The sequence below is a fragment of the Pogoniulus pusillus genome, chromosome 39 (assembly GCF_015220805.1).
Source record: "Pogoniulus pusillus isolate bPogPus1 chromosome 39, bPogPus1.pri, whole genome shotgun sequence".
Lineage (NCBI taxonomy): Eukaryota > Metazoa > Chordata > Aves > Piciformes > Lybiidae > Pogoniulus > Pogoniulus pusillus.
In genome coordinates, this window is record NC_087302.1 from 5,211,462 (window position 1) to 5,486,585 (window position 275,124).

The 275,124-nt window shown below is 53.9% G+C and overlaps 2 protein-coding genes across 7 annotated transcripts; one reads left to right on the forward strand and one right to left on the reverse strand.

The window, feature by feature from the left end:
- Nucleotides 1–3,579: 3,579 nt before the first annotated feature.
- PLXNA2 (plexin A2) lies at nucleotides 3,580–241,768 on the reverse strand. 6 transcript variants are annotated; one of them, XM_064173717.1, is made up of 32 exons: nucleotides 241,731–241,768; nucleotides 198,779–200,033; nucleotides 197,515–197,697; nucleotides 133,179–133,313; nucleotides 90,798–90,898; nucleotides 81,139–81,262; nucleotides 79,582–79,735; nucleotides 78,251–78,347; nucleotides 76,665–76,779; nucleotides 66,858–67,058; nucleotides 62,977–63,073; nucleotides 61,577–61,770; nucleotides 52,631–52,782; nucleotides 47,620–47,737; nucleotides 44,200–44,336; nucleotides 40,066–40,233; nucleotides 38,628–38,721; nucleotides 36,961–37,200; nucleotides 36,641–36,784; nucleotides 34,804–35,038; nucleotides 32,525–32,667; nucleotides 28,708–28,976; nucleotides 22,826–22,892; nucleotides 22,024–22,170; nucleotides 21,296–21,455; nucleotides 19,829–19,932; nucleotides 12,079–12,178; nucleotides 8,651–8,841; nucleotides 7,653–7,822; nucleotides 6,100–6,312; nucleotides 5,304–5,454; nucleotides 3,580–4,603 (listed from the first exon to the last, which is right to left on the reverse strand). In XM_064173717.1, the coding sequence occupies exons 2-32, from the start codon at nucleotides 199,964–199,966 to the stop codon at nucleotides 4,508–4,510; spliced, it is 5,688 nt and encodes a 1,895-aa protein (XP_064029787.1). In that variant the 5' UTR covers nucleotides 199,967–200,033; nucleotides 241,731–241,768; the 3' UTR covers nucleotides 3,580–4,507. The 6 variants fall into 6 exon arrangements, with proteins under 6 accessions (XP_064029787.1, XP_064029786.1, XP_064029788.1 ...); XM_064173716.1 differs by lacking the exon at nucleotides 241,731–241,768 and adding an exon at nucleotides 227,393–227,484; XM_064173718.1 differs by lacking the exons at nucleotides 3,580–4,603; nucleotides 5,304–5,454; nucleotides 6,100–6,312; ... (16 more) ...; nucleotides 52,631–52,782; nucleotides 241,731–241,768 and adding exons at nucleotides 55,228–55,552; nucleotides 227,393–227,484.
- On the forward strand, nucleotides 225,547–231,432 carry LOC135191351 (skin secretory protein xP2-like). The gene is made up of 5 exons (XM_064173573.1): nucleotides 225,547–226,370; nucleotides 226,571–226,747; nucleotides 226,849–227,888; nucleotides 227,998–228,168; nucleotides 231,290–231,432. The coding sequence occupies exons 3-5, from the start codon at nucleotides 227,330–227,332 to the stop codon at nucleotides 231,430–231,432; spliced, it is 873 nt and encodes a 290-aa protein (XP_064029643.1). The 5' UTR covers nucleotides 225,547–226,370; nucleotides 226,571–226,747; nucleotides 226,849–227,329.
- Nucleotides 241,769–275,124: the final 33,356 nt, after the last annotated feature.

A 275,124-nucleotide genomic window follows, 5' to 3' on the forward strand; every position in this document is an offset into this window, starting at 1 on the left:
GAAATCAGACCCAGTTTGGAGACTGTGCCTACCTGAGGAGGGAAGCACTTCAGCCCTTTCCACACAGAGATGGATGACCCACCCCGAGGTCCTCGGAGTCAGCAGCATGCAGGAAAGCAACCCCAGAGCTTTAAGCCCTCTTGCTTTTGTCCTCCACAAGCCCACCTGAATTGCTTCCTACATTAGAACCTTTGCAGTGAAGTCCAGTTAAAGGTAGGAGAGAAAAGTTAGGTGAGGACAGGCTGCTGGGATTTTAAGACAGTGTGTTGAAGGCACTGCTGTGATGAAGGTCTCTGTTGCACTCCCCATCCCCACCGTGTCACAGCACCAAGTCCCTGCAGGAAGGCACAGCTGTCCTGCATGGCCACATCCAGCCTCCTTCAGGCAGGAACCTCCTCAGTGTGCTTCTTTCTGACTCCCGTGCTGAGCATCCAAGCAGCTCCAGGATGGTCCATGCTGGCTCTCACACTTTGGCCCTGCTGATCAATCCAGCCTCCCTTTAAAGCTAAATCCATGCTTTATGGCAGAGCGTGGAGACCACTTTGGATGTCCACATCCTTTGGGCTTCGGCAGGCTGCAGGGTTGTGGTGCTCCACGGCAGGGTTGGTGCAGAGACAAACTCACTCAGGCTCTCCTGGATGAGGTTTTAGTAAAGGCTTTCAAAGTGGAGAAGCGTTTGATTAGCACCTTGCTCCCCCTTGGAGTGGGTGCTTTGATAGCTGATGAGCAGAAGATGAAATGGAATTATTGAAGCAGTGACACCAGGCAGAGAGATTCCAGAGGATGACGTCTCCCACTTTGATGTCGAAATACCTGAAACGAAGTGAACTGGAGAATCAAAACACCACCCTTGGCCTTGCAGGAGGGAGAGAGAGAGGGAGGGAGGGGGGGCAACGAGAAGGATGTGAAATTGTTTCATCTAAGGCAAAGTCACTGCCCCCCTCCTGACCAAACCTCCAGTCCGGTTTGCTGCGAGTGCAAAGAAAATGCCGCTTGGAGATCCGAGGCTTCCTCTTCCCAAAGCAGCGACTGCAAAGTGGGATGCAAAGGGGGCAGTAGATTGCTGTGCTTTGCCCTCAGGGGATGTGCTGCTTCATTCCCTATAATTGCCTCTAAAGATCCATAATTCATGGCGACCACCACGAGCAGCCACTTGGCAGGTTATTTATTGCCCACCCCTCCCAGCCAGCACCCTGCCGCTCCCTGTGCTGTCCTCCCAGTGCCTTCCAGGTGATGGAAGAAGGAACATCTCTGCTGCTTCCCTCCTGAGTCAGGTCAAGAGTAAGAGCTGACTGCTTTGCAGAGTGCTCCTGCTGCCGTCCTTGTCCTCCTCTGCTCAGCTTCCTTCTCTGGCAGACAAAAGAGCCCCTCCTTGTCCCTGCGGCAGCATCCCTCATCCCTGCCAGAGAGAGCAGGGGATGCTTGGGGACCTCCACCTCTGCTGAGAAAATACTGGGGAAGGGGAAGTAACAAACTCTTTGCTTTTGGGGTGCTCCTGGTCAGAAGGCAGACAGCAAGAGGAGGAAAAGGAAGCTTCAAATCAGCTACAAAAAAGCCTCTTAGATATAGAGGAAAAAGGACCACGAGGGCCTGATGTGGGCTGTAAGGCCAGCACACATTCCTCGGCACCCAGGAGATGAAGAGCCAGGGCTTTGCTTTGGGCAGGGCTCAGTGCTGAGACCCCTGCAGAGAATGATCTTCAGAAGGGTTTGGAAAGCATTTGGGGAGAACTTTCTTTGGGTTTCAGAGTACCATAAGGATTTGGTGAAGGATCTGAAGAGGAACAGGCAAAACAACAACCACAACTGGAACCTTGGTCTGGGAATCCCTCAGATAAGCTGCAAGCTGGACCACCATGAAAAGCAGTGCCAGGAACCAGGAAAAAACAAGAGCAGGAGGATTTCCAAGCCTGATACCCTGCAACCCCCTGCAACCCTGGCAGCAAAGAGCAGGGCGAGCTGGAGGCTCCTGCAATGATGGCTCCATCCCCATGCCCATGGTGCTGGGCTCTGGGCTGCCAGGTTTTCATAGGACAACCTGGGCTTTTGCACATGTTCTGTCCTCGAAACGAGATTCCCTCTGCAGCAGAAGGCTCCTTGGGAAGGGAACTCTCCTGATAACAGAGTCTCTGCCAGCTCTCTCCTCCTCGTCTCAGCAGATCCAAGCCCTGCAGTTTACAAAGCTGAGGCTGCTGCAAGTGTCAAGAATGTATTGCACTGGGTTGATCATCAGGATTTTCATCCAGAGTATTAACAGGGTCCAGAGAAGCTCACAAGAGTGGATCACCAAACGGGTGTGGGCTTGGCATGGCTTTTTCTGAGCGGTAATCACACCAAGAAGATTCCTGAGTATTGCTCTACGTGCTTCTCCCCTCCCCTGTTGCTGGCTCCCATTAGGACTTCATCTCCAGACCAGAAGCCAGCAGCTCTCCCAGAGCACAGGGAGTCCACGACGACCCTCCTTGGACTCATCCAGGCAGGAATGGGGCAGGAGGGGGACAGATGTGAAAATGGATTTTCCTTTGACACGCACCAGCTGCAAATTAAGGTCCCAATCCAGCACAGCATTGCCTGGGCAGGGCTGAGCAGATGCCAGGAGCTATTCTGCTGCCACCACCAAGCTGCTGCAGTCAGTACTTGGCATTTCCATCAGATCTCCTCGCCCTGTCCTCCCCACTGCACGAATAGCAATATTTATTACAGAGAGAAATATTTACAGTGTTCCTTCCCCTCCTGGCACTCTACAAAGGGACACACATAAGCTTTAGTGTCTTTGAAAGGAATTAACACTCACAAACATTTGCCTGGCACTGGCCAGGGGGACACATGGCATGGGGGGCCAGTGAGGAACTGGAGATACCAACGAGACGCCAAGACAGAGACAAGACAGCAGTGGGGGCTGGCCCAAGGGGGCTGGTTAAGGTCTCCCCTTGCCTAGAGCAATGATTTCTTATCCCTTCCCACAGAATCCCAGCATGGTAGGGGTTGGAAGGGACCTCTGGAGATCATCCAGTCCAAACCCCCTGTGCTAAAGCAGGGGCACCCAAAGCAGCTTGCCCAGGATCACAGCATCCAGGTGGGGGTTGGAATCTCTGCAGAGAAGGAGACTCCACAACCTCTCTGGGCAGCCTGCTTCAGCACCCTGACAGCAAAGAAGTTTTTCCTTAAGTTCCCAATGGAAATCCAAGTCCTGTGCCTGACCCTGGGCCACAGTGTGGATGCTGGCAGAGACACTCAGAGGGAGCCTGTGCTGGTTGACTCTGCAAGTCCATCAGCAAAGCAACCAAGAGCTCACCTGGCCGCGGTGAGCCTGTTCAAGTATCGCTCACTGTAAACATCGGGGGGCGGGGGGGGGTTGGGTTTTACTGCAAGAAATCAGGGGTGGCTGCCAGAAACCACCACCAAAATGCAACCAAGGAGGCTACAGCCCATCTCTGCCCAACTGGGAGAGGGCAGTTGGCTGCTTCTGCTGCCGAAACAGCAATATACCCAGGCTGGGCATGGCCACGGCACCACGCAGGGAGCTGCCCGCTCATGGTGGCGGTGTCCAGCAAAGAGGAACAAGGTGGAGAAGAGGAAAGCAAATCAAATCTTCCCTTGTTTGACAGGCAATGGGATTCCAAAACTAATATATATATAGAGAGATGTATAAATACAGAGATAAAGCTGGATCTCAAGAGATGTATAAGTACAGAGATAAAGCTGGGTCTCAAGACAGGCTGGTTGAGCTGTTGGGTTTGACGTTCAGGTCAAGTTCCTTCTGGTGCCCCTAAGTTACTGAGCCACTGCAGTGTTTTCTGGCTAAGCTGGGATTGGAGCAGTGTGGAAAGCTGTGGTGCAAACTTGTGCTCCTGGGTTGCTTTATTTTGTTCTTTCCTTTCCTGTAAGAGTCCCAGAAAGAAGCAGATTTTGCTGTTCCAGACATTCCAGTTGGGGTCATGAGTCAGTTTGCAGCCATGGCCTAGGAAGCCTCTGGAGGACAGGACTCAGAGGTGGACTTTGTTGCCAGGCTTATCTCTGTGGCCTCTGTGGGTTTTGCTTTTATTGATTTTTCTTTCTTTTTCTGTTAATTTCTTTTCCTTTTTCTTTTTTCTTTCTTTTTTCTTTTTTTTTTTTCCTTTTTTTCTTTCTTCCTTTTTCTTATTAAAAAAAAACCCTTTAAATAAAGTTTTCTTTTCTAATATACATCAAATGATTTTTCATGCAAAGCAGCAGTCATGGAGACATCCAGACCTTTCCAGCGTCCTTCTTTCTGTCTATGCTCATCAGAAAGGATCCATCTTGATTGGGCTTTGCTCGAGATGCTTCACTGTCTTCTCTTCCTGCCTTTCCAAACCAGATCCTCTGTGATTTTGAACACAGTCAGTCCTTGGGGCAGTCTCTGCTCCCTCCAGAAGAGCCTTGGGGTGTATGTGTGTTCAGCACCGTTCTTGCTCCGTCTCCCTCTTCATTCCCGAGCGTCCCTGCGTTCTCCTGCCCTTTGTCACCATGAGCACTGTGACCTTTCTTCAGCTCTCAATAGACATGGCCCCAATGAGTTGTTCTACTTTGTATGCCAGACGCTGCCTGCGTGCCTGCTCGTCCTGCTCCAAAGCCCCAATGAGCTGGGAGAAGCCAAAAGGGAGAGAGAGAAAGGAAAACAAAAGAGAGGCAGAAGTCAGTGAGTGGGCAGCGAGATGTGAGCAGCTCGAAATGGGTGAAGCTCAAATGGCAAAGCCAAGGGATGAGAGCTGCACAGAATCACAGAATCATTGAGGTTGGAAAAGACTTCTAAGGTCCAGCCCAACCATCAAGCCAACACCACCATGGACATTAAACCCTGTCCTCAGGTGCAGTGCCCACAGGTTGGTTTTGAGCAGCTCCAGGGATGGTGGCCCTGGGCAGCTTGTTCCAATCCCTGACCACTCTTACAGTCAATAACTAACCCTTTCAGGCCTGCAAATCTCCAGCCCCTTGTTTTCTCCACTGGTTCAAGGAGACCAACAGACAGGGACCCAATTTCAGGAAAGAAATGTTTCCTGATATCCAACCTAACCCTCCCCTGGTGCAACTTGAGGCCACTACCTAATCTTCTCAGGCCTGCAAATCTCCAGCTCCTTGTTTTCTCCACTGGTTCAAGGAGACCAACAGACAGGGACCCAATTTCGGGGTCATTTCTCCTGATGCCCAACCTAAGCCAACTCTGGTGCAACTTGAGGCTGTTCCCTCTTGCCCAAGCACTTGTTCCTTGGGAGAAGAGACCAATCCTGTGCCACACATGCTGTGGGTGGCCTCACCTCTGCCCCCACCCTGGGGGCAACCCACCTCTTCGCTGTACTTGCTGACGTAGGAGTAGATCTCGTTGAGAGCGCTCAGCATGTTGAACTCGACGGAGTGCAGCCGCGACTGCTCGGCGAGGTAGGCATTCATGTCCTGGTCACTGATGGCAGGGAGCTTGGCAATGTCTGCATAATACCTGTAGGAAGGAAAGGCCAAGGAGGAGGGGAGTCAGGAGAAACACAGAAGCTCACCTCTGAGAAGTGAAGGTGTCCAGAGCAGGGCCAAGAGGATGCTCAGAGGGCTGCAGCAGCTCTGCTGTGAGCACAGACTGTAAGAGTTGGGGCTGTGCAGGCTGGAGAAGAGGAGGCTCCCAGGGGACCTTCTTGTGGCCTTCCAGCATCTGAAGGGGGCTACAAAAAAGCTGGGGAGGGACTTTTGAAGCTGTCAGGCAGTGCAGGACTGGGGGGAATGGAGCAAAGCTGGGGGTGGGGAGAGTGAGACTGGAGGTGAGGAGGAAGTTATTGAGCCTGAGAGTGGTGAGAGCCTGGAATGGGTTGCCCAGGGAGGTGGTTAAGGTCGAGGTGTTTAAGGCCAGGCTGGTTGAGGCTGTGGAGAAGAATCACTGTCCTGGTGGTGCTGATCACACTATTCCTGATCCAGGCCAGCTTTCCAGCCATTCTGCCCCAAGCCTGGAGCATTGCAATAAAACAAGAGCAGAGATGCTTGGCAAGGCTGAGTTGTGCCAGCAGCTCACTGCTAGAGCCACCCTGCTGCATCATTGGCCTCTGAGAACAATCCTGTCAAGGAGGACTGAAAAGCCCAGGCCATGCATGCTGCTCACCTCTCCACCCAGCTCTTGTAGCTGGGGATGTCCTTGGCATATAGCAGCTTGTTGGAGGGGGAATCCTTGCCCAGGCGGTGCTCTGAGGTGGAGCAGGAGTCCATGAAGGTCTGAGCCACCACGGAGAGGCAGGCATCTGTGATGCTGCCCTTGTGGATGTCAAACACAAACTGGGGGTTTTTGATCACGTTCACCCAGAAGCGAAGAGGGAGGCTGCAGGGATATGAAGAACAACAGAGAACGTTAAGAGAGAGCCAGGGAAGGGACATTTGCTGCTCTTTGTGTTCCCAAAGAGAAAGGGAATGGTGGGAAGCAGCAAGAACCCAACCAGGAGCAGCTCCATCAAACACCAATTAGCCCAGTCCTACTCAGCTGGCTAGGCTTGGGCTGAACACTGCTGCCCTGAACACCCCAGGAGCTGCTCTGGGATCTGATCCTGCATGGGAAGGTGGAGGAGGCAGGAGCCAGGTGGGCAGCAGGCACCAAGGGAAGGCTGGCTGTGCCAGGGCAGAGCCCAGCAGTGCCTGGTGCCAGCAGCTGAGCAGCTTGTTGAGGAGCCCATTAAGCCCAGTCAGGGCTGAGCCTGGGCTGGTGGTGCTGTGCCAATCACTCCCTGCCCAGCTATTCCACAGCCCAGCAGCTGCGAGCAGGGCAGCAGCTAGCAGAGGCTTTGTCCCTGAATCCTGAGCCCTCTGCAATCAAAGGGGAATGATTATTCCTTTCTTCTTGCCTGTACAGCAGGATCAAAAACCCAGCTGCTGCTTTCCATTACCTTTCAAGTCCAGGCTCTCTGCATCTCCCCAGCTTGCTGCACTCAAGGCTCCAGCCTTAACTCTTGCTGCACTGCAGCCGAGCAGCTCAGCCTCCAGCTCTCTCTTCCTATTCCTTGTTCGTTTAGACCTGCTCCACTGGCATGAACCTGCCCACCAAAACTTGAGAACAAGTCTTATGAGGAGCAGCTGAGGGAACTGGGGGTGCTTAGTCCAGAGGAAAGGAGGCTGAGGAGAGACCTCTCTACAACTCCCTGAAATAAGCTTGGACCCAGGTGGGGCTTGGCCTCTTTGCAGGGTCTTGGGGAACAGGAGAGGTGCCTGAGGAGTTGGTTAGGCACTGGAATAGTTTCCCAGGCAGGTCCCGTCCCTGCAGACATTCAAGGCCAGGCTTGATGAGGCTCTGAGCAACCTGATCTAGCTGGGGACAACCCTGCTCAGTGCAGGGGAGCTGGACTGGATGACCTCTGGAAGCGCCCTCCAGCCCAGCGCGCTCTGTGACTCTCCAGCTCTGTGACTTTATGGTTCTACAACTCTGCCATTTCACGAGCCCACGACTCTGTGACAGCAGGATCCAGGGTCAAACCTCACTGCCACATCTGCAGAGAGCACTGGAGCAGCAGCAGTGCTGCCTGAAAACCATCCAGCACAGCCTCACGCTTCAGACCTGTGGGACTCGGATGCTCCCAGCCTCGGCGAAGCTCACGCCCGCCTCCGCTTTAACTGGGGACAGGGATAATTGCTCACTGCTCAGGGCTGCTCTTGCTTCCCTCCTCCTCTTACCAATTGCTCTTCCAGGTGTGCCTCACATCTGTGTCGTGGATGCCATGCTTATCTGCCTGCTCATCCAGGAAATCAAACATGTACTTGATGGCGAGCGGCAGCGCGCTGCCGCGGTGCACGGTGCTGAACAGCGTCTCGAACAAGTCGTCCACGAACTTCTGCAGCGTGCCCTGATGGCAGCAGCAAGAGAGAAGGGTGAAGGGAAGGATGGGCACACGCTTGGTTAAGCAGCCATGCCAGCAGGGGATGCCAGATGGTGCTGCCAGCCCTGCAAAGTGCCATCCTGCGCCCCAAGGAAATAGGTTGGGGCTTTAGGAGAGTCGCTGGAGGAAGCCCAGGGGAATGCTCCCCAGCCTGCAGCTCCTCATGGCTGTACTTTGCTCTTCAGTTCTAACCTGAAACTGTTTATTTTGCTTTCAGAAGCAGATCTGTGTTGTCTACACAGAGAAAAAGGGTGGTAAAATCTCTCTGGCCAAGGCAAAAAGAAGGCTCCAGGGAGACCTTATAGAGTAGCCTTCCAGTTCCTGGAAGGAGCCTACAAGCTGGCTGGGAAGGGACTTCTACAAGAGGTGGTAGTGATATGACAAGGGGCAATGGTTTGAAGCTCAAGGAGGGGAGATTTGGATGGGGTATTAGGAAGAAATTCTTAAGTGTGAGGGTGCTGGAGCCTTGGAGCAGGCTGCCCAGAGAGGCTGTGAAGTGTCCTCTGGAGAGCTTCCAAACCCACCTGGCCATTGTGATCCTGGGCAAGCTGCTTTGGATGCTCCTGCTGGAGCAGAGGGGTTGGACTGGATGACCTCCAGAGGTCCCTTCCAACCCTCACCATGCTGGAATTCTGGGATTTCAGCAACCACCTTACAGTGGGAGTAAATCTGGCCCATTCCTGTTGCTGCTCCAGGAACCATCCAATCCCTGGGACTCAGAAAAGGCCAACAAGGAACAATCCCATCAGGAGCTGACCATGCGTGCCAAGAGGGACCTTGGACATGAAGAGTTACCTTTGTAGCCAGTAGCCTGGTCAGGTAGATCTCAGACACCATCTTGCTGCCTCGGTCTCCTTCCTTCTGGTCTCCATGGTCATGGTTTTTAACCAAGTGCCAGACCTTGACACCACTCTCCAGGTCAGGGGTGATCATGGGGGCCCGGGAGCGCAGGCTGTCAGGGCTGCCGGTGTAGCGGAAGGTGGAGTCTGGAGGGTGGGAGGAGAAGTTGGTCACACTCGAAGCAAAGCCCTTTTCCATCGCCCTGCCCCTCCTCAGTGATGCCACTCTGCTCCCTAATGCTGATTTGTATGGGGTACTGAGATGCCAAAGCAGCAGACAGCACCAGAAGCTGGTGTTTCCCAGAGCTGCCTGCTGGCCTTCCCTCAGCAGAGTCCCTCAGGCTCCAAACTTTGTGTTTTCACACTCAGACATGGCACTTTTCTGCTCCATTCTCATCCTTTCCTTCTGTGAACTCAACAGTCCAGGTTCAGACCTCAGCATTCCAGGTTCAGACAAGACTTCTCCACTGGTTACAGCTCAAACACATGAACCCTGCCCACCAGATCCTGCAGCACCAGTGTCCTGACACCAATGTTGTCATCCAGTCATAGAATGCTTTGGTCAGAAAGGATCTTAAAGATCATCCAGTTCCAACCCTTCTGCCATGCCCAGGGACACCTCCCACCAGCCCAGGCTGCTCCAAGGCCTCATCCAGCCTGGCCTCCAACACCTCCAGGGTGGAGGCATCCACAGTCCCCCTGGGCAACCTGTGCCAGTGTCTCACCACCAAGAATTTCTTTCTAATCTCCAGCCTCAATCTCCCCTTTTGCAGCTCAAAGCTACTCCCCCTCATCTTGTTACTCCAAGCCCTTGTCAAAAATCCCTCCCCAGCTCTCCTGTAGCCCCTTTCAGGTACTGGAAGGCTGCTCTGAGGTCTCCCTTTAGCCTTGTCTTCTCCAGGCTGAACAGCTCCAACTCAGCCTGTCCTCTCCAGTCCTCTGATCACCTTCATGGTCTCCTCTGGACTCTCCTTGGGACACCTTCCACTAGCCCAGGTTGCTCAAGGCCTCATCCAGCCTGGCCTTGAACATCACCAGGGTATGGTCATCCACAACCTCCCTGGGTAACCTATTCCAGCATCTCCCCACCCTCACTGTAAAGAATTTCTTTCTCATCTCCAGTCTAAATCTCCCTTCCTCAAGCTCATTTCATGGATAACAAGGAGCTGCCCAACACAAGCAGCACAAAGGGCAGAAGAAACTGCTCCTCTGCTTCTTGGGGCTCTCATTAGAGCATCAAGAACTCAAGCTGAGCACTGGTAGTGGAGCCTGAGGTTGCATCCTGGCTGTGCTGCCCACGGGCTGAAGGGTCCAGCCTCTGCCCTCCTCCCCAGCAGGTTGATAGGGGAGCTCCAAGGGAAGCAGACAAAGGGTTGTTTTCCCTTTAATTGCTTGGAAACCATGGAGGGATGTGAGCTACATTCCACTTGCCAAAGGATGTGTCTCCCTGGATCCCATCCCTGCTGTCTCCCAGCTAAGACACGAGGCTGAACGAAACAACTGTGCACTGCTGGCTTGGGTTTCTTCCCCCTCTCACTGAATTCCTTTGTTCTCTGGGAACCTTGTGCATGTCCTCGAGCTGAGCCTCCTCATTCACAGCTCACCCTCCTCATCCAGAGCATGGGGATCAATCATAAATCAGCAGAGGGAAGGAGGCAAGTCATTACCAAAGTAGCTAGATTTTCATCCCTGATTAAGGCTTAGATAAATGAGTGCTCCAACTGATATAATTAAGGAGACAGACAAGGGGACAGCTCAGGAAGCATCCAGTGAGTCTATTTTTAAACATAGCTCTGTGCTGATTTATAACAGGGGAAGTAAATAAGTATCTCATTTAAATTCTGCCAGCACAATTAGAAGTATTAATCTCCAACATGAGCAATGATAGTTCACACTGGTAGCTTGCAGAAGCTTTTCCATCCAGTTCTAGAGCCCCCATAACAAGAAGGACATGGATCTGTTGGAGAGGGTCCATAGGAGGCCATGAAGATGATCAGAGGGCTGGAGAACCTCCATTATGAGGATAGGTTGAGTTGAGGCTGCTCAGCCTGGAGAATAGAAGGCTCCAGGGAGACCTTAGAGCAGTCTTCCATAGAATCAAGCAGGTTGGAAAAGAGCTCCAAGCTCAGCCAGCCCAAACCTAGCACCCAGCCCTGCCCAACCAACCAGACCATGGCACTAAGTGCCCCAGCCAGGCTTGGCTTCAACACCTCCAGCCACAGAGACTCCACCACCTCCCTGGGCAGCCCATTCCAGTGCCAATCACTCTCTCTGACAACAACTTCCTCCAAACATCCAGCCTAGACCTGCCCTGGCACAGCTTGAGGCTGTGTCCCCTTCTTCTGCTGCTGCTTGCCTGGCAGCAGAGCCCAACCCCACCTGGCTACCTGAATAAGGCTACAGGAGAGCTGGGGAGGGACTTTGGACAAGGGTTTGGAGCATCAAGATGAGGGGGAATAGCTTTGAGTTGCAAGAGGGAAGATTGAGACTGGAGATCAGAAAGAAATACTTGACAGTGAGGGTGGGGAGACAGTGGCACAGGTTGCCCAGGGAGGCTGTGGATGACAGAAGCACAGAATGTGGTCTTTGATCATCCACAACCTCTCTGGAGATGTTCAAGGCCAGGTTGGATGAGGCCCTGGAGCAGCCTGGGCTAGTGGGAAGTGTTCCTATCCATGGAAGAGGGTTGGAACTGGATGATCTTGAAGGCCCCTTCCAATTCAAACCATTCCATGATCCTATGAGCAAGCCTGTGAAAATGTGACTCTTGGAAAAGCCCAAGGGAAGACTTCTGGTGCAGAGGGGATGGGTGAATGCTGCTGTCATCCACAGCCTCCCTGGGCAACCTGTGCCAGTGTCTCCCCACACTCACTGGAAAGAATTTCTCCCTACTCTCCAGTCCCAATCTCCCTTTTTCTAGCTCAAAGCCACTGCCTCTTGTCCTGTCACTCCCAGTCCTTGCCTCCCCAGCTTTTCTGTAGCCCTATTCAGGTACTGGAAAGCAGCCCTAAGAGCTTGGCATTTCCTTTCCTCTCCTCTCACCTTCTTTGGAAAAGCCTTTGATAAAAAGAAACCCAGCATTAGCCAAGAAGATTTTTCTGCTTGGCACATGAAGGTAGATCCATTCTGGATGACCTGGTGTGGTGCACTGGGGAAGCTTCTGCTTCCCCCCTCCATTCCCTTCAGTTCTTGCCCTCCTGCAACAAGGGCAGCTTCAACACCAGCCCCAGCAGATAACTCTCCTCCAAAGCTGCAAGGCACACAACATGCTGGTGTCACACCTGGCTCTGGGCTAGCTGGACAACTGCAGTGGGCTAGGAGGACTTGTGGTGGTTCCTGCCCTCTGTGAGCCACTGTGTCCCACCACTGAACTCTGCTTCTTACCATATCTGCTAATAGATGTCCGGGATATGCTGGCAGAGGCAGGAATGTTGTAGGAGGAGGTCTGCTTGGGAACGAGAGCCACAACTGAGCGGTCTGAGACCTGCAGAGGCAAAGGAAGGGAGGAGGAGGGGAGAGAGAGGAGGAGAATAGAAGAGAGAGAGAGAGAGAGAGAGAGAGAGAGAGAAGGAGGAGAAGAAGAGAGAGAGGAGAAGAAGAGAGAGAGGAGAAGAAGAAGAGAGAGAGGAGAAGAAGAAGAGAGAGAGGAGAAGAAGAAGAGAGAGAGGAGAAGAAGAGAGAGAAGGAGGAGAAGAAAGAGAAGGAGGAGAAGAAAGAGAAGGAGGAGAAGGAGGGAGAGAGAAGGAGGAGGAGAATGAAGAAAAGGGAAGGAGAACAAGGAGAAGAGAGAGAAAGGAGAAGAAGAGGGAGAGAGGAGAAGAATGAGGGAGAAGGAGAAAGAGGAGAGAGAGATGAAGGAGAGAGAGCAAGAAGGAAGACGAGGAGAGAGAGGAAGAGAAGAAGGAGAGGAGGAGAAGAAGGAAAGAGAGAGGAGAAGAAGAGAGAGAGAAAGAGAAGAAGAAAGAAGGAGGAGAAATAGAAGAAGAGAGAAAGAGAGGAGGAAGAGAGAAGGAAGAGAAAGAGGGAGAGAGAGAAGGAGGAGGAGAATGAAGGAATGAGAAGGAGAAGGAGGAGAGAGGAAGAAGTTGGAGAAGAAGGAGGGAGAGAGAAGGAGGAGGAGGAGAGAGAGAAGGAGGAGAGAGAGCAAGAAGGAGGAGGAGATGAGAGAGGAGAAGAGAAATCAGTGAGATCCACCCATCTGCAGTGCAATCACCAAAATGCTCATGCAGCAAAGGCTGGAAACAGAAGTCCCCTGACTTGGGCAGAAGCACATCCCAGACCTCTTGCGGCCATGGGAACGATCCCTCTGGTGGCCCTGGCCTGGCTGAGCTGTGTGCTGGGGCAGCAGCAGCAGCTCTCCAGCACAGGAGTAAAGGAAAGGAGCAATAAATCAAGAGGCCCAAGGAAGATGGTTTTTGGTGGGTCTGATTTAAGACAGCATTTGGCCCAATAAAAATGAGGCTCTCCAGGGTTGTTGTGATCCAATTAAAGGCACAATGCAGAGGGAATGAAACAGCTCTAACAAGGTTCTGGGCCATAAACCATTCTCCCATTAAATCACTTTTAGCAATTTGATTTGAATTTTCTTTCCCTCCTCTTTTTTTTTTTAAGGAACTTTACAAGTTTGATTTACAGCTGAGCAAGCCACAAAGTCATCTTTCAGAGGATTAAATTGTCCAGCCTTCCACTGCACCAGGCAGGAGAGTGAAGTGCTGGGAAGTCCAACTATAAATGAGCATTAGCACTAACAAGAGTTGGTTACAGCAGGTTTTAGTAGCCAGGCTTAATTTTATCCTCCCTATAAATCTGGTGCTGGCTGCAAGTTTTTAAACAACTTCTTTCCCTTAATTAAGGAGCTGCAGGTTACCAAGGGATGGGAGTGAGTGGTTTTTAATCTTGACCTTGTGGTGCAGAGAGTGGAGTCACCACATAGAAACAAGCAGGTTGGAAGAGAGCTCCAAGCTCAGCCAGTCCAACCTAGCACCCAGCCCTGCCCAACCAACCACACCATGGCACTAAGTGCCCCAGCCAGGCTTGGCTGCAACACCTCCAGGCACAGCCACTCCACCACCTCCCTGGGCAGCCCATTCCAATGCCAATCACTCTCTCTGCCAGGAACTTCCTCCTCACATCCAGCCTGAACCTGCCCTGGCACAGCTTGAGGCTGTGTCCCCTTGTTCTGTTGCTGGGTGCCTGGCAGAAGAGCCCAACCCCACCTGGCTACAGCCTCCCTGCAGGGAGCTGCAGGCAGCAATGAGCTCTGCCCTGAGCCTCCTCTGCTGCAGGCTGCACCCCCCCAGCTCCCTCAGCCTCTCCTCACAGGGCTGTGCTCCAGGCCCCTCACCAGCTTTGTCACCCTTCTCTGGACACTTCCAGCACCTCAACATCTCTCTTGAATGGAGGGGCCCAAACATCTCACAGGGGTCCAAGCCGACCTGTCCTGTAGAGGAGCTGCATGGAAGAAATGCCTCTTTCCGATGGACAAATGGATTTTGGGGGACAACCCTTCATTATCCTGGGGTGTGCTAAAAGGAATGTGGCTAGGAGCTTGAGAGATGTTCTTCTTCCCCTCTATTCTGCCCTGGTGAGGCTGCAGCTGAAGTACTGTGTCCAGTTCTGGGCCCACAGCTCAACAGGGACATAGAACTGCTGGAGAGAGTCCAGCACAGAGCCACAAATATGATGAAGAGAATGGAACAGCTCTGTTAGGAGTAGAGCCTGAGGGAGCTGGGGCTGGGAGCTTGGAGAGGAGGAGACTGGGAAGTGACCTCAGCAATGGTTATGAATATGTGCAGATGAGTGGCAGAGGCTGGAGCCAGGCTCTGCTGGGGGATGCCAATGCCAGCACAAGAGGCAGTGGTGGAAGTTCAGGCATAAGAAGTTCCAGGGAAACATGAGGTGGATTTTCTTCCCTGTGAGGGTGACAGAAGCATGGAACAGGCTGTCCAGGGTGGTTGTGGAGTTTCTCTCTCTGGAGATATTCAAAACCTGCCTGGATGCATTCCTGTGTGATCTGCTCTGGGTGATCCTGCTCTGGCAGGGGGTTGGACTGGCTGAGCTTTGGAGGTTCCTTCCCCACCCTGACATTCTGTGGCTCTGATTATTCACCTGGAGACCTGTGAGGGACTCAGCCCCATCTCTGGAGGCATTCAAAATCAGTGTAGACATGGCACTTGGGGCTGTGGTTTAGTGGGGATTGGTGGTGTAAGAAAAGTCTGGCTGGGGCACTTAGTGCCATGGTCTGGTTGATTGGCCAGGGCTGGGTGCTAGGTTGGACTGGATGACCTTGGAGGTCTCTTCCAATCTGGTTGATTCTATGCTGATTGGATGATCTTTGAGGGCTTTTCCAATTGCAATGAGTCTGTGATAGAGATGGGGAAGCTCCAGGACAGCAGCTGGGTTTTGCTCCCACAGCATCTCCTCAAGCTCTCAGCAGAATCATAGACTCATAGCATTGCTTGACTTGGCAGAGCCTCCCACTGAGTCCAACCATCCACCCTACACCACCATGGCCTCTAAACCATGGCCCCAAGTGCCATGGCCACAGGTTTCTTGAACACCTGCAGGGATGGGGACTCCACCACCTCCTTGGACAGCCTGTGCCAATGCCTGAGCACCCTGAAGGGTGTTTGTACAACATCTGCTGCTGGCAGGTGACCTGCATGCAGTGATCTTAGCTGCCTTCAAGGCTCTGGATTGAAGTCAGATGAAAGGTCTGATGCCAGTGGCAGTTATTATTGGTAGTGATAGTGGTGATAACAGTCACTTGTGTTTCACAGCATCAAAGTGAGACCTCTCTAAGCAAAACACTTCAACCACCTCTGTCATTTCCTCTTCTGCTCCTGCCTCATTTCATCCAATTTATTAAGAAGCCATCAGTGGTGATATTATTTTCTCAGCCTGTTATTAGCTGCTTCAGTTCCACTAGGGAGAAACCCAAGCAGCCCAGGGTGCTCCTGTGTAGGCAGCACATTCCTATCCAGGGTCCATTTCCACCAGGGTTGTGGTTAACTGGGAGAGAGGCATTAAAAATTCCACTCTCACTCTCCACATTTTGGGTGGAATGGCTTTTGCCAGCTAAAAAGTCCAGTGTGCAAGTTAGCATCAGATGGAGCACAGGATGCTTCCCCAGCTCTGCTGCTGCCACACTCCAGTAAATCTCCAGAGACACCCAAGAAGCTGCAGCTTGTTGCAGCTTTGGAAATGCTCTGGGGTGATCTGTGAGCTGGGAACAGGCTGCACAAAACAAAACAAGGGGAATAAAACCTGGAGTGGGGAGAGAAGCAGGAAAGGAGGCCAGAAAATAACCTTGTGTTTGAGTGGGGTGGTGAGGATGTGGCCAGAATGAAGTGAGGAAGCAGTGGGGATGCAGAGAGGATGCTGCAAGGCTGCAGTGAGGATGTATCAAGGATGCACTGAGGATCTAGGGAGGATGCAGTGAGGATGCTGTGAGAAAGAAGCAAGGATGTAGTGAGGATGTAATGAAGATACAGCAAGGATGTAGTGAGGATGAACTGAGGATGCAGTGAAGATGTATCAAGGATGCAATGAGGATGCTGTGAGGATGCACCAAGGATGCAGTGAGAAAGAGGCAAGGATGCAGTGAGGATGCATCAAGGATGCAATGAGGATGCTGTGAGGATGCAGCAAGGAGGCAGTGAGGATGCATCGAGGATGCTGTGAGGATGGAGCAATGATGCAGTGAGAAAGAGGCAAGGATGGAGTGAGGATGCTGCAAAGTTGCAGTGAGGATGCTATGAGGAAGCAGAGAGGATACAGTGAGGATATAACAAGGATTCTGGCTCCTCATCCACACCACCCTCAGCTCCTAAGTCTCATTTTGCAGTCAAATCTTCCCTCTTTGTTTCTAATGCTTCATGTTAAAGAGCTTTCCTGTCTCTCAGCCTTTCCAGCCCCAGAGTGGCTGACAGGTATTCATGCTCTGCTGCCTTGGAGTTAACCCTGCAGGAGCCACTTGCAAATCATTTGCTATTAAAGCCAGGGTCTCATTTTGCCTGAGTAAAGCCACCCAGGGTGAGACTCTCCCACAGAGTTCAATGGGCACCAAACCAAAAGGACACTGCACAAATGTGCCACAGTTCCTTACAACAGAGTTTCAAAGCTCCAGAGGGTGTGACAAAGGATGACAGCTACTTAACCTGCACATCTATTTTTGTCAATGAAGAAATCAGCAGCAGGCACAGAATCCTGTGAAGTGGTTCCAAAATGTTATGGAAAGATGAATATTATCTTTTGAAATCCCATCCTGGCTTTGGCATTTGAAGGTTTCCCACCCAGAGCACAGCTGAGGTAGGCATGTGTTGTGATTTTGCAGAAGAGAAGGCTCCAGGGTGACCTTAGAGAAGACTTCCAGTACCTGAAGGGGGCTACAGGGGAGCTGGAGAGGGACTTTTGACAAGGGTTTGGAGTGACAGGATGAGGGGAAATGGCTTTGAGCTGGAAGAAAGGAGGTTGGGACTGGAGATGAGGAAGAAATCCTTTTTAGAGCTCACTGGAGCTCTGGGGAGACACTGGAACAGGTTGCCCAGGGAGGTGGTGGAGGCCCCATCCCTGGAGACATTCATAGTCAGGCTTGATAGGGCTCTGAGCGACCTGATCTGGTTGGGGATGTCCCTGCTGCCTGCAGGGGGGCTGGCCAAAATCACAGAAGCATAGTTTGGGTTGAAAAGGACCTTAAAGATCATCAACCCAGACAGAACAAGGGGTAATGGGTTTAAACTGGAGGAGAGAAGATTGAAAGCAGATGTTAGGAAAGGCTTCTTTGCAGTGAGGGTGGTGAGACACTGGCACAGGTTGCCATAGGCAGGGACAACTCCCACTAGAACAGGTCACTCAAGGCCTCATCCAACCTGGCATTGAACACCTCCAGGGAGGTTGTGGAGCACAGAATCAGGGAGGCTGTGGAGCACAGAAGCACCCAATGTGATCAAAGATCATTGGGGAGGGACTTTTGAGGGAGTGGCAGGAGTGGGGGGAATGGAGCAAAGCTGGAGGTGGGGAGAGTGAGGCTGGAGGTGAGGAGGAAGTTGTTGAGCAGGAGAGTGGTGAGAGGCTGGAATGGGCTGCCCAGGGAGGTGGTTGAGGCCCCATGGCTGGAGGTGTTTGAGGCCAGGCTGGCTGAGGCTGTGTGCAGCCTGCTCTAGGGTAGGGTGTCCCTGGGCATGGCAGGGGGGTTGGAACTGGCTGCTCCTTGTGGTCCCTTCCAACCCTGACTGATGATTCTATGATCCTACGATCTCAGCAGCAGTGGCATTCACCTGCCCAGCTCTGCTGACACTCCATGCTAATCTGTGTTTAAATCCTTCAGGCTGCTTGGAAAAGTTGCCCCTGGAGGTGCTCTTTTCTTTTCCCCCCATGCACTTTGCATATTTCTGCCATCCTCTCTGCCTGGCTCCCTGGTGATGTGGCTGCTGTCAGTATTGGCTCACGTTCAGCTCACCCAGCTTGAGTCAGGCTGATGGACTCAAGATGCTGGATAAACAGGGAAGGATGCCAGATGAAATACTAAAGCCTTCTGTGCAGGTAGTGATGGACAGGAGGAGGTTACAGGGCCCAATTAATGCAGTTATCCTCTGCTGCAGGCAGGCTTTGAGGAAAAGCCTTTGATTCTCTTTCCCCAAGCCTTCCTCAGCTCTGTCTTTACCACCCTTCCCATCTTCCACACACTGTGAGAAGCACAGGATTGTTAAGGCTGCAAAAGCCCTCTTAGAGCACCAAGTCCAACCATCAGGCAGACACCATCCAGTCCAACTCCCAGGTTATCAGCAACAGAAGAAGGGAACACAGCCTCAAGCTGTGCCAGGGCAGGTTGAGGCTGGATGTGAGGAGGAAGTTGTTGGCAGAGAGAGTGATTGGCACTGGAATGGGCTGCCCAGGGAGGTGGTGGAGTGGCTGTGGCTGGAGGTGTTGCAGCCAAGCCTGGCTGGGGCACTTAGTGCCATGGTCTGGTTGGTTGGGCAGGGCTGGATGCTAGGTTGGGCTGGCTGAGCTTGGAGCTCTCTTCCAACCTGCTTGAGTCTATGATAACCACCAGACCATGTCCCAAGTGCCTCATCTACTTGTTTCTTTGAACACCTCCAGGGATGGGGACTCCACCACCCCTCTGGGCATCCTGTTCCAATCCCTGACCATTCTTCCAGTCAAGATTTCCTAATCTCCAGCCTAAACCTTCCCTGGTGCAACAGCGAGGGTGGTGAGATACTGGCACAGGTTGCCCAGGGAGGTTGTGGAGCACAGAAGCACAGATCTTTGATCACATTGGGTGCTTCTGTGCTCCACAACTTCCCCTGGAGATGTTCAGGGCCAGGTTGGATGAGTCCTTGAGCAACCTCTTCTAGTGGGAGGTGTCCCTGCCTATGGCAAGAGGTTGGAACTGGATAAGCTTTGAGGTCCCTTCCAACCTAAACCATTCCATAATTCTATGACTCCTTTCACTTGTTCCTTGGGAGAAGAGACCAAGCTCCATCTGGCTCCAGCCTCCTTTCAGAGAGCTGTAGAGAGTGAGAAGGTCTCCCCTCAGCCTCTTTTTCTCCAGGCTGAACAACCCACAGCAGTTCCCCAACCATCCCATGGGACAGCATTTGAAGTTTCTGCTCCATTTCCCTTCTTCATACCTTGCTCAAGAGTCAACACATACATGAGTATGACAAACCAGATGCTGCTACAGCCTGAGCTTTGCATCAGATCATCCAACCATGTGCTGTTTGCAAAGCCATGGAGGCAGGCACAGACTCCTCTCCCTTCCCTGCTGCACTCCAGGTTGGCTCAGACTCCCCATATGAAGACCCAAAGCCCCATGTGCCATCCCTGCCCTGGCCCTCCATCTCCAGCAGCAGCAGCTCAGCCCTCACCACCTCTCACTCCATCTCAGGAGCAGGTCTGGTGGGTTTAATTTAGCCAATTTACAACTCTGCTGCTATCTTTGAGAGCCCTTTCAAGGCTGCTTTGCCATCTAAACCTGTAAGCACCTCAGAGCCTTCTGCTTTATCGCACTGAAGCGACCTCCCTGCCTGGCTTGGACAACCAGACAGATACTTAAGCATTCACCTCCTGCCTTGCTGTCCTCCCCTGCTGGCAGCTCTCTGGGAACTGTCTGCTGGAGCTGCTCTCCTACCTGATAATGCATCAAGGTGTTCAAACGCTTCCAATCTCCTTCAATCTTGGTGGTGATGTCTTCATCCTGCAGGACCACGCGAGCGATCCGGCCCTGCCGCCACTCTGCAGGGGAAGCAGAGAACCAGGCAGAGGAGAGGGTCAGGGAGGGAAAAGGCACCAGTAGCTCCTACCCACTTCTGCACCAAGTATCTACTGCACAGATCACAGAGTCATAGAATGGGTTAGGTTGGAAGGGAGCTCAAAGCTCAGCCAGTTCCAAGCTGCTCAAAGCTCAGCCAGTTCCAACCCCGCTGTGCCATAGGCAGGGACACCTCCCACTAGAACAGGTTGCTCAAGGCCTCATCCAACCTGCAGATCAGCCTGCAGCAAAGCCTGCAGCACATCTCCCAGGGAGAGGACCCCAGAGCAAGCTGAATTCCCAGCAGAATAAAGGAAGCTTCAGGATTTGGGGGTCTTAGTGGATGGGAGGTTGAGCATGAGCCAGCAATGAGCTCAGCAGTGTGCAATGTGGCCAGCAGGGCCAATGCCATCCTGGGGTGGATTAGAAGGGCTGTGGTTAGTAGGTTGAAAGAGGTTCTCCTGCCCCTCTACTCTGCCCTGCTGAGGCCACATCTGGAGTACTGTGTCCAGTTCTGGGCCCCCCAGTTCAAGAGAGACATAGAACTGCTTGAGAGAGTCCAGCACAGAGCCACAGAGATGCTGAAGGGAATGGAACAGCTCTGTTAGGAGGAGAGCCTGAGGGAGCTGGGGCTGGGAGCTTGGAGAGGAGACTGAGAGGTGACCTCAGCAATGGTTATCAATGTGTGCAGGTGAGTGGCAGGGGCTGCAGCCAGGCTGTGCTGGGGGATGCCAATGCCAGCACAAGGGGCAGTGGTGGAAGCTGAGGCAGAGGATGTTCCAGGGAAACATCAGGAGGAATTTTTTCCCTGTGAGGATGACAGAGCCTGGCACAGGCTGCCCAGGGGGGTTGTGGAGCCTCTCTCTCTGTAGATATTCAAATACCATCTGGATGTGTTCCTGTGTGATCTGCTCCAGGACATCCTGCTCTGGCAGGGGTTTGGACTGGCTGAGCTTTGGAGGTCTCTTCCAGCCCCTGACATTCTGTGAGTCTGTGAATGATTTCAGGAATCAGTGAGGCTCCATCCCTGGAGACATTCAAGATCAGACTTGATGTGCCTCTGGGCAGCCTGCTCTAGTTGGAGGTGTCCCTGCTGACTGCAGGGGGATTGGACAAGGTGTTGAGAGTCCCTTCCAATCTGAAGCTACCTGTGAATTTGCTCTATGATCAGTGGACAATTAGCTGACCCCACAGAGCTCCAGTGCTGCCCAGCAGGAGCAGTGTCCACACCTCCCAGGGGCAAACACACCTTCAGTGGTGTGCAGCCTGAGATCCACTCTTCAAGCCCTGCAAAACCCACCAAGAATCACAGATCCTCCCCCTTCCAGGAGGCAGGGAAGCTCCTACCCAAGTCCATGTCAACAGCTCTTGGTCTTTGGGAGTAAGGGACGTTTTTGTATACTGCATCCAGGATCTTCTCCTTGACTTGGGTGATGGTGTCACAGTTCAGCACCTTCACAGGGATCTCTGGGCTGTTCTCGTTGTCTGGGTTCACACAGTTTAGGATCTGGAAGGGAAGGAACAATTCATCATGGTGTAAAGGGCTTCTGATCAGCATCCAGGAGCACTGTACCCACATGTGTCACAGCAACCCCTTCTGATCAGCCTCCCTCCCTGCAACCCCTTCTGATAAGCCTCCCTCCTGCAACCCCTTCTGATAAGCCTCCCTCCCTGCAACCCCTTCTGATAAGCCTCCCTCCCTGCAGCCCCTTCTGATAAGCCTCCCTCCCTGCAACCCCTTCTGATAAGCCTCCCTCCCTGCAACCCCTTCTGATAAACCTCCCTCCCTGCAACCCTCATCACATCACTGCTCTTGCATCTACTGTGCCTTTGTCAGGTCAGGAGTCCTGGATGTCCACTTTCATGTGGTAGAGGGAGGAGCTAAACCCTAAAAAGTTGAGCTCAGGTTATTTGTGCCTGCAAATCTGGAACCCACCTGACTCGGGCATGGTTCTGCCAGCTTGAGGTTTTACTGCACCAGCAACACTGCTTCAGGGTAGTGCTCAGCTCAGCTCATGGCCAGCTGGGGAGGGACAGAAGGGGCTTCAGTGGCAGCTTCTGCCAGGATCACTCACCAGAGTCTTGTACTCAATCTGCTGCCTGATGAGCTTGTCCTCACTGAGGGAGTACCGAGCCTCTCCCGTGATGGCATCGATCGGACCCTTCTCCATCTGCTGCTTGATGGCACAGTAGAGCATGAAGAGAGGCTCTCCAGCACACTCCTGCACAACGAGACAGACAGCCAGACTGACACACAGGTGGAGGTGCATCTCCTCCAGGGCCACTGGCCTGCACACAAGCAATCATTCTGCACATGGTTCACTCTGCCAGGGGCACAGCCCCATGGACTCCCTCTTTACAGCAGCCAGGCTCAGCCCCAAGCAGCTCCTGGAGAGGACAGCCAAGGCCCAGAGCTCCCTGGCTCCATGGGTTTGTTGTCTTTGGCTTGGTAACTCTCTCCTGCATCCATATGGCTCCAAGAAACCAGGAATTTGAGATCTTGATCCCATGAAACAAATTCCGTGGGGCTTCCAAAACCACAAATGCAAATGTGGGAGCTCAGGAAGTGAGAATTACTCCTAAGTACTGGAGAGGAGCAGCAGCAGCTCCAGGACAGGAGGCTTACACCTCTGGAGATCTGAGGGTTGAAGGAGGCTAAGCAGGAGGCTGTAACAGCTTGACTCGACCTATTAAGCAGCAGCCCCAGGTGGAGGCATCTCCAAGTAGATTCCAACCCCCACCCCTGCTTTGTTACTACATCTTCTGACTTGGAGATCGACTGAAGAGTTTCAAGCCCAGGTTCACCCCGGGGGGATGCCTGGTGGGTGAGAGAGCAAAGTGTCAGCAGGGGCTCAGCTCCATCCCATCCCTCCTTACCTTGAGGAACTTGTGGAGGAGGAAGGCAAACCAATTCGTCAGCATCTTCTCAGCCACTGACTCGGTCCTAGGGAAGCCAGCAGGACATGGGGGGTCACAGACAGACCCAAACCACACATCAGAGCTCTCAAATCTCTCCCTGGGTGGCACTACCCAGCTGAACTCCGGCACAGTTCTGAATCAAGCTGTGGCCTTGGAGCTAGCAGCAGGACGTGGCCAGTGCTGTGTCCTCCCCTCCCCAGCACCAGCCGAGAGCTGAGAGCAGCTTCCCCAGCTGACAGCCCTGATGGGGCTGGTGACAGGGAGCTGGTGACAGGGAGCTGGTGACACTCAGCTCCTCGCACGTGGTGCAGATTACAGCCCGGCAGGGTAAATGACTGGGATTTGCAGCAGCCCCTGGCAATCAGGGACAGCAGAGTGACAATGGCAGAGAAATTGCAGCTTTCTCCCCAGCCCCACCCAGAGTCCTCTCCCCACACTGTGCCCGAGATTATCTCTGATTTAAACACAAAGGCTCCTAATGAGAGTTTACAATGCAGGCTCCGGAGGAACAGGAGATTGTCCTTAAAGCACCACGATCCCTTTTTCCTGGGAAGGGGACAGGATGGTGGTGCTGGGGGCAGGGTGTCACAAGCTCACACTTGAGCCCTAACCACCTGGGAGTGGCAGGCAGGGCAAAGATGCTCTGCCAGCTGCAAGCATAGAAGCATAGAACGGTTTCAGTTGGAGAAGACCTCTGAGATCATCCAGTCCAAGCATGACCCTGAGCAGCCTGGCTCTGCACTGGCAGCCTGGCTCTGCACTGGCAGCCCTCCCCTGCTGCCACATGAGATACCAGCACCTGCTCCAAATTTCACCAAGGGAAGCAGGATGGATCCAGCACTCTACCCTCTGCAGCACACTTCCCTTTGGGACCATGTCCTGCTCTGCTTTCATCATAAGCTTGGAGCAGCCCCAATGGGTCTGGACATAGAAACACAAAATGGTTTAGAACCATAGAATGGTTGAGGTTGGAAGGGAGCTCAAAGCTCAGCCAGTTCCAACCCCCCTGTGCCATAGGCAGGGACATCTCCCACGAGAACAAGGTGCTCAAGGATACATCCAACCTGGTCCTCAACACCTCCAGGGAGGGTGGAGTGGCTGTGGCTGGAGGTGTTGAAGCCAAGCCTGGCTGGGGCACTTAGTGCCATGGTCTGGTTGGTTGGGCAGGGCTGGGTGCTAGGTTGGGCTGGCTGAGCTTGGAGGTCACAGGATCACACAGGCTCACAGGATATTAGGGGTTGGAAGGGACCCAAGGAGATCATCCAGTCCAACCCCCCTGCCAGAGCAGGACAATATCTAACACATCACAGAGGAACACATCCAGACAGGCCTTGAAAGTCTCCAGAGAAGGAGACTCCACAACCTCTCTGGGCAGCCTGTGCCAGTGCTCTGGGACCCTTCCAGTAAAGAAGTTCCTCCTTGTGTTGAGGCAGAACCTCTTTTGCTGCACCTTACACCCACCTTCCAATGTGCTTGATTCTATCATTCTATGACTCCACCACCTCCCTGGGCAGCCTGTTCCAACCCCTGACCACACTTGCAGTGAAGAAATTTTTCCCAGGCTCCAACCTAAACCTCTCCTGGCACAGATCCTGCAGACTGAGTCCAAAGAGGAGCCTCAGATCTCAGCAAACACAACCTGACAGCAGTCAGTAAAGAGACCTGGGGCGGGTGGGTGGGTAGGGGTGTGTGTGTGTGTTGGGGGGGGGTCACATTATCCATCATCTCTTCAGATTGCAACATCTGCCAGGAATCTGTGGAAATGTCTGCAGATCCCTAAGGAATTTCAGCCTGAATTGATTAACTGCCTAAAAATTCCTCCTTACAAACTGACACAGGCATTGTGCCCTGCTCTGAAACATTTCAGTCACCCAATTAAGGAGGAGAAGCAGCAGCAGCAGCACCCTGCCTGCCTGCTGGCCAGGGAGAGGCAGTGAATCAAACCAGAGAAGAGGTGAGCAGCTCAGCAAATGATCCCTTCAGGACTTCAGGGTGAATATTAATTGAATCAACAGCTTTGTTAATAGAATATTCAATGAAGAGCTGGCAGACCTCACCCCCAGCCCCCAGCGGGGAAGTGATGCTGTGTCCTGTCCCTGTTGGCTGCTTGCTTGCAGCCTGGCACTGGAAATGAAGTGAAACATAGAGTGACAGAGAAGTTGGGGCAAGTTGTGTGGGGAGAAGGGATCAGATACTCCTGGGCCTGGCTGTTTCCTTTCTTTAACAGCATCACAAGTTCAGCTGAATGGAACAGCAAAACCAAACAGCTCAGAGCATTGCTGTCAGCTCCCATTTCCCCTCGCCTTAGGGTCACAGAACTGTTCTGGTTGGAAAAGAACTCCAAGAGCATCCAGTCCAACATCAACCCAACACCACCAGGGCCACTAAACCACCTCCCCAAGTGCCATGGCCACAGGTTTCTTGAACTTCTGCAGGAATGGGAACTCCACCACCTCCCTGGGCAGCCTGTGCCAATCCCTGACCACTCTTACAGCAAAGAAATTCTTCATCTCCAACTTAAACCTCAGGTCACTTCCTCTTGCTCTGTCACCTGATACTAGGAAGAAAGGACCAATCCCACCTCAGTTTTTTTCATAGAATCAAGCAGGCTGGAAGAGAGCTCCAAGCTCAGCCAGCCCAACCTAGCACCCAGCCCTGCCCAACCAACCAGACCATGGCACTAAGTGCCCCAGCCAGGCTTGGCTTCAACACCTCCAGCCACAGCCACTCCACCACCTCCCTGGGCAGCCCATTCCAGTGCCAATCACTCTCTCTGACAACAACTTCCTCCTAACATCCAGCCTAGACCTGCCCTGGCACAGCTTGAGACTGTATCCCCTCATTCTGGTGCTGGCTGCCTGGCAGCAGAGCCCAACCCCACCTGGCTACAGCCTCCCTGCAGGCAGCTGCAGGCAGCAATGAGCTCTGCCCTGAGCCTCCTCTGCTGCAGGCTGCACCCCCCCAGCTCCCTCAGCCTCTCCTCACAGGGCTGTGCTCCAGGCCCCTCCCCACCTTGCTGCCCTTCTCTGGACATGTTCCATCAATATCTCCCCTGAATTGGGTGACCCAGAACTGGACACAGCACTCAAGGTTGCTCAAGGACTTGGAGGAACCCTCCCCACACCACATAACAAGGGCAAAGCCTGATGCAGAGATGACTTTGCAAGAGAGCCTAATGCCAGCAGCCAGCACTTTGGCTGCTCCTCTGACTTTGTGAGGCAGCAGGAATAAACTAGAGCTAAACAAAGAGCTGAGAGACCCCCATATAAATAAATATGGGCTTTATTAATTTTCCTCTGCTCTGCCTAGGTCTCTGAGCTGCTGTGTGCTGTGCTCTGTGCCAGGAACCAGAGCACTTAGTTGATTTAATGTCAACTTTCTTGCTGTCTCCCGTGAGGGATAGGCATGGGAAGACAGAGAAGGGAGGGAAAATGAGGAAGAAAGAGAGAAAGAACTGAGTGTCAATTATCAACCACTGCCACCAGAGAGCTCACAGACGTGCAAGAGAAAAAGAGCATCTCACTTTGGGGCTGATCATTCCTTAGCAAGTCAGAGCAAAACGTCCCAGCCTGGGCTGCTTTGTGCCCTCCCCGAAACCACTCAGGAGCCTGTGGGGCACAGGGTTGGGACAGGCTCCAGTTGGAGGTTTAGTAGGGCTTGAGGTGATATGGGGTGATGGTTTTAAGTGAAGAGAAAGGAGATTTAGGCTGAATCTAAGGAAGAACTTGTTTCCAGTGAGGGTGGTGAGACACTAGCATAGGTTACCCAGAAAGGTGGGGGATGCTCCATCCCTGGAGGCAATGCACACAAGCCACAGAATCATGGAACGGTTTGGGTTGGAATGGACCTTAAAGATCATCCAGTTCCACCCCTCCTGTCACGGGTAAGGGGCACCTCTCACTAGCCCAGGTTGCTCAAGACTTCATCTCACCTGCTCTTGAACAGCTCCAGGGAGGAAGGAAGCATCCACAACCTCCCTGAGCAACCTGTGCCACTGTCTCACCACTCTCACTATAAGGAACTTCTTCCCAATCTCCAGTCTAAATCTCCTCCAGCTTCAATCCATTCCCTCTCATCCTGGCACTCTCAGCCCCTGTAAAAAGTCCCTCTCCAGCTTTCTTTTAGCCTCCTTCAGTTACTGGAAGGCTGCTCTAAGGCCTCCTTCTCTCCTCCAGGCTGAAGAGTCCCAGCTCTCCCAACCTGTCCCCACAAGAGAGGAGCTTCAGCCCTCTGATCCTCTTTGTGGCCTTCTCTGGAAATGCTCCAGCAGCTCCATGTCCCTTTGGGTCCTGGCTGTGCTAGCACCAGATAGGTTGTGTCCAGCTGGCATCTCACTGGAGCAGGTGGATGAAGGCATGGGAAGAGTTTCACAGCTCTAGGAAAAATTCCTGGATTCCTCCAGCCATAATGAATATCCTTGACAGGAAATTGCTTTAAGTCTGGCTGTGTTTGTGGAGGCAATAACTCAGCTCAGCAAAGGAAGCTGTCTTCATTCCCCTGGTGGTTTGATGAGTGGCTGGGAAGGAGTCTTCTGCCACAGCCATCAATAATGCCTTTGCATGGTGCTCCAAAAAATACCTGGCTGGTGGGCAGAGCTGGGCCCCCTCCTCCTCACAGCACCCACCAAAGAGGTGGAGCCCTGGGCAGCACCCACAAAGTGGAGGTTGGTTGTCCTGTGCTGGAAGGATGTAGAGGATGGGATGCCAGCAGAAGGGGTCCAAGGCCTTTCCCTGGCAGCCTTTCCCTGCTGGCTCCAAGAGCATCTGATGGCATTGCCCATCTAAGAGGTACTTCACTAAGTCCTGAATGCTCTGCTCATCATGGTAACACCACAGCTCCTGGGACACAAAGACCCCAACTACTGTACAGACATGCAAGAAATGAGCCTCCTGCCCCTAACAGCCTGAATTCCACTAAGCTGAGTGGAAGAGCTGCACCTCTGCTCCTCCAGACCTTGCTGTATCCAGGCTGGTGCCTCCTCCTCCCTGTCTGGATGCACAGGGCACTGCTGGGTACCAGCAGTTGGTGGAGAGATGCAATTTTTGTGCCTTTCACCTCCCTGCCATGATGCTGCCCTGAGACAGCTCTGCTCAGGACCAGCAGCAGGAGCTGAACCCCTCTGCTGAACCTCTTGGGCATCTCTGTGCAGAAAGAGAAGCAGGAGCTGGGTCAGGGAGGAGGCAGCAGGCTGGCAGAGGTGACAGTGCTGGCATCATCACCTGCTGAGGGGAAGGCTGCTGGGGCAAGGCAGATTTTGAGTGAGAGAGACAGGCAGCAGAAGTAACAGCTCTCCTGGATCCAATTTAAGACCCTGTTCAGCCACCTGTGAAATCACAGAGTAGACTCAACCTGGTGTCCTGAAGACAGGCAAGGAAATGGATGTGCCATCCAAAATGCCCCAGGGAGAGCAAGCAGAGTCTTCCTTCCAACACCCCCAGCAAGCAGAGTCTTCCTTCCAACACCCCCAGCAAGCAGAGTCTTCCTTCCAGCACCCCCAGCAAGCAGAGTCTTCCTTCCAGCACCCCCAGCAAGCAGAGTCTTCCTTCCAGCACCCCCAGCAAGCAGAGTCTTCCTTCCAGCACCCCCAGCAAGCAGAGTCTTCCTTCCAGCACCCCCAGCAAGCAGAGTTTTCCTTCCAACACCCCCAGCAAGCAGAGTTTTCCTTCCAACACCCCCAGCAAGCAGAGTTTTCCTTTCAGCACCCCCAGCAAGCAGAGTTTTCCTTCCAACACCCCCATCCTGGTCCTACAGAGACCCCCAGGTGCCCCCAGCACCGCGGCCAAGCCAAGGCGTCGGGGACCGAACCGCCCCTGCCTGTCAGCCCTGGCCCCCTGCTTTACCTGCGCAGCAGCAGTTTGGGGTGGTTCTTGTTTTCCAGGTTCTTCTCGATGAGGTCTGAGAGGAGCTGCTTCAGCACATCAGTGGCATACTCCAGCTTGCCCTGCAGCCCTGTCATGATCAGCGAGGCCACGTTGCCGCGGTCGCGCATGGAGAAGCTGCGCTGCAGCTCCAGCGTTCGGATGAAGGTCAGCAGGAAGACTTTGTTGTTGAGCAGCTGAGCAAAGAGCTTCAAGGCCTTCTCCACACTCTGCTGCCCGTTCCCTTGGACCTGTTGGTGGGGAAGAGCAGGTCCATCAAGCCAGGCAAGAGTGTGAGACTGGAGCAGGGTGGGTTTGGCATGAACATTAAGGAAGATGCTTAGTGTGAGCGTGAGGAGGTGCTGGAATAGGTTGTGCAGAGAAGTTGTGGGCATTGAATCAGAGAATGGGTTAGGTTGGAAGGGGACCTCAAAGCTCAGCCAGTTCCAATCCCTGTGCCATAGGCAGGGACACCTCCCACTAGAACAAGTTGCTCAAGGCCTCATCTAAGCTGGACTTGAACACCTCCAGGGAGGTTGTGGAGCACAGAAGCACCCAACGTGATCTTTGATCACGTTGGGTGCTTCTGTGCTCCACAATCTCCCTGGGCAACCTGTGCCAGTCTCTCACCACCCTCAACCTGTGCCAGAGTCTCACCATCCTCAACCTATGCCAGAGTCTCACCATCCTCAACCTATGCCAGTGTCTCACCACCCTCAACCTGTGCCAGTCTCTCACCACCTTCACTGCAAACATCTTCTTCCTAACATCCACTTTCAGTCTCCCCTCTGCCAGTTCAAACCCATTCCTCCTCCTCCTCCTGTCATTACAAGACCTTCTCAATAGTCCCTCTCCAGCCCAGCACCTCAACATCTCTCTTGAATTGAGGAGCCCAGAACTGGACACAGCACTCCAGGGGTGACCTGAGCAGTGCTGAGCACAGGGGCAGAACAACCTCCCTTATCCTGCTGGCCACACTGCTCCTAAGCCAAGCCAGGATGCCCACTAGCTCTGCTGCCCACCTGGGCACACTGCTGCCTCCTCTTCAGCTCCTCTCTCCCAGCACCCCCCAGGTCCTCCCTCAGCTCTTCAGCCCTGAATCACTGCTCCGAGCTGCACTCTCTGCACGCCATAAAGCTGCTGATTTCAGCTTAACAGCCTTGCAAACAACACAGAAGTTTGCTTGTTCTGCACAAAAAAAGAGAAAAGAGTGACACTCTTGTAAGTAAATTAAACACTAATTTAGCCTATTGCTTTATTGTGGGTCAAGAGAAAAATGAATTGAGGCTTTTCAACCCAGTTGCAGCTCGAAGTAATTCATTCCAAAGCAAAAATGATGAACGACATCCAGCAACTCCTCACCAAACATCTTGGAGACTTATGTATTGGTTTTACCCACGTTATGTAATTAAGCAACTGTGTAATTGGCAACACATTTGTCACTTCTGCAGCTCTGCTGGGCTTTCTTTTTCCAGGAGCAAACCAAATAATGATACTAATAATACTAAAGTGTGCCTATTCGCTTGTAGGAGCAGCTTCTTTGGGGGTTGAAATGGCAAAGCATGGAATGGGTTGGATGGGAAAGGACTTTCAAGATCATCCAGTTGCAATCAGGGACATTTCCAGTATGCTAGTTTGAGGCTAGCTGGAATATTTTTGGTGAGAAATTAGATTCTAGGCTGTGAAAAGGAAGCAGTGATGTCTGCTTCACTCATAGGCTTGCTGAGATCCAGTTGTAAAGCCTCTATAGAATCATAGAATCAAGCAGGTTGTAAGAGAGCTCCAAGATCATCCAGCCCAACCTAGCACCCAGCCCTAGCCAGTCAACCAGACCATGGCACTAAGTGCCTCATCCAGGCTTTTCTTGAGGACCTCCAGGCACGGTGCCTCCACCACCTCCCTGGGCAGCCCATTCCAGTGCCAATCACTCTCTCTGCCAGGAACTTCCTCCTAACATCCAGCCTAGACCTGCCCTGGCACAGCTTCAGGCTGTGTCCCCTTCTTCTGGTGCTGGGTGCCTGGCAGCAGAGCCCAACCCCACCTGGCTACAGCCTCCCTGCAGGCAGCTGCAGGCAGCAATGAGCTCTGCCCTGAGCCTCCTCTGCTGCAGGCTGCACCCCCCCAGCTCCCTCAGCCTCTCCTCACAGGGCTGTGCTCCAGGCCCCTCCCCAGCCTTGCTGCCCTTCTCCAAACACCTTCCAGCACCTCAGCATCTCTCCTGAATTCAGGAGCCCAGCACTGGACACAGCACTCAAGCTGTGGCCTGAGCAGAGCTAAGTATCATAGAATCATAGAAGCAACCAGGTTGGAAGAGACCTCCAAGACCACCCAGTCCAACCTATCACCCAGCCCTGTCCAATCAATTAGGCCTGGGCACAAAGAAGCACTGCCCTGGTCCTGCTTTCAGCTTTTACTGGAGCAATGCCAGGCTCCAAGAAGGAGCATTGAGTCTGGTACCTCTGAGCATCCCAGATGGAGGAACAGCAGCCCCACATTTGTTTCTTGGCACTCTCACAGGTCAGCAGGACCCATCTGCAGGGGCATCTGAAGGACTCTTGCACACTATCACTTCTTCTGTCTCCTCAGGCAAAAATGTTATCCATACATTTACACCTACTGGTGGGAAAAGCAGGGAGATGGAAACGTTTGCTCCCTGCCAGGGGCAGAGTGGCCATGCCTGGGCACGGTGCTCGCCCTCCTGTGGACATGCCATGGAACAGCAGCAGCAGGAGGATGCTCCAAGGCAGGATTCTCCCAAGCTTACAACCTTCCCCTCTGCACCATAAAGTGGTTAAGGAGAACTTTAAAAGGACGCTGAGAACTTCTCAGGTGTGATTTGCTGCTGGCTTAGAGCAACAGGAAAACTCACAGAACTCTAGCAAGAGCTGGTGTGGATCTAAGCTGCTTCAGGGTTTCACTCTGGCTCCCCTGAGGGCTCAGGGAAACTTGGAAGGGTTGGATCACATCCTGTGGTGGGAAGGCTGGGAGAGCTGGGTTTGTTCAGCCTTGAGAAGAGAAGGCTTAAGGGAGACCTTATCACCATGGACCAGGACATAAAGGGTGGCTCCCAGAGAATGAAGACTCCCTTTTCACAAGGAGTCCCATGGGAAATACAAGAGGTGTTGGGGACAAGTTCACAGATCACAGGATATTAGGGGTAGGAAGGGACCCAAGGAGATCATTGAGTCCAACCCCCTCTGCCAGAGCAGGGCCACACAGGAACACATCCAGACAGGCCTGGAAAGGCTCCAGAGAAGGAGACTCCACAACCTCTCTGGGCAGCCTGTGCCAGGGCTCTGGGAGCCTTCCAGGCAAGAAGTTGCCTCTTGTGTTGAGCTGCAACCTCCTGTGCTGCAGCTTCCATCCATTGCTGCTTGTCCTATCCCAAGGAGCACTGAGCAGAGCCTGTCCCCCCTCCTGACCCCCAGCCCTCAGAGAGTTACAGACATTGACTAAATCCCCTCTCAGTCTTCTCCAGACTAAACAGCCCCAGGTCCCTCTGCCTCTCCTCATCAGACAGTGTTCCAGTCCCCTCATCATCCTTGTAGCTCTCCACTGGACCCTCTCCAGTGGAGATTCCTGCTGGAATCCAGAAGAAAATTTGTCTCCCTGAGAACAGTCAGAGATTGGAATCATCTCCCTGGGGAAGCAGTGGAGTCCCCTACACTGGATGTGTTTAAGGCTCAGCTTGTCAGGGTGCTGAGCCAGCTCATTTCAACTCCACCATCACCTAGAAAGCTTGGCTGAGATGGTCCTTGGGGTCTCTCCCAAGCTGGCATTCTGGGATTCTGTTGCTTACCTCCAGCTCCCTCAGCACAGGGTGGTCCTCGATGCCAGGGAACAGCACTCTCATGGCATACGTCCGATAGTCCAGGTAGGGGATCCCGGAGCGATCCAGGTCGCTGGTCAGCTCGTTGATGTCTGTCTGCAGCTCTGCAAAAGCTGGTCAGGGAGAACACAAGGAGAGAGCATGAAGCACCTGATGGCATCAACTTACTCCAGGGGAGGCTTAGGCTGGCCATTAGGAAGAACATCTACACCAGAAACAGTCAACAAAGACTGGAACATGTGCCCAGGGCAGTGGTTGAAGGGGTTTAAAAGCCACCTAGATGAGGTATTGAAGGATGTGGTGCAGCAGTGGCCCTGCCAGAGTTAGATAATGGTTGGACTTGATGATCTTAGTGTGCTTTTCCAAGCACAGTGTGAGATTCTGTGTGAGAGAGAAAGGTGAGCTCTGGGAGCTGAGGCTTCCGAGAGGGCAGGCTGCCTGCTCTCCTCGGGGCAACCAAAAATGGGCCAGCTCAGGAAAGTGATTCAGAGGAGACCTCGCTGTGTAACTCAGACAGACAACCCCCCCCAGCCTTGGAGACTGTGTCAGCAGCTGAGAGCAGGAGAGCACAGGCTGCACAGAGCAGATGCTGAGAACAAAAGCTGCCATGAATTTGTATGCAGCTCACAGCGGTGTGCACACACCTACGGCACCTCTAAAGGCTGCAGATCAAAATGAGGATCTATTTTCATAACTTGGTGCCTCCCATATTTTCCTTTCTTCTCCTCCTCCTCTATCTGCAGTCACCAAAAGAATCCAGCTTGGTGCGGATCAAACCCAAGCAGGAGCTGCCTGCTGCAGGGGTCAGCAAGGAATTTATTCCTCCTCTTGTAGCAACACCAGAGGGTTACCCAGCTCTGCCTGTGCTCCTCTGTGCATCCTCCCAGGTGTGGAAAGGTCTCTGCATCCCACCTGGCTGTGTCTATGTTAAAGCTGTGGTGTCCCCTGGTTAGATCCCACTTTTTCCTCCATGCTTTCAGTGCCACCCTCTTAAAACCAGCTGAAGAGATGCAGTGCAACTCTCCCTCTACACACAGTCACACCGTGAAACGTGCAGCTGTTTGTTTTACTTTGAGCTCCTAAGGCTCCCTTCCAGCTGGAAGGACAAAGAAACAACAGCAGCATCCTCACAGAATCACAGTCACAGCAGGGTAGGGGTAGGAAGGGATCTCTGGAGATCATCCAGTCCTGTCCCCTTGCTAAAGCAGGGTGCCCAGGATCACAATCAGCAGGTGGGGTTGGAATCTCTTCAGAGAGGGAGGCTCCACAAGCCCTCTGGGCAAGAGCCTGCTGCAGGGCTCCACATCCTCACACCAAAGTTTTTCCAAAGGCTTGAGGAGCTTCTTCTTACCCTTTAGACCAACTGTGATTGCTCTGGGCTCACATCTTATGGACTGGAGTGAGGACTGGACCAGCTTTCCAGCTCTACTACCTTCTGTTTGGCTTACACACTGCTTTCTCAGCGTCCAAACCTTCTCCACTCTCTACTCTGTGCCTGTGTTGAAACCCTTCACACTAAAAGGCCACAAGACAAGAGCACATACTGTGCTGGGCACCCTGTGCCTCCTGTTGTCCTCACACTGTGATCCTGCCGTGTCACTTAAGTGGGATCAAGCTCTAATCCTGTTCTCTGCACATCAGGCAGCAGAGCTGTGTCTGCCACCGACACACTGTCATGCTCACCCCACTGGGGAGGGACAGGCTGCAGCTGTGGTGTTGCCTTGTGGGGACACCTCGTGGGCAATGAATCTGGGGAAGGGCCTGGAGAATAAATCTTATGAGGAGCAACTGAGGCAGCTGGGGATGGGTAGTGTGAGGAAGAGGAGGTTGAGGGCAGAGCTCGTTGCTGTCTACAGCTAACTGAAGGAACACTGTGGAGGGGCTGCTGCTGGGCTCTGCTCACAGGGAATTGGAGACAGACCAAGGGGGAATGGCCTCAAGCTGAGGCTGGAGAGGTTTAGATTAGACATCAGGAAGAAGTTTTTCATGGAGGGAGTGGTCAGGGGACTGGAATGAGCTGCCCAGGGAGGTGGTGGAGTCACCCACTCTGGCTGTGTTTCAGGGTGGTTTGGATGTGGTGCTTGGGGATGTGGTTGAAGGTGAATGCTGTAGAGCAGGGTTCTAGGTTGGCCGTGGTGCTCCTGAGGGGCTTTGCCAGGCTGCATGCTGCTGTGACTCTGTGCTGGGTGCCTGGAGTGGCTCTGGTGGGGAAAGCACCCAGAGAGAACCCAGAGCTGGGCACTACTGACCTTCCTTGCACTCCAAGGCCACCCTAGATTCCAGGTTGTCCATCTGCATCTGCAGCCTCTTGAGGGTCAGGTCGTTCTCTCGGGACTTGCGCTTGTAGGCGATGAGGACGATGATGACGATGATGAGCAGCAGGCTGCCCCCGGCCGCGATGCTGACGATGGCTGGCAGGGTCAGGAGGCTGTCTGAGATGATGCTCACTGAGCCAGGGGAATAGATGATGCCACCCACACGTACCTACACAGGAGGAAACCAACAACTTCAGGTAAGGCTGTCAGCAAGTCCCCAAGCCATGTCCTTCACACCCCATGGGCTGTACAGAATCCCCTGCCTGGAGAAGAGGAGGCCAAGGGGAGACCTCATTGCTCTCTACAACCCCTTGAAAGGAGGATGGAGTGAGGTGGGGATTGGGTTCTTCTCCCTGGAGGTGTTTAAGGACAGGCTGGATGAAGCCTTGAGCAACCTGCTCTAGTGGGAGGTGTCCCTGCCTATGGCAGGGGATTGCAGCTGGATGATCCTTGAGGTCCCTTCCAACCTAGGCCATTCTATGATTCTATTCTATTCTAAGTGACAGAATGAGAGGAAATGACCTGAAATTGTACCAGGGGAGGTTTAGGTTGGACATTTGCAGGAGAGAATTTTCTTCTAGAGTGGAACAGGCTGCCCAGGGAGGTGGTGGAGTTCAAAAGAGATGTGACCACATGGCACTTCAGGACATGGTTTAGTGGCCAGAGTGGCATTAGGTTGATGGGTGGACTGGATGATCTCAGAGGGCTTTTCCAACCAAACCAGTTCTGTGATTCTATGGTTCTAAAGCAGCACTGAACTGTCTCACAGCCAAGACTACAGCAGCTCAGATCACCTTCAAACAGAAAGTGCAGCTTCAGCTCATGATGGATGTGCCAGCCCTTCGCTATCTGGGCTTTGTTCTTATTATCTGATGGCTCCATTTGACTTTCATTTTCTAAGCTTTCAACTCCCTTTTGTAAGCCATGGACATTAGCAACCCAAGTGATCATTTCACTGACAAGAAACCAGAGCAGCTGGAGGGACAGAACAGAGCTGAGAAGAGAAAGCCCCACATGAAAGCCATGGAGCAAACACACTGGAGGTTAGTGCCAGGACAAGCTTCTCTTGGATGTGCCCTGGCCACAGATGCAGGCAGCTCTCTCAGCCAGGTTGTGCCTCTGTCAAGCCACACTGTGATCAACTGAATGGGTTTTGGATGCTGAACTTGAAGGGAAAGAAATCACAATTACAATCTCAGCTGGGCTCTACTCAAGCACTTCATCAGCTGGGTGCTTGGTGGATCAGAGGAAGCAGCAATGGCCAAAACCAAAGCAGAGCAAGACACCAACTGTTCTCCTGGATGAAGCTGTGATTCAGCTAGCCCAGCATTCAGATGTCTCTGGCTGCTTCTGCTTTGGGAAAAGGCAAAAGCTTTCCATGCACTGAGCAGCTCAGGTATGGTTCAAGGACTCAGAAAACCCCTGTGGGGAGGAGAACACAGCCCACTGAACACAGCCTCACCTACTGAAGGAGGAGCAAGCAGCACCAGAGAAACACTGGCACCTGGTGCTGAAGGCACTGCCAGAAAGAGTTGCTCTTTCTTGAAGCCTCTGATAGCAGGTGGTGAGTCTCAGAGAGGGCAGAAGCTTCACCACACCAATCCACAGCAACGCTTTAAGCTTCTAACGAAGCAACCCTGAGGATCCACAATCTACTGGCCCTTGGGTAAGAAATCTCACTCAACACTTGAGTGACTCAGGGAGTTGGAAGAGGAGAAAGGGTGAGAAGGAGGAAAGGAAAGGATGCTTGCAGGAGGGTTTGGTCCCTCACCATGACTTTGTGCTGTCCAGAGAGATTTGGTGGCTCACACAGCAGCTGGGTCTCAGAGACGGTGACGGCACAGGGAGTTTCTCCGATCAACATGGTGTAGTTGAGCTTTGCTCCTCCAGCAGCAGGTGGACACAGGTTCCTGCCCTAGGGACAAGGGGAGAGAAGACTGTACAAAGATGCAGCACATTTCCCCAAGTTCCATCTCATCCCCAGCATGTTGCAATCAACGGAACTCAGCCTATCAGACCTCCACAGCAGGCATCAAACTCCTCTTACTGAAATGAATTTGTCTGCTTCCCACCAGGTAAGGGGCTCCTTACCTTCAGGATGATAGGTGACCCAGGCTTCTGCTCCAGCACCCCAGTTGGGCTCAAGAGTTCAAACGTTGGGTTGGGGTAGTAGATGAACTTGGTGTCATTGTAGACCAGGAGGGACTGCACATTGTTGAAGATAAACCCAAACTCATCTGGCCGCTCAACGGCGTCCAGCCCAGGTCGGTACTCGGTGGTGAGGGGGGGAGCCAGGCAGGCAAGTGCTGTCGAGTTCACCACCTTGCAGACCTGTGGAGAAGGTGATGATTTGGAACAGAGCAAGGCAAAACTCATCCTGACCTGGACCATGATGTTCTGATTGCTAAAATGCTCCCTGAGAAGTCCAGGGGTTGAAGCTTTGTTGGCAACATTCAACCCAGGCACCGCAGCCATGCTCTGAGGAGGGTTTTGTTTCCTCTCCTGCACTGGTGCAGAGAGGAAAGAGTGAGCTTCAAAATGAGCAGTTTTAAAGGGGCTGGGCAACCAGCAACAGAAGAAGGGGACACAGTCTCAGGTTTTGCCAGGGGAGGTCTAGGCTGGATGTTAGGAGGAAGTTGTTGGCAGAGAGAGTGATTGGCACTGGAATGGGCTGCCCAGGGAGGTGGTGGAGTGGCTGTGGCTGGAGGTGTTGCAGCCAATCCTGGCTGGGGCACTGAGTGCCATGGTCTGGTTGGTTGGGCAAGGCTGGGTGCTAGGTTGGGCTGGCTGATCTTAGAGGTCTCTTCCAACCTGGTTGATTCTGTAATTCAATGATTCTGTAATGCTATGATTCTTGGACAAAGCTACCTTTGAAACATACCCATAGTGAGTACCTGAGCCCTGTTAGCAAACTGCAGATTAGAGACAACTCCCAAATGCCAGCGAGGGAGAGGGATGATCTTCTGACCCTGGTGGGCTGGAGGTAACACGAAGGTCATCTCCTGCTGGGCTGAGGATAGCCACAACTCCTCCAGCCGTGGAAGCAGGGAGCTGGTTGATGTATGAGCCTCTCTCATTATAAAGAGGCAAGAACCCGACCATTTGGCCTCCCCCTCCCTAAGTGGAAGATTTAATTTCACTCAGTTTTGTGCCTTCAGAACTATTTTTTGAAGCTCTGTAACTGCCAACAGCTAGCTACAAAATTTGGTGCCTTCTTAAAAAGAGCTCAGAGTGAAGAAAAGGTCTTCAGAAGGGAAGGGAGAAAGGGAATAGGAAATGACTGCTAAGTGGTTTGCCCTTTCCATGATAATACAGATCCAGCCAGAGAGGTGGCTGCATAGAAACAACATAATTCAGTTTTCCTTGGACCAGGCACTTTCTGTGGCTCCTGGAGGGACAATTCTTATTTGGCATGTACCAGAACATGGCTAAGTTCCCCTTCAGCTCAGGTTTCATTTCAGGTTCTTACTCTTGGACTGGAAAAACACAGAAAGGGGAAGGAGATGGCATTCCAGATTAACTGGAAACTCAGCTACCAGTTCCTTGCTTTGAGAACATCAGGGTGATAGGAAGGAGGAATTGCTCCCTGAAAGGGGGCTGGAGCCAGGCTGGGGTTGGTCTCTCCTCGCTAGGACAAGAGGAAATGGCTTGAAATTGCATCTGGGGAAGGTTAGGTTGGACCTTAGGAACAACTTCCTTCCTGCAAGAGTGGCCAAGCATTGGAGCAGGCTGCCCAGGGAGGGGTGGCAACTACTTACATTGACAAACTCCTTGCCGTTGTACTTGACTCGGATCCTTGGCTCCTGGATCACGTCCAGGTTGGAGCCGGTGACGGTCAGAGGCGTGTGCCCGCTGCGGACAACCAGGAGACAGCTGATTAATGCCCCTGGCAGGAGAGGCTGCTCCCCAAAAGATGCTTTCTGCAGACACTCCAGCACAGATTTCCTGCTCCCTGAGTTGCAGGGGAGCAGTGGCTCGAGTGAGCTGAAGCCTTCTCCTCTCAGCTGCATCCCCTCCCCACCCACCCACCAGCTCTGCAAGGCACTGGGCTGAGAAAGGAGACCAAAGAAGTCAACGGAGCTGAGACTAAAGATGCAAGACAATAAATTAGTCACAGTGTTTAGTGACTTACACAGCAAGGTTCTTGATGAAGGGTAGTGCAGTGAGGGAACTGACGTTCAGCTGGGCTGCAGATGTCACAGAATGGCTTAGGTTGGAAGGGACCTCAAAGCTCAGCCACTTCCAACCTCCTGCCCATAGGCAGGGACACCTCCCACTATGGGCCTTGCCCCATAGAGCAGGGGAGGGATGAGGAGTATCAAGTACCAACAGGAGCAGGGAGGACACAGTACCTCCCTTCTACAGCTGGTGCCCCCATGCAAAGTCTTTCACCTGTGGCTGCTTCTTTAAGTGGAGCAGCAGAGCCCAGACTCTCCAGCACCTCCACTGCAGAGCCCAACTGTTGCCTTCACACCAGCCCATCAAACCCATCCCACCCAAACCCAGACACGATCTGGAAGCTGAACTCAAAGCAAACATCCCCCAGAGCCTGCTGTTACAGGACATGGTCCTTCCTTCAAGTACCACCAGCATCCAGATGCTAGAGAGGAGACTGGAGTCATCCCCATGTTAAGCTGCAGTGAGTTCTTGTTCGCATTTGGGTGAGCTGGGGAAGGCCCAGCAGAGGGCCAGGAGCAGTGCCTGAGAAGAAGAGGCTGAGGCACCTGGGGCTGCTTAGTCTGGAGAAGAGAAGACTGAGAGGGGATTTGATCAATGTTTATAACTGTCTGAGGGCTGGGGGTCAGGGGTGGGGGGCAGGCTCTGCTCACTGCTCCCTGGGATAGGACAAGCAGCAGTGGATGGAAGCTGCAGCACAGGAGGTTCCAGCTCAACACAAGGGGGAACTTCTTGCCTGGAAGGCTCCCAGAGCCCTGGCACAGGCTGCCCAGAGAGGTTGTGGAGTCTCCTTGTGTGGAGCCTTTGCAGGCCTGTCTGGATGTGTTCCTGTGTGCCCTGAGCTAGACTGGATGGTGCTGTTGTGGCAGGGGGGTTAGACTGGATGGTCAATTTGGGTCCCTTCCAAGCCCTGACAGCCTGTGAGCTTGTGAGCTACTGAAGAGATGGTAGCAAATATGCAGGCAGAGCAGCCCTGGAGCAGGTGAGCTGCCTTCTCTCCTGCTTCCAGAGCCTTTGTACCTGGCAATGCTCCACTCGGGTTCGATGTGCTGCACCTTGGGGTCCTCGATGTACTCAAACTGCAGGGTCCTCTCCAGCTGAGCGCGGTCGACGCTGACGGAGACGTGGACAGCTCCCAGGCCGTGGGCTGATGGAGCTGTCATGCAGATGATCTCGTTCATGGATCTCCTGGGCAGGACACAAGCCAGGGAAGAGTTAAGGGTGGTCACAGCAGTGAGGTCTCCCCTCAGTCTCCTCCTCTTCAGGCTAAACGCCCCCAGTTCCCTCAGCTGCTCCTCCCCAGTCCTATTCTCCAGACCCTTCCCCAGCTTTGTTGCCCTTCTCTGGAACAGCTCCAGCCTCTCCATGTCCTTCTTGTAGTGAGAGGCCCAAAACTGAACTCAGTACTCAAGGTGTGGCCCCAACAGTGTCCAGTCCAGGGGGACAATCCCTGGTCCTGCTGGTCACACTATTGCTGACCCTTGCCATGATGCTGGTGACCTTTTTGGCCCCCCAGGGAACATGCTGGGCACAGAGGTGTCCTGGTGCTGCTCACTGAAATGCTGAGCTGCCCTTCAGCCTCAGACCCTGACTCCTGCAACACAGACAAGCTCCTGAGGTGGCCAGGAGGGCTCCACTGGCACAGGGGGTGACTCTGCCTGCCCCCCAGGAGCAAAGTGCAGGCTGCCTGAGGTTCCTCTTTGTGCCAGCTGCTGCCTCCCACACCCCTCCATGACCCTGCTGCCTTCTGCTGGGCGTTGGCAAGCAGATGGCTGCTTCCTCAATGGGCTGCTCAGGCTGACTCCAGAGCCAAGCTCTTCCCCTCCCCACTGCACACCCAGGCCCTTGTGAGCAGCACAAAGGAGCCCACGCAGGCCCTGCTGAGGAACGGTGATGCCACCAGCACTGCTGCCTCCTGGCTTTGTCTGCCCACAGAGCAGGGTGACCTCAGCCCTGGAGCTGGCTGCCCAGGCACAACAGACCATCTGCTGCTACCAGAGCCCTGCAGAAGGTTAAGGCACAGGGTGCTGAGATGATGTCAAAGCACAAAGGCACTGGTGGATGAGTGGAGAAGAGGATGAGAACTGAGTGGTGCTGCTCCTGCTGCTGGGACAGAGCTCTGAGGGCCAACCCAGCTCTACAGTGAGCCTGGAGGATGCTCCTGTGAGAAGTGTCAGGCTGAGGGACTCCTGCAGAGAGTCAAGGAACTACTGGAGAGAGTCCAGTGGAGGCTGCAAAGATGCTGAGGGGCCTGGAATATCTCTGTGAGGAGGAAAGGCTGAGAGCCCTGAGGCTGTTGAGCCTGGAGCAGTCCCAGAGGGAATCTGATCAATGCTCAGCAACAGCTAAATGTGGGGGTTGGTTAAGAAGATGGAACTAGACTCTTGTCAGTGGTGCCCAGTGACAGGACAAGGGGCAATGGGATCATTGGACAATTCATTTCAGAGAGCTGTAGAGAGCCAGAAGGTCTCCCCTCAGCCTCCTTTCCCCCAGGCTGGACAATGCCAGCTCCCTCAGCTGCTCCTCACCAGCCCTGCTCTCCAGAAACTTCACCAGCTTTGTTGCCCTTCTCTGGACATGCTCCAGCACTAAAATGTCCTTCTGGGAGTGAAGACCCCAAAACTGAACCCAGTATTTGAGATGCAGCCTCACCAGTGCCCCGTACAGGATTATCATGGAATCAGAGAATGTCAGGGGCTGGAAGGGACCTCCAAAGCTCAGCTGGTCCAGCCCCCCTGCCAGAGCAGATCACACAGGAACACATCCAGGCAAGTTTTGAATATCTCCAGAGAGGGAGACTCCACACCCTCCCTGGGCAGCCTGTGCCAGGCTCTGGCACCCTCACAGGGAAAGAATTCTTGCTCAGGTTCACATGGAACCTCCTGTGCCTCCTATCCTATGATCCCTGGGATCCTGCTGGCCCTACTATTGCTGATCCAAGCCAGGCTGCTGCTGGCCTTGCTGGCCACCTGAGCACATGATGGCTCATGCTCAGCCAGCTGCCAACCAGCACCCCCAGGCCCTTTTCCACCAGGCCCCTTGCAGCTGCTCTGCCCCAAGCCTGAAGCAGTGCATGGGGTTGCTGTGTCCCAAGCGCAGAAGCCATCAAGGCATCCTTGTGCACCAGGCACATTTCCCCACCCTTTTTGTTCAATCTTGATGTGCTCCTGTGGATGCTTTTGCAGCTGAAGAGCTGCCTGCTGCCTTCTCTGCTGCCCACTTTGCTGGCTGCCCTGCCTGCTGCCTGCCCACCAGCCTCCACCACGCCTGCTTCGCTGTGGTGCGCGGCGCAGAGTGACGCACGGCTGCTGGCAGAGTGGCTCCCAGCTCCCTCTGAGCAGTTAATTAGCTTTCTGTGCTGTGATGATGTCGTCATGGTGAATCTACCCACTCCTCCAGATCACAGAGGGGAGAATGGGGGAAGCTGTAATTAGAGGGAATCTCATTAAAAGCTGCTTCATCTCATCAGGCTCCCCCACAGCCGCCAGTACAATCGGAGTCCGTTGCCTCACAACAGTCCAAGGCAAACAAAGTGCACAGCGTGACCCCACGGGAAGCATGGGGCTGCTCCAGCACCACTGCCTGCTTTGTTTGAGCTTCTGCCTGCCTGCTGGGATTAGAACACACAGAGAATTCCAGACTCTTCCACATTTTGCAGGTCAGTGTCTGCAGGTTGCCTGGATACACAGCGGACAGGACCTTACGTCCAGGCTCGGGGGGCAATCAGCAAGGTGCAAAGGCCAACAGCATTCTGGGGTGCAGGAAGAAGAGTGTGGTCAGCAGCTGGAGGGAGGTTCTTTCCTCTTTCTACTCTGCCCTGATGAGGCCACATCTGGGTTATCTGGGCCAGTTTTGGGCTCCCCAGTTCAAGAGAGACAGGGAACTGCTGGAGAGAGCCCAGCAAAGGCTGTGAGGATGCTGAGGGGCCCGGAGCAGCTCTGTGAGGAGGAAAGGCTGAGAGCCCTGAGGGTGTTGAGCCTGGGGAAGAGCAGCCTGAGAGGGGATGTGATCAATGCTTAGCAAGAGCTGAAGGGCATGGGGCAAGAGGATGGGGCTGAGCTCTGCTCAGTGGTGCTGCACCATTCCAGGATGGATGCAGAACAAGCACTGCTAACATCCCAACATGCTCCCACATCTGAACGCCCACAGCTCCTGTATCAGAAAACCTCTCAAGCTATCTAGATGAGAAATTCACCTCCAGGGATCTTTACCCTCCCAGAAAGTTCCTCCTGGGAATCCTGAGCAAGGATCTGACAGGCAGAATCCCTTTGCATATCACACAGCTTTGCTCAGGTCCCCACGCAGGCTGTGCCCACGCCTCTGCCAGCTGCTTCAGGGCATCTGGGCACGCCGGGTACAAGGCACAGGCATGTGCATGATGCACACAGATGTACACCACATGCATCTTTTTTGAACTAAGCCCCAAGAAAACCCACAAGCCCCTGCAAATGTCAACTGCCTGTTGACTCTGCTGGGTACAAAGCAAATTTGCTGTGGCAATCCCAGGGGACATCGACGGCTGCGCAAGTTCTGTGCACAAGGCAGAGCCTCGCTTTGCTCTGCCAGGCAGGAGCCCACCCCTTGAATCAGACCATCTCGAGGAGGCTGAGGTCCCTGCAAGCAGTGGCTGAAGTTAAGGCAAGGCAAGCTGCTGATCTGCACAAGGAGAAACACTTTGTTCAGATCAGCTGGGCTGGGGGCAGCTACTGAGGGCTGCTGTAAATGTTTTAGCACCACAGTGGCACTTTCACAGCATCCCAGGATGCTGGAGCTTGGAAGGGACTTCTGGAGATCATCCAGTCCATCGCCCTTGCTAAAGCAAGGGCACTCCTAGCAGCTTGCCCAGCATCACAATGGCCAGGGGAGTTTGGAAGCTCTGCAGAGAAGGAGACACCACAAGCCCTCTGGGCAGCTTGCTCCAGGGCTCCAGCACCCTCACACCAAAAAGTTTCTCCTCCTGTTCAGATGGAGCCTCCTGGGTTCCAGTTTGTGCCTGTTGCCCTTTGTCACACTAAGAGAGAAAATGGCTTCATGTGACAGGAGAGGGAACAGGAGCCTTCAGGGCTTCCCAGGTGAAGTTTTGCTGTGGCTGCAGGTTCAGCTCCAGCAGGTACAGGAGATGCCTGGCAGGAGCTGGCCCCACTGCCCCCTTACCCATAGAATTCACAGGTCTGGTTTCCCAGGAGCACAGACACTCTGCTGCCAGATCCCAGGTAGTGCCCAGAGATGGTCACCATTGTCCCTCCTGACTCAGGACCACGGCTGGGATTCAGGAAGCTCACTGATGGAGTCTGGGGAGAGAAAAGGAGAAACTCATCACTCCAAGGGGTACATCCCAGCAGCTGCAGCCTACCATGACGAGCACTGTGGGGGCAGAGCACATTTCCTGGTGCTGATGGGGAGACATCCTGGGCAAGCAAACTTAGAACCACAGCATCATTAAGGTTGGAAAAGCTCTCTAAGACCACTGAGTCCAACCAGCAACCCAACACCACCACATCCACTAAACCATGTCCCCAGGTGCCATGGCCACAGGTTTCTTGAACCCTTCCAAGGAAGGGGACACCACTGAGCAGCTCCCTGAGCAGCCTGTTCCAATCCCTGCAGCAAAGAAATTGTTCCTAATATCCAACCTAAACCTCCCCTGGTATAACTTGAGGCCATTTCCTCTTGTTCCTTGGAAGGAGAGCCCAACCCTCACCTCACTCCAACCTCCTTTCAGGGAGCTGTAGAGAGCTACTCAACATTTGGGTGTGTGATGTTGCCTGGTGTTTCTACAACATTAGCACATCAGCTGTGGAGACAGTCCCCAGCATTCCACTGCTGCTATTACTGCAGCAATGCCTTCAGCCTGCCTTGCTCCACACTGCCTATTTATTCCCCCTTAATAGCACTTGCAGAAAGCAGGTCCCTTTCTATTTGTTTTCAATCAGTGGTTATTACCAAAGTGTTCTGCTCACGCTTGCACATTACCCTCTCGGTGACTCTCATCTGCAAAGCCCTGGCAGCCTCCCAGCTCCACTCCCCAGGGACCAACCTGCTTGGCAGCTCTGTGTGTTTGCCCTGGTTTTCTCTCTCCACAGTGCAACATGTGTTTCCTGGGTGTCACAGCATTGGCTGCAGCAGCAGCATGGAATTCATGGAGTTGTTTTGGTTGGAAAAGACCTTCAAGAACATAGAATCACCTCACTGCTGTCTACAACCCCAGGCAGTGCTACAGGCTGGGGACAGAGTGGCTGAGAGCGGCTGAGAGCAGCCAGGCACATAAGGAGCTGGGGGTGCTGGCAGAGAGGAGCTGAAGAGGAGGCAGCAGTGCCCAGGTGGGCAGCAGAGCCAATGGCATCCTGGGCTGGCTCAGGAGCAGTGTGGGCAGCAGGACAAGGGAGGTTATTCTGCCCCTGTGCTCAGCACTACTCAGGGCACCCCTGGAGTGCTGTGTCCAGTTCTGGGCTCCTCAATTGAAGAGAGATGCTGAGGTGCTGGAAGGTGTTTGGAGGGCAGCAAGGCTGGGGAGGGACCTGGAGCACAGCCCTGTGAGGAGAGGCTGAGGGAGCTGGGGGTGTGCAGCCTGCAGCAGAGGAGGCTCAGGGCAGAGCTCATTGCTGCCTGCAACTCCCTGCAGGGAGGCTGTAGCCAGGTGGGGATGGTGCCAGGCACCCAGCAACAGAAGAAGGGGACAGAGGCCCAAGCTGTGCCAGGGCAGGTCTAGGCTGGATGTTGTTAGGAAGTTGTTGTCAGAGAGAGTGATTGGCATTGGAATGGGCTGCCCAGGGAGGTGGTGGAGTGGCTGTGCCTGGAGGTGTTGAAGCCAAGCCTGGCTGGGGCACTTAGTGCCATGGTCTGGTTGCTTGGCCAAGGCTGGGTGCTAGGTTGGGCTGGCTGAGCTTGGAGCTCTCTTCCAACCTGCTTGATTCTGTGATTCTATGATACAGCCACCTGAAAGGATGCTGTGGGGAGGTTGTTGCTGGTCTCTTCTCAGAGGCAGTGACAGAACAAGAGGCAATGGCATCAGCCTGTGGCTGGGTAGGTTTAGACTGGATATTAGGAAAACTTTTCTTCCAGCAAGAGTGGTCAGGTGCTGGAATGAGCTGCCCACAGAGGTGTTTAGAAGTCATTTGGATGTGGTGCTTGGGGATATGGTTTAGGATGAACATTGTAGAGTTGGACTTGGTGATTCTGAGGGGCTTTGCCAACTGGAATGTTTCTGTGATTCCCTGGTCTGGGTTGGAAGAGACCTCCAAAGGCCATCTAGTCCAACCCTCTCTGCTGTAAGCCGAGGCATCCTCAGCTAAATCAGGTTTCCCAGAGCCCTGCTGAGCCTCAGCTTGAGTATCTCCAAGATCATCATGTCCAACCCTCTTGTAAACAAGTAAAGGACAGGAGAACCTTAAGACCAACAAAGGCTGGGGTGAGGCCAGCATCTAATAAGGACCTGAGCACTGAGTAAGAATTTTCTATCTTCATCTCTTGATCTGGTGATAATTGTGACAGATTTAGGGATCTAAAGCAGCTCCAAGGTTCCACCTCCCCAGATAAAACAGGTCTAATTAAGGTGACAGCATCGCTCCGGTGCGGTGTCAGGCACCAGATGAGCTCACTAAGGCATGAACCCTCTCAGGGTCACAGACAGCTCTGCTGGAAGGTACCAATCAATTTTACTACTGACTTGAACAGCATAGCCCAGCTGTAATGGCATTGGTGGTGCTGCTAAGGAGAAAAATAGAGGCCAGCCAACAAAAGGAAATGATGTGCTGGAAGTTTGAGGTGCCTGAGAAAAAGCAGCGACATAATCAGGGTGAGCGGCGGAGAGCAGAAGCAACAATGCAAGGGATGATAACGCTCCCCAGGCTGCTGCAAGCTGCCACTGCAGGGTTCAGCTCCACAATTACCTTCTGCTGGCTCCTGGTTGTCATCTAACACAAAGCAAAGAGATCCTAACAGCCTTCCAGTACCTGCAGGGTACTGCCGTGGGCAGCGACACCTCCCACTAGCCCAGGTTGCTCAAAGCCCTGTGCAGCCTGGCCTGGAACACCTCCAGGGAGGGAGCATCCACAACTTCCCTGTGTCTCACCACCCTCACTGTGAAGAATTCCTTCCATTAACTAGTCTCAATCTCCCCTCTTCCACCTCAAAGCTGTTCTCCTCATTGTGTCACTCCCAGCCCTTGTCAAAAGTCTGTCCCCAGCTCCCCTGTAGCCCTCTTCGGGTATTGGAAAGCTGCTTTAAGGTCTCTTTGGAGCCTTCTTTTCTCCAGGCTAAACAGCCCAAACTTTCAGCCTATGCCCACAGGGGAGGTTCTCCAGCCCCCTGATCAACTTCCTGACCTCTCCTGGACCTGCTCTAGCAGGTCCCTGTCCTTGTGCTGGGAGCACCAGAACTGCTGCAGCACTCCAGCAGGGTTAGTGTTAGGTTACAGCTGGACTCAATGTCCTTATCAGGCAATTCCACAACTCTCTGCAGCAAAGTTATCAGTTTGGGAATCACCTTCTGGTGATGACCCCTTCCCACTTGACACAGGCACTAGCAGAGCACGGCTGTTCCACCTCCCCAGCTCCCACCTCTCAGGGTACTCACCACAAACATGTACTGCTGCGTGGACTTGGCCGTGAACTCAGGCTTGCACTCTCCGATGCACAGGAGCACTGGGCCGGAGCTGATCCCTGGAAGTGCCTGCCCCATTTCACAGACAATCCTGGGAGCAGAAATGACTGCAGTGAGGCTTTGGCAGGAGGTGCCAGCAGTGCCTGCTGCAGCTCCTTTCTTTTTCCTCCTCTCTTTTCTCCCCTTTCTTTTTCACTCTTCCCCTCCCCCCCCCCTTTTGCTTTGATATCTGCCTCTTTAGAGGAAGTTAATTACTGAGTCTATTTTTACCTCCTGTAGTAATTTAAAGGGGGTAAAAAAAAATTAGGAAAAATCAAAACTAGACATAATTATTACATGCTGTAAACTCCAGAGCAGAGCAGAGCACTAATGGCAATATATTAGCCAGTAGCAAAGTGAGAGCAAAGTCCTTAGAGTAACAGATGAGTTCATTAAGGGAAGAGCTCACGCTGCAGTCTTCCAGTTAATCAAAGCAGGGGAAAGCTGCTGTGAAGGATTCACTCAGCCCCATCACCAAACCAGCAGTGGTCTGGTGCAGGCTCCAAAGGAGGTCATAGCTTATGCTGTAGTCAAGGCAGGAACTCCTCTAGGAAACCCAAAAGGGAAAGTGACCCAGTGACATCCATGCATGAGCTTGGATCCCCCACCATGGGAGCAACATGTGAGTACTGGGTGGCTTTTCCAAGCCTCATTTATCAAGGAGCCAAGAAGTGTGTGGGTACAAGGAGCCAAGAAGTGTGTGGGTACAAGGAGCCAAGAAGTGTGTGGGTACAAGGAGCCTCCTGCCTACCTTTCCCATCGCACTGCAATCTGACTGTGACTTAACCCCCTTACCCCATCAATGTGACACCTGAGTGGACCTCCTGTGAGCTCAACCCCCACAGCAGCATGGCTGCATGGCAGGGATCTCCCCTGGAGCTGGGCCACCTCTCAAGGTGGCTCCTCAAAGCAGAGAGACCTTTTACCCCTGGCAGGGGTTTGGGGAGGGACCTGTGTCACAGGTAAGAATCACAGATTGCATCGTGTTGGAAGGGAACCTCAAAGGTCACTTTGTCCAACCCCCCTGCACCCAGCAGGGACACCTCCAACTAGAGCAAGTTGTTCAGGGCCACATCAAGTTTGCCCTTGAATGCCTGCAGGGATGGGACCTTCACCACTTCTCTGGGCAACCTCTTCCCAGGCTTTTACCACCCTCATCATGAAGCACTTCATCCTAAACGAGCTCAGATTTAGAGCATTAGGAGGAAGTTCTTGAGGGTGCTGCAGCCCTGGAGCAGGTTGCCCAGGGGGCTTGTGGAGTTTCCTTCTCTGGAGACTTTCAGAACTCACCTGGATGTGCTTCTGGTTGATCCTGCTTTGGCAGGGTGGGGTTGGACTCAATGATCTCCAGAGGTCCCTTCCAACCCCTACCATTCTATGATCTATGGGGAGAACACCAAACACCCAACTGCCTCCCCAGTAAAGCAGCAGCTGCCATTCAGTACCAGGCCATGGAATGGGGGCACAAGAGCCCTGGTCCACCTGATCCCAATTCCTGCTAAAAGCCAAATTCCCAGCAGGTGCCTTGTTAGAAAATGATGCATTCTGCAGAGCTGTAGGGTGCTGATTGCTGGGCTAAGTGGTCCTTTCACCAACATTAACCTAATTGCTGGCTGATAGATTGCATGGCTGGAGCATATGGTGAGTCATTACAGCCTTGGAATTCAGTCTGCCCACAGAACCCTGAAGAGGGTCCTTTTATCTGGATTCATCTTGGAAAGGCAGCTCTCCTGCTAACTCTTGCTGTTATCTGCCCAGGGTAAATGTTTTAATGATGTTAACAAACTTTGAAAGCTTGAGAGCTGTAATTAGAGTCGTGATTAGAAAATCAGGGCTTCATGCCATCAAAGGAGGATCAGTTTATAATCTTCTGTCCTTTATTTGAAAGAGAAGGAGAAAACAAAATGCTGCTCAGCAGCAGAACAGCCCAAACCTCCAGCAGGGAAAGAACTATGGGAGACAAAGATGCTCTGCATGCCTGCAGCACCCTTCACCAGTGATCTTAGGCTACCCTGATCCTCACACCCTGCCTTGGGAGGGGGAGGTGAAGCCCAGTTTGGTCTTACAGATTCACAGAATGCTTTGGGTTGGAAGGGATCCTAAAGATCCTCCAGTCCCAACCCCCCTGCCATGGGCAGAGACACCTCCCACTAGCCCAGGCTGCTCAAGGCAGTGTCAAGATGGGAAAACAAAGCCATGGAGTGAGCAAAAACCCAACCAGCACCAGTATGTGCTAGAGACAGCTCCTTCCACTGTGCTGGAGGTCAGACTGGGATCCACCAAACACATCTCACCACCAGAGGACAACTGTGTTTAGCTGCTTCTGAGGCTGGGGCTGATCTATGCTGCTGGGATCACTCATAGAATCAGAGTCATAGAATCAGTCAGGGTTGGAAGGGACCACAAGGAGCAGCCAGTTCCAATCCCCCTGCCATGCCCAGGGACACCCTACCCTAGAGCAGGCTGCACACAGCCTCAGCCAGCCTGGCCTCAAACACCTCCAGCCATGGGGCCTCAACCACCTCCCTGGGCAACCCATTCCAGCCTCTCACCACTCTTATGCTGAAGAGATTCTTAACATCCAGCCTCACTCTCTCCACCTCCAGCTTTGCTCCATCCCCCCCCACTCCTGGCACTCTGTCAAAGCCTCAAAAGTCCCTCCCCAGATTTTTTGTAGCCCCTTTCAGATCCTGGAAGGCCACAAGAAGGTCACCTGGGAGCCTCCTCTGCTCAAGCCTGCACAGCCCCAACTCTCTCAGTCTATGCTCACAGCAGAGCTGCTGCAGCCTCTCAGCATCCTCCTGGCCCTGCTCTGGACACTCTCCAGCATCTCCACAGCCCTCTTGTCCCAGGGGCTCCAGCACTGAATGCAGTACTCCAGGTGGGGTCTCAGCAGAGTGGAGCAGAGAATCCCCTCCCTGGCTCTGCTGGCCACACTTCTGCTGCTGCAGCCCAGGCTCTGCTTGGCTTTCTGGGCTGCAAGTGCACACTGCTGGCTCCTGCTGAGCTTCTCCTCCAGCAGCACCCCCAAGCCTCTCTTCTCCAGCCACTCACTGCCCAGCCTGGATTAGTGCTTGGCATTGCTTCGACCAAGGCTCCAACCAGGGAGCACTGATCAGATCCCCTTTCAGGCTGCTCTTCTCTAGGTTAAACAGCCCAAGGCCTCTCAGCCTTTCCTGCTCACAGAGATGCTCCAGGCCCCTCAGCATCTTTGTACCCTCTGCTGAACTCTCTCCAGTAGCCTCCTGTCTCTCTTGAACTGGAGAGCCTCAAACTGGACACAACCCTCCAGAGCAGAGTAGAAAGGCAGCAGAACTCCCCCTCCTCCACCTGTTGGCCACACTCTTCATCACACACCCCCCAGGAACCCACTGACCTTCTTGGCCACGAGCCCCCACGGCTGCTCCTCTCCATCGTCGCTGCACAACCCCCCCAGCGGCGCAACCCTTCGCCCCTAAGCCAGCGGCAGGAGCTGCTGTCACTCTGGGAGGTTGATTCAGCATCCTCTGTTGGATGCCTACTTTCTAATTTTTGGTTGACACTTCCCTTAGTGAAATAAATGAAGGGACTCCAGTGGCTCCCCCTCGGCTTAAAGCTGCTGTCACCGCCTCGCCTGCCTAACAAATGGCTGCGCACCGCCGGCGGCACCGCCTGAATCTCCAAGTGTGATGAGGAGCAGAGGGGGCAGAGAAGCTCAGCAGCAACCAGCGAGGTGCTCATCAGAAAAGTTGCTTACCAAAGCAGGAACCAAAAAAAACAAACCAAAACCACCAACCAACCAAACCAAACCCAAACCCCAGATGAAACGCAGCAGCCCAGCACAAAGCGCTCAAGGGAGAGCTCAAAGTGCTGCTTGAGCCTGCTGGAGAGCACCCAAACATCTCACCCCCTTCTGCTGCAGGGGTGGAGGGCTTCTGGTTTGGGCAGCAGAGAGATGTAGAATGGTTTGGGTTGGAAGGGACTTTAAAGATCACAGGATCTCAGGGGTTGGAAGGGACCCAAGGAGATCATCCAGTCCAACTTCCCTGCCACAGTAGGGCCACACAATGCAGCTCAGGGCACATAGGACCACATCCAGACAGGCCTGGAAGAGCTCCACAGAAGGAGACTCCACAACCTCTCTGGGCAGCCTGTGCCAGGGCTCTGAGAGCCTTCCAGGCAAGAAGTTCCCCCTTGTGTTGAGCTGCAACCTCCTGTGCTGCAGCTTCCATCCATTGCTGCTTGTTCCATCCCAGGGAGCAGTGAGCAGAGCCTGTCCCCCCCTCCTGACCCCCAGCCCTCAGAGAGTTATAGACGTTGATTAAATCCCCTCTCAGTCTTCTCTTCTCCAGACTAAGCAGCCCCAGGTCCCTCAGCCTCTCCTCCTCAGGCAGTGCTCCAGTCCCCTCATCATCCTTGTGGCCCTCCACTGGACTCTCTCCAGCAGATCATCCAGTTCCAACCCTCTGCCATGGGCAAGGACACCTCCCACCAGCCCAGGTTGCTCAATGCCTCATCCAACTTGGCCTTGAGCACCTCCAGGGAGGGGGCATCCACAACCTGTTCTGGAGCCTCACCACATCATGAATTTCATCCATTAATCAGTCTCAGTCTCTCCACTTCCAGCTCAAAGCCATTGCCCCTCATCCTATCACTCCATACCTCTCTAAAAAGTCCCTTCCCCAGCTCTCCTGTAGCCCCCTTCAGATACTGGCAGAGCTGCTCTAAGGTCTCCCTGGAGCCTTCTCTTCTCCAAGCTCAGCAGCCAGGAGAACAAAAGCCCCCTGGGAGCACATCCACCTCCAGACTCCCTTCCCGCAGGGCTGCAAAGGGCGGTGAGGCGATGCCTGGAGGAGTCACTGGCCTCCTGCCTGTCTGCTGGAGGTCAGGGAAGAGGCTGTGTGAAGGTTGGCCAGCCCTGGGGACCTGTGGTGGGGCTGTGGGGGAGGTGCAGGAGGCCACTCACTGTTCAGCGACGACGTAGTGCTCGGGCAGGGGCATGCACTGCACCCCAGCAACCTGCACCCCCTGCGCGATCTCGGCGAAGTCCAGGCCCAGGTTGACACCACGGATGGTCACCCTCGTCCCTCCTTCTGGGGGGCCTGACACTGTCAGGATCTAGAGGGAAACAAAACACAGGACAGTTGAGTTGCTGGCCCCACCACGCTCCTGCTTCTCCAACTCCTGCTCCCATGCGGCTTGGAAACAGCTTTGTGCTTTGCAGGCTGCTCAAGGAGGCTGAGAGCTGCCAACCTCCAGCTGCTCCTGCTGCCAGAGCCAGGACACTGCCACCTTCTCGTGGCTCCTCTGGGTGTCTTGGGAAAGCCCAAGGGTGCTGAAATCCATCTGTGCTGTGCTCCAAGTGAGGACATCAAGGTCCTTGAGCTGGCCAAGAGGAGATGTCATCCCCCAGCAAGGCTTGCAGAAGGGCAAGAGTGACTATTTTAGAATCATAGAAGCAGTCAGGGTTGGAAAAGACCACAAGGAGCAGCCAGTTCCAACCCCCCTGCCATGCCCAGGGACACCCTACCCTAGAGCAGGCTGCACACAGCCTCAGCCAGCCTGGCCTCAAACACCTCCAGCCATGGGGCCTCAACCACCTCCCTGGGCAACCCATTCCAGCCTCTCACCACTCTTGTGACCACTCTTGTGCTGAAGAGATTCTCACATCCAGCCTCACTCTCCCCACTTCCAGCTTTGCTCCATTCCCCCCACTACTGCCACTCTTTGACAACCTCAAAAGTCCCTCCCCAGATTTTACGTAGCCCATTTCAGATCCAGGCAGGCCACAAGAAGGTCACCTGGGAGCCTCCTCTGCTCCAGCCTGCACAGCCCCAACTCTTTCAGTCTGTGCTCACAGCAGAGCTGCTGCAGCCTCTGAGCATCCTCCTGGCCCTGCTCTGGACACTCTCCAGCATCTCCACAGCCCTCTTGTCCCAGGGGCTCCAGAGCTGGATGCAGCACTCCAGGTGGGGTCTCAGCAGAGCAGAGGGGGAGAATCCCCTCCCTGGCCCTGCTGGCCACACTGCTGCTGCTGCAGCCCAGGCTCTGCTTGGCTTCCTGGGCTGCAGTGCACACTGCTGGCTCCTGCTGAGCTTCTCCTCCAGCAGCACCCCCAAGTCCCTCTCCTCAGGGCTGCTGTCAGCCACTCACTGCCCAGCCTGGATTAGTGCTTGGCATTGCCTCGACCCAGCTGCAGGACCTTGCCCTTGGCCTTGTTGAATCTCCTGAGGTTGGCTTGTGCCCACCTCTGCAGCCTGCCCAGCTCCCTGTGGCTGGATCCCTGCCCTCCTGCTTGTCTGCTGCAGCACACAGCTTGGTGTGGTCAGCAAACCTGCTGAGGCTGCACTCAATCCTTCTGTCCATGGCACCCACAAAGATGCTGAACAAGACTGATCCCAGGTCTGATGCCTGAGGGACTCCACTTGTCACTGCCTCCACTTGGCCATGGAGCCACTGACAGCCACTCTTTGGGTGTGGCCATCAAACCACTTCTTTATCCATCCAGTGGTGCACTTATCAAACCAGCTTGGAGACCAGGATGTGGTGCAGGACAGTGCCAAGGGCTTTGTATTTGGTATCTCCAGAAGATTCTAAGCCACCTTCTAGAAGTGTCCTGCTCCTTTGGAGAGCCTGAACTTCTGCTTGGCTCTTCTGAGGGGAAATGTCACATTTTATTAGGAAGTTGGCACCTCAAATGACTTAAAAATGTGAAAGGTTGAGGTGTGGGCTTTAAAGCTGCCTGTTTATAGCCTGCCTCAGCCATAATCATCTCTGCTCCTTCAGCCTTTCATTACAGACAATATCCTCTTCAATTGGGAGTATAAATTACAGCCATGCAGAGGCACCAGACCTGGACCCAAGACTCATGCAAGAGCTGCTCTGACTCTGCCACTGGGCTGTTGCAGCTCTTGGGTGAGTTACTGATCTCCTCTCTGTACTAGAGCTGCTGTTAATAAATAAACACAATCCCTACAGGAGCAATTTCATTAATTGAATGGAAGAAAGCTTGGTTGGGTCTGTTGGTCCCACCCCTGTCTTTGGCAAGAGGCTTGAGCTCTTCAAAGCCTTCTGCCCTTAGCATTTCTGGCTGGCTGGCTCCTTTCCTTTCACCTTCTCAAGAACTTGCTGTCCCTTTAACCTGAAGGGGGTTAGGAAGGTGGCAAAACACCAATCCAACCATCAGAAGGTGACACCAGCCCCACCACCAGGACGTGACATCAGTCCCACCACCAGAAGGTGACACCAGCCCCACCACCAGAAGGTGACATCAGTCCCACCACCAGGTGACACCAGCCCCACCACCAGAAGGTGACACCAGCCCCACCACCAGGTGACACCAGCCCCACCACCAGAAGGTGACACCAGCCCCACCACCAGAAGGTGACACCAGCCCCACCACCACCAGAAGGTGACACCAGCCCCACCACCACCAGGTGACACCAGCCCCACCACCACCAGGTGACACCAGCCCCACCACCACCAGGTGACACCAGCCCCGCCACCAGGACGTGACATCAGTCCCACCACCAGAAGGTGACACCAGCCCTCAAAGATCACATTGGGTGCTTCTGTGCTCCACAACCTCCCTGGAGGTGTTCAGGACCAGGGTGGATGAGTCCTTAAGCAACCTGTTCTAGTGGGAGGCATCCCTGCCTATGGCAGTGGGGTTGGAACTGGCTGATCTTTGAGTTCCCTTCCAACCTAACCCATTCTATGACTCTAGGAACTCCTCCAGCTCTGCACTGGTTTCCACTGGGAGCTGGGCATCACCTGGACTCAGCCATTCCCACACTTGACAGTTACAAGTGTCCTTTGCAGTTCCAGAGGATGTTAGGATGCGTTTGCTGGAGCACTTAACACCGCCAGGCTCAGCCTCCTCTCGTCGCTGCTCAACAGAGGAAAAAAAAAAGTCACAGTTTGCCATTCTCTGACCTCACCACAAGCAGTGGGGAGCCCCAACTGGCCCTGACCAAACAAAGCAAGGCTCATTTTGTATTTTGAAAATGTCCTGACCTGGAAAATCCCCAATATGGAGCTTTACTCGACCTAGATTTTAGTGGCCGCTAATTGAACAGTTTTGAAGTAACTGTGCCATGAAGCAGCCCCAGGGTTGGAACAGATGCAGTCAATTAATTACAGCTGGAGAGACTCAGTCAAAATCCCAGAAAGGAGAGAAGAACTTAAAGGTCCTGGTGCATGAAGGGCTGGTGACCCCTCTGTGTGGCATCCCTGGTCACCTCCTTGTGTCGTAGATGCAGCCAAGGCAACTCCAGCAAAGCCAGCCTGGGGCAGTGGTGGCCAGCCTGGTCTGTCTGCTTTCAATCCCAGTCTGGTGGTGCTGGAGAGCTGCTCAGGCTGCAGGGCTGGCTGCAGTGACAGCCCACATGGCTGCTCTGACAGCCCACATGGCTGCTCTGACACAGGCAGCATGAGGAAGAAATGTTCCCTGGCTTCAATGGACATACTGCAGTAGAGAGGCTGCTCAGCTGCTTCTGCTCTGAGGAGGCTCTTCTGGGCAGGTTATCATAGAATCAAGCAGGTTGGGAGAGAGCTCCAAGCTCAGCCAGCCCAACCTAGCACCCAGCCCTGCCCAACCAACCAGCCCATGGCACTGAGTGCCCCAGCCAGGCTTGGCTGCAACACCTCCAGCCACAGCCACTCCACCACCTCCCTGGGCAGCCCATTCCAGTGCCAATCACTCTCTCTGCCAACAACTTCCTCCTAACATCCAGCCTGAACTTCCCTTGGCACAGCTTGAGACTGTGTCCCCTTCTTCTGTTGCTGCTTGCCTGGCAGCAGAGCCCAACCTCCATCTATACTACATACTGCAGCAGAGAGGCTGTTCAGCTTCTTCTGCTCTAAGAATGCTCTTTCTGGTCAGGTTCTTTTGGTTGTTGCAGTTTGGAACTTGACATTTTGGATCTTGACTTGGTGGATGTTGTCTTTATTTGGAGGCTGGAGTGAGGTGGGGGTCAGTCTCTTCTCTCTAGTTATCAGGTGACAGAATGAGAGGAAATGGCCTGAAATTGTGCCAGGGGAGGGTTAGGTTGGAGATTAGGAACAATTTCCTGGCTGCAAGAGTGGTGAGGGATTGGAACAGGCTGCCCAGGGAGTCTCACCTCCCACTAGAACAGAACAGGTCACTCGTGGCTTCAGCCAACCTGGCCTTGAACACCTCCAGGAAGGTTGTGGAGCACAGAAGCACCCAATGTGATCAAAGATCAAAGGTTTTGCTGGCCTTCCTTCCTCTTTCTTTCTTCCTTCCTCTTTCTTCCTTCCTTCCTTCCTTTCTCTTTTCCTTCCTTCCTTTTTACCTTCCTTTCTCTCTTTCTTTCTTTCTTCCTTCCTTCCTTCCTCTCTTTCTTCCTTCCTTCCTCTCTTTCTTCCTTCCTTTCTTCCTTCCTTTTTACCCTCCTTCCTCTCTTACTTTCTTTCTCTTTCTTTCTTTTTAACTTCCCTTCTTCCTTTTTTCCTTCCTCCCTTCCTCCCTTTCTTTTGTTCTTCCTTTCTTTTTTCCTTTCCTCCCTCCTTCCATCCTTTTTACCTTCCTTCCTCTCTTCCTTCCTTCCTTCCTCCCTTCCTTCCTCTCTTCCTTCCTTCCTTCCTCCCTTCCTTCCTTATTGTCCTTCCTTTCTTTCTTCCTTTTTTCCTTCCTTCCTTCTTAACTTCCTTCCTTCCTTTTTACCTACCTTCCTTCCTCTTCCCTCCTTCCTTCTCCCTTTCTCTCTTTCTTTTTCTTTCTTGCTCTAAGCTGGCTGCATCCCAGCTGATGAGCCCAGCAGGGAAGCAGCACATAAGCATTGTCATCCCTGCATGATCCTTCCTTGTCTCTGCCTTAGCTGATAGCACATTCAGAACCTAATTGTTATCTCAGCAGAGCAACTCCATTATTCAGCCTGACACTGCACCACCACCACCAACCCCCCCCTCCTCCAGCCCCCTTCAGCTGTTTGTTGCACTGATGTTATATTAATGAGGGCTGCAAATAAATGAACAGGAGATCAGAGTGCTGCTTGTTCAGGAGAGGAATGATTCTTACTTATTTATTGCTAGGACCACAGAGCATGGGGAAGTTTTATGCTGTTAAAGGGACACTGTCAGTGAGAGCTGGGGGCTCCCAGCCACAAGAAATAGCTCCTGCTGCTCATTTGTTGTTGTGACTGTGTGGTCAGGCATTGGAGTGGCTGAGGGAGATGGGGTTGTTTAGTCTGGAGAAGGCTGAGAGGAGAACTTCTCACTCTCTACAGCTCCCTGAAAGGAAGTTGGAGCCAAGCATTGCTCTCTTCTCCCTAGTGTCAGGTTATGGGACAAGAGGAAATGGCTTCAGATTGTGCCAGGGGAGGGTTTGGTTGAAGATTGGGAATGATTGGGGTGATGAAGCTGGTGAGGGGCCTGGAACACAGCCCTGTGAGGAGAGGCTGAGGGAGCTGGGGGGGGTGCAGCCTGCAGCAGAGGAGGCTCAGGGCAGAGCTCATTGCTGCCTGCAGCTGCCTGCAGGGAGGCTGTAGCCAGGTGGGGTTGGGCTCTGCTGCCAGGCAGCCAGGGACAGAAGAAGGGGACACAGCCTCAAGCTGTGCCAGGGCAGGTCTAGGCTGGATGTGAGGAGGAAGTTGTTGTCAGAGAGAGTGATTGGCATTGGAATGGGCTGCCCAGGGAGGTGGTGGAGTCTCCATCCCTCGAGGTGGCCAAGAAATAGGTGGCCATGGCAGCTGGAGACATGGTTTAGTGGCCATGGTGGTGCTGGGTTAATAGTTGGGCTCAAGGGCTTTAGAAGGCTTCTCTAACCATAACAATTCTGTGATTCTACTCAGACACTATCTCTGAGAACCTTCTGGATACAGAGGGTTTTCCTAATCATAGGATCATAGAATCAAGCAGGTTGGAAGAGACCTCCAAGTTCATCCAGTTCAACCTATCCCCCAGCCCTATCAAGTCAACCAGACCATGGCACTAAGTGCCTCATCCTGCCCAACCAACCAGACCATGGCACTAAGTGCCCCAGCCAGGCTTGGCTTCAGCACCTCCAACCACAGCCACTCCACCACCTCCCTGGGCAGCCCATTCCAATGCCAATCACTCTCTCTGACAACAACTTCCTCCTCACATCCAGCCTAGACCTGCCCTGGCACAGCTTGAGACTGTGTCCCCTTCTTCTGTTGCTGGCTGCCTGGCAGCAGAGCCCAACCCCACCTGGCTACAGCCTCCCTGCAGGCAGCTGCAGACAGCAATGCCCAATCTAAACCTCCCCTGGCCTAACTTGATGCCATTTCCTCTTGCCTTACCTGTTGTGGCTTGTGAGAACAAACCCACACCCACCTCTCTCCAACCTCTTCCCAGGGAGTTGTTGGGCAGAGCCAGCTGAGGCCATGGGCTGACACACCCCACTGAAACCTGGATTTTCTACTGCTGACCTTCCCTGTGCAATAACCCAACCTGCCAGCAGCAGCATGGACACCTCCCACTTGATTCTGTCATAGAACCACAGAATGGTTTGGGTTGGATGGGATCTTAAAAGTCATGGAGATGTAAACCACTGCCAAGGGCATGGACACCTCCCACCAGCTCAGGTGGCTCAAGGCCTCATTCAGCCTTGCCTTGGCCCCCTCCAGGTTGGGGGCATCCAGGACCTCCTTGGGCAGCCTGTTCCAATGTCTCACCACCCTCACTGCCAAGAACTTCTGCCTAATCTCTCTCCTATCATCTCCACATCCACCCAGAGTGCTCTCCTGAGACTCCAAACATCCCCTGGCAAGGCAGCCTACGCCTCCTGCTTTGAAGGCTGAGACACAGACCTGAATATGGAGACAAGAGATCTGTAAGAGCAAAGCTCTGCTCTTTTCTCCTTGGCCAGAGCCCAGGAGGGTTGCTTTCAAGCTGGACAGTGATAAAACACTCATTGGCAGCACTGAGCCTGCAGCCAGCCGGGAGAGCCAGCCTGGAAGTGTGCAGATGTGAGTCACTTGGTGGCTGGAGCAGAGGGGTTTTTTTCCCCCCTTTCTCTGCTTAGCTCAAGGAGGGATAAATGAATAAATCCAGGAGGGTTTTTTCCCCCCACATTACAGCTGTCTGAATGGTTTGGGGTGGAGAAAAATCTCAGGCAGAGGCTGTTTTGCTTCTTGCATCTTGTAGCATAAACTTGTACAAGCAGAAGAGCCCTCAGATAAGAGAAAGTTGGGCTCTGATTGCTGGCAGGAGAAGGTGAATAGCCAGGGAAGCCCTTAAGGCTCATTTTATCTCTCTGTAAAGATAACTATGGCTTGCCAAACACACACACAAGAACCCAGACAGGGGAGGGAGAGGCTCTCGACATTGCTTAAGGCTTTCACATCTCTGCACTGTCAGCACCACCACCTCTGCTCCTCAGCAGCCTCCACACTGCAGTTTACAAGATGCTGGACAAGAGAATTATTTGCTTCTCCAAAGTGTAATGTGGCTGGCAAGAAGGTCTAAGAAAGAAACATCAAAGGCTCAGCCAGGAGGGATGGACTTTCCTCTGCAATGTCCTCCTCCAGCCAGTCCCAGCCCTGACACAGCATCTACAGTTTCCTTCCTTCCTCCATAAACCAGAGGCTGATGCCTCCCAGGGAGAGCTCTGAGCATGAGGCACTTTACTTAGGCAAGTCAGAGTCAGGAGGAAACTTCTCCATGGTCCTGGGGTCCTTATTCCTGCTCTGTCATGAGCATCAGAGCAACAGGCTGCTTCAATCCAACACATTGTCACGCCCATGCCCTCCACCTGCTGCAGCACAGACACATGCTCAGGGCAAAGGAGGCTTTGGCTTGGTTTCTGGGGGGGAGTTAATTAAGTGAGAAACCCAAATCTTCTTTCATTCCCTCCTGATAAGAGTGTCACTCCTAATAGCAGCGTTAACAGACCGAGTGCAGTTCCACTGCTGGAAAAAAAGTGCTCCTGGGAGACATTCTGCATCCCTCAGTGGTCTGAACAGAAACACCAGAAGCATCAGCTAGAGACTAATTAGCTCCCTGGCTTAATTAGCATTCTTGCAACAGTCCATAGCGGTCACCCCAGCGCTGGTGAGAGACCAAGTGGGCTGCACAGCCTGGCCAGCTGCCACGAGAGCCACACACAGAAGGCAGTGCAGGGGATGGAGCCCCTGCTCCTCAGCTGGGTGGGCAATGGGGAGGGGGTTCAGGAGGAGGAGGCAGACACAAACCCACGCTGGAAGGAGGGAAGAGGAAACAGGGAGTAAAGGAAGAGGATGGGAAGGAGCAGGGAGGAAGGGGGAAGGAAGGGAGGAGGAAGGGGAGAGGAGAGAGAGAGGGAGGAAGGAAGGAGGGAAGGAGGAGGGGAAGAAGGAGGGAGGAGGAAGGGAGAAGAGAAGAAAAGAAGAGGAAGGAGGGAGAGAAATTAAGGGAAGAGGAGCGAGGGGAGAGGAGCGAGGGGAGAGGAAGAAAGGAAGATGAAGGAGGGAGGGAAGAGGGAGGGAAGAGGGAGGGAAGAGGGAGGGAAGAGGGAGGGAAGAGGGAGGGAAGAGGGAGGGAAGAGGGAGGGAAGAGGGAGGGAAGAGGGAGGGAAGAGGGAGGGAAGAGGGAGGGAAGAGGGAGGGAAGAGGGAGGGAAGAGGGAGGGAAGAGGGAGGGAAGAGGGAGGACAGAGGGAGGGAAGAGGGAGGACAGAGGGAGGACAGAGGGAGGACAGAGGGAGGACAGAGGGAGGACAGAGGGAGGACAGAGGGAGGACAGAGGGAGGACAGAGGGAGGACAGAGGGAGGACAGAGGGAGGACAGAGGAGGAAGAAGGGAGAGAAGAGGAAGGAGAGAGGGAAGAGGAAGAAAGGACGATGAAGGAGGGAGAGAAAAGAGAGGAAGGCAAGAGGAAGGAAGAAAGAGGAAGGAGCGAGGGAGGGAAGGAAGAGGAAGGAGGAGAGGAGGAGGAGGAGGAGCTCTCACCTCAGTGATGCGAGGGTTGGAGCATTTGACGTTCCTGCTGGACCAGTCGAGCCAGGGCTGCTGCGCGCCGGAGCCGCAGTGCGGCCGCAGCGTGCACTTGGCCTCGCCGCTGCACCACCCGCACTCGAACTTGGGGTCGGCTTTGAGGCAGAGCCCGCAGCTCTCTCGCTGGGCTGCGCACTTGTAGAGGTGAACTGAGGGCACAAAGGGTGGCCGCTGAGGAGGTGCTCGGCAGAGGAGATACCCACCCAGGGCTACAGCTGCTGCTGGACTTAGAGAAAGCAGCACAGGAAGCAGAGTCACGGAATGGTGAGGCTGGAAGGGAGCTCTGGAGATCATCCAGTCCAACTCCCCTGCTAGAGCAGGACACCCACAGCAGCTTGCCCAGGATCACAATGCCCGGGGGGGATTGGGATCTCTGCAGAGAAGGAGGCTCCACAACCTCTCTGGGCAGTAGGCTCCAGGCCCCTCAAAGCAAGGAAGTTTCTCCTTAAGTTGAAGCGAAACCTCCTGGGTTCCAGTTTGTGCTCACTGCTCTTTGTCCTAACAGTAAGCACCACTGAAAAGAGCCCAGCCCCATCCTCATGACCTCCACCCTTTGGATAATGATCAGCATTGATCAGATTCTCTCTCAGGCTGCTCTGCTCCAAGCTAAACAGCCCCAGGTGCCTTGGCCTTTGCTCCTCAGAGATGCTCCAATCCCCTCAGCATCCTCTTTGCCTTCCACCAAGGACATGGACCTGTTAGAGTGGAGCCAGAGATGGCCACAACAACGTTCTGAGGGCTGGAATCTCTCTACTGTGAGGCCAGGCTGAGTCAGGGAAGGCTCCAGGGAGACCTGGTGGCCTTTCAGTATTAAAAGGGGCTAAGAAAAAGCTGGGGACAGACATTTAACAGGTCCTGTCAGGACAGGACAAAGGCTGATGGCTTGAAACTAAAAGAGGGAGCTTCAGCCTGGAGAGAAGGGAGAAAGTTTTGATGCTGAGGGTCGTGGGAGCCTGGCCCAGGTTGCCCAGAGAGGTGGGAACTGTTCCAGGGCAGGGTGGTTTGGGCTCTGAGCAACCTGCTCTAATTGTAGATGTCCCTGCTGACTGCAGGGGGGTTGGCCTGGGTGCTTTAAAGGTTCCTTCTCACCCAACCCAGCCTGTGACTCTGTGATTCTGTGTTGAGTTTTGGCTTGACAAGACCCAGAGTGGCCTTGCAGATGTGGATCCCGAAGCCAAGGCTGCGCCGGCGGAGCAGAGCGAGTTGCCCTTGTCCAAAGTGAGCTCCACTGGGACCACATCTCTGCCTGCAGCCTCGGGGACAGCAGCTACCACCACTCCTGCCCCAGCAGCCACTTGCAGTCCCCATCATCACCCTCCTCCCCATGACTTAAAGCCAACTCAGGCAGACTTTACCTTTCAGATCTTCTGGGTTGTCAATAACAAAGTTCCCATTCCAAACCACGGCAAAGTCCACGGCCAGGTTGCTGATGTCCATCCCATCATAGAGATACTGCAGGAGGAGATGGAGAATGAAATGCTTGGGAGGATCTATCAGAGACACTGCCAGGACAAGCAGCTGTGGTTGTTCTCTGCTGATGTCTGAACCACCACACTTCTGCACTTCATCTCCAGGGTCCTGCTTTGACTGCCTCCTCCTCCTCCTCTTTGGGAAGAGATAATTAAATCAGATCCAGTCCTTGTGAGAGGGAACAGATTAATTATTCTGCTCACAGTGGTTGCTGTTGTCACTCAGTCCCCAGCTTACCAATACAGCCCCCTCCAGTTAATCAGGCTGGCAGGACTGCTGCCCTCAGGCTATCTCCTCACACAGTCTTGACTGGAAGCTTCCAGATCCCAGGGCACAGCTTTGCCTGGTGGAACTGGGAAGAGCTGAGATAAAAAGACATCACAGAATCATGGAACTCTTTTGGTTGGAAAAGACCTGAAAAATCATCAAGTCCAAGCATCAAATGGCTGCAAAAAGATCCTTGCCCACAGAAAGCAAACTGTATCCTAGGCTAAATCAAGGCCAGCAGGGCAAGAGAGAGGATTCTTCCCCTCTACTCTGCTCTGGTGAGATCTCCACCTCAAATACTGTGTTCAGGTTTGGTGTCTCCAGCATAAGAAGGACACAGAGCTGCTGGAGCTCAGAGGAGGCCACAAAGATGGTCCAAGGGCTGGAGCACTGCTATGAGGACAGGCTGAGGCAGCTAGGGGTGTTCAGCCTGGAGAAGAGAAGACTCCAGGGAGATCTCAGAGCTGCTTTCCTGGCAGAGCTGAAGAGATCCTGGAGGAAGGCTGCAGAGGGACTTGTCCTGAGGGTGTCCAGAGACAGGAGAAGGGGGAATGGTTTGAAGCTGAGGGGGAGCAGGGTTAGAGTAGAGCTAAGGAAGAAGATCTTCAGTACAGGGGTGCTGAGGTTCTGGAATAGGCTGCCCAGGGAGGCTGTGGATGTCTCTCCCTGGGGGTGTTCAAGCCCACTTTGGGTGAGGTCTTGATCAACCAAGTCTAATTGAGAGGTGTCCCTGGGCATGGCAGCGAGGTTGGAGTAGATGACCTCTGAGGACCCTTCCAACCTAAGCCATTCTGTGATTGCACTGGTGGGAATTATCCACCTTACCATGGTGGTGGTCTTAGGTTGATGGCTGCAGTTGATGATTTTTAGAGGCCTTTTCCATAAAAGAAACAATTCCATGATTCTGTGACCTTGGAGGCTGTGCCTGAGTGACTCTGGATGCTTTAGGTGAGTTTTCCAGTGTGTTCTGAAACTCCCACTATTGCAATCAGCACCAATGAGGCTTCATTTGGATGCTAAGTCAACCAAAAAGACTTAACAAAGGTGAGGGAACATTGCCACCTTCTTTGGGCTGTGGGAATGATGATTAAACCAAAGCAATCTGCTTGGAGTTGTCCCCATGCAAGAGTTGTGGAGGTTTCACTTAGTGTTTGGCTGCCCCAGTTCACCTCACCTGGGTTTTACTGGGATGCTGGGAAATGAGATCACATAAGGATCTGTCCTTCTGTCCTCTACTTAGCACTTTCCTATTAGCCTACCAAGAAGAAAAGTGCTTCTCTAATGTCTGCAAATTACTTTGGAGAGGAAAAGGACCGTGGTGTGAATCCATTTACCCTCCTACCCAGCTGCAAGGTCCAAAGTTGGGCAGTGACATCTAAATATCCAGGGAAAATGTTAAAAAATTCACACCTTCATTAACTATTGAAGCCCATCTGCACTGAATATTCAACCAGACCTTCTGCTGCTGCCTGAAACAAGCTGCTCGGGGCTTGTTTTGCCTCTGGACCTCTCTGAATGCACAGCAAGGAAGGGAAGGGCCATGCTGTCCCCCTGCCCATCTTCTAGCTAAAGCACCTCACCTGAGACCCAAGCTCCATGGGCTGTGGCTAGGAGGGTGCCCTGCATTTGCCACCCCCAGGAACCTGTCACAGTGACTTTTGTCAAGTCATTGGGTCAAGGTGAATTGTGTGAGGCTTAACAAAGCCAAGTATTAGGAGCAGTGTGGGCAGCAGGACAAGGGAGGTTCTTCTGCCCCTGTGGTCAGCACTGCTCAGGCCACTCCTTGAGTGCTGTGCCCAGTTCTGGGCTCCTCAGATCCAGAGAGCTGCTGAGGTGCTAGAAGGTGTTTGGAGAAGGGCAGCAAGGCTGGGGAGGGGCCTGGAGCACAGCCCTGTGAGGAGAGGCTGAGGGAGCTGGGGGGGTGCAGCCTGCAGCAGAGGAGGCTCAGGGCAGAGCTCATTGCTGTCTACAACTGCCTGCAGGGAGGCTGTAGCCAGGTGGGGTTGGGCTCTGCTGCCAGGCAGCCAGCAACAGAAGATGGGGACACAGCCTGAAGCTGTGCCAGGGCAGTTTGAGGCTGGATGTGAGGAGGAAGTTGTTGTCAGAGAGAGTGATTGGCATTGGAATGGGCTGCCCAGGGAGGTGGTGGAGTGGCTGTGCCTGGAGCTGTTCAAGAAAAGCCTGGATGGGGCACTTAGTGCCATGGTCTGGTTGAATGGATGGGGCTGGGTGCTAGGTTGGACTGGATGATCTTGGAGGTCTCTTCCAATCTTGTTGATTCTATGTTCAAGTGCTGGCTCCTGCACTTGGGTCACAAGAACCTTATGAACTTGGGGTGGAGTGGCTGGAAAGCTGCTGGGCAGCAAAGGACCTGGGGGTGTTGACTGACAGCAACTGAAGATGAGCCAGCAGTGAGCCCAAGTGGCCACCAGAATCCTGGCCTGGATTAGCAATGGTGTGGCCAGCAGGAGTAGGCAAGTGATTGTGCCTCTCAGCACTGGAGAGGCCACAACTTGAGCCCTGGGGTCAGTTTTGGGCCCCTCACTACAAAAAGGACATTGAGGGGCTGGGATGGGTCCAGAGAAGGGCAATGAAGCTGAGGAAGGGTCTGGAGAACAGGGCTGGGAAGGAGCAACTGAGGGACCTGGGGTTTTTTAGCCTGGAGAAAAGGAAGCTGAGGGGAGACCCCCCTGGAAGGAGGCTGAAGTGAGGTGGGGGTTGGGCTCTTCTCCCTGGTATCAGGTGATAGAATGAGATGAAATGGCCTGGAATTGTGCCAGGGGAGGGTTAGGTTGGAGATGAGGAAAAATTTCTTTCCTGCAGGAGTGGTCAAGGATTGGAACTGGCTGCCCAGGGAGGTGATTGAGTCCTTATCCCTTGAACTGTTCCAGAAAGGTGTGGCTGTGGCACTGGGGGACATGGTTTAATGGCCACGGTGGTGCTGGGCCAGTGTTTGGACTGGATAACCTTAGAGAGCTTTTGCAACTGTGATGATTCTGTGATTCTAAACCCCTGCCAGCTCCTTTGGCATGGCCTAGCCCATCCTGCAGAGGACAACCACCCTGCCCTGCCTGCTTCTCCAGCAGCACCATCCAGACCATTTCCCTCTCTCTGCTGTGCTCTCTCCCCTGGCAGTTTTCCTTCCCTGCACCACCACTGCTGCATTCAGCCAGCTACCATGACCTGGAACTCGACAGCTCCCTGATAAGGACTCTATGATTCTCCTTATCTCCCCTTCTGAATTAACCTGCCTTAACACCTTCCTCCATCCCCTCCTCCTCCTCCCCTTCCCCTCCCCAACCCCCCCCAGTCAGACAGGCAAGATAAAGGAGCCTCTCCTCTAAGGAAACACCTCATCATTCCCACCTGCAATCCAGGAGAGGTTAAGCTCCAGGGTGTTTCACCCTCCCCATGGCTGAGCCCAGCCCCACAGCAGCTATTGGCAGCTGAGACCCACTTCAGGCCCCTTTCTTTGCCCCCTTGGGCTGGCAGTGCTCACCGAGCTGTTCTGGCACTGGACGCTGGAGCTGTTGAAGCGCAGGGCGGGCACACGGTGCACGACGCCCTGGATGCTGAGGACACACTCGTAGCCACGCTGGCCAGACTGGGGCTGGGGCAGGTTCCTGGCCTTCAGAGTGATGGGTTTCACCTCTCCCACTGGGATCAGGATCTCCTCTGTTGGGGAGAGCTGGGGACAGTCCTGGAGGAGAGGAAATAGAAGAGAGGAGAGGTCACAGCGGTGCTGGTGCAGCCGTAGGTGCGGCCAGGACTCAGGCTGCTGCCTGCACTCATCTGGTCCAGGGCCAGGCACTTCTCAGCCCACCCAGGAGCTGCAGAGGAGTGCACAAATAGAAACCCCTGCAAAGGATTAAACCTCTTGGGGGCTGTCTGAACCTGACCCCAGGTCCTCCTCACTCTTCCCTGAGGATGGTCCAAATCTGACCCCAGGTCCTCCTCACTCCTCCCTGAGGATGGTCCAAATCTGACCCCAGGTCCTCCTCACTCCTCCCTGAGGATGGTCCAAATCTGACCCCAGGTCCTCCTCACTCCTCTCTGAGGACAGTCTGAACCTGACCCCAGGTCCTCCTCACTCCTCTCTGAGGACAGTCTGAACCTGACCCCAGGTCCCCCTAACTCCTCCCTAATGAAACACCTCACAATTCCCACCTGGAATCCAGGAGAGGTTAAGCTCCAGGGTGTTTCATTTTGATGTTTGATCACCAAAGATCACATTGGGTGATTCTGTGCTCCACAACCTCCCTGGGCAACCTGTGCCAGTCTCTCACCACTCTCACTGCAAACAACTTCTTCCTAACATCTACTTTCAATCTCCCCTCTGCCAGTCTAATCCCATTCCTTCTCCTCCTGGCATCACAAGACCTTGTCAATAGTCCCTCCCCAGCCCTCCTGGAGCCCACTTCAGGCAATGCAAGGCCACTCCAAGGTCCTCTCCAAGCCTTCTCTTCTCCAGGCTGCACAGCCCCAACTCTCTCAGCCTGGCCCCACAGCAGAGCTGCTGCAGCCCTCTCAGCATCTTGGTGGCCTCCTCTGGACTGGCTCCAACACTTCCAAGTCCTGTTTGTGTTGGGGGCTCCAGAACTGCACCCAGAACTCCAAGTGGGGTGTGAGGAGAGCAGAGCCAAGGGGCAGAATCCCCTCCCTTGCCCTGCTGCTCACACACTGCTCTTGCTGCATCTCAGGGCATATCTAAGGAGAAAATGCCCATCCCTCACTGATGCCCACACAGCCTGCCCAGCCACACTCCCCCCTCTAGCTCACAGCCAGAGCCAGGGGCTGTTGTTCCTCCAGTGGCTCAGGCATGCTGCAGATGAGCAGCAGCTGCTCCCTCAGCCTGGAGAAGGCAGCAGCTTAAACTGCTGCCTCATAAACCTTTTTAGTGGCACTTTTCCTTATATATTTTTTATTTTATTCCTAACAGGGACTTTCACAGATTAACAGCCAGGACTGAGCTGAAGCTCCACCAGCCAGAAAGCAACGGTGCTGGGAAGGGAAGAAAAGCTCTTTGCTGCAGTGGAGCAGGCTGGAAGGCAATGCCACCAGGAAGCTCAGCTCCAAGGTTCCCCCAGACCCTGGAATCAGCCCCAGCTTTACCCTACCACCACCAAGATCAGCTCTAATGTTCTTCCAGAGCCTGGTATCAGAGGTGGAATCACAGAATTGCAATGGTTTTGAGTTGGAAGGGACCTTAAAGACAATCTAGTTCCAACTCTCCCACCATGGGCAGAGACACCTCCCATTAGATCCAACCCCCACTGCAGCCTTTACCTCACCACCATGGGCAGAGACACCTCCCACTAAACCTAACCCCTCTTCTGCTAGATCCAACCCCCACTGCAGCCTTTACCTCACCACCATGGGCAGAGACACCTCCCACTAAACCTAACCCCTCTTCTTCTAGATCCAACCCCCACTGCAGCCTTTACCCCACCACCATGGGCAGAGACACCTCCCACTAAACCTAACCCCTCTTCTGCTAGACCCAACCCCTATTGCAGCCTTTACCTGACCACCATGGGCAGAGACACCTCCCACTAGCTCCAACCCCTCTTCTGCTAGATCCAATCCCCACTGCAGCCTTTACCCCACCACCATGGGCAGAGACACCTCCCACTAGCTCCAACCCCTCTTCTGCTAGATCCAATCCCCACTGCAGCCTTTACCCCACCACCATGGGCAGAGACACCTCCCACTAAACCTAACCCCTCTTCTGCTAGACCCAACCCCTATTGCAGCCTTTACCTGACCACCATGGGCAGAGACACCTCCCACTAGCTCCAACCCCTCTTCTGCTAGACCCAACCCCTACTGCAGCCTTTACTCCACCACCATCAAGCTCAGTTCCCAGGCTCCTCCAGACCCTGGTATCATGGATCCAACCCTCAGCACAGCTTTCACCTCATCACCAGCAAGCTCCTGAGACTGAGAACATTTCCCACCTTGAGCTGACTTTGCACACCAGTTCCTTCCTCCTCCTTATGCAGCACAGACTGCAGCACCTTCAACCCAACCCCTGGATGCATTTAAGGTTTCCCATTCAACTGCAAAGTCAGACTGAGGACCCATGGGAGGCCAAATGTCTCTGCTCCTGAGAGATCCCTAGCTCCAAGGCAAGTCCACCTTGAATGAGCTGCCCAGGGAGGTCATCAACCCTGGCTGTGTTTCAGGGTGGTTTGGATGTGGTGCTTAGGGCTATGGTTTAAGGTGAATGTTGTAGAGTAGGGCTCTAGGTTGGCTTTGGTGATCCTGAGAGGCTTTTCCAGCCTGCATCTTGCTGTGATTTGGGAGGAAAGGCATCCTGGAATCAGAGAATCACAGAGTTGTTTTGCTTGGACAAGCCCTCTGAGATCATTGACCTAACAGCACCATGGCCACTAAACCATGCCCCCAAGTGCCACATCCACATGTTTCATGAATCAGGGGTGATTTGCTTGGGCTGGAAATAATCATCTTGGTGGAAAAGAGCATCTGAGACCATGGGGTTCATCCATCAACCCAACACCACCATGGCTACTAAACCATGTCCCCAAGTGCCATGGCCACAGGTTTCTTGCACATCTCCAGGGATGGGGACTCCACCACCTCTCTGGGCAGCCTGTTCCAATCCTTGACGGCTCTTACAGTACAGAACTTTGCCCTAATCTCCAACCTAACCCCTCCCTGGCACAATTTCAGGCCATTTCCTCTTCTATTGCCCAACAGTAGGGAGGAGAGCCCAACCCTCACCTGGCTCCAACCCCCACCTGGCTCCAACCCCCACCTGGCTCCAACCTCCTCTCAGGGAGCTGTAGAGAGCAATGAGGTCTCCCTCAGCCTCCTGTTCTCCAGACTAAACACCCCCAACTCCCTCAGCTGCTCCTCCCCAGCCCTGTTCTCCAGACCCTTCTCTGGCTCGCTCCAGCCCCCTCCATGTCCTTCTTGGAGCGAGGAGCCCAAAACTGTGCCACAGAAATCTTCTATCACATTCTGATTGCAAGCAATATAAAAACCAACCCCAAACCCTCCAACCACATCACCAGTGGGAGAACCTCAGTGCAGAGTCCTGAGAGAAGAATGACTGTGTTATGGTCCATTATCCTTCCTGGCCACTGCCAGCCGTGAGATGACTGCTAAAGGAAGACTTCACCCTTTAGAGACACGAAGGAGGATGCACATTTCCCAAACCTGCTCTCTGGTGCTGAAAATGCTGCTAGCAACAATTGTTCTGCCATCATTACAGATGAGCAGGACAGCAGAGATAATTCCTCCCCCCTCCCCCTTTCCCCCCATACCCTTCTCCTTTTGTTTCAGTGGAAGAAAAATGTCACATTTGGCTTCTGGTGGAAACAAAAATCAGTACTAAAGGGATGCAGGCTGGGAGGGCTGCTCAGGGAAAACACCACGGAAGGCAGGCAGCCCCTGGGTGCTGGCTGACAGCTCCAGTGATCACACTAATAAGAGGCTATTCGTTTTGGGATGGAGAGATAGAGAGGGAGATGCCAGAGCAGAGAGAGAGAGAGAGCCCAGGATGCCCCCCGGGGAGCCACACTGCTGCTGCTGCTGCTGCATGTCTCAGCTGAACGAGGGAAGCTGCAGGGGCTTGGGAGGGCTCAGGGCTGGCTCAGGGACTGCACATCTTGCTGGAGGCTTCTCCTCCCTGTCTCTGCTGTTCCCCATCCAGGCTGCTTGCTCAGCCTTCAGCTCTTCTTTTCTACATGCTGCAAGAGGTGCAGCAGCGATGCAAAGCGCCACAGCTCTGCACACACACACCCAGACCTCCCATGGAGTGGGTGAGAGTGGGGTTGGGTCTCAGGTGGGTGCTGCTGTGGCAGAATTTTAGTCATAGAATCCCAGCGTGGTAGGAGGTTGGAAGGGACCTCTGGAGATCATCCAGTCCCACCCCTCTGTTAAAGCAGGGACGCTCAGAGCAGAGTGCCCAAGATGATGCTCAGAGGGCTGGAGCAGCTCTGCTCTGAGGACAGGCTGAGAGAGTTGGGGCTGTGCAGCCTGGAGATGAGAAGGCTTGGAGGAGACCTTGGAGTGGCCTTCCAGGATCTGAAGGGGGCTATGGGAGGGCTGGGGAGGGACTACTGACTATTGAGAAGGTCTTGTAATGACAGGATAAGGAAGAATAGGTCTGAAGTGGCAGAGGAGAGATTGAAAGTGGATATTAGGAAGAAGTTGTTTGCAGTGAGGGTGGTGAGACGGTGGCAAAGGTTACCCAGGGAGGTTGTGGAGCACAGAATCACCCAATTGGGCTCTGCTGCCAGGCACCCAGCAACAGAACAAGGGGACCTGCCAGGGCAGGTCTAGGCTGGATGTTAGGAGGAAGTTGTTGGCAGAGAGAGTGATTGGCACTGGAATGGGCTGCCCAGGGAGGTGGTGGAGTGGCTGTGGCTGGAGGTGTTGAAGCCAAGCCTGGCTGGGGCACTTAGTGCCACGGTCTGGTTGGTTGGGCAGGGCTGGGTGCTAGGTTGTACTGGCTGAGCTTGGAGCTCTCTTCCAACCTGCTTGATTCTATGATTCTGTGAAAGGTTTGTAGGGCTCAGGTCTGGTCCTCGATTCTGCCCTTCCCCACTCAACTGCCAGGACGAGCTGAGCCATCCAGGAAAGAGAGACAAAAGGCAGACTGCAGCCCCTGGAATATTACATTTTCTTCCCTAATCAGTTTACTTTGTTTTTTAATTCATGAGAAGCAAATCCTGCAGTCAGTTAGAAAGGCCATTATTGCCTCCTCTCACTAAACAAACACAGGCTGAATCCTCTCATTATCCTCCTTGACTTCCCTCCACCAGAATCAACACAACCCAGAAGAAGGATGCGCCGGAGAAAGACAAGGCTGGGAGGCATGAGCAGCACAGCCTCTCTGGGAACGTTCTGCACATGAAGTATCATCACACACCATTTACAAAGACAATTTTCTGCTTCTCCAACACTTTTTTAGCCTCAAAGACTCCAAGGTCTATAAATACCTTAAAGACCCACGACACGCAGCTGTCTCTCGGAGCAGAGCACCCATGGTTATTATTTGTGTGCAGCAGAGCAGTTTTAGTAGGTCAAAGCCTTCTTGCTCTTATTTGGAGAAGGGGAAAAAAAAAAAGCAACTGCCTAGAAATGGCAGGAGGCTCTTTTGGATGATGTGGATTCAGCCCAAAAGGGAAAGAAAACATAATGGGGTTGTACTTTTCATCTGAGTAAGAAACCAGAACCACGACCCCCAAACAGCAAACCCCAAAGTGCAGCGAATGTTAACTCGCCACAGGTGTTTGAACCTGATAAACAGAAACCAGTCTGGCAGAGGAAGGTGAACCCCCCCAGCTCACAGCTGTGTTCCCAATGACATCAATTAAGGTCCCCATCACTCATGGAGGCACATAATGCTTCATTGCTTGCTGCTGGAAAGGAGAACAGACCTAGCTCCTTGGAAACAGAAAAGCAAAGCAGCCCAAGCGCCACTTTTTGCCCTGGTAAATCCCTTCCCAAAGCCTTTTGGCCTCTGCTCTGTGCTCTGTGTGTGCTGTAACCAGGCTCTTCTCCATCCCTCTACCAACTGCTGGGCTACCTGCAGCCATGCAAACCATGGAAGCCTGCAGAGTCCATTTCTCACCCATTAATCACACAGTCCTAGAAGTGGCGAGGTTGGAAGAGTCCTTGGAGATCACAGAATGGTGTAGGTTGGAAGGGACCTCAAGGATCATCCAGTTCCAAACACCTGCCATAGGCAGGGACACCTCTCACTAGAACAGGTTGCTCAAGGCCTCATCCAACCTGACCTTGAACACCTCCAGGTGTTTAAGCTCCCTTTGATACTCCTCAGAGTCATCTTGTCTTGAGAAAAGAAAAGAGCTCAAAGCCTCAGCTCCTTGACAAGGTGATGGGGGACAGCAAGACCTTCTTCATGAGTGTTGCTCCTTGTTGTCTTCTGGCTGTGCTGACCAAGCTAAATGCTGCCCTTTTGTCCTGCTTCCCATGAAAACACAACCAAGAATCATAGAATGGCTTAGGTTGGAAGGAACCTCAGAGAGCATCTCCTCCAACCTCCCAGCCATGGCCAGGGACACCTCTCAACTAGACTTGGCTGCTCAAAGCCTCATCCAACCTGTCCTTGGACACCCCCAGGAAGGAAGCATCCACAGCCTCCCTGGCCAGCCTGTTCCAGAGTGTCAGCAACCTTGTACTGGAGAACTCCTTCCTAAGCTCCAGTCTAACCCTGCTCTGCCTCAGCTTCAAACCTTGGGGTTTGCTGTCCCCCATCACCTTGTCAAGGGGCTGAAGCTTTGAGCTCTTTTCCCTTCTCAAGACAAGATGACTCTGAGGAGCATCAAAGGGAGCTTGTTACACACCGAATCCCACTGGGACACAAGTTCTGATGGGCCAGGACTAAAAGGGAATATTCAAGATACTTCCTCTTAAATTAAATATAAAGGCACCAGAACAGTTCCAACCCACATGAACATGAGTGCAAATCTGCTGTGAGAAGAGGCACAGAGGGCTGAAAGTAGGGCAGCAGACACCAGTGCTGCTCCTTCCCTGCTGGAGGTTCTGCCATGGGTAGCATTGCTCCAGCTCCACACCCAGCTGATGCTCTGCTAGCAAGGCAGAGATGCTGCTGAGCATCCAGGCCATGTGCTAGCCCAAGTGAAAGGTCCATAGTGAAGGTTCAGAGATTGCACCAGGCTGGAAGAGACTCTCAAAACTCATCTTGTTCAACTCCTCTATGCAGTCAGCTGTTTAGTTTAAGGAAGAGGAGGCTGAGGGGAGGCCTCATTGCTGTCTACAGCTACCTGAAGGGACAGTGTGGAGAGGCTGCTGCTGGGCTCTGCTCACAGGGAACTGGAGACAGACCGAGGGGGGAATGGCCTCAAGCTGAGGCTGGGGAAGGTTAGATTGGACATTAGGAGGAAGTTTTTCCTGGAGAGAGTGGTCAGGCACTGGAGTGAGCTGCCCAGGGAGGTGGTGGAGTCCCCCAGCCTGGCTGTGTTTCAGGGTGGTTTGGATGTGGTGCTTGGGGCTATGGTTTAAGGTGAATGCTGTGGAGTAGGATTCTAGGTTGGCCTTGGTGCTCCTGAAGGGCTTTGCCAGCCTGGATGCTGCTGTGATTCTGTGACACCTCCAACTAGATCAGGCTGCCCAGGGCCACATCAAGTCTGATGATGAATGTCTCCAAGGATGAGGCCTCAACCACCTGTTCCTGTGTTTCACCACACTCATTGTGAAGCACATCCTGCTGATGTCTATCCTCTCTACCCTGCTCCAGTTTGAAACCACTGCCCCTCATCCTGCCACTGCAAGCCCTTCCAAACAGTCCCTCCCCATTTCTTTTGGCAGGCACCCTCCAGGCAGGCTGCTCTAAGGTCTCCCTGAAGCCTTCTCCTCTCCAGTCTGAGCAGGCCTGATTCTTTCATCCCTTTGATAATCTTTGTGGCTCTCCTCTGCACTCATTCCAACAGGTCCATGCCTCATGTTGGGGGCTCCAGAGCTGGACACAGCACTGCAGGTGAGGTCTCACCAGAGCAAAGCAGCAGAACTGCCTCTCTTGCCCTGCTGGCCACACTTCTATTGCAGGCTGATACCACTTTACATCTCCTGGCAAGAAACAGCCTCTACAAGACGAAGATGACAGAAGAAGCTCTTTGGAGACAGAGCAGTGCTGTGATCCCAGCAGGGACTGGCAGGGAAACCAACTCCTCCACTTGCTCCCTCCATGTGATCTCAGGCAGGCAAGTCCTGTGAGCCCCCAGGAGGGAGAAGGAGATAATGGGATTGTCCTACTTTGCCAGAGACTTGTCAAACATGTCTGAGATCATGGGGTTGAAGACCTGCAAACCTGAGAACTACGACTGTGAAGCCTGGGAAGACAACAATGCTTTGAGTGTGGAGGAGAAATCCCCCACATCACTGGAGAGAAGGGAAAGCAAAGGGTTTTGCTTCCTCTTCTGATGTTAAAAGGAAGCTTCTTCACTTTGAAAGCTTCTGGGTTGTCCCCAGGGTGGATGCTTCTCCTTGGGCATCCCTTTGCAGCTCTTTGAGGCTGCTGTGAGCCTCATGTCTTGTCTTGCAGGAGGCAGCATCTGCTCAGAAGACCTGGCAGAGGCATTAATGGGCCATGCCTCCTTCCAACTGCTAAAAGCATCTTTGGACTTGAGCCCCACACCTTTTATTAACTGCTAAGAGAGATGGCTCCTGGTCCACAGCACTGGAAGCTGGATTACAGCTCTTTTCCAAAGTCTAGGGCTGTTCAAATCCATTAGTTCCCTTCTTAGTCAGTTTCCAAGCAGGTTCCTGCCATGGACTTCAGACCTGCCAACACAACCCACCCAGTGAGTCCCACCAAGAGTTCAGCATCTGACTTGTTGCTTGCCATCTGGCAAGATCCCACCATGCCTTGTATGGAAAGCAGAGCTGCTGAAGTGTGCTGCACTTGGAGGAGTCCTTCAGCCTCCTGAAGGAAAGTTCCCCAGCAGTCACAGCTATCTCTGAACCTGAGCACAGCCACAGAGCAGAGGTGGCACCAGCTTTGGTGCTCAAGCCAAGACACAGCACTTCAGTGAGGCTGACTCTGCCTGTGCTCCTTCCAAGGTCCATCTGTGCCTCTGGGGCCAATCAAGACAGAATCACAGAGTGTCAGGGGCTGGAAGGGACCTCCAAAGCTCAGCCAGTCCAGCTGCCCTGACAGAGCAGGATCTTCTGTAGCACATCACAGAGGAACACATCCAGGAGGGGTTTGATTATCTCCAGAGAGGGAGACTCCACAATCCCCCTGGGCAGCCTGTGCCAGGCTCTGTCACCCTCACAGGGAAAAAAATCCTCCTCATGTTTAAACAAAACCTGCTGTGCCTCAGCTTCCACCATTGCCCTTGTCCTGTCATCAGGCATCCCCCAGCAGAGCCTGGCTCCAGCTTCCTTGCTCTCACCCTGCACATCTTTATAACCATTGCTGAGGTCACCTCTCAGTCTCCTCCAAGCCCCCAGCCCCAGCTCCCTCAGGCTCTCCTCCTAACAGAGATGCTCCATTCCCTTCATCACTTTTGTGGCTCTGCACTGGACTCTCTCAAGCAATTCTATGTCCCCTGTGACCTGGAGAGCCCAGAACTGGACACAGTACTCCAGATGTGGCCTCACAAGGGCAGAGTAGAGGGGGCAGGAGAACCTCTCTTGACCTACTAACCACAGCCCTTCTAACCCACCCCAGAGCGGCACTGCCCCTCCTGGTAATGACCTCCCAGCACCTGGCAAGTCAAACAACTCCACACAACATCAGTTACCAGAGAGAAGCAAAGAAGAAAGAGTTGAAAGCCTGGTGTGGTACCTCAGAGATGTTGATTCTTCCTTCCTGGAAGGAGCAGGTGGTGGGGTCATGGGTGCAGAGGTTCCGGTACTTGCACCAGTGGCAGCGGAAAGCACTGTTCACACAGGACAGGCACCTGGGGGAGGAGAAGGAGCAGTTCTGCTGGAGGGGATCACTTTAGGAGGTTTATACAGCCATAGACAGGCCTAGCCAGAAGGCCAGGCTCAGAGGCCTTCATCTCCAAAGAGAAAACAGAGTCCCTGTGCTGCCATCCATCCTGGAAATTCAACCGCAGGAGAAGGCAGAGGAGCAGTGAAGGGGCCACAAGTGCCCATGGCCAGAGAGAGAGAGGCTGTGCAGCCTGACTGAGGGACAGGGGCTCTAGGGCTGTCTGGATGTACAGGCAGAGAAGCAGCACACCAGGAGGCAGGGATCATTGGGATAAGGGACACAGGCCACCATGAGAGGCAGCATGGGGGCACCAAAGGACTTCCAGGGCTCCTTTCACCCTGGCACCTCTGCTCCGTGCTCTGGTCCAACACAAAACTGAAGAGAGCTGAAATCATGCCTGAAAAAGCTGCAGCCAGCCCAGGCCACCAGCACACAAAACTCTCCTCCAAGTGCCACAGAGAAGGTGTCATGGCCTGAGCCTTCACATCCAGGGCAGAACGACTGGGAGTGACACTGAGCTGGCACTGATGACTCCCACCAGCCAGCTCCAGCAGCAAACCACACTCCTGGAGCAAAGCTGGCAGCTGACCTCTGCCACAGGAGATGCTGCCCAGCCCCACGGGTCAGGTCTCCTGCTCACCATCCAACTTCTGGCAGGTCCTGCCCACATTTCATTCTGGGGCTTGGCAGTTTGCTTTGTTTCCAGAGAGAATCCTCTAAATGCTTCAGGTCTGTAAATGTGTTTTTGAGGCCAGCCAGCTGCAGGCTGCCTTCCAGCAGCAGATGTGCCCATGCTGGGTACCTTTCCATGATGTTCAGCAGCACCAAGCCCCACAGCCCTCCATGGAGCGGCCCCTGCCACACACCTGGGCTGCTCTAGTGGGCTTTCAGGGCTGCTCTGCCCCAACCTCTGCTGCCAGCACTGCTGCTCACTCCAGCTAAAATACAACCTCTGTGCCCACAGCTGGAGATGGCCAGGTCAGATCCTGCCACCATCTCCTCCATCGTGCAGCCTCAGAGCAGCCCTGCCACCATCTCCTCTAGCCCACCAGGAAGCATCCTAGCGGCAGCCAGCACCCTGCTCTCCCGGGCGGTGCAGCATCCAAGGGCTCTGCCTTCCCCACCTCCCTGGACCTTCTGCTCTGCCTCCAGCAGCTGCCTGGTAAGATTCCTGCCAGTTCACAGTTGCGGGATCAGGCAGCTTGGGGGCACCAGCAGGTTAAGGATTTTCCAGGCTCACTTATCTCAGAAGGCAGGAAAAAGCTACTCAAGAGGCAGAGAAGTTCAGAGCAGGCAGGGACTGGTAGGTTCCCCTTCCACCACACCTGTTTGCTGGCTGACCCAAGCATCCCACAGCTGGTCCTGGAGCCCAGCACCCCCTTTTCTCTTCCCAGTTGGTGCTTGGCTCTGCCTGGGGACAGGAAACTAAGACTCACAGCTGGTGGGCACTGCAGTTGTAGAACTTGAACTCGGTGCTGACGAACGTCCTCCCTGTCTCCCGCGACTTCAGCTGCAGCACCACTCCGAACCAGTCTGGGGATGCAAACCAGAGCCTGTCAGTCCCAGCACCAGGAGCCAAGGAAGCCACAGCAGACCTGGAGGCACTCAGTCCCCACCTGCCAAGGTGCTGAGCCAGCTGCTTCAGAGGTAGAAGAGAGAAGTCAGGTTGCTTTCATCTCCTCCCTCCCCCAGTCATTGGGACCCATGCCCCGGTGAGTCTGCAGAGGTTCTCCAGGCTGGGAGCTGAGCACCCTCATGGGTGGATCCTGCCCTCCAGCACCCTAGGGTGTCTTCAGCATTGCCTCCAAACCAAATCAGGTTTAATGGCTAAAGGCATTGGAGACCCAGGGTCTAAACAATGCCCTGGGTAGCAGCTGAAATGATCTTGGAATCTCCTCCTGTTCCCCAGAGGATTCTGTCTCCAGTACAAAACCACTAATTGAGTCTGCTCTGAGAAGCAGCCCAAGACCAGATTAGAAGAGAGTGCTGGAAAGAGAGAATTAGTGAAGCACTTTAGAAACCTCAGCACTGGGTTAATTGAGAGCAGATTGTTCCTCTGGAGCTGCTGTTGGGGAGGAAGCCTACAAGAGCCCTGCTACCACGGTGGCTCCTGGCTCCCAGTGATCACCAAGTCTCAGGCTCCACAAAATGCCTTAGAAATACAAAGATATCAGCAGGGATGCAGAGTTGACACCTGGAAGGATGCCAAGGAGAAAATGAGTTTTAAAGCAAGCCCCAGTTTGGTTATAGGAAGAGAAAACATGACAGTGGAGATGTTAATGAAGAGACAACCCAAAGATCAGGAGCAGAAAATAGAAACTGCATCCACCTCCTCGTGGGTGCTGAGCCAGGCTGAGAGAAGGGCTCCTGCTTTTCAGACCCACCTGGCATGGCCAGGCTCCAAGTTCCTGCCTTAGGGCTCATGAACCACACTGGGGGGGGGACAGACAGGCTCATGAGCCACCCTGCTAGGGACAGACAGCTCCTGTCCTCTCTTGGGGAGTTGTCTGGCAGCACAAGGAGGGGGGAAGGATGGGACAAGCATGTGGTGCTGCCTGCCCCCCTGCTCCCAGCCTGTCTTCCCCTTGTGTGGGATGCATCTCTTCAGGATGAAGCATATTTAGCTGCCTGGGTTTAATTCAGGAGCATGAATTTCTCCAGCAGCACCCCCAAAGGCTCTGCTCCAGCTACCAGCTGCTTCTAAACCTACACCAACACTTTCTGGTGGCATAAATGTTGTATTGCTGTCCAGAAGTAAGTCACTTACCCTGATCCAGAGGTATGGCAGGAACATCTTTGGCTGCTGGTGAAACACAAACAACCCTGCTGCCTGAAACCTGCCCTTCCACCTCTGTCAGGTTCCCAAAGAGGCAGGTGACCCCTGCTGCCAGGTCTGGAGCATAACTCACCAGCAGGCTGAGCTGTGGCCAGGGAGAAAAGGAGAGACAAAACACAGTCAGAAACCTGTTGGCAGGCAGTGCTGCCAGCATTCCCTTCCTGTTCCCAGTACCTGCTCTTCTCCCATCCCATCCTGACCCCCTTCAGCTATCCATCCACCCATAGATAGCCTTTTTGTGGGAAGCAGAGGAGGATTAAGAGAATCAAGGATGCAGGTTCTCTACTGACACAAAACCACCTTGGCTCAGCCTTTGGATACTGCAGTTCTTTTGTCCCCCCCTGGCTGCCCTGCAGAAACATGACCACCCTCAGTGCCTTCTCAGGAGCTGGTGAGAGCAGTAGCAGCATCTTGTCTCTCCTGGATGACAGCAGCAGTGACTGCTCCAGCAACCCCCTGCACACAGAGCAGCTCCAATGAGCCCTTAGCTCTGTGAGCACCTCCTGCAGAGAATCACAGAATTGTTTTGCTTGGAAGAGACCTTTAAGGTCACCAAGCCCAACCCTTAGCCCAGCACTGCCAGGTCACCACTGAACCATGGTCCTCAGCACCACATCTACAGAGTGTTTAAACCCCTCCAGAGAAGGGAGCTCCATCAAGCCCATTTTAAGGTCACCAAGTCCAATCCTTTGCCCAGCACTGCCAGGTCACCACTGAACCATGGCCCTCAGCACCACATCTACAGAGTGTTTAAACCCCTCCAGAGAAGGGAGCTCCATCAAGCCCATTTTAAGGTCACCAAGCCCAACCCTTAGCCCAGCACTGCCAGGTCACCACTGAACCATGGTCCCCAGCACCACATCTACAGAACTCCAGCACCACCCTGGGCAGCCTGGTCCAGGGCTCAGAGGTAGCCCAGCCTTGGGCATGTTTAGCCACGAGTCCCCCTTAACCCCATCATGAATGGGGACTGTTGCCACGGCAGACTGGTGTCTGAAGGGCTGAGTGGCCTCCTGACAGCCCCACACCGTTGTGAGCCTGAGTGCCAGGGGTGGGCTGGAGGCAGGTGGCCCTGGTGGGGAGCGGGAAGAGGCTGCAGCAGGGGCAGCTGCTGCGGGGTGCTGCAGGGCTCAGAGAGCAACAGCTGGGATGCTTCAGAGAGCCAGGCCTGAGCACAGCTCACAGATGAGGGTTTTTGGGAAACAAAGCCTTTCCTTTCAACAACTAATGAAACCAGACCAAGAGAAATGTGAGCTGAGGCCCAAGGGGAAGGGGAATGTGTTTCTGCCATCCCCACCCCCTTCCTCCCCAGCTCGGATGACCCTCTCCTCCCCGCTCCCTCTGCGAGCCTGACTTCATGAGAAAACAGTTGTGCTGGTGGGCAGGGAGAAAGGCTGGAGCATGGACTGCCCACGGGGGACCTGGGAAGTGCTGGCAGTGCCTCCCAGCTGCAGGTCCACCCCCTCCTCGCCGGCCGGCAGCACTTACCGGGAGGCTGTGCTGGGAGACGGAGATGCTGCTGGGCTGCACGGTGATGCTCATGCACTGGCTGATGCTGCCTGCGAAGCGGTGAGGCTCCTCTGCTCGCTCACAGCTGTCCCTCGGGGAGCACCTGGCACACACAACCACACGTCAGAGCCTGGCGAGCAGCCAGGGGAAGGTGCCCAAGGGCATGAGGCGCTGCAGCTGACCGGGAGCCAGCTGAAGAGAAGGGCAGAGTTAGCAGCAGGGCCCGGGGGTGATGCTCTGCACCAGGGCACAGCTGCTGTTACAGAATCCCAGACTTGTTTGGGCTGGAAATGATCACCGTGGTGGAAAAGAGCATCTAAGATCATGGGGTCCAACCATCAACCCAACACCACCATGGCCACAAAACCATGTTGTTCCCAAAGGCCATGGCCACAGGTTGCTTGCACATCTCCAGGGATGGGGACTCCACCACCTCCCTGGGCAGCCTGTGCCAATGCCTGAGCACTCTTGCAGGGAAGAAACTTATCCTAATCTCCAACCTAACCCTCCTCTGGTACAATTGCATAGAATCATATCATAGAATCATAGAATCAAGCAGGGTGGAAGAGAGCTCCAAGCTCAGCCAGCCCAACCTAGCACCCAGCCCTGCCCAACCAACCAGACCATGGCACTAAGTGCCCCAGCCAGGCTTGGCTTCAACACCTCCAGCCACAGCCACTCCACCACCTCCCTGGGCAGCCCATTCCAATGCCAATCACTCTCTCTGGCAACAACTTCCTCCTAACATCCAGCCTAGCCCTGCCCTGGCACAGCTTCAGACTGTGTCCCCTTGTTCTGTCCCTGGCTGCCTGGCAGCAGAGCCCAACCCCACCTGGCTACAGCCTCCCTGCAGGCAGCTGCAGACAGCAATGAGCTCTGCCCTGAGCCTCCTCTTCTGCAGGCTGCACCCCCCCCAGCTCCCTCAGCCTCTCCTCATCGGCATTTCCTCCTGTTCTATGAACCTGATACTAGGGAAGAGAGCCCAACCCCCACCTCACTGCAACCCCCTTCCAGGGAGTTGTAGGGAGCCAGAAGATCTCCCTTCAGCCTCCTCTTCTCCAGACTAAACAACCTCAGCTCCCTCAGCTGCTCCTCATAAGAGAAAAAAGAAGTTAGGACCAAAGGGCACTGAAACATTCAAACAAGCCAGGATTATCTCAGGAGCCATTCCCAGTCCTGCCTGCACTGAGACACAACCTGGAGCTGCCACACAGCCTGGCAGTGGGGACAGTGGGTGCTGTGCCAGGCACTCTGCCACTGCTCAGCCCAGGCTCTGCAAGCCACAAGTCCACCACCTGCACAGAAACTGACCCTCAAAGCACGAACAGGCAGTAACAAGATGATGTCCCCATGATGTCCCCATTCTGACTAACACAAAGCCACACAATTCATCAACCCTCTCCTCCTGAGGAGCATGCCAGGGCCAGGAATGGAACTTTCCTCCCTGGCTGCACTTTGGCTGGCTGTCACACCTAGGGGTCCCCATTCTCACCACCAGGAATACATCCTCTGGTGGAGAAGAAGCTCAGTCTGAGCTGTCAGTGTGCTCTGGCAGCCCAGAGAGCAACCAGAGCCTGGGCTGCAGCCAGAGCAGTGTGGGCAGCAGGGTGAGGGAAGTGATCCTGCCCCTCTGCTCCCCACTGCTGAGACCACACCTGGAGTACTGCATCCAGCTCTGGAGCCCCTGGGACAAGAGGGATGTGGAGGTGCTGGAAGGTGTCCAGAGAAGGGCCACAAGGATGAGCAGAAGGCTGGAGCAGCTCTGCTGTGAGGAGAGACTGAGGGAGTTGGGGCTGTGCAGGCTGGAGAGGAGAAAGCTCCCAGGTGACCTTATTGTGGCCTTGCAGTACCTTAAGGGGGCTACAAGAAAGCTGGGGAGGGACTTCTGAGGCTGTCAGGGAGTGATAGGACTGGGGGGAAATGGAACAAAGCTGGGAATGGGGAGATTCAGACTGGATATTACAAAGAAGCTCTTCACTATGAGGGTGGTGAGAGGCTGGAATGGGTTGCCCAGGGAGGTGGTGGAAGCCTCATCCCTGGAGGTGTTTAAGGCCAGGCTGGATGAGGCTGTGGCCAGCCTGATCTAGTGTGAGGTGTCCCTGGGCATGGCAGGGGGGCTGGAACTGGCTGATCCTTGTGATTCCTTCCAACCCTGACTGACTCTAGGATTCTATGACTGTTCCTACCACACCATGGCTCATTCTGGCTCATTAGCCCTGTTCATCTACTGCAGATGTCACTGGAGTGGAGTCAAATCAAGCTGCTCCCAGCAGGTAGAGGAGGACCCAAGCAGGAAAGCAAGGAAGTGTTTCCAAGCAGCTACTGGAGATCACAGCCCTGGCATTCCACAGGGATTTTCTGTTTCATGTCATTTGGGGAAAAATCCCTTTCTTCCACCCCCCCCTTCCCCTGGGGCACAGATGACATCTTGGCCTTTTGCTGTTAATGGCTTTAATAAGCTATCAGCAAACTTTATCACTCTTCACTCACTGGCCCTGAATTCAAACGGTGACACAAAGGTCAGAGGCTGGAGCTGCTGTCACCAGCCCTACATGCCACCAGCAAGTTCCTTTCTGACAGCTCCTTGAGCCTAGAATTAACAAGGTGCTGCTGCCCAACTGCTTGTTTGCCCAGGTCCCTGCGGAGCAGCTCGGGGTGGTCACACACACAGCATGGAGTCACAAATGCTTTGGCTTGGGAGGGGCTGCAAAGATCACTTAGCTCCAACCTCCCTGCCAGGAGCAGGGACATGCATGCACAGATTGCATCCTGTTGTAAAGGACCCTCAAAGGGCATCTCGTGCAACCCCAGGGATGCTTCCAACCAGATCAGGCTGCTTAGGGAAACCTCAAGGTTGATCTTGAATGGCTCCAGGGTTGTGGCCTCAACCACATCCCTGAGCCACCTCCTGCAGCATTTCAGCACACTCATTGTGCAGAACTGCCTCCTGCTGTCACAGAATCATAGAATCAAACAGGTTGGAAGAGACCTCCAAGCTCAGCCAGCCCAACCTAGCACCCAGCCCTGGAACCAAGTGCCCCAGCCAGGATTGGCTTCAACACCTCCAGCCACAGCCACTCCACCACCTCCCTGGGCAGCCCATTCCAATGCCAATCACTCTCTCTGACAACAACTTCCTCCTAACATCCAGCCTAGACCTGCCCTGGCACAACTTGAGACTGTGTCCCCTTGTTCTATTGCTGGTTGCCTGGGAGAACCTGTCCAACCTAACCCTCCCCTGCTCCAGTTTCAAACCATTGCCTCTCATCCTTCTCTGGAAGCCTTTCCAGGCCTGTCTGGATGTGTTCCTCTGTGATCTGTGTTAGATAGCATTGTCCTGCTCTGGCAGGGAGGTTGGACTTGATGATCTCCTTGGGTCCCTTCCAACCCCTAACATCCTGTGATCCTATCACTCCAAGCCCTTCTAAACAGCCCCTCTCAGCCTTTCTGTAGGTCCCCTTCAGACACTGAAACCAAGCTCTAAGGTCTCCCTAGAGCCTTCTCTTCTCCAAGTTGAGCAGCCCTAACTCTTTCAGCCTTCCACTAGCCCAGGTTGCTCAAAGCCTCACCCAACCTTGCCTTGACCAGCAGGGAGGAGGCAGACCTACAGAAACACCTCCAACCCACACCAAGGTTGACTTCTGCCACGCACACCTAGCTCTGAGCAGGTGACAAGAGCCTGGCCAAACCAGGAGCTTCCCACTCTGCAGCAGCAGAGCATCACCCTTCCTCCTGAGGCCCATTTGCTTCTGGTTAATTAAGTTTAATTAATTAAAGTGGGATTTGCACTCTCCCTTCCCAAAGTGTGATTTGGAGCACTGCTGCTGCCCTCCTCATCCTCTCCCTTTTAGTACCTGCTTGGGGTTTTTTTTTCCCCCCTCAGCAGTATAATGGAGCTAAATATGAGTGCTGCTGAAGGAAGAATTATTGAGGTTTAAGTGAAGCTGTAAGATAGCTTTAAAGTGAGCTCTTGACTGCAGCCTTTATCTCATTGACTCGCTGGAATGGCTCTTTTTTATCATACTATTTATGGCAACAGCCCTAACAGAGATAAATAGGTCTGGAGACAATAACACACTTGCAGAGAGCAGCATCTGGATGTCTTGCAGGTTTCAAATCCCACTGGGCTCAAGAGACTCTTTAACCATCTCCTTGAGGCATTTGCTTGCTCCCCAGGAGTGCTCCTTGGAGAAAAGGAGCAGCAAAGGACCCTGCTCTCACATCGAGAGGATGAACTTGTAGGGTCAACAAACCCCCAAGCAGGAGAACACAGCTTTGGTGCTGAGCAGGGATGATGTTGTTCAGCCATCATCCTGCTGCTCCATGGTCCTAGGGTGAGCTTAAGAGGTCCTCTGAAGGTGCAGCACTTTTGCCTACCTACTGTACTTCAGCACCTTCCCAAGTGTCCTGCATCCAGGATTCCTCAGTGCCCAGTGCAAGGCACTTGCTGCCCATGGCCATCAGCTCACCAAACTCTTCTCTTAGGGTAGGGGCTACAGGTCTGCTCCAGTGCCTGTGTTCAGCTTCAGCTTCGTGCTGAGAGCTGCCCCTGTGAGATGCCAGCTCCCAGAGCTCACCAATTTAACCCTCACAGGCAGCTCACTCATCACCATCACCACCTTTAAGTTCTAGGTGTGCACATGTGTATGGGAGCTCCTCACGGTGCAGCAGAGCCTGAAGCCCTGGCTCAGACCTCCAGGAGATGACAGAACACAGCAAGCAGACAAGAAAAGCTTCATGTGAGACTGGGCAGTGAAAATTTGTCCCAGCACCTCTCAGATCCTTTTGCTTCCCCTTTCCTATTCCTGGCTGGTGGTGTGGAAGGCAGGACACTGCTTGATGCCAGCTGGAATGAGGTCCACCTACCTCATGTCCATACCTGTTCACACATCTAACTCAACCCTGGGCTTTCTCTGGCCCCCTTCAGCTCATCCCTGCATGCCCACGCACTCAGTAAGTCTTGGCAACCACAGCTGTGGCTGCCAGGGGCACAAGGAGAGGCTCCCTTGGGGCTGGCAGAGCTCTCAGAGATTCCCTGAGCTGTCTGGGGGGGGTCTTGGCACATCCAGGACACAGACCCTGAATCTGAGCAGCAAAACCTCACAGCAAGCAGTGGGGAGAAACACTTGGATTTCAACCCCCAGCAGACCCAGTGCTGGTGGCCACCAGACCCAGCTTGCTCAGGCCAGCACACTCAGTCCTGGTGGCCACCAGCCCCATGCTTGCTCAGGCCAGCACACTCAGTCCTGGTGGCCCCCAGCCCCAACTTGCTCAGGCCAGCACACTCAGTCCTGGTGGCCTTCAGCCCCAGGCATGCTCAGGCCAGCACACTCAGTCCTGGTGGCCACCAGCCCCATGCTTGCTCAGGCCAGCAGACTCAGTCCTGGTGGCCACCAGCCCCAACTTGCTCAGGCCAGCACACTCAGTCCTGGTGGCCACCAGCCCCAAGCTTGCTCAGGCCAGCACACTCAGTCCTGGTGGCCACCAGCCCCAACTTGCTCAGGCCAGCACACTCAGTCCTGGTGGCCAGCAGCCCCAACTTGCTCAGGCCAGCACACTCAGTCCTGGTGGCCAGCAGCCCCAACTTGCTCAGGCCAGCACACTCAGTCCTGGTGGCCACCAGCCCCATGCTTGTTCAGGTCAGCAGACTCAGTCCTGGTGGCCACCAGCCCCATGCTTGCTCAGGCCAGCAGACCCAGTGCTCACAGCCACTATACTCAGACTTCCCAGGCCACCATTACCCAGCACTGTTGGCCACCATATCCATGCCTGCTCAGGCCACCATACCCAGTGCTGGTGTCCACCATACCCAATGCTCACGGCCACTATACTCAGACTTCTCAGGCCACCATACCCAGTGCTGGTGGTCACTGTACTCAGTGCTGGTAGCCACCATATCCATGCTTGCTCAGGCCACCATACCCAGTGCTGGTGGTCACCATACCCATGCTTGCTCAGGCCAGCAGAGCCAGTGCTGATGGTCACTATACCCAGTGCTGGTAGCCACCATACCCATGCTTGCTCAGGCCACCATACCCAGTGCTGGTGGTCACTGTACCCAGTGCTGGTGGTCACCATACCTAGGCTTCCCCAGGCCAGCAGAGCCAGTGCAGATGGCCACCATAGTCAGGCTTCTCAGTGGCCAGCAGCCACTCTCTTGTTGTTTCAAGGCCAAAAACATCTCCTCCTGCCCCTTGCTCTTTTCTACCAAGCCCTCAGAACCCACAGCATGGGCATCTCACCCTGACCAGCTGCCCTTCCACCAGCACAGGTCCATCTGGCAGGAGGGGCACAGGAGAGTCAGAGGAGAGAGATGACAAATTAAATGCAAACACTCCAGCACCTGGGGCCTCCAGACAAATATGACAGAGGCTTTGGGAACAGTAAGATAAACTCCCCTATTTGCAGCTCAAGACAAAAGCTAGAAGGTGGTGGCTGCCCCAAGCAGGCCTGGGAAGTGCAGAGGCTGGAAGGGAGGGTTGGGAAACAGCCATCAGGGAAGAAACTCCTGTGGGGAACAGGTTAATGCTGAAATGTCACGGCCAAAAGAGCAGAGGAAATGACACTTCTCTCCTCTTGACATTGAGGGGTTTCTCTCTGCAAAATGAAGATAACAACCTTTACCTGCTTCCCAGGTGGTTTATGAAGATTCAGTTCATTAGCATTAGGAAAGCACTCAGTGATCCTTGCACGGGAGCTGCTGCAGGAGCCTGAGGAGCAACAGCAACCACCCACACCAAGAGAGCCTCCAGCAGCCTTCCTCTCCCTGCTGCAGGGCTCAGCAGCACCAGGCACAAAGAGGTCATTGGCACCAGGGGAGAGAATCATAGAAGCAGTCAGGGTTGGAAGGGACCACAAGGAGCAGACAGTTCCAACCTCCCTGCCATGCCCAGGGACACCCTACCCTAGAGCAGGCTGCACACAGCCTCAGCCAGCCTGGCCTCAAACACCTCCAGCCATGGGGCCTCAACCACCTCCCTGAGCAACCCATTCCAGCCTCTCACCACTCTCCTGCTCAACAACTTCCTCCTCATGTGCAGCCTCACTCTCCCAACCTCCAGCTTTGCTCCATTCCCCCACTCCTGCCACTCCCTCACAGCCTCAAAAGTCCCTCCCCAGCTTTTTTGGAGCCCCCTTCAGATCCTGGAAGGCCACAAGAAGGTCACCTGGGAGCCTCCTCTGCTCCAGCCTGCACAGCCCCAACTCTCCTCTCAGCATCCTCCTGGCCCTGCTCTGGACACTCTCCAGCATCTCCACAGCCCTCTTGTCCCAGGGGCTCCAGAGATGGATGCAGGACTCCAGGTGGGGTCTCAGCAGAGCAGAGAGGGATACTGCCCTCCCTGGCCCTGCTGGCCACACTGCTGCTGCTGCAGCCCAGGCTCTGCTTGGCTTTCTGGGCTGCAAGTGCACACTGCTGGCTCCTGTTGAGCTTCTCCTCCAGCAGCACCCCCAAGTCCCTCTCCTCAGGGTTGCTCTCCAGCCACTCACTGCCCAATCTGTGTTTGTGCTTGGGATTGCTCCTGTATCCCTACAGCTGCTCCTGAAAGCACTGCAGACCTGCAGCTCAGGGCAGGTGCCAAGCAGAGAGTGTCCCCTTTACTCTAGACAGCCTGCTCTAGGGTTGGGTGTCCCTGCCCATGGCAGGGGGGTTGGAATTAGATGATCCTTGTGGTCCCTTCCAACCCTGACTGATTCTAAGATACCTCACCTCCTGGGCCCTCACAGCCAAAAGGCTGCAGTGGACTTTGTCCCAGGCACTGGGGGTGGGATGGCTGCCCCAAGGGGAGAGCTGGAGGGATGGGAACCACCTGGGGTGGAAATCACTTCCTTCTGACAGAGCTGCTGTGACAGTAAGGACCTGGGGGCACAACTGCAGATGTGGTGGGCCAGCTGCAGGGCTGCACAGGCCCCTCTGATAGGGAAAAAGCTAAAAAGCCCCAGAGAAGCTCATGAGTCTGTGTCAAATATTGCAGAGCTGCTGCTGGGGGCTGCTCTGTCCCTGCCCCAGCCCCTGCTGTGTGGCTCCTGCAGCGTGCAGAGAGCTGCTCCCTGCCAGCATTCTCCACCATCTCCCCAGGCATGGCAATGACCCCTTGCAAGCCAAACAAGCTGTGAGGAGCCAGTTTGCACCCCAAAGCCCACAGATCCCAAATCCAGGCCGGATTTACAGAGGAGCCTGCACTCCCTGCTCCCCTCCAGCACCTGCTCCTCAGGCAAGTGGCCAAGAGCCTCTGTTCGGGTTCCTGAACCCTGCCTCCGGGGCCCCCATTTCCATCCATTTACTGGGGCTGCTCTGCAAGCTGGCATCCTGCCCGGGGTGGGGGATTTGCTATTTCACTTCTCCAGCCTCCTGAAGGCTTCTCCTCTCCTCCCCCCAATCTGCCTCTGCCTGGTGGTCCCCCTTCCGCCTTAGGAAGCGGTCGTTGTTATGGCAGAGGAGAGAGAGGAAGGACACAGACACCTCCTGAATGCTGAGAAGGTTTTCTGGAGCTCCCCTGAAGAAGGAAACAAAAAAAGCAAAGGCAACATCCAACCAGCAGCCCCACAACCCTCAGCCCTTTGTGGCTGTGACACGTGGGAGGGGGCTGCCAGCCCCCAGCCCTGCACTGCCAGCTCTGGAGCACAGAGTCGCTGACCTCTGCTTGCAGAACTCGAGAGGGAGCTCTGCTATTGCATAGTGCTCTAAATACCCCTGATTTTCTGCCCCTCTACAGGCTCCTGATTTAATCTCTCTCTAAATACCCCTGGCAGAGTTAACAGGCCTTGGTGCTCTGCCCCCTTCATGTGCTGCTGCCCTTCTGAAAGCACAGAATGGGTTGGGAAGGACTTTAAAGATCATCCAGTTCCAACCCTCCTGCCATGGGCAGGGACACCTCCCATTAGTTGCTCAGGGCCTTATCCAACCTGGCACTCAACACCTCCAAGGAGGGAGCATCCCCAACCTCTCTGGGCAACCTGTGCCAGTGTCTCCCTGCTCTAATGAATTTCTTCCTCATTTCCAGTCTCAGTCTCCCCTCTCCCAGCTCAAAGCCATTGTCCCTCATCCTGTCACTCCCAGTCCTTGCCCAAAGTCCCTCCCCAGCTCTCCTGTAGCCCCCTTTAGGTACTGGAAGGCTGCTCTAAGTTCTCCCCAGAGCCTTCTCTTCTCCAGGCTGAACAGCCTCAACTGTCACAGTCTCTCCTTACAGAGGAGGCTCTCCAGCCCTGCAATCATCTTTGTGGCCTCCTCTGTACCTATTCCAACAGTTCCACATCCCACTCAACCCATCAGTGCCTTTAAATTCCTCACTAACAGGGAGGGATTTGAGGCTTAGGCAAGCAGGAGTGGGCAAAACATGAGGTTTTCTACCCAACCAGCTGAAATTCTTCTTTCCCACCACAGCCATGGCACCACCTCTGTGCTGTGCATGAACCACAGCTCCTAAAGCAGGAAACTGAATTTCTTTTCCCTCTTCCTATGAGCTGAGGGATTCTCAGTGGCATTTGCACTGCAATGCAGGGAACGTCCAGGGAAGGGGGGAAAAATGGATTTAAGGGACCTCAACCAAATTTATTCTGCAGGGGAGGTGCATGGTGGCTTTGAAAGCTGCTCTGAGCATCCCCCAGCAGCAGCTCGAAGGAAACAAGGCTGGACTTACATGTGGTGGAGGGTGCACCAGCCACAGTGGGGGTCCCCCGAGCTCAGGCACTCCCCACAGGTCGTGTACTGCTCACAGGACTCCACAGGCACCCGAGAAACCTGCCAAGGAAGCAAACAGAGGGCTCAGTGCTCAGCAAAACCAGAGAGAGCAGTTCCAGGTCCTGCTTCAGCAGTGTGAGTCAGGGAATGCGGCAGCGCTTCACAAACTCCCATGGATTTGTTCAAGCCTTTGTGCAGAGGTCAGACAAGAGCAGGACATGCTGGGGACCAAGCCATGAAGTCATTCCATCCCCCTGGCACAGCCATGCCATGAAGCATGGGCACAGCAGAGCCAAAGGCTGAGCCCATCTGTCCTCACTGCCAGTACTAGCCCACCACAAACCTCCCAACCTCCCTGCCCAGCGATGCTCCTAAGGCAAAAGCTGTGTCCTCTCCTCTTGCATTTAGAGTTTGCTGTCTCACACTTGCCAAAGAGAAGCTGCTTCAGAAGCTGGCAACAAAAAAAACAATCATTGGAACTTTACAGGTTGGCAGCTCATTGAGCTTGTCTGGGTCTTACTCCTTCTTGGCCACCCTGAGCCTTTTCAGCACCTGCATGGACTTGTCTGTCACAGACATCACCCTTCAGGGGCTGATTGTTCCTTCCAGGCAGAAGACTCCAGAGCAGAAGGAAGCAAGGTGGGAACACCAACCCAGATCACTGCCACTAACCCCCTGCAGCACTTCTCACACACACACCAAGGTCCCTGCACGACACTGAGATGCAGCAGGGTCCTGACCTGCTATCGGCACTGAGAACACCACAGGCTCCAAAGTGCCACCAAGCTTTAACCATGGCTCAGTGCTTGACTTCAGCAAAGAAATTCCACTGCAAGCTTCCTGACCCATCCCTTGCCACCTCCAGCAGGCACAAGAAGTTTGTCTCTTCCATCCTGATGTCTCAGTGTGATGCCCCAGCACTGCCCCTGTCTCTCTGCTCTTTGGTATAGAGAAGTTCTTCTGCCCTTTTACTCTGCCCTAGACCTCACCTGGAGCCCAGTTCTGGGCTCCCCAGTTCAGAGAGACAGGGAACCACTGGAGAGAGTACAACAGAGGCTATGAGGATGACTAAAGGCCTGGAGCATCTCTATGAGGAGGAAAGGCTGAGAGTCCTGGGGCTGCTGAGTCTGGAGAAGAGTGGCCCCAGGGGGGGATCTGATCAATGCTCAGCAAGAGCTGAAGGGTGGGGGGCAGGAGAATGGGGCCAGACTCTTGTCAGTGGTGCCCAGGGACAGGACAAGAGACAATGGGCACAAACTTGAACATAAGAAGTTCTACCTGAATATGAGGAGGAACTTCTGTAAGGGTGCTGGAGGCCTGGAGCAGGCTGCCCAGAGAGGTTGTGGAGTCTCCTTCTCTGCAGAGATTGCAAACTCTCCTGGCCATTGGTGATCCCAGGCAAGCTGCTGTGGGTCCCTTGCTTAGGCAGGGAAGGTTGGACTGGATGATCTCTCAAGCCTCACCGTGCTGAGCTTCTGTCAGATCTACATTTCTCTTACCAAACAGTGCCAATAACTCTTCCAGCCCCAGCAGCACCCCAGGTGCTGCCCTCCAGCCCCGGGAGCGCTGCCTGCGAGCGGCTGCAACCTCCCCTGGCTCCTGGTGTCTCCCACTGCCTCTGTCTGTCACAACAGTGCCTGGCTGCCAGCAGCTGGGGTGTGCAGGGTGAAAGGAGCAGTGTCTCACCATACAACAGCCACTGTCACACCAAGTGCTGTTGACACAGTGAGAACCCAGTTCCTCTCTAAACGCGGCACCGAAAGGGCTGCGATGCTGCTGCTTACCTCAGCCCTGCTCCACAGCTCTTCCTACAGCACAAAACTGCACAGGGATGGGGAATTATTTCCCCCACACACACACACTCTGGGCAATTCTTTTTGCTGAGACAGAATCATACAATGGTGGAGCTTGGAAAGGGACCTCTGGAGTTCATCCAGTCTAACCCTCCCTGCTAAAGCAGAGGCACCCACAGCAGCTTGCCCAGGAGCACAATGGCCAAGTGGGGTTGGAAACTCTCCAGAGAAGACTCCACAACCTCTCTGGGCAGCCTGCTCCAGGAGGAAGAAATTCTTCACAGAGTGATTGGCATTGGACTGGGCTGCCCAGGGAGACAGTGGAGTTGCCACCCCTGGAGGTGTTTAAAAGGAAGCTGGGTGGGGCACTTACTGCCATGGGCTGGTTGATTGGCTAGGGCTGGGTACTAGGTTGGGCTGGATGAGCTTGGAGGTCTCTTCCAACCTGCCTGATTCTATGAACCTCTCTGGGCAACCTGCTCCAGGGCTCCAGCAGCCTCACTCACACCAAAGAAGTTTCTCCTTAAGTTCAAGGGAAAACTTCTGGGTTCAATGAACTTCATGGGATGGGCACAGAGATCAGCTTGAGGTACAACAAGAGCAAAGCAGCTCTGGAGCTGGGACCAAGGGGCTCAGGAGGCAGAACCAAGTACACAGAGCCTGTATTTAGCCTGTGATGGCTGTAAAGAGCTTTAGAAATAGTGGCCAGAATCACAGAATCAAATAGGTTGGAAGAGACCTTCAAGCTCATCCAGTCCAACCTAGCACCCAGCCCTGGCCAATCAAGAAGGTCAAAGGAGCTTCTCCTTGCCCTCTGCTCTGCTCTAGTGATGCCACAGCTGGAGTAATGTGTCCAGTTCTGGGCTCCCCAGTTAAAGAGAGACAGAGAACGACTAGAGAGAGGCCAGCAAAGAGCTGTGAAGCTGCTGAGCAGCCTGAAGCATCTCTGTGAGGGGAGGCTGAGAGCCCTGGGGCTGCTGAGCCTGGAGAAGAGCAGCCCCAGAGGGGATCTGAGCAATGCTCAGCAACAGCTAATGGTGGGGGACAAGAGGATGGGGCTGGGCTCTTGTCAGTGGTGCCCAGTGACAGGATAAGGAGCAGCAGGCACAAACTGGAACCCAGGAAGGTTTCACCTCAGCAAAGAGAGAAGAGAAATGCTGTGGTGCTGAGGGCTGTGGTTAAGTGGTGACCTGGCAGTGCTGGGTCAATGGTTGGGCTTGATAATCTTAGAGATCTCTTCCACCCAAAGTGAGTCTATGATTCAGTGACAATTTCCCAGTGCAGAGAGGAGATGCAGACACTGCAGTGCTCTTGGATGGCAGCCTAGGAGCACATTTATGTTTGTTTTCAAACCAAAAGGAGCAGCCCACAGAGCAGTGGTGGCTCTCAGCAGTCCCCACGGAGTGCCCAGCAGGATGTGGTGAGGGTTTGCCCTGAACTCTGCCCTGCACAATGAGCCATGCTGGTGGGATGGTTCTCACCCACCCCCGAGGTCAAGCCAGCTCCAAAAATCATCAGGCACTGCTGTTCCCTCCAGTGTGAGGCTTGGCAGGATCTGTCCCTGTGATTTACATGCAGCTCAGGGCTTGTTTGGTGCTCGTGAGGAGCTGGATGCTCTCACAGTGCTCTATAAATAACAGAGGATTGGAATTAAATGAGTAACAGTTCATTAGAGATGATTTGATGTTAGGCATTTGGGTTCTTCTGCTCAGAGGCTGTGGCTTCCACACAGGATAATGTTTCTGTCCCTGCACCCCCATCCTAACACTCCCATACTGTCATCCCCATCCCAGCACCTCCAGCCCAACATCCCCATTCCAACATCCTCGTCCCAACATTTCTAGCCTGGCATCCTCATCCTATTACTCCCCTTCCAGCATTCCCATCTATGCATCCCCATCCTACTACCTTCATCCCAATATCCCCATTCCAACATCCTCATCCCAGCAGGAACCAGCACCTCCCAGCTAAGCACAGCCCCCAGGACTGCCACCGCTGTCCCAGCCTGCTCCGTTTGCTCTCTCCCCCTTGCCAGCCCCTGGGACAGCTCTGGGAGCAGCAGAATGGTTTGTTTGGAGAGGGTTTTGCTTGTCAGGATTTAGTCTGGCAATGCAAATACTTCTCTTGGTTTGCATTAGAGAAGATAGGTCAGAGGAACTCTGCTGGCACTCCAAGCAAACATCTGAGGAGGTCTATCAGCACTCCAGCAGTGTATTCCCCACCCCAGACTAAGCCTTGAGAAAGCTACTGCCTGAACTGATGAATTCATCTGCAGAGCAGGAGCTTGAGGTCCTGCAGCACTCAGTGAGCACAGCTCCAGACTCCAGCCTCATGCTGGAGCCCAAGCAGACCTCAAAGCAAAGCCTGAGCTTTAGAAAGGTGATGTCAATTTTGGATGCCTCTAGATTTCTGCTCCAGATAGCAGAGACACAAGGTGAGAGGTCCTGATGCTGAGCAGAACATACTGGAAGCCTCCAGACACAGCCTAAAATCCTGCACCTGTCCACCTGGGAGCTTGACTCCTGCTTCCCTGCAGAGCCCAGGGACACCATGGGGCCGAGGCTCTGCTGAAGCAGGAAGCAAATCATCTCAGGGATGAGAGAAAGTGAAGGAAGGTGATGGATCCTGCACATCAGTGTGGTGACTGCACAGCCACAAAGCAACTCCTACATGGAGGACAAAAGCCAAGAACCCAACAGTTCTGGGACTCTCTCTCTACTTCTGTAGCACCTTCAGGTACTGGAAGGTTGCTCTAAGGTCTCCCTGGAGCCTTCTCTTCTCCAGACTGAGTAGTCCCAACTCTCCCAGCCTGCCTCACAGGGGAGGTGCTTCACCCTGTGCTCATCTTTGTAGCCTCCTCTGGACCTGCTCCAGCAGTTCCACATCCTTCTTGTGCTGGGGGCACTGGATGCAGTGCTCCAGCCTGTGCTCATCTTAGTGGCCTCCTTTGGACCTGCTCCAACAGTTCCACATCCTTCTTGTGCTGGGGGCACTGGATGCAGTGCTCCAACCTGTGCTCATCTTAGTGGCCTCCTTTGGACCTGCTCCAACAGTTCCACATCCTTCTTGTGCTGGGGGCACTGGATGCAGTGCTCCAGCCTGTGCTCATCTTTGTAGCCTCATTTGGACCTGCTCCAGCAGTTCCACATCCTTCTTGTGCTGGGGGCACTGGATGCAGTGCTCCAGCCTGTGCTCATCTTTGTAGCCTCCTCTGGACCTGCTCCAGCAGTTCCACATCCTTCTTGTGCTGGGGGCACTGGATGCAGTGCTCCAGGTGGGGTCTCACCAGAGCAGAGCAGAACAATCACCTCACTCATCCTGCTGCTCACTGAAGTGCATGAATCCAGTTCCAAATAAATGAGTGCCTAAAACAACCAAAGCAAGCAAAGTTTCCACAGCTTATGCCTGCTGCCAGCAGGAGCTTCTGACCTCCCTGGCTGGAGACAGCCTCTGAGCATCCCACCACCACGGCAGGCTGCCTGCAAGCCCCTCAGGGTGCTGGACATCAAACAGCAGATCTATTTTTAATGGCTTTGGGGAGTGTCAGCAGAGATGCCAACGAGTTCCCTGTAATTAAAGCTATCTATCACTCAGCGAGCAGCAGCCCAAAGTTGATGAACTTCCCAAAGAGAATTTATTCTACCCTTCATTCACGAGAAAAGAGCCTTTGTGCTGCTGGAGGAGACATGAGAAAGTGTGGGAAGGAGCAAGGAGGGCTCATCAGTTCCAGCAGTTAACGTGTCAGGGTGACAGAGCTGGGGAAAATAAAGTCAGGTTTTCTCAGAGGCTTGTAAGAAGTTTGACAGAGTCTCCTTCCAGCTGTCTCTGCTCCCTGGCTCTTCACAAAGAACTGTTCAGATCTGGAGCCCTCCTGTGATATCATTTCTGCCAAGGAATCTTAGAATCAAAGAACTGCTTCAGTTGGAAAAGTCCTCCAAGATCATCCAGTGCAACCACCAACCCAATGGCCACCAAACCATGTCCCCAGGTGCCATGGCCACAAGTCCCTCGAACCCCTCCAGGGATGGGGACTCCACCACCTCCCTGGGCAGCCTGTGCCAGTCTCTGACCACTCTTGAAGCCAAGATATTCTTACTAACATCCAACCTAAACCTTCCCTGTGTGCAGGGCTGGGCAAAGTTGTTGCTTTGCTGAACAACACCCATGGGTCTAAGCTGCCCCATGCTGAATGGAAAGTCCTGCATGGAAATCACTTATTCTGGATTTCATAGAATCAAGCAGGTTGGAAGAGAGCTCCAAGCTCAGCCAGCACAACCTAGCACCCAGCCCTGGCCAAGCAACCACACCATGGCACTAAGTGCCCCAGCCAGGCTTGGCTGCAACACCTCCAGCCACAGCCACTCCACCACCTCCCTGGGCAGCCCATTCCAATGCCAATCACTCTCTCTGACAACAACTTCCTCCTAACATCCAGCCTCAAACTGCCCTGGCACAGTTTGAGGCTGTGTCTCCTTCTTCTGTTGCTGCTTGCCTGGGAGAAGAGTCCAACCCCAGCTGGCTACAGCCTCCCTGCAGGGAGCTGCAGACAGTTTGAGCAGAGCTGGTGGAGGTCTCAGACACGCTGCCAGCAGTGAGCATGGAAGACTCAGCAGCAAGCAGGATGCAGCCAATGCATCACAGAATGACAGAATTAACCAGGTTGGAAAAGACCTCTGAGATCATTGAGTCCAACCTATCAGCTAACACCTTCCAATTAACTAAACCCTGGCACTAAGTGCCTCATGCAGCCTCCTCTTAAACACTTCCAGAGACAGGGACTCCACCACCTCCCTGGGCAGCTCATTCCAATGCCAATCTCTCTTGCTGGGAAGAACTTCTTCCTAACATCCAGCCTGAGCCTGCCCTGGCACAGCTTGAGGCTGTGTCACAGGATGTTAGGGGTTGGAAGGGACCCAAAGAGGTCATCGAGTCCAACCCTCCTGCCAGAGCAGGACCACACAATCTAGCTCATGTCCTCTTGTCCAGTCCATGGTTGCCTGGGAGAAGAAACCAACCCCCCACCTGACCACAACCTCCCTTTAGGTGGTTGTAGAGAGCAGTAAGTCTGGGGTGGAAGAGATTTCCAGAGGTCCAACCCCACGGTGTAAGGCAGCAGGCAGGACACAGGGCAGGAAGGCAAAGGGAGAAGGTTGTGACTGGGAAGCATCGAGGTGCTCGCAGTCCTCTGCCTGCTCCAGAGGCCAGCAAAGCCATGAGTCCCTGGGAGAGCTGAAGAGGCAGGCAAGGAGGGGATGAGGGGGAGTTGAGACAGGTAGAGGAGCTCCTGGAGAACCTGGCTGTGCTCTCCCACGCCGCTCGGCAGAGGGAGGCTTCCCAAGAGGCTGTCAGAGCTGCCTCAACGCCTGCGACTTTTGGCAGGGAAGCAGAGAGTGGGAGAGGACAGGGAGACAACGTTGCCATGGCTACAAAGGCATTATCTAATGACAGCCCTGCAGATGCATGGGAGGAAGTCATCTGCTCTCTGATCCAAGCAACCTTCCCAGGGAGCTTGGTTTGAGCGCTCTAAGAACCTCGCCGGCACCTCAGGAGGATGAGTTGTGTTTGAGCAGGGGAGAGCAGGCAGGATGCCTGCGAGCAGTCAAACCTGCTCTGAGCCTGCCCCTGGGGAGGAACAGCACCAGGCACTACTACAGGCTAGGGGATGATCTGCTGCAAAGCAGCTGCATGGAGAAGGAGCTTCCATCTTCCATCACACTGGGTGCTTCTGTGCTCCACAGCCTCCCTGGGCAACCTGTGCCAGTGTCTCACCACCCTCAACCTGTGCCAGTCTCTCACCACCCTCACTGCAAACAACTTCTTCCTAACATCCACTTTCAATCTCCCCTCTGCCACTTCAAACCCATTCCTCCTTCTCCTGTCATCACAAGACCTTGTCAGCAGTCCTTCCCCAGCCCTCCTGGAGCCCCCTTCAGATCCTGCAAGGCCACCCCAAGGTCTCCTCCAAGCCTTCTCTTCTCCAGGCTGCAGAGCCCCAACTCTTTCAGCCTGTCCTCAGAGCAGAACTTCTGCAGCCCTCTGAGCATCTTGGTGGCCTCCTCTGGACTGGCTCCATGAGTTCCATGTCCTTGCTGTGCTGGGGGCTCCCTAACCCCTATCCTCCTTGACTAAGGGCAAGTCTCCCTTTCTCCAGACATTTACTTCTAAGGACTCAGGGATTCCTGAGGAGCAGCCTTAGCAAGACAATAGTCCCTCCCCAGCCCTCCCGTAGCCCCCTTCAGATCCTGAAAGGCCACTCCAAGGTCTCCTCAAAGTCTTCTCTTCTCCAGGCTGAAGATTGCCTCATCTCCACCTCAGAAACAGAAATGCTGGCTGAAAGCAGGCATCTGGCATCAGCAACTGAAGCAGAATTTATGGACTGAATAATGAGGTCAAACCTGACCACAGAGGTGCAGCCACAGGCTTGCTCACTCTCCTCTTGCAGCACTAACCCACAGAAGCCCCACTTGAAAGGAGGAGGGGGCAATGTGGTGTTTACACAGCCTAGTAATGAGGAATGAGAAGCTAAAGGTCTCCACCACAAACCCCAGGTTGTGCTGTAACACATCCACGCATTTCCTCTGCTGGAAAACCACTGTGCCCCAGGGGAGCTGCAGTTCTGGTCTTGACTGCTAAAAACAAGTTCAAATTAATCAGAGAATCATAGGATCAAGCAGGTTGGAAGAGAGCTCCAAGCTCAACCAGCCCAACCTAGCACCCAGCCCTGCCCAACCAACCAGACCATGGCACTAAGTGCCCCAGCCAGGCTTGGCTGCAACACCTCCAGCCACAGCCACTCCACCACCTCCCTGGGCAGCCCATTCCAATGCCAATCACTCTCTCTGACAACAACTTCCTAACAACATCCAGCCTAGCCCTGCCCTGGCACAGCTTGAGCCTCTGTCCCCTTCTTCTGGCCCTGGCTCCCTGGCAGCAGAGCCCAACCCCATCTGGCTACAGCCTCCCTGCAGGCAGCTGCAGACAGCAATGAGCTCTGCCCTGAGCCTCCTCTGCTGCAGGCTGCACCCCCGCAGCTCCCTCAGCCTCTCCTCACAGGGCTGTGCCCATCTCTGGAGTCACCAGCGTGGGGCATCCCCTGGCCTTCCTCCAGAGTTCAGGACAAGGGAGTGATGTGCTCAGAGCAGTGCATGCCACATCCCAATGTGCCAGCTTGGGGACATCCCTGCTGCCATCAGAAGTGGCTCCTTGAACCTTTGACATCGTCTTCAGCAAGACCACCCTGCCACAGCCACCCCACCAGTGAGCTGTGTCCTCTGCAGCACTCATCAGTCCAAACCTCTGGGGAACTAATTAATCAGGATTAAAATAAAAGGATCAGCTTTCCCAACTTTCTGGGGCTCAGGTGGGGATCAAAACCTTTCCTCTCCCATCAGCTCATGGCCTCTTTGCCTTGCTGCCACGCAACCGGCAGCAGGCTCCCTGCAGCCACTGCAAAGTTTGAACAGAAGCTCAGAAAATTAATTAAGGTGAAGAATTACAAAGCCTGCAACGCTCCTTCCCCTTGCTGTTTTGTGAGGCAACAGCAAAAAAAACCAACCCCAACCCCACCCCAGCCCCAGAATCCAGAGCAATTGTGGAGCTGTAACCGATGTAATTAGGTGTTCGGCAGCACGCACAATTGGGCTGAGCTTATTAAAATTACTGTTTTAGTCAGAAGGTTGCCAGAGAGTCATTAACAGCACAATGCTGCCATTCCCCATGACTCTAATTAGAACTGGATGCCTCCAGAGCAGGGAATGCCTGGATCTGCTGCCCGCTCTCAAGCTGCAGGTGATGCGGGGAACCTACTAAGGGTTTCGTCACAGCTCATGGTGCTAAGAGGTGGGGATCCAGCCAGGAGAGCTGGGTGAGGGGTAGAAGGGTCAAGAAAGTTCATAGAGATAGAGAGTGGTAGGGGTTTGAAGAGAGTTCTGGAGATTGAGACCAACTCTCCAATAGAAGTGTGGCCAGCAGGTCAAGAAAGATGATTCTGCCTCTGCTCTGCTGAGACCACACCTGCAGTACTGTGTCCAGCTCTGGAGCCCCCAGCACAAAATGAAAGACATGGAATTGTTGGAGAGAATCATAGAACCAAGCAGGTTGGAAGAGAGCTCCAAGCTCAGCCAGCCCAACCTAGCACCCAGCCCTGCCCAACCAACCACACCATGGCACTAAGTGCCCCAGCCAGGCTTGGCTGCAACACCTCCAGCCACAGCCACTCCACCACCTCCCTGGGCAGCCCATTCCAGTGCCAATCACTCTCTCTGACAACAACTTCCTCCTCACACCCAGCCTAGACCTGCCCTGGCACAGCTTGAGCCTCTGTCTCCTTCTTCTGTTGCTGGCTGCCTGGCAGCAGAGCCCAACCCCACCTGGCTACAGCCTCCCTGCAGGCAGCTGCAGGCAGCAATGAGCTCTGCCCTGAGCCTCCTCTGCTGCAGGCTGCACACCCCCAGCTCCCTCAGCCTCTCCTCACAGGGCTCTGCTCCAGGCCCCTCCCCAGCCTTGCTGCCCTTCTCCAAACACCTTCCAGCACCTCAGCATCTCTCTGCAATTCAGGAGCCCACAACTGGACACAGCACTCCAGGGGTGGCCTGAGCAGTGCTGAGAGAGTCCAGAGCAGGCCACAAAGATGATCTGAAGGCTGGAGAACCTCTCCCATGAGCACACACTGGGAGTGTTTGGGCTGTTGAGCCTGGAGAAAAGAAGGTTCCAGGGAGAGCTCAGAACAGCCTTCCAAGTACCTGAAAAGGCTCCAGGAGAGCTGGGGAGGGACTTTAAACAAGGGCTTGGAGGGGTAAATTGAGGGGCAATGGCTTTGAGCTGGAAGATAAGAGATTGAGACTGGAGATAAGCAAGAAGGTCTTTGCAGTGAGGGTGGTGAGACACTGGCACAGGTTGCCCAGGGAGGTTGTGGAGCACAGAATCACCCAACGTGATCAAAGATCACGTTGGGTGATTCTGTGCCCCACAACCTCCCTGATTCTGTGCCCCACAACCTCCCTGATTCTGTGCCCCACAACCTCCCTGATTCTGTGCCCCACAACCTCCCTGGAGGTGTTCAAGTCCAGCTTGGATGAGACCTTGAGTAACCTGGACTGGTGGGAGGTGTCCCTGCCCCTGGCAGGGAGGATGGAACTGGCTGCTCTTTAAGCTCCCTTCCAACCCAACTCATTCTATGACTCTACCATCCCAAGCCCCTTTCACCACCCTGCCCAGCAAATCAAAGCACAACATCTGGGGGGACCAACTCAAACCATGATGCCTGTGGCAGAGAAGGAAGCTCCACACTCTGAGCAGCAGCCAGCCAAGAGCTCTCCTGCAAGCCCTGCTTCTTCCTGGTGGCTTTCACAGCTCACTGCCTGCTGCTGGTGGTTGCCTTCAGCCGTCTGTTTCTCCTCTCTCCCCATAAAAACCACATGCCAGACAGCAGAGGTCCCCTTCCCCCTCTCTCCCCTCCCCAAGCTGCCAGCCTAGAACTCATGAATTCAGTGAAGTTGTTAAAAAGGCTTGTGGCAGGCTAAGATAAAACAGAGGAGTTTAAAATGACAAACAGACTCCTAAATGGGATTAGAGCCTTAATGAAAACGGTAATGAATGAATGAGGCAACCAAATATTCCCCATTAATATCAGACAGATAGATTAGATCCCCAGGCACTGCATTTAAAAACGACATGGAATTACTTCAATTACTCTGCCCTGATAAATAACAAGCCCATATTTACTGTTAAAACACATTTCCTCCCCCCTCTTCCCTCCCTCCTTCCTTCCCCACTCCCTGCTTACTTTGGCTTCTGCTTCCCAAGAGGCAGAGCAGACCATTGAGAGGCTGAAGCAAGGCAGCAGGCTGGGAGCTTCCACTGCTTCCCTTCTGCCTGCAGGAGGCTCAGGTTAGGCAGCAGCCACCACATTTGTGCTCCAGGGCACCTGCTGCAGAGGAGCAGTCCAATTATTCTTTTATTTAAGAGAGCCAGAGAGTCAGTCAGGGTTGGAAGGGAGCACAAGGAGCAGACAGTTCCAACCCCCCTGCCATGCCCAGGGACACCCTACCCTAGAGCAGGCTGCACACAGCCTCAGCCAGCCTGGCCTCAAACACCTCCAGCCATGGGGCCTCAACCCCCTCCCTGGGCAACCCATTTCAGCCTCTCACCACTCTCCTGCTCAACAACTTCCTCCTCATGTGCAGCCTGACTTTCCCCACCTCCACCTTTGCTCCATTCCCCCCAGTCTTGGCTCTCACTGACAGCCTCAAAAGTCCCTCCCCAGATTTTCTGCAGCCCCCTTCAGATCCTGGCAGGCCACAAGAAGGTTACCTGGGAGCCTCCTCTGCTCCAGCCTGCACAGCCCCAACTCTTTCAGGCTGTGCTCACAGCAGAGCTGCTGCAGCCTCTGAGCATCCTCCTGGTCCTGCTCTGGACACACTCCAGCATCTCCACAGCCCTCTTGTCCCAGGGGCTCCAGAACTGGATGCAGGACTCCAGGTGGGGTCTGAGCAGAGTGGAGCAGAATTACAGAATTGGCTGCTTCTGTGCTCCACAACCTCCCTGGGCAACCTGTGCCAGTGTCTCACCACCCTCACTGCAAACATAACATCCACTTTCAATCTCCCCTCTGCCACTTTTAACCCATTCCTCCTCCTGTCATTACAAGACCTTGTCAATAGTCCCTCCCCAGCCTTCTTGGAGCCCCTTTCAAATCCTGCAAGGCCACTCCAAGGTCTCCAAGCCTTCTCTTCTCCAGGCTGCACAGCCCCAACTCTCTCAGCCTGTGCTCACAGCAGAGTTGCTGCAGCCCTCTGAGCATCTTGGTGGCCTCCCCTGGGCTGGCTCCAACACTTCCATGTCCTGCTTGTGCTGGGGGCTGCAGAACTGCCCCCAGGACTGCAGGTGGGGTCTGAAGAGAGCAGAGCAAAGGAGCAGAATCCCCTCCCTTGCCCTGCTGCCCACACTGCTCTTGCTGCAGCCCGGCACAGGGTTGCTGCCTGATGCTTAAATACCTTTGCAGACTTCCCCTCAGAACAGATCAGCAGAGAAATAAACCCTGAAAGATGTCATTTTGCAGAGACCAGAGGAGCAGCTGCAGGAGCAGCAGCAGCAGCACAGTGAGCTGGCAACCCAAGGCCAAAGCCCAGCTCCTTGCTGCAGCCATCAGAAGCATCATCTAACCTTTTCTTAGAGAGGAGATGGGGATAACCTCCCCCCTTCCCCATTCAGCTGGGATGAAATCCCTTGAGCAAAGGCTACCCAGGGTTGAGCAGGCTCCTGGCTCCTCCAGCTGAACTCCTGCTGAGCGTGGAGGATTCATTAAGTGTGGGAATGGGGGCAGGAGGGCTGAGGGGGGGTTGTGTGTACCCTGCAGATATAAATTAACTTCCCAGGAAGGCAACAAAACCCAATCTTTGTGCTTTCCCACCTCGAAACAAGGGCCAGAAGCAGCAAAGTGAGGAGGGAGGAGTGAGCAGAGCTCTTCCCACAGCTCAGGGGATGGATGACCTTTCCAATCCTATACCTGTATAAATCTTATTTAATGAAATAATAATAAAAGCAAAAAAGAAAAAAGGGGGAAGAAAAAAAAAAGAATAAATGGAGGTTAAATCATTCCCTGCAGCAGAGTTACACTGGAAACAAAGTCTGCTCAGACAGTGGTTGGGTTTGCACAACAGCCCTTTAACATTCCTTTCCTAACTACTAGGGTGACTCCTGACCAGCTAACCACAGCATGAGTGATAGGAGCCCTCAAAGCCAAAGGCAGCTTGCCAAGACAAGAGGCAAAAGCAACAGTGCTGGCCTGAGGTTTGCTTTAAACACACACTTAAGGGTTTTGGTGGGTCACAAGTCACAACACGGTGGTTTTCCCCCTCCCCCATCAAACCTTCCCCACAGCCTTCCCAATCCTTTGGGATGTGACTTCACTTTCGGTGCCATCATCGACTTGAAGCAGCCACTTCCCTTCCCCCTCTGCACAGCAACAGAGCAAAAGAAGCTTGCCTGCTGCTTGGAAGTGCCCCTGGGAAGCTGGGAAAACTACCCACAGGCTTCCCATCATCTGAAATAAAACTCTGGCATGGCTTTTGGAGCCAGAGAAGGTTGGGCAAAGAGTTTAGCTTTCATCTTCTTCTCTTTTTGGGTTGGTTTTTTTTTGCCTCCTTGGGCAGCAGTTTTCCTGCATGGGAAAAGGCAGAATCAAAGAGCAGCTCTGGGGCTGTGGCATTGCCCTGCCCGAAGACAGAGGTGAGAGAAGCTCAGAGCTGCTATATAAACTTCAGAAGTGCTGCATTAATGCTCCCAGGGCTGCAGTGCTAAGTCACTTGTCCCTAGAAGCCACATCAGCTCCTTCTGTAAACAGTTACTTTGACATCAGCTCCTCACTGGCCAGACACAGCACTCAAAACAGTGGCATTTTGGGCAAATTCTGCTATGAAACTATTTCTGCTCCACCAGAGCCTGAGGAACTTCTGCATGTATTTCCATAAATCTCCTTGGCATCAGCACAGCAACAGAGCCAACAGACTGGGAGGGGATCCTGCAGCCTGCTGCTGAGCCTTACCTACAGATCAGCTCTGGGAGAAGCTACAGGGGCAAGAGGGCTTTGAAACCACTAAATAAACAGTGTGAAAATTACAGAGTCATGGAATGGACCTCTGAAGGTCACTGAATCCAAACCCCAGCTCACTGAGTCCAGCCCCCAGTTCACAGATTGCACTGGGCTGGAAGGGACCCTCAAAGGTCATCCTGTCCAAGCCCCCTGCAGTCAGCAGGGACATCTCCAGCTAGAATCACAGAATCAAGCAGGTTGGAAGAGAGCTCCAAGCTCAGCCAGCCCAACCTAGCACCCAGCCCTGCCCAACCAACCAGACCATGGCACTAAGTGCCCCAGCCAGGCTTGGCAAGAACACCTCCAGGCACAGCCACTCCACCACCTCCCAGGGCAGCCCATTCCAATGCCAATCACTCTCTCTGACAACAACTTCCTCCTCACATCCAGCCTCAAACTGCCCTGGCACAGCTTGAGACTGTGTCCCCTTCTTCTGTTGCTGGCTGCCTGGCAGCAGAGCCCAACCCCACCTGGCTACAGCCTCCCTGCAGGCAGCTGCAGGCAGCAATGAGCTCTGCCCTGAGCCTCCTCTGCTGCAGGCTGCACCCCCCCAGCTCCCTCAGCCTCTCCTCCCAGGGCTCTGCTCCAGGCCCCTCCCCAGCCTTGCTGCCCTTCTCCAGACACCTTCCAGCACCTCAACAGCTCTCTTGAATTCAGGAGCCCAGCACTGGACACAGCACTCCAGGTGTGGCCTGAGCAGTGAGCAGGCTGCCCAGGGGCTACATCAAGTTTGGTCTTGAATGTCTCCAGGCATGAGGCCTCAAGCAGGTCCCTGGGCAACCTGCTGCAGTATTTCACCACTCTCAGTGTACAAAACTTCCTCCTAATGTCCAATCTGAATCTCTCCTGCTTCAGTTTCAAACCATTGCCTCTCATCCCATCACTCCAAGCCCTTCTAAACAGTCCCTCTCCAGCCTTTCTGTAGGTTCCTTCAGGTATTGAAATGCAGATCTAAGGTCTCCCTAGAGCCTTCTCTTCTCCAGGCTAAACAACCTCAACTCTCAGCCTGTCTTTAGGGGAGCCCTCAGTTTCCAGCAAGGCTGGAAATCAGGGCCAGGGGGAGGGGAAGGTCCTTCCAGCTCATTGCCCCAGGAAGCTGGCACTGGATGGCACTGAACAGACTTGCAAAGACCAGTTCAATACTTGGGAATGCCAAAACTCTGCAAAGATGCCCCAGAAGAAGAACTGGTGTGGGTAGGATCTGCTTTTTGTCTCCTGCCCCTGCAGGGTGTGGGGCACAGGGAAGCACCACGGTGGATCTTACTGCTGGAGGAAAGGAATGAGCCTGCCAATGCTTCTAGACAAAACTGAGTCTGGTTTTCAGCTGCCAGCCTCCCATGGGCAGCAGAGGTGGAAGGGGATCTGCCCTCCCCTCAGCTGCCTTCCTGCTGGAAGCCTACACTGGAGCAGCTGCTGCAAGGGCATCTCTCTGCAGGGTAGCTGGCAAGGGACAGAGTTAATAGACCCTCTCCATGCGTGACCTCTCCTCCCTCTCTCTGAGAGCTTCTAATTACTGAGCTAAAGAAAGAGGGGCAGCCAGCAGCAGCAGCCAGACCCCCCCTACCTCCCCCTGCCCTCACTGATCCAATCGATCCCAGCCTGGTGAAGGGAAAAGCTGCACCCCTGGGTAGAGGCTGAGGTCTCCAGGCAAGGCAGCTTCTCCCATCCCACCCATCCGTGGAGTGAGCTAATCAAGGCCAAAGGCCTTGAGTAAAAGACATAACAACAAACCAGACAGAAGCATCAGCAGGTTCCTTCCTCTGAAGAGCAGAGCAGCTTTGGTGGGACACACACACACATGTGAATAACTAACTGAGGGTGCTAATGAGAGGCTGCCTGCACGGTGGCAGAGGCAGCAGAAGGATGACTCTATTTCTGATGCAACAGCAGCCTGACAACTGCCAAATGAACCTCTGCCCGTCCCTCTTTCCCCTCTTTATTCTTCTCTCATAAACCTGGCAGGAGAGGGGGGAGCAGAGAGCTGCTGGCAGCAGCTGGGAGCAGGATGAAAAATGAGCAGCACATGGACGGGAGGCAGCTGGAGCCCAGAGACCCCCACGGCTGCCTCCACTCCCCTGTCACACCAGAGAATTCCCTCTCCCTGTGGGGCCCTGAGCTTAACCCTCACCGTGCCCCCTCTGCTCTGCCCTGGTGAGGTCGAACCTGGAGTGCTGTGTCCAGCGCTGGGCTCCCCACTGGGAACTGCTGGAGAGAGTCCAGTGGAGGCTACAGAGATGCTGAGAGGCCTGGAACATCCCTGTGAGGAGAGGATGAGAGCCCTGGGGGGGTGTTGAGCCTGGAGAAGAGCAGCCCCAGAGGGGATTTGAGCAATGCTCAGCAACAGCTAAAGGGTGAGGACCAAGGCTGTGGGGCTGGGCTCTTGTCAGTGGTGCCCAGTGGCAGGACAAGGGGCAGTGGGCACGAACTGGAACCCAGCAGCTTACACCTGAACTTAAGCTAAAAACTCCTTCACTTTGAGAGTGCTGAAACCTTGGAGCAGGCTGCCCAGAGAGGCTGTAGAGACATTCCCTTGTGAATCCCTGGGCAAGCTGGCCTAGGTGAACCTGTGTCAGCAGAGGGGTTGGACTGGGATGATCTCCAGATGGTCCTTTCCAACCTCCACCACGCTGGGATTCGACTTCTCCCCACCCCTGCCCTTACAGCAACCCCCCCCTCAAGCGCCTGGCCACTCGCCACCCCTGGCACACTTGGGGACACAAAAGCCACATGTTGTTTACCCTCCCTGCCCAGGAGCCAGCCCAGGGCTGCCCGTGGGGATATGTCTCACCACCCACCTTGAAAAGGACCCCACGCGGCCAACTGGCCGTGGCACAGCAGGGTGGGCAACCTCGCATCTGCCCGCTCCGAACAGCCTCGCAGGCTGCGCTCCGGCACAATGCAGCCTTTGTTGGCAGCCCTGGCACGCCCCAGGGTGTCAGTGACACTGAAAAGCTTTGACTGGCCCTTTCTGTTTGTGTTCTTGGCACACGCAGGCAGCGTTTCCATCGCCCAGCCTCGGCTCTGCCCCGCACCTCGCCGCGGACTGATGCGGCTGTGCGGCAGCAGCTTCGCCCAGCGCACGGCTCCCAGCCCCTCCAGATCCTGCACTCGTGCCCAGTTACCTCCCTGAGTTGCTTCCCCAGTGCACATCATGTGCTGGGAGAGTGGAATCTTGGCTGGGAGAGCAGCTGGGCTCATCCCTTGGATGTCTTCATCCCATGGGATGCTGAATTTCCAAAGGGATGGTGAGCGTGGAGGAAGCGTTGGGGGAGATTCAGTACATCCACCCCAGAGCCTGCTCATCTCCACAGCCAGAGAACCACAGAAGGGTAGGGGCTGGAAGAGACCTTGGAGATCATCTGGTCCAACTCCCTTGCCAAGGCAGAGTCACCTAAAGAAGGTCACACAGGAACACATCCAGGTGGGGTTTGAATGTCTCCAGAGATGGAGGCTCCACCACTTCTCTGAGCAGCCAGCTCCAATGCTCTATCACCCTTAAAGAAGTTCATCCTCGTGTTCAGATTCAAGTCTGTGCCTGTTATCTCTTGCCCTATCACTGAGCACCACTGAAAAAAAACCAGCCCCATCCTCCTGACCCTCACCCTCAGAGTATTGATCAGCATTGATCAGATCCCTGCTCAGTCTTCTCTTTTCCAGATTAAGAAGGCTTAATTCTCTCAGCCTTTCCTCAGAAGAGAGATGTTGCAGCCCCCATACCCCCCAGCACCTGCTGCACACTGTGAGGCAAGCAGAGGAGAATCAGAATCAGGCAGGCTGGAAGAGAGCTCCAAGCTCAGCCAGCCCAACCTAGCACCCAGCCCTGCCCAACCAACCAGACCATGGCACTAAGTGCCCCAGCCAGGCTTGGCTGCAACACCTCCAGCCACAGCCACTCCACCACCTCCCTGGGCAGCCCATTCCAGTGCCAATCACTCTCTCTGACAACAACTTCCTCCTCACATCCAGCCTAGACCTGTCCTGGCACAGCTTGAGGCTGTGTCCCCTTCTTCTGTCCCTGGCTGCCTGGCAGCAGAGCCCAACCCCACCTGGCTACAGCCTCCCTGCAGGCAGCTGCAGGCAGCAATGAGCTCTGCCCTGAGCCTCCTCTGCTGCAGGCTGCACCCCCCCAGCTCCCTCAGCCTCTCCTCCCAGGGCTCTGCTCCAGGCCCCTCCCCAGCCTTGCTGCCCTTCTCCAAACACCTTCCAGCACCTCAACATCTCTCTTGCATTGAGGAGCCCAGAACTGGACACAGCACTCAAGGTATGGCCTGAGCAGTGCTGAGCACAGGGGCAGAAGAACCTCCCTTGCCCTGCTGGCCACAATGCTCCTGATCCAGCCTAGGATGCCATTGGCTCTCTTGTCCACCTGGGCACTGCTGCCTCCTCTTCATCCTACTATCTACCAGCACCCCCAGCTCCCTCTCTGCCTGGCTGCTCTCAGCCACTCTGTCCCCAGCCTGTAGTGCTGCTTGGGGTTGTTGTGGCCAAAGTGCAAAACCCTGCACTTGGCCTTCTTCAATCTCATCCCATTGGCCTCTGCCCACCCATGCAGCCTGGCCAGGTCCCTCTGCAGGGCTCTGCTACCTTCCAACAGCTCCACAGCTGCTCCTAGCTTGGTGTCATCTGCAAACTTATCGATGCTGGACTCAATCCCCTCGTCCAGATCATCAATGAAGATACTGAACAGGACTGGACTGGGCCCAGCACTGATCCTTGGGGCACACCACTCGTGCCAGCTGCCAGCTGGATGTGGCATCATTCACCACCACTCTCTGGGCTCTGCCATCCAGCCAGTTCCTGACCCAGCACAGAGTGAATCTGTCCAAGCCACGAGCTGCCAGCTTGGCTAGGAGCCTGTTGTGGCAGACTGTGTCAAAAGCTTTGCTGAAGTCCAGGTAGACTCCATCCACAGCCTGCTCCACATTCAGCAGGCAGGTAACCTGATCAGAAAAGGAGCTCAGGCTGGTGAGCAATCCCAGGTTCTCCTCTCTGTAAACCATTCCAGAGCTCTTCACACCGCTTAAACGCTGCAGAAACCTGGGAGGCAAGTCCCAAGCAGGAGCAGTTTGTCTAATTTTATAGAGCCTTGAAAACCCAAAGCATCTGAATGCCCTGAATAGCTTTAAAGGTCACAGAGCCAGATCATTACTGTTTCCACAGCCTGCTCGTGGTCCTACCACTCGTTTGCTGCAGGAAGGCTCTTTAGTGAGCACTGCTCTCCAGCCACGTTACTCTGTCCTTGCCAGTCAATTTGCTGCTACTCCATCACTTTCCCATTTGTATATCGTTCCACAGGGCTGTCAAAAATAATTTAGCCACCTGACCACCAGTGTGAGAAATGAACCCTCCTGAGTACAGCCCAAACTCTCTAATTCTGAAAAGAAAATGAGCTGGAAGCCCCTTCCCTGCAAGAAGGAACTCGCTGTCCCATGGCAGGTGGCAGCATGCTGGCCCTCTTATCACACACAGGCACCTTGGTGTGGGGGTGATCACCAGGAAACATCTCAGGAGACAACACAGCAAAGCCTCAGAGCACCACACAAACAGCAGGAAAGGATAGGGGGGGAGAAATAAACCCCCAAACAGCAGGAAAACAAAGAGCTGTTGAAGCATGCAGCTTGCTCTATACTCCTGTGACTCCAAGGTGTCGTGTTTGATCCCACCACAAGCACAGCAGGGACTCAGGCACATCCTTCACCCACATCACCACAGGACCAGGATGGGCTGGAGTTTAAGTTGAAGCCTCAAGGTGTGGATTTTCCACTACTCTGAAGAAGGAATTTTACTTCTCCCTCGGGATGCACATGGATAAAGCAGCAGCCACCCTGCCAGGCTGGCCCTGCCCATGGTAACTTTGATGCCAGAGGCATCTCCTCAAGGCCAGAGAGGGGATCTGAAGTAGAAGTTTAGACTGGAAGAGCAAATTTAGCTTCTGTGTCTGGATGCCCAGGATGTGAAAAGCCACAGGGCTGCTGGAGGGCAGGAGATGGGCTGTAGGCAGCTCCTCCATGTGGGGAATGGGCAGAGGGCTCAAAGGACTCCCCTCTGCCCACACACATCCCTGGCAAAGGACAGAAGTGAAGACAGTGAGGTTCAGGTCAACCTCATCACCTCTAGAAGTTAAGTTCTTGGGTTTGAGTCCCACAGAAGAGCCACAGACACACACAAGGCTTTTCTCCACTGTCCCTGAGTACCTCCCCTGTTCCTGACTCCAAAGACTCCTTGGATCATAGAATGGTTTGGGTTGGAAGGGACCTTTTGGATGCATTTTTGTGGCATTTTGGAGCCTTTTGGATGCATCTTGGAGCCTTTTGGATGCATCTTGGAGCCTTTTGGATGCATCTTGGAGCCTTTTGGATGCATTTTTGTTGCATTCTGGAGAGCTTTTATGTTTCCCATCCTTTTTAAGAGAATGACAATTGTCACTTGAAATCACTCAGGTGCAGAAGGAACCAAATTGCTGACCTGCACCTGCTCCCAAGCAGCAGAGATGACATCTTGAGTCCACCAATAAATACAGGCTGGCAATGTGGGGTGGAGGGGAGGGAAGAGGAGAAGAGCTGAAGATGGATTTATTCCAGCCTTTGCTGTGAGGCTGAAGGGCTGGGAAGCCAAATCCCTCTCTCCCAGGGTTTCATTAGCTGGGAATGGCTTTCTAACGAGATTTACACAATCTAGCCTGGAGCCTACACATTTTGCTCTGCACCCAAAGACAATAACAACAGGGAGCTGAGGAGATGCCTCCTTTTTTTTTCTCTGGCCACCCATAACTCAAGGCTGCTACTCTGCTGCCATCGAAGTGATTACACAGAGCGCCGAAACACAATAAAACCCTGCCCTGCTCTAGCATTAAAGCTCCAATTTCAACTGACCCAAGCCAGGAAAATTTATAGTTATGGGGACCACATTCTGGCCATTAGGAAAGGATAGGAAATTGCCAGCTGGGATCTAAATGACATTGTCACCTCTGCTTCCACCGGCCCAGATGGGGCTGGCAGCACTGCTCCTGTGCCGCGCTGCAGATCTTCAGCCCTGTGCATGTCACAGGCAGGCACCAGGAGGCTATGCCACAGAGTCACAGCACCATGCAGGCTGGCAAAGCCCCTCAGGAGCACCAAGGCCAACCTAGAGCCCTACTCTACAACATTCACCTGAAACCATAGCCCCAAGCACCACATCCAAACCACCCTGAAACACAGCCAGGCTGGGGGACTCCAGCACCTCCCTGGGCAGCTCATTCCACTCCCTCACCACTCTCTCCATGGAAAACTTTTTCCTACTGTCCAATCTAGACCTCCTCAGCCTCAGCTTGAGGCCATTCACCCTTCTTCTGCCTCCAATTCCCTGTGAGCAGAGCCCAGCAGCAGCCTCTCCACACTGTCCCTTCAGGTCATTGTAGACAGCAATGAGGTCGCTTCTCAGCCTCCTCTTCCTCACACTACCCAGCCCCAGCTCCCTCAGTCACTCCTCATAAGATTTATTCTCCAGGCCCTTCACAGCTTTGTTGCCCTCCTCTGGACCCACTCCAGCACCTCCACAGCTCTCTTGTGTTGCAGTGCCCAAAACTGAACACAACACTCGAGCTGTGGTCTCACCAGAGCGGAGTCCAAGGGCACAATCCCCTCCCTGCTCCTGCTGAACACAGCATTTTTAACCCCAGCCAGGCTGCCACTGGCCTTCTTGGGCCTGGGTCTAGCTGATTGGCTAGGGCTGGGTGCTAGGTTGGACTGGATGAGCTTGGAGATCTCTTCCAACCTGACTGATTCTGTGATTCTACTCTGTTTCTGCAGTGGCACATCCCCTGCTGCAGCAAACCCACACCTCCATGAAGCCCAGACCCAGCCCTCCCAGTGTCACCTGGGGGATGCTTCTCCCACAAGCTCAATGCTTTCCCCAGCATCCTGCCTGCATGAGATGATAGGGACTGAACTGGGACTTAGGCCACCAGCCTGGACCACTCAGACTGAAAGCAAAGACCTACAATGGAAGAATGCAGCCTGCCCTTGACTAACCACTGGAGCCTGCAGACTCCTCTCTCTCTCTCTCCACAGGCACAGGAATGCTGTTCCTGGCACAGCTTCTCCAATCCTGCTATTCTGGTGTGGTCAGCTCCTTTTTGGCTAGCAGGATTTGAAGCAGTTCCTCTTTGTGGGCAGGGCTGTCTGCTCACTCACACACAGACCCAGCCACACCAGGAGGAGTTCTTTTTTAACATCCATCCTCCCCCAGACTTCTCATCGTGTTCTTGTGGGGATATTAATAGCACCCCAGGCAGAGAGAGTTTGAGTCACTTCTTAAAGGGGTGGGAAACAGCCTGCAACAACTGCAGCAGGCAAGGAGAGAAGCAAACATCATCTGTGAGCTGCAGTGCTCAATACCACCTTCAGCAACAGCAGAATGGTAGGAGTTGGAAGGGACCTCTGGAAATCAAGACCAACCTCCCTGCCAGCCAGAGCAGGATCACACAGGAATGCAGCCAGGTGGGGCTTGAAAGCCTCCAGAGAAGGAGACACTGCAGCCTCTTTCAGGGCTCCAGCACCCACACACCAAAGAGGTTTCTCCTCCTGCTCAGATGGAGCCTGCTGGGTTCTACCTTGTGCCTGTTCACAGAATCACCCAGGCTGGAAGAGAGCTCCAAGCTCAGCCAGCCCAGCCTAGCACCCAGCCCTGCCCAACCAACCACACCATGGCACTAAGTGCCCCAGCCAGGCTTGGCTGCAACACCTCCAGCCACAGCCACTCCACCACCTCCCTGGGCAGCCCATTCCAATGCCAATCACTCTCTATGACAACAACTTCCTAACAACATCCAGCCTAGACCTGCCCTGGCACAACTCCAGGCTGTATCCCCTTCTTCTGTCCCTGGCTGCCTGGCAGCAGAGCCCAACCCCACCTGGCTACAGCCTCCCTGCAGGCAGCTGCAGGCAGCAATGAGCTCTGCCCTGAGCCTCCTCTGCTGCAGGCTGCACCCCCCCAGCTCCCTCAGCCTCTCCTCACAGGGCTGTGCTCCAGGCCCCTCCCCAGCCTTGCTGCCCTTCTCCAAACACCTTCCAGCACCTCAGCATCTCTCTGCAATGGAGGAGCCCAGAACTGGACACAGCACTGCAGGGGTGGCCTGAGCAGTGCTGAGCACAGGGGCACAAGAACCTCCCTTGTCCTGCTGCCCACACTGCTTCTGAGTCAGCCCAGGATGCCATTGGCTCTGCTGCCCACCTGGGCACACTGCTGGCCCTTGTCTTATCACAGGGCACCACTGAGCAATGATCTTCAATCCCATTAGGTGATTCTGTGCTCCACAACTTCCCTGGAGGTGTTCAAGGCCAGGCTGGATGAAGCCTTGAGCTACCTCTTCTAGTGGGAGGTGTCCCTGCCTATGGCTGGAACTGGCTGAGCTTTGAGCTCCCTTCCCACCTAAACCATTCTATGATTCCAACTGCTGAGAGACCTTCAGTGCTCGGGTCTTGATTCTGGGCCCCTTTACCACTCCAGTCTTAGCTCTCCACTGCTGGCACAGAGTTGCAAATGGATCTTTAACTCCCATTATTTGGACCTCTGAACCTTTTGCTAACCTCAGTTGGTCTCCTCAATGCCACATGCAGGAGGGCAGCAGGCACCATCCCACCCGCTTGTGCCCTGCAAGTGGCTGCAGCTCTCTGAGCACTCAATTTCTGTTTGAAAGGAAACATGAATGCTAATGAAGCAGCCAGAAGGGCACGGAGCAGATAAATATGTGCTGCAGGAGGAACTGGAGAGACACTCTCTGAAGTGGAGCCAGGGAAGGGAGGAGACAATGTGGCACTGGTTTTGGTGGCACAACTTCAGCGGAGCGCTGAAAGCGTTTCCAATACCCAACCAAAGCTGCTGGCAGGTTCAGCCTGCTGCATTTCCACTGCCTTCAAACCTTCCTCCTCCTCTGCAACATCCAGGGCTGCTCTGCCTTTGGGGACATGCAGCTGAAACAATATTTGGCTCCATCCTGAAGGCTGGGTGCAGCAGGATTTTCATGCCAGCTTCCAGCACGCTCCGAAACACTTGTGCCAACTCCTCTGCAACTGAGCAGCCCTCTGGGCTGAAGCTGGCAGACTGGAAGGATAATCATCATCTCAAGCAGAATCTTTTCCTGCCACCTCTTAGGTTCAAAAAGCCCTAACACCTCCAATTTTTGTCTAACAAAGGAAACTCAGCAGGCATGGGAGGAAGGTGGGGGGCAGAGAGCAGTTCTCTCTCTTCAGCCCTTTGCAAAGACAGCAGAAATCTGCTGCTTGAGCCCCTGCCTGGGTTAGTTTCATGCACAAAATCCTCTGCCCTGCTTTGTCTGCACAGGCAAGGAGCAGGTGAAATGGGTGATGGGGTTCTGGGTGTGTTCCTGGGGAGGACACAGCAATGGAGCTGCCCTGTGGGACACAGGCACTTCAAGACAGAGGTGGCAAAAAAAAATCCCACTTGGGCTTTGGATTTTGCCATCAAAAGCAACACTTTGGCCAGAGGTCAAGGTCCAGAGGGGTAAAAAAGGTTCCCAGCCTAGGAAGAAGAAAATTCCAGGCTCTATGAACATTCACAGGTGGAGCTCTGGCAGCAACACTGCAAACAAATCCTCATTTGCCACAACAAACCAAGCTACTGCTCAGTGAAGCCTGGGAAGCAGCTCCACAGCTGCTTTGCTGGGATGGGAACATGATCATAGAATCACAGAATCAGTCAGGGTTGGAAGGGACCACAAGCATCACCTAGTTCTGACTCCCCTGCCATGGGCAGGGATGCCCTACCCTAGAGCAGGCTGCCCACAGCCTCATCCAGCCTGGCTTTAAACACCTCCAAGGATGGGGCCTCAACCACCTCCCTGGGCAACTCATTCTCATCCCAGGCTCTTGAGGACCAGGCTGGATGCACAGCACTGCAGCATCACTGCTGAGGAGCATCCCCCTTTATGTCAGGCAATTGGGGATCTCCTGATGAGGGTTAAAATGATTTCAAAGTGATTTTGTGCACTCCAATCACCCCTTTATGAAGATCTGTGCACTCCAATCACCCTTTTATGAAGATCTGTGCACTCAAATCTCCCCTTTATGAAGATTTAGGGCTTTTGAAGGTACATTTCTAAGAGTCCATATGACTAACTGCAGCTGGGAAGGTGAATCTCACAGCAATGAGGACTTTGTAAGCTATTTGTCACTGCAGATCGTGACCAGTGCCTTCCCTTTCCAATATTCACCTCCCTCTGACTGCAGAGCACCAAGCTGAGCAGTGATGGAATGAAGAATGGTTCTCTGTTAGGGGACTAACAATTTGGGAGGCTTCAGTTCAATCTCTTCCTCTGCCACAGATTTCCTGTGTGGCTTAGGAGAGGTCAGGCAGCATCTCCAGGCTTCAATTCGTCATCTCAGCAGTGCTATTGCTGCTCCATCTCTTAGGGCTTTGGGGAGGATAAAGCTGTGGAGTGGACAGCAAAAGATTCAGAGGCTGCTGGGGTTTGCTGCAAAGCAGCTGGGGATAATTGGGCAGCTGAGAAACCCAAAGGGGCAGGTGAATGCAGAGAAGAAAAGGGGAAAACCTCTCCCTGTGCAAGGAAACCTTTCTGAGCTTAAATGCCACAAAAATGATTTCTTGAGCAGAAACTTTCTCAGGAGCCCACTGCTATTGCCCCTCTCTTCAGCTCCCAAACTCAGCAGAGACTGGAGAGGGCCCAGAGGAGGCTACAAACATACTGAGAGGCCTGGAGCATCTCTGCAGGGAGCAAAGGATGAGAGCCCTGGGGGTGCTGAGCCTGGAGAAGAGCAGCCCCAGAGGGCATCTGAGCAGTGCTCAGCAAGAGCTAAAGGGTGGGGGAGCAAAACTGTGGGGTTGAGCTCTTGTCAGTGGTGCCCAGTGACAGGACAAGGGGCACAAACTGGAACTCAGGAGGAGAAAGTTCTTAGGTGTGAGGGTGCTGGAGCCCTGCAGCAGGCTGCCCAGAGGGGCTGTGGAGTCTCCTTCTCTGCAGACTCCCAACCCCACCTGGCCACTGTGATCCTGGGCAAGCTGCTGGGGGTGTCTAGGCATTAGCAGGAGAGTGGATGATCTCCAGAGATCCCTTCCAACCCCCACATTCTGTCATTCTATGAGTCTAGGAGGAATGCTGAGCTCCTCTCCAGCTGGTCCCCAGCAAACTTGGCAGGAGAGAGGCCAGAGCACAGCTCTGGGCACGGCTGGGGCTGGCACACAGCCCCCAGCCCCACCACACAGAGGGGAGGCTGCACTGTTTAGTCTGCTGGGCACATTCCTGTGTCCTGCTAAAATAAATAGAAGATTATTAAGAGAGTTCTTTTTCCTCACTAGCATCAGCCAGAAATCCTGGAGTTATCAACTGGCTCCCAAGGATGGAGCAGGGACCAGGCTAAAGGGATGGATTTGAGCTGGAAGGGGCTCTCAGCTGCATCCCACCCCACCCACAGCCACCAGAATAAGTGCCACACTGTCACAGAAACAGGACAGCAGGGGTTGGAAGGGACCTCTGGAGGCCAAGACCAACCCTCCCTGCCAAAGCAGGATCACCTAGAGCAGGTCACACAGGAACACATCCAGATGGGTCTTGAAAGTCTCCAGAGAAGGAAACTCCTCAACCTTGCTGGGCAGGCTGCTGCAGGCCACCAGCACCCTCACACCACAGAACTTTCTCCTGATGTTGAGGGAGAACCTACTGAGACACAAGTGTGTGTCCACTGCCCCTTGTCCTGTGGCACAGCACCACTGAAAAGAGCCTTCTTGCCCTCCACCTTTCACACACTTGCAAACATCAGTAAGATCTCCTCTCAGTTTCTATCTTCTCCAGGCTCAACAGCCCCAGGGCTCTCATACAACCACAGAATCAGGCAGGGTTGGAAGGGACCACAAGGAGCAGCCAGTTCCAAGCCCCCTGCCATGCCCAGGGACACCCTACCCTAGAGCAGGCTGCACACAGCCTCACACAGCCTGGCCTCAAACACCTCCAGCCATGGGGCCTCAACCCCCTCCCTGGGCAACCCATTCCAGCCTCTCACCACTCTCCTGCTCAACAACTTCCTCCTCACCTCCAGCCTCACTCTCCCCACCTCCAGCTTGGCTCCATTCCCCCACTCCTGCCACTCCCTGACGGCCTCAAAAGTCCCTCCCCAGATTTTCTGTAGCCCCCTTCAGATCCTGGCAGGCCACAAGAAGGTCACCTGGGAGCCTCCTCTGCTCCAGCCTGCACAGCCCCAACTCTTTCAGTCTGTGCTCACAGCAGAGCTGCTGCAGCCTCTGAGCATCCTCCTGGCCCTGCTCTGGACACTCTCCAGCATCTCCACATCCCTCTTGTCCCAGGGGCTCCAGAGCTGGATGCAGGACTCCAGGTGAGCTCTTTGCCTTTCCTTCTCACAGAGATGCTCCAGCCCCTTCATCACCTTTGCAGCCTTCTCTTGGACTCTTTCCTGCACATCCTGACTGTGACATGCAAAGCCTGTACCCAAGTCACCTCCCTTCCTTGCAGAGTCTTCAGGTCTGCCTGAGCTCAGAGGATGAAGATGCAGCAGGCCAAGTACCTGCACATCCTCTGTGCAAACCTCATCATAATAAAGAGGTGCTGAACCCTGTGTCCTTTTTCCCATTTCACCCTTCACTGGATCATTTTATGCATCTATTCCCATTGCTAATTCCAACTAATTAAAGCATGAAGTGGAATCATTTGTGCCATTTCAGAGCTCCTCTCACCATATTGTGAGTTATGTTTCTCTTTTTTGTCTGCTGAAAACAATTCCCCTCCCCATGCCCAGCTCAACAATTCCATGTGCTGAGAAGACAAAAACCACAGCAGTGGAAGGGAGGAGGGAAGAGAAGAAGCTCTAAAAGCTTTGGGAGGCAGGAAGAGGAATCTGAGGCTTGCTTTGAAAGGACACAGCTGAGCAGAGTGTGAAATGCCAGGTTTCATAAAACCCAAGCATGGTGAGAGCTGGAAGGGACCTCTGAGGATCATCCAATCCAACCCCCCCTGCTCAAGCAGGGCACCCACAGCAGCTTGCTCAGGATTACAATGACCAAGCAGGGTTGGAAGCTCTGCAGAGAAAGAGACTCCAGAACCTCTCTGGGCACCTGCTGCAGGGCTCCAGCACCTCCAGAGTAAAGAAGCTTCTCCTTAAACTCAAAGAATTTCCCCTTCAAGTAATTTCCTCCTTCAGGAGCAGAATTATTTCTGTCTCTCTTTGCTCCAGGTGAGGATGGGAGACCTGTGTCTGTCTGTCCATCCAAACCTGCAGCACTCCCTGCACTGTGGAAACTCAGGCACATCCCACAGAAATGCACCAGGGGAGGTTTAGGTTGAGACAGGAAGAAAAGTTTTAGGCTTTCAGGTAGTGAACTTTTTAGGCTGTCAGGGAGTGACAGGACAAAGGGAGTGGAGCAAAGCTGGAGGTGGCAAGAGTCAGCCTGGACATGAGGAGGAAACTGTTCAGTATGAGAGTGGTGAGAGGCTGGAATGGGTTGCCCAGGGAGGTGGTTGACCTTATTGTGGCCTTCCAGTATCTGAAGGGGGCTACAAGAAAGCTGGGGAGGGACTTTTGAGGCTGTCAGGGAGTGATAGGGCTGGGGGGAATGGAGCAAAGCTGGAAATGGGGAGATTCAGAATGGATGTCAGGAAGAAGTTCTTCAGCATGAGAGTGGTGAGAGCCTGGAATGGGTTGCTCAGGGAGGTGGTGGTGGAATCCTTATCCCTGGAGGTGTTTGAGGCCAGGCTGGATGAGGCTGTGGACAGCCTGATCTAGTGTGAGGTGTCCCTGCCCATGGCAGGATGGAGGAGGATGGAGGGGGAGGACAAGGGATGGAGGAAGATGAGGAGGATGGAGGAAGAGGAGGATGGAGGAAGAGGAGGATGGAGGAAGAGGAGGATGGAGGAAGAGGAGGATGGAGGAAGAGGAGGATGGAGGAAGAGGAGGATGGAGGAAGAGGAGGATGGAGGAAGAGGAGGATGGAGGAAGAGGAGGATGGAGGAAGAGGAGGATGGAGGAAGAGGAGGATGGAGGAAGAGGAGGATGGAGGAAGAGGAGGATGGAGGAAGAGGAGGATGGAGGAAGAGGAGGATGGAGGAAGAGGAGTGTGTGCACATGCCAAAAGAAGGCAAATTCTGGAGGCATTTCAGGGCTGTAGGAACTTGTCTGAAAAAAAATAGGTCTGTGGAAGAGGAGGAATTGGAGAGGGAAGCAAATGCTGCAGCAAACACATGGGAACCCTGTGGCTGTGACTGGCAGGGGAAGAAACAACCTCATACAAAGCAAAAAGCCAAGCAAAAACAAACCAAGCCTGAAAGCAAACCTAGGAGGCACTTGAAAGAAACCACCCCAAGAGCCAGGGCTAAAATAAAACTCCTTGAAAGGAAACAAACCCAAAGTGGAATTTACACATTGGAGCATTTCTGTTCTCCCACCCCTCCAGGAAAAGTTTGCAGTGTTTGGTACCTCAAAGACTTCCACCCTCGAGGCCACATCCTTGAAGCTTGTAAATAAATCCAGGCAGGTTGCAGGGCTGGAGGAACATCCTGGAAGCAACCTGGATGCCAACCACATCAGCCCCCCCAGCCTGTGTGACAAATGGTCTGCCAGCAGGGCAGGGAGAGCAGGCAGTGCTGTCCCACCTGCCTGGGCTGGGCTTTCTTTTGGTCAATTGCTGTTAATTAACACATCCTTGCTGGCAAGAGGAGATTGTTAATGAGCTCAGACAAGTTTTTAGCTCAGGACCTTCATTATTCTTAATTGACCACAGGGAGGAAAGTGAAGGGGAAAAAAAAAAACCCCAACAACCCAACCCAAATAAACCACCCAATAAAAGCCAAGCCTGCAGCTGCTCCTGAATTTTGGGAGGGTGGAGTAGGAGGTGGAAGAAGAAGAAGGTACCAAGATGGTGTAAACCTCCTCGTGGAGCTCAAGCTTTCCTCCAGAAGCAGCTCTGCTGTGGCAAGGACCATGCTGCTCCAGGGGGATTCTGTTCCCACTCCATGCTCTGTATTTAATTCCCTTTCTCTGCTCCCATTTTGCCCCAGGTTGTGACTGTTCCCTGCTTTCCTGGCAGTGCTTGTGGAGGAAGACAGGTTCACAGATGCACAGAGTGGGGTGGGTTGGAAGGGACCTTGAATCAGAGTCACAGAAACTTAGAGGTTGGAAGGGATCTCCAGAGATCACAGAATCAGTCAGGGTTGGAAGGGAACACAAGGATCAGCCAGTTCCAACCCTCCTTGTCATGGGCAGGGACACCTCACACTAAATCAGGCTGTGCACAGCCTCATCCAGCCTGGCCTTAAACACCTCTGGGGATGAGGATTCCATCACCTTCCTCAGCAACCCATTCCAGGGTCTCAGCACCCTCTTGCTGAAGAGCTTCTTCCTAACATCCAGTCTGAATCTCCCCATTTCCAGCTTTGTTCCATCCCCCCAAGTGCAAACACTACCTGACAGCCTAAAAAGTCCCTTCCCATCTTTCTTGTAGCCCTCTTAAGGTACTGAAAGGCCACAATAAGGTCACCTGGGAGCCTTCTCCTCTCCAGACTGAACAACTTTCTCATGGAGCTCATCAAGTCACAGAATCACAGAATTACCCAGGTTGGAAGAGAGCTCCAAGCTCAGCCAGCCCAACCTAGCACCCAGCCCTGCCCAACCACACCATGGCACTAAGTGCCCCAGCCAGGCTTGGCTGCAACACCTCCAGGCACAGCCACTCCACCACCTCCCTGGGCAGCCCATTCCAGTGCCAATCACTCTCTCTGACAACAACTTCCTAACAACATCCAGCCTCAAACTGCCCTGGCACAGCTTGAGACTGTGTCCCCTTCTTCTGTTGCTGCTTGCCTGGCAGCAGAGCCCAACCCCACCTGGCTACAGCCTCCCTGCAGGCAGCTGCAGACAGCAATGAGCTCTGCCCTGAGCCTCCTCTGCTGCAGGCTGCACCCCCCCAGCTCCCTCAGCCTCTCCTCACAGGGCTGTGCTCCAGGCCCCTCCCCAGCCTTGCTGCCCTTCTCCAAACACCTTCCAGCACCTCAGCATCTCTGCAATTGAGGGGCCCAGAACTGGGCCCAGAACTCAAGTCCAGCCTCCATGCCAAGCAGCATCAAGAAGAAAATCTATTTCCAACCCCTGGGCACAGGCAGCAACACCTCCCAGCAGCCCAGGTCACTCCAGGTCTCATCCAGCCTGGCTTTCTCCTCTCCAGACTGAACAACCCCAACGCCCTGGCAAGTAGTCAAGTGTGTTTCTGCACCCCAGGGTGCTGGGTGGTAGCCTGTGATGGGTGCTGGAGCAGTTCATGAGAGGGGTGGTGCAGCTCAGAAGGGCTTGGGAACCTCTCCTGGGATTCAGCTGAGGCAACTTCCCTGCCCCAGAGGTGCAAACTTGGCTGTGATTATGTCCAGCTAACTGCTGTTCAACTAGCAGATAATGTAGCTGAAAATTTAATCAGCTCATTTTTTCCCTCCTGATGACTCCAGACCCTTTTATCCACATCTCCTGCATTTTTTATTGTGTTTTCTCAGTTCTCTTCAGGACACCATCAGTATTTACAGCCTCTCTCCTCCACAATTGATGGACTCCCTTGTTTTTCTCAGCCCTCACTCCGATTCCAACCTCTTCTAAATCATCTGGGCAGCCCCACGCTTGCCTCCCTCTCAATCAGCTGCTGGAATGCTCAGCCCAAAGCAAAGCACTTGCCACAGGACTTAAACCTTTTGGAGTTACAGGACAAGGAGACACACAACAAATTATCCTCAGTGTGCTCCTGCAGCTGCTGGCACTCTGGGGGCTTTGCAAAGCAAGCACCTCACAGCTATCTGAGCAGAGCAGGAGACAGCCTCTTTACCTAAAGCCACGGTGATGTATGTGGAAGAGGGAGGAAGGGAAAAGCAACAGGTCTGAGCAGTGCTGCCTGCTCTTCTGCCAGGAGCATGCACCCATGAGATCAGAGAATCACAGAATGGATTGGGTTGGAAAGGACCTCCAAGGTCATCCAGTCCAACCATTGACCTAACACCACCCTGGCCACTAAACCAGCTACCAAAGTGCCATGGCCACAGGTTTTGTGAACACCTCTAGGGGTGGGGACTCCACCACCTCTCTGGGCAGCTTGTGCCAATCCCTGACCACTCTCACAGGGAAGAAATTCTTCCTAATATCCAACCTAAACCTCCCTTGGTGTGACTCGAAGCCATTTCCTCTTCTGTCACTTGTTCCATGGGAGAAGAGCCCAAACCCTACCTCACTGCAGCCTCCTTTCAGGGAGCTGCAGAGCAGCAAGGAGGTGTCCCTTCAGCCTCCCATTCTCCAGACTGACTCTGCCCAGCTCACAGGCTCACATCATGTCTGGGGTTGGAAAAGACCCAAAATGATCATTGAGTCCAACCCCCCTGCCACAGCAGGGCCACACAATCTAGCTCAGGGCACACAGGAACACATCCAGACAGGCCTGGAAAGGCTCCACAGAAGGAGACTCCACAACCTCTCTGGGCAGCCTGTGCCAGGGCTCTGGGACCCTTCCAGGCAAGAAGTTGCCCCTTGTGTTGAGCTGGAACCTCCTGTGCTGCAGCTTCCATCCATTGCTGCTTGTCCTATCCCAGGGAGCAGTGAGCAGAGCCTGTGCCCCCCTCCTGACCCCCAGCCCTCAGAGAGTTATAAACATTGATTAAATCTCCTCTCAGTCTTCTCTTCTCCAGACTAAGCAGCCCCAGGTCCCTCAGCCTCTCCTCCTCAGGCAGTGCTCCAGTCCCCTCATCATCCTTGTTAACTCTGCTGGACTCTCTCCAGCAGATCCCTGTCCCTCTTCAACTGAGGACCCCAAAACTGAATGCAGTTCCCTCAGCTGCCCTTCCCCAGCTCTGTTCTCCAGACCCTTTCCCAGCTTTGTTGCCCTTCTCTGGATCTGCTCCAGCCCCTCAATGTCCCTCTTGGAGTGAAAAGCCCCAGACTGAACCCAGGATTCAAGGTGCAGTGCCCAGTACAGTCCAGAGATGAACGCTCACAGCCAGGCTGATACTGGTCACACTGGTCAGTGCCCCCCAGTGATGATGTCTAGAGCAGTGCTCACTGCTGGGTAAGAGACAAGGCAGGGAAAAAGCAGCTACAGGCACATAAAAGAGCCCCTTCAACCTCTTCAGTCCAAATAACCTTCAGCCTCCCCAGCAGTGAGCACTGGTCCCCCTCCCAGTGCCCAGGGACCAGCGCTGGCTCAGCCCTCCCCAGCACTGTGCCCTTCGCACCACGGCGTGAGGGGAATCTTGAGGGCTGGCATTAATCTTCCCTCCAAGCAGCAGGCAGGAGCAGAGCTCAGCTCCCAGTGCTCTGCACAAGGGGCTCTGAACCGCAGTAAAAATGTCACAGCAGCCACCAGACATGGCTCAGGGGCTCCAGCGAGCACCAGCTTCAAACCGGCACAAAGCCGACCTGCAGCCCCCGCAGCCTCCCTGCCTCCTCCTTGGGCAAGGGGAGCCTAAGGTGGACATGCAGGGGCTCAGCACCATGCATGGCTCAGGGCTATACACAGCTCAGGATCATGCACAGTTCAGCACCAAGCATGGCTCAGCACCATGCATGGCTCAGGGCTGTACACAGCTCAGGATCATGCATGGCTCAGCAGCACCAAGCATGGCTCAGCACCATGCATGGCTCAGGGCTATACACAGCTCGGGATCATGCACGACTCAGCACCAAGCATGGCTCAGCACCATGCATGGCTCAGGGCTGTACACAGCTCAGGATCATGCACAGTTCAGCACCAAGCATGGCTCAGCACCATGCATGGCTCAGGGCTATACACAGCTCAGCACCATACACAGCTCAGGATCATGCATGACTCAGCACCAAGCATGGCTCAGCACCATGCACAGTTCCGGACCATACACAGCTCAGGGTCATATAGGGTTCAGCATCTCCCATGGCTCAGCACCATGTACAACGCAGGGCCATGCACAGCTCAGGATCATGCATGACTCAGCATCAAGCATGGCTCAGCACCATGCACAGCTCAGCACCACACACAGCTCAGCACCATACACAGCTCAGGATCATGCATGGCTCAGCACCATGCACAGCTCAGCACCACACACAGCTCAGCACCACACACAGCTCAGCACCAAGCATGGCTCAGCACTATGCACAGCTCAGCACCACACACAGCTCAGCACCATACACAGCTCAGGATCATGCATGGCTCAGCACCAAGCATGGCTCAGCACCATGCACAGCTCAGCACCACACACAGCTCAGCACCACACACAGCTCAGGATCATGCATGACTCAGCACCAAGCATGGCTCAGCACCATGCACAGCTCAGCACCACACACAGCTCAGCACCATACACAGCTCAGGATCATGCATGGCTCAGCACCAAGCATGGCTCAGCACCATGCACAGCTCAGCACCACACACAGCTCAGCACCATACACAGCTCAGGATCATGCATGGCTCAGCACCAAGCATGGCTCAGCACAATGCACAGCTCAGGATCATGCATGGCTCAGCACCAAGCATGGCTCAGCACCATGCACAGCTCAGCACCACACACAGCTCAGCACCACACACAGCTCAGGATCATGCATGGCTCAGCACCACGCAGCCTGGCAGACTGATCGCAGAGGGTTTGCCGCTCACTGGAGGCAAAGGATTCCTCAGGACATCTCAGGCTAGAGAGGTCCAAGGCCCTCTGAGCTCTGCCACCCTCACTCCTGTGATGTGCATTTCACAGGGTGATTATCTGCGATTATTTCTACCAGGGGAGCTGTGAGGTTCCCAGTCACGGAGCAGGATTGGTGCTGTGTTCCACGCTGCATAAAAGCAGCCTGAAATCATCCCCCTGTGGCAGAATTAACCACCGGAGTTACCAAGGATGAGCTGAGAGCAGCAGCGTCTGAGGCTGTGCAGGGCGAGTGGAGGTTGCTTACCGGCAGATGATGTGCTGCATCCTGGCCGGGTACCTCATTAGGGAGGTGCTGCTTCCCCCGCCAGGGACCAGCTCCACAGCTCCTGACCTCAGCACTTCATCAAACCCATTTACATGATGAGCACAAACAAGCTGATAGATCATTAGCTGCAAACAGGGGTGGCAGGCAGAGGAGGGGAAAGATCACAGAATGGCTTGGGTTGCAGGAGACCTTAAAGATCAACCAGTTCCAACCCCCCCTGCCATGCCCAGCAACACCTCCCACCAGCCCAGGTTGCTCAGGGCCTCATTCAACCTGGCATTGAATACCTTCAGGGAGGAGGCATCCACAACCTCCCTGGGCAACCTGTGCCAGTGTCTCTGTAAAGAATTCCTTCCTCATCTCCAGCTTCAGTCTCCCCTCTCCCAGCTCAAAGCCATTCCCTCCCATCCTATCACTCCAAGCCCTTATCAAAAGTCCCTGCCCAGATCTCCTGCAGCCCCTTCATAGAATATGATAGAATCAAGCAGGTTGGAAGAGAGCTCCAAGCTCAGCCAGCACAACCTAGCACCCAGCCCTGCCCAACCAACCAGACCATGGCACTAAGTGCCCCAGCCAGGCTTGGCTTCAACACCTCCAGGCACAGCCACTCCACCACCTCCCTGGGCAGCCCATTCCAATGCCAATCACTCTCTCTGACAACAACTTCCTCCTCACATCCAGCCTAGACCTGTCCTGGCACAGCTTGAGACTGTGTCCCCTTCTTCTGTTGCTGGCTGCCTGGGAGCAGAGCCCAACCCCACCTGGCTACAGCCTCCCTGCAGGTAGCTGCAGACAGCAATGAGGTCACTCCTCAGCCTCCTCTTCTCCAGGCTGAACAGCCCCAACTCCCTCACCCTGTCCCCAGAACAGAGATTTTTCAGCCCTCTGATCATCTCTGTGGCCATCTCTGGACCTACTCCAACAGTTCCACATCCTTGTGCTGGGGTCACCAGTGTGGCCATGGCACTTTGGCACTGGGCTGGTGGTTGGACTTGATGATCTGAGGGGACTCTTCTAAGCAAACCGATTCCACGCCGGAGCCTCTGCTCACTGCCAGATTCAAAGCAACCAAATCTGTCCTTCTATCAGGAGCTGCAAAACTCTTTGGCCTCGATTCTGCTGCTGCTGCTTATATAACCTGGGTGCTGAAGCATGCCCACCACTTCTCACAGGGTGAGCTCCTGACTTGCTGAAGGGGTAAATGTGGGAGCAGAGCGGAACCTGCCCTGGGAACTGCACCCAAAGGCAGTGCTGTGCTGGCACTGGGAGCAGACAGAACCAGCCAAGAGGGGCTGCAGCCTGGGAGCCACCAAAGTGCTCCCAGAGTCCTAGAGGGCTTTTTTAATTGAAATGCACTGAGCTCTCACACATTAAAACCTCTGATGCACAATTAATTCTCCAGGACTGAATTCTAAAGCCATTTTTTCTCCTCACCACCAGCACTTTCCCTGCAAGCTGCCATCCTCCTCTGAAAGCAAGAAATCAGAGGAGATTTGCTGCCTGAGCAGGAGCTGTTGGTGTGGGCTCTGTGACAGACCCACCATTAAATCATTGACTCACAGAGTTGTTTGGGGTTGGAAAGGATCTCTGGAGATCACCCAGTCCATCCCCTCTGCCAGAGCAGGGGCACCCACAGCAGCTTGCCCAGGATCACAACAGCCAGATGGGGTTGGAAGCTCTCCAGAGAAGGAGACTCCACAACCTCTCTGAGCAGCCTGCTCCAGAGCTCCAGCACCCTCACAGCAGATTCTCCTCCTGGTCAGATGGTACCTCCTAGGTTCCACTTTGTGCCTGTTTCCCCTTGTCATTGGGCATCACTGGAAAGAGTCTGGCCCCATCCTCTTGACCCCCACAGGCTCTTTAGCTCTTTCTGAGTGTTGATTCCCTCTCTACCTGCACTTTTCCAGGCTCAACAGCCCCAGTGCTCTCAGCCTTTCCTCCTTAGGGATGCTTCAGGCCCCTCAGCATCTTCACTTCCCACCCTGACACTCCATGGTGCTCTGCTAACACAGCACATCCCCATGCCAGCAGCACCCAGTCCTCTCCCAGTCTTGCTCAGCTTATGCACAGAGCTGGTGGGCACTTGCTGGAGCAGCTCTGGGAAGTTAATTTCTGCTTGGTACAGCCAGGGTGAGAAATGTTTCTCTCATGCCCTAAGAGCTGTTTGAAGCCAGATGCAGCAGGAAGAGAGTCTGTAAAAGCTCCTAATGAGCACCTTTAAACCATGTGGTTAAAGAACTCAGAAGAAGTGGCTGGAAGCAAAGTTTCCTTATCCTGCTCTCCCCCAGCCTGGGCTGTGCAACTGTTGCTTCTGTGCTTTGTGGGAGGGAAATCAAATGTCAAATATTCTGCTTTGGAAGAAGTTGGCAATGAAACATGAAAGGCTCCTGGAGAGCTCGGAGGGAGTGTGGATAAATTGGAGCGAGGCACAGACAGGGCTGGGACAGGAGCCAGGGGAGGGGGGGGAAAGATTGTGCCTGCAACAACTCCAGATTTTAGGATGAAGCAGCAGCTCCCTTCCCAGAAGCATTTCAGCATAAAGCTGATCCTAGCTGCTGTGAGCACAGAAGGAAGAGAAGCTTCCTAGCAAGCCTCTTCGTTGGGAAGCATCCACACATCTCAGCTTATTCAGCAGAGTGACAGCACAATACAGGGACCCCATCCCTGGAGGTGCTGCTCCAGAAACCTGTGGCCATGGCACTTGGGGATGTGGCTTAGTGGCCACAGTGGTCTGAAGCTCATGAAGGAAGAGAAGCTTCCTAGCAAGCCTCTTTGGTGGGAAGCATCCACACATCTCAGCTTATTCAATGGATTGACAGGCCAAGACAGGGTCCCCAACCCTGGGCATGGCACTCAGGGATGTGGCTTAGTGGCCACAGTGGTCTGAAGTTCAGGAAGGAAGAGAAGCTTCCTAGCAAGCCTCTTTGTTGGGAAGCATCCACACATCTCAGCTTATTCAGCAGAGTGACAGCCCAACACAGGGTCCCCAACCCTGGAGGTGCTGTTCCAGAAACCTGTGGCCATGGCATTTGGGGATGTGGCTTAGTGGCCACAGTGGTCTTCAGCTGCTGGTTGGACTGGATGTTCCCAGAGGTCTTATCCAAGCCAAACAGTTCTATGATTCCATGTACCCTGCAGCCCAGGCAGGAGAGCTCAGGACCTGCTGCTGAGGGGGATGGAGGAGCACATGTCTCTGAGCTGAATTCCACACACACAGCCACAAAAAGAGCCCAAGCCTATTTTCTGAAAGCTGTGTTTTGACAGAGGCATGAATCCTGTTTCTGTCTCAGGAGATATTTAAAACCCCAGGCTCTGGACAGTCCTCCCCCAGCAGAGCGATGCTGGCAGCAGCTGCTCTCTGTGGCAGCTCCATTTCATTTTGTTCCACATTTCAAGACTCCAGAAGACATTTTTATTGTGTATTCTCAGTCTTTCTGAGGCCACTTCCCACCTCTTGGTGCCTGAAGAGGCTGATCAGAAAGCTGGGGACAGGCTTTTGAGCAGGGCCTGTTGTGATAGGACAAGGACTGGTGGTTTGAAACTAAAAGAGGGAGATGCAGACTCAACAGCAGGAAGAAATTCTTTGTACACTGAGGGTGGTGAGACCCTGGTCCAGGCTGCCCAGAGAGGTGAGAGATCATAGAATCAGTCAGGGTTGGAAGGGACCACAAGGAGCAGCCAGTGCCAACCCCCCTGCCATGCCCAGGGACACCCTACCCTAGAGCAGGCTGCACACAGCCTCAGCCAACCTGGCCTCAAACACCTCCAGCCATGGGGCCTCAACCCCCTCCCTGGGCAACCCATTCCAGCCTCTCACCACTCTCCTGCTCAACAACTTCCTCCTCACCTCCAGCCTCACTCTCCCCACCTCCACCTTTGCTCCATTCCCCCCACTCCTGCCACTCCCTCACAGCCTCAAAAGTCCCTCCCCAGCTTTTTTGGAGCCCACTTCAGATCCTGGCAGGCCACCAGAAGGTCCCCTGGGAGCCTCCTCTGCTCCAGCCTGCACAGCCCCAACTCTTTCAGGCTGTGCTCACAGCAGAGCTGCTGCAGCCCTCTCAGCATCCTCCTGGCCCTGCTCCACCTCTGCAACCATTCCAGGTCAGGCTGTTTGGGGCTCTGTTCTAGATGCAGATGTCCCTGCTGACTGCAGGAGAAGAGGAGTAGATAAGCTTTAAAGGTTCCTTCCTTTCTGTGATTTACAACCTCAGCTGGTGGACCTTCCTCCTCCTCTTGGGGATGACTCCTTCTCAATCACCAGGGAAAAAAAGATCTTCTCCTCCCACTCTCCCCCCATTGCCAGGATTAGGGCAGTGGGTCACAGGAGCTGACAAAATCCATATGCAAAGCATGCCAGGACTTCTGGACCCAAAGCACTCATCCCAAGGGCAAAAGGCCAATCCAATGGGGAGTCCTGCAAGGAATGAGGGATGGCATCCCCCTGGAGTCTCCCTCCCTGAGTGCTCTGCCAGAGCCATGGCTGGCAAGGGAATGAACATTCCAGGAATGTTCTATTGTTTGCTAATTCTCTCCACATCCTGTTTTGTTTCACAATTAAGCAAATTAGCACTTTGATGAATATGAAGACACTCTCACCCCCAAAAGATGAGTTGGAGGCATTCCCTCTGGATTTGCCTCCTAAGGAAGACAGTTTATGGATTCACAGAATGATTTGGATTGGAAGGGACCTTAAAGATCATCCTCATGGGCAGAGACACCTCCCACTAGCCCAGGTTGGTCAAGACCTCATTCAACCTGGCCTTGAACAGCTCCAGAGAGGGAGCATCCACAGCCTCCCTGGGCAGCCTGTGCCAGTGTCTCACCACCCTTACTGCAGCCCTTACTGCTCCTCAATTGGTTGAGATCCATGGGGGATCACTTCCTCCATGGGGGATCATTTCCTCCCTGGTGGGAGCACTTGGAGCACACAGCTCCTGCAGGCACTGCTCACAGCTCAAGGGAATCATTTCATCCCCAAGTTTGCCTAGGTCCTCCTTATCACCACCAAATCCAAGCCCAAACTGGAATGGGATCCCAAATTCCTGGCTGTTCATGGCAGCTCCTAGCCCCAGGTTGCTGTGACACAGGTTTAATGCCTTCTCTAGCCACAGGGATTCACAAAACCACAGAAAAGAGCCCCAGGGTCACCAAGTCCAACCATGAACCCTCCTCTACGGAGTTCACCCTGAAACCATATCCTCAAGCACCACATCCAAACGACCCTTAAACACATCCAGGCTTGGGGACTCCACCACCTCCTTGGGTGATGACCACTCCTGCTGGGTGGGTCCAGTCTGAACCCAGCCAGGGGCAGCTTGAGGCCATTTCCTCTTGTTCCATCACTAATTACCTGTGAGAAAAGAGAAGCAGAAGCCTCTACACAGCCTCTTTTCAGGTAGCTGTAGGCAGCAATGAGGTCTCCCCTCAGCCTCCTCTTCCTCACACTAACCATCCCCAGCTCCCTCACTTGCTCTTCATAAGATTGATTTTCCAGGCTCTGTTGAGTCTATTAGCAGGGAGAAGACTTTGCCCTCTTCCAAACTATTTATTCCCTGGCCTCCAGGAACTTTAGAAGCAGTCAAAGTGTTTGCCAGTTTTCTTGGTTTGCTACAGGCTTTGTTGGCACTGGGAGGAAACCTCTGAGCTCCTGAGAGCAAGGGGAGCTCAAGATAGCTGCTCTCAGCCTCCACCAGCAGATCTCTGAGCACCTCCCACTGATAGCTCTGCACAGCATCTCTGGGAGCAGGTGGGAGGGAGAGCAGGTATTTGTTTAGCAGCATCTGTGGAAAGCTGTTTGTGACCAGAGGGTCAACTCAACACAGAACAGTGGAACAGCATCCAGGCACCTTCAGCTGCAGCCTTTCTCCTGTCTCCATCACCCATGGGGTTCCAGCTCTGTTAATCTGAATTCTGGAGGTGTGAGCAAGAGCCAACAAAAGGCCCAGCAGAGGCAGTGAAGCCAGAAGCTGGGCTTAGCAGTGGGGACTTGGTGTGTTGCCTCGTCTCAGAGAAGAACAGAAGGTCTCAGACTGTTTACATGGTGCTGGTTGCCCTAAGCAACAGCCTCCCGTGGACCTTCAGCCATAAATTCCCATCACAATCACTTTGCTGGTGCTCTTTTGGGCCAGAGTGGGCACTGCCTCCGTGGCAGCAGCAGAACTGGCACAGCAGTGCACAGCACAGCATGAACCTCAGTGTGAACACTGCTTGCAGAGCCCCCACCCCCACCTGTGCTTGGTCCCACCTCGGTGCACCAGCATCACCCACTCACAACCATTTAAAACAGAGCAGTAAACAAAGTCATCCCAAGAGGTGCTCAGACAAAGCTACACAAAGCCACAGCCTGGCTGCAGGGAGTGAAACCTCGAGGCTTGTGGCTTAGGATCTCATTATCTAGGCAGGGATGGTTGAGAGCCTCAGAGCAGGCTCAGCTCAGCTCAGCTCCCACCATCTGCAGCCAAGGACAAGCAGGCACAGCTCTCTCCCCTGTGCACTGATGACAACCTCTGTCAGAGGCAGAACCATGGCATCACAGAATGCACTGGGTTGGAAAGGTCTTCTAGAGGCCAAACAATCCAACCCCCTTGCAGTGAGCAGAGACATCTTTAGCTAGATCAGGCTGCTCAGAGCACCATCAGGTTTGAGCAGGGATGTGGCCTCCACCACCACCTCCCTTGGCAGCCTGCTCCAGTGTTCCACCACCCTCACAGTAAAGAACTTCTTCCTAAGGTCCAATCCAAACCCACCCTGCTCTAGTTTCAATCTGTTGCCCCTTCTCCTATCACTACAAGCCCTTGGAAACAGTTTCTCCTCAGGTCTCCTGTAGCCCCTTCAGCTACTGGAAGCCTGCTTTAAGCTTCCTCTGGAGCCTTCTCTTCTCCAGGCTGAACAACTTCTGCTGGTGCTCCATCTGCCCACACCCATCCTGGCACCACAGGGCTCGACACGCAACCTGAGCTCCAGGAGCTCTGCCACCACACTCCTCGTGGAAGGAAGCAGCCATGGAAGGCTGCAGAGAAGCAGAGAAGCCTTACCTGTCTCTCTGACATGATGTAGAGGTACTTCTGGTCGATGGAGAAGGCCATGTCTCGGAGGACTGGGCTCCCGTCCTTGAACACTGTCACTGTCTCATACTGAATTCCACCGTGGGGAGGACCATCTGCTCGGATCTGGAAGAGGCACAAAGAGATCACAGGTGATGTCACAGCAGCCAAATTCTGATTTTGATGCTGGAGGTGGGAGGAGGAGGAGGCAAGCAAAAAGAGAAAGAGGGAAGAGAATCTCATTCAGAAGCTCAGCTGGCAGGCTGCAGGCAGAGCACACAGCGAGCAGGCAATGTGAAGCTGCAGGAGCTGAAGCTGAGGCTCCTTCTCCACCCATGCTGATCTGACTGCCACGGCCCAGGAGAAAGGACAGGAAAGTTTGGCTGCTGCAAAGGCAGCACCCAGACTGCCAGGGAGCTGTAACCATGGGAAGCAAGCAAAGGTATGACCATGTGCATGTGTGACCATGGGCTTGCAAGGGAACAAAGACTGAGAACCCATCTGGATCATAGAACCAAGCAGGTTGGAAGAGAGCTCCAAGCTCAGCCAGCCCAACCTAGCACCCAGCCCTGCCCAACCAACCACACCATGGCACTAAGTGCCCCAGCCAGGCTTGGCTTCAACATCTCCAGGCACAGCCACTCCATCACCTCCCTGGGCAGGCCATTCCAATGCCAATCACTCTCTCTGACAACAACTTCCTCCAAACATCCAGCCTAGACCTGCCCTGGCATTGAACATCTCAAAGATCACATTGGATGCTTCTGTGCTCCACAACCTCCCTGGGCAACCTGTGCCAGTCTCTCACCACCCTCACTGCAAACAACTTCTTCCTAACATCCATTTTCAGTCTCCCCTCTGCCACTTCAAACCCATTCCTCCTCCTCCTGGCATTACAAGTTCTTGTCAATAGTCCCTCCCCAGCCCTCCTGCAGCCCCCTTCAGATCCTGCAAGGCCACTCCAAGGTCTCCTCCAAGCCTTCTCTCCTCCAGGCTGCACAGTCCCAACTCTCTCAGCCTGTCCTCAGAGCAGAGCTGCTGCAGCCCTCTGAGCACCTTGGTGGCCTCCTCTGGACTGGCTCCAACACTTCCATGTCCTGTTTGTGTTGGGGGCTTGCAGAACTGATACACAGTCATCTCTGCCTAAAAATGTGGAGCTGCTGCTTCCATCCCATTACTTTCCAATTTGCAGGATTCAGCAAAGTGAAGCCCACACTGCTGAGTGAGCAGGGAAGGAGCACAGCAGCCACACAGCCTGCTTGGCTTTACAGGCTCCCAGCAGCCATTCCCTGTACCCCATCAAAAGGCAACTCCCTGCTCCTGCAGGGAAACCTGCCCAAGCTGTGACAAAACCCATCCCTGCCAGGAAGAGATGTCTTCTCTTCCACAAGTTAATAATTCATGGCCCTAGGGGACTGTGCAGAAGGGAAGGGAAGAGGATAAACAAACAATTTACATTGTCTTTCCCACCAGGATTTGCATATTTGGAGAAGTCATCTGATGGCAACTTGGCATCTGCAGGGCTGGAGATGCTGGCAGCCATCAGGCAAGGAGGCAGAGCAGCCCAGGAGAGCCAAGGGCTGGGTGGTTAATGGAATCAGAGATTTGTTTGGGTTGGAAAAGGCCTCTAAGGTCATCCAGTCCAACATCAACCCAACCCCATCATGGTCACTCAACCATGACCCCAAGTGCCATGGCCACAGGTTTCTGGAACCCCTCCAGGGATGGGGACTCCACCACCCCCCTGGGCAGCCTGTGCCAATCCCTGAGCACTCTTGCAGGGAAGAAATCTTTCCTTATCTCCAACTTAACCCTCCCGTGGCACAGTTTGAGGCCTTTTTCCTCTCATTCTATCACCTGATAATAAAGAGAAGAGCTCAACCCCCACCTCACTGTAACCTCCTTGCAGGGAGCTGTAGAGAGCAATGAGGTCTCCCCTCAAACCCTCTCTTCTTCAGACTGGACCAGCCCAGAGAAAGGCTTTTTGATTTCCACTGTCTGTTTAGGAGAGGGAGAGGAAGAGGGAGAGGGAAAGGCAGAGGGAGAGGGGAAGGGGAAGGGAAGAGGGAAGGGGAGAGGGAAGTGGGGAGGAGAAGGGGAAAGAGAGAAGGAAGGAGAAGAGTGAGAGGGATAGGGAGAGGGACAGGAGGGCCAAGCATCCCTGGATGCAAGCCTGGTACCACAAAGCTGCCATCTGCTGCAGCCCCACACTGAGCTGCTTTGCCGCATTCCCTTTTGCTGCTGGCTCGACAGGCTGCTGCCTGGCTGCAGTGTGGAGGGACAGGCACACACACACACAGTGGCTGTGGACATGGTCTGAGCCTTCAGAAGAGGCAGGCTGGAGCAGCAGAGAGGGATGAGTATTCCCCCCCTGGTTTCTGTCCCCAGGAGGTAAGAGAGCAGGTTGTGAAGCATCATAAGCTTTAGCTGAGAAATGTGCCACCCCAGCTGGAAATAGAAGGAGATCTTCACACTCAGAGAGGAGTGATGCTCCCCTTGCACCCTCCTCCAGATAAATCCTCTTCTTGGAGAGAGCCCCAAGGCCTCCTGCCATCTACAGACATGCTGGGTACACAAACACAGAGACCTTCTGCACTTCTTCTCTTCTCTTCTCTCCGCACCTTGTTGAGGTTTCAGGGATGTGAAGGAGCACCAGGTGGGAATGGGAGTGCTCTGGTTTAACCCTCCTGGCTGGAGGGATGCAGGTAGGATTGTGCCAACAGGCCAAGGCTGGCCCTACAAAGCAAGAGAAACCCAAAAAGGAGAAGCCACAAAAAACCCAGGAGGTCAAATCCTGCTTTAGTTACACCCCAGCAAATCAGGACCTATCATGAACCAGCTTGGATGGGCCCTGGAGCAACCTGGTCCAGCAGGAAGTCTCTGCCCGTGGCAGGGAAGGTGGAACTGGATGATCTTTAAGGTCCCTCCTAAACTACCATTCTGTGAGTCTATGATTCCATGGAGTACTGAGAAGTCATGGCCAGTACAAGACCAGTGCCTTGCTGGGTGCTGCAAACCCATGCATGCACCACCTGCATGTAACAGCCCATGGCATGGACAGAGGCCAAGGCTGCAAAATCACCTGGGGAGGAAAGAGCAGGGACACTGGGCTGCCAGGGACATTGGGCTGCCAGGGACACTGAGCTGCCAGGGACATTGGGCTGTGAGGGACACTGGGCTGTGAGGGACACTGAGCTGCCAGGGACACTGGGCTGTGAGGGACATTGGGCTGTGAGGGACACTGGGCTGTAAGGGACACTGAGCTGCCAGGGACACTGAGCTGCCAGGGACACTGGGCTGTGAGGGACACTGGGCTGTGAGGGACACTGGGCTGTAAGGGACACTGAGCTGCCAGGGACACTGAGCTGCCAGGGACACTGGGCTGTGAGGGACATTGGGCTGTGAGGGACACTGGGCTGTAAGGGACACTGAGCTGCCAGGGACACTGAGCTGCCAGGGACACTGAGCTGCCAGGGACACTGAGCTGCCAGGGACACTGGGCTGTGAGGGACATTGGGCTGTGAGGGACACTGAGCTGCCAGGGACACTGAGCTGCCAGGGACACTGGGCTGCCAGGGACACTGGGCTGTGAGGGACACTGAGCTGTAAGGGACACTGGGCTGCTAGGGACACTGGGCTGCCACGGACACTGGGCTGCCAGGGACACCCTGCTGCTTGCATGCAGCCTCCTGATTAATGGCCACACTGGAAGGGAGCTGCTGGGCATGAAGGATCAGCAGCCTCTGCGAGCAGGAACTGTTTTCCAGGGTTCCCTGGGGGCACCAGCAGCTCGTTAAAGGGAGCTTCTCTCTGGTAATGAGGTCAGACAGGGCTAATAAAGAGAGATACCACTGGACAAGCCTCGTGCAGGCCAGATCCAACTGGGAATTGTGGCTCTGGGCTGGAGACAGCATCATGTGCCCGATGGCTCCTCCTGCACAGACAAGCGACTGGAGCGGTGCCTGGCACGGCTGGCCTGGGACACAGCCAGAGCCCTGCACGGGGTGCTGGGTGCTGCCTTCACACAGGCAAGAGGAGCAGTCCAGGGTCTCTCATCAGCCTGTCAAGGTGAGATGGCTCCACGCTGCTCAGAGCCCACAGGAGATGAGGCTCCCCTGTGCCTCATGCTTTGGGGTGTACTATACCCACCGAGGTACCCCACAGCACTATGCCCATGATGTGGCCACAAACACCAGGATGCTCCACTGTGTCTCTGCCTGAGGGTTTGGTTTCCATGCCAACAAATGATGATGTCAGAGGAGAATGATGATTCCTCCAAATGTGGGAGAAGAGGGGGGTAAAAAAATATCATCTCCACAGCAGGAAGCTTCTTGTTGATGTTTGGAGAGAGAAAGAACTCCTTGGTTTAGTGTCCAGGTGCCAGCCAACCACTGAGCCACCAGGGCAACATCAGCATGGCACCAGCCCTGCGTGGCTGGGCTCAGCCTGGAGCTCAAGGTCCAGGCATGGTGCTGCAGGACAGAGGAGGAGGAGGATGGGTGCGTGGGCTGATGTTGGTCATGGTTCTTTACATGCCCCTAACTCTAACAGGATTTGTTCTCTCATGCCATGATGATAGGGCACAGGAAGGGGTTAGGAGAAAGCCACAGAAGGAAGCAGTGCAGGTTGGAGGGGCCGGAAGGGCAGTGGGACCACAAGGAGAAGCACAGCAGTGCAATGGAAACCAGGTGTCCAGGAGCAGAAATGTGCTCAGCCACCTGAGAGACAGCAGAGACCAGAAGGACAGGCCAAAACCTCAGACACTTGGAGATAGATTGGGAGAAGTCATCTGGGACAGGTACAGCATTTTCCTTTCCATCCTGCTGATGGCTGTTTACAGGCACAGTCCATAAACTGCCTGGGAATGCCATCTGCAAGCCCAGCTATCACCCTGGCTGGAGAGAAGCCCCATGTGAGGGGCCAGGATGCTGCTCAACTGAGGAGCAACTCTACAGCTACCTGAGGCTGTAGCCAGGTGGGGTTGGACTCTCCTGCCAGGCACCCAGGGACAGAACAAGGGGACACAGCCTCAGGCTGTGCCAGGGCAGGCTTAGGCTGGATGTCAGGAAGAAGTTCTTCACTGAAGGAGAGATTGGCATTGGAATGAGCTGCCCAGGGAGGTGGTGGAGTCACCATGCCTGGAGGTGTTGAAGCCAAGCCTGGCTGGGGCACTTAGTGCCATGGTCTGGTTGGTTGGGCAGGGCTGGGTGCTAGGTTGGGCTGGCTGAGCTTGGAGCTCTCTTCCAGCCTGCTTGAGTCTATGATTCTATGATTCTAAGGTCTTTTCCAACCTGATTAATTCTGTGATTCCATGAGGGCCCTGCAGCCCTTCAGAGGCTCTGCCAGCTGGACCTGGCTGCCACCACCTGGCTGCAGACACCACAAGTGCTGCATCTCCAGGGGCGAGCACAGACCCACACTGGGTCACCCCCACGCTGCAGCGCAGCTCCACTCCAGGATCTCCTACAATGTGGCCTGGATGATCTCCAGAGGTCCTTTCCAAGCCCTGTGGTTCTCTGAGGCTGCAGCACAACTCCTGCACTCCAGTTTTCCTCAGGTAGCTTGCCCAGCCTGCACCAGAGCACAGCCATGTCTGGATTCCCTTCCAGTCCCTCCCAGCAGTCCCCTATTAGAAGACATCGAATCTCTTTGTAGGAACTTTCCATGATTAAATTACCTGTCTGCTTTCATTACCAGGCTTTCAACGAGGCTGACTCATGATGAAATGCCTGCTGCCAGAAAAAACAGCTGAATAAGTCCATGCATGAAGGGACCAATTCCTCATCCCGGATCCTGGAAGCAAGGCCACCCATTAGCTCCTCCAGAACTGCAGCTTCTCCTCATCTATTAACAATGCTCATCAATATTTCAAGGTTGGGTGGCAGGAGGATGGGGCCAGGCTTGATTTTTTTTTTGCAGTGGTGCCCAGTGACAGGGCAAGAGGTAATGGGCACAACCTTGAACAATAGGAAGTTCTACCTAAACATGAGGAGGAGCTTCTCTGCTTTGAAGGTGCTGGAGCCCTGGAGCTGGCTGCCCAGAGATGTGGTGGAGGTTCCATGTCTTTGAGTCACTCCAAACCCACCTGGATCACAGAATCATAAAATCAAGCAGGTTGGAAGAGAGCTCCAAGCTCAGCCAGCCCAACCTAGCACCCAGCCCTGCCCAACCAACCAGACCATGGCACTAAGTGCCCCAGCCAGGCTTGGCTGCAACACCTCCAGCCACAGCCACTCCACCACCTCCCTGGGCAGCCCATTCCAATGCCAATCACTCTCTCTGACAACAACTTCCTCCTAACACCCAGCTTAGACCTCCTCTGGCACATTCTGGCCTCCTCTTCTTGGCCCTCAGCCTTCAGATGTTTGCAAACATTGACAAGATCTCATTTTTTTCTACTCCAGGATAAACAGCCCCATGGCTCTCAGCCTTTCCTCTTCACAGACAGGTTCCAGTCTTGCAATCACTCTCTTAGCCCCTGCTGGACTTTCTCCAGCAGTCCTCTGTCCCTCTTGAACTGGGAAGCCCAGAACTAGACCCAATACTCCAAATGTGATCTCCCCATGGCAGAGCAGATGACAGTTTAAACAGACTTTCCTTTCTGTCCATGGTTCTGTTGGGGTCTTCTCCACCTTATTCTAGCACTAGAAGCTTCCACAAGCAAGAGACTCAATGCCAGCACTCCCCCAGACCTTCCTTTCTGTCCATGGTTCTGTTGAGGTCTTCTCCACCTTGTTCTAGCACTAGAAGCTTACACAAGCAAGAGACTCAATGCCAGCACTCCCCCAAACAGGACATAACCAAGGAGCATCAGTTTGGCTTTTCTCTGTGTGTGCCTGCACCAAACAAGCTTTGCAGAGAGGATTTGCTTTTGTTAATCCAGTTTAATTAAACCAGGCTACAGATTCACTCTAGATTGAAAAGGACCTCAACCCTGGAAGTGTTTAAGACCAGGCTGAGTGAGGCTTTGAGCAACCTGGTCTAGTGGGAGGTGTCTCTGCCCATGGAAAGGGGGTTGGAACTGGATGATCTTTAAGGTCCTTTCCAACTCAAGCCATTCCATGAATCTATTCTCTCCATCTGCAGCGGGGGGAACCCACCCCTGAAGAGCTGGGCAGGAGCACAGGAGCATGAATTACCTCACTGCTCTCCAGGTGGGAAGCCTCCCCCTTGGAATTAAAGTGAAATAGTAATCCCATTAAGTATCTTCCCTTTAAATCACAGCCATGGCTGTGAGTAACTCGGCACCAACCCTTGCATGCAGCTTCAATTCAAATCAGCAGATCCAATTAACTTCATTACCTGCAGGCTCCCTCATATCCCAGGCTCTTTTCTCTCTCCTGTCACATTTTCTGCATGCTTTTTTTTTGCTCCCCCCAGGTTAGGATAGAAAACCTCTGCTAGGATGGGCATCACCTTTATCTTCACTCCAAAGCTGGTATGGGGAGATGGCTTCACTCCAGATAGTCACTACACTGCCAGGCTGAATGGCTCAGAGCAAAAACAGCTCCTCAAGACTAAATGATCTGATCTCCAAGGAGGGAGAAAAATCCAGCCCTTCCAGAACTATCCTGCCTGACTAAGCATTAAACAGACTCAACCATCCACACTGGGACTGCCCTTCCAGCTAAACTTCACAGGGCAGAAACATCAGCCTGGGGAAGGGCTCACTGCAGGGAGCTCTGCTAGCACAGGCACTGGGGCTGCAAAGCCACCCTGGAGCTGCCCTCCAGGACTGTGACCATTCCTGACACTTCTAAAGTCCTAGAGCAGGGCAGAATCACAGAACTGTTGAGGTTGAAGAGACTTCCTTCTGTGCTTGAGCTCAAATCACAGACAACAGCCTTGCAGTAGCTGAAGGGGGGCTCCAGGAGGGCTGGGGAGGGACTGCTGACAAGGTCTTGTAGTGACAGGAGGAGGAGGAATGGGTTTGAAGTGGCAGAGGGGAGATTGAAAGTGGATGTTAGGAAGAAGTTGTTTGCAAGGAGGGTGGTGAGACACTGGCACAGGTTGCCCAAGGAGGTTGTGGAGCACACAGAGTGAGGGTGGTGAGACACTGGCACAGGTTGCCCAAGGAGGTTGTGGAGCACACAGAGTGAGGGTGGTGAGACACTGGCACAGGTTGCCCAGGGAGGTTGTGGAGCACAGAATCACCCAATGTGATCAAAGATCACATTGGGTGATTCTGTGCTCCACAACCTCCCTGGAGAAGTTCAGGGCCAGGTTGGATGAGTCCTTGAGTGACCTGTTCTAGTGGGAGGTGTCCCTGCCTATGGCAGAGGGCTGAAACTGGCTGAGCTTTAAGGTCCCTTCCAACCTAAACCATTCTATGAGTCTATACCAAAGATCTCAGCTGTTTCAGCAGCCTCCTGGCTCACAGCAACCAGCTGTGATGCCAGCAGTCGAGGTACCAGTTTGGGAGGTGCCACACTTGGACCTGATACACAAAGAAGAACTTCCATGACCACAGCCCTTCCTATTCACCAGTGGAAGAAAGACTTTGCGAGGGGACTGACTCCTGGAGGTGAAGGAAGACAATTTCTGCACTGAAGCTGCAGGCAGGAAGATTGCCACTGAAGCTGTTCTCTCTCTCTCTCTCTCTCCCCACTAAGCCTTCATTTCCTTCTTCCCTCCTTCTGCTCCCTCCACCCTTCTAGAGAGCTGATCCTCCAAGATAAAACAGGGAGGATGGGAGAGAGGCACCACGCAGAGACTAATCAGCAGCCCCCATGTCTTTAATTTATTACTGCATGAGAGGCTGGTTCAGAACAAAGCTGCCAGTTCGGGAGATCAGGCCTTTAAGAGACTTTTCCTTTGAAAAGCTGTCAGCTCACACCTTGTCACAGCTCTCCTTGCAGCAGCAGAACTTTAATAATGTGCCACCTCATGCAAATGAGCTCCTAATTAATTAAGCAGCGTTCTTCCGGGGATGGGTTCATTAGAATCAGATTTGGGCAGCCTGGCTGGCTGGGTCCCATCTCTTTGGATGGTGCTGCAAATCAGCAGCATTGCTTTATCTTTGAGTTCCAGCATTTGGGTGGGTTGCCATCAGGAGGGGAGATCTTTCCCAGCCCTGTGCCCATGGGAAAACTTAACACAGCCCAGAGAAGCAGCACAAAGCCCAAGCATGTGCACGGTGCCAGGAGGTGTCCAGTTCTGGGCCCCTCAATTCAAGAGAGATGTTGAGGTGCTGGAGCATGTCCAGAGAAGGGCAACAAAGCTGGTGAGGGGCCTGGAGCACAAATCCTATGAGGAGAGGCTGAGGGAGCTGGGGGTGTGCAGCCTGCAGCAGAGGAGGCTCAGGGGTGATCTTATTACTGTCTACAACTACCTGCAGGGAGGCTGTAGCCAGGTGGGGGGTGGCCTCTTCTCCCAGGCAACCAGCAACAGAAGAAGGGGACACAGTCTCAAGTTGTGCCAGGGCAGGTTCAGGCTGGATGTGAGGAGGAAGTTGTTGGCAGAGAGAGTGATTGGCATTGGAATGGGCTGCCCAGGGAGGTGGTGGAGTGGCTGTGGCTGGAGGTGTTGAAGCCAAGCCTGGCTGGGGCACTTAGTGCCATGGTCTGGTTGGTTGGGCAGGGCTGGGTGCTAGGTTGGACTGGATGAGCTTGGAGGTCTCTTCTAACCTACTTGATTCTATGATTCCATGAAGATGCTCAGAGGGCTGAAGAACCTCTGTTATAGGGACAGGCTGAGTTGGGGCTGTTCAGCCTGGAGAAAAGAAGGCTTCAGGAAGACCTCAGAGCTGCATTTCAACATCTAAAGAACACCTACAGGTAGGCTGGGGAGGGACTGTTTAGAAGGACCTGTGGTGATGGGACAAGGGGCAATGAAACTGCAGCAAGGGGGACTTAGGAGGAAGTTCTGCACAATGAAGAGTGGTGGAACACTGGAACAGGTTGCCCAGAGAGGTGGTGGAGGCTCCATCCCTGGAGACATTCAAGGTGAAACTCAGTGTGGCCCTGAGCAGCCTGCTCTAGTTGGAGGTGTCCCTGCTGACTACTGAGGAGGTTGGACAAGATGAACTTGGAGGGTCCTTTCCAACCTGATGCAACCTGTGATTCTATGGCACAGACCAGACCTGGCTCAGCTAAGTGCAGAAGTGAGATTGGGGGAAAAAAAGGGGATAAAAAAATGCTTGAGTGAAGTGCTCAGAAGACTACCTGACCTCCTCTGCAGGAGAGCCAGCACAGAAGAGGAGGCAATTCAAAAGCAGGAGGCAATGACTATCAACTGAGGGGGCTACAGGAATCAGGCTGCTGGGAAGGAAGGAGCAGGGCTCTGCCTTTGGAGCACTTGTTGCAAGGAGACAATGGAGTGGCTTCAGGGTTATCAGCCCTGCACCTTCCACCAGCATCAAAAGCACAACCCATGAATGGTGGAAACCCTTCAGAGCATCCTGTGGATTGACTCCCTGGAAGGAGGACAGCTCAGGGCACATCTGCAGCACGACACAAAACCTCCTCACTTCTCGCTTGCCCCTTACTAAAGAGCCACGAAGTGCCAGGACTTCCCTTCCCTTTTGTTCAGCAGCAAGCACCCTTTTCCCTTTACATCCCATTTGATTTTCAAAAGGGTGGCTCAGTGCTGCTGTGGGAAATGGGAATCATTAAAATCAGCAGCACTCTGCAGCTTGCAGGCACTGAGCAAGGAAATCATCAAAGGGACTAAGCGCTGCCCTCCAAGAGCAAGCAATGAGGGAGGTGTTGCTGCATCACCGGGCACTGCAGGCTGACCCTCCTGCAGCCTGTTCCTTCAGCCTCTGCCATTCTTTCCTTGACTTCCCCCTGCTTCCCCTGCTTTGTGCTGCTCTAATCCTGCTCCAGCCCTTACAAGTGGGAAGTAAATGAAAGCACAGCTGAGCAAAGCAGAGAAGAGTTGGGCAGGCACTGGAACAGGCTGCTCAGGGAGGTGGCGGAGTCACTTCAGAGGGACTCAAGAAATGTGTGGGCAGGGCACCTGGGAACATGGCTTAATGGCCTGGTGCTGCTGGACTTGATCTCAGGGGGTTTTTCCAACCCAAACAAGCCTATGATTCTGTAGGAACAGGAAGGTTTTCCCCCCTGGAGCATCCTCCAAGAGTGATTGGCATTGGAATGAGCTGCCCAGGGAGGTGGTGGAGTGGCCATGGCTGGAGGTGTTGAAGCCAAGCCTGGCTGGGGCACTTAGTGCCATGGTCTGGTTGGTTGGGCAGGGCTGGGTGCTAGGTTGGGCTGGCTGAGCTTGGTGATCAACTTGGTTGATCCTATGATGATTCTATGATGATTCTCTTCTACATGGAAAAGGACTTAGGGCAGGGATGCACAGCTGCAACCCTGCTGCTCCAGGTTCTGGGAGGCTTTAGGTCAGCCAGGAGGCAGCAGGTGAAGGAGGAGAATTGGGCAGAAGCAGCTGTTACTGGTCAGAGCTAACCTTGCTCGGGCAGAGGCTGTGAGCAAAGTGCAGAGCCCAAAGCTTAGCTGAAACCCCAGGAGCAGAGGCTCTTCCCAAGCATCACACACCCCTGGGACACAACCACTGCAGCTGCCCCAGGGGCAGGCAGAGGGGTGGGGAGGGGGAGTTTCTGCTTAGAAAAGTGGGCCAGGGCACAAAGGAGCCAAAGGCTTTCGCCAGCCTGTGCCTGGGTTTCACTCAAGCGACAGCCTCAGCAGCGAGGTCGCCTAAGGACGGGCAGAGCCTCAGCCAAGCTGGCACTGCCCCACGGCTCCCAGGGAGCTCCCAGCTCTCTCCAGCTCCCTGTGCACCGTGGCAGCTGGGCTCGGAGTGCTGAACCAGGGGACACAAGCTCTGAGTCTGGGTTTTGTTCATCGCTGGGCATTGGGAGCTGGACCAAGCCTGGGCTCATCGCGGGAGGCCAGGAGGCAGGGGGAACAGCCAGGCTGGCATCCTGCTCAAGGGCATTTGCTTGTGCAGGACTCTGTACTGGAAGCATTAAAGCCTCCTGGTAGGCTTCTGATTCCTCCTGATGGGAGCTGAAGCCCTCCTTCTGCTCTGCTATCTGTTCATTCCCACTCAGATTTCCCAGACACCAGTAGATGGAGGCTTGAGGTAGCTCTCACCTTCCCTGTGCGTGTGGCACATGCCAAGGAAGACCACTTCAGCCTCTGTGGCTGCTTCCCAAATGCTATTCTGGGGCAGATCAAGGATTTAAACCACTGAAATCTCTCCCCTCTTTCTCTGCAGCTTACTAAGCCTTCAGCACGTGCCCTCTCCAGCATCTCAGAATTAATCAGGAGATAAGCAGATGAGCTGGCTCTGAACAATCTGTGTGTGCCACACATGTAATGCTGCTCAACACAGCCCTGAGCACAACAGGGGCACTGCTGGGCTCAACACACACATCTGTCCTCATCTGTCCCCACCCCAGCAGAGTTGGTGCAGCTACCAGGTATGTGCCATGGCCCTGGGACTGCACAGGACACTGCTGTGCATCACAGCAGAGAATCATAGAATCATAGAATCAAGCAGGTTGGCAGAGAGCTCCAAGCTCAGCCAGCCCAACCTAGCACCCAGCCCTGCCCAACCAACCAGACCATGGCACTGAGTGCCCCAGCCAGGCTTGGCTGCAACACCTCCAGGCACACAGACTCCACCACCTCCCTGGGCAGCCCATTCCAATGCCAATCACTCTCTCTGACAACAACTTCCTCCTCACATCCAGCCTAGACCTGCCCTGGCACAGCTTCAGGCTGTGTCCCCTTGTTCTGTCCCTGGCTGCCTGGCAGCAGAGCCCAACCCCACCTGGCTACAGCCTCCCTGCAGGCAGCTGCAGACAGCAATGAGCTCTGCCCTGAGCCTCCTCTGCTGCAGGCTGCACCCCCCCAGCTCCCTCAGCCTCTCCTCACAGGGCTGTGCTCCAGGCCCCTCCCCAGCCTTGCTGCCCTTCTCCAAACACCTTCCAGCACCTCAACAGCTCTCTGCAATGGAGGAGCCCAGAACTGGACACAGCACTCCAGGGGTGGCCTGAGCAGTGCTGAGCACAGGGGCACAAGAACCTCCCTTGTCCTGCTGCCCACACTGTCCCTGGGCAACCTGTTCCAGCATTTCTCCATCCTCACTGTCAAAAATTGCTTCCTAATCTCCAGTCTCACTCTCTCCTCTTCCAGCTCAAAGCCACTGCCCTTCATCCCAGCACTCCAAGCCCCTGCCAGAAGCCCCTTCCCAGCTTTCTTGCAGGTCCCTTTCAGAAAGCTTTTGCTTGTAGCTTGCTCTGCACAGCAAGGTGCAGCAGCTCTGCCCTAGAGCTGGGGAACACCACACTAGAACATCCCAGGCAGCTCTTCCCCCAGGCTTTTGTTCACACAGCAGCCAGCACAGCTAATCCCTTATCGTGCCCATGGCCCAAAATCAACATCAGGAGATAGGTTCAGGCTGGGGTCCACGAATGGGAGAGACAAAGCTCCACCAGAGCACCGCTTTCACTGCTATAATTGACCTGCAGATAAACACATGGCTTCTGCCTTAATCCCCTGCAGCCTCATGAACATCAGCCACGCTAAATTTTTCATGTAATTAAGAGAAAAACCCTAATCCAGTGTAATTAGCTCCCTGATTGCCAACGTCAGGCAGAGCAGCAGTGTTTGAACAGCAATCCAGGGCTGCCTGGGTAGGCAAACACTGTGTGTGTGGTGCAGTAACTCAACGCTGTGGCATCTCCCCCTCTGCTGTCCTCATGGATTTGCTTTCCTAAACACCACCAAGTGGGTTCGTGACTGCGAGGGGCATGAAAGTCCTGAAGCTGCTGTTCCACCGAGCTCTGGTTACAGCCCTGAAGGGGGCTGGGCATGGAACAAGTCGAGCAGCTCCCAAGAATCACACCAGCTGCTGATTTTGGAACGCTCCCTCCACCACATTAGCATCTTTAGGTGATTGCCATCAAGTTATTAAGTCTATCCCACCAACTTAGCCAGCACAGCAGACAGCACAAGGACACTGAACTGCTGGAGGAGGTCCAGAGGAGGCCACAAGGGTGATTAGAGGGCTGGAGAACCTCCCCTATGGGGACAGGCTGAGAGAGTCTGGGCTGTTCGGTCTGGAGAAGAGAAGGCTCAAAGGAGACCTTAGAGCAGCTTTCCAGCACCTGAAGGGGGCTACAGGAGAGATGGGGAGGGACTTCTGACAAAGGAGGGGGGTGACAGGAAGGGGTGGGGGGGAGGATGGCTTTGAGCTGGGAGAGAGGAGGTTGAGAGTGGACATGAGGAAAGAATAATTTCTGCTGCACTGTACCTTTCACTTCCCTCTCATCCCTGCTTCTCCTCCGTGTCAGGGAGCAGACAGGGCAGGACTGGGCACTTTGCTGTCCCCCTGCAGGACTGGGCACTCTGCTGCCCCCCTGCAGGATTGGGCACTCTGCTGCCTCCCTACAGGACTGGGCACTTTGCTGTCCCCCTGCAGGACTGGGCACTCTGCTGCCTCCCTACAGGACTGGGCACTCTGCTGCCTCCCTACAGGACTGGGCACTTTGCTGTCCCCCTGCAGGACTGGGCACTCTGCTGTCCCCCTACAGGACTGGGCACTTTGCTGCCTCCCTGCAGGACTGGGCACTCTGCTGTCCCCCTGCAGGACTGGGCACTCTGCTGTCCCCCTGCAGGACTGGGCACTCTGCTGTCCCCCTACAGGACTGGGCACTTTGCTGCCTCCCTGCAGGACTGGGCACTCTGCTGTCCCCCTGCAGGACTGGGCACTCTGCTGTCCCCCTGCAGGACTGGGCACTCTGCTGCCTCCCTACAGGACTGGGCACTCTGCTGCCTCCCTGCAGGACTGGGCACTCTGCTGTCCCCCTGCAGGACTGGGCACTCTGCTGCCTCCCTGCAGGACTGGGCACTCTGCTGTCCCCCTGCAGGACTGGGCACTCTGCTGTCCCACTGCAGGACTGGGCACTCTGCTGTCCCCCTGCAGGACTGGGCACTCTGCTGCCTCCCTGCAGGACTGGGCACTCTGCTGTCCCCCTGCAGGACAGGGCACTTTGCTGTCCCACTGCAGGACTGGGCACTCTGCTGTCCCCCTGCAGGACAGGGCACTTTGCTGTCCCCCTGCAGGACTGGGCACTCTGCTGTCCCCCTGCAGGACAGGGCACTTTGCTGTCCCCCTGCAGGACTGGGCACTTTGCTGCCCCCCTGCAGGACTGGGCACTTTGCTGTCCCCTGCAGGACTGGGCACTCTGCTGTCCCCCTGCAGGACTGGGCACTTTGCTGCCTCCCTGCAGGACTGGGCACTTTGCTGTCCCCCTGCAGGACTGGGCACTTTGCTGTCCCCTGCAGGACTGGGCACTTTGCTGTCCCACTGCAGGACTGGGCACTTTGCTGCCCCCCTGCAGGACTGGGCACTTTGCTGTCCCCTGCAGGACTGGGCACTTTGCTGCCTCCCTGCAGGACTGGGCACTCTGCCTCCCTGCTGAACTGAAAAAGTCAGAGAGATGTAAATGACTTCAGAGCAGCTGTGGTGCATTGGGAGACCCTCCCAGGTGTGCTGTCAGAGGGGGTCAGTGCTGGCTGATGGATGGGCAGCTCCCTTGATCGATGTCCCTAACTCAGGGACACTCAGGGTGAAGTGACAGAGCTGCTGCCTGAGGGTCAGGAAGCAGCCTGCAGACAAAGGCTGCAGGTTGTTGTCTATGGGGAAGCTGTGAAGCTGGAAATAGTCTCCTGTAGGCATTAAAGGCTTTGGGGTCCTTGCTGTGGAAGGAGGAGGTGGTTTTGCTGCTGTTCCCACCCAGCTGTGGGATGTCTCCTGTCTCCACTGCCTGGTTTGCACTGTTGCTATGTAGCTTAAAGCCTCCTGGTGAGCTTGGAGATGTCTGCAGATGATGATGCTTGGGATAGGGAAGGCGAAATGGAGGAGGCTGTGGTCTCTGGGTGGCTTTTGAACAGGCAGTGGAAAGGAAGAAGCTTTTTTCTGGAGAAGATTGAGACTGAGGTAGAGACCTCATTGCTCTCTACCACCCCCTGAAAGGATACTGGAGCCAGGTGGGGGTTGGGCTCTTCTGCCATGCAGTGAGTGATAGATAGAATGAGAGAAAATGGCCTCCAGTTGCACCAGGAGGGGGTTAGGTTGGAGATCAGGAAAAAATCCTTCCCAACAAGAGTGGTCAGGGATTGGCACAGGCTGCCCAGGGAGGTGGTGGAGTCCCCATCCCTGGAGGGGTTCAAGAAACCTGTGGCCATGGCACTTGGGGCCATGCTTTAGTGGCCATGGTGGTGCTGGGTCGATGGTTGGGCTGGATGATGACCTCAGAAGGCTTTTCCAACCCAAACAATTCTATGAGTCTGGTGAAGGGTCTGGAACACAAATCCTAAGAGGAGAGGCTGAGGGAGCTGGGGGTGTGCAGCCTGCAGCAGAGGAGGCTCAGGGCAGAGCTCATTGCTGCCTGCAGCTCCCTGAAGGGAGGCTGTAGCCAGGTGGGGTTGGGCTCTGCTGCCAGGCAAGCAGCAACAGAAGAAGGGGACACAGCCTGAAGCTGTGCCAGGGCAGGTCTAGGCTGGATGTTAGGAGGAAGTTCCTGGCAGAGAGAGTGATTGGCATTGGAATGGGCTGCCCAGGGAGGTGGTGGAGTGGCTGTGGCTGGAGGTGTTGCAGCCAAGCCTGGCTGGGGCACTTAGTGCCATGGTCTGGTTGGTTGGGCAGGGCTGGGTGCTAGGTTGGGCTGGCTGAGCTTGGAGCTCTCTTCTGACCTGCCTGATTCTATGATTCTATGAGTCTATGAAAGCTGCCAAGGCTGCACTGGATCTGGGCTGGCAGCAGGTCCTGTTCCACTGACCCTGGCACTGCCACCTCAGCAAGGCCTCCCATACTGCTCCTCTGCCACGGGCACAGAGATCAGGAGCCCCTGAGCCAGAGGTGGAGCTGAACCCACGCCATGAACAAAGCATCTGCCTGCCCTGCCACGTGTGCAGCGTGGAGCTTATGGATCTATTGTGAAGCTTTGCCCCTTCCCTCTGTAGCACACCCAAAGCAAATGCAGAGTGACAGAAAAGGGGTCACTGGTTTGGGTCACCACTGAGGTGATGGAGGAGATAATCAGGCCCTTTCCCTTCCAGTTCAGTAGCTGCCAAAAATGCCAGAGTGTCTTACAGGAGTGTGGAGCCCAGCCAAGCAGAAGCACTCAACAGCCACACCAAGACATGTGGGAAGTGATGGAGGATCCCAGCCCCTGGAATACTGCTGTGGAGCTCAGCCTTTCTCTTGCTTAGTCTTGTGCTGCAGAAGGATGATGGCCAAGCTCTGCATGTCAGACTGGCATGCAACATGCCCATTGCCCCGTGGCACCCTGGAGGTGGCAAAGCTTCCCCTGTTGGATGCTCTTGTGAAGTGTTTTGCAACCCCTCAGGGGCTCAGGGTGTGCTGGAGTGGAGCAGGCAGCTTGTGTTAGTGGTGCTGGTAGCAGAACTGCTCAGTGCCTGTGCCCCACAGCATTAGCATTTACAGAACCATAGAATGGGTTAGGCTGGAAGGGACATCAAAGCTCAACCAGTTCCAAACCCCTGCCATAGGCAGGGACAATTCCCACTAGAACAGGTTGCTTCATCCAACCTGGCCTTGAACACCTCCAGGGAGTTCAAAGATCACATTGGGTGCTTCTGTGCTCCACAACCTCCCTGGGCAACCTGTGCCAGTGTCTCACCACCCTCAACTTGTGCCAGTGTCTCACCATCCTCAACCTGTGCCAGTGTCTCACCACTCTCACTGTAAGGAATTTCTTCCTCATCCTCAGTCTATCATTGGTGGGAACATCTCTCACCTCACTTAGCAGCAAAGCAAGGGACAGTGTGGGGTGGGAGCTGAGGATGTTGCCCTGACACACCCTTCAGAGCAGTAAATGATGGCAAAGCAAAGTCCATCTGGTGGCACCGTTGGGTTTCTCCATCTTTCACGCTGGCTGGCAAGGAATGGAAGGAGCCAGCTCCAGCGCTGCTGGGCTTCAGCTCAGCATGCTGCCAGCAGCTGTCAAAGGGAGAAGATGAGGATAGGGGAGAGAATCATTTGCATTGCTGCAAACTCTTCTTCCAGCCTCATTTGTTAACCTCAGTGTCTGGGCTAGCTCTGCTCTGATGAGTTCCTTGTAGTAGTTCTCTGCTCATCTCCTGTTGCACACACAAAGCTCTTCAGCAGCCAGGGAAAAGAGACAGTAAAGGGATTTCCCCAGCACAAACCCTTCCTATGCTTGGGGAGATCAGAAAGAGCAGTGTGGACAGGCAGGCAGGTTTGGAAACATAGAATCATAGAACGAGAGGACAGCCTCAGGCTGCACCAGGGGAAATTTAGGCTGGAGGTGAGGAGAAAGTTCTTCCCTGAGAGAGTCATTGGACACTGGAATGGGCTGCCCGGGGAGGTGGTGGAGTCGCCGTCCCTGGAGCTGTTCAAGGCAGGACTGGACGTGGCACTTGGTGCCATGGTCTGGCCTTGAGCTCTGTGGTAAAGGGTTGGACTTGATGATCTGTGAGGTCTCTTCCAACCCTGATGATACTGTGATACTGTGATAGAATCAAGCAGGCTGGAAGAGAGCTCCAAGCTCAGCCAGCCCAACCTAGCACCCAGCCCTGCCCAACCAACCAGACCATGGCACTAAGTGCCCCAGCCAGGCTTGGCTTCAACACCTCCAGCCACAGCAACTCCACCACCTCCCTGGGCAGACCATTCCAGTGCAAATCACTCTCTCTGACAACAACTTCCTCCTAACATCCAGCCTAGACCTGCCCTGGCACAACTTGAGGCTGTGTCCCCTTCTTCTGTTGCTGGCTGCCTGGCAGCAGAGCCCAACCCCACCTGGCTACAGCCTCCCTGCAGGCAGCTGCAGGCAGCAATGAGCTCTGCCCTGAGCCTCCTCTGCTGCAGGCTGCACCCCCCCAGCTCCCTCAGCCTCTCCTCACAGGGCTGTGCTCCAGGCCCCTCCCCAGCCTTGCTGCCCTTCTCCAAACACCTTCCAGCACCTCAGCAGCTCTCTGCAATGGAGGAGCCCAGCACCGGACACAGCACGCAAGAACAAAACCAACCAACCAACCACCACCATTCTGTCTGAAGCAAAACAGAGGCTTTGCCACTTGGATTGCAGAGAAGTGCAAGCAGCAAAAGGTCCCTGAAGGCAGTGACAGTGTGGCTGAGAGGCAGGCTCGTCACTTGGCAGACCCATCTGGCAAGGACATACTTTGCGTTCCAGCAGGCGCGGGAGCGGGCGAGAAGGGGAACGTGCGAACGGCAGAGGAGGGAGAAGAATGCAGACCTGCAGGACAAGACTGCTACCCTGTTATGAACACTGTGCAGCCCTTCAGCTGACAATCCATACGGCTGCTCCTGTTGCCTGCACTCTTCTTACACAGCATGAAATTGAAATTCCTCCCCTGGTGTCGGATTGCCAACGCTGAGGAGCAGCTCGGGCAGGGAGCTCGCAGACCATTTATCCTTTGGCTTCCTCAGATGGGTTTGTGCTGGGCTTGGAAGCCAGTAGGGTGAGGGAGACTTTTTTTTATTGCCCATGGTGAAAAGACAGGGTTGGGTTTTTTTATTCCTTTCCTTTCCAAAACAAATCCCTGGAGAAAATATTGCTGGCCTCCAGTCTGGCTGTTGGTGCTAATTTCACAGTGCAGTTTCACATGCATAATTTCCAACCCTAGCCCACGTTCCCCAAGCCCCCCCTGCCACTTTCCTTCTTATCTTTCCAGAACAAACTCAATGTGCAGGCTAATTTCAAGGAGTGTTTCACCCAGAGTCCAGCCAAATGTCAGTGGATCTGCTGGAAATGCAAATTGAGACAATCAGGCAAAAGAAGAAGGCATCCAGATGGTGCAGGAGGGCAAGAGGAGGCAAAGAAAAGCTGACAGAAAGAGGCAGGGAGGAACAAATCTCCTGTCTCAAGCTGTTGATCGTCTGCATGTGTGCTCAGTGAGCAAAGAGAGGCTCCCAAAAGCACCCAAATGCCATCACAGAAGCCTCCTGGTTGGAAAAGCCCTTTAAGATGATGGAGTCCAACTGCTCTAACTCTGCCAAGCCTGGTGCCAAACCGTGTCCCTCAGCACCACATCTCCGCAGCTTTTAACTGCCTCCAGAGTGCCTAAAGGCCTCCCAGTGCTTCAGGACCCTTTCAGTGAAGAAGTTTCTTCTCATGTCCAATCCAAACCTCCCCTGGTGTAATTTGAGGCTGTTTCCTCCTGACCTATCACTTGTTATTAGGGGAGAAGTGACCAACACCTACCTGGCTCCAGCCTCCTTCCAGGCAGTTGTAGAGAGCCTGGTGGTCTCCAGCCCTTTTCACCACTCAGTTGTCTGAGTGGCTCTAAACCCCACAGCTCCAAGCATTTACCAGTCCCTCACTTCCCAAGGCTATAAATGACAGTGCAAGACATGGAGATGCAAAGATCTGGAGCTATAGTGGGAGAGCAGGAGCTTCTCTGTGGTTTCCCCAAGCTCTGAGATCCACTGGGCTGTCAGAAGCAGTTGCAGCTTTCCCAGGGAGTGTCTTATTTTGGGCTAGCTGGGATAACTGCAGCTCCCTGGGATCATCTGGGGACAAAGTGAGGAGATGATACTGGAGATGGGGACTTGATTAACTCAAAAGCAGGCAGGGAATTTTTCAGATACAAGCAAGCTGGGGAGGAGGTTTGCTCATTCTGCATGCAAAGCAGCAGCAGGAGGAGAGGCTCTCTCCTCTGTGCTGTAACAGGATGCAGAATTCATCCCCTGAGGTTGCCAAATTCCCCATCAGTGGCAAATGGGACAATATCTCCTGTCTTCGATTTTATCACACTTCCTGTCAAAAGAGCCCCTGCAGGGAGCCTTTTGGAAGATGCTATCACATCCCAAGTCTTATCTGGGGAGGGAGATTGGAACTAAGCAGCAGACACTCTACCACCTCCCTGGGCAGCCCATTCCAATGCCAATCACTCTCTCTGACAACAACTTCCTCCTAACATCCAGCCTGAACCTGTCCTGGCACAACTTGAGGCTGGGTCCCCTTTTTCTACTGCTGGCCTGAGAAGAGCCTCAGCCTCACACCTGTGCCAGGAGCTGGCACTGCTGCTTCTCCAGCAGCCCAGCTTACAGAGGCTATGAAGAAGCTGCTTCAAGTGCAGGTTAAGCTAAAGTGACCGAGAAAATATCCTTTTATCTCTTGTAGAGGCTTTAGGATCCTCTTGCACATCAAAGCCTGCAGGTAGCCTCCAGATGTGGGGAGCACAGAGCCACAAATCAGTGTTAATGAAGTCGTGAAGCATCTTCCCAGCTCTGCTGTGGTGCTAAGCACAGGTGAGTGTGTTTTATCTTGCCACTAATGATGGTGCAAGCTCTTCAGGATGAAAAAGGAACAGTCTGGGGAAGAAGACCTTCTGGGCTGGCTTGCTCCCAAAGACAGGGAAGCTCAGGATACTGCTCCTGTTGCCTGCTAATTGGGGGCTGGCTGCAACTGCTTTAGAAAGTGATGGCCTCAGGGAGTCGAGATTGTTGTTTGTGTTTGTCTGGGATTAAATACAGATGGAATTAAAAAGAACAGCTGAAAAAAATAAAACCCCCAACCCAACCACAAAACCCACACAACCCAGCTTGGATGAAGGAGGAAGCTTTGATGGATATAAATGGATGCTGGTGAGAAGAGAGAGGGTAGATGCTGAAGTGGCCTGGTTTGGGTTTGGGTGGCATTCCCCCAGATGCTCTTGGGGAAACAATAAAAGGGGAGAGAGAGAGAGAAAAAGAAAGCAAAAAGATAAGTGGGCTCTGATGAAAGGAGTCATATTAATAATGAAAAGTGGAGCTTTTTGAAGCTGCTTTAGAACACATTTTCAAGGCACAAAACGTCTCAGGAGCAGTCCTTTGGAGGTTGGCTCAGCTGTGTGGTTTAGTTGCAAATCGCAGGACTCCAGATGTAGGGAGCAGGACTCAGCTCCCAGGCAAGCTTCCTGCTCTGCTCCTGGAAGCACTGACAGGCCTGCAGCAGCTCTGTGAGGAGCAAAGGCTGAGAGTTCTGGGGGTGTTGAGCCTGGAGAAGAGCAGCCCCAGAGGGGATCTGAGCAATGTTCAACAAGAGCTAAAGGATGGAGGGCAAGAGGATAGGGTTGGGCTCTTCTCAGTGGTGCCCAGGGACAGGACAAAGGGCCACAGGCACAAACTGGAACCCAGGATGTCTCAGTCAAACTTAAGGAGAAACTTGTTTGGTGTGAGGGTGCTGGAGCCCTGCAGCAGGCTGCCCAGGGAAGTTTTGGAGTCTCCTTCTCTGGGGAGTATCCAAACCCACCTGAACATTGGGATGCTGGGCAAGATGCTTCAGCAGATCTCCAGAGCAACCTTGCAACCCCAACCATGCTGGGATGCTGTGAAACACAAACTGCAGGTCCTGACATGCTGAAATCACCAGACTTTGGGTCTCCAGCAGCAGCAAAACTCCTGGGTCTAGGTCACAAAAGGTTTCTTTGCAGCTGAATGCAAACCACCACTCTTACATCCTGCCCCTGACAGAACCTGAGCCCTGCCATGATCAGCAGGTTACAGTATGCAGCTGTATGGATGTGGAGGGGAATTGTGGTAGTGCTGTGGTGCAGGAGGAAGACAAAGGCAAGAAGTGGCTCAGATCCTCTGATACTCAACAGCAGCATCCTGCTGTAGTTGCAAAGAAGCTGCTGCCATTGCCAGCTCTCAGTCAGTGGGAAAAATCAGTCCTGGAAGGTAGCTTTCCATCTCACCTTGTCTCTTGGGGGGGCTTGGCTCAGTTTCTAGCTCTCTCTCTAAAAGCTTTAGAAATGTTTGATGCTGAGTCTCCTTTTAGTGAGAGCAATTCCAATAACTCACCAAGTTAGAAACTTCAGGTGGAGGACAGATGGAAGCTGAGAACCTCATGGCCCAATGCTGGCCTTCAGGTCACTTACAAGCTGTCTGGAGATGAAGCTGAGCAGCTCCCTTCTCTTCCAACACCTCTTTCTGACCCCTTCACCACCCCTGACACTTCTTCCTGCCTGCCTGCAAACCTGCCAGTGCTCATTAACACGAATGCAAAGGCTCCTGGGTCTGTGTGCAAACACTTCCACCACCCTCTGGAGACACAGTGGCTGAGAAAACACCCACCTCACTGGGATGGAGCTTTGATGGAGCTTTATAGCCTATGAGCTGGCACCAGAAGGTGCTGGGGGTGCTGCTTCATATACCTAGTTGGTGCCTCAGTCCCAGCTTCCTGCCAGCCCAACCTAGGACTGTGCTCCCAGTGGAACACTGCTGGATGTGGAGTGGGGAAAAGAAGCTAAAAGAGCAGCCAGACCCCAAGGATCTAGATCCAGCTCTGCTCAGCCAGCAGCTTTCCACACACCTGGAAGATGCTTGATTTGGGAAGGCACTGGCCATGCAGTGAAGGATCTGTGCTGGGTGTAAGGCAAAGAGACCACAGAGCACTCAGCACAGGGACTTGTGTGTTGCTGGCATTTGATACTGGGGGTTTGGGCAGGAAGAATTTCTCCAGAGCTGAGAATGATTCCTGTGAGGCAGAGAAATGAAAGGTGCCCACAGCACTGCAGCCACAGACCTGTGCAGGTCTGATGGCACAGCTGGAATCAGTCAGCCAGAGTGTCCCCATCAGCATGTCTGGGTGCAAAGTGTGGTCAGAAAGAGAAGAGCTGAGAACATCACTGCTTTGGGTGCTTGCAAATCACTGCATGTCAGGGGCTGTAAGGAACCTCCAAAGCTCAGCCAGTCCAACTCCCCCATGCCAGAGCAGGATCTCCTACAGCAGATCACACAGGAACACATCCAGGAGGGTCTTCAGTATCTCCAGAGAGGGAAACTCCACAACTCCCCTGGGCAGCCTGTGCCAGGCTCTGTCACCCTCACAGTGAAAAAAATTCCTCCTCATGTTTACATGACACTTCCTCTGCCTCAGGAATGTGCCTGCAGGTTCCTACCTCCTGAGCCAGAGCAAAGAGGGGGGAAATCTGTGATAGAATGAGAGGAAACAGCCTCAAGATCATACAATCAGAGAATGATAGAATCAAGCAGGTTGGAAGAGAGCTCCAAGCTCAGCCAGCCCAACCTAGCACCCAGCCCTGCCCAACCAACCAGACCATGGCACTAAGTGCCCCAGCCAGGCTTGGCTCCAACACCTCCAGCCACAGCCACTCCACCACCTCCCTGGGCAGCCCATTCCAGTGCCAATCACTCTCTCTGACAACAACTTCCTCCTAACTTCCAGCCTGGACCTGCCCTGGCACAACTTGAGACTGTGTCCCCTTGTTTTGCTGCTGATTGCCTGGGAGCAGAGCCCAACCCTATCTGGTCACAACCTCCCTTCAGATGCACCAAGGGAGCTTTAGGTTGGATACTGGGGAAAAACAGTATTTGCTGCAGCAGGGATCAGGCATTGGAACAGGCTGCCCAGGGAGGTGGAGCAGTCCCTGGCTCTGCAGGTGTTGAAGAAACCCGTGGGCACCTGGTTTAGTGTTCATGGTGGTGCTGGGCTGCTGGTTGGACTCCATCACCTTTTCCAGCCACAGAGACTCTGTGATTTCCAGCACTGCCTTTTGCAAGGTGGGCAGCAGCAGGCACCTGTGAGCTGTGGCCTCGCTGCCTGGAGATCCCCTGGGAGACACTAAAGCAGAAAGTCATTTCTTGGCTCAAAGTGCAGCTCCCTTGCAAGGGGAATGATGGCAAAGCACCAAAAGATGCCAGCAGACAGCTCCTTTCAGTCCACCTCCATGTGCTGCCATCCAGCCAGGGCTCTGTCTGCAGTCCATAGCTCACCCACAGAGCCATCCACGGAACACAATGTGTGTGTGTGGGGGGGGAAGGATTGGTTCACCACTGCTATGCAAGCCAGCATCTGGGCTTGCTCTCCTCAGGGGCTTCTCTTTAAAAGGAGCTTTGAGCTGCTAAATTTTCACTCATTTTTGCACAAAGCAATCTCCCTGGCTTTGCTACAAAGAGCAGCTTGCTCTGCTCGCTGCTGGGTTGTTTACAGAGCATCAGTGTGATGAGGAAGGGAGAGCAGAGCAGCGCCGGGGAGACCAGAGCCTGGAGCCCAAACATGGGCAAAGCCAGGCACAGCCCCTTCCCCCCTCCACCTTCCATCAGCCCCTGGCCGCTGTCAGGATGAAGAGTCAGAGCTACAAAACCAGAGCTGGTTGGTTCCTGCCTGCCACAGCACATAAACAACAGGGCTGGAGGAATTCAATCAGCAGAGCTGAAGCTGTGAACTGCTTTTCAGCTTTCTCCTTATAGAAAAGCAAGCTGCTTGCTCTGCAGTCTCCCAGGCACACAGATTCAGCTTCCACAGCTACACCAGCCAAGAGGAGTGAAACAGAGAGCAAAGGCTTCATGCTAAAAACCACCACCCTGGACCACAGAATGGATGCACAGATTGCACTGGGTCGGAAGGGACCCTCAAAGGGCATCTTGTCCAACCTCCCTGCACTCACATCTCCAACTGGATCAGGCTGCTCAGAGCCACATCAAATCTGATCTTGAATGTCTGCAGGGATGAGGCCTCCACCACCTCTCTGGGCAACCTGTTCCAATGTCTCACCACACTCATTGTGCAGAGCTTCCTCCTAATGTCCAATCTAGATCTGCCCTGCTCCAGTTTCAAACCACTGCCCCTATCCTATCCTGTCCTATCCTATCCTATCCTATCCTATCCTATCCTATCCTATCCTATCCTGTGCTGTCCTATCCTATGCTGTCCTATCCTATCCTATCCTATCCTACCCTATCCTATCCTACCCTATCCTATCCTATCCTATCCTATCCTATCCTATGCTGTCCTATCCTACCCTATCCTATCCTATCCTATCCTATCCTATCCTATCCTATCACCACAGGCTCTTCTAAGCAGTCCCTCCCAGGCCTTCCTTTAGGCCCCCTTTCAGATATTGAAATGCTGCACCAAGGCATCCCCGGAGCCTTCCTCTTCTCCTGAACCACCTCAACTCTCTCGGCCTGTCCTGGTAGAAGAAGTGCTCCAGCCCTCTCCATAACCTTTGTGACATAGCTTGGGATTAAAATCCTCCTTGGAGACACCCCAGCAAACATCTCCTACAATAACATCACTTTCAAGTGGGGTGGTAAGGCTGAAGATGAAAGATGAATGAGCCCTGCAGAGGGACCTGGCCAGGCTGCATGGGTGGGCAGAGGCCAAGGGGATGAGGCTGAACAAGGCCAAGTGCAGGGTTCTACACTTTGGCCACAACAACCCCAAGCAGCACTACAGGCTGGGGACAGAGTGGCTGAAAGCAGCCAGGCAGAGAGGGAGCTGGGGGTGCTGGCAGAGAGGAGATGAGCAGGAGCCAGCAGTGCCCAGGTGGGCAGCAGAGCCAATGGCATCCTGGGCTGGCTCAGGAGCAGTGTGGGCAGCAGGACAAGGGAGGTTCTTGTGCCCCTGTGCTCAGCACTGCTCAGGACACTCCTGGAGTGCTGTGTCCAGTTGTGGGCTCCTCCATTGCAGAGAGCTGTTGAGGTGCTGGAAGGTGTTTGGAGAAGGGCAGCAAGGCTGGGGAGGGGCCTGGAGCACAGCCCTGTGAGGAGAGGCTGAGGGAGCTGGGGGGGTGCAGCCTGCAGCAGAGGAGGCTCAGGGCAGAGCTCATTGCTGCCTGCAGCTGCCTGCAGGGAGGCTGTAGCCAGGTGGGGCACAACAAATATCTGGCCCTGGCTTTGGCAGCTCAGCTCCTTCCCTCTGTGCTGGGGGATGGGTTAAATGGTGCAATGAAGGTCTCATCTAGCTCTGCTGTCTTGGTTTCCCAAGAAACTGGCACCTACATCCACGTTCTCTGTTCCTTTCCCATCTGTTTCCACTTCCCAAATTTTTAACATTTTCCTCTTAAAATGTTGCTTTCATGCACAGGAATGATAAGAAAAACATCTCTGCTACCAAAACATGCCTCAGGAGATGGGAAGAACTGTGGTTCACACCACAAAAACCCTGGGAAGACTTTTCTGTCACCACAGAAAGGCTGGGGGCCTTGTAACCAGCTCCAGCCACCTTCTGTGTCTCCCCTTGGCACATCCCTGTGTGCCCTTTGGACACATCATTTTGTGCCCCTTGGCACATCCCTGTGTCTCTCCTGGGCACATCCCTGTGTCTCCCTTGGGCACATCCCTGTGTGTCCCTTGGCACATCCCTGTGTGTCCCTGGGCACATCCCTGTGTGTCCATTGGGCACATCCCTGTGTCCCCCTTGGCATATCACTGTGTTCCCCTTGGGCACATCCCTGTGTGTCCCTTGGCACATCACTGTGTGTCCCTGGGCACATCCCTGTGTCCCCCTTGGCACATCACTGTGTGTCCCTGGGCACATCCCTGTGTCCCCCTTGGCACATCCCTGTGTGTCCATTGGGCACATCCCTGTGTCCCCCTTGGCATATCACTGTGTCTCTCCTGGGCACATCCCTGTGTGTCCACTGGGCACATCCCTGTGTCCCCCTTGGCATATCACTGTGTTCCCCTTGGGCACATCCCTGTGTCCCCCTTGGCACATCACTCTATGTCCCTTGCCACATCACTGTGTGTCCCTGGGCACCTCCCTGTGTGTCCCTTGGCATATCACTGCGTTCCCCTTGGGCACATCCCTGTGTCTCCCTTGGGCACATCCCTGTCTATCCCTTGCCACATCCCTGTCTGTTCCTTGCCACATCCCTGTGTCTCCTCTGGGCACATCCCTGTCTGTCCCCCATGCCACATCCCTGTGTGTCCCTTGCCACATCCCTATGTCCCCCTTGCCACATCCCTGTGTGTCCCCCATGCCACATCCCTGTGTGTCCCTTGCCACATCCCTGTGTGTCCCCCATGCCACATCCCTGTGTGTCCCTTGCCACATCCCTGTGTGTCCCTTGCCACATCCCTGTGTGTCCCCCATGCCACATCCCTGTGTGTCCCTTGCCACATCCCTGTCTGCCCCTTGCCACATCCCTGTCTGCCCCTTGCCACATCCCTGTGTGTCCCTTGCCACATCCCTGTGTGTCCCTTGGCACATCCCTGTGTCCCCCTTGCCACATCCCTGTCTGCCCCTTGCCACATCCCTGTGTGTCTCTTTCCCAGCTGTAAAATGGACTTAAGAAGTTTCTCCTCATTTCCCTCCCAGCCGATGCTCGAGGAGCAGGCAGCAGTGTGGTGCTTGGAGGGGTTTGCTCAGGCTTGCTGCAGCATAAATAAGTCATGCACAGGTCCCTGCTGAGCTCTGAGCAAAAAGCCTGGGCAGAAGAAGGCAAAAGCAGGCGTGAAAGAGGAGCTGGCACGGGTGCTCTTCATGCTCTAGTAAAACTGCAGTCCCTTGCACTTGAATGCAGCTCAAAACTTAAGCACCACTGGTCAGGCCCTGATCTCTTTGATCTCTCTGCCCAGAAGTTGTTGAGCAGTTGAGGGATGCAGGGAGAAACCTGCTGGGATGGCCAAGAAAAGCAAACCCAGCAGGAAAGCTGCAGGAACCCAGGAGCAGTGCAGCTCCCAGATTATTACCCAGCTGCTGTTTCAGCAGCCCAAAGAGCTGCAGTGTTATCATCTCCTCATCCTGTTGTTGATGCTGCTGGGAGATGGGGGGGGGGGGGTCATCAGGATATAGGAGGCTGGAAAGAGCCAGGTGGGTCAGGAAAAGGGGCAGGGTGACCATGGCTAAAGCCTGTCCTATGCCAGCTCTTAGGTGTCAGCACAAAATCACTATGGGTTGGAAAAGACCTTGGAGATCATCAAGTTCAACCATTATCAGGCTGGAGAGGAGGAGGCTCCCAGGTGACCTTATTGTGACCTTTCAGTATCTTAAGGGGACCTACAAGAAAGCTGAGGAGGGACTTTTCAGGCTGTCAGGGAGTGATAGGACTGGGGGAATGGAGCAAAACTAGGAGTAGATTCAGATTGGATGTTAGGCAGAAGTTCCTCACCGTGAGGGTGGTGAGAGACTGGCACAGGTTGCCCAGGGAGGTGGTTGAGGCTCCATCCCTGGAGGTGTTCAAGGCCAGGCTGGATGTGGCTCTGGGCAACCTGATCTAGTGTGAGGTGTCCCTGCCCATGGCAGGGGGGTTGTGGTCCCTTCCAACCCTGACTGATTGTAGGATTCTATGATTATCATTCAACTCTCTGCTGCAGCAGAGTCACCCAGACCAGGCTGCACAGCACAGAATCCAGGCAGGGTTTGAATCCAGGCTGCCCCAGCCACTTTCTAGGCTCAGCTCTCTTTGGTGGCAGCTCTACCATCAGTTCTGGTGCCTGAGCTGAGCTGTCTGAGACTTAGCACCCTTCTTCCCAGCCCCAGCTGCAGCATGGGCTCACAGCACAGGTGGGTGCTGTGCTCTGGCTCCCTGGGCTCATGGCACAGGTGGGTGCTGTGCTCTGGCTGTTTGGGCTCATGGCACAGGTGGGTGCTGTGCTGTAGCTCTTTGGGCTCATGGCACAGGTGGGTGCTGTGCTGTAGCTCTTTGGGCTCATGGCACAGGTGGGTGCTGTGCTGTAGCTCTTTGGGCTCATGGCACAGGTGGGTGCTGTGCTCTGGCTGTTTGGGCTCACGGCACAGGTGGGTGCTGTGCTGTAGCTCTTTGGGCTCATGGCACAGGTGGGTGCTGTGCTCTGGCTGCCTGGGCTCATGGCACAGGTGGGTGCTGTGCTCTGGCTCCCTGGGCTCATGGCACAGGTGGGTGCTGTGCTGTAGCTCTTTGGGCTCATGGCACAGGTGGGTGCTGTACTCTGGCTGCCTGGGCTCATGGCACAGGTGGGTGCTGTGCTCTGGCTGCCTGGGCTCATGGCTCAGGTGGGTGCTGTGCTCTGGCTGCCTGGGCTCATGGCACAGGTGGGTGCTGTGCTCTGGCTGCCTGGGCTCATGGCACAGGTGGGTGCTGTACTCTGGCTGCCTGGGCTCATGGCACAGGTGGGTGCTGTGCTCTGGCTGTTTGGGCTCATGGCACAGGTGGGTGCTGTGCTCTGGCTCCCTGGGCTCATGGCACAGGTGGGTGCTGTGCTCTGGCTGCCTGGGCTCATGGCACAGGTGGGTGCTGTGCTCTGGCTGCCTGGGCTCATGGCACAGGTGGGTGCTGTAGTCTGGCTGTTTGGGCTCATGGCACAGGTGGGTGCTGTGCTCTGGCTCCCTGTGGGGACAGACAGCAGCTGGAAAATGTGCTGCAGCAGAACAAGGGCTGAGGACTTGCTCTGTTCCTGGCATCAAGTTCATAGAATCATAGAATGGTTTGGATTGGAAGGGATCTTAAGAGATCCCAGCCCCCTGACATGGCTAGGGGCACCTCCCACCAGCCCAGCCAAGGTGTTGAAACACCTCCAGGCAAGGAACACCTCCAGCAGCCACAGTCTCCCTGGGCAACCTGTGCCACTGTCTCCCCACTCTCACCGTCAAGAATTTCTCCCTCCCCTCCAGCCTAAAGCTTCCCTCTCACCTTGGGTGTATCTTCCCTGCAGAACCCCACCCCCAGCATCTCTGCCTCACCCCCACCTGCTCCAGCCCAGCGGTGAGGAGCAGAGGGCAGCAGGCACGCTGCAGACACGCACGTACAGCCCTGCCTGGGATGAGAGCTGCAATTTGGAGCAATTTCCCTGCCAGCCTCTCTGCAATCTCGATAATCTCCCTCCCCTACCCCCCCCCCCCCCCCCCCCCCCAAAAAAAAAGGGGGATCAGAGATCCCACGGTGCCTTTGCTTGGCCATAAAGAATGCAAATCACGTCCCCTGATGGGTTTGAATAATGCAGAGCAGAGCAGGCAGCAGAAGCTGGGGAGGTGGGGGGGCTGCTGGCTGCTCACTCGCTCATGCCTGTGGTTCCTGCGGCTCCACGTTAAGAGCAGAGATGCACAAAGAGCTTCAGCAGCAGCTAAGGCAAAGGAAATCGTTTGTTTAGACCAGCCAAAACTGCCAGCTTCCTGCAGGTCCCATAGTTAAAGCTGCTGGAAACATGTCGAAAGGTGCCCCGTGGGGGTTTGTATTCCAATGGTCTCAGCAGAGCTGTGGATGAGGACTCCTTGGGCTGCCTGTGCTAGCAAAGGAAAACAGCTCTCAGAGGCCAGGGCTGGGGCTTAGCGCTTGCAGGGGTTGGCCACTAAGGCTCAGAGGGGTGCAGTAAGGATGGCAACACGGAATGAGGGCTCCCTGAGCTGTGTCTCACCTAGAGGATGCCTCACTGCTCCCACCAGCACCATAGATGCACAGATCAGCTTGGCTTAGAATCATGGAATCACAGAATCAACCAGGTTGGAAGAGACCTCCAAGATCATCCAGTCCAACCTAGCACCCAGCCCTATCCAATCAACCAGACCATGGCACTAAGTGCCTCATCCAGTCTTTTCTTAAAGACCCCCAGGGACAGTGCCTCCAGCACCTCCCTGGAGGGGAAGGCTTGGAAGAGACCTTGAAGCTCTCCTAGTTCCAACCCCCTGCCATGAACAGGGACACTTCCCACTGGTCCAGGTTGCCCAAGGTCTCATCCAACCTGGCCTTGAACACCTCCAGGGAGGGGACACCCACAATGTCCCTGGGCAACCTGTGCCAGTGTCTCCATACCCCCACTCTAAAGAACTTCTTCCTAATCTCCATCCCCAATCTCCCCTCTTCCAGCTCAAAGCCATCACCCTCATCCTGTCACTCCATGCCCTTGCCACAAGTCCCTTCTCCAGCTTTCTGGTAGGTCTCTTCAGATACAAGGTCTCCTTGGTCCCTTCTCTTCTCCTGGCTGAACAGCCCCAGGACACATCAGGCCACCTTGCCTCTTCCACACCCCAGTTCCTTACACATGCCTGAGCTGGCATCTTAATGCTCTTGGTGGGGGGGGGGGGAGGTAGAGAGACAGGAAGGTAAAACACAAACAGCTTTACTCCTGGTGCTACCAAACACCAGCTGGAATCCAGCACAGCAAGTCCATGCATTAAAAATCTCTCCTCTTGGTAACACAAACCACAGCTATTTAACAGCCCAGTTGGCAATTGCACAGGAGCTTTAGAGCTCAAAATGCTGCTCAGACCTTCATTTAAGGGGAAGTTGAAATTCGAGGCTACCTCAGATGCCCCTGAAACCTCCTGTCCCTCCTAACATAGAATCACAGAATCATAGAATCAGTCAGGGCTGGAATGGACCACAAGGATCAGGCAGTGCCAACCCCCCTGCCATGCCCAGGGACACCCTACCCTAGAGCAGGCTGCACACAGCCTCAGCCAGCCTGGCCTCAAACACCTCCAGCCATGGGGCCTCAACCACCTCCCTGGGCAACCCATTCCAGCCTCTCACCACTCTCCTGCTCAACAACTTCCTCCTCCCCTCCAGCCTCACTCTCCCCACCTCCAGCTTTGCTCCATTCCCCCCACTCCTGCCACTCCCTCACAGCCTCAAAAGTCCCTCCCCAGATTTTTTGGAGCCCCCTTCAGACCCTGGCAGGCCACAAGAAGGTCACCTGGGAGCCTCCTCTGCTCCAGCCTGCACAGCCCCAACTCTTTCACTCTGTGCTCACAGCAGAGCTGCTGAAGCCCTCTGAGCATCCTCCTGGCCCTGCTCTGGACACTCTCCAGCATCTCCATAGCCCTCTTGTCCCAGGGGCTCCAGAGCTGGATGCAGTACTCCAGGTGGGGTCTCATCAGAGCAGAGCAGAGGGGGAGAATCCCCTCCCTGGCCCTGCTGGCCACACTTCTGCTGCTGCAGCCCAGGCTCTGCTTGGCTTTCTGGGCTGCAAGTGCACACTGCTGGCTCCTGCTGAGCTTCTCCTCCAGCAGCACCCCCAAGTCCCTCTGCTCAGGGCTGCTCTCCAGCCTGGCACTGCCCAGCCTGGATTTGTGCTTGGCATTGCCTCCACCCAGCTGCAGGACACAGGAGTGGTTGGGCTTGGAAGGGACCTTAAACCTCATCTAGTGCCACCCTCCCTGCCATGGGCAAGGATGCTTCCCTCTGGACCAGGTTGCTCAAGGCTCCATCCAACCTGACCACCCTCATCTTGGATTTGTCAGGTGGGAACACAGAGCTGAACCTGGCACTGAACTCCACTTCTTGTCCCTAAGGAGGAGTCCCTAAGTCTCCAGCACTGAGCAGCACAGCCAGGAAAAGCAAGCAATGGAGAAGGCAAAGAGAGGGAGGCAAAGAGAGAGGCAAAGAGAGAGGCAAAGAGAGGGAGGCAAAGAGAGAGGCAAAGAGGGAGGCAAAGAGAGAGGCAAAGAGAGAGGCAAAGAGAGGGAGGCAAAGAGAGAGGCAAAGAGGGAGGCAAAGAGAGAGGCAAAGAGAGGGAGGCAAAGAGAGGGAGGCAAAGAGAGAGGCAAAGAGAGAGGCAAAGAGAAGGAGGCAAAGAGAAGGAGGCAAAGGAACTAAGGAGGGAACAACCTCGGGAGGGGTTTACTTTATCAGTACAAACGGGACCTAAGCTGGGAGAAAGTTCCCTGAGGGCACAAAAAAGACTTCTGCAAGTTTTGTTTTTTTTTCCCCTTCCAGACATCAGTCTGGGGCTGACAGAAGACTCCAGATTGAAGAGAGATTTGTTCATTCTGGGATCCTGCTGTAATCCAAACCACAATTCCCTGCTAAGCTGTTACCACATTTGTGAACTGATGCATCCCAGATGCTTGGGCTGCCAGAAGAACCTACACAACGTTTCCTCCTGGGATTGGTGGCCAACTCCCAGTGCTGTCAATCTCCTCTTCATGGACAAAGCCAGCAGAAACAGCACAGCCAGGTAAGAACACGACAGCCCTGGGGTAGCTGTCACCTACCACAGCAAGCATGCAGTAAGTATCTGCCTGGGCAGAGGGGGGAGGTGTTTGCCTGCGCAGCTCTGAGCACAGGAGTCCTGCACGGAGGATGGAGGGGAGGCAGGTTGGAGACTGCAATCCTCCAGCAGCTCAGCAGCTGCAGAGCTGAGATGTTTCTCCTCATGAAACCAACAAGCTCTTCCTTCCTAAAAGCTCCTTCTTGTATTTGGAGAACTTCCTGCATTCCATCCTATTTGAGCTCCTCCTTTGAAGGAGAGAATCACAGAATGGTTGAGGTTGGAAGGGACTCCACCACCAACCTGGGCAGCCTGTTCCAATGCCTGACCAAGTCCTCAGGTACCTCTCCTGCTCTCCAAGACCATTCAAGGATGATGGAGAGTGGCTTAGCATAACATCTGCCACCTCCCTCAGCACTTGTCAGTGCATCCCATCAGTGTCCATAGATTTGGGGCTGTCCAAAGAATGGTTTAGGTTGGAACCAGTTCCAATGCTCCTGCCATAGGCAGGGACACTTCCCACTAGAACAGGTTGCTCAAGGCCTCATCCAACCTGGTCCTCAACACCTCCAGGGATCTTTGATCACATTGGGTGCTTCTGTGCTCCACAACCTCCCTGGGCAACCTCTGCCAGTGTCTCACCACCCTCACTGCAAACAACTTCTTCCTAACATCCACTTTCAATCTCCCCTCTGCCACTTCAACCCCATTCCTCCTCATCCTCTCATTACAACACCTTGTCAGTAGTCCCTCCCTAGCCCTTCTGTAGCCTCCTTCAGATCCTGCAAGGCCACTCCAAGATCTCCTGGAAGTCTTCTCCAGGCTGCACAGCCCCAACTCTCTCAGCCTGGCCTCACAGCAGAGCTGCTGCAGCCCTCTCAGCATCTTGGTGGCCTCCTCTGCACTGGCTCCAACACTTCCATGTCCTGCTTGTGCTGGGGGCTCCAGAACTGCACCCAGGACTGCAGGTGGGGTCTGAGGAGAGCAGAGCCAAGGGGCAGAATCCCCTCCCTTGCCCTGTGCCCACACTGCTCTTGCTGCAGCCCAGCACAGGGTTGTGTCTGGGCTGTACTCACACTGCAGGCTCCTGTTCAGCTTTTCATCACCCCAGACCCCCAGGGCCTTTTCCTCAGCCATTTCCCACCCTGGAGTTGTTCTTGGGATTGCTCTGACCCTGGTGCAGGACCTTACAGTTGGCCTTGTTGAGGCTGGCCTGGGCACAGCTCTGCAGCCTGTCCAGGTCCCTCTGGATAGCATCCCTGCCCTCTAGCAAGTTAAGGCCATAGAATCACCTGGTTAGAAAAGACCTTAAGAGCCAACCATAACCTAACCTCTCCCTGCACACAGCTGCAGGACTGTGGCCCTCAGCACTTCAGCTCTGTGTCTTTTGAACACCTCCAGGGATGGGGATTCCACCACCTCCCTGGGCAGCCTGATCCAATGCCTGACCACTCTTGCAGGGAAGAAACTGTTCCTGCTATCTAACCTAAATGTCCCCTGGCACAACTTAAACCCATTTCCCCTCCTCATCTTCTCCCCCTCCCTGAACTCAACACATTCTCTTGTACCTCTTTTCTTTCCCTTCAAGGAACAAACCTCAACCTCCACTTTGTATGTGACCCTCAAACAAACACCAAACTAACTTGAAACAGAGGTTGGTGCATCTTGAAACAATTATTGTCCATCTAGGGGAGGGGGGGGCAGGCAGGAAGGGCTGGCAAGAGATCATTTTTAGAGATCAGGTCTGGAGTGATAGGGCACAGAGGCTGTCTTTAATCTGAAACAGGTTTGGGATAGAACTCAAAGCAAACAAACCCAAACACGAGTAGAAATCAGCAGCCACCCATCACCAAGAGCTCCTCAGGGGCTGCAGAGCTGCAGCCACCACTACTGCTGTGTTTCTCACTTAGCAGCCACCTTCTCCTTTGAAGGCTCATTGGGAATGTGACCTCTTTCCATGGAGCAAGGGGACAGCAGGGGCTGAAATTGTGCCAGGGGTGGTTTAGGTTGGACATTAGGAAGAGTTTCTCTCCTGAAAGAGTGGTCAGGGATTGGAACAGGTTGCCCAGGGAGGTGGTGGAGTCCCCATCCCTGGAGGGGCTCATGAAACCTGTGGCCATGGCACCTGGGGACAAGGTTTAGTGGCTGTGGTGGGGTTGGGCTGCTGCTTGAAGATCTTTTGGTCTTTTCCAACCAAAGCAATTCTACAATTCTCTGAAATGGACAAGCAGAAGCTGCCCCTGGAAGGGCACAGATCCTGCAGCAGCACTGTAGTGCTGGAGGGTTTTGGACTGTTCTGTTACTAAAGGAGCACAGCCCTGTGAGGAGAGGCTGAGGGAGCTGGGGGGGTGCAGTCTGCAGAAGAGGAGGCTCAGGGCAGAGCTCATTGCTGCCTGCAGCTGCCTGCAGGGAGGCTGTAGCCAGGTGGGGTTGGGCTCTGCTGCCAGGCACCCAGCACCAGAAGAAGGGGACACAGCCTCAAGCTGTGCCAGGGCAGGCTCAGGCTGGATGTGAGGAAGAAGTTCTTCCCAGCAAGAGTGATTTGCCTTGGAATGGGCTGCCCAGGCAGGTGGTGGAGTCCCTACCCCTGGTGGTGCTTAACAGGAGGCTGCATGAGGCAGTCAGTGCCATGAGTTAGCTAATCAGAAGGCTCAGGAGCTAGCTTGGACTGGATGAGCTCAGAGATCTTTTCCAACCTGGTTCATTCTGTGAAGCCCAAAGGCTGCTGCAGGGCTGTTTGGGGCTCTCTTTTGCTGTGTGCTTTCCCCCTGCAGCTCTCCTCTGGTTCTCCTCCTCTCCACGCCAGCGTGGCACAGCCTGGGCTCGCCGGTGGCATCGCCTGGCTCCTGGCAGCCTTGAGTGCCCATGGGCCCAGCTGGAGTGGTAGGGATTATAGCAGAGCCCGTCTGGGCTGGCAGATGCTGTGTTAGTTGATCTTTTGGCTCTGCTGCTCCACTGTGAACCTTCACAGCCATTCCTTCAGATTTTTCCAAGGGTCAGGTTGATAATGAAGGGATTAATTTTAATTCCCCCTGCCTTCACCCCAAGCTTTTCCTGCAGCTGGTCTGTGCCTGCTCATCTGTTAGTGTTTTTGTTGGCATAAGTCAGTCTCTGCCTAGTGCCTGGGCTCAGGAAATCCTTGGGTTGTGGTTGTACCCAGTGGACTGGCTGCTGTGGGATGCAGCCACACTGAGCTCCCCCAGCACTTGCTGCTGCCCATCTGCAGCAGCCAGGCTGGGCTGGGGAGGGATTGTTGGCATTTACATACTTGTGAGTACTTAGATGTGTGTAAATCCCAGCAACAACTGCAACCATTTTGATCTGATGGAGCTGGATGGGTTCAGGAGTTGTCCTTCATCCCCCAGCACTGCCTGGCAGGATTTGCTTTCCTTTCTGCTCTTGCAGCAGTGTGGGTTTGTGTCAGACTGCTCTGCTCTGCTATCACTGCAATGCCAATCAAAGGGGCTTTGGCATGGGGTAGAGCTGCCAACGTGTGTCACAGCCCCTGGCACAGGGTAATGTGACCCCTCTGAGAACAAGCTGTGGGTTGTTAGTCCCTGTCACTGTTGGCATTGGCTGGGGCCTCTCTGAGTGCATCTAAAAATAGGGAAACCTGAGTGTGAAACCAGGGCTGGGCAGCTGGGGCAGAGCTGCAAGATGGGCTGGACTTGAGAGGGAGCTTGGAATGGATCACAGCTTCCTCCTGATCAGCTGTCATAGAATCATAGAGTCATAGAATCAAGCAGGTTGGAAGAGAGCTCCAAGCTCAACCAGTCCAACCTAGCACCCAGCCCTGCCCAACCAACCACACCATGGCACTAAGTGCCCCAGCCAGGCTTGGCTTCAACACCTCCAGCCACAGCCACTCCACCACCTCCCTGGGCAGCCCATTCCAATGCCAATCACTCTGCCAACAACTTCCTCCTAACATCCAGCCTAGACCTGCCCCAGGCAGAAGAGGTCAGGATGCCCACAGTCCCCTGCTTGGCCCCAGCAATGCCCCTGTGGGTGCACAGGAGGGTCTGGCACAGAGCAGAAGCATGGAATTGTCTGGGTTGGAAAAGGCCTCTAAGATCATCCAGTCCAAGCACCAACCCAGCACCACCATGGCCACTAAGCCATGCCCCCAAGTGCCATCTCCACACATTTCTTGAACCCCTCCACCCCCTCCCTGGGCAGCCTGTTCCTATGCCACCATCCTGGTGCTCTTCTAAGCTGAAGGTGGCTCAGAGCTAAGGGCAGCTGCTTTAAGTCATCTTTCAACAGATTGTTAATGAAGGTCTTGAGACACTAAAACAAACAATAATAATCCCCAAACCACCCCAAATAAAGCTCCCAGGCAGGACTGCTGCAGCTCTCATGCCTCAGGAGCAGAGCATGGAGCAGAGAATGGGTGCAATGGGCATTGTCCCTGGAGGGGTAGGGACCAGGCTGCAGCCTAAGGCCAGATGCCACATGGCAGAATAAAACCAAGCTCACAGTGTGGAGGGATTTGTGCTCCTGCAACCCAATCCCCTCTGCTGAACCACTGCCAAGAGCCCTTCTGGCCCTGCTGCTGCCAGCAGACACTTGGGTAAAGTTTGAGGAGGAGAAAAAGGGGAGAGGAGGGAGAAAACTAAAAGGGGGAGAGGAGGGAGAAAAATAAAAGGGAGAAAGGAGGGAGAAAAATAAAAGGGGGAGAGAAAGGAGAAAAATAAAAGGGGGAGAGGAGGGAGAAATATAAAAGGGGGAGAGAAGGGAGAAAAATAAAAGAGAGAAAGGAGGGAGAAAAATAAAAGGGGAGAGGAGGGAATAAAATAAAAGGGGGAGAGGAAGGAGAAAAATAAAAGGGGGAGAGAAAGGAGAAAAATAAAAAGGGAGAGGAGGGAATAAAATAAAAGGGGGAGAGGAAGGAGAAAAAAAAAAGGGGGAGAGGAGAACAAAAAAAAGGGGGGAGAGCAGAAAGGAAAACCCAACCTGCATCTTCCTAGGATTAATATCTGAAAGGAGCTTTAATTTGAAGATGAAGAAATGGGGAGCTAAAAGCAGAGCACAGCAGCCCCTGGCTTGTCTCTGCAGCCCTCAAGCAGGCCATCAGGGTCCTGGATGTGGTGGGAGAGAGCCACCAGACCTTGGCAGGGGATTATCACAGGGATCTGCTGCACCTCCTTCCCATCCCAGCAGAGAAAGGCAGCTGAAAGCTGATTTATCTGCTGCAGAATGAGGGCAGGAGATTCTCAAAAGGGCCAAGTTCCAAGCCAGTGTCCAGGCTCCTCCACTTGGCTTTTAATCCCTCTCAACACTGTGCTATAGGGGGGAGGGAAGGGGGAGGGTGGGAGATCCTCACCCCAAAAGCAAAGGAGCAGAAGTGGCTGGAACACGCCAGCCAAGCTCTGCAGAGGTGTCTGGGAGGCACAAAGAGGAGATTAAGGCTGAAAAGCTCCAGCACGGAGCCAGGCAAGGATTCTGCTGGAAAGGATGGGAAGAGCACATGGGAAATATTTTGGATGCCTGACAAGGAGACACAGAGACCATCTGGGTGAGGGGAGGAAGGGCAGGGTGCCAAGCAGAGACATGGGAAGGACCAGAGCAGGCAGGTTTTCCCAGCTGCTTGTGTGGGACCTGCTCCCACCCTCCTCTAGCTCTCCTAAAGAAAGTGAAGCAACAGGTTGGAGCTCAGAGCCAGGCTGGCATCTTGGCTGGGTACAGGAGGCCTGGCAGGCTGCACAGCCATTCTGCCCTCCACTGCAGCTCTCTGATGGGGAAAGCTTCCTCCAAAGGGAGAGAATCACAGAACTGTCAAGGCTGGAAGAGACCTCTGAGATCATCAGGTCCAACTGCTCACCTAGAGCTCATAATCAATCCTACCACTGCTGCTAAGCTAACACTGGCCCTGAGGAGGCTCAGGGTAGAGCTCATTGCTGTCTGCAGCTGCCTGCAGGGAGGCTGTAGCCAGGTGGGGTTGGGCTCTGCTGCCAGGCAGCCAGCAACAGAAGAAGGGGACACAGTCTCAAGCTGTGCCAGGGCAGGTCTAGGCTGGATGTGAGGAGGAAGTTGTTGTCAGAGAGAGTGATTGGCACTGGAATGGGCTGCCCAGGGAGGTGGTGGAGTGGCTGTGGTTTTACCCTTCCCTTAAGCTTTAGTCTCTGAAGTGTAAGTGCGGCACAAAGAGCATCCATCCTGCAGCAATGCACCATGACATGCAGCAACTCAGCTCAGCCCTGCAAGCTCAGCCCCCCTGAAGGGGGGCAGAGAAGCTTCACCTCAGAATCACAGCAACATCCAGGCTGGCAAAGCCCCTCAGGAGTGCCAAGTCCAACCTAGAACCCTACTCATCAAGATTCACCTTAAATCATAGCCCCAAGCACCACATCCAAACCACCCTGAAACACAGCCAGGCTGGGGGACTCCAGCACCTCCCTGGGCAGCTCATTCCACTCCCTGACCACTCTCTCCATGAAAAGCTTTTTCCTAATGGCTAATCTAAACCTCCCCAGCCTCAGCTTGAGGCCATTCTCCCTTCTTCTGTCTCCAATTCCCTGTGAGCAGAGCCCAGCAGCAGCCTCTCCACACTGTCCCTTCAGGCAGCTGTAGACAGCAATGAGCTCTGCCCTCAGCCTCCTCTTCCTCACACTACCCATCCCCAGCTCCTTCAGTTGCTCCTCATAAGAAACCATTTGGGATCTGTGTAGGGGGAGACCCACAACAGCCTGGAGCAGGGCTAAGAGGCACTGTTCAACAGCAAGGTCCAGCTGGCCTTCCACTCCCACTCAAAGCCATCAGAGCTGGAGGTGACAGCAGGGTTTGGGGCTATGGACATCTGCCCACGTTGGGGACAGGACCAGGACCCAGTGACTCATTTTTCACAGGGCACTGAGCAGTCATTAGACATTAATGACTTCTGGCAACTACTGCCCTGGGTCAGCTTCAAACCAATGACCCAAAAGGGAGAGGTTTTGCTTTCCCCAGCAGCAGCCCCTAGGAACCATCTTCCCTTGCTCTGCCTCTGGGAAAAACAAGGTGGGGGGAGGGGGAGGGAAACCCAAGAGGAGCTGAGAAAGGAAAGGCAAAGAGGTCCTGGGCCAGATCTGGCACTGGGTAACCCTATCAACATGCACTGCAGATAGAGGAAGCTTTTTGCCCAGGAGGAATCAAAGCCTCATTGATATGTGAATTATGAATGAAACCTTAAGCTTTTAAACTTTTCACCTGGGCACATCTAAGAAAGTCTTAATTTAGCCACTGGAAGGCAGTGGATTTTCTGGGCTTTTAAAAACACACCCTTGTTTAAGATGAATGTTTCACTTGCTGAGCCACTCCTAGGGGGAAAAGGAAATCTTGATCCAGGCTGACCAAAGGCAAGGACTGAAATCCCTGGTAGAGTGAGACTCTTGGATCAGGCTGTCACAGGGATATTGTCCCCCCACCACTTCTAGTTCCAGCTCTGATCACTTCCCCAGCAGCACTCAGGGCTTCTGCCTCTTGCTCCTCTTCTCATCCAGCTTTTCAATTTCACTATGAAAGCCTCCAAATGCCTTCCCCTGCCCCATGTCAGTACCCCCACAGCCTGGCTGCCAGCCACTTCCCAGGAGCAGGAGGCCAGGCTGGCTGAGGCTGTGTGCAGCCTGCTCTAGGGTAGGGTGTTCCTGGGCATGGCAGGGGGTTGGAACTGGCTGCTCCTCGTGGTCCCTTCCAACCCTGACTGATTCTGTGATTCTAGTCTATGATGCTCTGCTCTGCAGTGCACTTGCAAGGGTGCTTTAGGCTGAGCCTTGCCTGTCCCAACAGCTGAGCCAAGCCCAGCTCCTGTTTGTGAACTTATCCCCAGGCAAAGGCCAGGGCCAGGAGAAGACTCTGGGGACAGCAGCAAAGCAATAACAGTGATTCAGTGTGACAGAGGTCAGGCCACCTCACACCAACCCCAACCAGGGTGGGTCACTTTGGTGGAAGTAACACTCATTAGAAGAACAAACTACAGAGTGAAGAGGGTGAGAGGTGCTCTGCTGGGGTCTGCTGAGGCACTGCTAGCCCTTGGAGCATCAAATCAAACCTTTTCCAGCTTCCACTCTGCTGTAACTCAGCCCAAATCTCTCCTTGCTGGCCACTGCTGGGTGAGATTTGGCTCCTTTTCTAGACAGCTGCAGGCAGGTTGCTTGCAGCAGCAGAACTGAGCCCAAATCTCTCCTTGCTGGCCACTGCTGGATGAGATTTGGCTTCTTTTCCAGACAACTGCAGGCAGGTTGCTTGCAGCAGCAGAACTCAGCCCAAATCTCACCTTGCTGGCCACTGCTGAATGGGATTTGGCTTCTTTTCTAGACAGCTGCAGGCAAGTTGCTTGCAGCAGCAGAACTCAGCCCAAATCTCACCTTGCTGGCCACTGCTGGATGAGATTTGGCTTCTTTTCTAGACAACTGCAGGCAGGTTGCTTGCAGCAGCAGAACTCAGCCCAAATCTCTCCTTGCTGGCCACTGCTGGATGAGATTTGGCTTCTTTTCCAGACAACTGCAGGCAGGTTGCTTGCAGCAGCAGCAGAGCTGGCACTGAGCTGTCATGAGGGCAAAGCCAGCAATGAAACAAAGTCTTCTGCTTGAGTATTCCCCAGGACAAGGGTGCAGGGAATTCGTTGGGTGGAAAGGCTCTGCAAAACCCCAAACTCAGCTCAGCAAGGCCAGGGAGGACACAGGTGTCACAGGAAGGATGTGGCAGGAGGGATCACCTCCAAAGAAAACAGCTTTGCAGCGTCATGTCCCTCCATCAGCACACAGCTGCTGACAGAGAGGTGCATCTGAAGCCTCTTCCTGCTCCAGAGCCAGATTTTTGTGCAGCTTCCCCCTAAATTTTAGCTGTTCAGATGTTCACAACCCCCCCCAGATTCCCTCTGGTTGCCCAACACAGTTTCAGATTCCTGCTGCTTGCATCCCAAAGCAAAAGGCAGCTCTGCAAGCTTCAGCCCAGCACAAATCACTGCTGGAGGGTTGAAGCAAAGCAGATGAGCAGAGGACACCATTTGAATCACCACACAAGGGCTCTGCAGAGCATGGAGGTCCAAGTCTCAAGGGAAAGACCTCTTGCAGGTGGGGATGGAGCAGCACTGAGTACAGAACCATGGCTAAGACAGGACTGTAGTGTCAGGGAGTGGCAGGAGTGGGGGGAATGGAGCAAAGGTGGAGGTGGGGAGAGTGAGGCTGGAGGTGAGGAGGAAGTTGTTGAGCAGGAGAGTGGTGAGAGGCTGGAATGGGTTGCCCAGGGAGGGGGTTGAGGCCCCATGGCTGGAGGTGTTTGAGGCCAGGCTGGCTGAGGCTGTGTGCAGCCTGCTCTAGGGTAGGGTGTCCCTGGGCATGGCAGGGGGGTTGGCACTGGCTGCTCCTTGTGGTCCCTTCCAACCCTGCCTGATTCTATGACTGAGAAGATGAGATGTGTTTGGCAGGCCTTGGGCCCATCCCTAGGACACAGACAGACACGTGCCAGGGATGGACCCAAGGCTTGCCAACCTCATCCCCTCCTTGGTGGCAGAAGATGTGGTTGCTCAAGGGGATGAATCCAGCAGAACCAGGGCAGGACAAGCAGAGGAGAAGCAATTGCACCCTTGAGGCTGCCACATCATGAGCCAGCAAAGTTCCACATCTTCAGAGGAGGAAATAAAGTAAGGGTGGGGGAAGAAAGGAAAAATCAATCAGCCACAAATGATAAAGAAAAGAGTTGAAAGTTAAGAACAGAACTAGACAAAGCCCCAGGTGGCTCTTTCTGCCTGGGGCACTTCTGCTAATTTTAGTTTCTCTGATCTTCCCTGGGTTTGGAGCACTTAACTTGACTGTAACTGCCTAAAATGTTACAAGCTGAGATGGTCCAACCTGGGCATCAGCCTGAAAGGGGAAGGCAAGGACAAGCTGCTTGGAATCCAGCAAACAGCAAGTCTGAGTCTCTGGGGTGTCTGAAGGGTTCAGTTCTGAGCCGTCCAGCTCAAGAGAGACAGGGAACTACTGGAGAGAGTCCAGCAGAGGCTATGAGGATGATCAAAGGACAGGAGCATCTCAGTGAAGAGCAAAGGCTGAGAGCCCTGGGGCTGCTCAGTCTGAAGGAGTGCAGCCTGAGAGGGGATCTGATCAATACTCAGCAACAGCTGAAGGGTGGGGGGCAAGAGGATGGGGCTGGGCTCAGCTCAGTGGCAGCCACTAATAGGGCAATGGGCACCAACTGGAACCCAGGAGGTTTCCCTTGGACTGAAGGAGGAAATGTTTTCTTGTGAGGGTGCTGGAACCCTGGAGCAGGCTGCTCAGAGAGGTTCTGGAGTCTCCTTTTCTGGAGAGGTTCCAAATCCCTCCTGGCCATTGTGATCCTGGGATGAGCTGCTGTGGGTTCCTATGCTTTAGCAGGAGGGTTGGGCTGGATCATCTCAGAATCACAGAAGCAGTCAGGGTTGGAAGGGACCACAAGGATCAGACAGTTCCAACCCCCCTGCCATGCCCAGGGACACCCTACCCTAGAGCAGGCTGCACACAGCCTCAGCCAGCCTGGCCTCAAACACCTCCAGCCATGGGGCCTCAACCACCTCCCTGGGCAACCCATTCCAGCCTCTCACCACTCTCCTGCTCAACAACTTCCTCCTCACCTCCAGCCTCACTCTCCCCACCTCCACCTTTGCTCCATTCCCCCCACTCCTGCCACTCCCTCACAGCCTCAAAAGTCCCTCCCCAGATTTTTTGGAGCCCCCTTCAGATCCTGGCAGGCCACAAGAAGGTCACCTGGGAGCCTCCTCTGCTCCAGCCTGCACAGCCCCAACTCTTTCAGTCTGTGCTCACAGCAGAGCTGCTGCAGCCTCTGAGCATCCTCCTGGCCCTCCAGATCTCCCTCCCAGCCCCTACTTTTGTGTGATTCTAAGAGCTGGTTGCTGGCCATGCCACTGCACCACCTGCAGAGCACAGGGGTGGTGAGTCCATGCCACGATGGATGGGCACAAACTCATGGTCCCCTCCAGAGCTGGGTGCACCCCGAGCTGTGCTGCCACCTGCACACACACCTGTTGCTCAGCACCCTTCTGAACCTCCTTGCACCCTCCCCAGATGCCAAGTGATGCTCTTGCAACCCATCAGCACCTCTCCCATCACATTCCTGGCTAAGCACGGTGGGCTGGGGGGCAGGGAGAGTCATTTTGCAGCCACCACATTTATTCCACTGAGAGAGGAACAAGGCAGGAGCTTCAGAGAAGCATCCTATGGAGCAGAATGTATTTAAATACCTAATGAAGGAATAAATCTGGTTGAGGGAGACATTTACTGCAGCCTCATTCACACAGAGCCTTTGTGCAGCGAGGGCAGCAGGGGGGGAAGCTCAGAGCTGCACCTGCGCTCCTGGCTGGCAGCCCCTGGCTGGGGGAGCCTCCTAGGGAATGAGACTCTACCTGTCAGGGGGGGAGGCTGAACACCCCCAACCTCCACATCCATTCCTCAGAACTCATCCCTGCTGAGCCAACAGCATCCTGGTCTGGATCAGCAATAGTGTGGCCAGCAGGAGCAGGACAGAGATGGTGTCCCCAGACTGGGCACTGGTGAGGCTGCACCTTGAACAGCACAGTCAGGTTTGGGTCCCTCGCTGTAAGGAGGACATGGAGGGGCTGGAGCAGATCCAGAGGAGGGCAACAAAGCTGGGGAAGAGTCTGGAGAATAGGGCTTGGGGAGGAGCAACTGAGGGAGCTGGGGGTGTTGAGCCTTGAGAGAAGGAGACCTCACTGCTCTCTACAGCTCCCTGAAAGAAGGTTGAGCCCAGGTGGGGGTTGGGCTCTTCTCTCTAGGATCAGGTGATAGAAGAGAAAAAATGGCCTGAAATTGTGCCAGGGGAGGTTTAGGTTGGGTATTAGGAAAAGATTCTTTGCTGCAAGAGTGGTCAGGGACTGGCACAGGCTGCCCAGGGAGGTGATGGAGTCCCCACCCCTGGAGATGCTCAGGAAGTGTGTGGCCATGGCACTCGGGGGCATGGGTCAGTGGCCATGGTGGTGGTAGGCTTTGCCCTCTCACAGCCATCACCCCACACCAGCTGCAACTTAGTGGGGAGTTGACCACTTTGCTGCAGGGCAGGACTACCTGGCAGGCAGTAAGGGTGGGCTGAGGGTGGTGGGGATGAAACAGCAGAGCTAAGCATTCACTCACATTTCCCATCTCAGGAGGCTCAGTGCTCCCTCAGCACCTGAGCTGCGTGATGGAGCAGCAGCACCCACTCCCAGCACACCATCCCCAGCCCACAGCACCTCCATCCCTCCACTCCCACTCTCTCACAGCACCTTGACACCTGGCTCAGCCTGGCTCAGCCCTTCAGTTTTACCTCCCCCACCTCCCAAATCCTGCCAAATTCATCTTGCCCTTTGCTTGCCCTTCTGCCTGCCCTCCCTCCCCCCCGAAACAAAAGGTCAGTTTTGAAATTCAGGGGTCAGGAGGAAGAAATGTAGCAGGGTCAAGGGTCAGAAAAGCAGGGAGAGCAGGAATTTCACCTCTCCAACCATTTGCTTCCACGAACCAGCAGCTGCAGAGTTCCTGCCAGGCATGGGGGTGCTGAGCTCAACTGGGGCAGCATGATGGGAGGTTGTGGGGACAGAGTAAGGATGCTCCCAACCTAGGGAGGATGCTTCCAACCCTGGGAAGATGCTTCCAACCCTGGAAGGTTGATTCCAATCCTGGGAGGATGCTTCCAAAACTGGGAGGATGTTTCCAACCCTGGGAAGATGCTTCCAACCCTGGGAAGATGTTTCCAACCCTGAGAAGATGCTTCCAACCCTGGGAGGATGATTCCAACCCTGAGAAGATGCTTCCAACCCTGGGAGGATGCTTCCAACCCCGGGAGGATGTTTCTCATTTCACAAGCCTGCACTCCTGAGAACCCAAGACAAAGGAGAGAAGCTACCACAAGCTCATTCAAGGTGCCAGCACAAACACACCTAAATGCCAACCTCCCCAAAGCAAAGCTGCAGCAGGAGCAGAGCAAGAGGGAATCTGGAGTTTACATTTCCCATCTGCAGAGCACCCAGAGAAAGGAAAGGTCCTCCAGGTCCCTCTCCAGGTGCCTGCTAAGAGCAGGAGGCAGCTTGGCTCATGCTGCCTCAGGGCTGGAGGCAATAAATCCATCATTCCACACTGCTGATGTCACTGCCTGTGCCCTAAACACCAGCTTTGGGTGACTTCTTTTCTTTCATCTACATGATTACATGCACTCTCTATCTGCCAGAGCCCCATTAGCTCTCCTTCTCAAAGCTGCTCCTCCAGCTGCCTAAAGCTCTGCAGCCAGAACCAGGCACTTTGGGAAACCCTGATGGGATTTGTCCCTGCCTCCAGGATTTCACCCTGGCCTCTTTCTGCTGAAGAGGGACAAAATGTTGCTGTGCACAGGAGGGAAGAAACACACCAAGCATCCTAACTGACCTACATCATGGCTTACTGAGAATGGGGAGCAAGGAGTGAACATGAAGCTGTAGCATCCTGCTCTGGAGCATCTTGAGTACTGTGTCCAGTTCTGAGATCCTCTAGGCTGGATGTCAGGAGGAAGTTGTTGGCAGAGAGAGTGATTGGCATTGGAATGGGCTGCCCAGGGAGGTGGTGGAGTTGCTGTGCCTGGAGGTGCTCAAGAAAAGCCTGGATGAGGCACTTAGTGGTTGACTGGATAGGGCTGGGGGATAGGGGATGCATTGGGCTGGCTGAGCTTGGAGCTCTCTTCCAACCTGCTTGATTCTAGGATTGTATGAATGGGCTGCCCAGGGAGGTGGTGGAGTGGCTGTGCCTGGAGGTGTTGAAGCCAAGCCTGGCTGGGTCTGGTTGCTTGGCCAGGGCTGGGTGCTAGGTTGGACTGGATGAGCCTGGAGATCTCTTCCAACCTGCTTGACTCTATGCTGGTCACACCCTTCTTCTTGCAGCCCAGGAGCCCCTTGTCTGTGTGTCCCTGAGCTGATGGATTGCACCCAGGAGCGAGGGCAGCCCCAGAGCAAGGCAAGGTGGAGATCTCTGGCTGAGTAAATGCAGCTGCAATTGGGGAATGTGCTGTGAGAGCAAAAAAAAAGCTGTTCTCATGTAAATGTCCCTAATAAGAAAAGAGGGAAGGAAGAAAGCAGCACACATCCAAACAAGAAATAGTTCCATTTGTGCTGGAGAAGCAGAAATGCTGCTAAAAAAGAGAGCTTTATCACCATTTTCCAGAAGGCAGGGGCTGCTCTTTAATGCTCCTGGAGGAATACCACATTGATCCTGCTGAACCTGGGCTGCCTGCTGCCTCTGATCACAGGGTTCTGAACAAGCCCAGTCTGGAGGCTGCACACTTGAAAAGCATTCAGCTTGTTTGTTTTCTCCAGCAAATATTGAGCCACTCTCCTCACACCCCAGCTCTGGCATTTTGTGCTGTTTGCCCTCTCTCTGCACACTCTTCTCGGCAGCATTTCCATGGCAATCTGGACTCTGAAGCTGCTGGTATCAGCCTAAGCATCCAGAGGGATCTAAGCAGGCTGGAGGAGCCTCGTGAGGTTCAGTAAGGTGAGGTGCAGGGTTCTGGGTCAGGACAATCCTCCCTTTCTACCACCTGATACTAGGGGGAAGAGCCCAACCCCCACCTCACTCCAGCCTCCTCTCAGGGAGCTGTGGAGAGCAATGAGGGAATGGAACAGCTCTGGTAGGAGGAGAGCCTGAGGGAGCTGGGGCTGGGAGCTTGGAGAGGAGGAGCCTGAGAGGGGACCTCAGCAATGGCTATAAAGATGTGCAGGTGAGTGGCAGAGGCTGCAGCCAGGCTCTGCTGGGGGATGCCCAATGCCAGCACAAGGGGCAGTGGTGGAAGCTGAGGCAGAGGAAGCTCCATGGGAACATGAGGAGGATTTTTTTTCCCTGTGAGGGTGACAGAGCCTGGCACAGGCTGCCCAGGGGGGTTGTGGAGTCTCCCTCTCTGGAGATATTCAAAACTCACCTGGATGATGTGGTCTAGGTCATCCTGCTCTGCAGAGGGGTTGGACTGGCTGAGCTGGGGAGGTCCCTTCCAGCCCCTGACATTCTGTGATTCTCCCTTCAGCCTCAGCATCCTCAGCTCCCACACCAGCTCCTCCCCAGCCCTGTTCTCCAGACCCTTCCCCAACTTTGTTGCCCTTCTCTGGACATACTCCAGCCCTTCCACATCCTTCTTGGAGGACCTCAAAACTAACTCCAGGATTTCTAACAGTGAAGCTCAGCATTTATCTTGGGTTTGGGGTTTTTGGATTCCAAAGCCATTTTCAGACTCCCTGGAAGGTCTGACTGATGTTATTCCCTTCTCCTGGTGGGAAAACCTGCAGGCAGAAAGCAGCCTTCCCACATTCCAAACCTCTCAAGTCTCTCTCCCACTCTACCTGTGCCTTCCAGATCATTCTAATTATTTATTTCTCAATAACAACCTCAAATCCCAAGCATGAAGTGCTCTGCACAAAGAAAGCATGAAAGAAAATGGGAGGTGTGTGTGAGGTGGGGGGGGGAAGGTCAGAGCCTGTTGTCCTTTGGCTTCCAAACTCTGCAGAGTGATTTAACCCAAACAGACTCAAGAGGTGCAATTGGGCTGAGAGGCAAAAGAAAAGAGGAGGTGGGAGGAGGGGGGAAGCCTCTGGTTTGAATCCAGCTCTGCCATTCACCAATTTAAGCCTGTAAGATCAAGCCAAACCCCTCCACTGCTCCATGCTCACTTGCATTTGTGCTACAAAGTCTCTCTCAGAGTGAGAAGGCTTTAAGAGCATCAGGGAAAAAGGAAGGGGGAGAAAAAAAGGCATCAAAGGAACTGGGAAGTGAAAGCAGGCAAAAGGATGCTCTGTTTTTACCACTAATAAGCCACTGGCTGCAGGATGAGGAGCAAAAGCAAACATCACATTAGGCAGCCAAATGTTAACTGAGAGCTGCGAGGATGCAGGCTGGGGATGCTGGGGAAGGTGAATGCTCCCAGCTGGAGGCACAGCCAGGGTTAGCTGAAAAACCTTCTTTTAACCCAGCACCTCCTCCTCACCCTTTTTTTTCCCCCTTGACTTTAAAACAGCTCAAGGGACTGACTCTTCTTCTCTGCCACTAGCAAGGATCTCAGGCTTGGCATCCCCCTCCAAGCAGCACATGCAAATCGCTCCCTAAGTTAGTGGTGATGACCAACCTGACAGACCCCACGGCTTCTAATGAGCTGAGGAGGAGGAGGAGGTGGAGGAAGGGACTGAGGCAAGATGAGCAATTACCACCTACAGGCACGGCAGGCTCTGTGCTGCCCAGCACAGGATGCTCAGGCTGCTTTGCCTAAGGCCTGCAGGCAGGTTTAGGAGATTAAAGCCCAGCACAAAATCAATAATTGAGCAGCTTCCCCCAAACCTCCCCCCTGTGCTGTACAGTAGCTGGGCTCTGTGATGTGCACATCCACTGCACATGCAGGTGGCTTTCATCTGCATGTAGCTGTGTGATGCAAAGAGAGGGGACTGAGCGAGAAGGAACAGCTGGGACAAGGTGGTCAAGTCCCCAGTCGAGGCACAGGCAGGGGTGATGGGACAGATGCTGCCAAAGCCACTCACTCATCATTCCAGACCTGCCCATGCTGCTGCCTGCACTCTCCTGTTTGCTGCTTTGGAGGCATCTTAAACCCCCACTCAGCCAACTATTCCTCCCTCATCCTCCCCTGGTCCCAGCAGGCTGCCCACTGGGAGGTGTCCCTGCCTATGGCAGAGGGGCTGGAACTGAATGATCCTTGAGGTCCCTTCCAGCCCAAACCATTCTATGACTGTGTTCTATGGGCTGGCAGTGGCTGGTGGCAGCTTCCCTCAGCCCAGAGATGACTGGGACGAGGCTGAGGGCTTTTAGTCATGCACTGGACAGCTCCATCCCTGCTGCTATCATCCCTTCTTCCAGAGAGGCTGCATGGTCTTTGCAGCCAGCGTTGACTGCAGGTCACAGACTCACAGAATGGCAGGGGCTGGGAGGGACCTCCACAGCTCAGCCAGTCCAACCCCCTGCCAGAGCAGGAGCACCCAGAGCAGATCACACAGGAACACATCCAGGTGGGTTCTGAATATCTCCAGAGAGGAAGACTCCTTAACCCCCCCTGGGCAGCCTGTGCCAGGCTCTGTCACCCTCACAGGGAAAAATCCTCCTCATGTTTCCATGGAGCTTCCTCTGCCTCAGCTTCCACCACTGCCCCTTGTGCTGGCATTGGGCATCCCCCAGCAGAGCCTGGCCCCAGCCTCTGCCACTCACCTGCACACCTTTATAGCCATTGCTGAGGTCCCCTCTCAGGTTCCTCTGCTCCAAGCTCCCAGCCCCAGCTCCCTCAGGCTCTCCTCCTAACAGAGCTGTTCTATTCCCTTCAGCATCTTTATGGCTCTCTGCTGAACTCTCTCCAGCAGTTCTATGTCCCTCTTGAACTGGGGGGCCCAGCACTGGACACAGTACTGCAGCTGTGGCCTCAGCAGGGCAGAGCAGAGGGGCAGGAGAACCTCTCTTGACCTCCTAACCGCAGCCCTTCTAACCCACCCTAGAATGGCATTGGCCCTGCTGGCCACCAGAGCACACTGCTGGCTCTTGATCCCTCTGTTATCACTCAGGCTGGGCTGCCTGCAGAGAGGTCCCTGAAGGCCTGAGGGATAGAGGCATCTGCCTGGCCATGCATCTCAGCAGAAATGAAAAGAGGGTAATAAAAGGCAAGGGGAGGTGTGGAGACCATGCATCATAACAGGCTAATGGCCTAATGCTAATGGAGAGCCTGGCTGCAGCCAATCCAGCCTGCCTGGCACAGCCATAAATATCAGGCAAGCACTCAAGTGATGGATTTGGCTCCTCCAGCCACACAGTATTTTACAGCCCCACTAATGCTGTCCTCCCCCTGGCCAGCAGCAAAAAGCAATTGTCACAACAATGGGTAGTAAACTCCACGGTGGCACTGAGGGGATATTAAGGGCAGCATCAGGCAGATGGCTCAAGGCAAAGCCCAACAGGAAGTCCTCCACCACAACCCACACTGGCACTGCTTTTGGCATGGCATTTGGGGTGTCAGGATGGAGTTCTGTCTTGAGAGGGTGCTGGGGTCACAGGATCACAGAAACATCCAGGTTGGAAATCCCCCTCAGGAGCACCAAGGCCAACCTAGAACCCTGCTCTACAACATTCACCTGAAACCACAGCCCCAAGCACCACATCCAAACCACCCTGAAACACAGCCAGCCTGGGGGACTCCAGCACCTCCCTGGGCAGCTCATTCCAGTCCCTGACCACTCTGTCCATGAAAAACTTCCTCCAAGTGTCCAATCTAAACCTCCCCAGCCTCAGCTTGAGGCCATCCCCCATGTTCTGTCTCCAATTCTCTGTGAGCAGAGCCCAGCAGCAGCCTCTCCACAATGTCCCTCTCTGTGAAAAACTTTCCCAACAACGATGGAACAGGTTGCCCAGAGAGGTGGTGGAGGCTCCATCCCTGCAGACACTCAAGGTCAGGTTTGATGGAGCTCTGAGCAACCTGCTCCAGCTGGGAAAGTGGACAAGATGGCCTTTAGAGGTCACTTCCAACCCAGTGCTTTCTCTGATTCCCTCTCTGAACATCCATCAATTCAAGAGAGATGTTGAGGAGCTGGAAGGTGTTTGGAGAAGGGCAGCAAGGCTGGGGAGGGGCCTGGAGCAGAGCCCTGTGAGGAGAGGCTGAGGGAGCTGGGGGGGTGCAGCCTGCAGCAGAGGAGGCTCAGGGCAGAGCTCATTGCTGCCTGCAGCTGCCTGCAGGGAGGCTGTAGCCAGGTGGGGTTGGGCTCTGCTGCCAGGCAGGCAGCAACAGAAGAAGGGGACACAGCCTGAAGCTGTGCCAGGGCAGGTCTAGGCTGGATGTGAGGAGGAAGTTGTTGTCAGAGAGAGTGATTGGCACTGGAATGGGCTGCCCAGGGAGGTGGTGGAGTGGCTGTGGCTGGAGGTGCTGAAGCCAAGCCTGGCTGGGGCACTTAGTGCCATGGTCTGGTTGCTTGTCTAGGGCCATGGGTTAGTTCACTAGAAGGTGCCAGGTTGAACTCAATGACCTCAGAGGTCTTTTCCAACCTGATTAATTCTGTGTTTCCATTCCCAAATCCCAACCTTTTTGCAGCAGCAGCAACCTGGGGGCTGCAGCAGCAGGCAGGACTCTCCATGTGGATTCCCCTGTCCATCTTCTGCACCCTGTGGACATCCCTGTCTGTCCCTGCACATTTCTGCTTGCCACATTCATTTCTTTCTCTTTTCCCCCCCCCTTCCTCTCAAGGAGGTATTTATAGAAGCAACATAGCATGGGCTTCTCACAGTATTTCTTGCCACCCAGGGATTTAAGATCTTACAAATGGACCAAAGCTGATGTTATTGTGACCTCTGAGGATTTTAAAAGCAGGCAGAAAAAAATATATATAGCAAAGAAAGCATGAACTTCTTGACTCACAAATAGAAAGGCAGGAGTCTAGCACTGCCCTACCCCCTCCAAGAAACCAAACATCTCCAGCACAGCAACTTCTGCAGATTTATGCTGAGAGGGAAGCAGGGAACAGACAGAAAAATGAGCACAGCTTCACAAAGCAGTTTGCTATTTCCTGCTCTTTGTCTCCAAGAAGATGGAAATGCAGCCCTGCTCCTGGCATGACATGGAGGAGGAATCACTTCTGCCTCACCTCCTGCTCCTCAAGGAGACAACACCTCTGTCTGTACAAGGTGTGGGGATTAAATGTCTCCTGAATCACAGCACTGTTTGGGATGGAAAAGCTCTCTAAGACCATCGAATCCAACCATCAACCCAACACCACCATGGCCACCAAACCATGTCCCCAGCTGCCATGGCCACAGGTTTCTTGAACCCCTCCCAGGGTAGTGACTTCATCACCTCCCTGGGCAGCCTGTTCCAATCCCTGACCACTCACCCAGCAAGGAAAATCTTCCTAATGTCCAACCTAAACCTCCTCTGGTGCAACTTGAGATCATTTCCTCTCATTCCATCACCCAGTGCTAGGGAGAAGAGAACATTCCAGGTCAGGTTGTCTGGGGCTCTGAGCAACCTGCCCTAGTTGCAGATGACCCTGAGAAGAGGGGCTTAGAGGTGCTGCTGGAGGAGAAGCTCAACAGGAGCCAGCAGTGTGCACTTGCAGCCCAGAGAGCAACCAGAGCCTGGGCTGCAGCAGGAGCAGTTGTGGGCAGCAGGGCGAGGGAAGTGATCCTGCCCCTCTGCTCCCCACTGCTGAGACCCCACCTGGAGTCCTGCATCCAGCTCTGGAGCCCCTGGGACAAGAGGGCTGTGGAGATGCTGGAGAGTGTCCAGAGCAGGACCAGGAGGATGCTGAGAGGCTGCAGCAGCTCTGCTGTGAGCACAGCCTGAAAGAGTTGGGGCTGTGCAGGCTGGAGAGAAGGCTCTGAGGTTATTGTGGCTCTGACCTTATTGTGGCTTTTCAGTACCTTAGGAGGGCTACAAGAAAGCTGGGGAGGGACTTTTGAGGCTGCCAGGGAGTGATAGGAGTGGGGGGAATGGAGCAAAGCTGGAAATGGGGAGAGCCAGAATGGATGTTAGGAAGATGTTTCTCAGCATGAGGGTGGTGAGAGCCTGGAATGGGTTGCTCAGGGAGGTGGTGGAAGCCTCATCCCTGGAGGTGTTTAAGGCCAGGCTGGATGAGGCTGTGTGCAGCCTGATCTAGTGTGAGGTGTCCCTGGGCATGGCAGGGAGGTTGGAACTGGCTGCTCCTTGTGGTCCCTTCCAACCCTGACTGATTCTAGGACTCCAGGATGCTATGTCCCTGCTGACTGCAGAGGGGGGGGCCTGGGTAAGCACTGAAGTTCCCTTCCCACCCAACCCACTGCATGATCTCTGGAGCAGGTTGGCTCTCACAAGGCTCTCCAGCCACTTCCACCCTTCAGTAGCTCCACTTTGGAAATGAAGCAAAGGTAATTGTTGCACTCAACGATTTCAAGCTGATTGTTCAAGGAGCCTGAACCTAGGTAAGAACCAGAGCTGGCAGCATCTCCTGATCCAAGAAACAGATTAAAGCAGCCTCTGAGCCCACCTGGCTCCATTTCACACAGCATTTCCTGAACACCTGCCCCTTGGCTCCCCAGCAGCTACAAAATGACAGCCCAGCTTCTTCTCTTTTTATTTCCCCCCCCCCTTATTTTACCTGCTGTGCCAGGCAGCAGATAACAGAGCTGCAGAGGCAGTGGTAGGAGAAGATGAGGCCAATTTCATGCCTTTAAGAGGCAACTAGGGCATGTCTGAATGGCTCAAAACTCAGAATGTAGAGGGACTTGGCAGCTCTGTCCCCTCTCCAGCCCTGACACACTCATGTGAAGGACTCTCTGATCACTTTTCAAATTCCCTGGCTCAAAGTAGGGCTCCAGCTTCTGGTTGCTACCAGTAGCCAGTGTAAGGCATCAGGCACTGTGGGGATGCATTACTCTGCTCTGGCAGGGGAGTTGGACTCACTGATCTCCAGAGGCCCCTTCCAGCCCCTACCACTCTGTGATTCTGGCATCACAACCTGAAAGAAGCCTTTCTACACAAATGGAAGCAACAGGGAACTGCTGGGAAATCCTTGTTTAGGGAGAAAGAGAGCCCCAGCTTCTTGGAATCAGAGAAGCATTAAGGTTGGAGAAGACCTCCAAGATCATCAAGTGCAACCTTCTACCTCCATCACCACTAGACCATGTTCAGAACTGCTGCATCTACCTGGTTTTTGAGCCCCTCCAGGGATGGTGATTCCATCACCTGCCTGGGCAGCCTGTTCCAACACCTCTTGTAGGAATGGAATTCTTCCCAAGATCCACAGAATCACAGAATTAAGCAGGTTGGAAAAGACCTCTGAGGTCATTGAGTCCAACCTAGCACCTAACCCTACAGTTAACTAACCCATGGCACTAAGTGCCTCCTCCAGCCTCCTGTTAAACACCTCCAGGGATGGGGACTCCACCACCTCCCTGGGCAGCCCATTCCAATGCCAACCACTCTCTCTGACAACAACTTCCTCCTCACATCCAGCCTATACCTCCTCTGGCACAACTTGAGGCTGTGTCTCCTTCTTCTGCTGCTGGGTGCCTGGCAGCAGAGCCCAACCCCACCTGGCTACAGCCTCCCTGCAGGCAGCTGCAGGCAGCAATGAGCTCTGCCCTGAGCCTCCTCTGCTGCAGGCTGCACACCCCCAGCTCCCTCAGCCCCTACTCACAAGACCTCCTCTCTACCTTCTCACCACCTTCACTGCCCTTCTCCAACACCAGAGCAAACCAGCAGCAATCCAGGACCAAAGAGACCCCTCCTTAATTCACATCCTAGGGCAAGAAACAGACACTTGTTGCTCAGACCTTCCAATTAAACAGCTCCTTGAGCTGAGCAGGACTCATCTGCTGCCTCACACCTCTGCTTGGACACAGCTACTTGTGCTCTGTGGCTGATGGATTGATCATTGAGTCAGCAAAGCACCTTGACCTTCAAGCCCTGGCTGAAACCAGGCACCTCCCTCAGAAGGTGTCTGGGAAGGGATGATTTGCATCTCTACAATCACAGCCTGATGTCCTCCTGGCTTCTCTACACACTGACCCAAGGGACTTTTTCCTCAAGCACCACAGAGTGTGTCCAGAGGTGATAATTAAGGAGAAATTAAAAGGATGAGATAAGCATCCACGGAATGAAGTCAGATAAGGACAGGCTGGGACCTGTATTTCCTTCTGAAAGACCTATTTTGTTCCCACTAATGGAACAGATTAAGTCAGCCAGGCTGAATAAAACCCTCACATACCCAGACAGAACTCCACTTGAAGCTCTCCTTGCCCTTCATAACCCATCCAGGTACCACTGACCCTTGCAGAAGGGGAGGTTTGCCTGTCTGGAGGTTTGTCTGTCCAGGCATCACCCACCATGCATTCAGCAGGTGAACACAGAACCATGGAGTGAGTTGGAAGTGACCTTAAGGTCTAATTCCAAGCCCACACTATGGGCAACTTCCACCAGACTAAGCTGCTCATCCAATCTGGCCTTGAACACCTCCAGGGAGGTGGCATCTGCAACCCCCCTGGGCTGAACTGGTTGTTGTTTGTTCACAGAGCAGGCTTAGACCCTCTACAACTACCCTGAGCAGCCTGTTCCAGTGCTTCACCACCCTCATGGGGAACAATTTCTTCATGAGGTCTAATTTCAGCTTCTTCCAGTTTGAAGCATGAGTTAAATAGGACAAGGGGCAGGGTGGATCTGGATAGAATCCTAGAACCAAGCAGGTTGGAAGAGAGCTCCAAGCTCAGCCAGTCCAACCTAGCACCCAGCCCTGCCCAACCAACCACACCATGGCACTAAGTGCCCCAGCCAGGCTTGGCTTCAACACCTCCAGCCACAGCCACTCCACCACCTCCCTGGGCAGCCCATTCCAATGCCAATCACTCTCTCTGCCAACAACTTCCTCCTCACATCCAGCCCAGACCTGCCCTGGCACAGCTTCAGGCTGTGTCCCCTTCTTCTGTTGATGCCTGGCAGCAGAGCCCAACCCCACCTGGCTACAGCCTCCCTGCAGGTAGTTGTAGGCAGCAAAGGGCCATTAGGAAGAAGTTCTTTACTATGAGGGTGGAGGAAGACAGGGAAGTGGTGCAGGCACCATCCCTGGACACACTCAAGGTGAGGTCTGATGGGGTTCTGAGCAGCCTGCTGTAGCTGGGGCTGTCCCTGCTGACTGCAGGGGGGCTGGAGCAGACGACCTTTAGAGATCCCTTCCAACCCAGTGCATCCCCAGGAAGGGATGGAGAAGCTGCAGGCTCCTGCTGCAGGAACTTTTCCCAGAGCAGGCACAGAGAGCAAGATGGTAAAGTCCTGCACAGACTCTGCACTGTCAGACAGAGAAGAGACATTTATTTATTCTTGATCACAAACAATGTCCTCCATTGACAAGCTGAATGAAGGGCACTCCACTGATTTATTAGATCTAATAAGAAGCAGACCTCTGGGGATGAAATACAAGATTGATTTTCAGTGGTGAGCCACACTGCCACCCCAGCCCCTGTGCTCAGCAGATGAACCTGGGCATGCAGAGCACAGAGGGAGCTGAGACAGCACTGGGCAGGAGAAATGAATGGGAAGATTTGCACCAGGAAGGGGAGATGAAATGGAAACGAGGCTTGCAGCAGCAGCCCTTCACTCTTGTGCTAGCTGGAGCCTAGCTGGGGTGCTTTAGTGAGAGCAATTAGATGCTAGGCTGTGAAAAGGAAACAGTGGGGATGGCTGCTGCACTCCTAGGCTTGCTGAGATGGGTGAAAAGAATGACACACAGATAACAGAGTTGCTCTCTGGTTTTGGCTGCCTCCCTTCTCTCTAACCTGCTGTCTGGGTGACTAAGCCTTCTGCTTCCTAACTCCCCCTGGTCAATTCTCCAAACTCACCTTGAACATAAGGCAAAGTCTGGGAAGAGGTAGAGGGGTGGAAAGGAGGTGGAAGGGTGGTTGGGAGCCACTCCTGGGGACAAGAGAAAATGGCCTGGAGTTGTGCCTCAAGGGGAGCTTCAGGCTGGATATTAGGAGACTTTCCTTCCCAGACAGAGTTAGCAAGCATTGGAAGAGGCTGCCCTGGGAAGTGGTGAAGCCACCATCCTTGGATGGATTTAAAACCCTCATGGATGAGGAATGTGGTTTAGTGGCAGTGGCTTGGCAGTAGTGCTGGGACTGTGAGCTCTGCTTTTGGACTTGATGACCTCCAAGGTCTCTTCCAACCTCAACAGTTCTATGGCTCTATGATGAAGAGGAGAGCAGCAAACCACTAGGAAGTCTAAAGCAAACCTGAGTCAGGCCCACTCCATGCACCTGCCTCTAAGAGGAGCCTCTCTAAACATCTCCAGCCTCATTTTCACACCAGCCTGAGCCTCTACCAGGGCAAACACATCAGGAGAGCTCCCTGGATGCCATCCTCCACCAGGAAAAAAGACAACTAGCACAGCAGTTCTTAGCTGGAGGCCCTATTAATAGCAGTCCTAATTATATGGCTGCAAATTTAATTCCTAGCAATGATTAGTGTTGAAATCAAAGGCATCACACATCAATATTGATGGCACTGTATGAAGCCCATAAAGACAACAAGCAAGGAGGCACATCTACCCCCTACCCCCCTACCCCCCCACCCCAGCAGGTAGTTGATGTTTACTCTTGCACTAAGTCATTTCTAACTTTGCTGCATGAAAACTGCTTTCCTGCAGGAATCCACAGCTCTGATTTACCACCTGCAAGGTCAGGCTGAAGAAGGCCTGGCCTGGATGTCTACAAGATGTTGCTGCCCATGGCAGGGAGTTTGGAACTAGGTGATCTTTCAAGGGCCCTCCCAACCCAAAGCATTCTGTGAGTCTATGATCCACTTCCCCCTTGCTCCACCAGCAGAGATGCTCTGGAAGGAGAGCTGGAACACCAAGCTGCAGGGATGACTGCCCTGGGCTCCAAGCTGCTACTGAGCAGGCAGAGAACTTCTCTCCCTCCTCTCTTCATCGGATGAGACTGAACAAGGCCAAGGGCAGGGTTCCGCACTTTGGCCACAACAACCCCAAGCAGCACTACAGGCTGGGGACAGAGTGGCTGAGAGCAGCCAGGCAGAGAGGGAGCTGGGGGTGCTGGCAGAGAGGAGCTGAAGAGGAGGCAGCAGTGCTCAGGTGGGCAGCAGAGCCAATGGCATCCTGGGCTGGCTCAGGAGCAGTGTGGGCAGCAGGACAAGGGAGGTTCTTCTGCCCCTGTGCTCAGCACTGCTCAGCCCACACCTCAAGTACTGTGCCCAGTTCTGGGCTCCTCCATTGCAGAGAGATGTTGAGGTGCTGGAAGGTGTTTGGAGAAGGGCAGCAAGGCTGGGGAGGGGCCTGGAGCACAGCCCTGGGAGGAGAGGCTGAGGGAGCTGGGGGGGTGCAGCCTGCAGCAGAGGAGGCTCAGGGCAGAGCTCATTGCTGTCTGCAGCTGCCTGCAGGGAGGCTGTAGCCAGGTGGGGTTGGGCTCTGCTGCCAGGCAAGCAGCACTAGAAGAAGGGGACACAGCCTGAAGCTGTGCCAGGGCAGTTTGAGGCTGGATGTGAGGAGGAAGTTGTTGTCAGAGAGAGTGATTGGCATTGGAATGGGCTGCCCAGGGAGGTGGTGGAGTGGCTGTGGCTGGAGGTGTTGCAGCCAAGCCTGGCTGGGGCACTTAGTGCCATGGTGTGGTTGGTTGGGCAGGGCTGGGTGCTAGGTTGGACTGGGTGAGCTTGGAGCTCTCTGCCAATCTGGTTGATTCTATGATACATCAGCCAGCACTGTCTGCTGAAAGGAGCAGGAATCACAGGTTGGAAGGGACCCTCCAGGTCGTGTTGTCCAACCCCCTTGAAGTAAGCAGGGAGCTTCCCAGCTAGAGCAGGTTGCTCAGAGACCCATCAAGTTTGTCCTTGAATGTCTCCAAGGATGGGACCTCGACCACCTCTCTGGACAATCCATTCCAGTGTTCCACTACCCTTCCTCCTAACATCCAACTCTGGGCCCTCCAGATACACCCTAGAACAGAGAAACCAGAGGAACCAGGGCTAGACAACACTGCAGAGTGCAGGCAGCAATGCCATAATCCCACTGCAACATTTGGCTTAGAAAAGCCCTTTCAGATCACCCACTCCAACCACTCTCTCTCTCTACCAAGCCTAGTTCTAAACCATGGCCCTCACCACCATGTTTGTGGCTCTTTAAAACCCATTTTGAGCCAAAGCATACCAACAGAGCACTGAAACAGGTTCCCCAGAGAAGTTGTGGAGTCTCCTTCCCTGGAGACTTTCAAGGCCTCTCTGGATGTGTTCCTCTGTGATCTGTGCCAGATTGTGTGATCCTGCTCTGGCAGGGGGGTTGGACTTGATGATCTCCCTGGGTGCCTTCTGACCCCTAATATCCTGTCAATTGCAGCAGCTGCAAACACTCTGCTGTTTTATCCTTCCTTCCTCAGGCACTACTTCTGCACATCACTGAGCCCAAGGATTCAGTTGTCCCATTCTGCAGGTAGGAAAACCTGGATTGAAGTGCAAAGGGTGGATCTTGGCCCTGGGTGTATCTTCCCCCTGAGTGTCTGGGCAGGCAGGGGCTTGGGCACCTTCAGCGTTCAGCTCCTGTAGAGCAGAGAGGCTGAAGCAGCTCTGCCAAGGAGCATGCAGGGGGAGCTTAGGTGAGTGGCTAATGGGCAGGACATGGGTGAGATAAGGCAGCAACTGCAGCAATGACTCCTCACTGGGGAAGCACAGACAAATGTGGGAGATTTCAGAGCTGGCTCCCTGACTTCCCTCCCCCAGCTACACTTCTGTCTTTGAAACCCCAGACTCAGCCACCAGCTTGCTTCCAAAGTTAGTCAAGGGCTGTGGGAGAGGGAAGAGGTGTTGGATAACTCACCTCTGCGTGGGCAGGTGCAGGAGATGAGGCACCTGTCTCAGTCTATGGCACTGGGAGAGGTGGGCAGATTCCTGCCACCCTCATTTCACGTTTGGGGAAAGAGGAGACAGGGAAACATTTACAGTGCTGAGCATCCTGACATCGAGATCTGCCTGCTCACAGAACACACATCACTGCTGGAGACAACCTGGTGCTAACTTCCCACTGGCTTTGCAGTCCCCAGAGCCCCCCAGAGCTGCTTCCCACCCTTCACATGGCCTCTCTTAGGCCACATTGAAGATAATCTCACATGGCAGACAAGGAAAGAGTTACCAAAGGTGTGGACAGAACCATGAGATAGAGAACACCCTCCTGCAGCAGAAGACAGGGCAGAGAATAACAAGAGGTATGGATCTCATCAGCTGCAGACAGCTCTGATGCATGGGGAATAAGGGTGCTTGGGATGCCAGGCAAAGCTGGTGTGCCTGGAATCAAGCTGCTGAGAGATGAAGCAGTTCTCCCACTACCTGGCCAGCACTGGCTCAAACAGGAGGTGAAGGATTCCACAGCCCTCCCTCTGGCCCAGGCCATGGATGGGAATGGCTAGGTTGGAAGGCAGGTGTTATGCCTGGGACAGCAGGGGGGGTTAAAGCCTGCTGGAGAGTCTGCCTCTGCTGTAATCCTCCATAATTCATGGGGTGGGACACTCAACACCAAGCGTGGGCAGGCAGAGGATGCTTGCTGGAACTGCTTCTCAATCACAGAGCCACAGAACTGTTTCAGCCAGAAAAGACTTCTGAGATCCAACTGTTGACCTAACACCACCATGGCCATGAAAGTGTGTCCCAAACTGCCATGTCCATGTTTCCTGAACACCTCCAGGGGTGGAGAGTCCACCACTGCCCTGGGCAGCCTGTTCCAGTCCCTGACCACTCTTGCAGGAGAGAACTGTTTTCCTCATAACCAACCTACACCTCCCCTGATGCCATTTGAGGCCCTTTCCTCTTGTTACTAGGGGGATACTAGGGAGAGGAGACCAACTCCCACCTCACTCCAACCTCCTTTCAGGGAGCTGTAGAGAGCAAGCAAGACTCCCCTCAGCCTCCTCTTCCCTGGGCTGAACACCCCCAGTTCCCTCAGCTGCTCCTCACCAGCCCTGTTCTTCAGACCCTCCATCAGCTTTGTTGCCCTTCTCTGGACTAATTCCAGCACCAAAACGTCCTTCTTGGAGTGAGGGTCCCAAAACTGAACCCAGTATTTGAGGTGCAGCCTCACCAGTGCCCAATACAGGGGGACAATCACTGCCCTACTCCTACTGACCAGACTAGTGCTGATCCAAGCCAGGATGCTGGTGACCTTCTCGGCCACCTGCATCCCTCTGTGCTAGGAGAAGAGGTGGGCAGGGAGCAGAGGGGCTCTGCCTGCAAGCCCACTCTTCCCCACGCTCAATATTGCCCCACTGCCACCCGAGAGGCACCAGGGAGGCATGGAATTTACTGCTGCTCAGCACTCGGTGGAGTGCTGACTGAATATTAACGAGCTGATGTAATTAAAGTGATGCAGACATTCAAGTGTAGTATCTGCCTGTCCTTGTATCTTCCTGCAGAGCTGAGGAAGAAATTCCCTGCTGCTTAAGGACACCAAAAAAAATTAACAGCCTGCTGCTGATTACATTTGTTAACCCTTTCCCTGGCAGGAAGCAGCAGGCTCTGCAATCAAGGGCTTCACCTACAGCTGTCAGTCACGTCCCAGGTTGATTTGCAGCTTCTCAGCATCTCCAAAGCTGCTTTTGCTGGAGCTGGATCAACCTTCTGCACCCACTGCTGAGCTGGTTTCCAGTTGCAGCTCCAACTCCAAAGGGCAGTAAGTGCTGGGGTGTCCCTTCTGCTTATGGCCCCCAGATCCATCTCCACACTCGGTTTAAATATGGAGCTTCTGGGGGAGGATTAGAGAGGACGACACAGAAGGTATGGGACTGGGTCTGACCAGTCTTTGCTCCCCACTTATTAAAGAGCAGTTCAGAGACCTGGGAGAGGGGGAAATCCCAGCTGGAATTCACAATCCTAGGACTCACTGCCGCTCCGAAGGAGGAAACCAGAGAGAGCATCTCTTTGCCCAGAGCAACTTTTTGTGATGCAGAGGGTGAGGAATGTTATCTTCCAGGACTGATCAATCACTCAACTGTCAGAGGGTAGGGCAGGAGGGAAGAGGCAGAGAGGAGCAGCAGGACTTTGCCCTGAGGCTTGGTTTCCAACAGCAGTCAAGTTAACCCATTCTTATCTCTCCATGACCTTCCACCATTGGCAATTTTGCCATCACCAAAAGCTCCCTAACCCTTTCTTCTTCAGAGGCTGCAGCAGGATCGCTGGGAAGCAACTCAAAACCATTTCAGGATTCCCACCAGTGTGTCAAAAAGGAGAGAAGATCCAAGAACTTGGATACAACTTGCTGAGGGTCACAATTTGCTGAGGGTCACTCATGCTCAGAAACTGCAAGTCACTTAAAGCAGGCTGACAACCACAGGATCATCAACGTTGCAAAACTCCTCTAAGATCATCCAGTCCAACCAACACCAACCCAACACCACCATGGCCACTAAACCATGTCCCCACAAGGCATGTCCACACATTTCCTGAACACCTCCAGGGATGGTGACCTCACCACCTCCCTGGGCAGCTTGGTCCAATGTTTCACCTCTGCATCAGCCCCACAACCACTCCTCCCACAGCTCACTGAACGATGAGATGCACAACCCCCAAACCAACAGCACACAGGCAGCGCACACAGGAGCTGGCACAGTGCTGAGACCTCCATCACCCTGCTGCAGCAGGAAGAGACTGGCTGGAAGCACAGGAAGGTGCCCTCAGCCCATGCAGGGGGATGCTCTGGAGCTGTAACACCTCAGAGTAGTGGGAACTGTGTGGCTCACTGAACGACGAGATGCACAACCCCCAGACCAACAGCACACAGGCAGCACACACAGGAGCTGGCACATTGCTGTGACCTCCATCACCCTGCTGCAGAAGGAAGAGACTGGCTGGAAGCACAGGAAGGTGCCCTCAGCCCATGCAGGGAGATGCTCTGGAACTGTAGCAGCCTCAGAGCAGTGGGAACTGCGTGACCTTTTTTGGTCTCTTTCCCAGGACCATGCTGGAGGAGTTTCTGCTGCACCTTTCAGCTGACACTTCTGCATTTCAAAAGAAACTTGCAGCAACACCACCCTGTGCTCCCAGTGCAGATGGATGGACCTGGCCTCACCAATGCAAGGCTCTCTATGACCCAAACCCTGTGATTCTTTTGTTTCACTCCCTACTGGCTCCCAGTTTCGCACTGGGAACAAAAATCTGCAAGACACACAGCAGCAGCTACGTGCACCAGAGATGACAAATGGATCCTGGCTGTCTGAAGCCACATGAATCAGCTTACCTTCTTCAGCTTGCCAGTCTTTGTCCCCACAAACACCACACTGTAGCCATTGTAGACATAGGAAGCAACGGAAGTCATCCGGTCGCGGCTGGAGGTGAAGAGGGTCACTCCATCCACGGGCGTTGAGCCTCCCAGGGGCTGGTTGATGTCAAGCCCACAGAAATTGTCATCGATGGGGACTGGCTGGAAAGACAAAGTAGGAGGCAGCTGTGAGTCAGACAAAGCACAAAGCAGCCCCACATGCTTGGGGTCGTGTAAAGGGGGCTCGACTGGACAGGGCTGGGTGCTAGGTTGGAGATCTCTTCTAATCTGGTTGATTCTGTGATTCTGTGACAGCTGGGTGGGAGCTACCAACATGGCTCTGCCCAGGAGCCAGGCCAGCTTCAGCCACTTTGTTCCCTTCACTGCCTGGGGCCAAGACACTCTGCAGCTGCTCCAAGAGGGGTTTGGACAGGATTAAGGAGGTACCTTGAGTCCATCTGCTAGGTTTCTCCTGGGTTTAGCACAGCTGCATGGCCACGCAGGAATTCTCTGCTCCACTCATTTCAGCTCCTCTCAACCCAACTTCCAGAGGTGCTGGGCCACGAAAGCATCGAGGCTCACACCAGCAAAGGCTTCCCTTGAAGACCACACAAACCCTGCTGCTGACAGCTGACAGTGGGGCTGGCACTGCCTCACACAGTGTGGGACATGCTCAGGTCAGTCCCTAGCCAGAGGATGGCCAGGCAGGGCTGATCCCACCTCACATCCTTAACTCCAACCTAAACCTCCCCTGGCACAACTTCATGGCCATTTTCTTTCATTCTGTCATCTGAGAACAGGGGGAAGAGACCAACTCCTACCTCACTCCAACCTCCCAAAGCTGGAAACAGCAAACACTTCCAGCGAGCTGCCAATCTTTATGTGCCTTAATGCCAGCCCTTCCCTGTCACCACCAAGTGTCTGAGAAGAGCACGGACCAAAGGGCAAGAGAGTTGCTACGGCAAGGAAGCAGAGGCATGGAAAGACACTGGAATGGGCTGCCCAGGGATGTGGTGGAGTCGCCGTCCCTGGGGCACTTCAAGGCAAGGTTGGACGTGGCACTTGGTGCCATGGTCTAGCCTTGAGCTCTGTGGTAAAGGGTTGGACTTGATGATCTGTGAGGTCTCTTCCAACCCTGATGATACTGTGATACTGTGAACCCTGTTGCGTAAGCTCCTGGCCCACAGGGCCAGGCTTTGAGACCAGCTCTCAGGGGCTACGCCAGCCAACAGAGCATCCTCACCGCTTTAGTGCACTGAACATCCTTCCCCAGCAGCCAGTTGAGCTCCAGGTTGCCTTCCCCCTGGTAGCAGGACTGCAGGCGCTCCTTGATCTGCGCGTTGATGGCGCGGATGGGGAAGACGCAGAGCGCGGAGTCGTCGGGGGGCTGGTGGTACTGCTTCTGGCCCTTGGAGAAGATGGCAAAGAGCACATCCTCCCGGGCCGTGACGTTGAGGGCCCTGGCCAGCACGTCTCCCGGCTTGGAGAGGTAGGCTGCTTGCAGCAGGCGGTACTCCGTGTCCCCCCGGACGCAGCCGAAGGGCAGCGAGACGTAGGAGTGGAACTTGGGGTCGTCCTTGCAGAGCCGCACGATGCGCGAGGTGTAGAAGAGGTCGCTGGCGGAGTTGATGGAGACCCCTTCGGGGGTCTCCGGCTGCACGGTCAGAAAGTAGACGAAGTTGCCGCTGGCGAAGCCGTAGATGTAGAAGATGTCGAAGTGGGAAACGAGGGCCAAGGTGTCCGAGGGGATTTTGATGAGGGACGACACAAAGTCGCTGTGGAGCTCGTAATCCAGCATGGCTGAGGACTCGGGGTCCCGGGGCAGCTTGCGGCTGGAGAGGGTGGGGAAGTAATCCTGCTTGCCGTCCACTGCCGTGCCGATGAAGAGCTTCCCGTCCTCGCCTTCCGAGCGCACGATCACCCCGTACATGGTGCCCGTCTGGTTGACGCTGGACAGGTAATGCTCCTTCTTGTGGGAGGGCTCCACCAGGATGAAGAGGTCGTCCAGGCGCAGCAGCTTGCAGACGCCCTGGTAGAGGCTGCCACAGGCCAGCAGTCGGTTCTCAGAGTAGTCAATGATCAGCAGCTTGTTGACGTTGTTGGTGAGGGTGAGGATCTCGCTGCAGGGCTGGACGATGAGGGGGGGGTAGCAGGATTTGTTGTCCTCCTCGGGACCGGTTTTGTGAGCCACCAGAATGGTCAGGTTGCCCGAGAGCTTGTAGACCCTGTTGATGGCTCCGACGTAGACCGCTCCGGTGCCCTGGTGGACGGTCAGGTGGTTGAACGTCCAGTCCCGGTTCTCCGAGTGGAAAGTGTTGAACAAGGCATTGCTGGAGACGTTCCGTGAGAGGGATGCCAGGAAGAGACAGAGCAAAGCCACCGCCCAGCCATCGGAGTCTGGTACCCGAGGCCAGTTCTTCCTCTGATCCATCCTGGGAAAGGCAAACTCCGTGTCCCCCGAGCGTGTCCTGTGCCCCAGCAACGTCCCTCACATGGTTCTGGGGAGGGGGGGAAGAGAAAGCAACACAGAGCAAAGGATTAGATCCTGTGTGCCCTGCAGATAAAATTCAAAGGAGGCTTTCTAATTACAAAGTCCTTGAGATAAAGTGAGGACGCCTCTAAGCCCAGCAGGAATTAAGCAGGTCTCCTAACTTATTGGTAAACAGTTCAGGCTCCAGGCTTTGCCACTTGGTTTGGCCTCTGCGTGCTAATGGCTTCTGTGGTTGAGGTCTTTCTAACCCACCCTGCTCAGGCATGAGAGGGGACAATCAGCTCCAACCCAAGGCAAAGCCTGCTGCTCACACACTCAACCATCAGCCTGTGGTCTCGGCTAAAAGGCTCCTGCAGGGAATGTTGTTGGAAGCAGCAGAGGAATAGAGAGGAGTTTCTACCTTTAAATCCACCACGACCTCATTTGGGAACCTCAAGAAGAAGCCTCCTGCAGGCAACTTCATTGAGCATACACAGACCAAAGCCACCAAGATCTCCTCTCCACCTCTCCCCACAGCCTGAAGTACCTCTGCAGGAGCTCTGCATGCAGCGTAGGTACTGCGCTTCTTCATGAGGCACTGCACAGCTGAGAAGCAGGTGCCACAGAGGTGGGGACACCTGGTTAGATCAGCAACCAAACAGCACCAGCAGCGTCCTATGCAGGGCAGATGCTGCCCATCTGGAGCCTGATGTTCTACACAAAGGAGTCAAGAGATGAAGTTCCATCCCTGGCTCCCTGCGAGAGAAGCTCCAGGCTTGGAGGACACAACATGTGGGTGCAAGACATGCATCACTTGGCCAGCAGATCAAGAGAGGTGATCCTGACTCTCTGCTCTGGTGAGACTTCACCTGGAGCATGCATCCAGCTCTGGAGCTCCCAGCACAAGGACACAGATCTGTTGGAACAGTTTCAGAGGAAGCCAGGAAGGTGATCAGAGGGCTGGAGAACCTCCCCTGTGGGACCAGGCTGAGTGAGTTGGGGCTGTTCAACCTGGAGAAGAGAAGGCTCCAGGGAGACCTTAGCACAGCCTTCCAGTACCTGAAGAGGGCTACAGGAATGTTGGAGAGGGACTTTTGACAAAGACTTGGAGTAACAGGATGAGAGGGAATGGACTGAAATTGGAGAGGGCAGATTTAGGCTGGAGATGAGGAAGAAATTCTTTAGAGTGAGAGTGGTGAGACACTGGAACAGGTTGCCCAGAAGCTGTGGACACATCATCCCTGGAAGCACTTAAAGACCAGGCTGGAAGAGCCTTTGAGCAACCTGGCTAGTGGGAGGTGTCCCTGCCCATGGCGTTGGACCTGGCTGATCTTTAAGTTCCCTTCCAACTCAACTCATTCTCTCAATCTCTGAACAAACAATGTTCAGTGTGGGCAGCAGGACAAGGGAGGTTCTTCTGCCCCTGCGCTCAGCACTGCTCAGGACACACCTCAAGTACTGTGCCCAGTTGTGGGCTCCTCAGTTCAAAAGAGATGTTGAGGTGCTGGAAGGTGTTTGGAGAAGGGCAGCAAGGCTGGGGAGGGGCCTGGAGCACAGCCCTGTGAGGAGAGGCTGAGGGAGCTGGGGGGGTGCAGCCTGCAGCAGAGGAGGCTCAGGGCAGAGCTCATTGCTGCCTGTAGCTGCCTGCAGGGAGGCTGTAGCCAGGTGGGGTTGGGCTCTGCTGCCAGGCAGCCAGGGACAGAAGAAGGGGACACAGCCTCAAGCTGTGCCAGGGCAGGTCTAGGCTGGATGTTAGGAGGAAGTTGTTGTCAGAGAGAGTGATTGGCATTGGAATGGGCTGCCCAGGGAGGTGGTGGAGTGGCTGTGGCTGGAGGTGTTGAAGCCAAGCCTGGCTGGGGCACTTAGTGCCATGGTCTGGTTGGTTGGGCAGGGCTGGGTGCTAGGTTGGGCTGGCTGAGCTTGGAGCTCTCTTCCACCCTGCTTGGTTCTATGATTCAGTGCCACAGCCCCCAACCACCACCAGAAACCCTGCGGAGGAAAGTTTGAGAGCGGCTGGGTAGAGCTGGAGAGTTAAACACCAGGAAGGCAGGAGAATGGAGCCAATTTAACTCTGATCCTTAATACCATTTCACCATTAATTTTCCCTCTTTCTTTTGGTCGTGGGAAGGAAGTTCCAAACGTGGCCTTCAAAGCCATTTGAAGCTCTTAGTAACGCAAGGTGCAAGAGAGAGTAAATCCAGGGACACAATAAAAACCCAAGCAGCTGAAAGGCCTCAATTAGGCTGAAAGGAGTTATCTGGTATTTAAATAATTATTAGATTGAAGGAATAATCACAGGTCTGAGCCTAATTTTTTTTCTCCCTCCCCCCCCCCCCCCCCCCCCCACTGTCATCCTAATGGAGGCTATAATATTATTATTCAAATGCTCATGATTCTCATTGAGGGACTGGGAAGGGGGGGGGGGGGGGAAAGGGTTCATTTAATCTCCATGTGACAGGGCTTCAGGAGGTCTGATTAGTCATTTCTCTTGCTTCAGCTGTCAATCACTTGTGGGCACCATGGTTTGTCATTAGTGGTGTTTTATGCACACACACAGAGGCAATAAATAATGAAGAGAGGAGGAGAAAAAATAGAGTGGGGGAAAAAAATGCAAAAGCAAAAAGGATAATGAAAAGCAAAAGCAAAACAGAGAATCTCCTGTGGAAATAAAAATGATGGCTCAAAGGGACAGTTCTGCTGTCCCCACGGCTGCAGCTGCCTCTGGCTGGTGGTGCTGCAATGTTTCACAAGGGGTTGCAGCAGTAGGAGGAGGAGCAAAGGGTTTGGAACTGGAGATGGGGAGATTTAGGTTGCACATCAGGAGGAAGTTCTGCACAATGAGGGTGGTGGAACCCTGGAACAGGTTGCCCGGGGAGGTGGTGGAGGCTCTATCCCTGGAGACATTCAAGGTCAGGCTTGAGGTGGTTAAAGATGTCCTTGCTGACTGCAGAGGGGGTGGACAAGATGACCTTAAGGGTCTCTGCTCCTAACCTGAAGCATTTTATGATTCTACTATCTGATCTTTCTGGGTTGGGCTGGTTTCATGAGCAATGATTTACACACAGCCTCCCCCCTTTGCCAGCACTGCTCTGCCCACCCCAATCCTCTTGGCTCTGTTGGGTCCTGCTCTCCTGGGACACTCCACCCTCTGAAGGAGGCAACTCCAACAGCTCTGACGCCTTCAAGATGCAGTAAATGCATCTGCACCAACCCAGGCACACTCACTCCCACCCCAGGCACAGCCAGCCTGCCCCACACCAGCCTCAGCATCCTCCTCCAGCAGCCTCAGCATCTTCCCCCAGCAGTCTCAGCATCCTCCCCCAGCAGCCTCAGCATCCTCCCCCAGCAGCCCCATCCCTGGATCTCAGCATCCCAGCTCCAGAGGCTTTGTCCAGCTGTTCCCACATCACTCCCAGCCCAAGGACCCTGCTCAAGGGGAAGAGAGCAGCAGATCAAACCCGCTGTGGGTTTTTTTCTCCTAAGGGCACAAGTGTCTGGGGAGCTGCCTCACAGAATGAGGCCTCCTGAGCAATGACTGAGCTGGCAGGGATGTGATTGCTTTCGGAGCTGGAGGTGGATTCTGCCCTTTCTGCTTTTTATAGTCAAATAAGATTCATTGCTGTGGGGCCAGGAGCAGGGAGACTGGCTGGCTGGTGCTGCTGACCTCCCCTGCAGGTCACCAGGCTGTCAGAAATCCCCCAGAATTATCAAAGGGGTCACCCAAAGGTCAGGCTGCACTCTATAAACTAAAAACACAAGAACAAACCCTTTGGAACAACCTCGCCCTTGCACCAGCCTGACCCTTTCTCTTTGCATTGGCTCCAGATCGAAGCTGCCAACTGGGAGGAGGGAAAAGAGCCCAGAGCTGGGCCAGTTCTTTGTAGTAAGAACACAGGGGATGGGTTTGCATCCCTCCTGGAGCCCATCAGGAATGCTTCTGTGAAATCTTTCCAGCCATGAAAGCTGCCACAGTGATTTACCCCCCTTAAAGAAGTGAGGCCCAGGACGCACTGGTCAGCTCTGGAAGAAGATCTTACAGTCATTAACAGGGCTTTAATTAGACAAGCTCTGAGCCAAACTGTCTCAATAAAGCATCTCTGAGTTCCAGGATGCTTCCAGTTCAGATCAGAGGTCTGGGGTTTGACTCTGCCTCCTCATAGAGTCACTGAATGCCAGGGGCTGGAAGGGACATCCAAAGCTCAGCCAGTTCAACCCCCCTGCCAGAGCAGCATCACCCAGAGCAGATCACACAGGAACACATCCAGGCAGGGTTTGAATATCTCCAGAGAGGGAGACTCCACAGCCCCCCTGGGCAGCCTGTGCCAGGCTCTGTCACCCTCACAGGGAAAAAAATCCTCCTCATGTTTAAATGAAACTTCCTCTGCCTCAGCTTCCACCACTGCCCCTGGTGCTGGCATTGGCATCCCCCAGCAGAGCCTGGCTCCAGCCTCTGCCACTCACCTGCACACATTGATAACCATTGCTGAGGTCACCTCTCAGGCTCCTCCAAGCTCCCAGCCCCAGCTCCCTCAGGCTCTCCTCCTACCAGAGCTGTTCCATTCCATTCAGCATCTCTGTGGCTCTGTGCTGGACTCTCTCAAGCAGTTCTATGTCCCTCTTGAACTGGGGGCCCAGAACTGGACACAGTACTCCTGCACCCTGGTGCAGCCAGATGAGCCTCCTGCTGCCCAATTTCCCCTTACTCAGCAGAAAGTCCCACAAGTCTCTTCCATGCTCTCAGCATCTTCACCTCATTCTCCAACAAGAGAAGCCTTGGCACAGTGGAGCCCTGAACTGAGGATTTTCCAACCCACCCCATCCTAGGGACACAGTTTAGTGGCAGTGGCTTAGCAGCACTGGTGGGATTGCTCTCTACAGCTACCTGAAGGGAGGCTGTAGCCAACTGGGGTTGGACTCTTCTCCCAGGCAACCAGCCACATAACAAGGGGACACAGCCACAAGGTATGCCAGGGCAGGTCTAGGCTGGATGTCAGGAGGAAGTTCTTGCCAGAGAGAGTGATTGGCATTGGAATGGGCTGCCTCATCCAGTCTCTTCTTGAACACCTCCAGGGACAGCGACCACCACCTCCCTGAGCAGCCCATTCCAATGCCAGTCCCTCTCTCTGCGATGTCAGGTGGTGATAGGAGTGGGGAGAATGGAACAAAGCTGGAAATGGGCAGATTCAGACTGGATATTAGGAAGAAGTTCTTCAGCATGAGAGTGCTGAGACCCTGGAATGGGTTGCCCAGGGAGGTGATGGAAGCCTCATCCCTAGAGGTGCTTAAGGACAGGCTGGATAAGGCTCTGCACAGCCTGCTCTAGGGTAGGGTGTCCCTGCCCATGGCAGGGGGGTTGGGACTGGTTGATCCTTGTGGTCCCTTCCAACCCTGACTGATCCTAGGATTCTATGAAAAGCAAACTCTAAACCACCAGAGAGGAATCTGGCAACAGGTCTGAGGTTTCTGAACCTCAGGCATGCTGAACACTAAGCTTTTACAACCTGTGCAAGGCTGAACCCTTTGGATTTCAGGCTGCAAAGCAGTTTTATGCCCCTCCAGGTTCTGCTGTCCCTTGGCTCTGCCTGTCCCCATCTCCCCTGGGCCATGCTGGCAGCTGCAGGCAGGATCCATGCCAGGAGCAGCCTCTCCACTTCCCCAGAGCTGCTTATTCACAGGGCTGGTATTTCACAGCTTTCTGAGAAAGAGTTAAGAGGGCAAAACACAGCATTGTGATTATTGCTTCCTCCAGCCCTGGGACAAGGAAGAGGAGGGGAGCAACCAAAGGCAGCCACAAAAAGGCATTTCCCTGATAACAAACAGGGCTGCATGGATCAGGCACAAAATTTGGGCACAGTGTCCAGACTTCAGATGTTGTTTATACAACACATACCAGACAAGCTACCTCTCCATCCCTGCCCCTCTTCTGCTCCTTCAGCTCACACATCCTAACAGGTCTGGGGTAAAGAGGAGCAGACAATCCCAGGGACAGGTCTGCTGGAAGCTCCAGCTTTGCATTTTGGGGAGTGCCCTGCAGCAGCCTGGCCTGACCCAGCATTGCTCCTGCCTCTGTCCCAGGCTTGCTGAAGAAACCTTGGTTGGTCCACCTGAGAAATGAGGACAATGCCCCATGGATAATGCTCCCTTTTTGCAAGGAGACTCATGGGAAAGGCAAGGGGTGATTGGTACAAGCTACTGCTGGGGAGATTCTGACTGGCACCCAGAGGAAAATGTGTCACCATGAGAGCAATGAGACATTGGAATCACATCCCAAGGGAAGCAGTGAATTCCCCTATGCTGGATGGTTTTCAGACTCAGCTTGCCAGGGTGCTGGGCCAGCTCATCTCAACCCCACCATCACCTAGGAAGGTTGGCCCAGGTGGTCCTTGGGGTCCCTTCCAACCTGGCACTCTGGGATTCAGCTGATGGAAAACTCAAAAGGGATCTACCAGACATAAAGGGTTGGAATAAAATAGGTGTGAGGGAGCAGCTTAAGAGCTGCTTGGTGTGCTGCTGCTGGTGAACTCTTTGATCAGACAGAGCAGGGCTACTCTGCCCTGACAGCAGTGACAACACAAGCACAGCCACAGCTCCCTCTGACCATCCCTGTGCCACGGCAAGGAGGCTTTGCTTGAGCACTGCCCAAACCATCATCATCATCTCCAAGGGAGCTCTGCATTCCTCAGGCAAATCTAAAGCAGGACAACAGCTGTGGCTTGCAGCCAGCTGTGCACTGCAGCTGGAGACATTTAACACCCCTCTCCACCCCCAAAAGACATCCAGCAAAATTCATAAGCACCCTAGGACACCTAGGGAGCAGGAATTAGACACCTTTTCCTTTCCCTGTGCTGATACTTGACACCTGCTAGCTGAGAAACCACAGCTGGCAGCTATTGAGCCCCCAGCTCACTGCTGTGAAACAGCTTAGGAATTACCCTGCACACAGAGAGGTGCTGGGAAAAGAGGACTTCATTCACCAGGTGGTCCCCAAGGACAGACCCAAGGCTGGTGACAACAGTGTGCACTGGAGCATGGAGCAGACCAGACCCTGAGTTCCCCTTGAAGTATGAGGCCGAGGGAAAACCTTCACACTTCTTAAGTTTCAGAGCTGGTTTGTTCAGGTCTTGGGCAGTCTCAGTTTCATCTGAACCTGTGTAAACAAGTCACTGGCTTTGGATGACATTAAATCATCAAAGCCTTTGGCTGGGAAGTTGTGCTTCTCTAATCCAGTCTCCTGCTGCCAGGGCCAGCTATAATCATCAGCCAGGAGAAGTTTCTCTAAGCTGTCCTTAAGGACCTCCAGGCACAGAGTCCACAACCCCTCCAGGCAATCTGGGTCAGCAAAGTTCCTCTCAAAGTGCTGCTTCTGCTTTCAACCCCAGATGGTCTGAGGTTCATCCCCACCCCCTCCACTGGTGCACCTGAAAGCCCTCTGATTATTCATGGGCTTTACTCCCAACAAAACAGAATTTAATGGATGGTGACCTTAGGTGCAAGCAGATTAAACGATTAAATGATTTGCCCAAGGCTAGGCAAAAGGTCCCAGTGGCCAAGGCAGGAGTTTTATCTCCCCAGCTTCAGCCCAGCTCTCTCTCCCCAGGTGACATCCAGCTGCAGTTTATAACAAGAGAATATTACAGAGCAGCACCAGGGATGATCAGAGAGCAGCCACTGAACTGGAGGAGAAAAAGCAGCAGCAGCTTCTCCTGGCCTCACTCCAAGTGCACCACAGGCAAGTGAAGTACCCCAGCTTCAAATTAAATGGGTCCCCAGCCACTCCATTAAACAGAAATCCTGAAACAGGAATCCTTGGGCTGTGCCAGGCCTGTTCAGTGAGCAGGGTTTGTCATCCCCAAGCCTCCCCAGGCAGGCAGAGGAATTTACACAGCGGCCACCAGGCTGTTCCCTAAACAAACCTGGAAATGGGGCTGGGATAAAGCAGCTCCTGAGCTGCTGCATCCCCAACCCTGCAGCCATGGAGCACACCCAGCCAGCAGAGCTGCACTTAAAGCTCTGTGCACAGCCAGGGATGCTGCCCCAGGTAGAGAATCACAGGAACACAGTGAGGTGGGGGTTGGGGGGGGACCTCTGGACACCATCCAGTCCAACCCTCCCTGCTCCAGCAGGGCACCCACAGCAGCCTGCCCAGGATCACAAGGGCCAGGGGGGGTGGAACCTCTGCAGAGGAGGAGGATACTCCAAAACCTCTCTGGGCAGCCTTAATTTTTTCCTTCAGTTCAAGGGAATCTTCTTGGCTTCAGTTTGTGCCCACTGCCTGCTGTCCTGGCACTGGGCACCACTGGAAAGAGCCCAGCCCCATCCTTATGGCCTCCACCCTCTAGATGCTTGTGTGCATTTGAGAGTTGTTTGCTGGTGATGCTGCTCCACACCAATCCAGAACAGAATTAGCTGTTCAGATTATGAGCTACATCCACCCAGCCAAGCCCACACCACCACAGACCATCATGTTGTGCATCACTGTGCCCCAAACTGAGCCCACACCACCACAGACCATCATGTTGTGCATCACTGTGCCCCAAACTGAGCCCACACCACCACAGACCATCATCTTGTGCATCACTGTGCCCCAAACTGAGCCCACACCACAGACCATCATCTTGTGCATCACTGTGCCCCAAGCTGAGCCTACCCCTCAACAAGTCATCATGTTGTGCATCACTGTGCCCCAAGCTGAGCCCACACCACCACAGACCATCATGTTGTGCATCACTGTGCCCCAAGCTGAGCCCACACCACCACAGACCATCATCTTGTGCATCACTGTGCCCCAAGCTGAGCCCACACCACCACAGACCATCATCTTGTGCATCACTGTGCCCCAAACTGAGCCCACACCACAGACCATCATCTTGTGCATCACTGTGCCCCAAGTTGAGCCTACCCCTCACCAAGCCATCATGTTGTGCATCACTGTGCCCCAAGCTGAGCCCACACCACCACAGACCATCATCTTGTGCATCACTGTGCCCCAAATTGAGCCCACACCACAGGCCATCATCTTGTGCATCACTGTGCCCCAAGCTGAGCCCACACCACCATAGGCCACCCACTCCTGTGCTTTCCCACCACCAGACTGGGAGGGCAGTGGTGGCACAGCACCAAACTGGGATGAGAAGCAGAGCAATGCATTCCTGGTACATGCCCACCTCTGGCCTCCTGCCTCACTCCAGACTCCAGTTGCTGCTCCCAGCGCTGGCATCCCCAAGGCAGAAGGGGCAGAAATCCTCAGCCAGGCACTGCCATGGGATCAGGAGGAATTTGGAAAGGCAGAAAAACAACTGCCACAGCCCTGAAACGAGCAGCAGAGCTGAAGCAGGCAGGCTGATGCAGGAGAGAGCCATGCAGCACTGAAGGGCTCTTCAGAGACCATTAAGCAGTCCTGCTCAGCCCTGCCTTGGTGGAAGTGCCTGCCTGGGACTGCAATCAACACCAGCCTGAACAGCAACATGAAGCAAGCTCCTGTCCCCCTCAAAGCCTCTTCACCCGTGGTTGTCTGCACTGTAAAGTGCATCACTGAGGTCCTTGATGCAGCTTCTGAAAGCATTTTGAGGTGCCTGAACCCTGGGGAATGCAAAACATCTCCATTCCCTGCCCAGGCTGCTTCAAGCAGCCACCATCCCTGGCAGCTGGGTGCTGGCAGGATCCCAGTAGGTCTTGGGCATCAGTGCCATGGAGGGAGGCTCTCAGTGTCCCCAGACTTGTGTTCTGAGCTCCAGCCAAGAACCTGGAAGCTTGGAACCACCTCACCTCAATCTAACAACCAGATGAACACCACAGAATTGTTTCAGCTGAAAAACACCTCCAAGATCATCCAGCCAAAGCATCAACCCAACCCCAGCATGGCCACTAAACCATGGCCCTAAGTGCCATGGCCACAGGTTTCTTGAAGACCTCCAGGGATGGGGACTCCACCAGCTCCCTGGGCAGCCTGTGCCAATCCCTGAACACTCTTGAAGGGAAGAAAATTTTCATTACCTCCAACCCAACCTTCCCCTAGCTCAATTTCAGGTCATTTCCTCTTCTCCTATCACCTGATACCAGGGAGAAGAGCCCAACCTCCACCTCATTGCAACCTCCTTTCAGGGAGCTGCAGAGAGCAATGAGCTCTCCCCTCAGCCTCCTTTTCCAGACTGCCCCCCCCCCCCCCCCCCCCCCAGGCTGCTCCTCACCAGCCCTGCTCTCCAGACCCTTCCCCAGCTTTGTTGCTCTGCTCTCCACCTCAGCATCCTTTTTGGAGTGAAGGGCCCAAAACTGAACCCAGCCTTCTCCTCTCCTGTAGTGGTTGGACATCAAAGCCTACCCAAGGAAGTGGCTTCTTCCCACTCATCTGCTCCATGCTCCTCTGCCCTGCTTTTCAATTTCAGAGCTCTGGCAGATCTCTGATTAATTCAAGCCTGTTTAATAACCCTTCTGTTTAGATGAAACAAGCTGTCTTGTTGTCTTTATTTTTAACACCAACTCTTGCTCCTTCACTAAGGATCTTTCTGTCATTTAAAAACCTCTCTCCAACCAAGCTGATGATAGGATGCAGCAAACATCTGCTTGTGCCCACAGCTGACATCAGCCAGAAGCTGCAGCAGGAGGCTAAAACACCAGGGCTGGGCACTTTAGAGTCACAGAATCAGCCAGGTTGGAAGAGAGCTCCAAGCTCAGCCAGCCCAACCTAGCACCCAGCCCTGCCCAACCAACCAGACCATGGCACTAGGTGCTCCAGCCAGGCTTGGCTTCAACACCTCCAGGCACAGCCACTCCACCACCTCCCTGGGCAGCCCATTCCAATGGCAAATCATTCCCTCTGTCAAGAACTTTCTCCTAACATCCAGCCTAGACCTCAGCCTTGATGGGTGAGAGGTCCCAAAATCATTATCTACACCAACCCCTGCATGGCTCACACCAGAGTGGAACACCATAGACCATGGGGCCAACTCCAGACAACGTGGGCAAGAGGAAAGGAGATGTAGGAGCTGCAGCACCACAGCTCTCCATGCAGCTCAGCTACAAGAAGGATTTGGAGGTTGGATTTGAATCTTGGACTTGACCTTACAGGTCTTTTCCAACCTTAAAGATTCCAAGAAGGAGATGCTTTCCTCTGAAGAGAGACTGAGGGACCTGGGGCTGTGCAGGCTGGAGAGGAGAAGGCTCCCAGGTGACCTTATTGTGACCTTTCAGTACCTTAAAGATAGCTACAAGAAAGCTGGGGGGGGTGGTCTGGGAATGATAGGACTGGGGGGAGTGGAGCAAAGCTGCAAATGGGGAGATTCAGACTGGGTGTTGGGAAGAAGTTGTTCAGCATGAGGGTGGTGAGAGCCTGGAATGGGTTGCCCAGGGAGGTGGTGGAAGCCTCATCCTTGGAGGTGTTTAAGGCCAGGCTGGACGAGGCTGTGGCCAGCCTGCCCTAGTGTGAGGTGTCCCTGCCCATGAGAGAGGGGCTGGAACTGGCTGATTCTTGTGCTCCCTTCCAACCCTCACTGATTCTGTGTTTCTAGTGCACTTCTGCACCCTGCTGTGGGTGGGGAACATGCCTTAGATAACCTAAAACTGCTGCCAGCTCTCCCCTAGGCTGTGCCTCTGGTGCAGCAATCAATTGGCAATGGGCAGGTGGGCACAAAGCCCAGCAGCTGCTCACTCCACCACAGAGCAGCTTCACCAGCAGCCCTCTCCCCTCCTCTGGCCCTCAGTTTCACTTGCCATCACCTGCTGTCCCATGGTGACCTCATGCCAGAAGGTTCTGAGGCATCACAGAGTGGCTGCTGCCCAGCAGAGCCTTCTGCTCCCCTGCCCCATCCCGGCTGCCACCCCCAAGTGCTGTGCACAAAGAGGAGCAGACACACATGGACCCAAATCCCAATGGGAATGAGTTGGAGCCTCTCAGCTGTCTCCTGCCTCTCTGAATTTCAAAGCTCCACTTGTCAGGAGAGCAACTGAGTCACTTCCTTCCTATGTCCAGCAGCTCAGACTGGATCCAGCAGTGCCAGGAAAACAATCAACCCTTCATGGACTGGTGAGGCCATAATTCCCAGGAATGCAGTGAGCCTGCCTGCTTGGAGAGCTCCTCACACATCCTCTAACTCAACACTCCTCAGTGGAAGCTGTCCCACCCTGCCCCACTCCCATCCACGTACAGCAGTGGTCCCCATCCCTGCCCTTGCCATCTCCCTGGGCAGCTCTGGGGCACTGCAGAACCCCAGCACTTGTAACCCACACAGATCAAGTCCATTTCATCACCCCTGGCCAGAGGCATCACAGAGGGACTCATGGGTTAAGAACTGGCCATGAGATTTCCTTGCTGGAGGAGCCAGGAGGGAGAGAAGCTGCAGCTGAATTTGTTGCAGGACTTTGCCAACACTTTGGTAAGGAACCTTGAAGCTCATCCAGTACCAACCCCCCTGCCGTGGGCAGAGACACCTCCCACCACCCAGGTTGCTCAAGGCTTCATCCAATCTGGCCTTGAACACCTCCAGGGAGGGGACATCCACAACCTTCTTGGGCAAACTGTTCCAGTGTCTCACCTGCAGCTCCCTTCGCCTGCGCATTGAGCTGAGCAAGAGCTAAACAGGTGAGAGGATGGGGCTGGGCACACCTCAGCAGTGCCCAGTGACAGGAGAAAGGGCAATGTGCACAAATGGAACCCAGGAGCTGTCACCTGAATGTAAAGAAGAAACTTCTTTGCTTGTGAGGGCGCTGGAAGCTTGCAGCAGGCTGCCCAGAGAGGTTGTGCAGTCTCCTTCTCTGCAGACCTTCCAACCCCCCCAATGCCACTGTGATCCTGGGCAAGCTGTTCCAGTGTCTTCCCAGCCTCACTGGAAAGAATTACTTCTCCTTCTCCAGGCTCAATCTTCCCTCTCCCAGCTCAAAGCCATTGCCCTCATCCTACCCCACCAAGCCAAGAGACACTGAGTTGTTTATTTCTCCCAAACACCATCCTTGGAAAGCCTTCAAAGAGCCTCTGCTTTTGTTTCTTTCCAAGAACTGTGCTCTAGCACTTCTCAGCTCAGCCCTAGACAAGTTGTGGCCACCTCCAAGTGTGGAGAATGTATTTGCTGGAACCAAGGGAACAGATTTGCCCTGACACACAATTCCTGCCTTGAAAAGCCAAGTCACACAAGTCCTTGTGCCAGCACCTTGTTATACCCCAGCAGACAAGCAAAGGGGCTCCTGCCTCTCTCTGCCACTGAACTCCTGAGTGCTTGCCCATGCTCCTTGGTTGCTATGAGATCTTCAAGACAGTCTAAACCTGTTGCCACCAAATAGGCCTTGAACACAATTCCTGCTCCACAAGGCTCCTCCTCTGCCTGTCCAGCCAAAGGCTCTGCTGCTGCCCTGATTAACTCCTTGTGAACTGCAAAGAACACTTCATAACTAGGAGAGAAATGTCCTGCAGTGAGCCTTTTGCTGCTGCTTCATCTCTCAGCCCAACAGATGATTTGCTGGGGATGTTTTTCATCCAGCCCTTCCACCCTCAGGAACAGGATGGATGATGTCCCCACGAGGCTGAGTTGATTTGGAGACAGAAAGAGGCAGGCAGCAAAGGATGCTCTTTGTCAGAAGGTTTAGGGCAAACAGAAACATTTCTCCTGAAGGTGGATTTTGAGAAGCTCTTACTCCAAATTTGGAGTGGCAAGCTAGAAGAGCTTTTCTCTCCTGTAAGAACATAAAGCAGCATCATTGGAGAGCACTCAGCAGACAACAAATCAAGTCAGAAAGCCGCAAAGTAACCACAGCCACCACCTTGCAGCCTGACTGCAGCGAGCAGCCTCTGCCTCTCCTGCTGCCTAACATCTCCCAGAGCCAATGGCTCAAAGGAAAAAGGGATTTGGGCACCTTCCCTCTTACTTGTGCCCTGTCCTCAGCATCCATGTGCAATAAAGACAGCAGAAGGAATGTGTGTGGAGGCTGCAGCAGCACAGGTTGTGCCCATGAAGGCTGTGCCCAGTGAGAGGTCAAGGCACAGTGGCTACAAGTCAGAGCACAGGAGGTGTCACTTGAGGAGAAACTTCTTTGTTTTGGAGCTATTGGACCACTGGAGCAGGCTGGTTGTGGAGTCTCCCTCTCTGGAGAGACTCCAACCCCACCTGGACATTGTGATCCTGGCCAAGCTGCTGTGGGTGCCCCTGTTTTAGCCAGAGGGATTGGACTGGAAGATTCTGATCTCCAAATCAACCTTCCCACCCTCACCATGCTGGCAGTCAGGCACAAGGAACCTTACCACCCTCACCATGCTGGCAGTCAGGCACAAGGAACCTTCCCACCCTCACCATGCTGGCAGTCAGTCACAAACCAGTGCCCTCCTGTGACTTTGGATAAAGGTGATGTTGGCTACATCCACACCTCACCAAACCCCCAGAAACACCAAGATGCTTCAAGCCTGCAGAGTCACAGCCACCTGTCCCCTGGGTCACACAGAATAACCAGCAGCAGCCTGCAGAGTCACAGCCTCCTGTCCCCTGAGTCACACAGAATAACCAGCAACAGCTCAGGGAACCTTCCCACCCTCACCATGCTGGCAGTCAGGCACAAGGAACATTCCCACCCTCACCATGCTGGCAGTCAGGCACAAGGAACATTCCCACCCTCACCATGCTGGCAGTCAGGCACAAACCAGTGCTCTCCTGTGACTTTGGATAAAGGTGATGTTAGCTCCATCCACTCCTCACCAAAGCCCCAGGAACAGCAAGATGCTTCAAGCCTGCAGAGTCACAGCCTCCTGTCCCCTGGGTCCCACAGAATAACCAGCAGCAGCCTGCAGAGTCACAGCCTCCTGTCCCCTGGGTCACACAGAACAACCAGCAACAGCCTGCAGAGTCACAGCCTCCTGTCCCCTGGGTCCCACAGAATAACCAGCAGCAGCCTGCAGAGTCACAGCCTCCTGTCCCCTGGGTCCCACAGAATAACCAGCAACAGCTCAGTGAAACTCTGAGCTGGGACCTCACTGCGCTCCTAGAGCAGTTAGATCTTCACCACCCAAACCAGGCTCAGCCTCTCTCAACACCCAGGAGCTGCCATGCTTTAGCTTCAGAGAAGACCTGCATTCCACAGCAACCTGTGAGATGGCAAAATGTTCAGCAGAAGAGTAACTTAGGTGGTTTAGGAAACCCACAGGCACCTTTTTCCTCCCCCACTCCACCTCTCTGCACTTGCATGAAACACGAAAAGGAAATCCAGAGGGTGGGATTTTTGTTTTGTTTCATTTAAACAACATTTCAGGCTGTGACATAAAGCAGCAAAGGCAGGAAATATGATCATGAGGGCAGTGCTCCATCCTCTGCTCCTGTCACTGCCACTTTTGGGGGATCTGGCAAATGAATGAGTAGAGGAGACAGGCGACTTGTTTTATGGAGTTGAACTGTAACATCCCTGTTAAGCAGCCAACTCACCATTTCTCTGCTCTGACATCAATAAATATACCCAGCCAGGGGGAACAGAGCTCTTCACATAGAGTCAGAGAATGCTTTAGGTTGGAAGGGAGCTCAAAGCTCAGCCAGTTCCAAACTCCCTGCCATAGGCAGGGACACCTCCCACTAGAACAGGTTGCTTAAGGACTCATCCAACCTGGACCTGAGCACCTCCAGGGAGGTTGTGGAGCACAGAAGCACAGAATGTGATCTTTGATCACATTGGGTGCTTCTGTGCTCCACAACCTCCCTGGGCAACCTGTGCCAGTGTCTCACCACCCTCACTGCAAAGAGCTTCTACCTAACATCCACTTTCAATCTCTCCCCTCTGCCACTTCAAACCCATTCCTCCTCCTCCTCTCATTACAAGACCTTGTCAATAGTCCCTCCCCAGCCCTCCTGGAGGCCCCTTCAGACATTGAAAGGCCACTCCAAGGTCTCCTCCAAGCCTTTTCTTCTCCAGACTGCAGAGTCCCAACTCTCTCAGCCTGTCCTCAGAGCAGAGCTGCTGCAGCCCTCTCAGCATCTTGGTGGCCTCCTCTGGACTGGCTCCAACACTTCCATGTCCTGCTTGTGTTGGGGGCTCCAGAACTGCACACAGTTCTGGACCATTTACACATGAATTCTCCTGTATGGCTACCTGGGCAAGCCCTCAGGCTGCTGTGATCTGACATTCACTGCTGCTTTGGTGATATTCTCCAAGGAATGGGAACTGGCCCCGTTTCAGCAAGGTGCCTTGGGAGGTTTTCACCCTGCTATGAGGCACCCATGTTCATTACAGCCCCAGCTTTTCACAGCATCATTGAATTGCTTTCCCTGGAAATGACCTCCAAGATCACAGAATCAGAGAATCAAGCAGGATGGAAGAGAGCTCCAAGCTCCCCCAGCCCAACCTAGCACCCAGCCCTGCCCAACCAACCACACCATGGCACTAAGTGCCCCAGCCAGGCTTGGCAAGAACACCTCCAGCCACAGACACTCCACCACCTCCCTGGGCAGCCCATTCCAATGCCAATCACTCTCTCTGCCAACAACTTCCTCCTCACATCCAGCCCAGACTTGCCCTGGCACAACTTGAGACTGTCCCCCCTTGTTCTGTTGCTGGCTGCCTGGCTGCAGAGTCCAACCCCACCTGGCTACAGCCTCCCTGCAGGTAGTTGCAGACAGCAAAGTCCAACCAATCATAAAGTCCAACAATCAATCCAGCATCATCATGGTCATTAGAGCACATCCCAAACTGCCACATTCACACCCCACAAAGTGCCACATTCACACCCTAATCCCCAGAGCCTCAGCTTCTCATTCCTGGGATGGGAAACAGCCACCTGGGACTGTAAAGAAAACCTTAACAAGGCAAACCCTGCACGTCCAGCAACCAAGAAGCAAATTAAGTCAAAAGCCTTTGTTTTAAGTATCAATTCCAAAATCTTGGAAGTTCAAACTCACTTTTTGGAAGCTCATTCCCAGGTTAACCAGCCACAGGCAGGAACACCAAGGACAACTCTTGTACAGCTCCAGATTTCTGCCCGTGGATGCTCACTTTCCTCCATCACCTCCAGCACACCACGAGGGATTGCTCCCAGCTCCCTCTTGCAAGTGACACGAAATAGCTATGGAAGCAAAACCATCATAAATCTCTCCAAGAGGAATTTGTTCCCAGGCTCACAGAGCCTGGAAATGCCATGAGGAACTTGTTCCACGCTGAGTCAGGGTCTGCCGGCGGCTCCTGGCCCCGCCGCGGTGGATGCGCTTCCTTCCCGGCACACGTCAGCCCGAGGAGCAGCCCAGCACTGCCCCACAGCTTTCCTGTTTTCCCCAGCACCCTGTGGCTTCCCGAGACACAGGGCAGGGAAATGGAACTCCAGAGCCTGACACTGAGCTGCTGCAGCAATGAATGCTGCTGGCTTGCAAGTGCTCTTCAGAGCCAGCCAGCAGCTGAAAGCAAATGAAGTTGTTTCCTTGAATCTTCCCTGATGCAGAGGGAATGATCCTCTCCAAGGGCCATCATTCCCCCATCCAACCATCCCTACACTAGGAAAATGGAGTTAGATTTGCTTGTGCACCATGAGGGCTTCCTACGCATCCCAGCGCTTCCACTGCTGAGCCTCATTCCTGAGCTGAGACCATGACAGGCAGGATGCCCTGGTGCAGCCCTCGGGGAGCCCTTCTGCTCCAGAGAAGGGCAGCAAGGCTGGGGAGGGGCCTGGAGCACAGCCCTGGGAGGAGAGGCTGAGGGAGCTGGGGGGGTGCAGCCTGCAGCAGAGGAGGCTCAGGGCAGAGCTTATTGCTGTCTGCAGCTGCCTGCAGGGAGGCTGTAGCCAGGTGGGGTTGGGCTCTGCTGCCAGGCAGCCAGGGACAGAAGAAGGGGACACAACCTGAAGCTGTGCCAGGGCAGGTCTAGGCTGGATGTGAGGAGGAAGTTGTTGTCAGAGAGAGTGATTGGCATTGGAATGGGCTGCCCAGGGAGGTGGTGGAGTGGCTGTGGCTGGAGGTGTTGCAGCCAAGCCTGGCTGGGGCACTTAGTGCCATGGTCTGGTTGGTTGGGCAGGGCTGGGTGCTAGGTTGGGCTGGCTGAGCTTGGAGCTCTCTTCCAGCCTGCTTAATTCCATGATCCTATGATTCCAAGGCATCATGAAGAAGCAGAGGCTGAGTCCACATTCAGCTCCTCCTGCCTGCACCTGCTTCTCTGGACAATGCAGACTCAGAGAAGGTTAGGGGTTGGAAGGGATCTCCAGGGAACATCAAGTCCAACCCTCCTGCCAGAGCAGGATCACCCAGGGCAGGTCACACAGGAACATGTCCAGACAGGTCTTGAAACCCAGAGGAGGAGACTCCACAGCCTCTCTGGGCAGCCTGCTCCAGGGCTCCAGCACACTCACAGCAAAGAAGTTTCTCCTCATATTGAAATGAAACCTCCTGGGTTCCAGTTTGTGTCTGCTGCCCCTTGCCCTACCACAGGACACCACTGAACAGAGCCTGCCCCCTTCTTCTTGCCCCCCATCCTTCAGATATTGCTGAAGATGAATCAGATCCCCTCTCAGGCTGCTCTCTGCCAGGCTAAACAACCCTTCCTCCTCAGACAGATGCTGCAGCCCCCAGACCCCCTGCTCGCAGGATCTGTGCTGCTGGGGCTGTTCCCGCAGAGGCTTCTGCCAGAGCAGCACCCCCTTACGTGGCACCAGCACCCAGCAAGGGCTGACCCAACACCCATTCCCCATGGAGGAGGCTCAGGAAGCCCTTCCCATCTGGCTGCCAGCTGCGAGGCACTGGGCTGGGGCTCCAGCCCCAAACCCGAGCTCCGAGCCCAGCCCTGAGCCCCCTCCCCACGCTGCCTCTGCTAATGAGCCCAGCCAAAGTGAGCAGCGGGGCCGGAGGAGGCAGGGGGAGGTGAGGGGTCAGGGCAATATTTACTCAGACGTCACCTTTCACTTTTGTCAAGCAGGGAAGCGGCGCAGGAAAAGGGCTGTGAGGGACGTTCCTGCCTAGGAAGCTGCTGTCACACCAAGCACAACAAGCAGCTGGCTCCAGGGCGCCAGGAGCTCATCCATCAGAGCCTCAGACCCCCCCCCCCAAAATCACATGGGGCTGGGGCTGGGCTCTTCCCACTTCTTTTTCCATCAGCCCCATCAGAGGGGCAGAGGAAATGCCTGGGGCAGGCAGGAGCTCTGAAGAGCAAAGACTCAGCTCTGTGCTTCAGGAGGCAGGCAGGAGCCCATCGCACAAAGGGACTGCCCCTCTGGCACTAGGATCTGATGACCTGGGACATGGTCTGCTTGCTATAGTGGTGTTAAGTTAATGAGTGGCCTTGATGATCATCAAGGTCTTTTCCAACCAAAATGATGCTGTGAATCTATAAAGGAACCCACAGGCAAAAAAAAAAGGGGGGGCACATGGTGAAGGGGGCTGAGAGCTCAGCAGATGGGCAACTAAATTTCCCCAGTGGACCCACTGCTTGGAAGAGCCATCTCCTGGGCCAGGGGATGGGATGGTGCCAAGTGTGCCTCCCTCTTTGGAGCTTTGTCAGTGCAGTAGGTAGGACTGGTTCTGGGGCAGAGTCAGTGCTGGGCAGGGCTGGTTCTGGGGCAAGCCTGGTCTCAAGGCAGGATCATTACTAGGCAAGGCTGGTCCTGAGGCAGGATTAGCCCCAGTGCCAGGCAGGGAGAGCAGCACAGCCTGGCACAGCAGGTGCCCTGGCTCCCAGGGCACTCCCAGGCTCACTATCACTCTGCCTTTTGAGATGATCTCCACTATTTTTTCTTTATAACATGATTCTGATGCCTTTTATCTCCTGCTCTGAAAGTAATTTTAGCCCAGGCAAAGCAGGATTAAATGTTTATAATAGGATACATTTATCTCTTTTCCTTGCCCCCTCCAATCCCCACCTCCCACTTCGATTTCACCCAAACAGAAGCAGCAATTACAGCCAGAAACATGAGATGGGCTCCATCCGATAACACAGGGGAGGGCACCTCTTTCCCAGCACCCTGTCCCTGGCTGCCCAGCAGCCCAGCATCCAGCCTCAGGCTGACAGCATCTCTGCGACCCTCCTGAATGCACAGATGGATGAGAAGTTAGCCCCCAGGCCCAGCACAGAGCACACAGCACATTAGGTGCATCGCTGCCATATGCTGCACTCGTGGTAGGTGAACTTGGTGCTCTCCTGGCGAGGTCCTGCTGCAGCAGCCTCATTCCCTCCCCAGCAGCTCCCAGCTCTTGGGCTTGGACCACAGGCAGAGCTGACACAAGCCAAGCTTGGGAGCAAGGACAGGCAGCCCCAACCAACCTGTCTCAGCTGGGAATGTCTGAAGAGCACCAAATCCTCCTTCAAGTCCCTCACCCACAGATTTACAGCTTGCATGGGTTTGGAAGGGGCCCTCAAAGGTGACCTGCTCCAGTGTTTCACCACTCTCATTGTGAAGAAATTCCTCCTAATGCCCAAGCTAAACCCACCCTGCTTCAGTTTCAATCCACTGCCCCTTGTCCTATCCCTACAAGCCCTTCTAAACAGACCCTCCCCAGCCTTCCTGTAGGTCCCCTTCAGATATGGAAATGTAGCTCTAAGGTCTCCCCGGAACCTTCTCATCTCCAGGCTGAAAAGATGCGTGTCGAGTCCAGCTCTGGGTCAGCCTCACAACCGCTGTAAGCCATCCTCAGCCCGCAGCCGGCGGCAGCAGCTCGGCTCAGCTGTGCCAGTTGCTGCCTTTATGTTCATTTTACAGCTGGGCTCCACCAGCCTGATCCGGAGGATCCCCTCTAGTGGGATCAGGAGGAATTTCAAGCCCGCATCCCACTCCCATCTCCTCCCCAGCTCCCTCTGCCCAGGGTGGGCGGTGGGCTTGCAGCAAGGAGCCGGCTGACGGAATGCCAACCCCCCCATACCCCCCACCCCACTTTGCCAGAGCTGTTTGGGATGAAGACAAAACCAGGCTGGAAAAGCAGATGCTGGGGAGGCGGCGCAGACAGGAGGACTGGAGGAGGGAGGAAGAAGACAGCAGACATCAAGGATAAATCCCCTGCAGCAAGAAGGGGGATGACTTCCACCAGCAAAGCCCCTACCTCTGACCATAACCTGCCACCAGGACCGCGCCGCCTCACCGCGCAGGCAGGGGGCTGGAGGCGCAGCGGCCACCCGGTGATGGTTGGCACAGCAGCACGTGTGGACCCGGCCTGGGGCACCCAGCAGGTGTACTAACAGCCCATCTCCCTTGCTGGCACCAAATCACCCAGTGAATTCATATTTTTCACTGCAGAGAAAGAATCTGCACACAAGCCCCGGGTGGTGGCCCCTGCTGCCCAAGGACAACACGCTGCCCTCAATTCTGCTTTTGTTCCTGCTTTGCTTTTCATCCCACAGGCTCCCTCTGCACCACTTTTTGCAGACAAAGAGTTCCTGGCCTCCTCAGACCCAAAGCCCTTCCAGCCTCACACAGCAGAGCTGTGCCCTCACCCAGCTCTGCTCCCTGGGAAGGAAGGTGGGCACCCAATTAGAGCAGCTAAGGGATGCTCTTTGGTGACAAAGATGCAGCAGATCCAGCCAGTGATGCTCCTGGCTCAGCCCTGGCTAGAACTTGGTAGCACCTTTTACCCACCCTGAGCTCTCTCCCTTGCCCTCCCCTGTGCTGTTGTGGTGGTGGCCTCCTAGCCAAGCTGGTTAAGAGATTAACACTCTAAAAACCACATTTACTCTAATTAGCCATGAAATCTTTGTAACTAAGTGAAAAAATGTTTCCCTTGAGGGATTTTTGTCCATTCATCACTGTTTGAATTGCCAAGGAAAGGCAAGGGGGGGGGGTGGTGGAAAAAAATAGAGAAGAGAGGGGGGAAAGAGAGGAAAAAAAAAACCCAATCCTCAGATCTAATGAATTAATAGCAGGATGCCCTGGGGGAGCTGAGGGCTCCTACAAAACACAGGCACCTCAAAAGGGGCTTTTCACAGGCTGGGAATTATTTGGAGTTAACAGACTGTAACACAATGCTCCACTCCCTGCCCGAGCTGGGCAGCCTGGCCAGAATGCTGCTCTCCTTCCTTCCCTTCCATAGGGATGGACAGACAGATGCTGCACCCAGCTGTATGCACAGACAGCTCTGAGGTGGGAGGGGGGCAGAGCTCTGCTGACAGCACAGCCTATGTGTGTCTATCCCCTCCTTAGTTATTTTTTCACTAGGAAAAACATTTCAGAGAGAGTTATTACCACATACCAGAGTCACAGAACAGTTTGGGTTGGAAGGGATCTTAAGAGATCATCTGCTCCAACCTCTCTGCCATGAGCAGGGACACTTCTCAAGTAGACTCAGTAGCTCAAAGCCTTGAAAACCTTCAGGGAGGGGCAGCCACAATCATAGAATCAGTCAGGGTTGGAAGGGACCACAAAGATCATCTAGTTCCAACTCCCCTGCAACGGGCAGGGACACCCTACTCTAGATCAGGCTGGCCACAGCCTCATCCAGCCTGGCCTTAAACACCTCCAGGGATGGGTTCTCAACCACCTACCTCCCTGGGCAACCCATTCCAGGCTCTCACCACTCTTATGGTGAAGAACTTCCTCCTCACAATCTCTCTGGGCAATCTGTTCCAGAGTCCTAGCACCCTGGTACCACACCAGGACATAAAGGAGGATGCAAGACTCCCTTTTACAAGGAGTCCCATGGAAAAGACAAGGGATGATGAGGACAAGTTATTCCCACTGGAATACAGAAGACAGTTTTTCCCCATGAGAACAGTCAGAGCTTGAGATCATCTCCCAAAGGCAGCAGAGGACTCCCCTAGACTGGACAGTCTGAAGACTCAGCTCGCCGGAGCTGCTGGACCAGCTCATTTCAACTCCGCTACCACCCAGAAAGCTTGGCCCAGATGATCCTTGGGGTCCCCCTTCCAACCTGGCATTCTGTGACAGGTGGCAGGAAAGGGGTAGGGGCAGAGAATCTTACCACAACTTAGGCCTATAAATATTTCATGGGGCTGGAATCAGAACGATTATATTCCTGCCAGCACTTTCCTTGTGTATTTTAAACGTGTCACCGCCTTCTACTTTCTCCCCCGTTTGTGTTCCTTGTAACGGGCCCATGAAATAAAGATTAGCTGAATAATCAAGAGTGGTTAGAAATGTGAAGGGGCCTGTCTCAGGAGCACTGCACGCTCAGGTTCATCTCTCTTTTCTTTTGGTTTTTATTATTATGACTATTTCCCCCCCCCCCCCCCCCCCCCCTTTCTTTTTAAGGATGCCAAACACAGATGGGGGAGAGCGGTTTTCAGCGAGCGTGCAGGGACGAGGCGAGCGGAGAGCACACGCTTCCCCCATCAAAAATGACAGCCCCAACACCATGTGCAGGAGAGGACACACACACACACACATCTCCCCCCCCCTCCCATTACATATTTATTGTTCAAACTGCAGAGGGGCCAATTAAAACGGTTTGATCGCTGCCACGTTCAAACAGAGGCGAAGACGCGCGGAGAAGCGAGATGAGAGAAGCAGGTGGACGTTCTCCTGCTGCAAGACAGCAGGGGCTGCTCCTCTGAGAGCCACCCAAACTGCCTCAGCTCAACACAGCTACCTCTGACACTCTCCTGCTGCAAGACAGCAGGGGCTGCTCCTCTGAGAGCCACCCAAACTGCCTCAGCTCAACACAGCTACCTCTGACACTCTCCTGCTGCAAGACAGCAGGGGCTGCTCCTCTGAGAGCCACCCAAACTGCCTCAGCTCAACACAGCTACCTCTGACACTCTCCTGCTGCAAGATAGCACAGACTGCTCCTCTGAGAGCCACCCAAACTGCCTCAGCTCAACACAGCTACCTCTGACACTCTCCTGCTGCAAGACAGCATGCACTGCTCCTCTGAGAGCCACCCAAACTGCCTCAGCTCAACACAGCTACCTCTGACACTCTCCTGCTGCAAGACAGCACAGACTGCTCCTCTGAGAGCCACCAAAACTGCCTCAGCTCAACACAGCTACCTCTGACACTCTCCTGCTGCAAGACAGCAGGGACTGCTCCTCTGAGAGCCACCAAAACTGCCTCAGCTCAACACAGCTACCTCTGACACTCTCCTGCTGCAAGACAGCATGCACTGCTCCTCTGAGAGCCACCCAAACTGCCTCAGCTCAACACAGCTACCTCTGACACTCTCCTGCTGCAAGACAGCACAGACTGCTCCTCTGAGAGCCACCAAAACTGCCTCAGCTCAACACAGCTACCTCTGACACTCTCCTGCTGCAAGACAGCAGGGACTGCTCCTCTGAGAGCCACCAAAACTGCCTCAGCTCAACACAGCTACCTCCAAGAGCCTGGCTCCCACAGGAAGGCATCACACTGACACCAGACAGCAAGCACAGCTTTCTGCCTTAAGCCTTCCTGCCATATGCCCCATGCAGTATCTCTTAATTTTTGCTTTCTCTCCCAGTTCAGCTCAACTCAAGAGCCCCTCAAGCTCGCCCAGCACAAGCCTTGACCCAGCACTTGATCACCACCAAACCATGTCCCTTAAACACCTGCAGGGAGGGTGACTCCACTGCTGCCCTGGGCAGACCATTCCAACGTTTGATAACCTTTCCTCCTCTCAGAAAGTGCCTGCAGCATGAGACAGTTCTGCACTCACAGCTATGAGTGCCAAGCTTTTTGGCAATCACTCCAAGGCACATTCTAGACTCCCCTGTTTAGCTGCAACAGGAGTTCCTGAAGTAAGTTCTGGAAAGCCCTGCAGCACAGTCAAATTAGAGGTCTCAGGAAGATACTGCAAATCACATTTCCTGAGCTACCACAGGGTCTGCCCAGCAAACTGCTCCAAATGTCATTTCCATTTAGCTGCTTTGCAAGCCAATTTGTCACATACTAATGCAATTTGCTGAAGAGAGTTAAAGAGCACAGGGCAGTAGCAACCACCTCTTCTCCAGGTTCCCACAGCCAGCCTGGGTCTACCTTCTTTCAACTCCCACAGCCAGCCTGGGTTTGCCTTCTCCCAGCTCCCACAACCAGCCTGGGTTTGCCTTCTCCCAGCTCCCACAATCAGCCTGGGTCTGCCTTCTCCCAGCTCTCACAGCCAGCCTGGGTCTGCCTTCTCCCAGCTCTCACAGCCAGCCTGGGTCTGCCTTCTCCCAGCTCTCACAGCCAGCCTGGGTCTGCCTTCTCCCAGCTCTCACAGCCAGCCTGGGTCTGCCTTCTCCCAGCTCCCACAACCAGCCTGGGTCTGCCTTCTCCCAGCTGCCACAATCAGCCTGGGTCTGCCTTCTCCCAGCTCTCACAACCAGCCTGGGTTTGCCTTCTCCCAGCTCCCCAATCAGCCTGGGTCTGCCTTCTCCCAGCTGCCACAATCAGCCTGGGTTTGCCTTCTCCCAGCTCTCACAATCAGCCTGGGTCTGCCTTCTCCCAGCTCTCACAATCAGCCTGGGTCTGCTTTCTCCCAGCTCTCACAACCAGCCTGGGTCTGCCTTCTCCCAGCTGCCACAATCAGCCTGGGTCTGCCTTCTCCCAGCTCTCACAACCAGCCTGGGTCTACCTTCTCCCAGCTCCCACAACCAGCCTGGGTCTGCCTTCTCCCAGCTCCCACAACCAGCCTGGGTCTGCCTTCTCCCAGCTCCCACAACCAGCCTGGGTCTGCCTTCTCCCAGCTCCCACAACCAGCCTGGGTCTGCCTTCTCCCAGCTCCCACAACCAGCCTGGGTCTGCCTTCTCCCAGCTCCCACAACCAGCCTGGGTCTGCCTTCTCCCCAGCACGAGTTGCCTCCTGCAGAAAGCCAAGAGAAGCCCAGGGCTGACACAAAGAGCAAGCCCAAGCACCAGGAGAAACTTCCTACAGCAGTTCTCCTGCAGCATCTGCTACCTGCTTTCACTGCACAAACTTGTTCCAAGCCAGGGTGGGGTGGGAACTCCACGATTAATTACATCAAACAAGACTATAAAAGACAATGAGGAGTAAATTGAGTTGCTTTATCTTCTTGCAACAAGCACCATGAAGATGGTTGGAAGAGTTGAGAGAGATGACTGGTTTGCTAGATAAGCCATTTCACAACAGCAGTAGTACCTTCACTCTACTCGGTGCTTGCACCAAGTTTCTTCTGTCAAAGCTATCTTATCTGGTCCCCTGCACCACCCCAAAATATCACATTTCTGCTCTGAGGGGCGTCAAAGTGACAACAGACAGCAAAAGGACAGCAATAAAGAAAAGAGGGGGGGAAAAAATAGATCCCATTCTAAAAGGATCTAACACCTCGGTGTTAGAGGGGGAAAAAAAAAAGCTCAACATCTGTTCTGAAGATAGCACAGATTTCTTCCGAGGCATCTGTCTTTCAGCTGTAAAGTAGGTCATTTGGTTTAACTTTTAGACACCCTCTCGATGAAGCCATCCAGAGAAAAAGAGACCAGACCAGCTCCCCGGTTCAGCTGCGACCCATTATGCGCATCCAAGCCGCCGGCGAAGCATCAAGTGCTCAGCAGATCCGAGGGAGAAGCCTGCCAGCGGTGGGTTTTTACAGCGTGGTCCTCTGCTAACTTCACATTCCCTCACCCCCAAGCCAGTATCTTGAACCGTAGGTCACTGCTGTACAGGTTTTTTTTTTCCCCTCCACCACTTACTATTCACCTCACTTAATATTAACCTATTGACTTTCTGATACCCCTTGGAACACAGATTAATTGAACATCATTCACTTCACCTCCAGGAACGTGGGAAGTATTGGCCACGGCTTGAATAGAGACAAAGCCTGACCGTGCCAGGTTAAACGGAGGTCACACTAAGAGAGGACAGTGTGGTCTTTGCACCCAGCAGCCTCATAATGGCATCGGCATCCCATCCAAAGAGCCACGGGGCTGGAGGAGCCCTGGACCATCGCAGAGAAGTGAGGATATTCTTCCTAGAGCATCCCTCCCATCACCACCTGCCCGCAAGGGGCTTGGGAGGATTGAGAGAAGTTCCATCAGGGAATTTTTTTCCCGTCAGGGATGCTCTCCAAAAGGCTCCTCTCTGCCAGCACTAACTTTTCATGGCAATGAGTTTATTCTGGTGCATCGGCAGCTCCAGACCGTGTCCGTGCGGGAACGACCAGCGGCAGAACTAACGACAAGATACATCTCTGGGTAACGGGAAACGGAGCGGGGAAGGCACCGGGGTGGAGGGGGAAGACGGACAACACCGGGGACTCCAACGGCATTCCTGATGCCCTCCGGGCAGCACCCTGGTACCGCTCCCGGGCAGGTTCCTCGGGGGGGACGGCGGCGGCAGTGCCGGTACCACCGAGCATTACCCGCGGTCTGCAGCCCCCGGTGCCAGCCGTCTGCAGCGACCGCGGGGAGACGAACCCAAATCCTCTCCCTGCGCCCTCCCACCGGCAGCACGGTGGTGACAGGGATGCCCGGGAGAACCCGAGCGCCGGCCGTGGGGATGTCCCGTACTCCCCAGGGATGTCTCGTACCCTCGGGAGATGCCCCCGCACCTCCGGGAGATGCCCGCGGGCAGGAGCCTCTCGCCAGCCCCAACCACTCACCAGCCCTCGCCGCTCCGGTGCCGCCCGTCTCCTCGGGTGCCGGCTCACGGCGGGGGAATCCAGCCGGCTCCCGACACCATGGAGATCCAGGGCCGGGCTCCCGTTACTCCTCCGCCTGCCTCGGTTCAGCTCCGCCGGCCCCTCATCCCTGCGCAGCCCGAGTACGGCGGCGAGCCCCGGCTCCCCTCCGCCTTCCCCGGCATCCGCCCGCCGCCGAGCCCGGGCGCGCTCCCGGTTCCCCGCCGAGCCCCGAGCCCGGGCGCGTTCCCGGCTCCGCTCCCCGCCCCCGCGCCACCCCCGCTCGTCGCCGTTAACCCTTCGCCAGCCTCGGCGCCGGGCAGCGGGGATAACGGTGCGGCGGGGAACCGAGCTACCGCATCCTCCCTCCCCCGCCGCCGAAACAAAGCCCGGAGCGGGGCTGGCTCACCCCGCACGGCTCCGCGCTCCCAGCACCGGCACACCTGGAGCGCAATCAAGCTGCTCCCACATGGCTCGGGTCACAGCTGCCCAGCAGCTCTGGGAATGAGGGGGAGTGGAGGCTGCTGGTTTCCATTCCCAGCTCCCACCCCCTGTACACCTCTTTCTCCCGGTTCTGGTGGGGACAGCGATGCTGGAGTCGCTTCGGGTGGAAAAGACCCTTAAGACCATCAAGAGCAGCCATCAACCCACAACCACCACGGCCGTTCAGCCGAGCCCCTCGGCACCACATCTCTGCCTCTTAAACATCTCCAGCGATGATGACTCCACCACCACCTCCCTGGGCGGCCTGTTCCAATGTCTGGCCGCTCCTCTAGCCAAGAGTTTTTCCCAATATCCAACCCAAACCTCTCCTGGTGCAACTTGAGGCCATTTCCTCTCATTCTACCAATTGTTCCATGGGAGAAGAAAACAACCCCCCAGACGTCTGCAACCTCCTTCTCTCCAGACTAAACAATCCCAGGTCCCTCAGCTGCTCTTCACAAGACCTGTTCTCCAGACCCTTGACCAGCTTTGTTCCTCAGTTTCCCCATCTATGGAACGGAGGTGACAATTCATTTCTCTCCCAAGTCACCTCCAGCAGAGCAAAAGCTTCACCAGTGCTGCAAAGCCACCAACCTTCACCTTCACACAGCTACAAGGATGATGAAGGGACTGAAGCATTTGTCTGAGGGAGAAGGGCTGAGAGACCTGGGGTCGTTTAGCCTGGGGAAGAAAAAAGGCTGAGAGGAGATCTGATCAATGTTCAGAACTATCTGAAAGGTGTGGGGCAAGAAGAAGGGGGCAGGCTCTGTTCAGTGGTGTCCTGTGGTAGGACAAGGGGCAATGGACACAAAGTGGAACCCAGGAGGTTCCACCTCAACATGAGGAAAGCCTTCTTTGGTGTGAGGGTGCTGCAGGCTGCCCAGAGAGGCTGTGGAGTCTCCTTCTCTGGAGACTTTCATGACCTGTCTGGATGTGTTTCTGTGTCACCTGCCTAAGGAGATGCTGCTTTAGCAGGGGGGTTGGACTCAATGATCTTCAGAGGTCCCTTTCAAGCCCTACTGTTTAGTGATTCTGATTCTAGGATCTCACAGAGGGACACGGCTGACAGTGCCTGGGGTGTGCCAGCAGGATGCTGCAGCAGTGAGTTTTTCTGGGGGGGAAAGGTCCAATTTGTGTTAGTTTTGCTGTTTGCCCCATTACAACGTTCAGGAGGCTTCTGTGCAGGTTCCATTTGGGAATACCTTCACATCTCACCCTTCAGGTCTGGATCCTGGAAGGGCTACAAAGCAAATCCAGCTCTGCCCCTCTCTGGGGAGAAAACGACAAGTCAGCTTGCCTGGTTCTGTCCCCATCCTCACCACGTTTTCCAGCCTTCAGGAAAGCATTTCCTTGCCAACAGTGCCTGCATGACCATCCGTGAAGCACGCCTGTACCCCCCTACACATCACAGCCAAGCACCCACCCCACCCCTGAGAAGGGTCCCCTCGAGTTTAGCAGCAGCTCCAGAGCTGCAGATCTGACATCCTGCAAAGATGCACAGGTTGCAGCTGCTCAGCTCAGGAGAGAAAACAGAAGACACTCAGTGGATGGCAGCATTGGTTCCCCAGCGAGCTCCTCTCTCACTGTTCCATCCCTACCACAGCTACTGTGTCACATGCCCAGAGCCACCAGCACCAAATCCTATCACAAACCATCCCTGGGCAACGTGCAGCCAACTAACACAATTCCTGCTCTGCAGACAACCCTGCATGCCAGGTCAGAGGTCTCCATAACCACTTCTCTCTTTGCAGGACCCTCCTCATCCTGTCTCTTGTTTTGTTATTTGTCGTGGTCTGCAGAGAGAGTCTGAACCAAGCTCAGTGAGTCCTGCTGGGGAGCAGCTTGTACAGAGGGGGGTTGTGTGTGCATGTGAGCAAAGGGCTGCTCCAACACGTGAGGAGAAGAGCAAACCAGGTGGGGTAATCAACCAGCACAAGGGGTGGTAACAGGCACAAATTGGCAGGGGGGTTGGGCTGGGTGGTCTCCAGAGGTCCCTTCCAACCCCTACCATTCTGTGATTCTATGGGATTCACCTGGCCTGGCTCAGGTGCTGGATCTGCAGCTGGGCTGATGAGCTCTCTCTGCTTTAAACATTAGGCAGCACCACACCCAAATCCTCTAATCCCCTTTGCAACTCAGCACGTGGTGCTGGGGAACAGAAAGGCACTCAGACCGTGATGGAATACACCTGGACACCAGCAGCCTCAGCAGCCTCAACATCCACATCACCAAAACTCGCACCCATGGCTTTGCCAAACCATGGGCAGCACTAGGGTGGGTGCAGAATGCCTCCACCTGTTCCCCACAGAGCTCTGCCACAAAGCAAACCAGGAGCTCCATTCCTGTTTCCTCTGGCACAGGCAGATCCACTCAGTGCCTCTCAGCAGGGCAGGATCTGGCCCACACAAGACAAAGCAGTCTTTAAGCAGCCAGTGAAGCAGGGCATCGGTGAAGGATCGGCCTCTGCTTCTAGCCTGTGTATTCACCATTTCTCTCTGTCCTCATCTTTGATAAACTCCCTTGCTTCAGAGCTCAGGGGTTATGAATCTGTGTGAGCTGTGTGAAGCAAGGAGCCTTCCAAGCCTCCCAGCACCCAGCTCCTTGGGTTCCCTGAAAGTCCTGGGGAACGTGGCTTCATCCATCGCCTCTGGCACTTCTCTCCCTGCCTGCAGATGCATCAGGGCCTGACGTCAGCCCTCACTCTGTGAAATCCCAGGGATGTTAAATAGATTCTGCTCTTCCTTCTAAAGCAGGAAAAGATCACACAATCATCAAATGGTAGGGGTTGGAAGGGACCTCTGGAAACCACTGAGTCCAACCCCTCTGCTAGAGCAGGGTCACCTAGAGCAGGTCATACAGGGACACATCCAGAAGGGTTGTGAAAGTCTCCAGAGAAGGAGACTCCACAACCTCTCTGGGCAGGCTGGCCCAGGGCTCTTGCACCATCACAGCAAAGGAGCTTTTCCTCACGTGGAGGTGGAACCTCCTGGCTTCCAGTTTGCATGCATCTCCCCTTGTCCTACCACAGGACACCACTGAACAGAGCCTGGCCCCTTCTTGACATTCAGCTTTTTCTAAACATCTTTTCCAACCTGGTTAATTCTGTGAGTCTGTAAATGAATTAAGACCCCCTCTCAGGCTGCTCTTCTCCAAACACCCCCAGGTCTCAGCCTTTCCTCCTCAAGCAGCTGTTCCAGTCCCTCCATCACCCGAACCGCACCCAGGAGAGTTTGCATGAAGAAAACAGAAAGATGTGCATTTTTTTTCCCTCCCCCCCCTCTCTATTTCCCTTCCTGACAGACCACAGCGCTCAGGAAAGCACAGCCTAGCAGCGGCTGAAACTGTGCGAGGGGAAGAGCACCATCTACGGGCACCAGCCAGGGGCACCATCCGCAGGCGCCAGCCGTAAGGCAGGGGACAGGCTTCCGAGGAGCATCGGCAGTCGGCAGCGCTGCTGCCAGCGGCTGACAGCTCCTAGCTGCTCGCATCAGCTCTTACCCGTGCAATACGCAGCAGAGCTAATAATTATTCAGCGCTAATCACTACAATAGAGGAATCATAGGCAGTTATTTAGGAATGATTGTTTCCACTCCCTTATTACCTGTGACAGTGAAAGGAAATATCAAATAGTCCAACCCACATGTCTATGGGAAGCTGAGTGAGAGATCAATGGGAATTTAACCAGCACTTTGTGTTATTCTTCCTCTTTAGAAGAACCTTGTCAAGTCATTTCCTTTACCCCCCCACCCTTATCCCCCCCCCCTCCTTTCTATGCTGTTCACAATATCTTGGAAAATGAAAAGGATTTTTCCTTCCCTACCTCACTTTATCCTTCCCTCTCCTCAGACTTTTCTCATCAGTGTGAGCTTGGGTTGCTGCTTCTGGTGATTTTCTCATCAGTGTGAGCTTGGGTTGCTGCCTCTGGTTTGAACTCAGCTGAAATGAACTCAGAAAGGTTGGGGGGGTTGTTGGCTTTCTTCTTGTTTTCTGCTTTTTTTTGTTCTTTTTTGTTCTTTTCTAACCCAAACTCTGCTTTCATTAAGTGGAAGGGCAGCAGAACAGAAAGGGCTCCTGGTGCCCACTTCCAGAGTGCCTTGTTACTGTCAGAAACACATCTGCCAACGAGGGCTGTGCTGAGGTGGTGTCAGAAAGTGGAGGTGCAGACAATGTGCCATTTCTAAATGTCTTCCTGCAGCTACCAATTGGCTCAGCTGGGATCAAGCATGGGTTTAGGGAGGGCAGGTCCTGCCTGAGCAACCTGAGCTCCTTTTCTGATCAGGTTACTGCTTGGTGAATGTGGGCAGGCTGTGGATGGAGTCTACCTGGACTTTGACACCTTCTGCCACAACAAGCTCCTGGCAAAGCTGGCAGCTCCTGGCTTGGAAACATTCACTCTGATATGGGTCAAGAACTGGATGCAAGGCTGGCCCCAGAGAGTGGTGGTGAATGGTGCCACAGCCAGCTGGCAGCTGGCACTGGTGGGGTGCCCCAGGGATCAGAACTGGGCACAGTCCTGTTCAATCTTTATTGATGATCTGGACAAGGGGATTGAGTCCAGCATCAGTAAGTTTGCAGATGACACCAAGCTAGGAGCAGCTGTGGAGCTGTTGGAGGGGAGGAGAGCCCTGCAGAGGGACCTGGCCAGGCTGGGTGGGTGGGCAGAGGCCAATGGGATGAGATTTAACAAGGCCAAGTGCAGGGTTCTGCACTTTGGCCACAACAACCCCAAGCAGCACTACAGGCTGGGGCCAGAGTGGCTGAGAGCAGCCAGGCAGAGAGTGGCAGAGAGGAGGCAGCAGTGTGCCCAGGTGGGCAGCAGAGCCAATGGCATCCTGGGGTGGGTCAGGAGCAGTGTGGGCAGCAGGACAAGGGAGGTTCTTCTGCCCCTGTGTTCAGCACTGCTCAGGCCACCCCTGCAGTGCTGTGTCCAGTTCTGAGCTCCTCCATTGCAGAGAGATGTTGAGGTGCTGGAAGGTGTTTGGAGAAGGGCAGCAAGGCTGGGGAGGGGCCTGGAGCACAGCCCTGTGAGGAGAGGCTGAGGGAGCTGGGGGGGTGCAGCCTGCAGAAGAGGAGGCTCAGAGCAGACCTCAACCATGTCCCTGGGCAGCCTGTGACAGCCTCTGAGAACTGAGAAGAGATCTAATCAATGTTTATAACTATCTGAGGGCTGGAGGCCAGGAGGGGGGGACAGGCTCTGCTCACTGCTCCCTGGAATAGGACAAGCAGCAGTGGATGGAAGCTGCAGCACAGGAGGTTCCTGCTCAACACAAGGGAGAACTTCTTGCCTGGAAGGGTCCCAGAGCCCTGGCACAGGCTGCCCAGAGAGGTTGTGGAGTCTCCTTGTGTGGAGCCTTCCAAGGCCTGTCTGGATGTGTTCCTGTGTGCCCTGAGCTAGGCTGTGTGGTGCTGCTGTGGCAGGGGGGCTTGGAGTAGATGATCTCTTTGGGTCCCTTCCAACCCCTGACAGCTGTGAGCCTGTAATAGCCAACCTATACCTGTCCTGCTCCAGCTTGAGACCATTTCCCCTTGTCCTCCCACTTGTTACTAGGGAGAAGAGCCTGATCCCCACTTTAGGAAGCCTGAAAGGTGGTTGCTGTGATTAACAAGCTGCTCCAGCAATAAATCTCCCCAGCAGGCTTGGTGCAGGCTGTTCATTGGAAATCTTTAGTCCCTTCATCATAAAGAAATGAGTATTTCAGCCTCCTTGTCCTAATGAACATGAAACAGGCAGAGTATTGTCCCACAAGCTGTGGGCTCTGCCTTTTTATTCCACAATAAGCTTTTTAATTTCTCCTGCAGGCAGTGTGTATCACTGACAATGCAAAACTAAATGAAAAAGGCCAAAACCAAACGATTTTAAACCCTAATTTCATCTCTTTTTCTCCCTCTTGTCTGAGGAGATTGAGATTTATTATTTTATGTTATTTTTTCTCCCCCCCCCCCCCCCCCTTTTCTTTGCCCTGCATAATGGGTGGGAGGGAGGTGGAGCTGGAAATCCTTTGATTTGTGGGTTTCTGAGTCTTAATCTGCTGCTGAGAATTCTGCAAAGGGGTTTTGTGACTGAGTAAGGTGGAGCCTGGAGTCTGCTTATCATTTCAGAGCCCTTTCAGGGTTTCTTAGGAGGTTTTCTTCAAGAGAGGGAAAAGGGGAGGGAGATGCTCACAGTCAAATGCAAACTCAGAAGTTTATAGAACCTCCTTTCTCTCCAGGGAGTTCAGCTGAAGCCAGAAAGGCAGAACAGGCACAGGTTGATTTAAACATTATTATCAAGCTAGAAAGTGCCAGAGGAAAAAGCCAACCCAACCAACCCACCAACACCCAAACAAACAACAGAAACTCAAACAAGCCAATGCAAAACCCCCAACAAATGAGCAGAGACAGGCACAGACACAAAGCAAGCAAAGGAAGGAAAGAAAATCCAACCAGCAAAGAAAATAAATCCAACCTACCACCACCACCACCACCAAAAAGATGTCAAGAGCACAAACCTTTTCATTTGCCTCCTAACTTAGCAGGGCACCTCTCTAAGCTGTGTCTCCTCAGCCTCCTCCTCACTGTCTCTGTGCTTTAGGGGACAGGCACTGGGCACAGCTGTGTGAAGAAATCACAGATTCATAGATTGACAGAATGGTTTGGGTTGGAAGAGGTCTTCAAGATTATAGAACCAAGCAGGTTGGAAGAGAGCTCCAAGCTCAGCCAGCCCAACCTAGCACCCAGCCCTGCCCAACCAACCAGACCATGGCACTAAGTGCCCCAGCCAGGCTTGGCTTCAACACCTCCAGCCACAGCCACTCCACCACCTCCCTGGGCAGCCCATTCCAGTGCCAATCACTCTCTCTGACAACAACATCCTCCTAACATCCAGCCTAGACCTGCCCTGGCACAGCTTGAGCCTCTGTCCCCTTCTTCTGTTGCTGCCTGCCTGGCAGCAGAGCCCAACCCCACCTGGCTACAGCCTCCCTGCAGGCAGCTGCAGGCAGCAATGAGCTCTGCCCTGAGCCTCCTCTGCTGCAGGCTGCACCCCCCCAGCTCCCTCAGCCTCTCCTCACAGGGCTGTGTTCCAGGCCCCTCCCCAGCCTTGCTGCCCTTCTCCAGACACCTTCCAGCACCTCAACAGCTCTCTGCAATGGAGGAGCCCACAACTGGGCACAGTACTTGAGGTGTGGCCTGAGCAGTGCTGAGCACAGGGGCACAAGAACCTCCCTTGTCCTGCTGCCCACACTGCTCCTGAGCCAGCCCAGGATGCCATTGGCTCTGCTGCCCACCTGGGCACTGCTGCCTCCTCTGCAGCTCCTCACTCCCAGCACCCCCAGCTCCCTCTCTGCCTGGCTGCTCTCAGCCACTCTGGCCCCAGCCTGCAGTGCTGCTTGGGGTTGTTGTGGCCAAAGTGCAGAACCCTGCCCTTGGCCTTGTTCAGTCTCATCCCCTTGGCCTCTGCCCACCCAGTCTGTTCATCCATTTCCAACCCCTATGCCATGGGCAGGGACACCTCCCACTAGATCAGGCTGCTTGAGGGCTCATCCAACCTAGCCTCAAACACCTCCAGGGAGGGGACCACCACAACCTCCCTGGGCAACCTGTTTCTACCTGCAGGGAGATGCTTTGCTAGAGATCTGGCTGGAAATCAGTGCTCCCCTCCCCAGTGAAATCAGTGCTCCCCTCCCCATCACATCTCTGTGGAGAAGTCTGCCCTGAGTCAGTGAAGCTGCCTCAGAGTGATTTATTTCACATGTGTGAGCCATCACTGCCAAAGGTCCTGGACTCAATGGATGTGTTGGATCATGTATGCTATGTGCAGCTAGGGAGCTTTCACATCACAGGCAGATGGATAGAGAGGGACCTCCTCTGGTTCCTTTCTTTGCCTCAATACCCAGTGAGGGGCCCAGGAATATTGGGGGATTAATGTCACAACAGAGGGAAAAAGTCTGCCATTCAATCTATTTAAACATTTTATGCCACCAGTGCACCAATTAAACATTGCCTGTCTGAAGAGATCAAGGACTAAAGCCATAGCAATGCTGGGGGAAAGAAATCATCCTCCCTTTGGAGATCTGTCTATGGCCAGATCTTTTCTCTCAAATGATCAAGGCAAATATATGAAATTGAGGGGGGGAAAAAGCAAATCAAGAGCTCTTAGAAGTAAACTTTAGGGCTAGGTGAATAATTTCTCCTTCCCTTGCCTGTGCTGCCTTTCATGAGTTTCTTTCCCTTTCTCTGGCACCTTCTGCCTTGCAGCCCATTTGCATCCTTCATTAGAGGGAGCTGATAGCCATGGAAGCTCTGCAGAGCTCTGATCCCTGCCTGCTGTGGGCTGCAGGGAGCATTGCAGATGCTGAGCCCAAGCACTCAGGTCTGAGAGAAGCAGGTCATAAAATCACAGGATTGTTTGGGCTGGAGAAGACCTCTAAGGTCATCCATGCCAACCATCAACCCAGCACCACCAAGGCCACTGCACTGTGTCCCTAAAGTGCCATGGCCACACATTTCTTGAACCCCTCCAGGGATGGTGACTCCACCACCTCCCTGGGCAGCCTGTGCCAGTGCCTGACCACTCCTGCAGCAAAGAACTTTTCCCTAATACCCAACCTAAACCTCCCCTGGTGCAACACAAGGACATTTCCTCTCGTGCTAACACTACAGAGACCAACTCCCACCTCACACCAACCTCTTTTCAGGGAGTTGCAGAGTCAGAAGGTCTCCCCTCAGCCTTCTCTTCTCTCCAGCTCCCTCATCTGCTCCTTGTAAGATCTGTTCCCCAGACCCTTCACCACTTCCCCAGACCCTCCACCACCTGACAACATTTTGGACAGAGTGGGGCCAGAGTGGCTGAGAGCAGGCAGGCAGAGAGGGAGCTGGGGGTGCTGGGAGAGAGGAGCTGAAGCTGAGGCAGCAGTGCCCAGGTGGGCAGCAGAGCCAATGGCATCCTGGGCTGGCTCAGGAGCAGTGTGGGCAGCAGGACCAGAGCAGTCCTTCTACCCCTGTACACAGCACTGCTCAGTCCACACCTTGAGTGCTGTGTCCAGTTCTGGGCCCTTTGATTTTTGTGATCACAGATCACATTGGGTGATTCTGTGCTCCACAACCTCCCTGGAGATGTTCAAGGCCAGGCTGGATGAGGCCCTGAGCAACCTGTTCTAGTGGGAGGTGTTCCTGCCTAAGGCAAGAGGCTGGAACTGGATAAGCTTTGAGCTCCCTTCCAACCTAAACCATTCTGTGACTGTATGATGCCAGCCTGGTGGGCAGTGCACATTTGTTGAGTGGGCTCTGTGATGAGGTACCAGGGAACAAAAAGAGCCTACAATGCCTGTCCAAGCCCCTACATCCCTCTTACCTCTTGACTGAGACCAGAGACAGCACCATGTGGCCTGCAAGCTGTGCACCTGCTGGTCACCCATGTGAGCAAAGCATCTCTCCCTGCTTCAGGATGATCCAAACTGACTTGATCAAGGAGAGGGGGGAAAAAAAGGACACCAAGTGCATTATTTCTCCTCCCCACACACTCCATGGCTGTGCCAAGGACTACTTCCAGCTCCTCTCTATTTGGGTAAATGGAAGGTTTTAAAGAGAAAGTTTTACTTGGCAAAATAAATGTCCTGGCAGTGGAATTGGAGCAGTTAAATCTACCCAGCCCTGACAAAAGGAGAAGTTAGGGATCCCAGTTAGGGATGCTCTTGTTTTTCTCTTTCAGCATTTCTGGTGTTGCCTGGGCCAGAGGTTTCTCTTGGGGAGAGGAAAAAAGGGGCAGAGGGAAACCAAATATCTGATTGACATGTTGGGGGGAGGTGGAGTTGGTGTCCTCCCTGGTATCAGGTGATAGAATGAGAGGAAATGGCCTGAAATTGTGCCAGGGGAGGGTTAGGTTGGAGATTAGAAGAAACTTCTTCACTGAAGGAATCATAGAATGGTTTAGGTTGGAAGGGACCTCAAAGCTCAGCCAGTTCCAACCCCCTGCCATAGGCAGGGACACCTCCCACTAGAACAGGTCACTCAAGCCCTCATCTAACCTGGATTTGAACATCTCCAGGGAGGGAGCAGCCACAACCTCCCTGGGCAACCTGTGCCAGTGTCTCACCTCCCTCACTGCAAACAACTCTTTCCTAACATCTCCCTTCTGCCAGTTTAAACCCATTCCTCTTCCTCCTCCTCCTGCTGTCATGACAAGACCTTGTCAACAGTCCCTCCCCAGCCCTCCTGGAGCCTCCTTCAGATCCTGCAAGGCCACTCCAAGGTCTCCTCCAAGCCTTCTCCTCTCCAGGCTGCACAGCCCCAACTCTCTCAGCCTGTCCTCAGAGCAGAGCTGCTGCAGCCCTCTCAGCATCTTGGTGGCCTCCTCTGCACTGGCTCCAACACTTTCATGTCCTGCTTGTGCTGGGGGCTCCAGAACTTCACACTGGGCTCCAGGTGGGGTCTGAGGAGAGCAGAGCCAAGGGGCAGAATCCCCTCCCTTGCCCTGTGCCCACACTGCTCTTGCTGCACCCAGCACAGGGTTGTGTCTGGGCTGCACTCACACTGCAGGCTCCTGTTGAGCTTTGCATCACCCCAGACCCCCAGGGGCTGTTCCTCAGGGCTGCTCTCAGCCATTCCCCACCCAGCCTGGAGCTGTGCTTGGGATTGCACCCACCCAGGTTCTCAAGGGGCTCTCAAAGACTGAAACAGGCTGCCTAGGGAGGTGGTGGAGTCACCATCCCTGGAGGTCTTCAAAACACCTGTGGGCTTGGCACCTGGGGGCACAGTTTAGTGGGCATGGTGCTGTTGGGTTGGTGGTTGGGCTGGAAGATCTTAGAGGTCTCTCCCAACCTCAGTGATTCACAAAGACTGGCACAGGCTGCCCTGGGAGGTGGTTGAATCCTCATCCCTGGAGGTGTTGAAAAGCTGCAGCGATGTGGTGCTGGGGGGGAGATGGTTTAGCCCCAGGCTTGGCAGAGGTAGAGAATGGTTGGGCCTGGATGATCTGAAAGGGCTTTGCCAACCCAAACAATTCTGTGACTCTGGGTCTGTCCCTTGCAGACAATAAACCAACAGAAGTCACTAACAAATCCAAACCAAAAGTGAAAACAAAAACCCCCCCACCAAAACACCCCCACAAAACCAAGCCAAGTAAGCTCAGTGAGCTGAACACTGCCAGAACAAAGGAGAGGGAAACCATTTGTAACCCAGTAGAAGGCCTGGGAAGGGAAGGCTTTGATGGTAAGGGAGTTGATGGTAAGGGAGTTGATGGTAAGGGAGGACGATCTGCTCTCATGGGCCACTGAACAGCCAAACATGGACAAGCTGTTAGCAGCAGACTGACTGCAGCCAGGGCCACAATGCCTCTGTGCAGCCAGGGCCACAATGCCACTGCACATGCTCTGGGGAGAAAGGAGGAAAGGAAAGGAAGGGAAGGAAGGGAAGGAAGGGAAGGAAGGGAAGGAAGGGAAGGAAGGGAAGGAAGGAAGGAAGGAAGGGAAGGAAGGGAAGGAAGGAAGGAAGGAAGGAAGGAAGGAAGGAAGGAAGGAAGGAAGGAAGGAAGGAAGGAAGGAAGGAAGGAAGGAAGGAAGGAAGGAAGGAAGGAAGGAAGGAAGGAAGGAAGGAAGGAAGGAAGGGAGGGAAGGAAGAAAAGAATGAAAGGAAGGGAGGAAGGGAGGAAGGAAAGAAGGAAAGGAAGGGAGGAAGGGAGGAAGGAAAGAAGGAAGGAAGGAAAAAAAGAAGGAAGGAAGGAAGGAAATAAAGGAAGGAAGAAAAAGAAGAAAGGAAGGAAATGAAGGAAGAAAAGGAAGGAAGAAAAGGAATAAAGGAAGGAAAGGAAGGAAGGAAGGAAGGAAGGAAGGAAGGAAGGAAGGAAGGAAGGAAGGAAGGAAGGAAGGAAGGAAGGAAGGAAGGAAGGAAGGAAGGAAGGAAGGAAGGAAGGAAGGAAAGAAAGAAAAGGAAGAAAAGAAGGAAGGAAAAAATCCAACCCAAAATCAAACCCACCCTACCACAGAGAGGTACTCCAAAGGCCAGTCTCTCACCACCCTCACTGCAAAGAACCCTTTCCTACCATCCACTTTCAACATCCCCTCTGCCACTTCAAACCCATCCCTCCTCCTCCTGTCATCACAAGACCTTGTCCATAGTCTCTCCCCAGCCCCTTTCAGATCCTGCAAGGCCACTATAAGGTCTCCTCGAAGCCTTCTCCTCTCCAGTGAAATCTGTTCCCCCCCACCCCCTCCATCACCTCTTTATTGCCATGTTTCCTTCTGTGTTAATTTTGGGTCTGCTCCAAGTTGAATTCCTTGACCTGCAACCTCTTTAGCTGTTAATATTTTTATTATTTATCTCTTTCTTCTTTTTTTCCTCCCTCTTCTTCCTTCCCTTTTTTTTTTCTCCTCCCCTCTCTCCTCTTACCAGCCAAATGAATTCAAATCATTTGCATTTATTGCAGGGAACATCCAGCCTCATCTGTAGCCTTTAGTCTGACTGAATTGCTTTTCTGCTTCAGGAGGCACACAGTGCAGGCTGGAACCTGCCCCCCCCCCCCCCTCCCCTCCCCACTGCTGCAGCCAGAAATAATCGAGTTGGCACTTCCAGCATTCTGGAATATTTATCATATTGATCAGATTGAAGAGAACTAAGCAAAAGGATGTTATTGGAAGCAATAATCTGATGAAGCTTTGGAGCAAATCAATCACTTGGCAGAGCCTTAAAAGAACAGGATAAAAAAAAAAGGGCAAGTGAAAGAAAATAAAGGTTGCTCCCAACCATTTCCAGACTGTGTCCAGTTCTGGGCTCCTGAAATCCAGAGAGATGCTGAGGTGCTGGAAGGTGTTTGGAGAAGGGCAGCAAGGCTGGGGAGGGGCCTGGAGCACAGCCCTGTGAGGAGAGGCTGAGGGAGCTGGGGGGGTGCAGCCTGCAGCAGAGGAGGCTCAGGGCAGAGCTCATTGCTGCCTGCAGCTGCCTGCAGGGAGGCTGTAGCCAGGCCACTCCAAGGTCTCCTGGAAGCCTTCTCTCAAAGCTCAGCCAGTTCCAACCCCCTGCCATTCACAGGGACACCTCCCACTAGAAGAGGTTGCTTAAAGCCTCATTCAACCTGGTCTTGAACACCTCCAGGGAAGAGGGCAGCAATGTGCCCCTGTGGCCAAGAGAGCCAATGGGGTCCTGGGGGGCATTAAGCAGAGTGTGTCCAGCAGATCAAGAGAGGTTCTCCTTCCCCTCTACTCTGCCCTGGTGAGACCTCATCTTGAGTACTGCATTCAGGTTTGGGCTCCCCACTGTAAGAGGGACAGGGATCTGCTGGAGAAGGTCCAAGGGAGGGCTATGAGGATGATGAGGGGACTGGAGCACTGCCTGAGGAGGAGAGGCTGAGGGACCTGGGGCTGCTCAGTCTGGAGAAGAGAAGACTAAGAGGCAATTGAATCAATGTCTATAACTATCTGAGGGCTGGGGGTCAGGAAGGAGGGGACAGGCTCTGCTCACTGCTCCCTGGGATGGGACAAGCAGCAATGGATGGAAGCTGCAGCACAGGAGGTTGCAGCTCAACACAAGAGGCAACTTCTTGCCTGGAAGGGTCCCAGAGCCCTGGCACAGGCTGCCCAGAGAGGTTGTGTGGAGCCTTTCCAGGCCTGTCTGGATGTGTTGCTGTGTGCCCTGAGCTAGATTGTGTGCTCCTGCTCTAGCCAGGGGGTTGGACTGGATGATCTCTTTGGGTCCCTTTCCAACCCCTGACATCTGTAAGCCTGTGTCCCTGACCAGAGCAGGGGAGTTGGAACCAGATGATCTTTAAGGTGCCTTTCAACCCATACCATTCTATGCATCAATGAATCTATGAGAGGCCAAGGCCCAGCAAGGTGAGTCGTGATTGCCCCAGAGCTTTGCTACTCACCAAAACACCTGATGTAGCTCAGGGGGCTGCTCCCAGGCTGAGGCTCATCCCCTCCCAATTCTTCTAGCAGCTTTATCAGCAGCAGCAGATGCTGCTGCAGTCGGATGGAAACAACACAAGGAACTTTCCACATGGTGTCTAGGCAAAGAGAAAAGAGAGGATCTGATGGAGGCTGGCTGGGGAAGCAGGGGAAGCAGACACAGCTCTTTTCAGGTCAAGCTTCTCTGCTGCACTGCTGTGGTCCCAAACTGCTTAAAGGTGCACCACAAGGTCCTGGCTGGAACTCTCCAGCTGAGAGCTGTGAGATCTCTTACACTGACAGAGAAGCAAAAGATTGAGGCTGGGAAGTGACAGCAGGAGGGAGATGTAGATAGGGAGGGAAATCTGAGTCTTGGCAATAATCTCATTGCATATTCTGCTCTTGTAATCTGTCTAATGCCAGGGGATTCACATTTCCTGTGCCTTCCAAGCTGACATGTTTAGAAGGAGCACTCACAATACCTCAAGTGGCAGTAGCTTGGTCTTAATGCTTCTTTCCTGCCTGCACCTTTAAACCTGGAGTGTCAGCCAGTGAACTGTGCCAGCCCCTTCACAGCATCACCCAGCTCCCAGCCCTCTCCCCTGGTGCCCAACTCCCACTAATGGCCTTAGTCCTCCTCTCCTGCAGCACACTGTGAAGGAGAAGAGCTCTAAGAGAAAGCAGCATGAGCACTGTGTCCAGTTCTGGTGTCCCCAGCATAAGAAGGACACAGAAGTGCTGGAGTGGGTCCAAGGGAGGCCATGAAATTGGTCAGAGGGCTGCAGAGCCTCGCCTGTGGTGACATGCTCAGAGTTGTGTCTGTCCAGCCTGGAGAAGAGAAGGCTCCAGGGAGACCTTAGAGAAGCCTTCCAGTCCCTAAAGGGGCCATAGGAGAGTAGAGAAAGGACTTTTTACAAGGGCCTGTAGTGCCAGGACAAGAGGCAATGGCTTTGAGCTGGAAGAGGGGAGACTGAGACTGGAGATTAGGAAGAAATTCTAGCCAGTGAGGGTGAGGAGACTCCAGAGTAGGCTGCCCAGGCAGGCTGTGGGTGTCACAGAGTCTCAGAATCACAGAATGTCAGGAGTTGGAAGGGACCTCCAAAGCTCAGCCAGTCCAACCCCCTGCCAGAGCAGGATCACCTGTACCAAATCACACAGGAACACATCCAGGTGGTCTTTGAGTATCTCCACAGAGGGAGACTCCACAACCCCCCTGGGCAGCCTGTGCCAGGCTCTGTCACCCTCACAGGGAAAAAATTCCTCCTCGTGTTGAAATGAAACTTCCTCTGCCTCAGCTTCCACCATTGCTCCTTGTGCTGGCATTGGGCATCCCCCAGCAGAGCCTGGCTCCAGCCTCCATATCCCATCCCTGCAGGTGTTGGACAGGACCTTGAGCAACCTGATCTAGTGAGAGATGGAATGGATGGAAGCTGCAGCACAGGAGGTTCCAGCTCAACACAAGGGGCAACTTCTTGCCTGGAAGGGTGACAGAGCCCTGGCACAGGCTGCCCAGAGAGGTTGTGGAGTCTCCTTCTGTGGAACCTTTCAAGGCCTGTCTGGATGTGTTCCTGAGCTAGATTGTATGGTCCTGCTCTGGCAGGGGGTTTGGAACTGGATGATCCTTTTGGTCCCTTCTAACCCAACCAAACCACCCTACAAATCTGTGACTGGAGGAAGGCTCAGAGCTCACAATTCCAGTCTGAGGAGCAGAGAAGAGCTGTAATTAAGCACCACACAGGCTGTGTACTGGTTGTCTGCCCTTGGGTTTATTCCATGACTAAACTGCAGCCAGCCAGACTGCTCCCCAGTTGCGACTGCAGGCTCGTGGAGCAGGAATAAATTAATCAAGCTCACCTCTCTTTGCAAGAAAGCCAATCAAGCTGGCTTTTCAAACTGCATAAACCCTGCATTAAACACACACAAAAAGAGGAGGGGAGGGAAGGGGGTTTGGGGGGGGGGAGACAGGAAAAAAACCCATCCAACTGGGATGCAGACAGGGGCTCTTTAACAGCTGTTTGTAAATATGCCTAATAATTCATCCTGTCAACATCCTCCCTTTTGCCATTAGAAGGAAATAGTCATAAATGGAATTCCCAGTGCTGATGGCTCCATTTCCTTAATGAAATACACACAGTTTACTTTAGCCCACTTTAATTGCTGGGAGGAGGGGGTGTCAGGTTCCCTCCTTCGACCTGCGGCACTGAAATCCCTCCAGCTGACACCAGTACAGCAAGGGAAGGGCTTAATGGAGCAGTGCAGCAGTGGCTTAGGAGCTAAGCCACCTTTAAGCAATAAATCCAGCAAATAGAGATGGAGGTACTGGAATCTCCTGCCTCCCAGCAGCACAGACACCAAGTAATCTGAAATTCAGCCCTGCTAATTGCCTGAGCACAGGTTCTGCAGGGAATGCCCAAAGCACTGGAAGCAAAGAGCTAGCCTGGAGATTAGGAAGGCTTTCCTTACAGTGAGGGGAGGGAGACACTGGCACAGCTGGCCCAGGGAGGTTCAGCAGAAGAAGGGGACACAGCCTCAAGCTGTGGCAGGGCAGGTCTAGGCTGGATGTTAGGAGGAAGTTGTTGGCAGAGAGAGTGATTGGCATTGGAATGGGCTGCCCAGGGAGGTGGTGGAGTCTTTGTGCCTGGAGGTGTTGAAGCCAAGCCTGGCTGGGGCACTCAGTGCCATGGTCTGGTTGCTTGGGCAGGGCTGGGTGCTAGGTTGGGCTGGCTGAGCTTGGAGCTCTCTTCCAACCTGCTTGATTCTATGATTCTATGCTCCCTCCCTGCAGGTGTTCAAGGCCAGGCTGGATGGAGCCCTGAGCAACCTGGGCTGGTGGAAGGTGTCCCTGCCCATGGCAGGGGGCTTGGTGCTAGATGATCTTTAAGGTCCCTTCCAACCCCAACCATCCAGCAGGGTCCATCTGCTCTGCTGCAGGTTGGGTGCAGCCTGAGCCATGGCTGCCCTCCTGAAGCAAGACTCAGGCAGTCTCACAGTGCAGTGACAACACAGAAGTGCCTACAGCAGCCACAGATTAGTTTCAGGACTTAATCAATTTGTGTAACCTTCACAGAGCTGGGAAAAGCCTCGGTGGAGCTTGTGGGCATGAGAGGAGCTTTTGCATCCCTCTCAGCTACACACAGGGGTTAGTGGCAGTGTCTGACCAGTGAGACTGCTGGCTGCAGTGGTGGTGAAGTGTTTGCTCTGCATGCTGGGGGAGAAGGAAGGTGCCCCATGGCAGATCACTTTGTCACCTAGGTATGTTTAGCAGAGGGACACCCATAGGGTGAGGACAAGAGGAGGATTCTCTTCCAGCTGGAACCACCACACTCCTGTCTGCCATGGTCCTACTCCTGTGTCATGTTCCTCACTCATGATGGAGCAGCAGCTCCCTGAAAACCCTGCCCAGACCCTGCCAAGGGATGACTGCACCTCAGATGAGGTCCAGCCACACTGTCCTCCTGTTCAGCACCACCCATGCTAATTGTGTCCAGCCCTTCCACAAGAGGAAGATGACCAACTTGTGCCCCCAAGTGGGATGCTCAAGGGATTGGCATCAGGAGAGGAAGGGCTGGAAGCCTCCCCAGGGACTATGCACTGAGCACCAGAGTGGTGGTAGCAGGGAATAGAGGTCTGTTTGGTTTTACTTCTGTCTGACTCCAGCAAAGCAGAAGCTGATCACACGTGAAAAGAGCCTGGATTTGAACAAGAGCTCAGACAATAAAAAGGGCAAAGCAGAGGACCCTGCAGGAGGAAGACTGATGTGGTTTTATTCCCAGATGCTCAAATGGAGGCATTCTCTGCTGCTTCAGATGTTAAGGTCAGAGGAGGACAGATAAGGGAATCCCCTTCTAAACCTCCTGAGGTGAGTGACCCTCATGTAGTCCCTCTCTGAAGGAGACAGGCAATTTTTCTCTGAGCCCTCACAGAAGCAAGGCTTCATCCCTTAGAAAAAGCAAGCTGCAAAGGCTGCCTCTGCTCTGGTTTCCAGACAAGGGGAGTGGGATCTGCCCAGGAGCTGGCTGCCAGCCTGCCACAGCAAAGCTGCCTGCCAAGCAAGGTGCCGCTCGCAGCACTCCTGTCCCACAGCCCAGACGCTGGGATGAAGGCTCCAGGCTCACAGGTTTTGGGAGGTGAAGAAGTGCTGTTGAACACAACCAGCACAGGAGGCAACCTTGGCTGGCAGAACCGAGCAACCCTGCACCACCGACTGCACCGACAGATGCTGGAGGCTCTGCCTCCTCCCAACGGTTTGTACCGAGCCGTGTGGGAGCTGCTGCCTGCCAGCACCCACAGCCCTGGGAGCTGCCAGGCAGCTGCAGAGCCAGGAGCTGCCTGGGGGGAGTTTTGTCCTAGGAGGACAGGCTGAGAGAGGCTGGAGTTGAGAAAGGCTCCAGGGGGACCTGAGAGTAGCTTCCCATAGCTGAAGGGCTAAGAAGAAAGCTGGGGAGGGGTCTGTTCCCCAGGGCTTGTAACTCTGGGGCAGTGGTTTGAAACTAGAACAGGGGAGGTTTAGATTGGACATTTGGAAGAAGTTCTTTGCTATGAGGGTTGGGGGATCACTGGAATCATAGAATCATGGAATCAAGCAGGTTGGAAGAGAGCTCCAAGCTCAGCCAGCCCAACCTAGCACCCAGCCCTGCCCAACCAACCACACCATGGCACTAAGTGCCCCAGCCAGGATTGGCTTCAACACCTCCAGCCACAGCCACTCCACCACCTCCCTGGGCAGCCCATTCCAGTGCCAATCACTCTCTCTGACAACAACTTCCTCCTAACATCCAGCCTAGACCTGCCCTGACACAGCTTGAGACTGTGTTCCCTTGTTCTGTTGCTGCTTGCCTGAAGGAAGAGCCCAACCCCACCTGGCTACAACCTCCCTAGGTTGGACTGCATGAACTTGGAGCTCTCTTCCAACCTAGTTGATTCTATGATTCTATGAGCTGGAGCAGCATGGAGCTGGGTGGGATACTCTGCTTTGGAGTCAGGATGCTGAGCCCCCTGAGCACTGGCTCCACGGCCCTGTGGTCCTGAAGGCTTTGCACAGCTCTCCAGGCTGCCTCCTGAGTGCTCAGGGCTGTGCTAGGGCTTGGTTTGCTCGGTAAGAAAAACAACCTGCTTCCCTCTCCTGCTGCTCTTACCCTTTTGTCCCATTTGTCTATGCTAAAGTGACACCAACCTGCAGAAATAAACCACATCTGGTGATTTACACAGCAGCAGGGAGAAAACAAACCTGCAAGCACTCTCCAGTCTGGGCTCCCAGACCATCACACAGTGCAACCACCAAGATAAACACATGCTAATGCCTGACTGGGTGAGAGCAGCTGACAAGATGGATTTTTAAGGCTAAAGGAAAAGTCTATCTGTTGGCATAAATCCTGCCTGCTCTGTGCCATCCACACAGCCTCTCTTGAAACAGACTGCCCCCAGCAAGCAAGGCAGCAGGAGGTCACCCAGCCCTGCAGCACCAGCATCTCCAGAGCCAGGCTCCAGCAGCCCAAGGACTCTCCATCTGCCACCAGAGCAGAGACTTACAGTTCAGCTGCATGTGAAAATGGGCTTGGAGGCTCTGATCTCATCTTTAGGCTCCTTCTGAGCTCCTTCTGAGGTCATCTGTGCCCTCATTAGGTGGGCACCTAAACCTCCCTCAGGTTTATATGTGAAAATGGGATTGAAGGCTCTGATCTCATCTTCAGGCTCCTTCTGAGGTCATCTGTGCCCTCATTAGGTGGGCACCTAAACCTCCCTCAGGTTTATATGTGCAAATGGGATTGGAGGCTCTGATTTCATCTTCAGGCTCCTTCTGAGGTCATATGTGCCCTCATTAGGTGGGCACCTACAGCTCACTCAGGTTTACATGGGAAAATGGGATTGGAGGCTCTGACTTCATCTTCAGGCTCCTTCTGAGCTCCTTCTGAGGTCATTTGTGCCCTCATTAGGTGGGCACCTACAGCTCACTCAGGTTTACATGGGAAAATGGGATTGGAGGCTCTGATTTCATCTTCAGGCTCCTTCTGAGCTCCTTCTGAGGTCATTTGTGCCCTCATTAGGTGGGCACCTACAGCTCCCTCAGGTTTATATGTGAAAATGGGATTGGAGGCTCTGATTTCATCTTCAGACTCCTTCTGAGCTCCTTCTGAGGTCATTTGTGCCCTCATTAGGTGGGCACCTACAGCTCCCTCAGGTTTATATGTGAAAATGGGATTGGAGGCTCTGATTTCATCTTCAGACTCCTTCTGAGCTCCTTCTGAGGTCATTTGTGCCCTCGTTAGGTGGGCACCTACAGCTCCCTCAGGTTTACTTGGGAAAATGGGCTTGGAGGCTCTGATCTCATCATCAGGCTCCTTCTGAGGTCACTTTTGCCCTCGTTAGGTGGGCACCTAAACCCCACTCAGGTTTACAGAGAGACTTGGTGAAGCCTTCCAAGCATCTGCACAGCCTCAGCCTGTTCCCAGACATCAGCCTTTGCTCTAGGCAAATGCTGCAATTTCCCAAAGAACCTTTTCATCCATTTTTAAACAAGCAACAGTTCAGATTAATGTCCTATCTCTTCACTTCAGGAATCTCAATTTAAACCCTTTCCTCTTACATTTGATCAAGGAAGAAACCAATCTGGGCCCAGCTACAGGATTTAGTCTGTACAGTCTGTGCTGTTAAAAATTCATTTCACCTGATGGCTCCTCAAAGCCAGGTGAAACCCAGCCAGGAGCTGTGCAGAGCTCCTCCCTGCCTTCACCTTTCTCTGCCCTTGAATTTCTCAGCTTATATTCATAGATTCCTTGAATGGTTTGGGTTAGAAAGGACCTTAAAGCTCATCCAGTCCAACCTAGCACCCAGCCCTAGGCAATCAACCAGACCATGGCACTAAGTGCCCCAGCCAGGCTTGGCTTCAACACCTCCCTGGGCAGCCCATTCCAACCCTCCAGGCACAGCAACTTCACCACCTCCCTGGGCAGCCCATTCCAATGCCAATTACTCTCTCTGCCAACAGCTTTCCACTAGCCCAGGATGCTCAAAGTCTCATCCAACCTGGCCTGGAGCACCTCCAGGGAGAGGGCAATCAGCAAGAGTCTTTATCATTAAGGGTGGAAAAGACCTCTAAGATCACCAAGTCCAACCATCAACCCAACACCTCTATGACCACTAAACCATGTCCCCAAGTACCACATCTACTCATTTTATGAACCCCTCCAGGGGTGGTGACTCTGCCACCTCTCTGGGCAGCCTGTTCCAATGCCTGACCACTCATTCACCTTGGTTTAAATTAATCACAGACTCACAGAGGCTGGAGAAGACCTCTGAGATCATCCAGTGCAGCCTCCAACCTAGCACCATGACATTAAGCCCATAAACAGGCACAAAGAAAGACAAAGAGAGGAGAGATTTGAATCTCTTATCTGCTCAGGAGAGTCCATGTGAGGTATTTCAGATCAATGAGCAGGGGATGGTGGAGCTGCAGAGCTCCTCAGGCCGTAATTAATTCAGCAACAGGGTTACACCCCGCATGGGTTTTCACATCAGGCTTTTCTTCCTGGCACAGATTTGTTACCTCCTTCCTCCCTCACCAAGAGCCTCCTAGACTTCAGCTCTCAGCACAATAAATCTTTCTTGCCCCAAGAATTGTTTTCACCTTCGTGCAGTGTTTATTTCTCCTGCCCTTCTGAGCAGCATCACCACAGACTTGCAGCATCCAGCTGGGAATCCATGGGCTTGGGTTTCTTATTGCTGCCTCCAGCCCTGACACCTGACTTCTGACAGGCCAAGAGTGACCTCTCCATTCTCAGCCTCAGCTTGTTCTCCTGTGGAATCAACTCTAATTCATGGGCAGAGGAACTGAGTGCACCCTCAGCAAGTCTGCAAATGACCCCAGGGCTGTGGGTGCTGGCAGGGATCCATCCAGAGGGACCTGGGTTAGGCTGCAGAGCTGTGCCCAGGCCAAACTCAACAAGGCCAAGTGTAAGGTCCTGCACCTGGGTGAGAGCAAGCATAACTCCAACTCCAGATGGTCAACCAGAGCATGGCACTAAGTGCCCCAGCCAGGCTTGGCTGCAACACCTCCAGCCACAGCCACTCCACCACCTCCCTGGGCAGCCCATTCCAGTGCCAATCACTCTCTCTGACAACAACTTCCTAACAACATCCAGCCTAGACCTGCCCTGGCACAGCTTCAGCCTCTGTCCCCTTCTTCTGTCCCTGGCTGCCTGGCAGCAGAGCCCAACCCCACCTGGCTACAGCCTCCCTGCAGGCAGCTGCAGGCAGCAATGAGCTCTGCCCTGAGCCTCCTCTGCTGCAGGCTGCACCCCCCCAGCTCCCTCAGCCTCTCCTCACAGGGCTCTGCTCCAGGCCCCTCCCCAGCCTTGCTGCCCTTCCCCAAACACCTTCCAGCACCTCAACATCTCTCTGCAATTCAGGAGCCAACAACTGGACACAGCACTGCAGGGGTGGCCTGAGCAGTGCTGAGCACAGGGGCACAAGAACCTCCCTTGTCCTGCTGCCCACACTGCTCCTGAGCCAGCCCAGGATGCCATTGGCTCTGCTGCCCACCTGGGCACTGCTGCCTCCTCTGCAGCTCCTCTCTCCCAGCACCCCCAGCTCCCTCTCTGCCTGGCTGCCCTCAGCCACTCTGTCCCCAGCCTGCAGTGCTGCTTGGGGTTGTTGTGGCCAAAGTGCAGAACCCTGCCCTTGGCCTTGTTCAGCCTCATCCCCTTGGCCTCTGCCCACCCATGCAGCCTGGCCAGGTCCCTCTGCACGAGGAGGACCTAAGATAGGTTGGCTTTGCTGAGAGCTGATCTCACTGGAGAGCTCTGCCAAACCCTGCAGTCTCAGGATGTTTTTGCTCAGTTTTGTTTTTCTTTTTGCATGTTTACTTCTCCTTGGCAAAGCAGTTCTGGAGACAGCTGTGTGCTGTGGAACGTCCCCCACGGGGCCGTGCTCCATCCTGCTATGGGGAGGACAACTTCTGGGGGACCTCCCCCTCGTGGCACAAGCAGCTGAGTGGTTCTGTTTAGTGAGAGTCAAACACAAAATGATGCTCTCATGGCTCTTCAGCTGAGAGCTCTCCTCAGGGGGGGTTCACTTCCCCTTCTCCAGGAGGAAAATCAGAGGAGTGGGAGGGGTGGTGGGGATAGGTCTGCTCCTGCCAGCATGCAGAGGTTACAAAGTCCTCTAGGACATCACCTGTGGGCAGGGTGCAGAGGGGACAGCATCACCTCCTCCCCTCTGCTCCCCCTTGGCATCTTTTCTTCCTGTTGTTCCTCAGGAGACTGCTCAGAGGCCTGGCAGGGCTGCCATGTGAGGACAGGCTGAGAGCTGGGTTTGTTCAGCCTTGAGAGGAGAAGGCTTAAGGCAGACCCTATTGCCATGGTCCAGGTGGCTGCCAGGAGGATGGAGACTCCCTTTTTCCAAGGAGTCCCATGGCAAAGCCAAGGATGGAGACAAGTATCTGCTGGAGAGATTCCTACTGGAATCCAGAAGAAAATGGTTCCCCATGAGAGCAGTCAGAGATTGGAAGCATCTCCCAGGTGGAGCAGTGGAGTCCCCTAGAGTGGGCATTCTGAAGGCTCAACCTGCCAAGGTGCTGGGCCAGCTCACTCCAACTCCACCATCACCCAGAAAGGTTGGATCAGATGATCCTTGGGGTTCCCTTCCCACCTGGCATGCTGTGACTCTGTGTTTGTTCACAGAATCATAGAATCAAGCAGGTTGGAAGAGAGCTCCAAGCTCAGCCAGCCCAACCTAGCACAGGAGACTCCATGACCTCTCTGGGCAGCCTGCTTCAGGGCTCCAGCACCCTCACAACAAAGACTTTTCTTCTCCTGTTCAGATGGAACCTTCTGGGTTCCAGTTTGTGCCTGCTGCCCCTTATCCTCTCACTGGGAACCACTAGAAAGAGCCCAGCCTCTTGTCCCTCACCCTTTAGCTGTCACTGAGCATTGATCACATCCCCTCTGGGGCTGCACTTCTCCAGACTCAACCCCCCCATGGCTTTTCCTCCTCACAGAGATGCTCCAGGCCCTTCAGCATCCTTGTAACCTCTGCTGGACTCTCTCCAGTAGTTCCCTGTCCTTCTTGAACTGGGGAGCCCAGAACTGGACACAATACTCCAGATGTGGCCTCACCAGGGCAGAGTAGGAGAGGAGAAGAACTTCCCTTGACCTGCTGGACTCACTTCTCAGCACACCCCAGGAGATCATTTGCCTTCTTGGCCACGAGGACACATTGCTGGCTCCTGGGAGGTTTCCTCCTGTCCAAGCCAAACTTTAAACCCCCTCAAAGCAGAGCAGCAACCACAGCACCTGGGGCTGTGCTGGCAGGAGCTGCAGCAGCTGCATGGGGTGAGACCCACAGCTTCCTTCCTTGGGATGCTCCCAGGAGTTCTGCTCACACTTTGTGAGAGGTTTGATTCCCCAATTCTCTATTCCTTACCCTTCAGATCACCACATCAAAAATTACCTGCAGAGGGGGGGAAATAAAAAAAAAAAAAGTGATCTTTAGTGTCCATTTCTCAGGATTTCTGTGCTGCAGTCCAGGCAAACCTTCCCCAGCATGCAGTGAGAGCCCAGGTTTGGGATGAGGCACCTGGGACTGCTGCTTTGGTGCCTGGCTCCCTGCCACTGGTCAGAGGTTTTCCTGTTACTGCAATTATCCCAAACCAGCTTAAGCCATTCAGGAAATGGCAGCTTATAAATCTCCAAGGTTGAAACAAACCTGAAGGACACTCAGCATGTACCACACAATACTTGGAGAGACTTTCTGAAAGCTAAATGTGCCCAGTGGGGTTTGTCCTTTGCTGCAGCCCCAGCTCAGACCCATTTGTGCTGCTGGGGGTGCACTCACTTTGGCTGCACAAACACCTTCATAGGATGCAATGTCCCTGCTGAGCTGAGGGGTTTGGAGCTCTCCTCACTGCTCAGGAGTGTTTGTGCTGCACTCACCAGAGGGCATTTACAGGAGTCTGTTCCTGTCTGGGCTGTAACATGCTCCATTTCTTGTGTTCTGGGTTCTCCAGTCCAAGAGAGACAGAGAACTACTACAGAGAGTCCAATGGAGGGCCACAAAGATGCTGAGGGGTCTGGAGCATCTCTGTAAGGAAGAAAGGCTGAGATCCTTGGGGGTCCTGAGCCTGGAGAGGAGCAGCCTGAGAGGGGATATGAGCAATGCTCAGCAAGAGCAAAAGGGTGGGGGGCAAGAGGACAGGATTGAGCTCTTCTCAGTGATTCCCAGGAGATGGGACAAGGGCAGTGGGCACAAAGTGGTAACCAGGAGGTTCCCTTTAGAATCACAGAATCTTAGAATCAGTCAGGGTTGGAAAGGATCACAAGGAGCAGCCAGTTCCAACCCCCCTGCCATGGGCAGGGACACCTCACACTAGAGCAGGCTGCCCACAGCCTCATCCAGCCTGGCCTTAAACACCTCCAGGGATGAGGCTTCCACCACCTCCCTGGGCAACCCATTCCAGGCTCTCACCACCTTCCTAACATCCATTCTGAATCTCCCCATTCCCAGCTTTGCTCCATTCCCCCCAGTCCTATCACTCCCTGACAGCCTCAGAAGTCCCTTCCCAGCTTTCTTGTAGCCTCCTGAAGATACTGCAAGGCCACAACAAGGTCACCTGGAAGCCTTCTCCCCTCCAGACTGAACAGCCCCAACTCCCTCAGTCTCTCCTCACAGCAGAGCAGCTCCAGATCTTCCTGGGCAACCCATTCAGGGTCTCACCACCCTCATGCTGAAGAACTTAAGGAGAAACCTCTTTGCTCTGAGGGTGCTGGAGCCCTGCAGCAGGCTGCCCAGAGAGGTTATGAAGTCTCCTTCTACACAGAGCCTCCAAACAGCCCTTTGTGATGCTGGGCAAACTGCTGTGGGTGCCTCTGCTTTAGCAGGGGAGTTGGACTGGATGACCTCCAGAGATCCCTTCCAACCCTCTCCATGCTGGAATGCAGGGATTCTGCAGAGCAGCCTGGCCTGGGAGCAGGGGGGGAGGCTGCTGCAGAGTTTGTTCCACACATGAATCAGTGAGTTATTTGTTGGCTTTACAAAAGCAGGAGCTAAAGCCTGCTGTAACATCAGGACACACATGTGTAGTACAACTGGAGTCACCTCCCTGCTGCTCAGATAAGGCAGAATCTCAGCCATTAGCCAAGCCTCAGCTGAGCAGCAGTCACCAGTTGCAGAGTGATGGGCTCCATGGCAATTTATGTTGCCTGGAGATCTGGGAGTTTTGTCTGACTCAGAACCAGATAAATATTGAACAAACAGCTCAGGAATTGTCCCAGTAGGTGGGAATTATATTACAACCAAGCTCATAAAGATGCAGCTCTTGGTAATGGGAAAGCTGCTGATATTTCTCCCTTTCAGCCCTGGATGGTTGTCAAACGCCTTTGGCTAGCACCATGTGTAAGCCTGTGTGAGTGCATGGCCACTTCCCACACCAGCCATGTAAATCCCTACTTGTGACACTGGAAAAAAGCAACCAATCCATCCAAAGAAACAAACCCTGATGTCCTTGGGCCACGCTGCAAGCAGGGAAAAAGCTCCAGAGCAAAAGGAGAGGTCGCTCTGTGTCAGTGCCTCTCTGGGTCACCCTGCTCCTAGCAGGGAGTTAATAATAAGCAGACTTATTTGAATAGTTTGCTGATCACACTCATCAATCCCACAATGCAGGCCCCTGCCAGATGAATTTATAACCCTTCTAATCCAATCTGACATTGGAAGGAGTTCAGAGGCAGGAGGAAAACAGGTGGCAGTGCCCTGGGCACAGGCGTTGGCTGCTGCCACTGCTGGCCTCTGGGACGCTGAGTCCTCTTCCAACAGGAGAGGAACACAGCCAGAGATGCTCATGAGGAGCAGAGATCTTCCATCAAGGGTTCTCTTCCAGGGAGCATCAGTAGAAAAGGGAATAAACAGAAAACCCAATGCAGCTTTGTGCTGATTTTTTGAGAGCTTGCCTCTTTCCTTGGTAAATTACAGAATCACAGAATGATAGAACCACAGAATCACAGAATCACAGAATCATGGAACCACAGAATCACAGAATCACAGAAACAAGCAGGCTGGAAGAGAGCTCCAAGCTCAGCCAGCCCAACCTAGCACCCAGCCCTGCCCAACCAACCAGACCATGGCACTAAGTGCCCCAGCCAGGCTTGGCTGCAACACCTCCAGCCACAGCCACTCCACCACCTCCCTGGGCAGCCCATTCCAGTGCCAATCACTCTCTCTGCCAACAACTTCCTCCTCACATCCAGCCTAGACCTGCCCTGGCACAGCTCCAGGCTGTGTCCCCTTCTTCTGGTGCTGGCTGCCTGGCAGCAGAGCCCAACCCCACCTGGCTACAGCCTCCCTGCAGGCAGCTGCAGACAGCAATGAGCTCTGCCCTGAGCCTCCTCTGCTGCAGGCTGCACCCCCCCAGCTCCCTCAGCCTCTCCTCACAGGGTTTGTGTCCCAGGCCTTTCACCAGCTTTGTCACCCTGAAGGCTTCAGAGGGAGCAGAAGGTTCTCAGGCTCTTTACTGTACACAAAAATACTTCTGGGAAATAGATTTTATGGGGGGAGGAGGGGAATAAAAATCTTTCCTCTTAAACTTTAGCTCCTTCTTAAATGATGCCAGGAAAGCACACAAACATAGGAGGATGGCTGCAGATTGCCAAAGGAAAATAAATATATGGTTGTGAAGAGAGCTGGCAGCAGCCCCTGGCTCCACTGATAGCAGAAGCATTTCTATCAGCCCATCACAAAGAGCCAGAATTACTTGTCCCCACTGGCTCTCCCCCCTCCCCTCCCCTCCCCTTGCTCCTCTCTTAATCCTTTCCTGCAGCTTTACTCTGTTCTTGACTTGCTGTTATTTCTGGGGGCTTAAGTCAAGTTTGCAGTCAGGCTTCAAAGGGCCTTATGGGGTGTTTGTCTGCCTGTAATTCCTGGAGACCAACAATTGGGGGGTAGTAAGATCAAGGGAGGTTCTTCTTTCCCCCTGCTCTGCCCTGGTGAGACCTCATCTTGAGTGCTGCCTTTAGGTTTGATAGCAGAGGCTGAAAACCTTCCCAGTGTGAAAGGCAGTGTGGTGTGTGTGCCTCTGGGGTGTGCTTCTCCTGCCACAGCTCCACCACACCCTGAGTCCTGCCCTCAGACCTGGGTTGAGAGATGCTCTGATGGGCATCTTGAGTACTGCATTCAGGTTTGGGCTCCACAGTTGAAGAGGGACAGGGATCTGCTGGAGAGAGTCCAGGGGAGGGCTACAAGGATGATGAGGGGACTGGAGCACTGCCTGAAGAGGAGAGGCTGAGGGACCTGAGGCTGCTTAGTCTGGAGAAGAGAAGAGGGGATTGAATCATTGTTTGTAACTCTCTGAGGGCTGGGGGTCAGGAGGGGGGGACAGGCTCTGCTCATTGCTCCCTGGGATAGGACAAGGAGCAGTGGATGGAAGCTGCAGCACAGGAGGTTGCAGCTCAACACAAGGGGGAACTTCTTGGCTGGAAGGGTCCCAGAGCCCTGGCACAGGCTGCCCAGAGAGGCTGTGGAGTCTCCTTGTGTGGAGCCTTTCCAGGCCTGTCTGGATGTGTTCCTGTGTGCCCTGAGCTAGATTGGATGGTCCTGCTGTGGTGGTGGGGGCTGGACTGGATGATCTCTTTGGGTCCCTTCCACCCCATAACATACTGTGATGCTGTGAACCCCCTGCCAAGGCAGGGCTCACCCAGGGCACTCCACACAGGAAAGCATCCAGACAGGATTTGAAAGTCTCCAGAGAAGGAGACTCCACAACCTCTCTGGGCAGCCTGCTCCAGGGCTCCAGCACCCTCACTGTAAAGCAGTTTCTCCTCATGTTGGTGTGAAGGATCTCACCTCAAGCTCAGTAAGGTTGTTTTAATAAGCTTTGGGTCACTGTCCCACACCATGGCAGCAGCTGCTCATGGCTCAGGAAGGTGCCAGGTTGGGCCAGATGCTATTGACTAACCCAGGGCTCAAATCACTGCAGAAGGTGCTTACCCCAGAGTCTGCCTGCACCCAGCCTGGCAGCAGGCACTACTTTTCAGAGATTGTTAGAATGGGCTGGGTTGGAAGGAACCTTGAAGATCCTCCAGTTCCAAGCACCCTGCCATGGGCAGGGACACCTCCCACCAGCCCAGGTTGCTCCAGGCTTCATCCAGCCTGGCCTTGAACACCTTCAGGCAGGGGACATCCATAACCTGCCTGGGCAACCTGTTCCACTCCATCACAGAGAACCTCTTGTCACTGAATGTTGGAATTGTTTGGGTGGGAAAAGAGCTCCAAGGTCATCGAGGTCAACCATCAACCCAACACCATCAGGACCATTAAGCCATGCCCCAGAGTTTCTTGACCAGCTTTGGGGATGATGACTCCACCACCTCCCTGGACAGCCTGTTCCAATGAGACATTTAAGCCCAGGAGGTCTGCAGCTCATACAGTAGAGAAGACACCAACCAGCAGCTGCCTGAGGTGAAAGAGTGAGGCAGAGCCAGCGAGCAGCAACACAGAGCAAGGCTCTGGTGCCTGTAAACACACTTAGGCATTCCTCAGGTATTGCTGATCCCTTAATTATTAATAGAGATGCTCCAGACAATGCCAGGAGGTACCCAAGAGCCTGTGCTGCAGCATGGCTGGCATCCAGGTCTCTCAAGGACAATGCTGCCTCCTCCTGTGTTTCTGCTCAGGAGTGGGAACAGACTCTTGTTCTTCTTCTGATAACTGAAGAGCTCAGTGGAATTTGGTTTTAATGAGTAATAAAGTTGCTGGTGGTAAGCAAGCTGCAGTTCAGTTGGCTGCAGGCAGGCTGGCTGAGGCTCCTGAGTGGTGCTCACAGAGCTAAAATGACTTCAGTTGTGTCATCTCAGCCCCTTCCAGGGAAAGAATTGGTGGGCAAATCATTTTAAACTGAATAGCACCAGCAGGTCCTCTGCCTCCTACTGTGTGCTGGGTCTGGAGAAGGGAAATCTGAGGGGAGACCTCGTTGCTCTCTACATCTCCCTGGAAGGAGGTTGGACTGAGGTGGGAGTTGGTTTCTTCTCTCTACTATCAGGTGATAGAATGAGAGGAAATGGCCTGAAGTTGTGCCAGGGGAGGTTTGGTGGAGAACATCACCTTGTCCTTCAGCTCAAACCATGTTCAGCCACCCTCATCTGAAAGCAAACCAAATCAGGAAGAGATGTTCCCTATCATCAAACCTAATCCACCTGGGGAGAGAGGATGCTCCCCATCATCAACCAACCAGGGAGAAGCGATGCTCTCTATCAAATCTGGCCAGCTGAGGAGAGATGCTCCCCATCAAACCTGATTAACAGCTGAGAGGAGATGCTCCCCATCAAACCTGACCAACATCTGAGTGGAGATGCTCCTCAGCAAACCTGGTTAACAGCTGAGGAGAGATGCTCCCCATCAAACCTGGTTAACAGCTGAGAGGAGATGCTCCCCATCAAACCTGATTAACAGCTGAGAGGAGATGCTCCCCATCAAACCTGGTTAACAGCTGAGGAGAGATGCTCACCATCAAACCTGGTTAACAGCTGAGAGGAGATGCTCACCATCAAACCTGGTTAACAGCTGAGAGGAGATGCTCACCATCAAACCTGGTTAACAGCTGAGAGGAGATGCTCACCATCAAACCTGGTTAACAGCTGAGAGGAGGTGCTCACCATGAAACCTGACCAATATCTGAGTGGAGCTGCTCCTCAGCAAACCTGACCAACAGCTGAGGGGAGATGCTCCTCATCAAACCTGGCCAATATCTGAGTGGAGCCAATCCCCATCAAACCTGACCAACAGCAGAGTGGAGCTGCTCCCCATCAAACCTGACCAACAGCAGAGTGGAGCTGCTCCCCATCAAACCTGACCAATATCTGAGTGGAGCTGCTCCCCATCAAACCTGACCAATATCTGAGTGGAGCTGCTCCTCAGCAAACCTGACCAACAGCTATGGAGAAGATGCTCCTCATCAAACCTGACCAATATCTGAGTGGAGATGATCCCCATCAAACCTGGCCAATATCTGAGTGGAGCCAATCCCCATCAAATCTGACCAACAGCAGAGTGGAGCTGCTCCCCATCAAACCTGACCAACAGCAGAGTGGAGCTGCTCCCCATCAAATCTGACCAACAGCAGAGTGGAGCTGACTCCCATCAAATCTGACCAACAGCAGAGTGGAGCTGACCCCCATCAAACCTGACCAACAGCAGAGTGGAGCTGCTCCCCATCAAACCTGCCCACCAACTGCACCTGCTGCTGGAGCTCCCTGCCCAACATCTCCTCCTAAAGCCATCTCCATTTCATTTGCAAGCCGATTTCATGATGGAGCAGAAATGCCAATCAATTGTGGAGCCATCAGCAGGAGAGCAGCCCCAATCTGCATTAGGCAGCTGGGCAGCTTTCCAGAGCATCATCTCCAGTGCATGAATTATTACCCAAACATTCCTGCTGTCAGCAAATTCCTCTCCATACAACTTCCTATTATTATTTCTTTGGTGGACAAGCCTGAAATTTTAAACAGCTCAATCTTCCCAAAGTCCTGCCACTGCCTCCTGCCTTCAGGATGAACCTTCCCTAAAAGAAACCCTTAATGAATGAATTCATTAGACAAGGGGGGGGGGGCAGGGGGGAATCAACAAAAATCCTTCTGCTGAGAATAGCAATAAAACCCACTCAGACTCACAGAGTTTCTTAGATTGGAAAAGATCTTCAAGCTGCTCGAGTCCAATCATTAGTTTCACACTGATAAGTCCTGGACTAACCCAAATCCCTCAGCACATCTCATCACTGTGAATGGCTGTGGTTGGAGAGGACCACCAGGATCATCCAGTCCAGCCTTCATCCCAGCATCCTTCATCACCAGACCACAGCCTCAAGCACCACAGCCACTCTCCTTTTAAACCCCTCCAGGGATGGTGACTCCACCACCTCCCTGGGCAGCCTGTGCCAGTGCCTGGCCACCCACTCAGGAAAGAGCTTCCTCCCAACAGCCAACCCAAACCTGCCCTGGCCCAACTTGAGGCCATTTCCTCTTCTCCTATCGTTAGTAACTGGGGAGCAGAGACCAGCTCCAGCCTCACTGCAACCTCCTTTTAGGTAGCTGTAGAGGGCAGTAAGGTCCCCTCTCAGCCTCCTCTTCTCCACACTAAACACCCCCAGCTCCCTCAGCTGCTCCTCACAGGTCCTGTTTGCCAGAGCTCTCCCCAGCCTCATTGCCCTTCTCTGCCCCTGCTCCAGCACCTCAGTGTCCCTCCTGTGCTGTGGTGCCCAAAACTGGACACAGGACTCGAGCTGTGGCCTCACCAGTGCTGAGCACAGGGGCATGAGCACCTCCCTACTGCTGCTGCTCACACCATTTATGGTCACTCCCCCCTGCTCCCTCTCTCCACCACCACCCCCCTCCAAATACAACCTCCTTTCATTTTTCCTCTTAGAATCATAGAATCAGGCAGGCTGGAAGAGAGCTCCAAGCTCAGCCAGCCCAACCTAGCACCCAGCCCTGCCCAACCAACCAGACCATGGCACTCAGTGCCCCAGCCAGGCTTGGCTTCAACACCTCCAGCCACAGCCACTCCACCACCTCCCTGGGCAGCCCATTCCAATGGCAAATCATGGAATCACAGAATCAAGCAGGTTGGAAGAGACCTCTAAGCTCATCCAGTCACAGTATCACAGTATCACAGTATCACCTAGCACACAGACCTATTCAGGCCAGACCATGGCACTAAGTGCCATGGTCTAGTTGATTGGATCCATGGTCTAGTTGATTGGATAGGGCTGGGTGATAGGTTGGACTAGATGATCTTGGAGGTCTCTTCCAACCTGGTTGGTTGATTCTATGATTCTATGATTCTAATTGTCTCATCCAGGCTTGGATTGAACAACTCCAGGGACAGCGACTCCACCACCTCCCTGGGCAGCCCATTCCAAAGGTAAATCATAGAATCACAGAACCAAACAGGTTGGAAGAGACCTCTAAGCTCATCCAGTCCAACCTAGCACCCAGCTAGATCATGTCACCAAGTGCCTCATGCAGTCTCTCCCTGAGCAAACCACTCTCTCTGGGAAGAACTTCCTCCTAACTTCCCCTTTCTGTGGCTGGGGTTTTGGTGCCTTTCACAGCTCCCGTTGTAATTTGCAGCAACAGCAAAAGAGGGGTGAGGTGGGGGGAAAAAAAAGAGACTTAAGGGATCCTTAAGCTTCAGTGACAGAGAATGAAGCAGCTCATAAATCAGGCTGCAGACGGCAGGGTCAGCGGCGCTGCCGCTCGCGTCGCAGCTCATTAAGAACAACGCTCATCCAGAAGCAGTTTGCTTTGAAACTGCTGCTGTGATTCATTCAGAGGATGCCAGAGACTGTGAGAAGCACTAGAAATAGGCTTTAAAAAACAAAACAAAAAAACCAACCAAGCAGCAAGTAACTGAAAATAAGGTTGGTAAATGAGGTACTGAGCCATTACTGCTCCTTTTCATGATGACGGCAGAAAAATACAATCTCCTGATGCTTGGAGTTGGAGCTGAGTTGGTATCAGCCTGCAGCTTGAGGAGCACTTCCCTGAGGGCTGTGCTTGGACTTATCATAGAGTCACAGAATTGTTTTGGAGTCATAGAATGGGTTAGGTTGGGAGGGAGCTCAAAGATCAGTCAGTTCCAACCCCTTGCCATAGGCAGGGACACCTCCCACTAGAAGAGGTTGCTCAAGGACTCATCCAACTTGGCTCTGAACACCTCCAGGGAGGTTGTGGAGCACAGAAGCACCCAATGTGATCTTTGATCTTTGATCACATTGGGTGCTTCTGTGCTCCACAACCTCCCTGGGCAACCTGTGCCAGTGTCTCACCACCCTCAACCTGTGCCAGTCTCTCACCACCCTCAATCTGTGCCAGTGCATCACCACCCTCACTATAAAGAATACCTTCCTACCATCCAGTCCAGAGGAGGCCACCAAGATGCTGAGAGGGCTGCAGCAGCTCTGCTGTGAGCACAGGCTGAGAGAGTTGGGACTCTGCAACCTGGAGAAGAGAAGGCTTAGAGGAGACCTTGGAGTGGCCTTCCAGGATCTCAAGGTGACTCCAGGAGGGCTGGGGAAGGACTACTGACAAGGTCTTGGAATGTTAGGAGGAGGAGGAATGGGTTTGAAGTGGCAGAGGGGAGATTGAAGGTGGATGTTAGGAAGAAGTTGTTTGCAGTGAGGGTGGTGAGACACTGGCACAGGTTGCCCAGGGAGGTGTTCAAGACCAGGTTGGATGAGGTTCTTGAGCAACCTGTTCTAGTGGGAGGTGTCTCTGCCTATGGCAGGGGGGGTTGGAAGTGGCTGAGCTTTGAGCTCCCTTCCAACCTAAACTATTCTATGATCTTAGAGGTCTTCAACTGAAATGATGCTCTGGATGTGATCCTCAGGCCTTGAGCAAGCTGTTCTAGTGGGAGGTGTCAGAATGGAACTGACTGAGCTTTGAGCTCCCTTCCAATCTAAACCATTCTATGATCTCAGAGGTGTCCAACTGAAATGATCCTCTGGATATGATCCTCAGGCCTTGAGCAACCTGTTCTAGTGGGAGGTGTCTCTGCCTATGGCAGGGGGTTTGGAACTGGCTGAGCTTTGAGATCCTTTCCAACACTAACCACTCTGCTTCTCTGGTCTTAAAATTCACTTCCAACCACAAAAGTCTGTGACACCCTGGAAGATTCCCATCTTTGGCTTATTTGAAAGGAAGAATTAGTGAAAGCCTGTCTGGATGGGTTCCTCTGTGACCTGTGTTAGATAGGACTGTCCTGCTCTGGCAGGGGGCTTGGACTCAATGATCTCCTTGTGTCTCTTCCAGCCCCTAACATCCTGTGATCCTGTGGTGCTGTGACTCCTTAATCACAGAACCACAGAATCAACCAGGTTGGAAGAGACTTCCAAGCTCATCCTGTCCAACCTAGCACCCAGCCCTGGCCAAGCAACCAGACCATGGCACCAAGTGTCTCATCCAGTCTTTTCTTGAACACCTCCAGGGATGGTAACTCCACCACCTCCCTGGGCAGCCCATGGTTGTATTTGATGGAGACCAAGGTAGAGATCTCTATTTCATTCAGCCTCAATCAGCAAATGTACCTTGATCAACTCCATGCCTATGAAAACCAAGCAGATGAATCTCTCCTCCCTGTCCTGTGCTTTTAAATAATGAATAGATTTGTACATTTCTTTGGTAGGTTGTGAGGTGTCCCCCCCCCCCCCCCCCCTCTTTCTTTAATCAATCCTGCTGGAATTTACAATGCAAACTTTGAGCATAACAAAAACAACAACTAAAAAAAGAAAAAACCCAACTGATTACCCCCAAATATTTATTCAAGATTATAAACCATGTAGCAGATGAATATTTGAAACAAATATGAAATATTTATGGCCTCTTCTTCCCCCCCCCCCCCAAAGTTTCCAGAGTCTGGGATTCTAATTAATTTGGCATCAAAAATTTATAGGCTCAGGTAGACTTTTAAGCTTAATGATTTAATTATAGCATGAAATCTGCAGGTCTTTGGTGTAAGGTGAGCTCCAGTAGTGCTGGGGAGACTCCATCACCACAAAGAGATTCTGGGAATGAAGGAAAACTTCATCCCAGTCTCTTCCACAGCAGTTCATGAACCATGGGAATGTGCTGGATTAATTAGGAGTTGTATTTCTCTACAGCAGCAAAGTAGGAAAGATGGTCCCTAAAAGATGTACACTCTGGGGAAGGGTCTGAAGGGCCAGAGTGGAGAATGTGGTCAGAGGAGCAGGGAGACTTTCCCCCTCCTTTTCCATCTGTGCTGGTTTCAGGCAAATTGGAGTATGTTAATGAGAAAAAATAGATTCTAGGCTGTGAAAAGAATGAGAGAATCATAGAAAAGACCTCCAAGATCATTGACTTCATAGAATCAAGGAATAGAACCAAGCAGGTTGGAAGAGAGCTCCAAGCTCAGCCAGCCCAACCTAGCACCCAGCCCTGCCCAACCAACCAGACCATGGCACTAAGTGCCCCAGCCAGGCTTGGCTTCAGCACCTCCAGGCACAGCCACTCCACCACCTCCCTGGGCAGCCCATTCCAGTGCCAATCACTCTCTCTGACAACAACTTCCTCCTCACATCCAGCCTCAAACTGCCCTGCCACAGCTTCAGGCTGTGTCCCCTTGTTCTGTTGCTGGCTGCCTGGAAGAACAGACCAAAACTGAGCTCTGCCCTGAGCCTCCTCTGCTGCAGGCTGCACACCCCCAGCTCCCTCAGCCTCTCCTCACAGGGCTGTGCTCCAGGACCCTCCCCAGCCTTGCTGCCCTTCTCCAAACACCTTCCAGCACCTCAACAGCTCTCTGCAATTCAGGGGTGGCCTGAGCAGTGCTGAGCACAGAGGCAGAAGAACCTCCCTTGTCCTGCTGCCCACACTGCTCCTGAGCTAAATTCCCACCTCCCTCTGAACTCCCCTATCAGCTCCACACCTGAGCTTAGCTTGGCAGCACCTTGGCTTGGTTCAGCCTTTCTCTGCTTGCCAGAGCCCCAGGAATCTGCCCCAGAGCCTACCAGGGACCTGAGGAGGCAGCTCCACACCTGAGCTTAGCTTGGCAGCACCTTGGCTTGGTTCAGCCTTTCTCTGCTTGCCAGAGCCCCAGGAATCTGCCCCGGAGCCTACCAGGGACCTGAGGAGGCAGCTCCACACCTGAGCTTAGCTTGGCAGCACCTTGGCTTGGTTCAGCCTTTCTCTGCTTGCCACAAACCTGCCTAAACTCCTCCAGCAAGCTGCTGCAAGGGAAGCAGAAGTCACCTTTCGTCAGATCACAGAGCAGGAGCACACTGCTCACTCTGTACTTGCTTGACCTGCTGGCAGCTGCTGAGTAGAAGGAGAAAGGGTTGGAGTCAAGAGCTGAGCTGCTGAAGCCCATTATTTTCAGGAAATTGTGCCACTGGCAGCCCTTGCAGCTTTTGTAATCACCTCCCTGTGCCACCAAGTGAACTCAATTCAGCAGCAAGAGGTGGCCACACAGCCTGTGCCTTTCCAGGGGGATGCTGAGCAGGAGAGCAGCAGTTGGGCCCCCCAGAATCAGAGCCTTGCAGTGAATTATTTAGAGGCTATCTCATGAGGAAAGGCTGAGAGCCCAGGGGCTGTTTCACCTGGCAAAGAGATGGCTGGGAGCAGATGTGGCCAATGCAGGGTGGGGGGGGGGGCAAGAAGAAGGGGCCAGGCTCTTTACAGTGGTGTCCTGTGGTAGGGAAAGGGGTAAGGGATACAAACTGGAACCCAGCAACCTCCACCTCAACACCAGGAGAACATTCCTTGCTGTCAGGGTGCTCTGGAGCAGGCTGCTCAGAGAAGTGCTGGAGTCTCCTTCTCTACAGACCTTCAAGAGCCATTTGGATGCATTCCTGTGTGACCTGCCCTGGGTGATCCTGCTTTGGCAGGGAGGGCTGGAGTTGACCTTCAGAGGTCCCTTCCACCCCCATTCTGTGATTCTATGATTCCTGCAGTTGCTTTCTCAGCATCTTTCAGTAGCTCTAGCTGCAGTTCATGTGCCATTTTGGCCAGGGACAGCAGCCCTCATTTCCCTGCACCTTAACATTCCTGCCACCTGTTACAGAAATGATGTCACACAGCACCTGAATGCCAACCACAGACCTCCAGGAAATCCCAGAGGCTCCAACTGAACAGGTTGGCCCCAGCACGAGCCTGTGGTCCAGTCCACAGGGCTAAGTGCCACAGAGCTGAAACAAATCCCCACTTGTGGTGCCCAGCACAGAGCTGAGCCACCTGGCAATGGCACTGCCCTCTGAGGAGGAAAAGAGAGGCACAGAGCCCAAACCCAGCTATGTGACCTACCAGGAGCTGCACTGGTTTCTTCCCATGGGATTGCAGCTAAACATTGCATCAGCCTTGCACAAGCTGGAAAAAAACAGGATTTGGGCTACTTGCAAAGCCCCAGGGAAGGCTTTTGCACAAATGAACTGAGTTTATCTCCATTGGGGTTTGCCTGCAGAGCATCACAGGACCCCCTGCTTGTAAAGGGCCTTAAGGTCATCCAGTCCAGCCATAACCTGACACCTCCCTGTACACAGCTCTTAGACCACTGCATGGAAGCTTTCCTCTTCCTCCACCAGCATTCCTTTTCCTCTGGGTCTTAGGACAGTCTGTCCTGTACAGCTACACAACACACACCAGGTTGGTGACCACAGAATCACATCCAGATGAAAGAGACCTCAGAGATCATCCAGTCCAGCCCTCTACCTGCTCTGAAGGGTCAATACTGAACCACTGAACCAGGTGGAGGTGGGGAGAGTGAGGCTGGAGGTGAGGAGGAAGTTGTTGAGCAGGAGAGTGGTGAGAGGCTGGAATGGGTTGCCCAGGGAGGGGGTTGAGGCCCCATGGCTGGAGGTGTTTGAGGCCAGGCTGGCTGAGGCTGTGTGCAGCCTGCTCTAGGGTAGGGTGTTCCTGCCCATGGCAGGGGGGTTGGAACTGGCTGTTCCTTGTGGTCTCTTCCAACTCTGACTGATTCTATGATTCTATGTCCCTAAGTGCCAGGTGCACACACAGCTTGAACAGTCCCTGGGATGCTGACTCCAGCACTGCTCTGGGCAGACCATTCCAGTGTCTGAGAACCCTCTCTGTGAAGTGATATTTCTTAGAATCCATCCTGAACCTCCCCTGCTGCAGCTTCAAACCATTTCCTCTGCTCCTGTTGCTTGCCACCAAAGAGCAGAGGCTGCCCCCTCCTTGCTCCAGCTTCTCCTCAGGGAGCTGTAGAGAGCAATGAGGTCTGCCCTCAGCCTCCTCTTCTCTAGACAGAACAGACCCAGCTCCCTCAGATGCCTCACTGCCCTTCTCTGGCCATGCTCTGGCCCCTCAATGTCCTTCCTGGAGTGAGGGGCCCAGAGCTGAACACAACACTCAAGGTGTGGCCTCCCCAGTGCTGAGCACAGGAGGATGATCCCCTCCTGTCCCTGCTGCCCACCCTGTTTCTGATACAAGCCAGGATGCCACTGGCCTTCTTGGCCACCTGGGCACTGCTGACTCAACCAACACCCCCAGCTCCCTCTCCAAATCACAGCTTTCCAACCACACATTCCCAAGGGCTGTTGTGACCCACCTTGCACTGCATGCTCCCTGCTGCACAGCCAGTGAGTTTGTCCTCTCCAGCTCTGCTCCTCCATGCTGGCAGCCAGGCTGTGAAGAAAGATCAGAGAGAACTCCTGAAGCAAGTCCAAGCTGGAGCCCTGTGTTACACAGAAGGGCTGGGAAGGGCTGAAGGAGCCAGTGTGCATAGCACTGCTCTTTTCCTCCTGCTCCAGCTTGTCCAGGAGCTGATAACACTCAGTTAATTGTTCCTGGCTTAATTACCTCTTCCTAGCATAAAAGAAAGTTCACTTCACCTATCAACTCCCAGAAGCTTCATGAAGGGCAATGTTCTTGCCTCAGGTACTGTGCACACCATGCTCTGGGTAAGGCAAGGTGTCCTCAGCCCACCCTGCTGCCACTCCATGGAGGATTTAACCTGGGGGGTCCCAGCAGGGCTGGATTGGGTGAGGACTGCCAGAGCAAGTCCTGCCTCCTAGAGCACTATAAAGATTTGTACACTCAGGATGCTGCAGGCCAGCCCCTGGGGATCAGAGAATCAGAGAATCAAGCAGGTTGGAAGAGAGCTCCAAGCTCAGCCAGCCCAACCTAGCACCCAGCCCTGCCCAACCAACCACACCATGGCACTAAGTGCCCCAGCCAGGCTTGGCTTCAACACCTCCAGCCACAGCCACTCCACCACCTCCCTGGGCAGCCCATTCCAATGCCAATCACTCTCTCTGACAACAACTTCCCCCTAACACCCACCCTAAAAGGACCTCTAGAGGTCATCCAGCCCAGCACCCTTGTAGTCAGCAGGGACACCCCCACCAGACCAGCTCACCCAGGGCCTCATCAAGCATCACCTTGAATGGAGAGGTGGTGGAGTCCCCATCCCTGGAAGTGTTTAAGAGGAAGCTGGGTGAGGCACTAGTGCCATGGGTTAGTTAGTTAGTTAGTTAGTTAGTTAGTTAAAAGGGTTAGCTGATAGCTTGGACTCAATGATCCTGCTCCTAGAGGTCTTTTCCAACCTGGTTCATTCCATGATCCTGTGAATGTCTCCAGGGAAGGGCCTTCAACCACCTCCCTGGGCAACCTGCTCCAGTGCTCCACCACCTCATAGTAAAGAACCTGTTTCTAACATCCAGTCTGAATCTGCTCTTCTCAAGCCTGAAGCCATTGCCCCTCATCCTGTCACTGCAGGTCTTTGTGAGCAGCTTCTCTCCACCCTTCCTGTGGGCCCCCTTCAGCTACTGGCAGGCTGCTATTAGGTCCCCCAGGAACCTCCCCCTCTCCAGGCTGAACATCTCCAGCTCCCTCAGCCTGTCCTCATAGCAGAGCTGCTCCAACCCTCAGATCACTTTTGTGGCTCAAGCTCCTCCACACCCTCCCTTCCTCCAGCTGGAGGCTGTGGTCCCCTGGCTCCCTGGGCTGCTGTCAGCCAGGAGATGAACACAGTCTGAAGGCATCTTCCTGAACGTGGCCAACACTGATTTTATGATATACTTCAGACCCCATCCAATAGCCATTAGTTTCACTGTCAGGCACACAATGTATGCCATCCATCTTTCCTCTCCAGTGTCCCCTCCCAAGCGACAGGACTCCAGGGCAGCCTTTCTTTGTGCCCAGAGGGGTTTCTAAGCACTGCCATTAACGCCCTTATCTCTCTGGGCTGTTTGTTACTAACAGAACATTTTATTCAGTCGGGATCAGCCCAAGGTTCCTCTTCAGACACTGCAGAAAATGGCTTTGATCTCCTCTTTGGCAAGCCAGGCTCAGCAGTGTGGAGCTCCTGCCACAGCCCCACCAGAACAGAGTCTCCTCAGCCTCTGCTCAGAGGGGACAATCACAGGTTGTGGTCCCTAAGATTGAGCCCAACCATCAGCCCAACACCACCACAGCCACTAAACCATGGCCCCAAGTGCCATGGGCACAGGTTCTTGCACACCACCAGGGATGGGGACTCCACCACTTCCCTGGGCAGCCTCTTCCAAGCCCTGACCACCCTTGCAGTCAGGAAACTTTCCCTTATCTCCAACCTGAACCTCCTGTGGTCCAACTTGAGGCTATTTCCTCTTGGTCTGTCACTTGTTACTTGGGAGAAGAGACCAATTCCCACCTGGCTCCAAACTCCACTACCCATGGAGGTGCAGACATGGCACTTTGGGACATGGTTTAGTGGGTATGGGGTATGATGGTGTTGGATTGATGGTTGGACTGGATGACCTTAGAAGTCCTTTCCAACCTTAATGACTCAATGATTTTGTTCACATCATAGGAGGAGGCTTTATCCATAGCATCAGATCATAGAATCATAGAATCAAGCAGGTTGGAAGAGAGCTCCAAGCTCATCCACTCCAACCTAGCACCCAGTTCTAGACAAGCAACCAGACCATGGCACCAAGTGCCCCAGCCAGGATTGGCTTCAACACCTCCAGCCACAGCCACTCCACCACCTCCCTGGGCAGCCCATTCCAGTGCCAATCACTCTCTCTGACAACAACTTCCTAACAACATCCAGCCTGGACCTGCCCTGGCACAGCTTGAGGCTGTGTCCCCTTCTTCTGGTGCTGGGTGCCTGGCAGCAGAGCCCAACCCCACCTGGCTACAGCCTCCCTGCAGGCAGCTGCAGACAGCAATGAGCTCTGCCCTGAGCCTCCTCTGCTGCAGGCTGCACCCCCCCCAGCTCCTTCAGCCTCTCCTCACAGGGCTCTGCTCCAGGCCCCTCCCCAGCCTTGTTGCCCTTCTCCAAACACCTTCCAGCACCTCAACAGCTCTCTACAATGGAGGAGCCCAGAACTGGACACTGCACTCCAGGGGTGGCCTGAGCAGTGCTGAGCACAGGACAGAAGAACCTCCCTTGTCCTGCTGCCCACACTGCTCCTGAGCCAGGCCATTCTCATTCATTTTGTGGTCCCACCTGAGTTGGATCCACTGAAGAGTCTCCTGCCCATCAGCCATCAGCCCATGCTCCAAACCCCAGCACCTTGTGCTCATACTCACATAGGCTCCTGCAGAGCCTCTCAGTTGTGGGTCCCCTCTCCTGGTTCCCTTTGCTGTCTCCCAGAGAGTCCCAGCTGCTTCCAAACCCTCTTACACCCAGGATGGCAGAGCAAGCTTTGCATGGACAGAGTGCTTGGGTAGAATATTAAACTAAATAATAGCAATTAATTAGGCTTGTGTAAAGCTATTAACCTTCAAATCCCTATAGAGATGATCAGGAATGCTCAAATCCACTGGGATGCACATGATATTACCCTGTTCCTTGCAGGAGGAAGCAGAGATCCAGAGCAGGGAAATGATTTTTGCCCAGGGCAATGCTGCAGTGGGGCAGGGGAAGGCTCTGATCATTCCCTGTAGCCCAGCCCAGGCTGCTGCTTCCAGACCACACTTGGATGGGTGGATACAAGAGATTTACAAGGGTTTGTAGTGGTGGGATGAGGGGGAATGGATTTAAACTACAAAGGGGGAGATTTAGACTGGAGGTTAGGAAGAAATTAGCAGCTCTGCTCTGAGGACAGGCTGAGAGAGTTGAGGCTTTTCAGCCTGGAGAAGAGAAAGCTTGGAGCAGACCTTGGAGTGGCCTTGCAGTGTCTGATGGGGGCTACAGGAGGCTAGGGAGGGACTATTGACAAGGTCTGGTAATGACAGGAGAAGGAGGAATGGGTTTGAAGTGGCAGAGGAGAGACTGAAAGAGGATGTTAGGAAGAAGTTGTTTGCAGTAAGGGTGGTGAGAGACTGGCACAGGTTGAGGGTTATGAGACACTGGCACAGGTTGAGGGTTATGAGACACTGGCACAGCTTGCCCAGGGAGGTTGTGGATCACAGAATGACAGAATCTTTGATCACACTGGATGCTTCTGTGCTCCACAATCTTCCTGGAGGTGCTCAGGACCAGGCTGGATGAGACCTTGAGCAACCTGTTCTAGTGGGAGGTGTCCCTGCCTATGGCAGGGGGTTGGAAGTGGAAGATCCTTGAGGTCCCTTCAACCTAAATCATTCTATGAGTCTACTCTTTGCAGTGAGGGTGGTGAGACACTGGCACAGGTTGAGGGTGCTGAGACACTGGCACAGGTTGTCCAGGGAGGTTGTGGAGCACAGAATCACCCAATGTGATCTTTGATCACATTGGGTGCTTCTGTGCTCCACAACCTCCCTAGAGGTGCTCAGGACCAGGCTGGATGAGACTTTGAGCAACCTGGGCTAGTGCATGGCAGGAACTGGATGACCTTTAAAGCTCCTTCCAATCCAACCCATTCAGCCAATGCCATTGCACAGCCTGCAAAGTTCCCCCTGGCTGCCTGGTTTACATTGGACACAGACACACAAATCAGGAATGAAAGGAGAGCAGCCTGCTGCTGGGCTGAATTTTTCCTGGACTATGGAGTGAGTTCTCAAGTTCAATGCAAGGAGAGGGTTGCACAGCACCAAATGTGTTTTAAGCAGCTATTTATTAAAGCTGAATTGCAGGAGGACTTCTGTTCAGAAGCACAACCTGACAGCTAAATGAACAAGCCAATTAGTTCACACTGATCCTTGCTGGGTTCTGCTGGTTTCTGTGCAGCTCCCTCCTGCATGTGCTGTAGGTTAAAAAAGAGTTCTCAGCCTCCTGTTTAATACAATAAACTTTGTCAGCTGCTGTGATTGTGTTTTGCTGAATGCTGATGGTGTGACACATGCATAAAAGCCTCCTTGGCTCCTTGAGCAGTTGATGTCAGGTGGAAACAGGCTGCAGGAAGGAGGAGGAACTGAGCAAGGTGGCTTTTATTTAATCTACTTCAATCAGTCCCTAATAAAAGACGTTTAAAATGCTGCTGAATGCAGCAAGCCAGCAGCAGTCACACTTAAGGACAGCTCTGGGCATTGTCTGTGCAGGATGAGGAGCAGGGGCTGGGCACCAGCCAGGATAGAAACCACAGAATTACTTGGGTTGGAAAAGAGCTCCAAGATCAAGCACTTGCAGTCCAGAAAGCCAACCAGATCCTGGGCTGCATCAAGAGAAGTGTGGCCAGAAGGGCCAGGGAGGTGATAGAACTTCATAGAACTTCATAGAATCAACTAGGTTGGAAGAGAGCTCCAAGCTCAGCCAGCCCAACCTAGCACCCAGCCCTGCCCAACCAACCAGACCATGGCACTAAGTGCCCCAGCCAGGCTTGGCTGCAACACCTCCAGCCACAGCCACTCCACCACCTCCCTGGGCAGCCCATTCCAATGCCAATCACTCTCTCTGACAACAACTTCCTCCTCACATCCAGCCTAGACCTGCCCTGGCACAGCTTGAGGCTGTGTCCCCTTGTTCTATTGGTGGTTGCCTGGCAGCAGAGCCCAACTCCACCTGGCTCAGAACCATACAATCTCCCAGACTGGAAAGGACTTTCAAGCTCCTCCAGTCTAATCATTGGTTTCACACTGACACGTCCCTGACTAAACCAAATCCCTCAGCACAACATCTAATCACTGTGAATTGCTATGGTTGGAAAGGACCACCAGGATCATCCAGTCCAACCTTCATCCCAGCATTCCTAATCACTAGATTTCCCCCTCTGCTCCACTCTGCTAAGACCCCACCTGGAGTACTGCAACCAGTTCTGGAGCTCTTATGACAAGAGGGATGTGGAGATGCTGCAGAGTGTCCAGAGCAGGGCCAGGAGGATGCTGAGAGGCTGCAGCAGCTCTGCTGTGAGCACAGACTGAAAGAGTTGGGGCTGTGCAGGCTGGAGCAGAGGAGGCTCCCAGGTGACCTTCTTGTGGCCTGCCAGGATCTGAAGGGGGCTCCAAAAAAGCTGGGGAGGGACTTTTGAGGCTGTGAGGGAGTGGCAGGAGTGGGGGGAATGGAGCAAAGCTGGAGGTGGGGAGAGTGAGGCTGGAGGTGGGGAGGAAGTTGTTGAGCAGGAGAGTGGTGAGAGGCTGGAATGGGTTGCCCAGGGAGGTGGTTGAGGCCCCATGGCTGGAGGTGTTTGAGGCCAGGCTGGCTGAGGCCTGGAATTAGCTGGATCAGTTGGAACTGGCTGATCCTTGTGGTCCCTTCCAACCCTGACTGATTCTATGATTCTATGAAATCATCACCCCCACCCCCACCATGGCAATTAAACCATGTCCCAAAATGCTGTGGCCACACCTTTCATAGACTCAATCAGGTTGGAAGGGACCTCCAAGCTCATCCAGTGCAGACAGCAATGAGCTCTGCCCTGAGCCTCCTCTGCTGCAGGCTGCACCCCCCCAGCTCCCTCAGCCTCTCCTCACAAGGTCCCTTCCAACCCAACCCATTGCGTGCATCACCCACAGCGCGCTGGCGATCCGGAGGGGCTGCCTGATGGATGAGAAGGCAACCAAGCCCTTGCAGGCTCTGCAGCAGAGGCCAGCACTGCAGGCAGAGAGGCAAAGGTGTGTTCCTCTGAGGAAACAATGGAAATGAGCAAAGAATGCCTCTGGTTAGTGAAGTCCTTCCAGCAAGTGGCTATATAAATGTCTTTATATTGTGATTTCCGATATTAGTTTGTTGTTCCTCCATGAAAGCTGATTTATTTGAAATGTTATTACTTGAAACACCCTAATCTTTTTGTAATAATTCATAGACTGGAGATTACAGTTTTGGAAGGCAGCCCAGCTCTGGCTGGAATCCTATTTATGGATTAAAGGATTTGAACAGCATTGCAAGCTAGATCTTCCAATAGCAGGATAATGTAAACCTGGTTCCATATAAAATGCTTTACCTCTGCAATGGTAACCCCATTAAAGGCAGATTGTTGGAGGACCTTGGACAAGAGGACTTTCATTACAGCAAAGCAGGATATCTTGCACCCCTGAAGAGCAAGGATATTTCCAAGCTGAGGCTTCCCCATGTCAGGATGCCCTGAGCTGTGTGTTGTAGCTCTGCTCTTGCCCAGAAGCCTCCTGCCAACTAATTGTAAGGTGGGGGTTTTGTGGTAGGTTTGGACAGAGGGTGGGGTGAGAGAACCATAGAGTCATAGAGGCACTTAGTGCCATGGTCTGGTTTACTGGATAGGGCTGGGGGATAGGTTGGACCGAGTGAGCTTGGAGGTCTCTTCCAACCTGGTTAATTCTACAGTTCTATGATTCTATGCTTCTATGGTTCTATGATTGTATGGTTTTATGATTCCATGGTTCTATGGTTCTGTGGTTCTATGGTTCTGTGGTTCTATGATTCCATGGTTCTATGATTCCATGGTTCTATGGTTCTGTGGTTCTATGGTTCCATGGTTCTATGATTCCATGGTTCTATGGTTCTGTGATTCTATGATTCCATGATTCTATGGTTCTATGGTTCTATGGTTCTGTGGTTCTATGGTTCTGTGGTTCTATGGTTCTATGGTTCTGTGGTTCTATGATTCCATGGTTCTGTGGTTCTATGGTTCTGTGGTTCTATGATTCCATGGTTCTATGGTTCTGTGGTTCTATGATTCCATGGTTCTGTGGTTCTATGGTTCTGTGGTTCTATGATTCCATGGTTCTGTGGTTCTATGGTTCTGTGGTTCTATGATTCCATGGTTCTATGGTTCTGTGGTTCTATGATTCCATGGTTCCATGATTCCATGGTTCTATGATTCCATGGTTCTATGATTCCATGGTTCTATGGTTCTGTGGTTCTATGATTCCATGGTTCTATGATTCCATGGTTCTATGATTCTATGGTTCCATGGTTCTGTGGTTCTGTGATTCCATGATTCTATGATTCTATAGTTCCATGGTTCACAGAATCCCAGGGACTGGAAGGGACCTCCAAAGCTCAGCCAGTCCAACCCCCCTGCCAGAGCAGGATCTCCTATACAGATCACACAGGAACACACCCAGGCAGGTTTTGGATATCTCCAGAGAGGGAGACTCCACAGCCCCCCTGGGCAGCCTGTGCCAGGCTCTGTCACCCTCACAGGGAAAAAAATTCCTCCTCATGTTTCCATGGAACTTCCTCTGCCTTAGCTTCCACCACTACCCCTTGTGCTGGCATTGGGCATCCCCCAGCAGAGCCTGGCTGCAGCTCTGCCACTCACCTGCACATCTTTATAGCCATTGCTGAGGTCACCTCTCAGCTCCTCTGCTCCAAGCTCCCAGCCCCAGCTCCCTCAGGCTCTCCTCCTAACAGAGCTGTCCCATTCCCTTCAGCATCTCTGTGGCTCTGTGCTGGACTCTCTCAAGCAGTTGTGTCCATCTTGACCTGGGAGCCCCAGAACTGGACACAGTACTGCAGATGTGGCCTCAGCAGGGCAGAGGGCAGGAGAACCTCTCTCAACCTACTCACCACAGCCCTTCTAATCCACCCCAGAATGGCATTGGTCTTCATGGGCAAAAACCTGGAGAAGGTTAACTGTGTGCCCCAGAGGGGGCTGGAGCACAGGGG

Excerpts from the sequence above, each read along its gene's own strand:
- PLXNA2 (XM_064173717.1), bottom strand. The coding sequence starts at position 199,966 with ATGGATCAGAGGAAGAACTGGCCTCGGGTACCAGACTCCGATGGCTGG. Across the intron at positions 79,736-81,138 it reads TCTCCCAGCACAGCCTCCCG|CTCAGCCTGCTGGTGAGTTA; the intron begins GTAAGTGCTGCC and ends CCCTGGCCACAG. Across the intron at positions 47,738-52,630 it reads CACTACGTCGTCGCTGAACA|GATTGTCTGTGAAATGGGGC; the intron begins GTGAGTGGCCTC and ends TTCTGCTCCCAG.
- LOC135191351 (XM_064173573.1), top strand. The coding sequence starts at position 227,330 with ATGCCCCCGCACCTCCGGGAGATGCCCGCGGGCAGGAGCCTCTCGCCA. Across the intron at positions 227,889-227,997 it reads GCTGCTCCCACATGGCTCGG|CGATGCTGGAGTCGCTTCGG; the intron begins GTCACAGCTGCC and ends TGGTGGGGACAG. Across the intron at positions 228,169-231,289 it reads CCTGGGCGGCCTGTTCCAAT|GCGCCAGCCGTAAGGCAGGG; the intron begins GTCTGGCCGCTC and ends CACCATCCGCAG.